Source organism: Lynx canadensis, chromosome B4 (assembly GCF_007474595.2).
Source record: "Lynx canadensis isolate LIC74 chromosome B4, mLynCan4.pri.v2, whole genome shotgun sequence".
Taxonomy (NCBI): domain Eukaryota; kingdom Metazoa; phylum Chordata; class Mammalia; order Carnivora; family Felidae; genus Lynx; species Lynx canadensis.
Window position 1 is genome coordinate 79,174,242 of NC_044309.1, and position 285,879 is coordinate 79,460,120.

Here is a 285,879-nt window from a genome sequence, read left to right on the forward strand (position 1 = left end):
ATACAGCATTTAACAAGGATCTAGTTGTGCAATCTAGTAGAAGAGAACCAGGTAAATAGCTGTGTTCCTCTGATACCGGGAGGCAGTTTGAGTAGTGGGTAAGTGCAGTATCTTTGAAGTCAGACAGACTAGAGTGTGAATTCAAGCCCCACCACTTGCAATTTGTGCAAACTCCGTGAGCCTCAGTCTCCTTATCTGTCAATAGGAGTAAATGACCCTCACAGAAAACCAACAAGATACTTAATATTTTATTAAATAAAATAAAGAAAATTCACTGCCTGCTGTGTAGCTGTTATGAGTGCTGAATGCTAGGGGAGCAGCACCCAGTTCAGACTTGAGGACACTTTCTAGAGGAGGGTTCCACTGTTGTAGAAAATCGAAGGATGGATGGAAGATACATAGGACAGGGGTGTGAGGAGAGAAGCCATTAAGGTGGTGGGGAGGTGGACAGTGAGGAGTAGACAGACAACTCGGGGGAGCATGGAGGCGCACCCCCTGGTTCACCAGCAACAGGGACAAGGACAAGGCTAACTTCCCACATTTGAGCCTGGCATAGTCCGGATTCTCTCCACCAATCAACATACATTTAGTATGCATCTATGATGAGCCTTTCTCGAAGGTTATAAGACATAACAAAGATAAATGAAAAATATAAAAGCCTGATCTTCATACTCAGATGCCTACAGAAACTGGGAAGGAGAAGAGGCAGGGATCCAAAACCCCTGCCCTAAGCCTCACTAGCCTGATCCCCTTGCCTCCAGCCTTCTCACAGTCCCTCTTCCCTCACTGTATTAACACCAGGCCTGAGTGCTGCCAGGAGAATCCAATGAGTGAACCACCCACTCCCTACCACCCACATTTTTACATCACTCAAGTCCGGCTAAAATAAACATGAAGCCTACCTCTAAGGGGAAGAAACATATTAAAAGACAATCTATTAATAAAACCAACATTTCTATAGTTTTTTATAGGCTACAGTGGCACTTCCCCTACATCAACTGATTTGGACTTTACAAGTGCCTTTACAGTGTGGAGCCCCCTGGGGATTCTCTCTCTCCTTCTTTCTCTCTGCCCCTCCCCAACTTGTGCTCTCATGGGTGCGTGCTCTCTCTCTCTCAAAAATAAATAAATAAACTTTAAAAAAAATCTGCACTGATAATTTAAAAAACAAAACAAAAACAAGTGTCTTATGGATTAGGCAGTATTGGTAGGTCATCTTAGGAAGGAAAGAAACATACAGAGATGTAAAACGACTTGACTCCTTTTTCATGCTAAGAAGTCTGTGCTTTCCTGGCAGCTGGGTGGCTCAGTTAAGTATCTGACTTCAGCTCAGGTCAAGATCTCACGGTTCAGGAGTTCAAGCCTGGCCTCAGGCTCTGTGCTGACAGCTTGGAGCCTGGAGTCTGCTTTGGATTCTGTGTATCCTTCTCTATCTGCCTCTCCCCTGCTCTTGTGCTCTCTCTCTCTCTCTCTCAAAAATAAATAAACATTTGGGGCACCTGGATGGCTCAGGCGGTTAAGCGTCCGACTTCAGTTCAGGTCATGATCTTGCAGTTTGTGAGTTCAGGCCCCACATCAGGCTCTGACAGCTCAGAGCCTGGAACCTGCTTCAGATCCTGTGTCTCCCTCTCACTCTCTGCCCCTCCCCCGCTTGCACTCTCTCATGCGCACCCTCTCTGAGATAAATAAACATTAAAAAAATTTTAAAACAATAAATAAACATCAAAAAAAAGTTAGTGCTTTTTCCTAAGGAAATGAGAATTATTGAAGGGTGTGGAACAGGGGGGTGAAATGGCCAGATTTTTATTTTGGAATGATCACTATCATGGGACACCTGGGTGACTCAGTTGGTTTAGTGTCTGACTCTTGATCTTGGCTCAGGTCATGATCTCACGGTTTGCAGGATCCAGCCCTGCATCAGGCTCTGTGCTAAGAGCACAGAGCCTGCTTTGGGATTCTCTCTCTCCCTCATTCTCTCTGCCTCTACTCTGCTCACACACACCCTCTTCTCAAAATAAATAAATAAAAACTTTAAAATTTTTTTAAATAAAAGAAAAAATACTGCATAGAACTGTAGGAGAACATGTATGAGGATATTTATGACAGCTTTGTGGTATAAGGAAGTTAATTCTCCATCATCAAGGGACTACTATGCAACAGAAATAACGAACTAGATATATCTATAAGAACATGGATAAACCTTGTTTTTTTTTAATTTTTTTTTTAAGTTTAATTATTGGGGTGCCTGGGTGGCTCAGTTGGTTAAACGTCTGACTCTTGGTTTTGGCTTAGGTCTTGATCTCATGGCTTCATGGGTTTGAGCCCCACATCGGGCTCAGTGTTGACAGGGTGCAGCCTGCTTGGGATGCTCCCTCTCTCGCTGTAGTAGCCTTCTTTCCTGAGGAACTTATAATCTTTGGGAGAAACAAAAGTTGAAGTAACTACAGGGTTATATGAGACCTAAGGCTCTTTTAGGAGTTGGGGGAGGAAGGGTTCCCCAAGGAGATGATTGTTAAACTGAGTCCAGAAAGATGCATGGAAGTTAGGTGGGGGTGGAAGATCGTGGCACATTGGAAGAACGTGTACAGACAGGGAGGAGGAGACCATAGCCAGACTTGAAGACCAGATGACTCAGAGCCTTGCAGGCCAACTTAAGGTTGGAGCACCTTGTCCCCAGGGTACTGGAAAGCCTTGAAAAGATTTAAGTGGGGGAGTGTAATACAAACAGATGAGAGTTTTTAAGAAGGATCAAGTAGGTGCTCTGTGGAGCACAGATTGGATTTGGGTGTTTCCAAATCTCATCAGCCTCTCCTTTGCAGATAATACTTTGGGGTCTTTTACTGACAGTTAAATTTATCACCTGTGACCTGTTTGTGTTAGCCAAATGATCAGAATATGACCGGGGCCCCTGGGTGGCGCAGTCGGTTAAGCGTCCGACTTCAGCCAGGTCACGATCTCCCAGTCCGTGAGTTCGAGCCCCGCGTCGGGCTCTGGGCTGATGGCTCAGAGCCTGGAGCCTGTTTCCCATTCTGTGTCTCCCTCTCTCTCTGCCCCTCCCCCGTTCATGCTCCGTCTCTCTCTGTCCCAAAAAAAATAAATAAACGTTGAAAAAAAATATATAAAATTAAAAAAAAAAAAAAACAGAATATGACCCTATTTACAAATTTCTAGGGATAGCAGAATTCCTCACTGTTGTTGAGTCATTCAATAAACACTTATTGGGGCTATTTTGTGCCCAGTACAGGTCCGGGTACTGGAGATATGAAAATAAATGAGATCCACCTCAATATGCAAAGAAGAGAAATGGATTTGATCCATAAAAAAATAAGTTTTATTGCATAGATAACAACATCGAAATTAAAAGGCAACTGACAAGGAGACGGGCGCCTGGGTGGCTCGGTGGGTTAAACGTCTAACTTAGGCTCAGGTCATGATCTCACAGTTTGAGCCTCTGTGTAGACACAGAGTCTCTGTGTAGACAGATCAGAGCCTGGAGCCTACTTCAGGTTCTGTGTCTCTCTGCCCTCCCCTGCTCACGCTCTGCCTCTCTCTCTCAAAAATAAATTAACATTAAGAAAAAAAATTTTTAAAAAGGCAACTGACAAGGAGGAAATATTTCCAGTATTTTTTAAAGGATGAGTATCTAGTATTTATGTATATTTAAATTTTTTAAATGTTTATTTACTTATTTTGAGAGGGGGGAGTGCAGAGGGAGAGAGAAAATCCCAAGCAGGCCCTGCACTGTCAGCTCAGAGCCCCACGCAGGGCTTGAATCCGAACCGCAAGATCATGACCTGAGCCAAAACCAAGAGTTGGACGCTTAACCAACAGAGCCACCCAGGCACCCCAAGTATTTATGTATGTTTAAAAATGTAAAATAGCATAGCAACTTTGGAAAACAATTTGACAGTTTCTTATAAAGTTAAACATACATTTACCATGAGACCCAGCCACTCCAATCCTAGGGATTTACCCCAAGAGAAATAAAAACGCAGAGACATATATGGGATTCATAGCAGCTTTTTTCATAAAATCATAATATTGGAAACACCTCAAACATCCATCAAAAGGTGAGTGGATGAGGAATGCCTGCTGGCTTACTCGCTGGCAGGTGTGACTCTTGATCTCAGGGTTGTGAGTTCAAGTCCCGTGTGTAGAGATTACTTAAATAAAACTTTAAAAAAAATAGAATGAAATCTAATCAGAAGGCACATCAGTGGTTGTGTGTGGGCTGAAGGCTGGCAGGGATTGGAACAATGGGGCACGGGGAACCTTTTAGGGCAATGTTCTATATCCTGATTGTTGTGATGGTTACACGGGTATATATTTGTCTAAACTGATCAAAATATACATTTAAAATGGGTGCATTTTATTGTGTAAAAATTATACCTCCCTGAAGTTGATTTTATCTCAAAAAAAAAAAAAAAAGACAATTGCTAGGGAGAAAATATTTGACATATTTTAACAAATTTTGCGGGGCTTTTTAAGTTTTTAATTCCAGTTAGTTAACATACAGCGTTATATTAGGTTCAGGTGTGCAATATAATGCGCGCGCGGGCGCGCGCGCGCGCGCGCGCGCGCGCACACACACACACACACACACACACACATCACGTTCCACACATCACCTGGTGCTTATCAGGACAAGTGCCCTCCTTAATCCCCATCATTCATTTCACCCATCCCCCCACCTCGCTCCCTTCTGGTAACCATCAGTTTGTTCTCTATAATTAAGAGTCTGTTTCTTGATTTGTCTCTCTCTCTTTTTCCTCCCTTTGACTCATTTATTTTGCTTCTTAAATTCCACATTTGAGTGAAATCATAGAGCATTTGTCTTTCTCTGACTTGTTTCACTTAGCATTATGCTCTCTGGCTCCATCCCTATCCTTGCAAATGGATTTTTTTTTTTTAAGATTTTATTTTTTTTTAAGCCATCTCTACACCCAACGTGTGGCTTGAAGTTACAACCCAGAGATCAAGAGTCACGTGCTTTACTGACTGAGCCAGCCAGGCGCCCCTCATTGCAAGTGGATTTTAACAAAGAATTAATATCTAATACACATAAAGAACTTCTTTAAGTCAAACATTTCAGTAGAAAAATGGACAAAGGAAATGAAAGGACAATTCACAGAGAACAAAATACAAGTGGACAAAAACAGAAAAGACATTTGTCCTTATAAATTTTGGTAAATCAGGAAAAAACAAACGTCAAGTATGGAATTGCCAGATTGCCAACGATTTTGAATTTAGGGAAATGACCACTTTCACAGTGGGTATGAGTGTAACTGGGAGTGCTTGGGGAAGATAATTTGGCAGTGTATCAAAATTTTAAATGTGCGTAATCTTTACTCAGCCATTCTACTTCTGGGACTCTATACGGATACTATATATTGAGTGTTTACTATGTGCCAGGATTCTGACCATACCTCAACTATTCTATGGAGTAAATACTCTTATTTCTGCATTTGACAGAGCAGATAAGTGAGGCAGATAGTTAAGTGAGACTTGCCCAAGGGTCACACAGCTAGTAAGTGACAGAGTCAGGATTCACAACTACGGTCTGTCTCCAGAATCTGTGCCCTTAACCACTCTGTTATACACAGCTCCCCACTCTGTCCTAACGGCCACCCGTGAGCCCAAATGAAGATATTTGCTGTGGGAGAGTTTGAAATATTAAGAAAGAATGAAGTAAGTTAACATGAAAAGATCTTTAACAGATTTTGTTAAGTAGAAAAAAGCAAGCTATTAAATAATACCTATACCTACCTATTGGCACACACAAAAAACCAACAACAAAGTTATGTGTGAACATAGCAACTACACTCAAAAGAGTGCAGGACTTTTCTATTTTGTTCACTGTTGTGTGTCTTCATTACCATACCAAAACAGTACCTGGCACATAGTAGGCATTGAATAAATGCCTGTTGGATGTATATAAATATGTGTAAATGCATATAATTAACATATGCATAGAAAGGCTACAAAGCAACTATTAACTGGTGAAGGTGGGAAAAGAGAGAAAGTTGTGTGCAAGATAGGTTAATAAAGGGAGGTGTGCATGTACTTTCCAAAACTACTAGCTGTTTGAATCTTTTTTTTTTTTCTTAGAGAACACGCACAGAGCTGGACAAGAGGGGCAGAGGGAGAGAAAGGACTTAAGCAGTTTCCACACTTAGCACAGAGCCCAAAGTAGGGCTCCATCCCACAACCCAGGGATCATGACCTGAGCTGAAATCAAGAGTTGGCCGCTGAACTGTCTGAGCCACCCAGGTGCCCCTGGCTGTTTGAATCTTATACAAAGAGATACTTCTCTTTTCGTGTGTTACCAGAGTAATAAAAACAAACACCAGATTACCGTGGGTGGGGGGATGGGGGAAAGAGGTGATGGGGATCAAGGATTGCCCTTGTGATGAGCACCGGGTGTTTCATGGAAATGTTGAATCACTATATTGTACACCAGAAGCTAATATTATACTGTATGCTAACTATTTTTAGGTTTTTTTAAGATTGTATTTTATTTTTTTATTTTTTTAAAAAAAATTTTTTAACGTTTTATTTATTTTTGAGACAAAGAGAGACAGAGCATGAATGGGGGAGGGGCAGAGAGAGAGGGAGACACAGAATCCGAAACAGGCTCCAGGCTCTGAGCCATCAGCCCAGAGCCCGACGCGGGGCTCGAACTCACGGACCGCGAGATCGTGACCTGAGCTGAAGTTGGACGCTTAACCGATTGAGCCACCCAGGCGCCCCTTAAGATTTTATTTTTAAGAAATCTCTACACCCAGTGTGGGGCTTGAACTCACAACCCTGAGATCAAGAGTCACAGGCTCCACTAAGCCAGCCAGGCACCCCAAGTTTTTAAATTCCAATTAGTTGTGGGGTCCCTGGGTGGCTCAGTCAGTTAAGCATCTGAGTCTTGATTTTGGCTCAGGTCATGATCTCACGGCTCCAGCTCAGGAGTCTGTGCTAACAGCACAGAGCCTGTTTGGGATTCTGTCTTCCTGTCTCTCTGTCCCTCCCCTGCCTGAGTAGGGCTCCATGCTGACAATGCAGAATCTCCCTGGGATTCTCTCTTTCCCGCTCACTCTCTCTGCCCCTCCCCCACTCGTGCTGCCCTCTCTTAAAATAAACTTTAAAAATATTAAGGGGCCCCTGGGTGGCTCAGTCTGTTGGGTGTCAGACTTTGGCTCAGGTCATGATCTCACTGTGGGTTCGAGCACCACATCGGGCTTTGTGCCCACATCTCAGAGTCTGGAGCCTGCTTTGGATTCTGTGTGTGTGTGTGTGTCTCTCTCTCTGCCCCTCTCCAACTCGTGCTCTGTCTCTGAAAAATAAAATAAAAACATTTTGAAAATTAAATTTAAAAGTATGTACATAAGTAAATTTCAATTAGTTGGGACACCTGGTTGGCTCAGTTGGTGGAACATGTGACTCTTGATTTCGGGGGTGTGAGTTTGAGCCCCACATTGGATGTAGAGATTATTTAAAAAAATAAAACCTTTAAGGGGCGCTGGGCTGGCTCAGTCAGTTGAGCATTGGATTCCTGATTTCAGCTCAGGTCGTGATCCCGGGGTCATAGGATCAAGCCCTGAGTAGGGCTCCATGCTGGGCTTAGAGCCTGCTTAAGATTCTTTCTCTTTCCTCTGCCCCTTCTCTGCTTATGAACGCTTTCTCTCTAAATAAATAAATAAATAAATAAATAAAATAAAATCTTTTTTTTTTTAATTTTTTTTTTAACATTTATTTATTTTTGAGACAGAGAGAGACAGAGCATGAACGGGGGAGGGTCAGAGAGAGGGAGACACAGAATCTGAAACAGGCTCCAGGCTCTGAGCTGTCAGCACAGAGCCCGACGCAGGGCTCGAACTCACGGACCGCGAGATCGTGACCTGAGCTGAAGTCGGACGCTTAACCGACTGAGCCACCCAGGTGCCCCAAAATAAAATCTTTAAAAATAAATACAAACTTAAAAAAAGATTTTTTTATTCTTTTTTTTTTTTTTACACGCATTCATTTTTTTGAGAGACAAAGAGCAAGAGGGGGTGTGGCAGAGAGAGGAGTAAACAGAATCCGAAGCAGGCTCCAGGCTCTGAGCTGTCAGCACCGAACCCGATGTGGGGCTTGAACCCACAAACTGTGAGATCATGACCTGAGCTGAAGTTGGATGCTTAACCATCTGAGTCACCCAGGTGCCTCTAAAAAAAAAGATTTCTTTTTCACACACACACAAAATGAAACAGATTAACAGATTAAAAAACAAAACAAAACAAAAACAAACAAACAATACAACCTCACAATGAAAGCAAAAATGACTTGCCACTTTTTCATTTATTTCTCTACAACCCTTCCAGACAAGTAATACTATCCTCACTTTATAGATTAGGCAACTAAAGCTCAAACAGGTTAAGTAACTTGCCTCATGTTGCACAGTTATTAAGCCTGTATGTGAACTTTGACCTGTGGCTCCACAACCCAGGTTCACTTTACTCCACAGTGTTTATAAATGTACAGACAATTAAATGCAATAAAGTGTGGAACCTGCAAAGGGGAAGAACAGCAGAGGTCGCCATGGGGGCACGTGGAGAAGTATGGCCAATTCTAGGGACAGATGGGATATTTCTGGAAAGGATTGCAGAGATGAAGCTTGATCTAAGACTTGAAAGGTGAGTTCTTGAACCACTATGGGGGAAGGGCAGTCCAGGCACATACTTGTGTATGCATCAGAGGGATGTCACAGAGGAAATCACTTGGCCTATTTTGTGAAGGGTAAATAGTTGAATGGGCATGGCTGGAGCTTTATTTACATCTCTAGATGAAAGGTAGGGCCTGGAAAGATGTGATCCCACTTTGCATCAGATGATGAGATCTCTCTTGGTAAGATAAGACGCCAAGGGGGCAGTGGAGCCTAGTTTGAGGAGGGTCAATCTACTCTTTATGGTAGTATCATCAAGTAGGTAGTAATGGGGATGCCTAAGAAGGCAGTGACTAGGGATATGAAGAGAGAGAGGTGGGGATAAATCTGACAGGTATTTGTGGAGTAGGACTGGTGGGGCGTGTGGGGAACGGCAGGAGTCTGAAGACAGAAGTTTGAGAGAAGAAAACTGGGCACCAGGCCCTTTAAAAAGGGATCACTCGGGGCGCCTGGGTGGCGCAGTCGGTTAAGCGTCCGACTTCAGCCAGGTCACGATCTCGAGGTCCGGGAGTTCGAGCCCCGCGTCAGGCTCTGGGTTGATGGCTCGGAGCCTGGAGCCTGTTTCCGATTCTGTGTCTCCCTCTCTCTCTGCCCCTCCCCCATTCATGCTCTGTCTCTCTCTGTCCCAAAAATAAATAAAAACGTTGAGAAAAAATAAATAAATAAAAAGGGATCACTTGTGTATGCATTTCCTTCATTGCACTAAGGCAGGATATTATAATTAGCTGTGTGTGAGTCGGGCCTCCGTGAGTTCCTTGAGGGAGGACCCTGTTCATCTCATCTCCTGAAAAGTCTAACCTCTCTATCACATGGAGCATATTCAACACTGAATGAAAGGGGACAAGGGACAGATTGGCTTTGGTCTGGGATGGATGGGAGGAGATGGGAATGGTGGAAGATGAAAAAAAAAAAAATCACACAGATTTGGAGGCAGGAAGTTCCCCAGCCTACTGTCTCACTCCTGAGCCTTGGTCAGAAGCCTGCCCCAGGGGAGATTGCCCAATTTTCCCTGAGTTCTTTTCCGGCTGGCTGAGAAATGTATGGCTTCAGGTGGGGGGGGGGGAAGTGTCTCCCCCCAGTTCTGCTATCACCACCCGGAAACTGATTCTAAAAAGGTGCTATAAACGAAGCCTCAGACTTCTACTTCTGTCCTCTAAACCACCAAATCTTGAGCTGTGTGGCAAGAGGTGGCATGTCTTTGGCACTGGGCCCGAAGCTGATGTGGCAAGGGGAAACGAGGAGAGAACAGGGGAGAAGATCTGTACTCCAACAGAAAGAAAAGGAGGCCACGGGCCTGATACTGGGGATGTAAAGGAGAAAGAAGCTAATGGGTATTTTAGTTATTTTGAGTATTTAATTTAAAAATGTTAACCATTTTATTATTTAAAAAGTTATTTATTTATTTATTTATACATACGTTTTACTCATTTTTTTTTAATTTTTTTTTTCAACGTTTTATTTATTTTTGGGACAGAGAGAGACAGAGCATGAACGGGGGAGGGGCAGAGAGAGAGGGAGACACAGAATCTGAAACAGGCTGCAGGCTCTGAGCCATCAGCCCAGAGCCCGACGCGGGGCTCGAACTCACGGACCGAGAGATCGTGACCTGAGCTGAAGTCGGACGCTTAACCGATTGAGCCACCCAGGCGCCCCACGTTTTACTCATTTTTGAGAGAGAGAGAGAGACAGACAGACCACGAGTGGGGGAGGGGCAGAGAGGGAGGGAGAGGGAGACACAGAATCCGAAGCAGGCTCCAGGCTCTGAGCTGTCAGCACAGAGCCCAATGTGGGGCTCGAACTTATGGGCAGTGAGATCATGACCTGAGCCAAAGCTGGTTCACTCAACCGACTGAGCTACTCAGGTGCCCCTATTTTATGTATATTTTTAATGTTTGCCCTTTTTTTGTTTTGTTTTGTTTTTGTTTTGTGTGTGTGTGTGTGTGTGTGTGTGTGTGTGTGTGTTTTATTTTTGAGAGAGAGCAACTGGGGGAGGGGAAGAGAGAGAAGACAGAGGATCTGAAGTGGGCTCTGCGCTAACAGCGATGAGCCAAATGTGGGGCTTAAACTCACAAAGCTCAAGATCATGTTCAACTGACTGTGCTATCCAGGCACCCCTTAAAAAAATCACTTAAATCAGAATAGAGGAGAAAATGAATTTGATGTAAATATCATCTGGACTTAACAATTATCAATATTTGCCATATTTAGACAAATATTCAGTTATTCCTCTATTACTTTTTTCTTTTGCTTTTCTATCCCAAAACTGCTTCCTCCCTTACCTGCCACCAGTTATTCTTTTTCTTTTCTTTTCTAAGTTTATTTATTTATTTCAAGAGAGCGAGTGAGCAAGTAAGCGACCAGGGGAGGGGCAGAGAGAGAGGGAGAGAGGGAATCCCAGGGAGGCTCCGTGCTAGTGGGGCTCGATCCCACGAACCAAGAGATCATGACCTGGGCCAAAATCAAGAGTGGGAAGTTTAAGCACCTGAGCCACCCGGGTGCCCCTCAGTTATTCCTTTTTAAAAGTATTAAGATAATTTACAGACATGAGGGGTACCCGGGTGGCTCAGCTGGTAGAGCACGTGACTCTTAATCTCAGGGTCATTAAGTTTGAGCCCCATGTTGGGAATAGAGTTTATTTAAATAAAAAAAATTTTTTATTAATTTACTTTTTTTTTTTTTTAACGTTTATTTATTATTAAGAGACAGAGAAAGAGCATGAGCATGGGAGGGGCAGAGAGAGGGGGAGACACAGAATCAGAAGCAGGCTCCTGGCTCTGAGCTGTCAGCACAGAGCCTGATGCAGGGCTCGAACTCACAAACTATGAGATCATGACCTGAGCCAAAGTTGGATGCTTAACTGACTGAGCCACCCAGGTGCCCCATAAAAAAATAAATAAATAAATAAAATTATGTACAGACAGGACATTAAATCTTTAAATATTAAAAAAAAACCCTTAAATATTTCAATATGCATTGCTAATAAAAATGTCCTTCTATAATCCCAATACTATTATCATGTCCACCAAATTAACAATCATTCCTTAATATGTAATACCCAGTCCTTATTCAATTTTTCCCAACTGTCCCCAGGATGTCTTTTTACAAGTCATTTGTTCAAAACAGGATCATGTTGCATGTGACTGTTTTGCCCCTTAACTCTCTTTTTTTTTAGCAAGAACAGCCCTTCTTCCTCTTTTTTCCAGGCCATTGACTTGTTGAATCAACAGTCAATGCCCTGTAGAATGTCTTACCTTTGGGATTTTTCTGATTTGTTTCTTTCTGTTTCCACTTACTTTGTTCCCCCAGCCTTCCTATTTTCTGCAAACCACAGATTAGATCTAAACACTTCTTTAGGTTTAGGTTCAATATTGGAAAGAATACTGGTAGGTGATGCGGTGCTCTTCAAATTGCACTACATCAGGGACACATAATGTGCATGGCTGGCGGCCTGACTCCGTGTTTTTGAAGCTGGGAGGAGGCGAAGCCTAAGGAGTCAATCCTCTATGGACCCAGGAGCTGAGCTCTGTCTGAACCCCAACCTCTGTGGCTGCTGGTATGTACCATCACAGAGTGGGTGGAGGTCAGGGAGGAGGCACAAAAAGGTTAGGAGACTAACCAGGCAAAATTCCCCAGGATTGGGGGTGGGACCAATCTAGGACCTGTTCACTGTGTCCTGCATTCTCCTCTGTGAAGAGCAAGAAGCCTTCCTTTTTAGCATTGAGCCCTTCCGTGGTGAGCCTGGTGATGGTGTGGCTCAGAGAAAATTCCTGACTCTACTAGCTCAGTTTTTCTTTTTCCCTGGCTTCCAGATCCTGACTTATGATACTCTTTAATTGCTTTTAAACTTTAGAATGTCAGTGCTGGAAGGAGCCTTGTGCATCCTCTAAACTAGCCCCTCACCGAAGAATTTCCATTCTTCCTTAGAAACAGCTGCATACTAGATTGAAACCAGGATGTACAGTTTATTTCCCCAGACTTCAATCACTTATACTCCATCTCCATAATTTTTGACATTATCAGGTTCCCTTGTTCCATAGTATACCATTAATTTTTATTTTTTTCTTAAAAAAATTTTTTTTAATGTTTTTATTTATTTTTGAGACAGAGAGAGACAGAGCATGAGCAGGGGAGGAGCAGAGAGAGAGGGAGACACAGAATGGGAAGTAGTCTCCAGGCTCTGAGCTGTCAGCACAGAGCCCAACTCTGGGCTGGAACTCAGGGACTGTGAGATAATGACCTGAGCCGAAGTCGGACACTTAACCGACTGAGCCACCCAGGCGCCCCAATTTTTTATCATAACAATAACACTTGTGAAATGATAGGTTTGATACATAATTCAATTTATTTGTCAAGTTCATTCCAAGAACACATACAGAAAACTTCACATTCCATCAGTAGTAGGTGCACCACACTTTGGGAAAATGCCAGAGAAGTAGAATTGGTGTCTGGGAGTTTCACTCTGCCTTGAGACCTTAGTTGGGCCCACTTCTGAAATCCGGAATGTATTTCCTAATCATTAAGAAGGAGATATACTATCTATAGGTGTTAGTCACTAGTCTTGTGAGTGACTGAGTAAGTTCTTCCTGAGAGACTCCCAGGGACCTTTGTCCGGGCAAGTCTGAGCACCTGCAGTGGTGGGGGAGGGGAGAGCAGAAAGAAGGCAGGCGTTGGTAAAGGTTACCTCTAAGCTGGGCATCAGCATCAGAACAGTGGTGGGAAAACCCCTCTTAGAGGCAAAAGTCTGTGAAGCTCCTGCCCTCTCCCACCTTTCCCTCTCCACCATCCTCCAGCCACCTCAGGAAGGAATGAACAGGGTGTTCTAGGGCCTTCCTCTCCCCCCCCCCCCCCAGGAGCCACCCACTTGCCCTGGGGACAGTGCAAACTTCCGGAAGAAGAGAGAAGTGAGGTGTTAGGCCTCTGCGAACTTCAGCTGGCTTCTGGGCCCAAGGGAGGGAGGGCAAAGCAGGAAGGAGGGGTTTGCGGTTGGGGAGAGCCAGAGGGTCCACCCCTCTCCGGAAACTGGGGGTGGAGAGGCCCAGCCCGGCCCACACCAGACATCCAGCTCCAGGCTGGGCCCGAGAGGCCGGCAAACCCCACCCCATTCCTCTGGGCACCTCGTGGCCCAGGCGAGTTTGTTTATGAATCCGCCTCCCTCCTCCCCCAGCCCGGCCCTCCGCCCGCCCTCAGGGTGGCCCCAGTTCTGTGGGAGGGGGAAACCGGGCCAGCCCCCCTGCCTTCTCCTCCTCTTCCTTCCTCCAGCTTCTGTCCTGGGTGCCCGGGTAGGGCAGGCCTTTTTTTCCAGTCCTCTTGCGCCTGTCGGGGCCATTTTCCTTTCTGGGAATGGAAAGCCGGGGGTGGTGTGACTTTCGAATCTGGACTCTGGAGGGGACTCAGGACGATTTGTCCCAGGAGAGGAAACTGCTTCATTTTTGCTGAAAGAGTACTTTTTCCTTTAATTCTCTTTTAGTGCTGAACTAACTGCCAGGCAGGACCCCAGCTACCCTTGGGGTGCAGAGGTCTGGGTGGGGGTGGGGGTGACTGGTGGATGAATTGGCATTAAGCACTGGCACCCTTCCAGGTCTGGTGAGCTGAGGATCCCTGAGGAGCCTGAAGGGTTTGGACATTTTAGGAGAAGGAAGTGTTTTGATTATGTGTTTGTTTTAAGTCCAAGGAGTCCGTAGGGGTCAGATTTATATGTTCAGAAAAGCTCTCTGTTTGCTCAATTTGGGGTTTAAGCTCCTCTCTGAGCCTTCCTGGTACCTGAGCCTGCCTTCTCTAGCTTTCTAGAATGCAGATGGATTGTAGAATTTAGTCTCAGCCATTCCTCCTCTTCTTCCCCACCACCTCAAACCACCTCTGCTTTTATTTGCCAAACTGTCTTCAAGCTCCAGTGACCATCAGCTGGGTTTAAAGTCAGGCCTGTCATCTTGCAGCCCTCTTCAGAAAAGAGAATACTCAAGAAGTTTGGGCCAGAGCTTAGCTCCAACAATAACTAAATTCTTTTCTTGACCATGCCTCCCAACTCTCATTCCCTCCAAGCCTTTCTTCCTCCTCTAGGGCTTTCAAGACCACCAGAGCCACTGACAGGTTGCCAGACTGAACGGAGGCCTTCCTAGTACAAGCTACAGACTAGGCAGGGATGAACCACAATACTTCTCAGACAAGGAAATAGACATAGCAAAGGCACAGAATGAATCCTTTTAAATAATGATAATAATAAATTTATGGATTTCTTATCAACAGGTTCTGGGCATCCCAAAGAAATCACACTTGTTATAGTTCTTTTCTTAGGTGTTTTTTGTTTGTTTGTTTTTGTTTTTGTTTTTTGCCTTTCCAGGGCCTTGAAAAGACTGAGGGATGTGTGTGATGATCCACCAAGCTTCTCTAGTCACCATTGCACTTCAGATGACCTTAGATAGCATGATGCGAAAACTCTAGGCTTGTTTTCTTGCTCAGAGAGAAGCTTTCTTGCTCAGAAGACTGTTGATACTTTATTATCTTATCAGGGACTCTCTCTTACTTTTTCTTTCCTAAGCTCCTTTATCCTAGAGTAGGCACAACAGGTAAAAAAAAAAATTGAGTCTGTTTTGTACTTAATAGCTGTAGTCGTAAGCTGACTTACGACTTGAGAGGGAAGCTTACAATAATGGTGTAAAAGGAAGGTTTTGAAATATCTGCGTATTTTAATTTGTAAAATGTTCCCAGTTTTGCTAAGTAGGAATTCTTTTTTAAATTTGTTTAGTTTTTTTAGTAATCTCTACACCCAACGTGGGGCTCGAACTCATGACCTGGAGATTAAGAGTCCTACACTCCACTGACTGAGCCAGCCAGGCACTTGGAGTGGGAAATTGATGAAAACTAGAGTGACTTCAAAATCAGGAAGAATGATTTAGTTTGTAAAAGGCAAACAACTAAATGTGGAAGGTCAGTCCTTGGTATTGTATTATCTGGAGACCTATTCAGGATTTTGGGGACTAGGCTTCTTTCACTTAAGTGTTTTTTTCCTGGGTATCAATTCTATGCTAGGCCCTGAGGATACAAAGTGAAAAGGTATATGGCCTCCATGTTGGGGTGGAGCCTGCCTAAGATTGGCTCCCTCTCCCTTTGCCTCTCTCCCCCCAAATAAGTTAATTTAAAAACAAACAAATCAATTAATTAAATAAAAGCAAACCTAGAGGAAAAAAATTCAATAGTAAAACAAACAAAATGGGTGCCTGGGTGGCTCAGTCAGTTAAGCATCCCAACTCTTAATTTTGGCTCAGGTTGGTGAGATCGAGCCCTGCATCAGGCTCTGCTCTGACAGCGTGGAGCTTGCTTGGTGTTTTCTTTCTCTCTCTCTCTCTCTGCCCCTCCCCGTTCTTGTGCTTGCACGCACGCACACATGCTCTCCCAAAATAAATAAACATTTAAAACAAAACAGAAAAACAGACAAAACAAAGTGAAAAGGCATCATCCAGGCCCTCAGTCAGGATGCTTTATCTAGTTGGATAGATATCTAGTTGGAAGAGATTGGATATTTAGATACCTCTAATGGAGGTATGTAAAAAGAGCATAGTGGACAGAGTATCCAATACCTGGGGGAAGTAGGAAAGACTTCATAGAAGTCGTTCTTATTGAAGAGAAGAGAAAAAGTTTGGTAGCCCAGGAGGGCAAGCTGAGTAAATTGTGTTTCTGGACATTGAAAACCCAAGAAAGAATGCTTTGTGGGAAGAGTCCAACAAAGAACAAAATGAAAGGTAAGACTGCAGTGGACAGTAATGGAGGATGAGCCTGAATAAGGGCAGGCAGACCACTAAGAGTCTTGACTGCCACCCTGGAGTGTTACCACTTAGTACATGTACTATTGTGATTGATTTTGAAGTAAAGCATCTCTCAAATGACCCATCCGTGTTGCTTTTCAAACACAGTCATTAGGAGTTATTGGAATGATTTCACAAATGGTTATGTAGACTGACATTGGCATGCATGGGATTTGAGAAACCTTGAAATAAGTTATTCATTTGAAAAAATGTATTTTAGTTTTGGAAAAAATAGAAATTATTTTAGTTCTGTTTAAATAAATTTTGTTCAGGTTTTCAGAGATGAATTGGAGATGGATCATACCCCTTTGTTCTCTTTTGAAAAATTTTTAATTTTAGAGACCAAGCAGGGGAGAGGGGCAGAGGGGGAGAGAGAGAATCTTAAGCAGGCTCCATGCTCAGTGCAGAGCCCAACATGGGGCTCAGTCCCAGGACCCTGCGATCATGACCTGAGCTGAAACCAAAAGTCCTATGTGCAACTGACTGAGCCACCCAGGTGCCCCCCATTTTTTCTCTCATCAGTAAATGAGCATATGTGTAAGACATCTCTCACTAGCCAGATTGGGAATTCTGTCTGGTCCTGAAGAAGCAAAAAGAGTGAAAAGGATGAAGGCCCTTGAATGTCTGAGTCTAAATCTAGACCTTTCTCTCAGTACCTCAGAATCAAACTCTAGTTCCCATTTCAGGCATAGACCAGATTTGAATCATGGGGAAAAACACAATCTTTGGAACTAAATAACCATCATAATTTAACTTAAGTACTGGAGCCTCAGTTTTCTCATTTGCAAAAGGGGATGGCAATTTAAATTAATTGAAAGGATTAAGTCAGAGAATACATACAGTATATACATGAAATGTTCTGAAGACTGCTCTCTAATGTTAGTTCCTCCCCCCACCCCTTCAGCAAGTTTAGGTGTGGTCTTTCGATGAATACACTAAACAGCTGTTAGAATCTCCAGAGCTTGGTTTACAAAGATGACTAATGCAGTTTCTAACCTCCAGGAAGTTTCTTCCCTTCTGGAAGTTTCTTCTCTTCCAGTTTTATCCCTTAGTGTTTCTTAAACTCTGGCTTAGGGACTAATCACTTGAAAGAACTAGTTTTTAGTTTAAAAGAATCACTTTTAAAGAACTTTAAAAATACATATTCTCAAGCCCATTCCAAAGAATCTGATTTGATCAGTCTGAGATGGAGACTAGGAATCTCTTAATTTAAAAAAAAAAAAGTTTGAGAGAACAAAAGAGAGCTTGCGCATGACTGTGTGTGCAAGGGAAGGGCACAGAGAAAGAGAAGGAGAGAGAGAGAGAGAGAGGGAGAGAGAAAATCCCAAGTAGGCTTCATGCTCAGCGAGGAGCCTGACACGGAGACCGTGACTTGAGCCAAAATCAAGAGTCCCATGTTCCCCCGACCCCCGACTGAGCCACCCAGGCATCCCCAAAGCAGCCCAAAGGATTTGGATAGAGTCTGTCTGATATTATATTTTGAGAATTTTGATCTAGAGGTATGCTATTAATTGTAATGTAATGTGATGTTTTATATAAAGGTATGCAAGAGGATAATGCCATCTGAGCTGTCATGGAAATTAGGGCAGGAATTTTTTTCAGGAGCTAGAGGAGAATACAAAAGTGTTTTTGAAAAACTGTGTATATACTCATATATACATATGTAAGTGGTTAGAGCAGGCATGCTTTATTTGTTTTAAAATCTACAGTAGACTTTTTTTGGGGGGGGGGCGCCTGGGTGGCTCAGTGGGTTAAGCATCCAACTTCGGTTCAGGTCATGATCTTGCCATCTGTGGGTTCGAGCCCCGCGTCGGGCTGTGTGCTGGCAGCTCAGAACCTGGAGCCTGCTTCAGATTCTGTGTCTCCCTCTCTCTCTGCCCCTCCCCTGCTTGATCCCTGTCTCTCAAATAACAAACATTAAAAAAAAAAAAAATTAAAAAAAAGTCTTTGTGGGATTGTCCCGGGTTGGAACCTGGCGCTACAACTTACTAGCTTCATGACCTTGGGCCAGTTATTTCCCAGCCCAACTTTCTTATAAAATACGTAACATCCTACTACTATCATCTTCCTTGTGAGAAGGACAGGAGAAATGGGAAAGCCTAACTGACCTTAGGCCCCTGACACGCCCCAACAACCGCTTCACCTTATTCAGGCCCTATCCAAAGCAGCAGAGGCCTGTTTTAGGGAGATCCAGACCTTAAAACATGACAACGTATCGCGAAGCGCTGGATTGTAGATAACGAAGTGACAACACGTAAGTGCTACAGAGAATGACCTCGTGGCAATGACAAATCACCCAGGCCGCCTCCACCGAAACCAGGAAAAAGGAGGGGTGGGATGGAAGGCCAGAAACTCAGGTGCCTCGGGAAAAAATCTCCTTTAACTTTGTGGTTGCGAAAGCAGGAGCTCTTTATGCTTGGATGGTATTTGCAATGAAGGGGAGAAAAAGGAAGTGGTTTGCAGGGCATTCGCTCTAGGTGGTTCTCCAATGCGCTTCGCCTCAGACCAGCTCCTGGAAGGTTAACCCCACAGCAATCAAGCAGTTAGCACCTTTGGCTGGGAGAACTTAATAAAATGGCGTTAGATGGGAGTCTCAAAGCCCTCGCGAATGGTCAGTTCAGTATTAACTGGGAGCGCGTCGCCAGATTTCGTCGCGCCCGCACCCACAGGGCTTACACCCACATTCAGAGGCATCCGCCCACCCCGGGAAGGAGTAGACTTGAGAGGCACTTTTAAGAGCGGTTAAGCGAAGACTCAAATGAGCCCTGGTGGCCAGGCAAAACCGAGCACCGAATGTCGTGGCCCTGACACTTGTGGAGCAGAAGGGCTCCACTGAAGCGTGCCACCTAATCACTGCGAAGAATCCCCTGAGGAGGGCCAAAATGGCGACAGACTCCTCTTGGCACAGCCCTGCTCCCTCCCCCACGTCGGGAGGTTCCCGTAACGCCCATTGGCCAAGTTGGAGGCGGTGCCTGGTTTCCTTCGCCGCCTCATTGGACTGAGTGACTGAGAGAGACGCCAACGCTTCTCTGCCCACTCCAGAATCCCGCCCTCAGAGTTCATTCGGCGTTTAATTGGCTTTCCGTTCGCGTCAATTTGCGTCCTATCGTGTCTTTTTTTCAGTGTTAATCCAATCAGAACTTTCCTGGCTGCCCGCCTGATTTCTGATTGGTTTTGATCAGCTTCATCCTATCCCATTTCTGCCTACTTCTTACCACCTCCCACCAGGGACTTTGCCCAGGCATGTCCAGAGTTCTGGTTGGTCGTTATTCTGTCATTCCAATCAAAGCTCTTCCTATCCCTACCGCTCAGAGAGCCCGCCTGGCAGCTGACTGGTTTCTTTCCAAGCCTATCATCACCAGCTCCCGCCCACCCTCACTTCCTGCGTCTTTCATTGGCTTTAAAAACTGAGAGGGCGGCCTCCTTGGGCGGACACCCGGCACGCAACTTTGTCTTACACGCCTCAGAGAGCAAGCGAATCTTGCCATTGGACAGCCTGCCCGTCCTTCTTCTTCATGTCCCTCCTTTCTCCCTCCCTCATTGGGCGGGGCAGCAGTGAAGGGGCGGGGCCGAGGCCGGGCTTGTGGCGCGCTGCTCCCTCCTCCTTACCCCCCCCCTCCCTGTCCGGTCCGGGTTCGCTTGCCTCGTCAGCGTCCGCGTTTTTCCTGGCCCCCCCCAACCCCCCCGGACAGGACCCCCTTGAGCTCGTCCCTCAGCTGCCACCATGAGCGGTAAGGATGAGTCCACTCCACGCTTAGGGGTGGGAGGGGAGTGAGGGGGCGCGCGCGAGGGCCGACCGGGCGGTCCCCGCCGTGAGGGGGGGCGGGCGGGAGGCGGCGGCGGCGGCCTTGGTCCCGCCCGGGGCGGAGGGAAGGGAGGGAGAAGGGGCAGTGGCGGGGCCTGCGAGAAAGAGGGGGATGGGCCGCCCGCCCCGGGGGAGGGGGCAGCGTGGCCTCGCCCGCCCCCTGCCCGCCCCGGCCACGGGGGACGGGCCTTACCCCCCACTATTCGGCGGCCCGCCTGAGGCTCCTCCCGCCGGGGGCTGGAGCCGCGGGGGCGGCCCGAACAGTGCAGGCCCCGCCCGGGCCAACCGCCTCCCTGGTCCGCCCTCTGGTCGCCGCCTGCCCCAAGGCCCTCCCCTCCCCCCGTAGATTTCCCCTCCCCCCCACCGTCCCGCCCTTTCCACGCCCCTCACCCCGAAACCGCCCTTTCCCTCTAGGGCCCGCCCTCTGTCTTCCCCGAAAGCTCCAGATTCTTAACCCCTGGACCCCTTTAGCCCCTTTAGCAGTATTCACAAATATTTCCTCACTCACACTTTTTGTTCTTTTTACCTTGCCCCTCTTCTATTGTTGCTTTTTACACTTGAATTTTCTTTCTCCATATCCTTTGACCCTAATTTTAGCAAGATTTCCATCCACCCACATGTTGTTTTTTGCCTTACCTATCTATCCTTCTCCTTTTTTTCCCCCCGGGATACTTTTTTATATTTTGAAACTCTTTGAGCATGTCCACTGCTCCTCATATTTCCTATACCCAAAGCACATTTTCAATGTTTTAGGAGTTTAATTTTGTGCAAGGGGGAATTGAGGCCCAGTTTTAGCATTACCCAGCCTAGTTTATGTTCTGTATGTCCTACAGCTGTCCCTTTTCCAAGCCACTTTTTTTTTTTTTGTTTTTTACGTTAGTGCTTTAAACCGTACTGATGTTTCTGTTTTATCATATCATTTTACCTTTTTTCTTTCTCCAACTTTAAATTGTTTGTCTCTAATTTTTAGACCAAGATCACTCCATGGATGAAATGACAGCTGTGGTCAAGATTGAAAAAGGAGTTGGTGGAAATAATGGGGGCAATGGTAATGGTGGTGGTGCCTTTTCTCAGGCTCGAAGCAGCAGCACAGGCAGTAGCAGCAGTGGAGGAGGAGGAGGGCAGGTAAGTGATAATCAGGACAGACTGGGGGACATGTTAAGAGAATGTAAGTTTTCCTGGATGATTACTGTTTCACAGAAACATTTTTAGGAAGGGGCTGAACCATTTTGTAGCTAGGGACACAGATGATTGGGAGATCCCCTCAGATGAGAATTTCAACAGTGTAGATGGGGCAACTTTTTGTTTCTGTTATTTTTCCCCATTCTTTGCACCTTTTGGCTGTTTATTTGTTTTATACTGCCCCCTGGGCTGGCAGCTGGGTGTCAGTGAACTAACTCCTTTCCTTTCCTATCCTTTCCTTTCCTTTCTTTTCTGGCCAGGAATCCCAGCCATCCCCTTTGGCTCTGCTGGCAGCAACTTGCAGCAGAATTGAGTCACCCAATGAAAACAGCAACAACTCCCAGGGCCCAAGCCAGTCAGGGGGCACAGGTGAGCTTGACCTCACAGCCACACAACTCTCACAGGGTGCCAATGGCTGGCAGATCATCTCTTCCTCCTCTGGGGCTACCCCTACCTCAAAGGAACAGAGTGGCAGCAGTACCAATGGCAGCAATGGCAGTGAGTCTTCCAAGAATCGCACAGTCTCTGGTGGGCAGTATGTTGTGGCTGCCACGTCCAACTTACAGAACCAGCAAGTCCTGACAGGATTACCTGGAGTGATGCCTAATATTCAGTATCAAGTAATCCCACAGTTCCAGACCGTTGATGGGCAACAGCTGCAATTCGCTGCCACTGGGGCCCAAGTGCAGCAGGATGGTTCTGGTCAAATACAGATCATACCAGGTGCAAACCAACAGATCATCACAAATCGAGGAAGTGGAGGCAACATCATTGCTGCTATGCCAAATCTACTCCAGCAGGCTGTCCCCCTTCAAGGCCTGGCTAATAATGTACTCTCAGGACAGACTCAGTATGTGACCAATGTACCAGTGGCCCTAAATGGGAATATCACCTTGCTACCTGTCAACAGCGTTTCTGCAGCTACCTTGACTCCTAGCTCTCAGGCAGTCACTATCAGCAGCTCTGGGTCCCAAGAGAGTGGTTCACAGCCCGCCACCTCAGGGACTGCCATCAGTTCTGCCAGTTTGGTATCATCACAAGCCAGTTCCAGCTCCTTTTTCACCAATGCCAATAGCTACTCAACAACTACTACCACCAGCAACATGGGAATTATGAACTTTACCACCAGCGGATCAGCAGGGACCAACTCTCAAGGGCAGACACCCCAGAGGGTCAGTGGGCTACAGGGGTCTGATGCTCTAAACATCCAACAGAACCAGACATCTGGAGGCTCTCTGCAAGCAAGTCAACAAAAAGAGGGAGAGCAGAACCAGCAGACACAGCAACAGCAGCAAATTCTTATCCAGCCTCAGCTTGTTCAAGGGGGACAGGCTCTCCAGGCCCTCCAAGCAGCACCATTGTCAGGGCAGACCTTTACAACTCAAGCTATCTCCCAGGAAACCCTCCAGAATCTCCAGCTTCAGGCTGTTCCAAACTCTGGCCCCATCATCATCCGGACACCAACAGTGGGGCCCAATGGACAGGTCAGTTGGCAGACTCTTCAGCTGCAGAATCTCCAAGTTCAGAACCCACAGGCCCAGACAATCACCTTGGCCCCAATGCAGGGCGTTTCCTTGGGGCAGACCAGCAGCAGCAATACCACCCTTACACCCATTGCCTCAGCTGCCTCCATCCCTACCGGCACAGTCACTGTGAATGCTGCTCAGCTCTCCTCCATGCCTGGCCTCCAGACCATTAACCTCAGTGCATTGGGTGCTTCAGGAATCCAGGTGCACCAGCTTCCAAGCCTGCCCTTGGCTATAGCAAATGCCCCAGGTAAGCCTCCAATCTTTTATATTAATTTCCAGAGCTAAATAGCATCTTAACTGCAACCGTTGGGTCTAAGGAAGGAAATAGACACTTTCGTGGGTGACAGTTTCTTGAGGGCAAGTTGATTAGAGAAATGGCAATGATTCTGTTTAAGTCATTTGGAACTGACTTAACGGAAACTTTTTTTCAGTTAATCTCATGAGAAAGGAGCACTTCTGGGCAGCGTCCCTGGGGTCACTGTACTTCCAGTGCCTTTGGTGCTACAGAACAAGGGTCGGCAACTTTTTCTGTAAAGGGCCAGATGGTAAATATTTTAGGGCTTGTGAGACATGTAGTATTCTTTTTGTTTTTTGTTTTTTTTTTTTTTTTGCAACTTTTTAAAAACGTAAAACCATTCTTACCTCAAGGGCTTTATTTGGCGTACAAGCCCACCCCTTTGTAAGATAAGAATTGATTATAAACTTGACCTCTTTGTGTGACAGTTACTAAATAATCAGATATTTCTTATGAGCTGTAAGTCTTAAGTGAGGGAAAAGTGACGTAGTGGATTCCGGAAGAATTTTTAATGAAATAAATTTCATGGTTAATTTTTAGTTAGCTAGAGTATCCTATTTTCTGAGCAAGCCGGTTAAAGTTTAATTTTTTAAACTTCTGGTTACCTTAAAAGTGGAATCTGTCTGCCTCCCCTTACACTAATGTATATTTTCAGTAAGCTTGCTGGGTGGTTCTGGTACTTCCTAGATGAGAAAACCACTTCCTAGACTGCTTTGAAAGTAATGTATGGTTGAGAAGGGAGGGTAGAGAAAGGGAGCATGGCCTGGAATGGAGTGGGGAGGTGGAGTTGAGAGGAGTTAGGAATAAGGAGAGCATTGAAGGGAAAAAGAGTCCTTCAGGAAGAGGTATGTATTGGAATGTATGTTGAATCAGTTGACCACAATATTCAATTATTCATTTTGAACAGTGTTTCACTGTTGGTTAATTTGAAATTTGAAACGTGTCCATTTAAAAAAGTGAAAGTCTGTTTAGAATTTTGTCATTTTAAATTCTGTGGCAATAGAGCTAATCTTTAATAAAGTACAAGAAGATGATTCTATAGATTTTTATATTCTGCCATGATATATAAAAATTATGATGGAAAATAGTTTAATGTCACCAAACTTCTAGTTCTGTTGGAATACATGTGGGTTTATGAATTGTTTACTTTTTTTATTAGAGTTCTCAGTTCATTTTTTTAAAAAGTTTTATTTAAGTAATCTCTACACCCCACATGGGGCTTGAACTCATGACTCTGAGACCAAGAGTTGAATGCTTTTCTGACTGATCAGCCAGGTGCCCCAAGTTCTCATTTCATTTATACTGGTTTTTACATTAAAGAGGATAATAAATAGCCATATTTCCTGTCTCCTGCAGTTTTGGAAAATGGTGATGGGGGGGGATCTGTTCAAGTTCCCTAACTTTTTTACATTCTTGAGGTCATGTTTAGAATGATGACATTTTGAGCCTTAAGATAACAATTTTCTTAATAAATTGGAGATCTTGGAATAGAAAGTTAGAGCTGGAAGGGGCCTAAGAAATCATCTAGTACAACTGCCTTATTTTCTAGAAGAGGATGTTGAGGTATGAAGAAGCAGTTAAGTGGCCAGACTACAGCCAGAGCTAGGGCTTGTGGTTAGTTCTAGTCTAAGGCATTCCCTGTTAGTTTTAACTTAGGACATGAGAGATCTTTAGATCGTTAAAAATGTTTTAGAAAAGTTGTCTTTGCTTCTTTGAAATTTAATGTTCTAGAGTTGGCCAAGTGTTTTATAGGCTAAAAATTATGATAGTAGAAATGGGAAAAAGTTAATGAAAACGAAATTCAGCAGCCTGGAAAATTAGACACTTTGCTGCATAACCTTTACTAGCATGTTTGTTTTCTCTTTGCTCTTAGGTTGTTCTATCCAGCAGTTTTGCTCTTTGTCAAAGGAAGGCAAAACTGCGAGATTGTTCCAGTTAGTAATAATTTGGATCCTTGCAATTTTTAAAAGGTTTATAACTTAGGCTCTGGAGAACAGTTATGAGGTACTCTCATTGCTAAATCATGCTCTGGGGAAGCCTGCCATTTAATATGTCATAGGATAGGGCTACCTAGCTATTATTGATGGTCTCTGAGCTCAAGAAAATGCATGCCTTTCTGTAAAGTAGCAGCAGCTTGACATTCACTAATGAAAGAATGAGCCTCTGAAAGGCCATTTTGTGAGAGTTGGGATTGGTTGCTTCATTAATAGTGGTTTCTGAAGAGAAAAGTTTCCTTCTTTCTGGTTAGTCTTCTGCAACATTTTTTTCCCCTTCAGTTGATCTAACTTTATCCTTAATGAAAGCTAATAAAATCGTTTCCTAGAAGCCTTAATGCTGTTCAGCAGTTGCCTGGCTGCTAAAAATGGCTCATTTTACCCCCTTACTGGTATATAGTGATTTTACTGGAAAAGCTCAATCTCTTGCCAGTATAATGTAGTAGAAAGAGCATTGAATGTGAAGTCCTGTTGTGAGGTATAGCTTGGTGGATAGATAATAGCATTCTACAAAATGAGACTTTATTACATGGTTGTGGAAGCCTGCAGCCTCCTTGGTGTTCACTTTGTTTACTTTTATTATTTTTAAAAATCATCTTTTAGAAATCATTTAAGCTCCCCTGTTGACTTTCACTGTTTATTTTTGTTTGCTGAATACACAGGCAAAAGCACAAACTTAGAACCAAAGTAAGCCAGCCATCTCAATATCCTGTGTTTTTTATGGCTCAGCCCCTGGTGGGTGGTAGTGAGGAAGGGACCACCCAGTAAACTAAGTTTAATTTCTAGACAGTGAAATGATCTATGGGCTCCGAGGGGTTTTTGTTGTTGTTGTTTTGTTTTGTTTTAAGTTATCTGCAGCTTGTTTTGTTGTCTTTTAAATCAACACCCTTTCCTCTCATTTTGTAGTTACACTCTCACAGATCTTGTTTTTTTTTTCCAGTTTAAAGCTTCAGGTTTTTTCTCAGACACTGCTATGTCCTGAAAACTCTTCTACCAGGTTGGGGGGTGGGGGTGCAGCTTTGAAAGACAGTTTGTATGACTTCGTGGGAGTTCTGCCTAATAAAGAGTTCAGGGCTGGTCTTTGGCAGGAGAATAGAACATATTTCCTTGATGGCTATAATTCACTCAGGCAAATTTCAGGCACTAAAAATAAAAATTTCACATCTGCTTGGTTTTATCGGGGTCAGGAAAATGTCTTCTCTTAGAAGTTAAGTTAAATGTGATACCAGAGTTAGTTTGCCAACAGTGTCGCTAAACTTGCGGTCAGATTGCTGAGACCTAATTTGTTAAAAAGTTGCATTTTAGACTAGGGTACCTGAACAATGTAAATGGGTTTAGCTGATTTGAATGTGTTTAGAATTATTCTAGGGCAAAAGATTAAATGAGATAATTTTCTTTTTTAAAATAATACACTTTATCAAATATAACATCACATGTTTCTGCATCGTTTGCCTTTTTTATCTAATGTTATATTTGTTTCTGAAGGTGATATTAGTGTTTTTAAGTGATTTCAATTTAAGTAGAAAAGGTCTCCTTTAAAATCTAGGTGCCTTCATTGATTTGAAAAGAATGAGAAGACAGTCCTCAGACCTTGTCAGTTGCTCCTATTTATTCATTCCAGTGGCTTTCTGTAAATGACGTCATTGTTAAATCACGTTGCATTGTGTAATGTGGCCATTTTAGTTCTTAATTAAATAACAAGAGCACAAGGGTGCCTAGTGTTTCAGAAAAGTTTAATATCTATTCTGTTCTCATATCTCCCTTTCCTTTTAACTGTTCCACTTTGTAAAGTAGCATTTAAATGTTGCCACTAATAATTTAGTTTTCCTCATTCCTTGCTTCTAATTGTTTTCTCTCCTTGAAAATGTTTTAAGATGTAAAATGAACATCTGTGGAAAAGCTCTATTACATAATGCTTTGTAAGTTATTTATCAGATGTCTAACCATTAATGGATAATATTAGTTGAACTTTTCTACTTTGATGTTTATTGTTCTTCATATTTCCTACAGAAGGTGTGTCATAATAGTGCTATTCCTTTCTCTAACATTTAGCATTATTATTCGGGCTTGTGTGCCTAACCATTATTTTAAAGTGTATATGCCCTCATTATGATTATATTATTAATACCATGCTAGGTTTTAAGAATTGTTTCCCTTAGAAGACCCTGAAAAAGTTTCTGTACAAAGATTTATTTTTTTATTTTTTATTTTTTAGAGTTGGTTGCAAATTTGAGCTGGAAGTTGAATTGTACTTTTGCTTCAGTGTTTTTAAAACTCTGAATAGCTTATGGAAACTGGGCAGTATTACTTGTTTGACAACTTTGGATGTGCCTTTCTAATTTACTGTTAATCATCCTACCTCCGTGTCTATGTACAAAATAAATAATGACTTAACAATTTTGAAGGAGTTAAAATATAAAATCCCTATGTGAAGATAGAGACTTGACCGTTAAATGATGAGAGAACTAAATTAAAAATCTATACATCTCTGAAAATGTAAAAAATATTATTTTTATAGGAAAGCAAATGTTTGCTGCAAATAATCTAAAAAAGGTTAAATGCTATTAAGGTGGATCTTTTCATATTATTCAGTATGTTCTTCGTTGAATTTGACCTTTTTTGATAGATTAAAAATTACAGCTCTTTGCAAACAATACAATTAAGCCAGACTATCAATGGTAGTAGCAACTAAACTGAAGACTGTTAGAGCTGAAAACCCTCACCCCTTCCAGTACCCCCATTTTGACAGAATGTGGAGTAGTTTCAACGACTTGCCAGAGGTCACTGTAACAGATCTTTTGAATTCAGATCAGTATCTTTTTCCACTATACTACACTAGTATTTTTTTGTTTTAAGATTTTTATTTTTTAAATGTTTATTTTTGAGAGGAAGAGAGAAGAGAAAAGAGAGGGATGGAGGGGCAGAAAGAAGGGGACAGAGGATCCAAAGTGGGCTCAGTGCCGACAGCAGAGAGCCGGATTGGGGGAAGGGTTCAATCTCACCATCCGGTGAGATCATGAGCTAAGCCAAAACCAAGAGTCTGACGCTTAATGGCCTGAGCCACCTAGGCACCCCAACAACAACTTCTTCATAAACTTTTTGTTATGAATCATGATTTGTTGTAATCAGATTAATTTGAATTTTAAGCAAAATATAAATAATTAGTGATGTGATCAAAACATTAAGAAAGAAGGAGCAAGATGGCAAAAGAAAAATCAAAGACATCTCGTTACTTTGAAAACATGAAGGTCAGCTATATCGTATAGAGATATGTGTGTAGAATGGTATTATCCCCACCCCCTTTTTCCTTTTTACAGTTAAAGAGATGCGATGTGTTTTCCCTGTTACCTTTCTTATTTTTTTTCCTGATATGCTTGAGACACTTTCATAGCAAACTTTATCTCCTTATTGTTCGTCATCTATTGTTTTCCATGTTATCAGGAAATTCCCTTTCAGTGCCTGCCTTCTCTACCCACCACATTTCTGATTAAAAAAAAAAAAAAACTATCCTGACATACTCGTTGGGGATATAGTTTAACAACTCTTCGAGAGACTATATAGGCCCCAATTTTGTCCAGGCCTTACATAGACAATGTATAATATCTCTTATGGTCACTGGTGGTATCTGAAAAGTACTATGCCGAGAATTCTTTGGCAATTTCTTGCACTCATGTTTATTTTGTTTTAAAGAAGGTAAAAAGCTCTTAACTCTGAAAACTGTATTTGGAAATTTTCCATATTATCAAGAAATTTCTTTGGTTTGGCATTCTCTTAACAGATTATCTTGTTGGTATTATCATGTTTTGAATGGCTTCCTTGTTTAGCATTAAAGGCTGTTAAGAAATTCAGTAATACTCATGGTTAGGTTAACTTACATAGTCATTTACTGAACACCAGTATACTTAGTAATATAATTGCCCCCAGCAGACTTAAGAGTTAGATACAAAAAGTGTAGCAGTGAAAATGGATTCATGCTTTATTCATAGACAAATTTAGCAAAATTTATTGAATATTTACTGTGTGTCAAATGTGCTAGGCTCTCAGAATTCACTGAAACAGATGATGGTCCTTGGCTTTCATGGAGCTCCAATTATTGTTGTGCTATAGTTATCTACTCTTAGTGCACTCCAGAGGGGACAAGTTTTCACACAACGAATACTGACAGTTGCAGAAAATATATGAAACCATAGGGCCACACTATTTTGGATTTATAGTTTCCTTTTACTGTGTTATATATTGTCAGGTATGTATGTATGTATATATGTATGTATGTATGTGTGTATTTATTTATTTATTTATTTATTTATAGTATTTATTCATCTTAGAACAGGGGAGGGGCAGAGAGAGAGGGAGACACAGAATCCAAAGCAGGTTCCAGGCTCTGAGGTGTCAGCACCTTCATGTTTTCAAAGTAACGAGATGTCTTTGATTTTCTTTTGCCATCTTGTTCCTCCTTTCTTAAATTTACCATCTTAATCATCTTTAAATGAACAGTTCAATAGTGTTAATTAAGTATATTCACATTGCAGAAGATTTCCACATCTTTTTTACCATACAAAACTGAAACTGTACCCATTAAACTCATTTCCCCTCCCCCACCATTCCCTTGCAACCATTATTCTACTTTCTATAAATTTGACTACTTTAGACTACTAATTTGTCACATAAGTAGAATCATAGAGTACTTGTCTTTTTGTGGCTGGCTTATTTCACTTAGCACAATATCATCGAAGTTCATCTATATTGTAGCATATGACAGGATTTCCTTTGTATGGCTGAATAATATTCATTGTATGCATATACCACATTGTCTTTATCTGTTCATCTATCATGGACATTTGGGTTGCTTCTGCCTCTTGGCTTTTGGGAATAGTACTGCTGTGAACTTGGGTGTATAAATAATCTCTTTGAGATCCTGCTTTCAACTCTTTTGCATATATACCCAGATGTAGGATTGATGGATCATATGGTAATTCTATTTTTCATTTTTTGAAAAAATATGCTTACTTTGGTAACTTTGCTTTTACCTTCTATAAAGAAACTTTATTTTCATTTATTTAAAAAAATTGTTTTAATGTTTGTTTATTTTTGAGAGAAAGAGTGTGAGTAGGGGAGGAGCTGAGAAAGAGGGAGACACAGAATCTGAAGCAGGTTCCACGCTCTGAGCTATCGGCACAGAGCCTGATGTGGGGCTCGAACTCATGAGCCGTGAGATCATGACCTGAGCTGAAGTCGGGTGCTCAACTGACTGAGCCACCCAGGCGCCCCTCTATAAAGAAACTTTAAAAAAAAAAAAGAAAAAAAAAACCCTCACATTTTTGTGCTATGTTTATAGTCAGAACTACATTTTTAACTTTTCTGAGTACTTTTCTCATAAGATGATTTCCAAATTTCCTAACCTAATGGAACAAGATCGTTAATATATACATAATAGTTATTATCCAGCTGCTTTTAGGTTACTTAAATGTAAAGTAAGATGCTTAAAATGGAACTCAAGGGCTGAGATTTGAGACAGGAATTATTGCTGGTTTGGATTGTATAAGAAAAATTGTCATGATATACAATGTGAGCATGCTTTTAATGATAAATCATTCTTAGGTAACTGGTAATTGCTTACCTCCTTATTTTAATTACTTTTGCATAAAATGCCACAAAAAGTAAAGATGGCTTGTTGCTGGCAAACATTTCCCTTTATGGAAATAATTCTGTGATTCCCCCACCCCCCAGCCACAGAAAACTGTTGTCCCAGACAATTGGATATTCTCATCTCTAGCTTATATACTTACTTATATACTTACTGCAGCTTGGCCAGACATCTTGGTGTAATGGTAATTAATCTTTTAGTCAAATGCCTGGTGGGAGCTGTCTTAATAAAAGCTCTAACATATCATCAAATTGTATTACTTTTACCTGCAATATGAAGCAAACTCAGATGCATCCAGACTTAAATTACTCGTGGTTCTTTGATTTACTTCTGAAAACGTTCTGACAACTAATTGGTTTATTTTTTTTTAATGTTTTATTTATTTTTGAGTCAGAGACAGAGTGTGAGCAGGGGAGGGGAAGAGAGAGGGGGAGACACAAAATCTGAAGCAGGCTCCAGGCTCTGAGCTGTCAGCACAGAGCCTGACGTGGGGCTTGAACTCACAGACTGCAAGATCATGACCTGAGCTGAAGTTGGACCCTCAACCGACTGAGCCACCCAGGCACTTCCAATTGGTTTGATTCTTTTTTTTTTTTTTTCCTTAACATTTATTTATTTTTGAGACAGAGAGAGACAGAGCATGAACAGGGGAGGGTCATTGAGGGAGGGAGACACAATCCAAAACAGGCTCCAGGCTCTGAGCTGTCAGCACAGAGCCCAACGCGGGGCTCAAACTCATGGACTGGGAGATCATGACCTGAGCCGAAGTCGGACACTTAACCGACTGAGCCACCTAGGCGCCCCTTTGTTTAATTCTTAAAATGTTATTTCAGTAACTAAAATGGAGGTATTGAAAAATATTATATATATTATATTACCAAGGTGTGTCTTACCGTAAAAATTTAAGAAATAAACATTTCAACTTAAATAGGCGCATGTTGAAAACATGGGTGGCTCAGTCGATCAAGCAGCCGACTCTTTTTTTTTTCTCTGTAATGTTTGTTTATTTTTTAACTTGTTTATTTTTGAGAGAGTGTGAGTGGGGGAGGGGCAGAGAGGGGGATGGAAGATCTGAAGCAGGCTCTGTGCTGACTGCAGTGAGCCCAATGTGGAGTTGAACTCACAAATGGAACCATGAGATGACAACCTGAGCTGAAGTCAGACGCTCAACTGAGCTACCCAGCCCCCCCCCCCATGGATGTTTATTTTTGAGAGAGAGAGAGAGAGAGAGAAGAGAGGGAGGGAGGGAGGAGGAGGGGCAGAGAGAGGGACAGGGAATCTGAAGTGAGCTTCATGTTGATAGAGAGCCGGATGTGGGGCATGGCCAACTCTTGATTCCTGCTCTGATCATGATTTCCAGTTCATGGGATCGAGCTCTGAGTTGGTCTCAGTGCTGACAGCATGGTGCCTGCTTGGGATTCTCCCTCTGTCTCTCTGCCCCTCCCCCGCTCATTTTCATTTTCTCTCTCTCTCTCTCTCTCTCTCTCTCTCTCTCTCTCTCTCTCAAATATTAAAAAGTAAAAAACATAGGGATGGAAAATTGTGTAAAAAAATTTTATACTCCATGGACTATTCAGTTTTAAAGTTTATATGTTTATCTTGAGAGAGAGAGAACACGTGCACAGGAGGGGCAGAGAGAGAGGGAGAGAGAGAATCCCAAGTAGGTCATGTACTGCTTTGCTAGCCCGACTTGGGTTGGAACCCATGAACAGTGAGATCATGACCTGAGCCAAAATCAGGAGTCAGACATTCAACCCACTGAGCCACCCAGGTGTGCCCCTCCTAATTACATTCTTTTCTTTTCTTTTCTTTTCTTTTCTTTTCTTTTCTTTTCTTTTCTTTTCTTTTCTTTTCTTTTCTTTCTTTTCTTTTCTTTCTTTTTGAGAGAAAGGGCACTGGTGAGTGGGAAGCAAAGAGAGTGGGAGAGAAAATCCAAGGGACAGAGAGAGTGATAGAGAGAGAGAGAAGCAGGGCTCACCCGAAGCAGGGCTTGACCATATTTTACCCAAAGTGGGGCTTGTGCTCACAAACTGTGAGATGATGACCTGAGCCAAAGTCAGATGCTTAATGACTGAGCTACCCAGGCATCCCCCTAGGTATATTTCTAAGAGAAAAAGGAACATATGGCCCCACAGAAACTTGTATACAAGTGTTTATGGCAGCATTATTCATGGTTATGGAAAGATGGAGACAATCTAAATGTCCAGTGGATAAACAAAATGTGATCTATCCATGTGATGGAATATTATTCAGCCATTAAAAGGAATGAGGTATTGATAAATGCAATGTGAGTGAGCCTGGAAAACATTCTGTTGTGGGTGTTTTTTTTTAATAATGTTTATTATTTACTTTTGAGAGAGAAAGAGACAGAGCACGTGCCGGGGGAGGGGTAGAGAGAGGGAAACAAAGAATCCCAAGCATGCTCCAGGCTGTCAGCATAGAGCCTGATGTGGAGCTTGACTTCATGAACCGTGAGATAGATCATGACCTGAGCCAAAGTCAGACGCTTAACTGACTGAGCCACCCAGGTGCCCCAAAACATTCTGTTAAATAAAAGAAATAAGCCAGAGAGAAGAGGTCACATATTTTAACATTCTGTTTATATGAACTATCTAGAATAGGAAAATCTGTAGACACTGGTTGCCAAGGTATGCCAAGGTATGGGGTGAGGGGAGAATGGAGAATGATTACTTAATAGGTATGGGTATTTTTCTGGGGTGCTGAAAGTTTTGAAAGTATAGAGAGGTAGTGGTTGCACAGCATTGTAAATGCACTAAATGCCACTGAATCATACACTTTAAAATGGTTAATTGTATGCTAATGGTTAATGGTATGCTATGTGAATTTCACCTCAATTTAAAAAAAAATTCTAAGAGGGGCACTTGGCTGGCTCAGTCGGTAGAGCATGTGGATCTTGCTCCCGGGGTTGTGAGCTCAAACCCCACGTTGGCTGTGGAGCTTACTTAAAAAAAATTCTAAGCATCAGTGGGTCAAAGGTTTTATACATTTAATATTTTGATATTTACAGTTAAACTGATTTTCTAAAGCTAACAATTTATATTCCCATTATTATCAGTCTTTGCCAATAAGAAGGGGAAAAAGATTCTTGCTTTAATTAGCATTATTTGAGTATTGGGGAATTAAATATATTTTCATTTATTATTTGCATTTTTTTCTTTTCTGAGTTGCCTGTTTTTATTTTTTTTCCTAGTACTTTGTTTTAATAAATCTTATAAAAGCTATAATATTTTCCCTCATTACTACTTAAAAATTTTTCCTGATTGGTCACTTATTCTTCCAGATGAATTTGACACATTTTGTCAGGTTCCCCAAATAAATCCTTCTGGGATTTTTATTTTACATTTGATTTTAGCCAAAAAGCCGAGAAGTGATGGGAATTTTTATTTTGATTGATTCATTATGTTTTCATTATTTTCTTATTTGTCCTACACATTTCTTGCTGGTTAAGCTTAGCATTTTATAGTTTTTGCTGCTCTTATGAATAGGACCTTTTCTTCCTTTTTTTAATTAATTAATTTTTAAGATTTGTTTTCCATTTTTACTTTTTTTTAAATGTTTATTTTGGGTTGGGGGATGGGGCAGAGAGAGAGAGAAGAGAGAATACCAAACAGGCTCTATGCTGTTAGTGCAGAACCCTACTTGGGGCTCGAACTCATGAACTGTGAGATTGTGATCTGAGCTGGAATCAAGAGTTGGATGCTTAACCCACTGAACCACCCAGGCACCCCTTCTGGTTTTTACTTTTATTTGCATTTATTTTATGCAGAATTTACTTCCAGGCCGTAAATTTTTTTTTTTTTTTTTTCAGTTTCTTCTGGGATATTTTTTACTTCTGTGCAAGTTCCTCTTCTGGTTTAGGAACAATCTGCTCTTTTTCAGTAAAGATCATCTCCATGTGCCAGGGAGAGCTCATGTATGGATTAATCTGACCCTGAGCCCTGTTAAGTTCTGTGCTGCATCTTGGGGACTTTGTTCACCTGGATGTGCTCAATGACCAGGGAAATCTACATCTAAACCCTTAAGGTCAGCATTACTCTCTGCATTTTTAAGCATGTGCAGTAAAAATTCAGCACTCTTTCTGGGCCACCAACATTGTGTCCAGCCCCACTGTTTGGCCTTGGGCACACCTACCAACTCCACCATTGTAGCGACAGAATGGCACACATTGCTTCCGCAAAGTGACATCTTTCAGATGCTTGGTCCTTTTCAGATATGCATGTCCTTAATGGCCTGAGTAGTTTCACCAGTATTCTTTAAGCAAGCATGAAGATTTGAACCTCTTGATTTGCATGATTTTGTTGGATTCTCTGGGCTAAGTGAATAGCGGACCATTTTCAGAGATCCCCTCAGGCTGCTTACGGGAAGAGCTTTAAGATTTTATTTTTAAGTAATCTCTACACCCAATACGAGGCTCATACCCACAACCATGAAATCAAGAGTCGCATGCTCTACCGACTGAGGCATCCAGTCACCCCTCTTCCATTTTATTTCTTACGGATTCTTATTTGTAAATAGGAAAGCTATTGACTTATGGGCATTGATTTCATATGGCTTACTGTAATCTTACTGCTTTCAATAGTTTTAGTGATTTTCTTTGGATTTCTAGGTATACTCCTGTGACCCACAAAATAATTTTACCTACTCCTTTCTAGTATTTATACTTCATTCTTGTTAAGTAATAGTTGTAATAGTAAGGATCCTTGTTTTATATCTCTTTCTAAAGGGGTGGTTTTTAATTACTGTGTCATATTCTATCAAGTCATTTGCCACAATTTATTTCTCTTTTGTCAAATATTCAGGTAGTTTCAAATTTTCCTGTGTTTTAAATATAGAATATAATAGAGCATACAGCTTTGTCATTTTGAATCATAATGTACTTAGAATAAGTCGTTAGGAGTTTATTGGTGATTCATTCATTACGTAGTATTAAAGGAACAGAAAACCTAAAATATATTAAATATGTCTGAATTATCCATTGCCATATCAAGCAAAAGTTGAAGGAAACCAGTATAAGAGAAGGAGTACACAGATGCATAGATGAGCACCTGTATATTTTCATGGAGTAGCATTTCTATCTCACATTCTTTTGTGATACTGTCATTGGCAGTTTAAAGCAGCAGTGTGTTTTTGCAACACTAGGTATAAATGAGAATATTTGCTTTTAGTACTTATCTAGTAATCTAGGTAAATTAAGACAAGATGAAGTCTGGTTCTCATATTAAAAAGTGACTGTAGAGTTTATGCTTAGGGAGCGGTTGAAATATTAACCATAGTACATCAGATTATATAATTGTACTGCAGGCATTACTCATGCATAAACTTTAAGAGCTCTATCATTAAGAGGTACCCAGCACGTAGGTGCGTATTTGGTCACTGCAGGGAACTCAGAATGGTGTGGATCTGAAGAGTTACTTCTTTATTTCAGACTTTTATGTATAATGTAACTATTATCACAAACAGGTAAAGTGTATTGTGCCTATGAATAGTATTGGGAAAAGATGGAAAAGTGATAATGATTTGATGGGATGGTAGGATTTTGGATGTTTCCATATCCTTTTTTGGTTTCCGTTACTCTTATTAGTACTATATTTAAAAAATCTTATCACAAAACATGATAGATGACTATTACTATTCATTTTTCTTCAGGCCCTACAAACAAAATTAATCTGGTCTTGTTTAGGGGAGAGTCTCTAGGATACCTGAGTTTAAAGAACTTATCTTCCCTATGTATATTTCTACTTCAACATGCTTTCATGGTTTTATTATCACATAGCATCTCATTACTATATTTTATCCAGAAAGTTTTCTGAAAACATGAAGTTTAATCTGTACTGTTTCTCCTTTCAAGACAACACTGTGTATTCAGAATGGTTATTTCTGCATTACTAATCAACACCAAACTACTTTTAATGGGAATCAAATATAATTTGAAGACTTTGATATGATTTTCCTTTTTTAATGGTACATCCAGTGGTTAGAAGCAAAATATTAATGTGCATTTTATTTTTTGTTTGTTTTACAATATTCTTTTATTGGTGCTGTTTAAACAATTTTTTTTCAACGTTTATTTATTTTTGGGACAGAGAGAGACAGAGCATGAACGGGGGAGGGGCAGAGAGAGAGAGGGAGATACAGAATCGGAAGCAGGCTGCAGGCTCTGAGCCATCAGCCCAGAGCCCGACACGGGGCTCGAACTCACGGACCGCGAGATCGTGACCTGGCTGAAGTCGGACGCTTAACCGACTGCGCCACCCAGGTGCCCCTATTGGTGCTGTTTTAGAGATACTGATGATTGAGTTTTTTTCAAGAGAAAAACTTTAATTAATATAAATCTTATTTTGTGGGGAGGAATGTGAGAAGAATACATTAGTCACAGTAGATTCTTCTTTACTGAAAACCTTTAGAGAAGAACCAACCCGTAGCTTTTTTTTCCCCCCAAGGAAAAGAAAAACACTGATGATTGAATTTGATATTATAACTCTTCTAGTTAAGTTCAAAATAACATACCGTGAGTAGTAGGGGTGCACATATAGATGGGAGGAAAAAAACATTAAAAGTCACATTCAACCCTTTTATTTTCTTAATATACAGTGATTTATTGAGTGCCTCCTATGTGTCAGGAACGATGCTAAGTATGCTTTATATTAAATTTTTTTAATGTTTATTTTTGAGACAGAGAAAGAGTGGGAGCAGGGGAGGGGCAGAGAGAGGGAGACACAGAATCTGAAGCAGGCTCCAGTCTCTGAGCCTGCTGAGTCAGCACAGAGCCCGATGTAGGGCTCGAACCCACGAACCATGAGATAATGACCTGAGCTGAAGTTGGACACTTAACCAACAAAGCCATCCAGGTGCCCCTGCTTTACATTAATTTTATTAGTCCAGTATAATTATATCTTTTTTGCTGATGAGGAAAGTAAGGCTCAGAGAGGTTACTCTGCTGGTAAGTGGTGAAACCAGGATTCAGACCTAGGTTTGTCCAACTGCACCATTATAGTGCATTAATAGTGTATTTAATGTCCTTGTTAATTTTAATCATCAGAGCCTCCCGGTAATTTAAAAATATCAGTTAATGGATATGAACAGTCCAACTGTCAGTCAAAATAATCTTGATTTAGGGCACCTGGGTGGCTCAGTCGGTTAAGCATCTGACTTTTTTTTTTTTTCCAACTTGTTTTTAATGTTTATTCATTTTTGAGAGACAGGCAGCGCATTGAGCAGGGGAAGGGCAGAGAGAGAGGGAGACACAGAATCTGAAACAGGCTCTAGGCTGTCAACACAGAGCTTGACATGGGGCTCGAACCCACAAACTATGAGATCATGACCTGAACTGAAGTTGGACACTTAACCAGCTGAGCCAGCCAGGCGCCCCCATGCATCTGACTCTTGAGTTCAGCTTGGGTCATGATCTCATAGTTTGCAGGATGGAGCCCTGTATTGGGCTCTGTGCTGTGTGGAGCCTGCTTGGGATTCTCTCACTCCCTCTCTCTTTCTGCCCCTCCCCTGTGTGTGTGTGTGTGTCTCAAAATAAAAACTTAAAAAAAAAAAAAAGAACCTGATTTAAAAACCAACAAGAGAGGAGAAGATATGCTTATCTCTCCTTTATTTCATTTTTTTGGTGCAGAAAAAGTGGTTTTATTAAGCATGGGGATAGGACCTGTGGGCAGAAAGAACTGCCTCATCTTTCCTTTAATCAGTAAAGTGGAAGCATGAATTAAGTCCAAAATTAATTTTATTATTCTCCTGTTCATCACTTTCTTGCTCTTAATAAACTGAACCAAATGACTATATTCTCTTAATCTTTATATCCTCCTCCCACAGCTTTCCTCTGTGTGTGTGTTTAAATAAATTACAAATTATTATATCATTAAATTAAATGATTTAAATAAATCATACCAGTTTGAATAATAATAGTAATTACAGCTAGTTTGGGAGGGATGTTAAAGTGAGACCCCTTCTCCAGGAAACTATCACTGTGCTGAGAGTTGGGGGGAAAGATATGACAATTCTTATTTATTTTCTCTTTCTTGAAAAACAGTTTTCATTGTGGAATGATGTTGATAAAGGTGGGAAGTAGGTGAAAGTCTTGGAATTTAGTAGGAGAATTTCAGTATGTTACTAATAATCAAATTTTGAGATCTTTATTTTTTGGACACAAAAAATAGGGATATCTGTACTTTTGAATTCATGTTGGGTAACATAAAACTACAGTGTTTAGTAAAGAAGCATTACTGGGGCGCCTGGGTGGCTCAGTGGGTTAAGCTTCCGACCTCGGGTCAGGTCATGATCTTACCGTTCAAGAGTTCGACCCCTGCATCAGGCCCTGCACTGACAGCTCAGGACCTGGAGCCTGCTTCGGATTATGTGTCTCCTTCTCACTCTGCCCCTCCGCACTCACCGCTCTGTCTGTCTCAAAAATAAATAAATGTTAAAAATTTAAAAAAAGAAAGAAACATAACCAAAGCTGGAAAAAAAAAATCTAGTTTTGATGGAGAGACCTCTGAATTATACTTCCTCAAGTGATCCCAGTTAAAATTTGTGGATTGCTTTTCCCTTTTTTTGCTCCCCTAAGCCTCTTTGCTGGGAGGGTGGACTTTAAAAACTCCTCCATCATTTAGTTATAGTGACACCTACTGGTAAGAACCTTTGACATCATTGTGCAGATTGCTCCATACTTCAAGAAAACTACCCATTTACTGAGATGTGAAGAATCAGTTGTTAAATCTATAAAACACGGTTAATAATAAAAGGGTGAGATGCACAGGCTGATTTTTTTTTTAATTTAGTTTTTTGCTGTGTAGGTGTTTTTAATGATAAAAGTTATATAATTATATTACAGAAAATAAGAGAAACTGAAAGGAGAAAAAAACTAATAACTACTCCCCATCACAGTCACCAATTTTGGTGTGTTTTCTTCTACTTTATTTAAATTTGAATGTATTTAATTTTTTTTATTTACTTATTTTGAGAGAGAGCATGAGCAGGGGAGGGGCAGAGAGAGAAGGAGAGAGAGAAAATCTCAAGCAGGTTCCGCACTGCCAGCGCAGAGTCCGACATGGTGCTTGAACTCACGAACCTGAGAGATCATGACCGGAGCCGAAATCCACAGTCGGACACTTAACCAACTGAGCCACCTAGGTGACTCTTCTTTAAAGCATCTTAACTGAGCTATAACTCCTATACCATATAATTCACCCATTTAAAATGTACAGTTCAGGGCGCACCTGGGTGGCTCAGTTGGTTACACGTCGAACTTTGGCTCAGGTCATGATCTGACAGTTAGTGAGTTCTAGCCCTGTCAGAGCCTGGAGCCTGCGTCAGATTCTGTGTCTCCCTGTCTTTGCCCCTCTCCCACTCATGCTATGTCTCCCTCTCAAAAATAAACATTTAAATTTTTTTTATTAAAATTTTTTTTTAATTTTTTTTTAAAAAAAATTTTAGTGTACATTTCAGTAGATTTTAGTATATTCACCCAGTTGTGCAACTACCACCAGAATCTATTTGAGAACATTTTCATCACCCTAAAAAGAAATACCATGTGGTTCATTAGCTGTCCTTCTCTGTTCTCACTTGTCATTCCCAGTCCAAGTCAACCACTACTTGCAGGCTCTATGGATTTGCCAGTTCTGGACATTTCAATAAATGGAATCATGCAATATGTAATATGTAGTCTTTTGGGACTGACTTCTCTCGTTAGCATAACGTTTGCAAGGTTCATCTATGTTGTAGTATGTATCAGTATTTCATTGTTTTTTATTGCCAAGTAGTATTTCATTGTGTGGATATAACACATTTTGTTTATCCATTCATCAAATTGACACAGTTGGGTTGTTTTTGCTTTTTGACATTATGAATAATGCTGTTAATGAACATTTGTGTACAAGTTTTTGTATGGACATAATGTTTTTATTTCTTTTTGTTACATACTTAGGAGTGGAGCTACTGGATTAGATTCCAAATTTTTTTTAGTGTGCTTTTATTATTTTTGAGAGAGAGCGTACATGTGCCGTAGTGCGCGCACATGCATGCAAGTGGGGGAGGGGCAGAGAGAGAGAGGGAGACCTGAAGTGGGCTCTCTGCTGTCAGTGGGGCTCGAACTCATGAATTGTGAGATCATGACCTGAGGTGAAGTTAGATGCTTAACCAACTTAGCCATCCAGATGCCCCTCAATTTTTTTTAAATATTTATTTTTAATGTTTGTTTATTTTTGAGTGTGTGTGTGAGTTGGGGAGGGGCACAGAGCGAGAGGGGGACAGAAGATCTGAAGCAGGCTCTGTGTTGATAGCAGAGAGCCCGATGCAGAGCTCAAACTCATGAACTGTGAGATCATGACCTGAACTGAAGTTGGATACTTAACTGAGAGCCGCTCAGGCGCCCCAGTTTTAATGAGTTCCTTTGTGTGTTTGAAAGTTCTTAAAAATACAACAGTCTTACCTTATCTGCTGGGGATACTATCATCCTCTAGTTGATGTATGAAACTGTGGATAGTACTGAATCTTATATATTCTATGTTTTTTCCTATATGTGCATATCTATGATAAAGTTTAGTTTATAAATTAGGCACTATAAGTGGTTAACAACTAATAATAAAATAGCAGTTACAATAATATATAATAAAAGTTATGTGAATGTGGTTTCTCTCTCAAAATATCTTATTGTAAAGAATATATATTATTGTACTTTACTCACCTTTTCTGTGATGCTGTAAGATGACAAAATGTCTACGTGATAAGATGAAGTGAATGATGTAGGCATTGTGACATAGCATTAGGCTGTAGTTGACCTTCTCACAATAATGTCAGGAGGATCATCGGCCTCCAACTGTGATTGACTGTGGGTAACTGAAACTGCAGAAAGAGAATCTGCAGATAAGGGGACACTACTGTATTTATTGCCTCTCTTTTGTTCATATCCCGTGCAGTCTTGCTGTTTCATTTATCTCCCAGAAACTTTGAAGTTCCCTGTATTGAGTCGTTAAATCCTGACTGTTTTTACTCCTAAATATTTATTAAAAAAAAATTTTTTATGTTTATTTATTTTTTTCATGTTTATTTTTGAGAGAGAGAGACAGAGCATGAGTCGGGGAGTGGCAGAGAGAGAGGGAGATACAGAATCTGAAACAGGCTCCAGGCTCTGAGCTGTCAGCACAGAGCCTGACATGGGGCTCGAACTCTGAAACAGCGAGATCATGATCTAGGCCAAGGTCGGACGCTCAACCAACTGAGCCATCCAGGCATCCCATCTTAATGTTTATTTATTTATTTAAAAAAAATTTTTTTTTAATGTTAATTTATTTTTGAGACAGAGACACAGCATGAGCAGGGAAGGGGCAGAGAGAGAGGGAGACACAGAATGTGAAGCAGGCCCCAGGCTCTGAGCTGTCAGCACAGAGCCCGACGCGGGGCTCGAACTCACGAACTGTGAGATCATGACCTGAGCCGAAGTCGGATGCTTAACCGACTGAGCCACCCAGGCGCCCCTTAATGTTTATTTTTGAGAGAGGGAGAGACACAGCATGAGTGGGAGAGGGGCAGAGAGAGAGGGAGACACAGAACCCGAAGCAGGCTCCAGGCTCCAAGCTGTCAACACAGAGCTGGACGCGGGACTCGAACCCACAGACCGGGAGATCATGACCTGAGCCGAAGTCAGACGCTCAACTGACTGAGCCACCCAAGGCACCCCACTCCTAAGTATTATCTGTGCCTTTCTCTTCATTGGAACCACAACCCTACTTTAGACATTTATTATCTTCCACCATTATCTAATGGGATAGCCCATAATATTTCACTTTTTTTTCTTCTAATACTCCCCTCCCAATTCTTATGATACTTAGAGCATTTTATTAGTACTTTATTTTATAAATTATAGGGCAGATATTATAGTTGATTTTATTTTATATCTTCCCAGTAAGATAGAAGCTTTATAATGGCCAGGATTATATCTGACTATCTCCAGAGCTTAATACAGTATCTAGCATGTGTCCTTATTCCTAGACTTATACTTACTGGGTTAAAAAATAAGTCAGGGGCACGTGCTCTCTCTCTCAAAAATAAACATTAAAAAAAGGTAACGGGGCACCTGGGTAGCTCAGCTGGTTAAGTGTCCGACTTCAGTTCAGGTCATGATCTCACGGTTTGTGGGTTCACGCCCTGCATCAGGCTCTCTCCTGACAGTTCAGAGTCTGGAGCCTGCGTCAGATTCTGTGTCTCCCCTCTCTCTGCCCCTCCCCCGCTCCCACTCTGTCTGTCTCTCTCAGAAAAAAATAAACATTAAAAAAAAATAAAGATTAGTCAGATTTTAAAAACTTGATGTACACTGGGCCATAATGCCCTATGTACACACACCATGCTGATTCCCTGCTAAATCCTTTTGTGCACTCATGCTGGGAGTTGTATGAAAGTGCTTACCTCTCCATGCTCTCTCTACCATAACTTCAAAAACTCAGTCATTTGAATATCTGTCTTGGATCTGATGATGTCATCTATTTTGAAGTTCATCTATCCATATCCATCTTCTCCCTTTACTCAGCCATCATTCTACACCATATTCTACTCTTCATTCCTTCACTCTACTCGTAGTGTTCCCTCTACTTGGGAACCCCTCCCTTGCCAACATTTTTCACCTGGCTAACTCCTATGCATTCTTTAGAGTTTGGCCCAAATATCAGCTCCTCTGGGAAGTAAGCCTTCTCTGAAGTTCCAGAATGGGGAATTTACCCTTTTCAATACCAGAACATCCTTGGAATGGCTTTTACTATAACATTTATGTTACTATTTTGAAATTATCGGTTTCTCTCTTCTCTAGAGAACTACAAGCTCTTCACAGCAAGAACTATTTGTTTGAATCCCCAGAGCTTAGTATAGTACTTGGAACAATAGACAGTAAATAATTGATAAACATTTCTATAGTCTACTCTTAGGGAGTCCACATGGCATAGGGTACTATAGGGATAAGCCCTAAAGGAAGTTTATATATAGTAAAGTCTGTAAAGTGTGTGTGTGTGTGTGTGTGTGTGTGTGTGTGAGAGAGAGAGAGAGAGAGAGAGAGTATAATATGCTGTAGTAATTCTATAATCAGGAAAGAATTAATGTGGAAAAAATGAATTTCAAACTTTTTTTTTTCCTTTTTGAGAGGGGGTATGTGAGCTGGGGAGAGGGGCAGGGGGAAAGAGTGAGAGAATCCCAAACAAGCTCCATGCTCAGTGCAGAGCCCAAGCTTGATCCCTCGATTCTGGGATCATGACTTGAGCCGAAATCAAGAGTTTGATGTTTAACTCACTAAGTCATCCAGGTGCCCATGGAAAAAATGAGTTTAGAAGCAAGGTATATGGATTTATATCGAGCACAGGTTACTAATGAATTAGCAAGGGCTTATGTTCTGTCTCAGGAGGAAGTAAGTTTCTGGTGTCTGTTCTCTATTCTTGTGTGGTCTAATTTAATATAAATTAATTAGAATTTTTTGTTAGATGTGTACCCACTTATAGTTCTGGGAGCTGGACAAAAAAAAAAAAAAAGGCTCTTACCAATTTGACACAAAAAATAGTGACACAAAATACTTGTAGGACATACTGAGGTGTAGACCATATAGTCAAGAAAAATTAATGGGCCCAGCAGAGTTATGACTTACTTAAAAAAAAGAAAAAAAACCATATATATTATTGTATATATTATATACATACATAATTTCTTTTCTTTTTTTTCTTTTCTTTTTTTTTTTTTTTAATAGTTAGGGAACGTATATTTAGCTGGATATACCAGGAAACCTATTATGACTTAACTAGGTAGGGGGTTATTTTTATGTAACATGAAGTCTGAAGGTAGTGAGTCCAAAGTTCTTGTGGCAACTCAGGGAACCCTGGTCATGTTTACTTTTGCCTGAATGTGAGACAGTTGCCATGCTTGTAAGGCAGCTGCGCTAGCTTTGGGCATTGTCACTTCTTTCCAGACAGGATAAAGGAGGAAAAAGTGAAGCTTGATAAAGGAGGAAACAAGCTTAGTTGTTCCCATTTAAAGAGCTTTCCTGGGATGGCGTGGATGGCTCAGTCATTTAAGTATCCAACTCTTGATTTCAGCTGAGGTCATGATCTCATGGTTCATGGTTGAGATCAAGCCCTATGTCAGACTCTGCTCTGATAACGTGGAGCCTGCTTGGGATTCTCTCTCTCCCTCTTTCTCTGCCCCTCTTGTACGCACGCTCTCTCTCTCAAAATACATGGATAAACTTAAAAAAAAAAAAAAAAAGAGCTGGAAGCCTTACCCAGCAATTTTGTTTTACACCTAATTGGCCAAGACCTTGTCACTTGACTACTTCTCATCTGCAGGGGTATCTGAGAAGGGGAATATTTTTAACCTGGCACAGTGTTAACCTGAAAAAAAAATCAGGTGGCTTTTGGGCAGGAAGAAGGAGTGAATGAAAACTGGAAACATGTGGTAGTATCTACTTTTGAGCCCCATAGCCTAATGCACATGCATACACATACCACTGAAACAACCACAAATAGAGAATCCACTTAGAGAATCCACTTAAATAATTACTTTATGTATGTATGTATTTAATTTTTTGTAAGTGTGTTTATTTATTTTGAGAGAAAGAGAGCATGCAAGCGGGGGAGTGGCAGAGAGTAGGGGAGAGAGAATCCCAAGCAGGTTCCACGCTGATAATGCAGAGCCCAATGCAAGGCTCAGTCCCACAAACCATAAGATCATGACCTGAGCCGAAATCAAGAGTTGGACACTTAACCAGCCGAGCCACCAAGGCACCCCTGTACTTATTTAAAAATTTTTTAATGTTTATTTTTTGAGAGAGAGAGAGAGAGAGTGTAGGCTGGGGAGGTGCAGAGAGAGAGGGAGATATAGAATCCGAAGCAGGCTCCAGGCTTATCATGACCTGAGCTGAAGTCAAATCATATGCTCAACCAACTGAGCCACCCAGGTGCCCCTATTTATTTTTAAAAATAATCTCTATGCTGAATGTGCAACCGGAACTCATAACTCCTGAGATTGAGTCGCGTGCTCTCCCAACTGAGCCAGCAAGATGCCCCCTAAGTAATTACTTTAAAAGACTGAATCTTTATTTCAAAACTTTCAAAATATGACATACTGAAAATTGTGGGAAAATAGTGGTAGTTGTCTTTTTCCTTCTTCCTCCCCCCCCCCTTTTTTTTAATTTTCCTGAATCTCCCTTCTAAAAACAGTATGTTGAGCTTGCATATCTCCTAATGTGGTGTGATGAGAATGTATTGCCCTGATATGATATTCTTCTGCAAAACACATAAGTCTAGTCTAATGAGAACCCCCCCCCAAAATTCAAATTATGAGATATTCTACAAAATACCAACCAATATTCTTAAAAACTGTCAAGGTCATGAAAGGCAGAGACACATAGATCTGAGGAGCCTAAGGAGACCTGGCAACTCAATGCAGTGTAGTATCCTGGATGGGATTCTGGAAGAGAGTAAAGACATTAGTGGAAAAACTGATGAAATCCAGATAAAGCCTGTTGTTATTTACTAGTATTGTATCACTTAATTAGTTTTGACAAATGTACCTTGGTTATATAAGATTATTAAGGGAAGCTCATTGAAGAATGTGTAAGAACTTTCTGAATTATCTTTATAGTGTCTCTGTAAGTCCAAAATAGTTCCAAAACAAAAATTATAATAGCTACAGAAACTAAGATAGCAAAACCAAAAACTCTATAGTGAAACCTTATTATCTATAATGAACTGTAGGGTACCTTGGGTGGCTCAGTCAGTTAAGCCTCTGACTTCGGCTCAGGTCATGATCTTGCAGTTTGTGAGTTTGAGCCCCACATGAGAGTCTGTGCTCAGTGAGGAACCTGCTTCAGATCCTCTGTTCCCTTCTCTCTCTGCACATCCCCCTCTCATGCGCTCATGTGCTCTCTCAATAAACATTTTAAAACATGAATTAAAAGAATTTAAGGTAGAAGTTATGAGAGAAAGTATAAATTCACATTAGGGGTGCCTGGCTGGCTCAGTCAGTAGAGCATCTGACACTTGATCTCAGGATCTTGTGCTCAGAGTTGTAAACTTGATTTATTTTAAAGTTTATTAAGTAATCTCTCCCCCAGTGTGAGGTTCGAACTCATGACCCTGAGCTCAAGAGTAACGTGCTCCTTTGACTGAGCCAGCCAGGCACCCCAATAAACTTGAATTTGTAAGAAAAGGAAGGGGTGTCTGGGTGGCTCGGTCAGTTAAGTGTCTGACTTCGGCTCAGGTCATGATCTCACGGTCCGTGAGTTCAAGCCCCGCGTCGGGCTCTGTGCTGACAGCTCAGAGCCCGGAGCCTGTTTCAGATTCTGTGTCTCCCTCTCTCTATGCCCCTCCACTGTTCATGCTCTGTCTCTCTCTGTCTCAAAATAAATAAACGTTAAAACAAATTTAAAAAAAAAGAAAAGGAAAAAAGTCATCTTGTCACTTTGCAAGGATTCTAGGAAATCTGCTAATTGTTATGCAGCCTAGTAATTGACAGAATCAAGCATTAATTTTGTCTCTTATGTTAAATTGTATCTCAAGCATAACCAAGTAGTCAATGTAGAGATGAATTTGGAGGCCATCTATATGAATTTTTTTGTAAATGTTTTGTAAAAATGTAAAATTTTTACATTTTATCACTCCCAATTGTCACCTTTTGTGTCATTAAAAAGTACAGTCCTTCTCTTCCTTTTTCTGATTTGCTTGGACTGGGAAACCAGATTAATAAAATTATTATTTTGAAAAATAAAGTACAATATATTATGAATTACTATTTCTGTTACTAAAGATGCTTTTATTTCTTGATTTAGAGCTATATTCTGGATGTTCCTACCGCTTAGATGATGTGTTACCTATATTGTGCTTGAATGTGGCTGAACACACAAACACTTCCTGGACTGAGATTTGATTCTTTAGATTAAATCTATTGTGTAAAATGAAACGTTCAGAAAACTCATTGTATGCTTAATATAGGTATAGTTTTGAAAATCAGTCATACTGTGTTAATACTTACTGAATTAAAGAAGACCGTGTTCTCCAAATAATTCCAGAGACCAGGTGAATAGAGAAGGGTGTGGGAACTACCCTTTTGAAAATTATTGAGGAGTTTCTTATTTTAGTATTGCCCGGGGCTTTTATCAGAGAAGAATAAGTTATTTGACTTGTCATGGTGGTCTTCTTAAAAGTTCATGACTTAGCACACTTCTTCCCTTTGAAGAAACTGAAAAAGTGTGTTAACTGCCACAGCTATTACAATAACTGATGCTAGAGGCAACCCTGGGTTGGGCAAGACTGTCATTAAACTGTGCCTTTGGTTTACTTGTTATTTTCATCATGGAAAGGAAAATCTTTAATTTATTTCATTGCTTAACTGATGCCACATTCTAAGATAAAACTGTTCTTTTTCTAAAACTGTTATTAAAAGAGGCTGGAAACAGACTCTGGTCTGATGCTGATGCTTTGTTACCATTTCATCCCTTTTTAAAGTTAAATGAAACTCATTTAACCCCATTTCCAGTTTCATATTAAAAAAAATCCTTTGCAGTCATAGCAGGGGTCAAGGAGGATATTAGCTTTGACTGTCCATTTTGTTTTTAAAATTTTTTTTAAATGTTTATTTATTTTTGAGAGACAGAGCATGAGCGGGGGTGGGGCAGAGAGAGAGGGAGACAGAATCCGAAGCAGGCTCCAGGCTCTGAGCTGTCAGCACAGAGCCTGACGCTGGGCTCGAACTCACCGCGAGATCACAACCTGAGCCTAAGCCGGACGCTTAACCGACTGAGCCACCCAGGCGCTCCTTGACTGTCCATTTTGTAAGAATTTGATAGAGGCTTAGAGATACGGTTTTACAGAGTCCTAGTATCTAAGTATTTCTTTGTTTCCCTTTTTTACTGAATCATGCCATGTCCTGGATGTTAGGCTTATGTCTCAGTAAAATGGAGAAAAGTTTGCTTCTTTCTACTTGATTGTGACAGTGGAGAACTTTGGGGTTTAATGAATTGCTTCTCTGATTTCAATGGAGTTAGATTAATTTGGAAAGTAGATCAAAGATGATTTGCTTGTATGGATCATGGTTTTGCTTATTTTGTTTCTAAAGACCCATTGTAGATAGCTGAATCTACAGGTTCATAAATATCTCTTCTGAAGGTAATTTTTGGTAGGTAACTACTGGTGATATTAACTAGCATTCTGTCTTACCTGCTGAGCTTTTTGGGCTTATTTCAAGAGGAGAAATTATCCATCCCCATCACAGGGAGTTTCTCCTCAGTTTCATATATAGTTTTTAAGGCAAATTGATTAAATAAAATAGTGGTATATATCTTATTCCATGATTTCTCACAGTTGTTTTCCCACAAGATATTTTCCTAATAATATTAGCTACAGTGTGTTAAATGTTTGTTATGTGACAGATACTGTGCTAAACACCTTACATGTATTATTTTTCACAACTTTATGAGATTGATAATGTTTCATCCCAGTTTTACTGAGGGAGAAACTGACAACTAAAGAACGGTCACATATCTACATCTGTCCTACTCCAAAACCTGTTCTTAACCTTGTACTCCAGTCCTTCCTGTTAAGCTCTGCCAAAATCATGAACATCTCAGAACACTACAATTTATTTTAATGCCATAGGTTGATGCTTAGAAGTGGTGCAATGAGAAGGAAAGCACCAGGAGAGCTTATTATTAGGCATTGTAACAAAATTATGTTGATGAGCTGAAAAGAGTGGAGGTTAGGTGCAGAAGTAAAACCAAGCACTGAGATTTGTAATGTTGTTTCTTTTTTTAAATGTTTATTTATTTAGAGACAGAGAGAGAGAGAGAGAGAGAGAGAGAGAGAGAGAGAGAGCGCGCGCACATTTGCAGACACACATGCAAGCAGGGGAGCAGAGAGAGAGAGACTGAGAATCCCAAGCAAGCTCTACACTGCCAGTGCAGAGCCCCACATGGGACTTGAACCATGAGCTCATGACCTCATGTTTCTAGTTTTTTGTTGTTACAAAGCTATAGAAAACATTATCGTCGCTGCGCCTGAGTGGCTCAGTTAGGTGTCTGACTCGATTTCAGTTCAGGTCATCTTTCAGTTCGTGAGTTTGAGCCCCATGTCAGGCTCTGTGCTGACAGCGTGGAGGCTGGGATTCATTCTCAAGCGCGCGTGCGCGCTCTCTCTCTCTGTCTCGCTCTCAAATAAACTTTCTTAAAAAAATCATCACATATTTTTGTATACTCAGGAGTATATCCATAGGATATTGTTGATTCAAAGTGGAATTACTTTGAAGATGTATATTTAAAATTTTTTTTAATGTCATTTTATTTTTTTAAATAAACTCTGTGCCCAACATGGGGCTTGAAATAATCACCTTGAGATCAAGAGTCACATGCTCGAGGGTGCCTGAGTGGCTCAGTCAGTTGAGTCACCCACTCTTGATTTTGGCTCAGAATCCCTGAAAGATTCTTTCTCTCCGTCTGCTCCTGTCCCCCACTCGCACTCTCTCTCTCAAAATAAATATTAACAAAAATTGCCAAATTGGCCTTCAAAATGTACTGATTTATCATCACCTATGTATAAAAATGCCTTTTTCCCCATATCCTTGCTAATTCTGTGCATTATTAGTTTTAACTTTTTGTGATCTGATAGGTGAAAAATTACAAAAGTCTGCTATACATAGAATTGCATTTTAAAAATTAAATGAGAATGGGGTACCTGGCTGGCTCAGTTGATGGAGCATGCAACTCTTTTTTCTTTTTTTTTTTTCTTTACACTTACTTATTTTTGAGAGACAGAGTGAGACAGAGTGTGAGCAGAGGAGGGGCAAAGAGAGAAGGAGACACAGAATCTGAAGCAGACTCCAGGCTCTAAGCAAGTGTTCAGCACAGAGCCTGATGCGGGGATTGAACCCGCGAACTGTGAGATCATGACCTGAGCCAAAGTTGGACATTTAACCAACTGAGCCACCCAGGCACCCCTAGAGCATGCAGCTCTTTATCTCAGAGTTGTAAGTTCGAGCCCCACATTGGGTATAGAGATTACTTAAAATATTTTTAAAAAATTAAATGACGTTGATCATGTTTTTATATATTTGCTAGCTCTTTGTATTTTCAATGATGGTTTTTGAGATTTCAAGAATGGATGGCAATATTAGTAAATGTGGCTTCAAAGCTTTGAAGAAATGGTGCTGTAAATGTAAAGTATCACTGAAATAACTGCAACTTGATGACCTCCCTTACTTCACCTTAACCCTTTTGCTCTCTTAATTTCAGGTGATCATGGAGCTCAGCTTGGCCTCCACGGAGCTGGTGGTGATGGAATACATGATGACACAGCAGGTGGAGAAGAAGGAGAAAACAGCCCAGATCCCCAACCCCAGGCTGGTCGGAGGACCCGGCGTGAAGCATGCACCTGCCCCTATTGTAAAGATAGTGAAGGAAGGTAAGTTGACCCAGCCAGTGTCTTAAGGGTATAAAGGAGAAAAATGAATGGATTTGGAGGTAAGCAGAGGAGGGTTAATTTTTTAACATTTAAGACTTGGCAGTGTTGCAGAGGAACCAGAGATAGAGAGTACAATACATTTGATTGGGTTATATTATAGGATTTTAGTTCCAGCTCTGAGCCTTTCATCTACTCTAAGACCTGGGGCCTTAATAGGTGCCTGCTTTCTCCAGAGATAAGGTAATCAGATGCAGCCAACTGGTCTGATGATTGTTACCATATGTCTGTTTTGAGATGGTTTTTTTTTTTTTTAATTTTTTTTTTCAACGTTTATTTATTTTTGGGACAGAGAGAGACAGAGCATGAACGGGGGAGGGGCAGAGAGAGAGGGAGACACAGAATCGGAAACAGGCTCCAGGCTCTGAGCCATCAGCCCAGAGCCTGACGCGGGGCTCGAACTCACGGACCGCGAGATCGTGACCTGGCTGAAGTCGGACGCTTAACCGACTGCGCCACCCAGGCGCCCCATGTTTTGAGATGGTTTTAACAAAGTTGCTTGTAAAATAGTCTTGCAAAGAAAAAGAAACATACCTACTGTAATGATTTTTTTATAGTGGCTATGTGAGAGTCATAAGGGTTTTCTGAGTCTTCTTTTTCTTCAAAACAGACAAAAAATACTACTCCAGTTAGAAAATTCTTCCAGGGGCTCCTGGATGGTTCAGTCGGTTAAGCTTCTGACCTCGGCTCAGGTCATGATCTCACAGCTTGTGAGTTCGAGTCCTGCATCGGGTTCTGTCCTGACAGCTCAGAGCCTGGTGCCTGCTTCAGATTCACTGTCTCCCTCTCTCTGCCCCTCCGCGCTCACACTCTGTCTCTCTCTCTCAAGAATAAATAAAAACATTAAAAAAAATTTTTTTTTTTAAAAAGAAAAGAAAATTCTTCCATCATGAAACCTAATATGTCCTGCAGAGCAAAGTTCTGACAAATTTTTCTCATTAGTAGAATATTCTATTTTATTCAGTATTATTTCTGGAGAGTACCAAGTTCTATTCTTTTTCTACAATTCATTGCTTTTGAAAGAAAATAGAAAGTCATATAGATTTTTTAATGCCTTAAAAAATCTTAACACCTTAAAAATCTGTTAAGCTTAGGTCTCAAAAATAAATACAAAAATGGGCACCTTGAGTGGCTCAGTCGGTTAGGTGTCCAACTTTGGCTCATTCGTGATCTCATGGTTTGTGGGTTCGAGCCCCTCATGGGGCTGTCTGCTATCAGCACGGAGCCTGCTTCAGATCCTCCATCCCCTGCCCTGCTCCTCCCCTGTGTGGTGCAAGCTCGCGCGCTCTCTCTTTCTCTCTCAAACATTTAAAATAATAAATAAATACAAAAATGAGAAAAGCACCAAAACCAAAAATAATTTGAGTTCTTTGTAGGTTAACCATATGTTACAGGAAAAACCTGCATCAAAAGCACACTGAGGGTGCCTGGATGGCTCAGTCAGTGCAGTGTGTGACTCTTGATCTTGGGATTCTAAGTTCAAGCCCCACATTGGGTGTAGAGATTTCTTAAAAATAATAAAATCTTTAGAAGAAAAAAATAAGCACTGAGTACAGTAGTTTCCTTCTAACAAAGCTTAAAGTGGATTTAAATTTTTGAAGTAAGTTCTCTGATTTCTACCTACATGTGATTTCATTTCCGTTATGGTTTTTTCCCCTCTGCTAATATGTGCTGTTAAAACCAAGAAAAGTCCCTCCTGGAAATCTCCCCAATGCCCACTAATGGATCACACATGGAACAAATTGGTTTGGCAAAAACATTTCAGAACTGATTGCTGAGAGAAGCTTAGGAACTGCTTCATATTGGGTGTGTGGGTGTGTGTATATGTATGTATGTATGTATATACATATATATATGCATACATGTATATATATGTGTATATATATATGTATATATGTTATGCATTTTTTAAAATATACCTTGAATTAGTTAGGATTTTTTTCCCCCTGTTTTAACTTTTATACAGCCCATCTTTCTCTCCCACTGAAGTCCCTGATAGTGCTCTAGCTTTCCAGCTTTTAATATTTACCATTTGGCTCTTGAGCTTTATTTTAGGAGATAAGTTTATAGTTGTAAACTATTATATTTTCTTTAAAGTTTTCCACTAGGTGCTTTGCTCCTTAAGTAAGTTCCCAGCCAAAAATATCACCATGTTCACAGTAGTTCCCATGGAAAATGCTTGTATTGAGACTTAAACTTCCTGAAAAATACAGGAAAATGCCTTACAGACTTTCCAAGTCACCCACAAACATCAAACATCAAAACTGATTAAGGAATAAAAAACAGGGAAGAGTAAATATCCAGTAGAAAGGAAACTTAAAACTTGAATTTTGAGTATTAAGACTCAGAATCAACCAAAGGTTTTTCCTTTGATACTAAAGAGAAGCCTTTTTTTTTCCTTTTTTCTTTTTAAGTTTTTTTATTTTGAGAGAGCGTGCATAAGTAGGGGAGGGGCAGAGAGAGGGAGAGAATCCCAAGGAGGCTCTGTCCTGACAGTGCACAGGGCTAAATCCCACAAACCATGAAATCATGACTTGGGACTCGAACTCACAAAACCATGAGAGTATGACCTGAGTCGAAACCAAGAATCAGACACTTAACCGACTGGGTACTTAACCCAGGCGTCCCAAAAAACCTTTTTTTAAAATAAAAATTTGGGTTAGTTTTTGAGGGCGTCAGGTAATAACCTGTTGACACTGGGAGTCTTTAATTTTTCTCTCTGGAATGCATGATGAATAGTTGTGTTCTTATTTTCAGGGGCTCTGGGGATCCTGGCAAAAAGAAACAGCACATTTGCCACATCCAAGGCTGTGGGAAAGTATATGGCAAGACCTCACACCTACGGGCACACTTGCGCTGGCATACAGGCGAGAGGCCATTCATGTGTACTTGGTCATACTGTGGGAAGCGCTTTACACGTTCAGATGAGCTACAGAGACACAAACGCACACACACAGGTGAGTAGGAGCCCAGAGAAATAGTAATAGATCAGAATAGAAAGACACAAAATATATCTATGAAATAACTAAAATTTCTGAACAGCTTAGTTTGAAAGTGAATGTGTGGATCATAAATGGAATTAGAGTTAATCTGGAAAATGTTTAAGAAGGAAGAAGTTAGGTTTTCAGTGGGATTTTCTGCCTTATTTTTTGCTATGTTCCTTCCTTTCTGAGTACTGCTTGACCTTTACCTGTTTTTCTTCCCCTTCCCCAAAAAGATACTTAACAGATTTTTATTGTTTTTATCACCTTCTTAAGATTGCCTAATATCCTAATATAGTTTGAAAGCCATGAATTGGACAAGGTAATCCTATTTCCTAAGATGTCTGTTTCTTATCTTCTTTTCTTTTACCAAGGTGAGAAGAAATTTGCCTGCCCTGAGTGTCCCAAGCGCTTCATGAGGAGTGACCACCTGTCAAAGCATATCAAGACCCACCAGAATAAGAAAGGAGGCCCAGGTGTATCCCTGAGTGTGGGCACTTTGCCCCTGGACAGTGGGGCAGGTTCAGAAGGCAGTGGCACTGCCACCCCTTCAGCCCTTATTACCACCAATATGGTAGCCATGGAGGCCATCTGTCCAGAGGGTATTGCCCGTCTTGCCAACAGTGGCATCAACGTCATGCAGGTGGCGGATCTGCAGTCCATTAATATCAGTGGCAATGGCTTCTGAGATCAGGCACCCGGGGCCAGAGACATATGGGCCATACCCATCAACCCTGGGATGCAAGGTAGCATGGGTCCAAGAGACATGTGGGAGAGAGAGCCATGAGGCATTAAAATGCATGGTGGTGGGAAGAATTTGGGGGAGGGATACAAGAGAAGAGATGGGGTCCTGGCACCCACCTATATCATCAGTACCTCCTTGAAGTGGGAAACATTAGTGAAAATTCTGTTGGTGCCACCCTTTGATGGGCATTTGTTTGACCCCAAACAGTTTCTTATACTTCTTACCCCAGCCTCCCCTTCCTGCCTTTCCCTTCTCAGCTCCCCCATGATGGATCCCCCCCCTTTCCTAAAGCCATCATGCCTTGATAAATATATATGATCATTGAAATACTTTTTAACAAAAAAAAAAAAAAACCAGATTCTATATTATATATATATACATATATATATATATATATAAAAGATATATAGAGATGCATTTGCAGGGGTTGGCTGGGAGGAGGAAGGAGACCATTCTGTGACCAAAATACCTTGGTCATTTTTTATATTGCCTTATTTCCCTATGGCTGAGCCTTGTTGTGACACATCAAGCTTTTCTAGAGATGTTGTCTTGGCTTCCCACCAGATTAAGCATTCATATGCTCTGCTTTTAGTTTATATACACATACATAATGTTTTTCCTTTCTTAATTTTGTCTTTTTATTTGGGATCAGCTTCTTGCACTCCTTTCTTGACTCAACCTTTCTGTCTCCCTTTCTCTCACCTGATTGCTTCATATTTTGGTAATGATCCCTGGATGAGGCACTTCTGTCAACCTTTTAAGGTTCTTGGTCCCAGCAGCAGAATGGAGAGCCTTGAAGCCCAGGCTCATGCTTGAGGTAGCTGTGGAGAGAGTGTTCAAAACTACTACTGACGCAGGCACCCTCTTGGCGCTGGAGAGTCAAAGGCACCTCTTCTCATCAGCTGCTGTAAGCATCAAGAGTCAGAAGTCTTTCTGTGGAATTGTACAAGAGACCCTTTAAAGGTTATAATCTGGGATCAATTTGTATAAACTGTCAAAAGTGGTCAAATAATATGTAGGGGCTTTCAATAGGAAAATGATGCGCTCAAAAGTGGAAGTGACTCAGAGTAGTCCAGTTCAGGAATTAGTGGAGTATTTGGACTTTTGTACAGCTGTCTTCCAAAGTAGGTCTAAGCTTTGGTATGGGTTTCTGAGGTCACATTCTGAAAGGAAATGCACTTCCTCTTTTGAACATCCCTGGTAGTTTCTTTCTCATGTTATTAAGGAGCATCAGCCAATAAATCTGTTCCAGGTTTCCATTCTGCAGAGCTCCAGAGTCTGTACCCGTGGCAAGGCAGTGGTTCTTTGATCTTTTCTCTTAATTCTTCCTTGGGTGGTTCCTAAGGGAAAAGGAAGCACACGATCATGGGAACAACAGCCCAGAACAAAAAGAAATCTTGTCTTACCACTGTGGTTTATAGGAGAGATTGGGAGACACCATCCTGCTTTCTCCATGGCCTGATTCTTGAAGAGACTGATCCAAAAATTATAGCGGCAGGGAACTCTTAGTGCATTTGGCACTGAGACTTAAATGCAACCAGAGTTGTCCTCAAGGCCCAGCCATTAAAACATTGTCTCTCTTGACCTTCTGGTATCTGTCAGAGAGCTTTTCACTGTGAGGAAGTGTGGAAATGGCTGTGTGTATGTGTGTAATCTGTTAGATTGGGGATAGGTTTTCTGTTAGCCTATACTAAAAGAGACCTGCAATAAAAAATTGCCCTGATCTGATAGAAAATGAAGTGTTTGTGTATGACTGTGTGTGAGTGTGTTTTGTGCCTGTATATATCTACACACAGATGAGAAATTATATTTGAAATTGTTGGAAAATAAATCAAATTCAGCTCAAAATGCCTTTCAGGCCCATTACCTAGAAATCTGTCTTAAAACCTGGGTATGTTCCTGAGGTCATTTCTTTGCTTATGCTAAATTAGCTACAATTATGAATGGGGGATATTCTACTGCACTTTTTAAAAAGAAACTATTTTTGTGTTTGAAAGGAAACCAACATCCAGATCTATAGCAGAGTCCTAGTTTCTTTCATAAATCTTTTTACCTTGACTACAAATAGATGATGCTATGATTCTATATATTTTATATAAAATCTATCCAAATTAGTGTCTGGGTAAGCTTGTGTTGTTGTTTAACCTGAAATACAATAACTGTTAATATCCTGAACAGTAGTTCACTCCATTTGGGCCTTCCTCTCCAGACTTAAACACTCAGGAACTATTGCGAGAAACTTTCCCCAGATCAAATTCTGTTAATACTGAAGTAAAAGTCATCCATGCCCCGCCACTTATCACACACCCTTTATTCCCACTGAAAGGCAGAACTCAACCTATTATTTTATATCTGTAATCATGTATATAGGCATCTTTTGGAGGAAAAGGGCAGTATAACTCACTGGAGCGTGCAGTATTTTGCTAGAGCATTTCAAAGAATGGAATCTTCCCCAGTATGAAATTATTTGCTATAAACTAGCTTAATGATGCTGAGGACTTATAAGCGTTTAGAAGGTTATTTGGTGATGATTTTCTCTGGGATGGAATGCTGGTTTACCTTCAGTCCCCTTCATTAACCTTGTTGTAAGTGAATTCATAGTTCTTTCCACATACCCTTTTGGAGGCTCCAGATCCAGTATCTTGTTTGGCCCCCAAACTGAAGCAGCTTCTGCTCTTGTCTCCCAGTAGCAGGGAGCTGCTCAGTCTTTTCCACAGGGAGTGAGGAGCCTACATTCCTTAAGACGGGAGCTTACTGCTGAAAATCCTTTCCCTGAACTTTTTGGCCAGCAGAAATCAATGTAACTGACAGGTATATTCTCAAATACCTTTCATGAGTTGCTTTTTTATTTAAAAATGTTAAATGACCAAGCCTGTGAGGCAGGAGATGCCCAGAGGACTGGTAATATTAAAGCACTCATTCCCTTGTCCTTTCAGGTTGCCCATACACATTCATCTGTGTGTCATTTGATTGTCTCACTTTTAACCCATAGCAGTAACAACCCACACCATCTTCCTTCAGGGACCTCCCAGCTAGCACCCTGTTTGTGGGTGCTATGCAGAATGCAATTTAATGGATATTTCTCAGCCTGATTCAGAATAAATAGAACACAGAACCCTTGATCCCAGAAAATATAGACTGAAGTGTGGGGTAAAGATTATGATTGGGGGAGGGTTAGAGACAAAAGCTGTAAATTACTATGGCTGATTGATTTATTTCTACTATATACATATATATATATATATATTTTTTGCTTTTGTATATCCTATATAGGAAACTAAGCATTGTATTTTTTTAACAAATCTGAGAAAGCACTATGAACTGCAGATGTTTGACTTTCAGAATATATTTTGTATTGTTAATATCTTCACACTGTGTGAATACTGGAAGCTGCAGATCTTTGCTAGGACGCAATAAATTTATATACTTTTTGAGGGGTTCTTCTGGGGGTATTAATCAGGCCCCTGTTACACTTCGGGGGAGCCCTGGTGCTACTCGCTTAGAGTTTCATTCAATTGTAAGTACCCTGATGCCTTTTGGACCTTGGGATCAGACCAAACACGTTTTGGAGATCCCAGTACCAAGGAAATGAGGATGGTCTAGCTGCCTCAAGTGAGGGGCCCTTAGCATAGCTCTCCTTCCCCCTATTCAAAGCTGGGTAGCCTCTTAGGGTTGGGAAGAGAAATGTGAAATCTCAGAGTTTCATCTCCCTTAGAAGAGAGCCAGTAACTTAATATGCAAGGATGAAAGGTGGCAGCAGTAGTTTTGGGGAAAGGGAGGAGGATATGGCATTTCTCCAACCCCGGAAAACATTGCTTTTGAAAACTGCTGATAAAATGTGGGCAGGTTATTACTTTTGTTTGGGAGCATGTGTTCTCTCTGGTGCCTCTCTTGGCTCTCCTCCTGGGGTACAGACCTTTTCTAGGAGGATGAGCAGACCAGCTTTGAGGTTGACCTGTTTCTTTTCTTTGTCTGCCTTCCCTAAACACCAGCCCCCGGGAGGACATTGAACAGCCTTAAGCTTAAATTCCTACTCCCTCTTTCCAGTTTGGCTCACTTGCCTTAGATTGAAGGCTAGGCAAGGGGGAAAAAAGGGGGTCCCTGGCTTCATTCCTCCCTTATGTCTTCTCCAGTTTGACGTCCCCAAACCCAGAAAGATTTCCTCTACCATGTTCATTTGAGAGAAATGAGTACATTGTCCTATTTTCCTCTTTCCTTATTGTCAGACATCCCCAGTCTTCTTTGTCCCTGCTAAGTGAGAAGAGGTGTGGTGATCTGTCCCTCAACTCCCTTCAGTATCAAAAAACATAACAAATGGGGTTAAGCTGGGGCTGCAGGTGGTGAGGACTCTGTTGATACCTCTCCTGGGGTGTGTGTTTTCCTCTGTCTCACCTTCAGGAATTACACTGTGCCTTCTCCACAGGGGAATGGGCTTTATCTACGCTGCCCTCCACTCTCCCAGCAACTGCTCTTGAACGTTGTGGACTAGGGCAGGCCTTCACCTTTTCCTCCCAATGACGTCCTGTACCCTCACCTGGAGTCTAGGGTACAAAGACTCTGGGGGGAAGATGGGGATAATATGCTGAGATTGACCTGAGGAGACCATCTCTACACACACCAATGGCAGCTGCCCCAGGGCCTGCTTCCTCTTCCCGGGTCTGTCATCCTCTGGGAGGGAGGGGCAGTGCTCCAGTCTCCGGTGCCTACAACAGGTTTCTCTTTCTCAACACTGGCGATAACCAGTCTCCATACCACTGTTGCCTTTTTAAATCTCTTAATATTCTCATGCTGTGTTTGTTGTTGATTCCAATCTGATTATCACCAGGGCTGTGTGGGGAAATACTTCTAAATGCGCTCTCATCTTTCTTGCTCTTTTTTTCCCCCCTGATCTTATGTATGTATGATGCTAATCTCTTGTCTTTCAGTTTCTTCCTGCTCTTTTGTATCTTCCTTTCTTGTCTCTCCCCCTACCTTTTGTCTCTGGGTGTTTTGGGGCTTTTTTTTTTTTTTTTTTTTTTTTTTTTTTTTTGCCTTTTTTGTACAAAGATTAGTTTCAATGTAGTCTGTAGCTCCTTTGTAAACCAATTAAAAAAAAGTTTTTTTAATAAAAAGCCACGTCTCTGGTGTGTTGACAGGGTGGGAATGGGGAGAAATATGGTTGTGATTTCATATACTGAACCCAACAAAGGTTTCCAGGTACACCATTGTGCTGTCGTCATACATGTTAATACAATTGCCCTACACTTAACTCCCAGGCAAACAATTTCATGACCATATCAATGTACCATGAGTACATAGAAATGTGGAGGACCAAGAGAAACGGGGCAGGCCCAACTTCTTTTTTTTGGTGTGTATAAGCTTTTTATTTTGGAATACGTTTAAATTTAAAGGAGAGTTGCAAAGATAGTGCAGAGAGATTCCATGTACTCCTTACCCAGTTTTTTTCTATTGTAAATATTCTGTGTTGTCAAATCTCAGAAACTGACACTGGTACATTCTATTAGCTAACCCCTAGGCTCTATGGGTTTCACATTTTCTCATTGATGTCCTCCTGTTCCAGAATCCATTCTGGGATGCTACATTGCCTTTAGCTGATACTCTTCCCAGGTCTCCTCTGGTCTGTGACAATTTCTTAGTCTTGTCTTATTTTTCATGATCTTGACAGTCTGGGAGTATTGGCCAAGTGTCTTGTAGAATATCCCCCAATCTGAATTTTTCTGATGTTTTGTCATTATTAGATTGAGCTTATAGGTTTTTGGAAGAAACACCACACAGGTGAAATGATGTGAAATGTCCTCATCACATCCTATCAAGGGTCATAGCCACATGACCCTACTGATGATAGTCTTCATCACTTGGTTAAGATAATGTTTGTCAGATTTCTCCACTGTTTTTCTTTCCCTATTCTTTGGAAGCAAGTCAGTAAATCTAGCCCACTCTTAATGGAGTTGGTAGGAATTAAGTTTCCCTTCCTAGTGGAAATAGTATCTATGTAGAGTATTTGGGATTCTCTGAGAAAACGGTCTTTTCTCCCCTCACTATTAATTTATATTGGTATGTACTCAATGTATATTTATTTTAGACCTGGTCTGTAATTCGGTACTATATTATTTTCATTGCTCAAACTGTCCCAGCTTTGACCATTGGGAGCTCTTTCAGGTTGGCTCTTGTGTCTCTTTGATACATCTACATCCTTTTACTTTTTTGAGCACTTTTTAAAGAACTTTCTGAAGTACAAGATGCTTCATGTTCATCTTGTATTTTCCCTGTCCTAGCCTTAGGATCAGCCATTTCTCCAAGACCCTTAGTTCTTTATTGGAGAATGGTATTTAGAAACTAAGATGTAGCCCCAACGTATTTTACATCAATTAATACCAGTCTGTGTCTAACATGATCGAATCTAGATTATGGCCCCATCTGAAACTGAAATTGAAGTTATTCTGACAGTCTTTCCACTTCCCAACAGCCTATGACTTCACTTCCCTTCCTACCTATCCAAGAATCCTTGGTCACTTGTTTATACTGTGGCTACCAGCATTCTCAGTCAATTGTGTTCATTTGACTATCTTTGCTTTGTCAGTCACTCAGCCATGGCTAAACTCAGCCATTGGATTTCCTTATGTAGCCACTAGCGATACAACATTTTAACATTTGACTTTAATGGTGCGGGGGAGAATTTTTTGGTTTTGGGCTCTTGTTTTGGTTTTGTAGCTCTAAATGGGCCTTTAATATTTGTGTCATCTATGCATTCAGTAAACATGTATTGGGCCCTTACTGTGTCCTGGGTACTAACCTAGTTTGAGGATAAAAAATGACAGGTCCTGCCATCAAGTACTTCATAGTCAGGTGAAAGAGAGACACCATTAATTGCAGGTTTCCCAATCCTGACCCCATTTTTTTAGCAGATGATTTACTTCCTATTACACGGAGATGATGAATTTCTTTACTTCCCTTTCCCTACATTTATATAGTCACTGATACTAGTTTACCTCCTTATCTTTTCTTGGGAGTGAAACAGTTTGCCTTTGCAAGGCCAGCACTGCCATTTGTGCACTCAACCTCACTTGTTTTGATGATATTTTCCCCTTTCATCTTCAGTCTCTCCTGGGTTCCCTTTTGTCACCCTGTAAGCATGTTATCTGTCCCTCTGTCCTTCTGCTTCCACTTGTGAACTTCAGATCTAGTCTCTTTTGATTGCCACAGTTAGTGCAAGTAGTTTACACTTAGTTCTTCTCTTTTATTCACCCCTCAGGCCACTTTGTTCAGCACCTATCATTTACGAAATTGTTTCTTAGAAACGTCAACGATCTGGTTGCCAGCTCCAGTGGTCTTTCAGTCCTTTGCCTCTTAGACCTTACTAAGAAGCAACCATGTGCATCTCAGAGCTCTGGTCCCTTGGAGTGTGGGGCTAATAACTCCTCGTTCTCCTTCAGCCTTTCTGACTCTTTGTCTCCTTCATAGCTACTTCTGTCCCTTAAATGCTGGTGTCCCTGTCGTGTGTCCTTTCCCTTACTCTGCCTTTCACCCCCTTAAACAAGTTGTATCCACTCTTCAGCTATCCCAAATTTTAAGCCCAACCTTTTCTCTCAACCTGGCAGACTGCTTACAGGACATTTTCATCTGGATGTCCCACAGATAACTCAAAATGAACATGTAAGACGGGGAAATAATCCTTTATATTCCCCATCCCACTTAACAGTGTTACTACCCCTTGATCATTTATACTTGAAACCTCAGAATCATCTTTCAATTCTCTTTCAAATACCAACATTCATTTGATTACCAATCCTGTCAATATTACCAATACAGTGTATCTCAACTTTATCTCTTTTTATTTCCACTGTTCTAGTACTCACCTTGGCTAGTGCTCAGGTCTCATAACTGATCTCCCTGCTTCTAGTCTCCCCGAGCCAATCATCCATCTTCCGCACTGCCACCAAATCCCTCCCTAAAATTTTTTGCTTTTAGGAGAAGTCTAGTCTCCTTGATAGAAACTTGAAAACCTTTCCAATCTAGGGTGCTTTTCTTCTTCATATCTCATACCCCTTTCTCCTGCTTACTCTCCCTGCCCCCAACACACACCCTCTAGGTACTTTTCTTCCCTTGTCTGCCCTGGACAGAATTAACTTATTTGATCTTTCTCCTTATATAGCTCCTTGCCCATACCCCTAGTCTGACACGTAATTTTCTGGTTGCTTGTTGATGTATCTTCTTGCCTTTCTAGACTCTGAGATCCTGGAGGGCAGGAATCACACATCTCTTTGTAGACCCAGCACCTAGTGAAATTCCTTTGTAAGACTGAGACCTAAGGGCACCTGGCTGGTTCAGTTGGAAGAGCACGAGACTCTTGATGTCAGGGTCGTGAGTTTGAGCCCCACCTTGGATGTAGGGATTACTTCAATTAAAAAAACAAAACAACAGAATAGATATTTCTGAGTTAAGTGAATAAACAACTCACTTTAGCCCTGTAGACATGGGGGTCACAGGTAACTTACTGGGCCACTGCAGACTTGAATCGGGATCCTGATGAAGATCTTTGTGTATGTGGAATCCAGGAAGACTTTATTTCTATACTGAGGTTCTTTCTCAGGACCTTCCTAATCCCTCAGCTCTCAGATTCTTACCCCTTCTATCACCACCTCACCTCATAAACCTGGCTGGAATGTTTCTGTCTTTGAAAAGGAGTAGTTATCCAAGGCTTTGGGTGAGGAGACTGCCTTCCTGCCTGATCCTTGCCTTGTTCCCCTCTGGAGGAGGTAGTCTCTTGAGACACTCCAGACACAAGAAGTTATTTGATCTTCAACTCCTGCCTGCCCACCTCCCCACTCCCACCCCCAGACTTATCTGATCTGGGAGCTGGTGAAGGAAGATCGCTGTAACTAAGTACAACATTCCATCTCACTGGCAGGGCCCTGCAGACTCCCAGAAGGTCGGAGGGAGGGATGGGCAGCTGTCTATCTGCCTCTGACCCTCGTCATTCCTCCAGTTGCTCTTTCACAACTACTGGAGCTTTTACTCTTTCCTTCCTTCATGCAGGGTCCTCAGGAGAAAGGCTCCAGAATCAAAGAGTTGGGGCACCTGGGTGGCTCAGTCGGGTAAGGCGTCCGACTTCAGCTCAGGTCATGATCTCGCGGTTCGTGAGTTTGAGCCCCACATTGGGCTGTCTGCTGTCAGTGCAGGGCCCGCTTTGGATCCTCTGCCTCTCTCTCTGCTACTCCCCTGCTTGTTCTCATTCTCTCTCTCTCTCTCTCTCTCTCTCTCTCTCTCTCTCTCTCTCTCAAAAATAAATAAAACATTAATAAATATATTAAAAAAAAAAAAAAAAAAGAGTTACAGCCTCATTCCTGGTCTAAGCCAGACCATTGCCAGAAAGGGTTTCTAGGCAGCCACCAGGGGGACAGAGGCTAGGAAAACAGGGAACCGGTCCCCTCTGACTCTAATTCTCATGGGAGCCAACTGCTCACAGATGTGGAAATGATTACCTATTACTGTAATGTCTTACTCTGGGGAAGAGTCTGGTGGAGCTGGACTCCTGTCTCCTATTGCACCACAAACCATAGACTTCTTCCATCTCCATGCTGACGTTCCCACTGTATACCCTGTGCTCTCCCTTCACGTTTTACAGTCTCTGCAGTTTAGTAGATACAGGAAATGTGATACTAGTCCTCAGAGGAGGCTGGCCCTTTTTGCCCCCAGGAAGCATCCTGAGTTTCTCCTATGTCTGCTGACCTCTGGTGGCGATAGTTTGAACTGGACCCTCCTTGTCTAGTTAGTGCCTGCTGGCAGGTAATGAATGGTGTACATTCTCTCAGCCATCCAAATTCAAATATTCAAACACTGTATCAAATGGAAATATTTTTTACTGCTGAATTTTTTGTTTTCAGGCCTCATGACATAATGTAAAGAACAGAGCCTGGGCTTTGGAATCAGACTTACCTAGGTTCAGGTCCTAGCTCTATTTCCTAGCAGAGTGACCTTGGGCAAGTTACCTAAGCTTAGCTTTCTTACCTGTAAAGTGAAAATAATAATAAATAGCTCAATGGGAAAATGAGATGATTGTAAAATGCATAGCCCTAGCTGTGCCATAGCACATAGGTGCTCAATAAAAGTTTGTTACCTTCTCAATAATAGTGATTTTGTTCAGTGTATGACTCCATATGATTTTAAAATTTTTGGTAACATAAAATTTACCATTATTCCCATTTTTCAATGTGACTTTTTTAAACTCTGAGAAGTTTTATATAACTGCTTTCTGATTCTTGAGTTTGGAAACTGAGGTCAACTTTAGTATGGTCTGTGAAGCCTGCCTCTGCCCAGAGAGCTACAGATCCGAGCCCTGAAAATAAGGGTTAGAGAGATCTTGGGCACAGCCAAATGGCTCAGTTGACCTCACTCTGGTTTCCAGCCTAAGAAGGACTGACAGGATCCAGCACTTTCTTCCAGGGTCAGCAAAGGGCAGAGGTCTGAAGTCAGGCATCACAGGGTTCTCAGCTGGGCCTCCAAGACCCCCTCCTCCCACTTTGCAGAGAAAAGAGGAGGCGGCTGCAGAGAAGAGGATATGTGATTGCTTCTCTGCTCCTCCCTCTCCCTGCTTTTCCCTACACCCATCCTCTCCCCCACAGCAGCCATCTCCCCCGCAGCAACTGGAAAGAGGGAGGGGGGCGGAGTTGGGGACTGAGGGATCAGAAGACCCACAGCGTCCTGTATCTGAACGAAGCTCTTGCCGGGGGCAGCTGTGCTGGTTCATGCTCCCCTCTCCATGCTGCTTGCCTCCTCCAGCATGATGCTGGGGACTCTGGGTCTTTGGGTACTCCTCCCCATAGCTGTGCAAGGTAAGTGTCTACAGGGTGGGGCAGGGCCTTTCCACTCGCCCATTGAGGGAAAGCGGGACTTGAAGCAGCAGCCATCCCTTTGGAAGAATCAGTGGGGTGGGTGAGTGAGGGCAAAAGGTACAGCCATGTGTCCCCATGGTGGGGTCAGGTTCCAGGCCTCTGCTGACCTGTTTCCTCCTGTGGCTTTACCATGCTGGCCCTGGGATATGAAACATGTTCTGTCCCTCCTTTTGGCTGCTGCTTTTGCCCCTGCGTTCACTCGCATCTTGAACCCTCCCCTCTCCCCACCCTGGGCCACAGCACCCCCAAGCAGGCGGACCTGTGTGTTCTTTGAGGCCCCTGGAGTGCGGGGAAGCACAAAGACACTGGGGAAGCTGCTAGATGCAGGACCAGGGCCCCCCAGGGTTATCCGCTGCCTCTACAGCCGCTGCTGTTTTGGGATCTGGAACCTGACCCAACACCAGGCACAGGTGGAGATGCAAGGTGAATGGCAAAGTATATAGCAGATGATAGCTATGGTGGGAGACAGGCACATCCTGGGGTGGGGGGTTATAGCAGTGGGAGAGAAGGAGAAATGGAATGTGTGGAGGGAAAGAAAAGCCCATATGAGATGGAGGGGATGTCTTTGATAGAGGACGGGGTTACCCTCTCTGTTCCTAGACTCCATTATGCTCGCTCGCCCTCTCTCTCTCTCTCTTTCTCCCTTTCTCCCCTCTTGTAATTCCACCCCATCAGGATGCCGAGACAGTGATGAGCCAGACTGTGAGGCCTCCCACTGTGAGCTGAGCCCCCGAGCCCACCCTGGCCCCAGGTCCACTCTCTTCACCTGCTCCTGTGGCACTGACTTCTGCAATGCCAATTATAGCCATCTGCCTCCTCCAGGGAGCCCTGGGACTCCTGGCTCCCAGGGTCCCCAAGCTGTCCCAGGTAGCCCCTCAGGGTGCTGCGGCCTGGTGGGGGCTGGGGCCCAGGTTAGGATGAGAGGTAGAACCAGGGCCAGTTCTCACCCTACCCCCATCCTAAGTTTTCCTCCTCCTGGCCTTGAGAAGTTGGTTGCCCTGGTGACTGGGAGATAAGGGGCTTGTGACCAAGGTGGGGGTGGATCCAGAAGCAAGTTCTCTGAGGAGGGTGAGAGGAACAGAGCAGATTTGGGACAGGGCTCATCTAGGCTGCATTCTTGCCTTAATGTCCAGGCGAGTCCATCTGGATGGTGCTGGTGCTGCTGGGGCTATTCCTCCTCCTCCTGCTGCTGCTGGGCAGCATCATCTTGGGTACTAATCTACCCCATTCCTCCCTTGTGACCCCAAGTCACTGCCCCAAAGCTCTGACCCCTCTCCACGTTCCCCTGACCCCATGGTTCTGAGATCTCTACACCCTGAGCCCATTACCTCCCACAAAACCCCCTTCCCAGTCTCCATGACTGTGCACCCTGACACAAGGGCTTTTTTCTGCCCCAGCCCTGCTACGGCGAAAGGCCTACAGAGTCCAAGGTGGCCCAGAGCCAGAGCCAGAGCCAGAGCCAGGCTCAGGCAGGGACTGGAGTGCTGAGCTGCCCGAGCTGCCTGAGCTGCCCGAGCTGTGTTTCTCCCAGGTGCCCGGGGAGGGGTGGGGGAGGGTCCTCCAGTCACCCCCAGAAGGTGGTCTGGGGAGGAAGCCTGGCCCTGCCGCTAGCTGAGACCCACCCCCAGCACCGTGTCCCCACCAGGTAATCTGGGAAGGAGGTCACACAGTGGTGTGGGCTGGGCAGCTGCAAGGCAAGCTGGTAGCCATCAAGGCCTTCTCCCTGAGGGCCGTGGCCCAGTTCCAAGCTGAGAGAGCACTATACGAACTGCCAAGCCTACAGCACGACCACATTGTCCGCTTTATCACCGCCAGCAGAGGGGGCCCTGGGCCCTTGCCCTGTGGGCCCCTGCTGGTACTGGAGCTGCACCCAAAGGTGAGGACCGAGGGACATCTCTATGTGTTTGCATGTGTGTGTATGTGGGTGCATGGCTGGATGGCAGCGGGGCCCTGCTCGTGCTTATTCTTCTTCAGACTTCTTCTTCTCCACATTAAAAATGTTTTTTTGGTTTTTTTCTTGGTTTTTTTATTACACAAGCAATACTTGCTAATGTTTTTAACTCATAAAATACAAAGAAGAGGAGATTTCAAAACGATCATATTCCCATCCTTAAAGAAAACCATTGTTAAAGAAATATCTCAAGGCACGGCCCTCCAAACTCCTTTATATATTCATTCAACAAATATGTATGAACTATATGTCACACCTCCTGTGCTAAGACATCTTAGTCCCTGCCTTTGTAGACTTTATTTTATTTTATTATGTTTTAAGCTGTTTAAATGTGTATTTATTTATATTAAGAGAAAGAGAGAGCATGAGCAGGGGAGGAACAGAGAGAGGGAGAGAGTGAGAATCCCAAGCAGCCTCTGGTACCATCAGCCCGGAACCAATGTGGGGCTTGAACTCATGAACCATGAGACCATGGCCTGAGCGGAAATCAAGAGTCAGGGGCTTAACTGACTGAGCCACCCAGGTGCCCCTGGCTTTGTAGATTTTAGAGAGTAGTGGGGGAGACAGAGTGGGTCAGGTAAACACAAAACTGAGTTTTGTCAAGCGCGTTACGTGCTGAGAGAGGGGGTACTGTGAGAGAAGAATAAGAGATGTGACTCGAGGGGAGGGTCACGGACGGGAAAGAGGAAGAGGAAGAGGCAGGCAAGGATCAGACCCGGCCTGGCCCTGTGGGCCTGCTAAGGACTTGGGACTTTATTAGCACCTGCAGTCCTCGATCTCTGACATCTTGAATTCTGGGAAGTCCCCTCTTTGTGCCTTAATGCCCAGCTCAAAAATCTCTGCTTTCTTGGTATTGTTTGTTTGTTTGACTTCCCTGGCACACTGATGGCACTTGGTAATGTTTGTTGAATGAGGGATGCTGTGACTCCTTTGCCTCCCAATTTCCACCTGCCCCCCACCTGCTGCTCTTCTGCCCAACAGCTGTCCCCATCGGCTGGCTATCCTATACAGGCCTGACACTTCAGGCCAGGAGGTTCACAAAAGGTACCAGTACCTAGTTTGCCTTGCCTCTTCTGTTTCTGTTTTTGTCTCAAGTCCCCAGGCAGTAGAAGGTGGTTACTAGTGAGCGACCCTAGAGTGAGACCGCTTGGGTTCAAGCTCTGGTTGTCTCTCACCAGGTGACTTCCAGCAAGTTTACCTAGCTCTCTTTCAAGCTCCTCATTGGTGAAACGTGAATCACAGGAGCACACACCTCCTAGGGTTGTTGTGAGGATTACGGGAGGGCTGACACATCGTAAGAGCTCAGACATTTGAAGTAGGGTTACTGTTTTTCCAGTCAATCTGACTGATGCACATTCTCACTCCTCCACCGCCTCTTGTCTCAGCCTGGATGGATCAGTGTGTCAGTCTGCTGGGGGAGGCAGGGGGATGTCTGTCAATTGATCTCTGCTCCCTGGGGTAGATCAGCCACCTCCAGCTTATCATGTGTCTTCCTCTTCTCTCTGCTTCTCCCTAGGGCTCCCTGTGCCACTACTTGACCCAGCACACCAGTGACTGGGGAAGTTCCATGCGGATGGCGCTGTCCCTGGCACGGGGCCTGGCATTTCTCCATGAGGAGCGCTGGCAGGATGGTGGGTGAACTGGGAGTAGGAAGCCATGGGAATCAGGAGCCACACTGCTATGTTTCTGATTCTCCCTTAGCTAGAGATGGGAAGAACTAGGGTCAAGAGAAAGGAAGAAGATCCATACCCCTTCAACCTTGGCTTCTACCACAGGCCAATACAAACCAGGTATCGCCCACCGAGATCTGAGCAGCCAGAATGTGCTCATTCGGGAGGATGGGTCGTGTGCCATTGGAGACCTGGGCCTTGCCTTGGTGCTCCCTGGCCTCACCCAGCCTCCCACCTGGGCCCCAACTCAACCCCGAGGCCCAGCTGCCATCATGGAGGTGAGTACTCTGGATAAGGGTGAGGCCCAGAGATGATGGCAGTGTTCCTGATGAAGATGTGGCCTTTGCTGTGGCAGCAATGCGGCAGTACCTGTAGAATTTGGGACATTGCTGAGTCTAGTTGGGGGGATGTCGCGTGTACCAGTGTTGCAGCGAGGCTTGCCAGTGAGATGATTCTTGGCCCTCCATGCCTTTCCCTCTAGGCTGGCACCCAGAGGTACATGGCACCAGAGCTCTTGGACAAGACTCTGGACCTACAAGACTGGGGCACGGCCCTCCGGCAAGCCGATGTTTACTCTCTGGCTCTGCTCCTATGGGAGATCTTGAGCCGCTGCCCAGATTTGTGGCCTGGTAAGGATGAGTGTGACAGTGCCCCCTCTCCCCTCCTCTCCATGTCTCACTTGCCCATTCTAGATCCACTTGCCTCCTGACGCAGGAAGCTCTGCCCTTCTCCCTCTCGGCCTTTCCACAAGGAGACACCCTAGGGCTAGCTGACACCTACCCCCTGTGCCTTTCCCCAGACAGCAGACCACCACCCTTCCAACTGGCCTATGAGGCAGAACTGGGCAGCACCCCTACCACCTGTGAGCTGTGGACCTTGGCGGTGGAGGAGAGAAGGCGCCCCTACATCCCATCCACCTGGCACTGCTTCACCACAGTAAGAGGCCACCTGCTGGTGGGCCGGGGACCTGGAGGGTGTGGGTCTGGGCTTCAAGGACTTGACTACCAGGACCAGCCCATCTGCTCCTGTCTCCTCTCAACTGCCACCACTCCTGGCTCATGTTCAGCTGGAGCTGAGCAAACTTGCCCTGTACCTCAGCTCATCCTCTTCTACCATAAGTCTCACACAGCCATTCCTGAGACAGGCACCTTCCTCTTGCTCAGACTTGCTTGGTCTGTCTCTCTTGTCTCCACCATCCGTAAGCCCTGTGTCCCAGTCCCCTCCTCCAGGAAGCCTACCTTGGCCTTGCTTCTGCCCTGAGCTCTGCTCCCAAAATGGCTCCACTCCTGGTACCCAGGAACCCAACACTCCATCCAAAAATTCCTCGCCCTGTCCTACACATCTGGGTTTCTACCATGACCCAATAAAAGCCAGCCCTGGGTATAAAGGGTTAAAATAGTGGCCAAATGGTGAAATTGCAGGGTCTGTATAAATAGTTTCCTAACAGGAAGCCCCTTTCCCTGCTACCTGGTCTGAAATTTCCACTGCACAATTATCTGTTGGGTTAAGCAGTGTTTGCCTAAGACCCTGGTTGCCTGAAAGGAAGGAGAGTAATTTCCCATCAGTGTATTAAGTCATTAACCTGAATTAGCTTCTCAGAGGAAAAGGTGGTCCCTCTGGAAGGCACCCAAAGAACCTGTCTCATAGGAAGCAAGATGCTGAGGGCTGGGTCTCATTTGGGGCCGGGGGAGGGAGGCTCCAGGGAGGGTCAGAAGAGGAGTGTTGAGAACAGGGTAGCGGTGGGCACCTTTCAACTCTGGGGCTGGTCAGGGGGCCACTCAGGATCCCGGGATTAAACTTGCCTCCCGGTCCTTCTTGCCAGGACCCTGGTGGCCTGAGAGAGCTGCTAGAGGACTGTTGGGATGCAGACCCAGAAGCACGGCTGACAGCTGAGTGTGTACAGCAGCGCCTGGCTGCCCTGGCCCGTCCTCAGGAGGCCCGCCCCTTCCCAGAGAGCTGCACCCACGACTGCCCACCTCTCTGCCCAGAAGACTGCCTCTCACCTCCTCCCCACTGCCATTCCCCCTTGTAGGCCTCCACTGAATGTCTGCTGCTTCAGCATTCAGCAAGGCCCTGGTGCCAGGAGTCCTCCTGTACCATCTCTCACCTGTAAATATGCAGTTTATGTATAACCTATGTTCATGCAAACATAAATATGGTGATCAGATGCCTGTCTGCTCTGCCTCACCACTGCCTTTCCTACTTGCCGAATGCTTGGATCCTTCTGTGGCCATCTAGTACACTGCAGTCCCGATGAGTGACTAGGGGTGGGTGTGCACAGGAAGGAGACGAAGTCAGCATTATCTCCATGTCCTGGGGCCTTCCTTCATGTGATCCTGGGGCTCCTCCTGTCTGTTGTCTTTTCTTTCTCTTCCCCAAGCCTTTATTTGGTGGGATCGCATGGCAGAGCACTGGGGAAAAAGGGGTGGATGTGATGAAATCAAATCGCTGCTCTGAAGGTGCTCAGAGAGGCACAGCTCACTTTGTGGGGCCTGCACAGGGTCCTGGGGGTGTCCTCTCCTGAGGCTTGAGTGGGAAGACCTCACAGGGCACGGGAAGCTTGGGTTTTGAATGAGTGGTTTTCCAGGAGTGGTGAGGGCAGTAGGTGTCGTGTCATGTGGTGCAGTAAGAAACCACAAGGAACCTGGGGAGCAAAAGCGCAGGGTGTGTTGTGGAGAGAGAGAGGGGAGGTTATGTGGAGATTGTAGGCAAGGCCTTGTGAGCTCTGCTGAGAAGTTCTTCCTTCATTTCTTGTGTGTGTGTGTGTGTGTGTGTGTGTGTGTGTGTGTGTGATTTCTAGTGGCTTTTCTTTCCCACCCCAGACCCCATTCACACAGGGTGCCCTTCAGGGACATGTTACAATGGGTGCCTGGTTTATAGCACTAGTTCATTTTTTTTATTTTTTTTTATATTTTTTTAATGTTTATTCATTTCCTGAGAGAGAGAGAGAGAGAGAGAGAAAGAGAGAGAGTGTGTGCGAGCAGGGGAGGGACAGAGAGAGAGGGAGACACAGAATCCGAAGCAGGCTCCAGGCTCTGAGCTGCCAGCACAGAGCCTGATGCGGGGCTCAAATGCATGAACCATGAGATCATGACCTGATCTTCTTTTTTTTTTTTTTTAAACTTTATTTAAGAAAGCTCTATACTCAGTGTGGGGCTGGAACTCACGACCTCAAGATCAAGAGTTGCATGCTCCTTCAACTAAGCCAGCCAGGAGCCCCCCTAGTTTAGTTTCTAACTACCTGAGTGCACTTGGGCAAGTTATTTTCTCTTTCTAGGCCTCAAGTTTCTCACTTGCCAAATCAGGGGGTTGGAAGCCTTCTGTTCTAACTCCAGTAGACGATTGGGACAGCTCTGACTTCACTACAACAGGATTGATTCCGGCTCAGTGACTGAGCCCTATGTCTTTGAGCAAGTTACTTAACCCTAGAATCTGTTTTATCATGTGTAAAGTATGGATAAAAATGCCCACCCTGATTGCAGAGTTGATTCAGGGTAAAAAAGAAGAGGTGACAGGTCCTATGCAGCACCTGACCTCAGTGGACACTCTATAAATGGGAACAGTTGTGACTGAACATTGAGATGATCTCTCGTCCCTTTCTAGCTTGGTTGTTCTAGAGTTCCAGGATTTAGCCTGTGCAGAGCCTGTCCACTCTCAAGCCCTGAGACTTCACTTTCCTTCAGAACTCTAATTCTCTGCAAGACATCATCATGTGAACAGGCAGCCACCACCTGAAACCAAACACATCAAAATCCAAGATCCTGCTTCCCCCTCACCAGCTGGGCTGCCCTACCCTCTTCCCTGGCTCTCAAGAGCACCCCGTTTCTCTCTCCATCTCTCTCTCTCTTTTTTTAGTAATCTCTACACCCAATGTGGGGTTCAAACTTACGATCCTAAGATGAAGAGTCACATACTCTTTAAATTTTTTTTTTTTTTTTTTTTTTTTTAGAGAGAGAACAAACAAGGGAGAGGAGCAGAAGGAGACAGAGAGAGAATCTTAAGCAGGCTTGACTGACTTGGTTTTGGCTCAGGTTGTGATCTCGAGATTCATGAAATCAAGCCCCCTGTCAGGCTCTGTGCTGAGAGTACAGAGCCTGCTTTGGATTATCTCCCCCTCTCTCTACACTTCTCGTTCTCTCTCTCTCCCTCTCAAAATAAATAAATAAACTTTTAAAAATCTTAAATGAAAACTAGAATCAAAAACAAACAAACAAACAAAACAAACAAAAGAAAGCCTAAGAAACCGTCACAACGAAGAGGAGCCTAAGGAGACATGACGACTAAATAAAATGTGATATCCTGGGTAAGATTCCAGAATAGGAAAAGGACACCAGGTGAGAACTAAATAAATCTGGATAAAGTATGGAGTTTAGTTAGTAATCATGAATCTCTACTGGATCATTACATTAAGGTAACAAACATACCATAATAATATAAGGTGTTAATAATAGGGACCTGGGTGGGGGATATGAAAACTCTGCCTTCTCAATCGTTCTGTAAATCTAAAACTGCTCCCTGCAAAAGAAAGCTTATTAAACAAAAGTATGACCATCTCCAAAACTCAGAGCGGCCACAAATACAAAGAACAATGGCAGGGTTGTTGTAAGCATGACAATGCACACTTGCGGTATTTTTGAGTAGGTGTGTTGTAATATATTGTATTGAAGGGATCACTAACATAAAACCCAGAAAACTTAAGATGATAATCTTGGCTCTCCTAACTGTGAACTCTTAGAAATGTTTATTTGTTTAATTTTCTCAGCAAGGGGAGTGCATTATTCTCTTAAGTCATTTACAATCCTATGATTCCCTACTTCTGTGATAAAATATTAGAGTCCCACTTGTGAAGATTACTTCGCCAAACCCAGTGTTTACCTCGTACGATACTGCTGATTAGTGACCCCATGCTCACAGAGATGCGTATTATGTCATGGAGATGCAATTTTGGGGGAATAATTGTATTCCTCACACCCAGTTCCCCCTATTATTAACATCTTACATTAGTATGGTATATTTGTTACCTTAATGATCCAATATAGCCTCGTGATTACGTGATTACTAACTAAACTCCATACTTTATAAGTACACTTTTTAGAGAGTTGAAAACATAAATCTCTGAACAGAGATGGGCTCATGGGAAGGAAGCTATGTGGCTGAAGACAGGGGCAGTGGTCGGTGAGAAGAAGACAGATTCGTCACTATCCAACTTTTTTTTTTTTTTTTTACCTCTTGGATTTTGAACTATTTGCATGTTCTATTAAAATTAAGTGTTTACTTAAAAAGTTCATGCCAGAAAAAAAGGAAATGTGCCGAAGTATTAATAGTAGCAATTCTGGGGGCGCCTGGGTGGCTCAGTCGGTTAAGCGTCCGACTTCAGCTCAGGTCACGATCTCGCGGTCCCTGAGTTCGAGCCCCGCGTCGGGCTCTGGGCTGATGGCTCAGAGCCTGGAGCCTGTTTCCGATTCTGTGTCTCCCTCTCTCTCTACCCCTCCCCCGTTCATGCTCTGTCTCTCTCTGTCTCAAAAATAAATAGACGTTAAAAAAAATAAAAAAAAAATAGTAGCGATTCTGTTTGGGTAATGGGACCTCAAAAACAATTTTCTTTTTCTTTCTGCTTTTCTGTTTTCCAAATTTTCTTTAATTCTCATGAATTACTTATAGAATTTATTGAAAGCACGTAAACAAATTATCATCAGGAAACATTCCTTGAAAAGCTACATGTGACTTTACATTGTCTCCCTTTGGTACTTAGGAACACAACTTGTAGCATATTTTGTGCCTATTGTTATGTTGTTTGCTGAAACTATTTCATATGTGAGCATCACATTCTCACCTAGACTGTAACTGAGAGCATAGAGGGTGTGGAGGAACATAGTTTATACTCCTTCCCGTTCCTTTATAGCACTCAGTTCAGGACTCTGCATACGGCCTGGGGGACTGGATAGAGTCCCGAATTCCTGACCTGAATTTGTTACTAACAAGGGTGAAGCCTGCACTAAACCATTTCTGCTTTCCGAGCTTGTTTTTCCTCATCTGTGCAAGGAGAGTGTCGTTCACTTTTGATGTGCTAAATTTCTTTTCAATAAATGCTTTTTGACCAACAGACCTAGTAGGAAAAAGATAAAGAGCCTATAGAGTAACACATATTGGGTTCTGGGATAAAGTTTTATGCCTTCGTCTACCTGCCATAGGCCTACCTGAAGTTCTTAGAAAGCAAGTGAAAGGTGTCTCATGCTGCTTGGCATTTCTATAGTGCCTACCTCGGGTCTAGGGAAATATCTACAAAATCTTCTATATCTTCAACCTCTTCTCTGAATGTCCTTTTCACTTTCTCCCACCCATGAAAATGAACCTTGCTTTTCCCAGAGTGGTAGCTTTTTTCCTTTTGCATACTCTGGAGGACGGTAGATATTTTCCTTTCTGTCTGTGGTTGCCTCCAGATCATTTCTCCATCTTTCTCCTCCAAAAACCCAAGCATCTCTGAAATACATGCCATCAGGGGCAGCTGGGTGGCTCAGTTGGTTAAGCATCCAACTTCAGCTCAGGTCATGATGTCACTGCTCATGAGTTTGAGACCCGTCCCAGGCTCTGTGCTGTCAGCTCACAGCTCAGAGCCTGGAGCCTGCTTCAGATTCTGTCTCTGTCTCTCTGACCCTCCCCTGCTCATGCTCTGTATCTCTCTGTCTCTCTAATATAAAAAATAAACATTAAAAAATTGATTTAAAAAAGTGAAATACATGCCATCAGACCACACCACTTGCTACTTCACCTGTTGTGATCATTTACAGACCTCCTGGTCACGCCTCTGTATTTGTTGAACATTTCAGCAACTGGCTCAAAGTCTCTTTTTATCACTACTTTTATCATCATTATATACATTCTATACATCACTAGCAGATAAATCTATTTAATCTTTTCTTCTTTGACCTTTTCCTTCCAAGGAGATTTTCCTCCACCAAGAACTGTTTCAAGCATTCCACTTTCTGGATACCACCTTCTACCTATTCAGCTCACTCTAGAGAGCCTCCACTGAGACATACAATCCATTGACCTGCCACTTTGTCACTGTCCATCACATCCTTGTGTCTTTCCTTCCTTCTTCAGCTTATTTTCCATCATCTATCATCATAATCACTACCATGCAAGCACACTTAACTGCCTTGCCCTCTTTTCCCTTTCCCCTTACTTGTATTTTCTAGGCAAACCCTAGTCCAAGTTAAATCCAGTTCTATTCCACAGCTGTACCTAAGCATTGGAGTTTTACGGCAGGAAACCACCACCTGTGCTGAATGGTCTCACTTTATATACTTGGCTCACAGACCTCAAGTGGGCCCTTCAAGCTGCCCAGCAACCCTATTACAGTTCCCTAGTCAATTCATTTGCCCACTTTCCGAGATGACTATTTCTAACCTTTTCCTCCTACCTCCCTGTCAACTGACAGCTTGCTTTTTACTTCCGTGAAAAAAAAAAAAAAAAAAAAAAAAAAAAAAAAAGAAAAGAAAAGAAAGAAAAGGACAGCAATCAGCAAAGAATGTTTACATCTTCCCACCATTCCATCTACCAATGCATTTGCATTTGGACCTGTAGACTCTGATTTCCCTCCTATTACAATAATAACAGCCAATACATATATAGGGCTTACTGTATGTCCAGTGGTGTTCTAAATCTTTCATGTGTATTAAGTCATCTAAACTTCTCTATATGCATTGGGCTCTGTGCTGACAGCTCAGAACCTGGAGCCTGCTTTGGATTCTGTGTCTCCCTCTCTCTCTGCCCCTCCCAGCTCTCCAGAAAGAGCTCTGTCTCTTTCTGTCTCTCAAAACTGAATAAATTTTTAAAAAAATTTTTTAAAACTACTAAACCTCACTATAAATTAAGTATTATTATGATCCTTTGTCTTATAGATAGGAAAACTGAGGCCTGGAGGTTTCTTTTTTTTTTTTTTTTTTTTTTTTTTTTTTGAGCAGCAGGCAAAGTTTATTAGAATATAAGATTAGAAAGGAAGAATAGTAGGAAACTCTCTTTACAGAGAAGGGACATTCGAAAGTGGATGCCCAATTTTTATTTATTTATTTATTTTCAGAGAGAGAGAGAGTGGGGAAGGGGCAGAGAGGAGGGAGAGAGAGAGAATTCCAAGCAGGCTCCACACTGTCAATGCAGAGCCCGACACGGGACTTGATCTCATGAAACTTGAGATCATGACCTGAGTTACATTCAGAATTGGACGGGTGTGGGGGGGAAGGCACCTGGGTGACTCAGTTGGTTAAGTGTCCGACTCTTGATTTCGGCTCAGATCACGATCTTACAGTTCCCGGGCCTGAGCCCCTGTCTCTTCGCTGACAGTGTGGAGCCTGCTTGGGATTCTGTCTCCCTCTCTCTGCCCCTCCCTCCCTTCCTCCCTCCCTCCCTCTCTCTCAAAATAAATAAATAAACTTTAATTAAAAAAAAAAAAAAAGAGTTGGACGCTTAACCAACTGAACCACCCAGATGCTCCTGGAAGTTTCTTTTTAAGTGCCTTGTCCAGAGTCACAAAGTAAGTAGTCTGGCTCCAGAACTCATTTTCTCAACCACTGAACTGTACCCTGTGAACTGACCTATCTAAGTTCAGTCCCTCCATCCATGGACTGAAACCTTACTCTTTCTGGTCACTTTGTTCTTTCAATGATCTCTTCTTTTTCCAGCAATGTCATTTTTCCTCCCTACTGGATTATTCCCATCAGTTTACAAACATGCTTTAAGCTCTCCCATCTTAAAAAGCCCTTCCTAGGGGCTCCCGGGTGGCTCAGTCGGTTGAGCATCCAACTTTGGCTCTCGTCATGATCTCACAGTTTGTGGGTTCAAGCCCCACATCAGGGTTACTGCTGTCAGCCTGTCAGCGTGGATCCTGCCTCAGATCCTCTGACCCCCTCTCTCTGCCCCTCTCCCATTTGTGCTTCCCCCTCCCCCCCTCAAAAAAAAGCCCTTCCTGGACTTCTCACCCTCTTCTGATTACTGCTCCACTTCTCTGCTTCCTTATTTACCAACACTCCTTGGAAGAATTGCTTTTATTTGCTGTCCTACTTCCTCATTTCTCATTTTGTCCTCAATTTGTTTCAGGCAAAATTTCATCTCTACCATGTCATTAAAACTACTCTTAAAAAGTTTATTATCCTTGGGGCGCCTGGGTGGCTCAGTTGGTTGAACGTCTGACTCTTGATTTCGGTTCAAGTCATGATCTCACGGTCATGGGATCAAACCCTGTGTTGGGCTCTGCACTGAGCGTGGAGCCTCCTTGGGCTTCTCTCTCTCTCTCTTTCTCTCTCTCTCTCATAAAATAAAATAAAATAAAATAAAATAACATAAAATAACATAAAATAAAGTGTTAAAAAAAAGTTCACCACCCTTTCAAAATCCAATGGCCAATTCTCAGATGGTGCCCTACATAATTTGTCAGCAACATTTGACACATTTGATAGCTTCCTCCTTAAGTGCTTCATTCATACTCTCTTCTGATTTTTCCCTTCCTCATTCACCACTCATTCTGTATCTTTTGCTTGCTCCTCTTCACAATTTCTAAACATTGTCATGCTGAAGGCCAAATGCTAGACCCTCTTTTCTGCTCTGGCCACACTTGCCCTTTAGTGACCTCACCTAGCTCCTTGGCTTTTCATACCTGGATAACTCTCAATTTTTTTCTCTTCAGACCAAAACTCTCCCTGAGTTCCAGATTGCCAAATCCAACTGGTTTCTCAACATCTCCACTTGGATATCTTGTAGGCATCCTAAACTTAACTTGTCCAACAAAATTGTACTCATATTTGCTCCTCTGCTCATCTTCTTCATTTCAGTAAATGGCACCACTATTTTTCAGTTGCTCAGTGTCCTTGGGTTCATCCTTGATTTTTCTATTTTTTTTCACACTTCACATCCAGTCCAAATCTGTTAAGCTCTACCTTAAAAAATACCCAGAGTCTGACCATTCTTCACAATTTCCATCCAAGCCACCACCATTCTTCCTCTACACGACAACAGTAACCTCCTAACTGGGCTCCCTGTTTCCACTTTATTTTATTATTACTTTTTTTTTTTAAGAAATATATATATATTTTTTATTTTTATTTTTTATTTTATTTTATTTTTTTTAGAGAGAGCATGAGTGGGGGAGGGACAGAGAGATAGGGAGACACAGAACCTGAAGCAGGCTCCAGGCTCTAAGCTGTCAGCCCAGAGCCTGACATGGGGCTTGAACACACAGAAGGTGAGATCATGACCTGAGCCAAAGTCAGATGCCCAACCAACTGAATCACCTAGGCGCTTCCCTGATTCCATTTTAAATTTTTTTTTTTTCAACGTTTTTATTTATTTTTGGGACAGAGAGAGACAGAGCATGAACGGGCGAGGGGCAGAGAGAGAGGGAGACACAGAATCGGAAACAGGCTCCAGGCTCTGAGCCATCAGCCCAGAGCCCGACGCGGGGCTCGAACTCACGGACCGCGAGATCGTGACCTGGCTGAAGTCGGACGCTTAACCGACTGCGCCACCCAGGCGCCCCCCTGATTCCATTTTAACCACCTCTCCCTATCTTGTTCTTTCCTCACACAGTATCCAGAATGAGCTTGGTTTTTTTTTTTTTTTTTACCCTTTTCACTATTTTTAAGGGTACAGTTCAGTGACATTAAGTACATTTACTTTGTTGTGCAACTATGACCACTATTCTTCTCTAGCACTTTTTCATCTTTCCAAACTGAACCTCTGTGCCCACTAAATAATAACTTTCCATTCTCCAGTCCCTGACAATTTCTTTCTGTCTATGAATTTGATGACTGTAGGTACCTCATATAAATGGAATCATACAGTATTTCTCCTTTTATGCCTGGCTTACTTCACTTAGCATAATATCTTCAAGTTTATCCATGTTTTAGCATGTGTTATAATTTCCTTCCTTTTAAGGCTGAATAATATACCATTATACACACATACTACACTTTATTCATCTGTTGATGGACATTGATTGGATTTGTTTCCATTTTGGGGCTATTATGAATAATACTTCTTTTAAAAAAATTTTTAAATTTATTTTTGAGAGAGAAAGAGCAAAAGCAGGAGAGGGGAGGAGAGAGGGGGACAGAGGATCCAAAACAAGCTTTGCGCTGACAGCAGAGAGCTCAGGGCGGGGCTTGAAGTCATGAACCATGAGATCATGAGATCATGACCTGAGCTGAAGTCGATGCTTAGCCAACTGAGCCCCCCAGGAACCCCATGAAATATTTAACTTCTAAAAGGCATTATGGCCATATAAAGACAACAATAATTTCTTTCAAACAGAATCTTCCAAGAAATAAATAATACAGATATAAATTGTTCTAGAGCTTAAGGAAAAATAGAAAATATTCCAGTTCATCTCAGATATTTAGCACAAAGCTGATTAGGAAGTTGTATCAAAATGCGCCATGGTTATGTAAGATATTATCATTGGGGAAGGGTAGGTACACGAGAATTCTAGTTTTTTTGCAACCTCTTGTGAATCTAAAAATTATTTAAAAATAAAAAGTATTGGAGCACCTGGGTGGCTCAGTCAGTTGAGTGTCTGACTGTGGCTCAGGTCATTATGTCATAATTTATGAGTTCGAGCCCCACATCAGGCTCCCTGTTGTCAGCATGGAGCCCACTTTGGATCCTCTGTTCCCCTCTCTCTGCCCCTTCCCCGCTCATGCTCTCTCTCAAAAATAAATTAAAAACATTAAGAAATATTTCAGGGGCGCCTGGGTGGCTCAGTCGGTTGAGTGTCCGACTTTAGCTCAGGTCATGATCTCGCGGTCCGTGAGTTCCAGCCCCGCTTCGGGCTCTGGGCTGATGGCTCAGAGCCTGGAGCCTGCTTGGGATTCTGTGTCTCCCTCTCTCTCTGCCCCTCCCCCGTTCACGCTCTGTCTCTCTCTGTCCCAAAAATAAATAAACGTTAAAAAAAAATATTTCAAAATCTATCAAAATCCTTAATTCAAGATGATGAATTCAATATAAAATTTATTTTCTTCATATTTCTTGTATCTCACAAATCTGGGATGTAATATTTCCATTATGATTTAGTTCAAAGTATTTAATTTCCATCATGGTTCATTCTTTGACCCAAAGTTATTTGGAAGCCTTTTTATTTGTTTTCTTAAGTTTCCAGATATATGTTTGTATTTACATTTTACATTGTGATTAGAGAATATGGTATGTATTCTAAAATTCTTTGAAATTTGAATTATATTAGTTGAGACCAATTTTTATGAATAGTCTAAGTACGCTTAGGAAGAATGAGTATTTTTAAAAATTGTTTATTGGGGTGCCTGGGTGGTGCAGTTGGTTGGGTGTCCGACTTTGGCTCAGGTCATGATCTCACAGTTTGTGAGTTCGAGCCCCGTGTTAGGCTCTGTGCTGACAGCTCAGAGCCTGGAGCCTATTTCAGATTCTGTGTCTCCCCCTCTCTCTACCCCTCCATTGCTCACGCTCTGTGTCTATCTCTCAATAATAAATAAATGTTAAAAAAATTGTTTTAATTGTTTATTTATTTATTTGGGGGGAGGAGGGGGCAGAGAGAGGGAGAGAATCCCAGACAGGGTCAGCGCAGTCAGTGCAGAGCTGGATGTGAGGCTAGATCCCACGACCTTAAGATCATGACCTGAGCAGAAATCAAGAGTCCAACGCTTAACCGACTGAACCACCCAGCTGCCCCAAGAATGAGTATTTTTAAGTTTGGAGTGTATGGTTTTCTATGTGTATTTAAAACAAGCTTGTTTGTTGTGATAAAAAAAAAAAAAAGGAAAAAAAAAAAGTCCATGGCAGCAATCCAGTCCAGAGATGATGGTAGGTTGGGAGCAGGAACGATGGAGAGAAGTGGAAGGCATTCAGATTTATTTGAGAGACAAAATGAACACTTCGTGGTGTTGGAAGGGGATGAGGGAAAGGTGAAGAAGAGAGCCATCAAGGATGACCTCTTCAGGGGCTCCTAGCTAGCTCAGTACATAGAACATGCCCCCCCCCCTTTTTTTTAAAGTTATTCCTTTATTTATTTGAGTAATCTCTACAGCCTACTTGGGGCTCAAACTCAGGACCCAGAGATCAAGAGTCGCATGTTCTTTCCACTGAGCCAGCTAGGCGCCTCCAAGAGCATGCCACTCTTGATCTCAAGGTCGTGAGTTCAAGCCCCACATTTGGCATTGAGCTTACGGGCGAGAGGGGGGGTAGGGTGGGGAAGATGACTTGTTTTATCTGTTTTATCCAATTCGACAGGTAGCAGAGCTATGCATCTAAAATAGGGACTCCAAGGAGGGATTAGGTAATCTCTGTATTTCGCCCAAGCACGTTTCTTTACTTCCCACGGCAGCTAGGAGGAAGGTGGCTAAATTAAGGCTTGGGGCTGAGCCTCAGCAGCTCCCCGCCCTTTATTACATGCTCTATATTCGTGTTACAGTACTTACCATGGTGTATTATTCACCTTACAAGGTGTCGCACCCTTTGGACTGGGAGCTCAGAGGGCATGGGCTGAGTTTCTTCAAAGCCTCTGGAGGGACTTTGCCCAGAAACTCGCTCCTCCGCCTCCCCGGTCTTTCTTGGCCCCGCCCCCAGGGATTTCCGGCCGGCCCGCTCCTCTACACCCGCCTCCGCCGGGGCAGCCCGGTTCCGCCCCTATTGCAACGGTTGTCCTCTAGCCTAGTTCGGGCTAGAGTGATTGATGCGTGTGTTCTCCAATCACTAACGCTAAAAGATCACGTAATTACCAATTAGGCGGTAGCAGAGGCGGGTGCTGAAGCCTGGGGTTGGGGGTGACCAGGAAGTGAGAGCCGAGATGAGTCAAGCCCAGGCGGTGGAGTAAAGGTGACCGGGCATCTGGGTTCCTCCTTTCCCGTCTCTGGGTCAGGGGTCCCTCCGCAGCTAGGAGCCAGGACCTCCATTTACTCTTGTTAATGTGGAAGGGGGTGTGTCTACATTTGTAAGCGGCAGAGGATTTTGCTGAGCCTCCTGCCCTTTCGCCGGGAGGCGGGTCCTTCTCTTAGCCTGGGGGTGAGGACTGGTGGGGTGGTCCTGAGTCCCTCCCCCTCCGAGCTGGCGCCTGTAAAATTAAGGTCCTTCCTAGGCTGTGGGTGGTTAAAGTCACCACGGAAAGGGTGGTGAGGGATGACGACGGTGAGATTCGCGGACTCTGCCCTTCTCCTGAGGAGTTAGAGACCTCCAGCTGCAGTCAGAGGTAGTAGAAGGTGGAGGGGTCCTGGAAGCTAAATTCCTGTAGTTAGGAAACTAGGGAAAAGAATAGGTAGGAGAAGGAACGGGTGGAAAAAAAGCATTTATGTAGAGGTCCTAGTAGTTCTGAGTCTACTGTAGGGCTAGACGCGTTGGGTTTGGCCTCAGGCTCAAAATCCCTTTCCCACCTCTGCGCCGTCAGCTTTTTGCCTTCATTTCTTTCTCCTCAGGCTGGAGGAAACACCTGAACATGTGGAATCCCAATGCCGGTAGGTGTTTGGGGATCTCTTCTCTCACCCCCACCCCTTTTCATATGAAACCCACAACAGGAAGTTTTTGTGTCAGTTTTTCCTCCGCCTCTCTCCACCGCAAAAGCAGTCCTTAAACCATAGCTGACCAATGGTCTTTCCTTAGAGTTCACGGTCTCCCTTTCCCCCCAGTCCTGTCAGTCCTTAACCTTTGTCTCCTGCGCAGCTTTGTCTCCCCTACGCCCCGTTCTCCTTCCTCACCTTTGCTTTTCCCTCTAAGTATTGAGTGAGAAACGGTGTTTCTCACCTTCTTTTGTAGGCATTTGTTGCCAGAGGGTCTGAGCAATTCTGATCTTAATTTATTCTTTGCTTCTTCCACCAGGACCACCAGGGCCAAATCCATATCCTCCTAACCTTGGGTACCCTGGAGGTTCCAATCCTGCCCACCCACCGCCTGTAAATCCTGCCTATCCTCCAGGCCCCTTTCCAACTCCTCCAGAAGCTCCCCAGGGGAATCCAGCTTTTCCCCCAGGTGGGCCCCCTCATCCTGTGCCACAACCAGGGTATCCAGCATGCCAACCCCTAGGTCCCTACCCACCTCCCTACCCACCACCTGCTCCTGGCATGCCTCCTGTGAATCCCTTGGCACCTGGCATGGTAGCACCAGGAATGGTGATGGACAAGAAGATGCGGAAGAAAATGAAGAAAGCTCATAAAAAGATGCACAAACACCACAAACATGGCAAGGTCAGTGCCCTCTGGAGTCTGGCTAGGAAGGGGTGCCCCCTCAGAGGGACTAGGCTGGCAGGAATGGGTAAGGGGGATTTGCAGTCTGAGGACGTGAAGCAGCCATTATATGGCTCTGGTAGATGGTTCTTCTTTGTAAAGGATTCCCACTGGTAAGAATCTGATAATCTTGGAATATTAGGCTAATTGGACCTTCTATCAGGGAAGGCTAGGTTGAGCCTTAGACATAGATATTGGAATCTAAAGCCCTTCCTGTCTGTCTTTCTCTGTCCCAGAACTTTTGCTCCCCCCCACCCCACCCCACCCCAGATGCTTTTAGCAACTTAGATACACCCACTTTCAGTGTTCACAAGGTGTTGTGCTAATTACATAGGCCTTTTTGTCCTACCACCCAGCAGGACTCTCAGTGACTCTCAGCCTCAGATAAAAATTTCGTGCACAGCCCCAAGGTGAAGTATCTTCCTTCTAGAAGAGTGTTAAGCAGCAAATAGCTCTCAGGACAACTCTGGAAGACAAAACCAACCTGGATCTTGAGGAGGCCTTAGTTTACCTTTTTCTGCCTAGTGTTTATTTATTTGCCTTGGGGCTTTGGGCACTACCTCCTGGATCTAGGTCTTTGGTGGAAGCTTGAGGAGAAGGAAAGATGAGATTGAATTGGGGGGAAAAATTACCCCAGAGAGACTCAAAAGTGTTTTTGATGACAGTTGATGGGAGTACGCATGTAAAGAATCTTGACTAGTACTCTCTCCACCTTCTCTCCCACCTTCCTCACTTTCTCCCATTTGGGGCTTAGGAAAAAGAAAAGATAGTTGGGCACACAGCTGCTGTTTCTACTCACTTGTCTTAGAATCATAGCTACAAGAACTTTCCATGTGACCAATCAGTAAGCATTTGTAAAGTAGCAGCTGTCTCTTAGCACTATGTTATGCTAGTGCCTGTATTTATTCCTTGACAAGGCATTGAGTCAGGTAAAGAAAGTTGGAAATATGCTCCAAATGCAATATTAAGTTCTGTGCAATGATTTAGGAAAGTTTAATTCATTCTTATATGTTCACTGCTGAAAGAAATGTTTGCTTTTGCTGTTTAAGAGACAGTCTGTTTCAAAACTGCTGACCTTCTTAGGAAGCAAGGGGGTGCTGGGTGGAGGGGTAGAGCACCAAAGAATGTCCCATGGAGTGATCAATGGTCATTGGATCTGATGCTGTCTCCTTTCCCCTTTCCCATTACAGCATTCCTCCTCCTCCTCCTCCTCTTCCAGCAGTGACTCTGACTGAATACAGGGCCTGGACCCTTCCCTCAAGCCTCTCCAGTTCTGCTCTCCCATCAAGCTTCAGATGCCATCTTGTTACTGGGGAAAATTAGCTCTTGTGCCCTTCCTCGCTCACCTTCCCCCCCCCCCCCAGCCCCTACAATCTGAGCCTTCCTCTTCTGTTCAGCCCTAACTGGCTAGGGAAAATGGGAAAAGAATTCCCATGGGCTAGCAAAGACCTTCTTCTCACTACTGGGATAGAACTTTTAGCTGATGAGTTTAGCAGGACTATTTTTTGAGGATGATGAGACCTTTGAGCTAAGTGCTGAAGACAAGTTTAAGATCTGTAAAATGTGGTTTTGTAATACTTGTAGTTGGGAGGTGTTGTGGAAATTTAATTACAGCAAAAAAGAAACTGTACTGTTTTTGTAAGGTGGCTGGCACACTTTGGTAATTTAGTGGCAAATACATTTCCCATCAGGCCTTTATTGATCGTACTAACTGGAAGGCTGCTGGGAGGTGGAGTCCATTTGGAACCTAATCTCACTCCTTAGCTTGGTAGGCTGGCTCAGGTCCTTCTTATTCTCCAACTCTCAGTGCAAATAAAGCTGTTTTTCCTTGTCTCTGTTCACCCGTGCCATTACCTTGGTTGGGCCCAGCACATTCTACCACTTTTGCTGCCCTTCCTTAGACCCTCCAAAGTGTATCAGTTTTATATCCAGGAACTAGAGCATCAGTGAAGAAGACGCCATACTGTCTCTATGTTTCTTAAGTGAGAAGAACCTTCAGAATTGGTTCAGTCTACTGGTATGAATCTTTACTGTCTTCCCTTCAACGAACAGAAATAGGTCTTTAGCTTAAGTTTTCATATCTGCTACAGAGGTTCTTAACCCTGGCTGCCCATCAGCTATCAGAATGATTTAGAGTTTTGCCCCAAATCTATTGAGTAAGACCCTCAAGGATGGGGCCCTTTTCCCTGTCAGGAAAAGTGACATTTCAACTGCCTCTTGGGCCTGGAGCATGGAAAGGATGAGTCGAAAAAAAATGAAAGAGTGGATTTTCCAAGTGGAGTGGGGAGAGGGGTTGGGAAAGGCATGTGTGCTTAGGTACAGAGTCACAGAATTCCATAGCATGTTTGGGAATCACAGGTCTCCCAGTGGGACTAGATTGGTTTCCTGGAAAATTGTTTATTGAGGAAATACTGTGTTCTGGGTGCTGAAGCTACAGTTCCTGCCTTTCATGATTCGCAAGATCTAACGGAACAGATGGACACGTAAATAGGTTATTATAATACAGTAAAAAGGACCACAATAGAGACATGGACCAAGCAGTGAGAGAACAAAGGAAGGAGTGACAGTGCCACTGGGAAAATGAACTAGATCCAGGCTGAGCCTCAGAAAAAGTAGGAGTTGCCCAGCTGGTAAAAAGTACCAGCTAACACTGAGCATTTATTGTGTGCCTTATGTTTATAACTTCTAGAATCTTCACAGCAACTCTATGAGGTAGGTACCATTGTTCCCATTTTGTAAGTAAAGAAAACTGACGTAGGAAGTGGTTCTGTCAGGATTCAAACTCAGGCAGTCTGGCTCCTGAGTCTGTGCTCTTAACCCAATGGATTCCAAGCAGAAGAAACAGTTTTATAGAGGCACAGAGTTGTAAAAAGGGGTAGGATGAGGGATGCCTGGGTGGCTCGATCAGCTGAGTGTCCAACCCTTAATTTGGGCTCAGGTCATTATCTCATGGTTGTGGGACTGAGCTCTGAGTTGGGCTCTGTGCTCACAGCACAGAGCCTGCTTGGGATTCTCTTTCTCCCTCTCTCTCTGCCTCTTCTCCATGGTTGCTCTCTGCCATCTCTCTGTCAAAGTAAAGAAACATTAAAAAAAAAATGGGGGTAGAATGAAAGTTTAGTTCTTGAACCTGAGTCACCATGCAGGAAATGAGGGGCAGAGAGCCCCTCATTTAGAGGGAGAGAGCATGTGCATGCACAGGAGAGGGGCAGAGAGAGAAGGAGAGAGAGGATCCTAAGCCTCAGCGTGGAGCCTGACTCGGGGCTCGATCCCATGATCCTAGGATCATGACCTGAGCTGAAATCAAGTTTTCAGTATTCATCAGCTCTTCTTTTTTGAGGAGAAGGGAGATATGGACACAGGGGGGTTGTGGGGTGAAGAGAAACAGATGTTGACAAACTAGAAATGAGGAGAAACAGCAGTGGCTAGAAGGGGAAAACACAAAAAGAAATTGTGAAATTAGGAAACTCACTGACTCCTTTTCTCTCCCACTCTTTCTCTTTTTTTTTTTTAAATGTTTATTTATTTTGAGAAAGAGCATGAACGGAGGAGGGGCAGAGAGACACAGAATCGAAAGCAGGCTCCAAGCTCTGAGCTGTCAGCACAGAGCCTGATGGGACCTGAACCTATGAACCATGAGATCATGACCTGAGCTGAAGTTGCACACTTAACAGACTGAGCCACCAGGCACCCCACTGTTATTGGTTTTTTTTTTTTTTACATTTATTTATTTTTGAAAGACAGAGTGAGACAGAGCACAAGTGGAGGAGGGGCAGAGAGAGAAGGAGACACAGAATCTGAACAGGTTCCAGGCTCTGAGCAAGAGTTCAGCACAGAGCCCAATGCGGGCCCGAACCCACAAACCATGAGATCATGACCTGAGCCGAAGTCGGACACTTAACCAACGGAGCCACACAGGCGCCCCAACACCCCACTATTTTTTAATGTTTATTTATTTTATTAAAAAAATTTTTTTAACGTTTATTCATTTTTGAGAGACAGATTGCGAGTAGGGGAGGGGCAGAGAGAGAGGGAGACACAGAATCCCAAGCAGGTTCCAGAACCTGAGCTGTCATCACAGAGCCCCACCTAGGGCTCGAACTCACAAATCACGAGATCATGACCTTAGCTGAAGTCAGACACTTAACCAACTGAGCCACCCAGGGGCCCCTAATGTTTATTTTTGAGGGAGAGAGAGAGAGAGTGCTAGTGGGGAAGGGACAGAGAGAGAGGGAGACAGAGGATCTGAAGCCCAATGCGGTGCTCAAATCCATGAACCATGAGATCATGACCTGAGCCGAAGTTGGAGGCTTAACCGATGGAACCGTTCAGGTGCCCCCTTTCTCCCCACTCTTTTTTTTTTAATTTTTTTTTTTTTAGCATTTATTTATTTTTGAGACAGAGAGAGATAGAGCATGAACAGGGGAGGGGCAGAGAGAGAGGGAGACACAGAATCAGAAGCAGGCTCCAGGCTCTGAGCCATCAGCCCAGAGCCCGATGCGGGGCTTGAACTCACGGACCGCGAGATCGTGACCCGAGCTGAAGTCGGACGCTCAACCGACTGAGCCACCCAGGTGCCCCCCTTTCTCCCCACTCTTAACCATGGAGAGCACATCTCCCCATCCTGGCATTTCTAAGCCATATGCACAGTGCCTTACTATTGTTTTGTTATTTCTCAAAAATTTATCAACTTTTTAAAAAGTTTGTTTTGAGAGAGAGAGAGAGCATGGGAGGGGCAGAGAGAGAGGGAGAGAGAGAGAGAGAGAGAGAATCCCAAGCAGGCTCTCAGCTCAGAGCCTCATGTGGGGCTCAATCCGAATGAACTGTGATATTACGACCTAAGCCGAAATCAGGAGTTGGATGCTTAACTGACTGAGCCACTGAGGTGTTCCTCAAATTTACTAACTTTTTAAAAGCTGAAAGCAATACATGTACTTGAGAAAAAGATTGTAACTTTTTTGTTTTATCTTTTAAAATTGATTTATTTTTTTAAAGTAAGTTCTATGCCCAGCCTGGGACCGGAACTCATGACCCAGAGATCAAAAGTTGCATGCCCCACCAACTGAGCCAGCCAGGGCCCCCAGATTGTAACATTTTTGAAAAAATGTTTATTTGTTTTTGAGAGAGAGTGTGAGCAGGGAGGGCAAAGAGAGAGAGGGGCACAGAGTATCTAAAGCAGGCTCCATGCTGAGAGCACAGAGAGCACAGAGCCGAATACAGGGCTTAAACTCACAAACCCACAAACAGTGACCTGAGCTGAAGTTGGATACTTAACCAACTGACCCACCCAGGTGCCCCCAGATTGTAACATTTTTAATAGGAAATTGAGTGAAAAGATTCTCCTCTCTTCTCAGAGAAAGAGCCAATCACAACTACCAGATACTTCTGTAAACTTCCAGAGCTATTCTGTGTACAGTCAAGTGCCCCCCTTTTATTACATCATTCCTATTTTCCTCCTCCCCATTTTATATGGGAGCATACTCTATGCCCTCTTTTGGACCTAACTTTTTCTCATTTAACCGTCTGTCTCGGAGTTGATTCCATCTGTGTGTATGTGCATGCATGTGTGGAAGTGTGCTAGTGAATACAACCTTGTTTTTAACACCATTCAATTTATCCAATCTTTTATTGTTGGAATTTTATATTGCTTCCAGTCTTGCTATACACTTAACTGCTACAGTGAACATTTTGGTACATTTATCTTAAACCGAGGTTGAGAGATGCCTGGGTGGCTCAGTCAGTTGAGTGTCTGACTCTTGATTTCAGCTCAGCTCATGATCTCAAGGTTCGTAGAGTTAGAGTCCCACGTCGGGCTCACACTGACTGTGCTGAGCCTGCTTGGGATTCTCTGTCTCTCCCTTTCTCTCTGCTCCTCCTGCACTCACTCTCTCTCAAAATAAACTAAAACAAAACAAAACAAAAAGCAAAAACAACTGAGGTTGAAAAGTCAGATGCCCATGGCTATATCTGGCTATGAGTCTGTCCATCCGTCTGTCTGTCTGTCTCTTTTTCTTTTTCTTTTTGTGGAGAGCCCATTCTGTGCTAAATATCAGACTCTCCCCCACCCCCCAAGTAGGCTCCATGCCCAACGTAGGGCTTGATCTCACAACTCTGAGATCAAGAGTTGGATATTCTACAGACTGAACCACCCAGGTGTCCCCAGACATTTTCAATAAAGATTTAGATTTCAAGCTAGAAAGTCTAGCAACAGTGGGTCCTCATTCCTGAAGGCAGAAAATCTGGCCTCGAGTAGTGGTCATTCCTTATAGGTGGATCCTGTGCACTCCAGTCTTCTCATTGCAACTTCCTGTTGCCTTCTTTCTCCCAATTACATAACTTGCCTGTCCCCTGAGAGCATTGGGTTTGCGCCATATTTTGTGCAATGATATAAAGCACTAAAGATGGTGGTTCTCAAATGTGTTTATCTTATGACTTCACCACCTTGTGTCCACCAGGGGAATCCGGGATTCTGCCATTCTCTTCCTACTATAAACAAAGTATAGCAAGGTTTCCACACAATTGACAATTGGAAAGGATAGGAAACCCATGGGATCTAAAATACAAATTGAGGGCCACCTGGGTGGCTCAGTTGGTTAAGCATTCAACTTTGGCTCAGGTCATGATCTCATGGTTCATGGGTTTGAGCTCCGCATAAGGCTCTCTGCTTTCCGTGCAGAGCCCACTTCGAATCCTCTGTCTCCTTTGCTCTCTGCCCCTTCCCCACTCATGCTCTTTCTCTCAAAGATAAATATTTTTAAAAAATCATTTTAAAAATCTCTTTAAAAAAATAAAATACACATTGACACTTTAGGGGCGCCTGGGCGGCTCATTTGGTTAAGTGTCTGACTCCAGCTCAGGTCATGATCTCACGGTTCATGAGTTCGTGCCCCTTGTTGGGCTCTGTGCTGACAACTAAGAGCCTGGAGCCTGCTTCAGATTCTGTGTCTCCTTCTATCTCTGCCCCTCCCCTGCTCACGCTCTGTCTCTGTCTCTCTGTCTCAAAAAATAAACATTAAAAAAAAATATTTAAAAAAATGTCACTTTAGCTTTGGGGGATTGCCAGTCATGGGATGAGTCTTTAGTTTGCTGTCTTTTTGGAATCATCTGCCTATATCAGGTCGTTTTGTAGCTCAAGGCAAACTCACTCTCTTCTTTCCCTTTCTGAGAGAAAATTATTGATTCGTAAAATTATTAGGTATTGCCATTAAATGCATCTCATTTTTCTCTTTCAAAGCTGACTGCAACTGTTGCCCAGTCCTAGGAGAAGCCATACTAAGGATGATGTTATTTTATCAACTTGTATTTGATCTTTGTTTTGCCTTCCACATCAGAGATGACTGCTTGAATAGCCACTCACTTTCACCCCAGCTCACAGGGTCCCTGGAATATAAATGACCCTAATGCAAAATCTTGAGGTTAATCTGACCTTCTGCCTGGGCCTCTCAGTAAGCCTGTTCCTTAGTTTGATTTGAAATGTTACTGTCCTGGGAACCTGGCTGGCTCAGTTGGAATAGCATGTGACTCTTGATCTTGGGATTGTGAGTTTAAGCCCCACACTGGATGTAGAGATTACTTAAATGAATAAAACTTAAAAAAATTTTTTTTTGAAATGTTATGTCCTAACATTTTCTTGTTTTCCTTTCCTCTCAGTATTTGGTCTGCCCCTTGCCTTTGCAAGTACAGACTTCTTTTTATTTCCTTTCTTTAAATGTTTTATTTATTTTTGAGAGAGAGAGCCTGAGCGAGAGCAGGGGAGGGACAGAGACAGAGGGGAATAGAGGATCTGAAGCTGACTCTGTGCCTACAGCAGTGAGCCCGACATGGAGCTCCAACTCACAAACTGTGAGATCATGACCTGACGCTTAACCAGTTGTGCCACCCAGGCTCCCCACTTCTTTTTATTTCTATCTCACATTGTTTCTAATGTCCCCCGCCCCCAAGGCACTGGAATACCCAAGCTGTATTTTCCACTTTGGAAGGCTGTTCTTCTTCAGATGACTCCATTGAATTGGGGTTGCCCAATAAAATAAACCTACTAATATTAAGGCCAGAACTGACATCTAAAGGACTTGAACGAGGTTTGCTCTCTCTTATTTCCTTCTCTTATTTTGTCTTATTCCCTGCCAGAGCTCTTCTCTGTTTTGTTTTGTTTTTCATAGAAAGTTTCAACATGGAAATTTATAGACATACACAGAGAAAGCAGTTTAATGAACTCCTATATTCCCATCACCTAGCCTCAGTAATTATCAACATTTTGCCAATCTTGTTCCATTCCACGTCATATTGTTTCCAATTTTTATTATAAAAATTATCTCTTAAAAGTTTACAAACAGTACAGTGATTATCCATAAACATACCACTCATACTAAACAATTGGTAACATTTTCCCATATTTGCTTCAATTTGAAAGTCTGTTGCATACATCATGACCCATGCTCAATAAATACTTCATCATGCACCTTCTAAACAGCATTTCTCCTACATAACCACAATTCCATGATCACACTCAAGAAGATTAAAAATACTTCCTAATATTAGCTAATATTCAGTTTGTTTGAATTTCCTCAGTTGTCCCCAAAATGTCTTATGTAGCTATTGAAAAACAAGCAAACAAACAAGATCTGATCCATACCTTATATTTGTTATTTCCTTTTAAATTTCTTTTCTTTCACCTCTTCCTCCTTCTTTTCTATTACATTGCCTTATTAAAGAACCTGAGGTAGTTGTCTTGCAAACTGTCCAACATTCTGAATTTGCTGATTATCTTTTTGCAGTGTGAGGTATATAACTTACTCCTTTATTCCTCATACATTTTCTGTATGTTGCAAATTAGTGGTAAAGGTTGATTAGATTAAGCGCTTTTGACAAGAATATTTAATAGATAATGCTATGTATTTATTGTATCTCATCAAGGACCACATAATGTCAACGGGTATCCTGCGATTAGTGATACAAAGTTTGATCACTTGAATAAGATGGTGATTATCAGATACCTCCATTTTAGATTACTTCCCCTCCCCCCCCCCCGTGCGATTTGTCAATTATGTGTGTGGTGATATTTGGCCCCATAATATCCTGCTCCCCTAACAGCTTTTCACTTAAAGTTTTGATGTTTGATGAGACTGGCCTGAATGAATTATTTCATTTTGGGTTGCAGAATGAATGGTGATTTTCTAACTCTTTCATTCTTTCTACATTTATTAAATGGAACTCTTAAAAGAGTTTTCCCTTAACGGATGAATTACATTCTTCCTAAGAGAGAGTAAATGCTTAATTCTTTGCTTTTAGTTACTAATTTTCAGAGTAAGGAACTAGTGTAAAAGTTGCCTTCAATGTGGCAAATTAGTTTTTTTAAATCTTTCTTTTATTTAAGTATCACTATAGACTACTGGGTTTTTCCCGTCTCTTCTCATTCTCTTCACCCATCCCTTTTCCCTCTTGTCTCCCTTTATCCATGGCGACTGCCAACTCTCTCCGTACGCACGCCTGGGATTTCCAATCTTTCCGCTAGAGGCCACTAACTTCCTCCCTGTTCTTACGCTGCCGCTCTATCATAGACTTAGCCATCGGCTACAAGGTATTGTCTCGTTGGTGCCGACGCTGTCCACGGAGCCGCTCTAGGCTGTAGGGAGGCCGTCCGCATTGCGTGGAGAAGGTTTGGACGACGCAGTCGCCTCGCCGGCCCCCGGGGCGGTTAGCGCTTCCGGGGTCGGAGGGTGCGCGGGGTTGAAAGCGGGCCGCTCCGCCCCGTCCCCCTCCCAGACCAGCAGAGGCAGCAGCCGGAGCAGCCGCAGCCTGCGCCCTCTCCCGCCCGCCCGCCCTCCGCCCGCCCGCCCGCCCTCCGCCGCCCTCCACCCGCCCCGGGGTCTCTTTCCCCCTTCCTCCTCCTCCTCCTCCACCCCCCCCTTCCTCCTCCGCCCGCCCGCGGGGCCCCCCTCGCCTTCCCGCCCGCCCCTATTGTTCCGCCCCCGGCCTCCCGCCCTTCCCCTTCCCGCCCGCTCCCCTTTTCCCCTCAGTCGCCTCGCGCCTGCAGGTAAGCTTCAAAATTCTCCCTCCGCCCCCGGCTATAGCTTTCTTTCCACTCTTGCCATCTTTCTCTGCGGGCTCCGGTCCTCGTCACGAGCCCCGGCCTCGCGTAGTACCGCGTGAGCGCCTACCCCCTCAGTCTGCCTGGCCGGCCATTCACGCGAGGCCCTGGCTCAGACGCGGCCTAGTAGGCCTCGCACAAGGCCTACCCCCCTCCCCCCGCCTTTTCCCGGTGGCGGCTGCGCAGGAGTCAAGGAGGGCGCGCGCGCGGTAGGGGGGGCGGCGGTGGATTTGTTGGTTGAAGGGGGTTGGGGGAGGCGATGGCCGGCTTGCTGGCCGGGCGGGTGAGCGCGGCTCCCCGCGGGGGTCAGGCGCTGGCGCAGCCACACGAGGAGGCGCTACTAGCCCGGCCCCTCCCCCTGGATCGCAGCGCCCCCCCCCGACCGAACCGTTTATTTTTTTTCCCCTTCTCTCTTTTCTAGTGGAGGGATGGGGGGGGGCATTTTTTAATTGGAAAATGCTTGGATGACCGAGGGGAGGGGGGCTGCGGAGTTAAAGAAAGGGTAAACGGGCTCCCAGTTACCGAGTTATTCAGGACGTTTTCTCGGGGTAACGAATTTTGAAATTACAAAATGCCTGCCGGTATAGACCCAGGCCGAGCTATTTATAGGAGAAGGGGTAATGGACTGCAGGATTAACAGCTGGATTTCTGGGATTGGGTACATTTATATTAACCTAGGCGGGAGAGAAATGACAGGGATTCTTGGATGTTTGGAGTTAGAAATGCACGTCTGTGCCTTAATCAAGAAATGGCTTTCTAATAGGTTTTTCAGTGTTCCTGCTCTTTTGGACTTGTGTTACTGTGGTATTTGAAAGTGATTCCAGTTACATTTGAGTGGGGATAAAGAGTTAAACTGCCAGTTTTTTTTTTTTTTTAGCCATAGCTTGTTAAAAAGTCATTCTTAAAGACGTAACGGTCTCCCCCCCCCCCCCCCCCCCCAGCACTGTTGTTTTTCCCTGAGTGAAAAGTGTTGAATTCTGGGATTTTGCCAACAATTCTATTTTGACAATGGGGCAATGAGGTGCCTTGGGGATGCAAAGTCTGTCTTTTTAATAATCATATTTTGGAGGTAACCACAAGGCAGTTTGCCATATACAGAATGATCTGGCAGCATCTTAAACATTTTAAGTGTTTAGGGGATGAGCTTTGTGTTGGAACAAAGTTAAAACAGTGGCTGGTTTGTGAAGGGGGAAACTTAGCTGAAGAAGAGATCATTGATGTTGACTTTTGAAGGGATGGTTGCTAAAAATGTCACTGGTGAAATTTATCAACTTTGGAGAACCTTTTTAAAGCTAATGCTATTAGGTCCTAAGGTATCATAGGAAAAGGTATATTCACAAACAGATTCTCTTTCTACGTTTGGTTAGTTATTCCAAGACAGAAATGTTAGGAATATTGTTTCAGATGATGGGTGGGGAAAGAGCTTTCTCTGTAGGAAAGGTTTATTCCTGCTGTTGCTTAAGACAACTATACAATAAATATTTAGCAGTAGTTTTATTTTCATTGTTTTCTTTGGAAGAAAATTTAAGATTTAATAGATTTGAATAAAGGTGGAGTGGTAACAAAGATTAATACGCAGAAGCAAGGCAGATTTTCAAATACGATTATCAAGTTGGGTCAGGAGAGGGGATGGGAGAAAGGACTCAGGATGTACTTAATGTATTGAGCCTTTTCCCAAAGGGGAATAAGGAATCCCAGCCTTCATAGAAGGCTTTTCAGATAGTGCCATTTTCAGTGAGGTTGTTGATTTAAATCTTATTAAAATTATTTGGTGTCATCTATCAACATTTGAAATTGTAATGTGAGCTACCTCTAAATTTTTTTTTTTTATCTAGAAATTGCTGCAAGTAAGAAAACTTAATGTGTCCTTTCTTGCTCTCAACCTGAGCGTGCTACTTAACAGGGAAGCAAAAGGTCATCTGTCTGTCTGTAGTTGATTAGTTTGAGGTCTGGCCTCATGATTTCCAGGTGTTTCTGTATCCTGTCGAATCTTATTCTGTTGAAGGACAACTGGTGCACGTTCAGCAGTTCCTTTGCAACCATTGCGGATTGAAGGAATCTTCCTCCTCCTCAGAGTCAGCGGAAACCTTACCATTAAGGACAGCAGACTGAAGAGTCTCTTTCCATACTCTATCAGAACCTGAGCTGTAAATGGTTGTCATTAGTGCAGTTGTGCTGGGTGTATACAAGCTTCCCAATGGATAGGCTGTCATATAAGGAAAAGAGTCAAAAAACATTTGTAACAGTGAAAATGACTCTGGGAGCTATTTCTCCTATTGTTTTCCCCCTCTGATTTTGGTCATGTTTGCATTTCAGTTTTTGGCTTCACCCCCACCAGTGACCAAAGACTTGACCACTCAAAGTCCAGCTCCCCAGAACACTGCTCGACATGGACACCGGTGTGATTGAAGGTGGATTAAATGTCACTCTCACCATCCGGCTACTTATGCATGGAAAGGTATGCACCAGCTTGGGAAATTGGGTCATAGTAACTGCTCGGGGAGAGGCCAGGAAGAGAGGGCATGCATCTTGGAGCTCATCAGATTAGCACTGTGGGGCATCTGGCTTTAGCAGTCTTCTCTATCAGAGTAGATGAGAGTGTAGTGGGAAAATGGACAGACTTTAGTAGGAAGCTCCACTGAGCAGGAAAGGCTTAACTAGAGGATGGAGCCAGAGACTCTCATACCTGGATAATAAGATTTTCCTCATCGAGGTTGGTGTAGCTTGTGATAAATAGATAATCTCTGCCAAGACAATTTTGGGAAACTATACAGATTTGGTACTTCAATAAATAAGTTATGTTAAACACAGAATAGTATTTGATTATTTCTGAATCATTATTCCTTCAGTATTCTTTGGTACCTTCAGTTATGTTTTGAGCAAAGAAGAGAGTAAGCCTCCCTACTCCTCTTCCTAATAAATCTGAGTTTTTCCATTGTTTTGGACAGTTAAAAATTCCTTTTTATGATATGAACACTTGAGTTTCCTCTTATTTGACGCTAGTTTTCTCCATTGCAGGAAGTTGGCAGTATCATCGGAAAGGTAAGACTGTTTCACTTCAACTCTAATTACTATTTAGTTAGTCTTGGTTGAAACAGCAGTTGGAGCTCATTCTTGACTTTTCCTCTTACAGAAAGGAGAATCAGTTAAGAAGATGCGTGAGGAGGTGAGTTATAGGGGGGTGGGATGGGGGGGCTAGTTTAAGGGTTGTTAAAAGCCCTTAAAGGCAAAATTTTTATTTAATGAGCAATTAGAAGGAATCAATAGGAGAATCTGGTGTTTTTTTGGCCTGGTTATTTGTAATCACATAATATGCTGGGAAATGTAGTTCCAGTAAGCCTCAATTCATTCAAGCTTTAAGGCAGCTTCTGTAGTGTTGAGGGCAAACATGAGCAATGTTTGAAATCCGAAATTGGCTTGTGTTAAGATCATGCGTATAGGTAGCTTCCTTGGTCATCTTATTTGGGAGGGGCTGTGTAATCTGTATATGCTCAGACCTTTTTGTCTGTTAACCTCTTGGCTTTGTTTTTTTAATCCAGAGTGGTGCACGTATCAACATCTCAGAAGGGAATTGTCCTGAGAGAATTATCACTTTGGCTGGACCCACTAATGCCATCTTCAAAGCCTTTGCTATGATCATTGACAAACTGGAAGAGGTTCGTTTTCACTCATTCCCCCCCTGAATCTTCATTTTAAAGTGCTTCTAGATAGCTTAGTGATTTTTCTAAGAGCTTTCTAAATTGAAGGCCAGACTGGATCATAAATCTGTAAATGGGTCCTTTACAAACCTTCTCTTCAGTGTTCCCAAAATTTAACTGTAAGTCACTTGAATCATTAAAAGGACTAGCTTGACTATTACTGAGGACTCAATGTAAAAAAAAAAAAAAAAAAAAAAAAGTGTGAAAACCCATTTTTTATTTTTATTTTTTGACCAGTAGTTTTGAAGGTATGATGGTATTGCATTGGTAAACTTCACATCCTCTAATTTATAGTTGAATGAACTTAAATAAATGTGCTTTTGTTAGGTGCCCTGATGAACACTAATACATGCCATAAATAACATATCTTTCAACCTTGGATGCAGTTGGGATTTTTAAGAAATTCAGTCTGATAACTTTGTGTCAGAGCTATACTTGGAGGAAGAGAATATGTTTTATAGGTTTTCAGAAGAAAATTATCAATGCCAGAAGTTTTTTGGCAGAAGGAAGTTTTGTTTTTGTTTCTTTTGTTCACCAAGATCCCTCAACCTTCAGATACTCTACAACCATTGCCCTACGTCTTCAGCCTCCTCCCCCTCTTCAGTAATGCTGCTAATCATGCATTTGACACCACAGGCAGAGGAGAGCTATTGGCTGCTGCTTGGTTGGTTGTTGGATACTTAATGGTGCCTGAAATTTTATCCTGGCCAAGATCAGAAATGTTATCTTTTGACCTGCAAGGCCCTGCTAATCCAGAGCTTGAAGCTTAAAAAACATTCAGAAAATTTATTTGTACTTTAACATGTCCTTGACTTCAGGGGCTTATGTTTAAGCACTTTTCAGGTCTAGCTACTACATAGAGATTAGGCTGAGAAGTGATGTTTAAACCACTTAATCTTCAGAGGGCTAAATTTAACTAGGTTAAAACCATGACTTTTTGGAAGTAGCATATTATGGGAAAGACAGTGGGCTTTGGAGCCAATACAGTCTTTTAATTTCAAATCTACAGCTTTTTAGATGTGATTGGGACGAGTACTTGGCCTCAGTTTCATTGTTTGTATAATGGTGATTTTACCAAGAAATTAAAACAAATAGAAACACTTGCTTAATCTTTCTAATTTTTCTAAGAGAACAGAATTGGTTATTTGAATTTGGGGTTGCATTGTTTCATCTGAATGTTTTAATTTTGACTTTGATATTGTTTCCCTTTACAGTCAATTCTGATTTCCAAAACAAACAGTCACTTTTCTTCCTCCATGAAAGAAACTGTATTTAGGGATAATCAGAGGAAGTTTATAGGTGTTTTTATCTTTAAGGAAATAGTTGTTTTGGGGGTAATATTTGAACTTTTGTTGATGGTAGATCATGACTGAAACGTCCCTTAAAAGGTTAAACGGTTCTTTTATAGCAGTTGTGGGTCCCAGGGATCTGCTTAAACTTAGATTCTTGTGTTCTCATTTCTTTTTGAAGGACATCAGCAGCTCTATGACCAATAGCACAGCTGCCAGTAGACCCCCAGTAACCCTGAGGCTGGTGGTCCCTGCTAGTCAGTGTGGCTCTCTCATTGGGAAAGGTGGTTGCAAGATCAAGGAAATACGAGAGGTTGGTGACTTTTGTCGTCTTGAAAATATTAATTATTCTAAATGTGGCTCTCTCTGTTAATAGCTCTTAGTATGGCTTGGAAAAGTTAACGTTTGCAATGAAGGTTGTTATTAAAGTAGTAGTCCTAGACGATTATGATTTAATTGTGTATTGGGAAGAAAAGTATTACACAGTTGACACGTGTATATAAATAATGTGTAGGATGGTTTTTGTTTTTGTTTTTTGGTTTTGTTTTTACAATTCATATATCTTAACAGTAAGACAGAAGGTTAACCAGAATTTCTGTTGCATATGATCTGTTTCCATTTTTCATTTGGCAACTTTTCCAGGAGACTATATGCTTTTTTTGTGTGTCTGAAGAGATTAGAGTTTGATATGGAATGACAGCAAATATTTTCCTTGGCCAAACACCTAAATAGCAAGGGGAAAACAGGAAAGTATGTTAGGATGTAGTTGTAATCCTGCTCCCTTTTAGGCTGGAATTTACATTGAATTACGGAAGCTTTTAATAGTATCTGGGAGTTACTAAATTGGATATTGGAATGAAATTTGAATGGCTTCTAAAGGAGTTTTTGGGATCATATTGTGCATGCCAGAAGAGCAGGGATTTTGGTTTTGTTTGATGTATTCCAAGCAACCTGGAATGGTGCCTGGTGCATAGAAGGGGCGTTATATAAATATTTGTTTAATAAAAGAATGAAAAGTGGGTGATATTTGTGGGGACTTTGATGGCTTACGAAGCTGTCATTAGCTGAAAGAAAACTATCTAGTAGGACCTTTTTCTTGAGAGCAGCTTAAATTTAGGCTGTTACTGACTTCCAGAGGCTAATTTATTTATAACTGTGATTAAACAGTCCTATCTGGAATAAGGGAAGAGTGGGAAGGGAGGATAAAAAGGGTAAAATAGGAAATGGGATAAGTATCGCTGCTGCAGAATTACTGCTTGGGGAATTGGAAGAGCATGAATCGTTTTTCTCTGATTTTTAAAAATTTTCTTTCTACCCCAAAGAGTACAGGGGCTCAGGTCCAGGTGGCAGGGGATATGCTCCCCAACTCAACTGAGCGGGCCATCACTATTGCTGGCATTCCGCAATCCATCATTGAGTGTGTGAAACAGATCTGCGTGGTCATGTTGGAGGTAAGCCCTCAGGCTCATGCTGAGAATGGGGGGAGGGTGATTCTAGGGAGACAGACTGATCTATATTTAGTAAGACTAGAATTAGGTGAAGCTGTTAGAAGCCTCCAGTGGGGGTGGGGAAGAGGTTCCGTGAGTTCATATTTTCCTCACCCCCCCCCCCCTTTTCTTATAGTCTGAGCAAAAATAGAAACTGTTAAGCAGCCGTGATCTTTTGGTTTACAGCAATTCTAGCAGGGTTGGTAGGGGAAGATTCACTACTTGGTCTGAGTGGCCAAAATATGTAACTCGGTTCCAGAGAGACTGAGTTAAGTTGCCTTTTGGATTACAGTATTTTGGCTATGTGCAACTTTGACGTATTCTTCAAATTAATTTCCATGTTTTAAGACAGGATTATATTCAAAATATTTCTATATGAAAAAAAACTTACCTGTGATGGTGTTTATGAATAACTTGTGAGGTCCTGGTAGTATATGCTATCCAGTTAAAACAAGAATAGCAAAATTAGGGGAAAATAAAACATTTAGAACTGCCATTGAGATGTTCCTATATTCGTGAGAAAAGAATTTTCAAGTAGAATTTAGGAAAATGTTGATTGAGCCTTTGAACTACTTACCGTGTATATTTCTCCAGGCATAATATTTGTGTACTTTATTTCATTTCCTGTTTAGGCCAAAATGTAAGATCCTAAATTACCAACTTCATATACACATAGAGGTTTGTCATATTCATTAGTTTTATTTGAAAACATGGAAATAATGCGTAAATTATTACAGGGGAATCTGCCTTGATGAGAATTAGTGTGAGCTGTGTAGTCCACGGACCCATCTTACTGCTTTAAAGGCAAATAACTGCAGATGATTTGAGATTAGATCTAGCCAGAGACAACGTTGGTAGGTGAGGGGATGGAAATTAATACAGTTTTTAATATAACTGACCTGTGTGAGCTTAAGCCACACAGCTGAAGCAGCTTTGAAACCTTATCTCTTTTTGTTTTTTTCCCCTCTGACTCTCTCCCAGTCCCCCCCGAAGGGCGTGACCATCCCGTACCGGCCCAAGCCGTCCAGTTCTCCAGTCATCTTTGCAGGTGGTCAGGTAAGAAAATTCTTATTGGTGGGCTACAATGAACAAGGATTATATTTGAAATGTAAACTTTGCCAGCAGCACACCAGGCCACTCTGCATGCTTGCTGAAACCTATACTCTGGCCATAGTTTGACCTGCTTTTAGTTTTATTTTTTGTACTGGAGAAAGCTCTGAATGCCAAGCTCTTAATTTTTAGCAGGCAATGGGAGTTTTGTAGGCACTCGGAAGAGGTAATTTACTTGGTAATTTAAGGTGGGTTGGGTTAGAAGAAAGGGTTAAATTGCCTTGGTGTCACTACTCTCCCTTCCCCCCCACCCCATCCATGCTTTTTAATGTGTGGGGTGTTCTTTAGAGGTCTGAATAAAAGTAGCAAAGAAATGGACCTCTGAAGGAGATTCTGGATGGTGGTCTCAAAATTGGGGGGTTCCTAAACTTGAGTGTCCTACAAACTTCCCCTCCCCCCCCACCTCACCTCCCCTACTCCTACCCCTTCACTCCCAAACTCCAGTGTGTTGTTCCCCCAGACTCTTAACCTCATAAGCTGGTTTGAACCCACATGGCATAACTGAAACCAGCCCGGGGTAAGGGTTCAGTGTGCAAGAATAGAAGGGGGAGAGCATGTTGGGCTGTGGTGCTATGACCTTTGGTGTTAGAGTAAGAACACCAAAGCACCCCCTTGGCCTCTTTCTACTTCACCCACCTAAACTCTTGATCTTTGGCATATGGTTTATTCTGAAGTTAGATTTTTATGAGAAGAGCACGGGTTAGACCCATGGTAGTTTTATGCTTTGTTGTTAGTATCTGAGGAGTAGGTAGGTCAGTTTTTTAAATGTTGGGGTTCAGGTTGAAATAGTGACCTTCAATTTGGTGGCTGCCTAAGCAAGCAAGTACATTGTTCAAAATGCCTTTTCCCAATGAGGGGCTGGCCTGTTACAAGCACACTTAATTAGTTCCATCTTGTGTTTGAATTGGGGGAAGCCTAAACGAAGTCCATCCCATTCACATTCTATTTTGAGTTGGCATAAAACTGAACAAGAATTTGGGGACTTAGTTTGTCATGTGCTTCTGGGAGCTTTCACAAGAAATTAATCATGTCACAGTATTACCTTGAGACAGTTTAGTACCTTGCTTTATAGAAACTGGATTGGTCAAAGGGTTCCGATAGTCTGGATAGTCAGGCAGGATAAACAAAGGCCCAGAGTCAGTATAGTATAGCAAGGAGGCTTAGCCTTAGGAGTTTTCCCTTCTCCCCAGGAACTCCATGTTCCTGCTCTTCTGGATTCTTCCACTCCCATTTGGGATTGTAAAGAGTCCCATGCTGTATAGCAGCAATTCTCTCTATAATTCTTCATTTCCCTTTCCTTTCCTCCTCTTTCCACCTCCCCCTTCTTACCTCTTTGCTTCCCCTCACCCTCCCCCACCCTTTATTCAGTTGACCACCCTCTAAAGGCTTGCAGCTTCTTTCATGAGTGGCCCTTATTATTCCCACGGGCCTTTTTAAATGGACCCATTTATGCAACGTCCACAGATGGACCTGTATCTTTTGTTCCTTTGTGACAAAAGTGGGCTCTATAGGGGTTCAACTTAATCCCACAGTGACCAGTAGCTGGCATCAGCTCTGTTGCCCCACCCCTTCATTCTTACTGAAAATAGCCCAATTGTGCAGTGTGATACCTGCCACAAGGTAACTTTTTTTTTTTAAATTCACTGATTGCAGCTCGTTTCAAATTGTGTCGTGAGCTCCTTTTTAAAGGAAAAGAAAAAATTAAACAACTTTTTTTGTGTGAATTTCATGCTGGTGACAAGGTGCCGGATTGACAGCCCTGGAGACTGAAATCCTCTATTTATCCACAGGACAGGTACAGCACAGGCAGCGACAGTGCGAGCTTTCCCCACACCACCCCGTCCATGTGCCTCAACCCTGACCTGGAGGGACCACCTCTAGAGGTGAGAGGGGATGTTCAGTCTCCAAGGCTCACTCAATCCTTCCGCCTCAGCCGAGACTGCCAACACGCGGGGGGCCAGTGGCGCTGGTGATTTTTGTGCTGTGGACACCACCTGTCCACGGGGACCTGGACTGACCCCCCCCACCTCATTTCACACAGGCCGCGTAGCCCACCAGATGGTAACACCAACTCTTTTTTTTCTTTTTTTTTCCTTTTTTTTCCTTTTTTTTTTCTTTTTTTTTTTTTTCCTTTTTTTGTTGTTCAACCCTTCTTCCCCATCTCCCACTCTTCCTATCCCATTTTCACCTTCCCACCCCCCACCTGGGTGCACTTTTGGGGGTACTGGCCACTGTGATGTGAAAAGCTTCACATCCTGTTAACCAGCCACTCCTTCCCCTCCCTTCCTGTTCCTCCTTGTCCCCCACCCCATTGCCCTGAAGACCCAGCTCCCTTTTCGGAGGTTATGGTGTGGGGGGAGGAGGGTGTAGTGGGAGCTGCAAGTGCCTTTTATGGAGTGGGAGGTGGGAGAAGGTGCAGGATTTAGAACACAGTGATTTATTTTATTTATTTGTGTTCCTGTGATCAGCTCCCTAGTGTTAGGGATTAAACTAGCTTCTAGTGCACTTAAGGTCTTTAGGCAGATGTAGAAAAAAATTAGATAGGGAAAGGGAAGTGTTATAGAACATGCTGTATAGGTTTATGCAGATACAAACATTCATGTCACCATGATTGGCATAAGGGTTGGGGTGGTTGAGGGAAGAGACCATTTTCCTCCTAGGCTGTCTTGTACAGAGGGAGAAAGGGGGCTTGGTCAATCGAGGCATTCCTTAATCCACTTCCCACCTTTTCATTAAGAAACAAATGTGTATTTTGCCTTTGATTGCAGGGAACTTGGCTCCCTTCATAGGCCTCCTGGAATAAGTCATCATATTTAGGTTTCAAAGAAAGCCAACTCAGGTCTGACTGTATTTGTGAGATACCATCTACTGCCTCAATCTGTGGCCTCCCCCATCTTTAGTTCAACTCTGGCTTCCTGGCTAGTTGAAATCTGTCTCCCCCTCTCCCTCTGGGTGGCTGTCCCTGATTGGTTTTTTTTAATAGGAACTGTTTTCCTCCTTTTGTAGGCCTATACCATTCAAGGACAGTATGCCATTCCACAGCCAGATGTAAGTTTTGTTTTCACTTCTTGTTTTGAAAAGTTCCCTTTCCCATCCAAAATTGTCTTACTCTTTCTTCCACGTAGGCAGAAGTGAGTTGGGTCTTAAGCATATGGAGTATTGTTTTCCTCACAAGGTGAACCCCATCTTTTGGCCCTTAAATAATCTGTAATCAGGGCATAGTAGCACCTTGTTTGCCTTCTGATAATATAATCACTGGAAATTATAATCCAGCAAATTATTAGATTCTATTTTATCCTGTTTTCCAGATTACTGTGTCTAAAAAAGAAATGTTCTGTGGTGTATTATCATTTGTTATTCCAGGGCACAGTCTAAATTGACAGTGGACTGACTGCATCTCTTCATGGAGTCCTTTCTGTGGGGGAGGAGTGGGAGGTTGGGTTTGCCCTTGCGTACTGTACTCCTCAATTTGAGGTGACAATTTAAAAAGCATCTGGAGGGGTGGAAAAGGGGCTTATTTACACAGGGAAGAATAAGAAGCTGAATATTTGGGAATTCAACTCCATAAAACCTTTCTTGCCACTAAAAACTCCTACTTAAAAGTGCTGGTATTCAGATTTCCTTTAAGGGCATTTTCTTTCTGCACTTTTCTCTATCATTACTAACCCTTTCAGGTGCTGAGCATTAGACTTGGGAACTTGGGTTTGGTTCTTGGTTAGTGTTTGGCCCAAGAGAGAAAGTAGCCTTGAGGAGGGATTGTTGTAGAACTGCCAGGGTAGTGTATATATAGGTGAAGAAGAAAAGCTGTAGAAATCTTTTGGTGAGGGGGTGCTGAGTCCAGTTTGGTTTCATCTTAATCTTTCTCCTCCTTGCAGTCTCCCTGCCCCCTCATCTCCTTCCCTCCTCCTGATAATGACAGAACCCTGCATGGTGTGTTTCCCTAGCACCACTGCACAGTTTGTTTACCTAGCCTGTCTGTGCTTGTCCCTGGGGCAACTGTTGCAATGGCTGCAAACACCTTCATTAAGTAGCCCACAAGGGGATGGTTGTTGGGCAGGTGCTGCTGCTTTTCTTTCACACACCCAAAATGCATTCATTCTCTTTACTGTGCCCTTTCTATTTCTAACCCTTACCTTCATATTTTGCCCCATCCCCAGGATTGTGGTATAAGCCCCATCCTATGTTGTAGTTTGAGTAGTAGAGTCAACTTTGGGGATCAGGAGCTCTGCATTTTCAAATTTGAATGTGCGTGAGCCCTGGCTCTCTTACTCTTCTAATGCCAACCTCTCCTGTTTCCTCCCTGCAGTTGACCAAGCTGCACCAGTTGGCAATGCAACAGTCTCATTTTCCCATGACGCATGGCAACACCGGATTCAGTGGTATGGATACCTCAGTGTTTATTTCTGTAAGGTGTAGTGCAAGACAGAGGCCAGCCCCAAGGTCTCAGTTTGACATCTGTTTAAAACATACTTCGTTACCCAGCATCCTGCTGGTTTAAACTTGCCTGTCTTCTATCGCTAAACTGAAAGAGGTAATGTGTTTGTTAACTTGGTTTTCGTTTGGGATGAGTTATTCTAATAAAAAATAAAAAAAGGCCCTGGAAGGTTTGGGGTGAGGTCTGGGGATGCTTGTCAGGCAAAGGGTAGGCTGATATTTCTTCTAACCCATCCTCACTGCTGCCCCTTTGATCTGATTGGCACCCCCTTTCTCTCCACCAGCTATTCACAGATCTGGGTAGAGAATCCATTTGTGCCAAATTGTGTAGTTGTTTTTGTTTTGTTTTGTTTTTGGGGTTTTTTTTTTCTGTATAAGGAATAACTTGTCCGATAGGGTTAGGATGAGACCACCAAACTCATTTTCACTTGTATCTTAACAGGCATTGAATCCAGCTCTCCAGAGGTGAAAGGCTATTGGGGTAATGATTAAAAAAAAAAATCTGTAGTATTCTACTGTTATATTAATAAACTGGTGGGAGTCTTGTTTCACTGCCCATGACATACCAGCAACATGCACATGGCAGAAAGGAGCTGAGAGAGCAAAGGGGTGGGCCTGGTGCCCCTGAGGGTCCCTTGATGGATCTGGCCAACCCCCTTCTAAAAATGTTGAGTTTAGCAGCCACAGCTGAGAGCAAGACTAGCTTTGAGAGTTAGCCAGCTGACCTGGTTGGGTCCAGATGTCAGTATTATTGATGGGTATGAGTGTTTGCTAATGGGATTTTTTTCTTTTTCTTTGGAAAACAAAATAAAAACCAGAACAAATTACTGAGCAATTGAGCAAAAGACAGGGAATAAATCTGGAGAAATAAACTTTTCCTCACCTGGCTGCCATTTCATTCTCTCTGACCTTCAAGTGTAGGTTAGGATTGGGGGAGGTGTTAATCTGATACAGGTATATTTAAAGCAACTCTGCATGTGTGCCAAAAGTCCATGGTACCCAGTAACAAGGCATGATATTGGCACTGGTGCTAGTGAGCATCAGGTGAGATAAAATTGGAACACAACAGCAGCAGGAAATCCTAAGCAGAAAAGGGGAGCAGTGCAGAAGGACTTGGTTAGATTTTGGTCCTTTTTGAGTATACTACATTCCCTTGCCCCTTGCTTCCATCCCCTTATATGCTAATAGGCTGGGCTTTGCAGGAAATGGCATGAAATCAGCTCTTCTGAGTGTACAGAGGAACCTTTCCAGCATTATTTCTGTACCCTTTCCCCCTCTTTCCTCTTTGGAGGCTTCCAAGTTAGTGATGAATCCCAACAGCCAATGCTGGGTTTCCAGTTTGTTTCCTTCTGTTAGGTTAATGTGCAAATCAGTGGGGGGTTTGTATGCTTTGCATTGAACTTCCTTGCTCTCTTCTGTCTTTTAGCAGGTTTGGATGCATCTGCTCAGACTACTTCTCATGAACTCACCATTCCAAACGATGTAAGTATAGTTAATAGGGTTTCATGGGATAAAAAAGAGTGTTGATGCAGTGTCATGCCACTTACAAGACCTAGGGAAGAAAATGGGTTTTTTTAAAAAGATCCCAAATTAAAAATTTTAAAGTATGTAGAATCTGAATAAAAACTGATGGAGAAAATTGATAACACTATTGTGTTGAGTTTTCATGAAGCAGAAAGAACCTTTTTGTTTCAGATAGAATACCCCATTGGCCTTGGCTTCTTGTATAATCTGAAGCCTTATACTTAAAGCAGCAGTTGAATGTTCTGTGTTGTCCAGCATAATAGTCACTAACCACATGTGGCTATTTAACTTGTGAGAATAATAATAACCTCAGTTTCTCAGTCTCACTATCTACATTAAATGTGTTCAGTATCACGTTATTAGTGTACAGTATCAGACAGTATGAATGGAGACCCAAGTTTTTACTTTTTTCTGAAGGAAAAGCATTCGAAATTAGCCAGAATTCTTACCGGTGTATTAAAATGGTAATCATAGCAGGATGAATTTGGCATCTTTGTTGCCAAAAACTAGAGACCTTTATTGTCCCTTGCCATGATAAACTGGTTTGTTACGATGTTGCCTGTTTTATTTTGTCTAGTTAGTACCCTGAGGAAATAAGCTGATGCTATTAGGGAGTCAGTCAGCTGAGAGTTGGCTCTGACCTGTTAGTGGTCAGACAAAACAATAGGGCACAAGTTGAGGTGCAGTCTATAACTCAAGTTTTTAAATCGGGAGTGAGTAGAGTGTGTAGAATGCAGATAGTAGTTTCTGTTCCCATTATCGTGGACTGGAGCTATAAAAGGCTGGAGGGGTAGGATGGAATTCTTGGACCTAGCCATGCAATTCTTAATTTGGTGTGCCTTGTTTTTTTTCCTTAAGTTGATTGGCTGCATAATCGGGCGCCAAGGCGCCAAAATCAATGAGATCCGTCAGATGTCTGGGGCGCAGATCAAAATTGCGAACCCAGTGGAAGGATCTACTGATAGGCAGGTTACCATCACTGGATCTGCTGCCAGCATTAGCCTGGCTCAATATCTAATCAATGTCAGGTAAGGGTTCCCCTCCCTGCCTTTTTTGTCTTGTTGGTGGCAACACAAGTAATGTGTGTTTTGGGGAAAGCTACAATGTATTACTAAATGTGGGAGTGTTTGGGGGATGGGAGTGGGGATGGGTGGAGATGGCAATAAAGTTTAAGTCTAGCCCTACTTTAATCCATTTTTAGTGTAGCAGAGAAAGTAACCAGATTGTAATAAAATTGTATGGGGGAGGGGGACAGAAGGCTTGCATTTGACTTGCTGTTTTTAGGAGTGGAAAGAGTATGACTTCACTAGCAGAATAGTGCTCTGACTAGAGCACCCATAGTGACTTAAAACCAAATGTAGGTCTTTTGCTGTACGTATCATAGACCAATATTTCTTTCATTGATTGGGTTTAGTCTCCAAAACGCCCTAATTGATACAAGAAAAATGTGTGACAGCAAGGTAGTTTCTGGGAAGCAACCATTACCACTTACTCTGAAAACATCCATTTTTCTCAAATTGCAAATGTGTTCCATTGTTCACAGCTTGTGGGAAAGGGGAGGCTTAGGTTTGGGAATATTTCAGAAATGTCTAGTATGTTTTCTTTCTTTCTTTTCTCTCTTTTTTTTTTTTTTTTTTTCCCACCATCTCATACCTTAATGACTTCTGAGGTTTCATTTTTCTTTACCAAACCGAGCTGATGTTACCACACAAGATAGTTGTAGCAGGACCATTCCAGTGGGCATTCTACAAGGCATTTTATATTTCTTGCTTTCTCAGCACAAGTGCTTAAGTCATGTTTTTAATTGCTTACTAACATTCTAAGCCAGTTAGCCATTGCCCAAGGGGCTTAGCCATCCTTTTTCTGTAGATTTTTATCTAGTTGTCATTTACCTCTGTTAAAACTGTTCAGTCTTTGTTGCGCATAAAAGGTGTTAAGAGTTTAGGGGAAAGGAATTCATACAAATGAAGTCCATATTACATTTATAGTCACTGTATTTATTCCATTGTCTTTTATCTCCTGGTTAAGAATTTATCAATTCCCCAGTGGTTTTGACTTTTGCCTGAAGCCTTTTAATGTCTTGAGGTACTTACTAGTATTTATGTAGAAAAAGACTTTTTTGTGTCTAGATCTGCTTTCTTCTGCTACCAAGCACATCAAATCTTAACATTTTAGTGTGAAATGGTGGTAAACTTTCTGCATAGGCTGTTTGGAAAGGTTTGTTGTCTTGTTTCTAATTGGGGTATGGGGAGGAGTTAAGTGGCGAGAATCATGTTCTTGGAAGCTGGAGATGGCTTTCTTCTGCTTGGGTAGGCTTGCTCTGAATATTGTCAGGTAGTGCTTAAATGGAAGCGGTTTGTTTGACTGCTGTACCTGGGTCAGTGTCTACATTGGAAGGAACCAGAACTTCACCAGAGTTTCCTGATTCAGTCACTCTTTTCAGGATCATCCTTATTTTATTGAATGGCTGGTTATTTAGAGTCATCCTATTTAATGAAACTGTCCAAACTGAATTTGTGTTACAACTTTTTAAAGCTTCATTTAACACCGAAGCAAAGACTGTACATGCACAAAGCTTACTCTTCACTTCCCCATCTTGGCCCAGTTTGAATACAAAAAGCAAACTAGTTTTACTACCAGGCAAGAAAGATTTCTCTGCTTTCAGTAATGGAGTCTGAGTGTTTCTGCTCTTATTCTGTCAGTCTGAGTCCTTTCTTTATCCCCTGCTTTATGGATTGTAAGGGTCTCTGGACTTCGGTAAACAAAATGGAATCTTAAGAGGAGGGTCCCTGCCCTTAAAGAGTTAAACTTGTGGGGCAGGTTGTCCAGACAGTTCTCAGCAAATACTGCAGTTCTGCTTTAGAAACATGCAGGCATTTGGGAGCTGCCAGGTCATTACTATTATTTAGAGTTTATTTTAAGAATAGAGGCGTATTTTTATATTTTTAAATGAGGTTTTCAGCAGTGTAGGAGTATGTTCCAGTTCTGTAAGGTCTCTATTAGAAGTATGATCAGTCAAAAACAAAAGGCTTTTTTTCTCACCCCCTCCTCCTACCAGAAATGAAGCTTTCCTAGTTCTTATCTATACTTCTGTTCTCAGCATTTTTCTTTGAAAATGCTACATTCTTTAAAGTTTTGAAATTAGTGACCTACTTTGGTTTCTTGTCCTTTCCCATCGTGATATATTGGTTAGTTTGCTGTGGAGATGGAAGCAAACTTCAGTGCTAGGGGGAAAATTTTCTAATTCTGTATAATATTCCACAGCTTCACAAGTGATTGGTGGGTGAGAGACATTTGTTCTTTGTTTGGAGATTGATACAAGTATTGTTTCATTTTCTACTTTGAAATCCTTTGACTCCTGAGTTGGATTCATGTGTCAGATACACGGAAGTGTGCTCTGTGATTTCTTTTCTCAGTCTGTCAGCTTTTCCTTCACCATAGCAGTTTTAAATAGCATCGTGGAATGGAATTTGGCAAAGTATACATTTTTAGAGGGTGGGACACAGACTTAAAGAAAGGTAGCTTATCACAAGTTGGTATTAGGTCTTCCTAATGTGCAACCAGAGGCACTTAACTGATAACAAGCAGTTTTTGTCCTGTACTTTTTCCCTTTTGTGGTCTTCCCTTCCACCCACCCTTTTTTTTTGTTCCTTTTTTTCCTCTGTTACAGTTTAGAAAACGCTAAACCCTCCTCCCAGGCAGCCTCCGTCACGATCCCTGATCACCTCAGCATCAACCTCTCTCAACCCTCCACCCCTTCTTCTTCTTCTTCCTCCTCCACCACCACCCCCTCGCTCGCCACAGCGGGGACCTCCGACGCACCCTCCAGCCTCCCCAACCCTCTTCCGACCGCCCCTTGTGTCTCCAGTCTGCTTGGCATGAAACCCATCCCTCTCCTGGCTCTAAATGTTGTGTCTGCTGCTAAGGGTACCGGGGCTTCAGCTACCACCACCACCACCTCTGCCGTGCCATGTGTAACTAACAAACTGAAAGGCGAGAAACAGAGATTCTCCCCCTACTGATTGAATATCTTGAGGCACCCCCTCAAGTATTCCTTGGTTTATTTTGTTTTTCTTTGTTAACATTGGTGAGAACCAAACAATTGTGAGCTTGTGACCGTTTCCTTTTTACTATTTTGGGAATAACAGGGTGGGGGTGGGGGCAATGGTAACCTGGGGTTAGGTTTAGGCCATTTCATCGGAGTGCCTGTTTCAGAGTCTGACTTGTTGAATTCTTTATCTAGAGCCACAGTTCTTGCTCTTCTTTTTCATTCTGTTACTTTTTTGTAGCTTTATTCTGCATTGCAATATAACAATGTGTTAGGCTCTGTGTTAATGAATAAAAGCTTCTCCGTTAACTTTTTTTTTTTTTAATTATTTAATGGTTATCAGCAGGCCTTCTTGGCCAGATTTGTGTTTCTAGCTGTAATAAAGTTGCCACAGTAAGAACTTTAGTTGATTGTGTGCTGTGAAGGGTAAAGGGGTGGGGAGCTTGTGACCTGTGGCTACTCAATTTAGGGATTGTATAAAACTGACTCGGGCTTGTTTGTATCCCTGGTTAATTTAGTTGTCGTCCTTTGTCATTCCCCCCAAAAGGAGATGGGCCTGCAGCAGATTAAATCCTGAAGGTCTTCCATAATTGCCATTAAGATTCTTTAGTGAGAACAGTTTCTCTGACTTCTAAAATCCCTTACCTTGCCAATAGCAGGTAACAAGGGTGTCCATCCCAGGCTTGTTTCCTCTGGTTAGTGGTTACTTTGAGGATCTTTTACAGAACATACATATAAAGAAGTTACTTCTTTACCTAGAATGAGGAGGCAAGTTGGGAAAAGTCCAATAAAGTTTGCTGGCTTTTGTCTGCGGTCCTCTGAATGAGAATTAACCCCTCTTCCTCTGACACTGGGTAGATCTTGAACAAGCAACTGTAACATCACCCAGAATTTGACAGGATTCTCCAGTCCTCCTAAACCAACCCTGATTAAGTCCCTTTACACTTCCTTCTATTCCCTGCCCATCCTTCTGTTTCCCACCAGCCCTGTCATGAATTGAGAATTCTAAACTTGGAACCTTTAAGGTCAGCTATAACTCACCAATCCACTCCCTTATCAGATTAAAAAAAAAAAAAAAAAAGCCTTGGAGAATTTAAGTTCACAGATCACATGAGTGACTAGTTGGCAGTAACAACTTTACTTTCCCTCAAGTGTACTTTTAATCTCCCTGAAGCCTTATTTTCCTTATCCCAAGGACCACAGTTCTGTCTCCACAAAAGACCAGAAATGCTGTAGGTGTGATGGCAGAAGGCCTCTGATAGTCTTCAATTCAACCTGAATGTATATGGTTCTTCGCAAGGCATTAGAGAACTAGTGTAGAAATTCCTGCCATCCGCCCCCCCGCCCAGCACACACACACACATCCCATTTGGTTTACAGTGTTAAAAAAAAACTAATTGCTTGTAAGTGTTGCAATGTATTATCTCATGCCATTGTGGTCCCTCAATCCCAGGTTGGCCCTATGAATTAGTAACTTGTCCCAAAGGCTGCATGAACGACTAGAGGAGCAACCTGTCCAGGTAGTTTTTCTTGTTAGTTGCTGGCTGCTCCTTTATCATATGGTCCAGCTTTCCCTTCATAAGCTCTTTCTGTAGTTACGACTTAATTTTGCTGGTACCATCCCCCCGCCCCAAGAGACCTGGTTTTTATTTTATCTAGTTCTTGATTAGAAGGCCTCTTTACCTAATGAGTATTCCCTAAAGGAGGATTGTGGGGAAGGAAGCAGAGGTTTAAGGTGTCGACTGCCACCACCAAAGGTACTTGATGTTCAATTTTTAAAAACTTTTCTCCGGCTCCCCCATGTGGTCCTTCTATCATAGTGTCCTTAGTGTGATTACAGTTGGGTTTTTCCCTTCTTGCCCCTTCTATACCTCCTGCCTCAATCAATGCTTAGGGTGTGTATAAATTCTGGATAGTTCTTTGAGTTCTTTTTGGTGCTAGAGTGTCATCACCTTCTTGCATGAACTTGATTTCTTTGGGTCCTAGATCTAAACTGTTTCCAGCAGCTCCTTTCCTAAAACTTCACTCCTCACTAAACTCTTGATCAGGGCTTACAGTTTATGTTGCCCTAGGTCCTCCTATTTTGATGTTGGCAAGAATCAGCCCCCTTAAAGAACTATTCCCCTTTATGCTGAGGTAGAAATACAATTTCAGATATAAAATTAAATACAGTTTGTAGTTGACCTATTTCCTGGATCTTGGGTGTCCTCGTCCCCCCTGTCCCCCCTTCGGACCAGCCTTTGGCTTTACATTGTTGTGGAAGGGATGGAGATGACAAAATACCATTCATTTTCTTTTGACTAGATACCACAAATAGGTTATGACAGTTAAAAATTTTTATGAACTAAATTTAGGACTTGAAACTGTTACACATATAGTTCTGTTCAAAGTGGGAGCTAAGACTTGCTGACTGTGCAGTAATCAGTGAAGCAGACTAAATGCTTACTTTTCCATCAGAGCCCAAAATTGGGTTCCAGGACCTCAAATGATATTTTTGAGACAGAAGGCATCGTAGCTGGGTATGTTTGGATGGAGAGTTTAGCTTAAGGAAACAACAGGTTTTCGGAGCTTCTAGAATGAACTAGGGAGTTGTTGAAACATGTTGGCTTCTGCTTTAAGTCCTGAAAACTATGGGTTGGGTATAATTCTTGACCCATACTTAAACTATACTTGCTGTTCTTTTAACATCTCCTAGCGTTTAGGATTTTCTTAATAGGAATAACCTTCACAATGCTAAAAAAAAAAAAAACAACCCAGGACTGAAGCCTTTTTTGATGTTTCAACGTTAGCCTCATGAAGCTACTTTCAGATCAATGTTTCCTAAGCTGCTTTCTATCAGTAGCTTGGGAGGAGCTAAAATAAGCTCAGTAAAGAAAGAAAAGTTGCTTCTGTGTATTGTGACCCTGTAAGAGGAGGTTTTAGTGTGTGGCATATTTTTGGAAAGCATTTAACATCTCCCACAAATATTCCAAAGAGCATCATTAGAAGAACACCCACAGTTGGTAACAGAGTCTGTTTCCTTCTGTTCTGAGGTAATTTGGCTCAGGAAGCTTGGATTGCAGGGGTTACAGGATCCTGGTACCAAGTACCAATCCAACAAATCTTTAAACGTCTCCCTTGATACTGAAACACTATGTACTCCTTCACATCTCACCAACTAGGCTAACAGTTCTTGGAGGTGAGGTGCAGCTGGGCATTCAGAAAACTAATTTGAGTTGTTTATTTTTTGTGTTACAGGCTTTCCTCGGAGACGGGTGGCATGGGGAGCAGCTAGAACAATGCAGATTCATCCATAATCCCTTTCTGCTGTTCACCACCACCCATGATCCATCTGTGTAGTTTCTGAACAGTCAGCGATTCCAGGTTTTAAATAGTTTGTAAATTTTCAGTTTCTACACACTTTATCATCCACTCGTGATTTTTTAATTAAAGCGTTTTAATTCCTTTCTCTGTTCAGCTGTTAATGCTGAGATCCATATTTAGTTTTATAAGCTTCTCCCCTCCCCCCTTTTTTTGGCTCATGAATTTTTTTTTCTGTTTGTCATGGAAATGTAAGAGTGGAATATTAATACATTTCAGTTTAGTTCTGTAATGTCAGGAATTTTTCAAAAAAATTAAAAGATGGACTGGAGCTTTTTCTTTGTGAATAGAAACTGGATGCCACAGTGATTCATGTGGGTTTTATTCCTGTTGTCTTGCCGTTCTCTTTGCACCTCTTATGCCTCAAAGGACAAGGACCCTGCTTGGGTTTTGAATAGAAGGCTTTATTCCAGTTAAGATGTTTTCTTCTGTTTTACCACTCCATCTTTTTTTTTGTAGCCCTTGATCCAGTGTTCCCTTGAGCCTTCATTGCAAAGTGACCTAATAGCTGTTGCAAGCTGGTTGTGTGCCCTTTGTCCGAAAGTTTGGGGGTTAAATTTTCCTAGGACTTGTCTGCAGAGAGTAGGCAAGCACTTCCACTGGATGGGCGGTGGGGTGGGGAAGGAAGGATGCACATGCATACTTCGGAAGCAGTTGGATGCATGTCTGACTGGGATTCAGGTTGCTGGGCATGTCTGTCCTGTCGGCCAAGCTAAAAGACCAGTTTTCCTGTTTGGAATAACTATTCATTTACAGTTCTCTTCATAAAAATGGGTGTTGTAACATTTTCTGTCCTTTTACTAAAGTCCTTTAGAAAGATGTACCTGTTCCCATTTTTGCAGATAATTTTAGAAGGTTGGAACTTTAAGTGATGTTCATTTAGTTAAAAAAAAAAAAAAAAAAAAAAAAAAAAAAAAACCACATAAAAGGAGGGAATAATTTGTAACTTGTCCAGAGTCTCAGATAATGTATATGGAGCCTAAGGCTCCTACTTGACCATGTGTACTACCCCATACATTCATCAAAAAAACCCTCAACAGCTGGGCCTGCATGGAGTGGTTATATTTTAAGATTTTTCACAGGGGTTACAATATGACAGTCCCCACCCCAATCAGGCACCAGGATAAAAGCAGGGACTTAAAACAACATCCCATTTCTTCAGCCTGAGCCATCACATGCTTTCACAATCTCCTAAACTCCCCCTAGGCCCTAAGCCAGGGCTTGGGCAGAGAAATGGAGGGACAAAGAAATTAGTTACATTGCCACCTGAGAAACCTCCGAGGGGAGGACCCAGCCTTAGCCTCCCTCCTCCCAAGTGCAAAATGTGTAAACAGAGTAAACGGGGGGGAAAAAAAAAGTGCAGTCTAAGTGGCTCCCTTTCCTCCTCCCCAGGGTCAGGGGGGAAAGAGTATAGAGGAACATAAGAGGCAAGTCTGGCTTTTCTATTGCCTTACCGCTTGCTGAACATAATGGGGTGAAGCAGGAAGGGGCCAGTTTGCCCGCACCCACAGCTCTAGGGTAGTGCTTGTCCTTCACTTCCACAGCTGCCAGTATCCCTAGAGTTTCAGGTGAATTGGTCAGGGGTCAGACTCCCTTGAGCCTGACTTAAGGCTGGGACAGCCCCATCTTTCTCTGTTGATTATGTGGCGCTTATATATTATTTATATAAATATTTCTCTATGTACAGGAATAAGAGTGGCTTTCATGGAGGGAGGGAGGCTGGAGGCTGCAAGGTTTCACCACTGTTGGAGTTGTCCAGTTCAGTGCTGTCACAGTCTGAGTCCTCAGAATTGGGAGGGCCCTGTGAAGAGTAGAAATGCAGTGAAGTGAGGCTCAACATCTCTTGGCATTACAAAGAAAATAGATTCCTTCAAGATCCTTCACTGAGGTTTCTGTAACAGCCAGCAGTTCAGACTTCACTGCTTCAGATCTTTGCTCAGGCCATTACCAAGGCACCAGACTCCTGGTTTCAGGATTGCTCTTGGCTGCAATTTATACATACAAGCAACGCTGCTAACCTACTAACCATACTATGTGCTCTATCCTAGGGCCTCTCAAATTCTACCATGTGGATGTTTGCTCTTTGATAGGGAGGGAACTGGGCTCAGCTGCTGAGTGACTTGGAGGCTAAATACCTAGCTTTCTGGCCTCTGCTCCTGTTTACCCAGTAGATCCCAAATGACTAAGCATCTGCCCCTTAATACCTAGCGGTTTCTGTGACTTACCTGCTCCCCTCTGGGTAGGTCCTGGTGTGGGATGGATGAGGAGCTGGGTTCGGGGCCAGGAACCACCTCTGAAGCAGGTGGGTCCAGTGGGATTTCTGAGCCCTGGGAACACATGTCATCAGACCGTTCATCCGGCCGCTCATCCGTGTTGGTACTGCCGACTTCAGGTGTGCCACTGGGGGAAGGCTCACTGGCTGTGCCCTCCTCCCCATCAGATGGATTCTCTGAGCTGAAGGTGGATAGTGACTGGCGCATGTTCAGACCCTGAGGCCACCTGTATGTTGGGGAGGCAGGGGCTACAGTCAGCATGCCTTGCAGCCCAAGAAGCAAGACCGTGTCACTGCCTCCTGTACTGTGTCACTCACCTCTGGCTCGATGTCAGCTCTACCTCACTGTCCACTTCTCCTTCCTCTTCCTCTGATGAGATGCCACGTTTCTACAGGAGAGATGAGGGGACTGTGGTCAAAAGACCAGGTCAGCAAGGACTCGAGGAGGGAACGTAGTCATAAGGGTTAAGTAGGGAATGGTTTAAGATGAAAACCTAATATGGGAAATGAATTACGGACTGGGGGTCCCAGGGAGAACAAGGAAAGGGAAAGAGCTTAGGAACCACCCCATACTTTACCTGGCTTCGGGTGACAGCAGCCCTGTACAGCAGTGCAGCTGGGGTCAAGTGTTGGGACCCAGCCCGGCTTCCTCCCCGTCCCGCTGTCCCTTCCCTTCCAGTTCCCAGCAGCCCTACGTCACCAGGCCCTACTGGTGGAGGTGGCTCCCCTTTGGCTCCCCCAGGTGAATCTGGGCTGGTGGAGCCAGGTGCTGAGCCCTCACTCGGCGGGGTGTCTCCCCGGGCTGGAGGTGGTGAGCCAGGATCCCCTGCTCCCCCCGTGGCCCCTCGGCCCCGGGCTCCCAGTGCTGCTGACAGCAGATCCGGGGACGATGACGACATCTTTCGTAGCAGGAGGTCATGGTGGAGCCCACGGAGGGCTGGAGGGCAGGCCTCCCAGGCTGAGGGTCCCCCTCCTAGCCCCCCTGGGCTTCCTGGTCCCCCAGGTTCATGGGGCGGCAAAGCTGCACGAAGCCCAGGCAGGTCTCCGCAGCTGCCCTTGGCGCTGGCCTTGCGGTGACGAGTCTTCCCACGGCGAGTCCGTCCTGGCGAGGGAGGGCCCTTAGGACACCCAGGAAGCCCCACCCCACTCAGGGCAGCATCAAGTTTAGGTAGCAAAGATTCAGTCTTGAGGATATCTGGCCTGGGGGAAGAGGGAAAAAGTACAAGTCTGAGATTCACAAATTGACCCACTGAAAGCCCTCCCTAACCTTGGGTAGTATGAAGCACATCTCCCCACCTATAGATCAATCTTCCTGGCCTCCTTGACCTCTACCCATGCCTCCGGCATTCCCCTTACCATTCTTAAACCTTGGCACTTGTGAACTCTGGTCCCACCTTTTACTGTGGGGTGACAGTTTCTGTGGGACGTTCCTCTTCTTGATGAGCTTCTCCATCGTGTTCCCATGCAGGAGGCCTCGGGAAGGGTGTGACTTCAGCAGACCTGGGCACCTCCTCTCTAAAGCTTGTTCCCTCCTAAAGACCAGACACCTCAGTTGGGCATGTGGTCAGAAAGGGGGATCCAGGCTCAAGAGGTTCGCTGCGTCACACACTGCTCCATGAAGACTGGAGATCTGATGCACGGGGAGCACGTGGTTACCTGAGCAGCTCCCGCTCCTTGAGCTCCAGCTGCAGCATGAGTGCATTAAGTTCCATGTACAGGTTGTTGGCTCTCTCCAACTTCCTTTCATAGTGCTCCCTGATGTCCAAGGCGTGTCTGAAACAGGCAGAAGGGTCTCCTGGGTGACCTAGCGTCACCTGGTGCCGTAATCTGTCCCAGTCTCTGGGAACTGGTCCATGGTCCCTGCTGTCCAGACAGAAGGTGTCCCCTTCCCAGACACAGGCACACACCTGAGCTCCTCCCGCCTCCGCATCACCAGCTCCTCTTCTAGGCGGTGCAGACAGGTCCCTTCTGACTTAATTTTTTCAAAGTGCAGCTTTACCTCTTCGCGCCACTCTGCCTAGGGGGTGGACAGACAATGAGGGGTGAGGGACCGACCTCACACCCGTAGGAAGCCTATACAGGTGCTGCCCTGCTACAGACCAGGAGCAAGAGGGGAGTAGGTGTAGGACTGGTCAAGATGGGGTCTCGGCCCTCTTAAAGAGCTAACCTGCCATCCAGTCGGCCCTTCCCCGCCTCCCCACAGGGCAGGAGTTGAGGTATTCCTTTTCCACCCATAGCACACCTGGGACTTAAAGTAAGTCTCCTGGGGTGTGGAGAGGACGTCGGCTGAGGCTATGTCCAGATGCAGCAGGATCTGACGGAATGATGGACGATTTCGTGGCTTGCTGTTCCTGGAGGGAATGGAGTTTGGAGGAGACAAAGGGATTATTTCAGGGAAGACCAGAAAGGAACTAGGGCATCCTTCTCCAAAGCACGTCCTGGAGAATCCTAGAATGTACTCTGTGACAAAAGTCCCGCAGTAAGGAAGCCTATCTAATCCTGTTTTCCAACTTGTTTGCCAAAACACCTTTTTCTGAGTTCATTCCATTAAAAGAAACCTACTGTGGGAAATGGTTAACCAAAGATTAGAAATCTTCAACCCTCCCTTCAGAGTCTAGGTCCCAAACGGGAGTCCAAGGCCCTCCTCCTTCCTGAGTTCTAGGGCGGCCAACTTGAGGCTCAAACCCCCATGCCGGGCAGCCGTGCCTGCCCTTCGCAGGCGCACCAGAGCAGCTCTGGATGGCAGACACTGGTGTCCCTGTTTTACAGACGAGGATGCCACTAGCTCAGTGTTGCATTGCGCGATCTACTGTACCCTCGCAGGTTCTGGATCAGTCCAGCAACACTCCGCTGGAAACTGCAGTCCCCTTGACCCGTGCCCTGAATCCAGGGGCCTTGGAAAGCCATATGAGGGAGGTCTGTCCCTTTTTCTGTGTTCAGGATTCTGGGTCAGGATGCCTGGGTCCTAGGTGCTGGCTAATCATCAGCAACAACCCTGTGTTCCCAGCTTTGCCAGGCCACCCTTACCAGCACTGGCGAAGCAGGATTTTGAAGCCGTCGGGGCAGCTGGAGGGCACAGGCAGATGGAGACTGTTGCTTCCTACGCCCCAGATGATGGCTGAGGAATCCACGTCTTTGTAGGGGATCTCTCCAGTCAGCAGTTCCCACAGCACCACACCAAAGGACCTGGGGATAGATAAGAGGGGACATCCCTTGGGAGGGGCTCCCTTGAGAGGCCCTGGCTGTCAGGCTCCTCTCCTTGCCTCAGGCCCCCGAAGCTCCCTCCTTCCCCGGGGCTGGCCACCTGCCAGTCGCAGTCCTCAACCTGGCCCTCACCAGATGTCGACCTTCTCAGACACAGGCTCATTGCGGATCACTTCAGGGGCCATCCAGGCTACTGTCCCTGCAAAGGACATCTTGGTGCTCTTGTCACTCAGCTCCTTGGAAGTGCCAAAATCGGAGATCTTCACCACATCGTCGTACGTGATTAGCATGCTGGTAAAGATCGTAGTCAGCTGGGGTCCAGGCCCCTCCGCACCTCATCTAGCTGCAGCAGCTAACTTCCTGTGTGAAGTCCCTTGGGACACCCAGAGGTAGGGGGCTTGCCACGGCCCTCCCGAGACAGGACTGTCATTTGAGAGGGGTTTTTGAGACGGCCACATGAGCTTAGGACAGGGTCTGGAAGCTGGGACACGGCTACGCTAAGAGGTGGGGTCACCTGCAGGAGACCACGCGCACCAGCTTCTCTGTGCGTGCTTGCTTACTCACTTGGGGGACTTGAGGTCTCTATGGATAATCTTGTGCAGGTGCAGGTAGTTCATGCCACCGGCGATGCCCATGGACCAGTCAACCAGCAATGAGGGGGTGACAGGGCGGCCGGCCCGCAGTACCTCGTACAGCTGGCCCTGGGCGCAGAACTCCATGAGGATGCAGTAGCAGGGAGCCTGGGTGCACACGCCCCTGGGGGCCAAACGGCGGTGTGAGGGCCTCAGCCAGCCCAGCACTCCCGATTCACACTTGGAGCCCCCGTTCCCACCCAGCTTGTTCGGGCATCGTCTCTAGGAAAAGGTGGAGTTGATCCCTGCTGCCCAGGCAGGTCCCTGCCCACAGCAGAGTGGCCCCTGCCCTGGCCCTTACTTGAAGGTGATGATGTTGGGGTGCTTCAGCTTTCGGAGGTGCTTGATGTCAGTCTCCTTCAGGTCCCGTACCTTCTTCACAGCCACCTCCTCCCCGTGGAAGCGCCCCAGGAAGACAGCGCCCTGGGCCCCTGAGCCCACCCACTGCAGATCCAGGATTTCCTCAAAGGGGACCTCCCAAAGGTCTGTGAACAGGAGGCACAGTGCCACAAGGCTCAGAGAAAGCCACACTCGGCCTTGTGATGGGCAGGCGGGGGGAAAGCGCTGGGCCGGCCCAAGTGACTCAGGGCGGCCGAGGCTGAAAAGCAGCCAAAGCAGACCAAGAAGACTAGGTTTGGGGGGCCCGCTGTGGGAACAGACGGGCATCCTACGAGGCAGGGAAGTCGGCGGCTGGTGGACGGATAAGGGGCCGTGGCTGGGCTCGGGGAAGCAAAGGGTCATCAGGTGATGAGGCGGCGAGGGCCCACAGATCTCGGTGAAACGGGCCCCCGCGAAGACGCGGCCTACCTTCCTGCTGCTGCTTGTGCTCGGTGGAGTAGGCTTTGCCAATCATGGTCCAGACGGGGCGCAGGCAGCCGAAGAGCCCTTCCAGGAAGCCACTGCCACTCTGGCACTGCAGCCGCACCTCATCTGCTCGAACTCTGGACGCCCGACTCTCAGGGGACCCAGTGGCTCCCCCTGGGCCCCCTGCATCCTGCTCGTGAAGCTGCAGGACACTATTGGCAAAAGGCTCGGGGGGTGGCTCTCCGCCTGGGGAGGGGCTAGGTCCGCCCCCACCCTGCCCGCTGAGCGGCACCACATCTCGAAGTACACACTGGGTAGGCGTCAGGTCCTTCTCGGGGGTGCAGTCGGAAGTGTCTGGGTCGAGCTTGCGCATGGACGCCTCACTTAGGGTGGACACGAAACCCCCAAAGGAAGGGGAGGGTGTGCGGGTCTCGTGGAGGCAGGCCATGGCCTCTGGGGCCCGGTGTGGTGGCCGGCGGTGGGCCCTATGGAAACAAAGGAAGGAGGGACGGTGGGCCTGAGGTGCGCCAGCTTGGAACGCTCACCCCAGAGGCAGGGAGGCCTGGGTGGGGGATCTGGGCTCACCACAGCCCTCCTGGAAACCACACTCAGCCTCCCTCGCCCTCGGGCACCCTCCACGTTTCACCTGGGACCCCTCTAAGGAACCCGATCCACAAGCTGGCTCTCAAGCATCTATTAGTAACATACCTGAGTATCATTTTCAAGCAGACACAGGTAACAGCCCCACTCAGGTACGTACATACTGGTAAGATAGGTCTGAAACTCAAGTACTCTGGTCACAGACTAATTCCCTTAGCCTTGTAAGATTACTGAAAGTCCCCTCCGGAGCTCATTTTTCTTCCACTTGAAGCTCCCATGCACACACACAGGTCACATAAAGGTCTCTCAGGCATGCATGTTTTGAGTCTCAACCTTAGACACACAGTAGGCACACACTTAGATCTCCCTCGCACTGAGGCACAGGCGGGTGATGCTCAGGCACTCTTCGATGACGTTCCTGGGCCTCCCACATACCGGTGCTGCACCCGGGGCTCCCGCTCGTGTACTTACACGTGAAACAGCCGAGGCCTCTCAGGGACACTAAACTCGGGTGAGAGTCATCCCAAGGCACACTCAGGGCTCCCATCTGGGTCTCTCTCTCCAGGGCTCACGGGTATACACCCGGGCCTCGCCAGTAAGTGAAGCCCGCAACCAATCAGCTCTCCTGTCCCCGAGGGCGGGGGGGGGGGGGCACACACAGCTGGGGGCAAAGGCGGACCCAGAGCAGGTACAGAAGCGGTGTCAGAACGAGGTTGCCTACTGCTTCACCCCCCTTAGCACTGCCACCTGATCTGCTGCTCCCCCAGGGGGGTGGTTACAGAAGGCCCCGTCTCCTTTCCTCTTTCTCCATTCCCATCCCCAGCTGCCCAAACCAAGGACCAGCTTTCCAGACGGGAGATGTGTCCCAATTTGTAACCAGGTGCTATTTAAAAAGTAACCATTAAACCAAAAAAAAAAAAAAAAAAAAAAAAAAAAATCTGAATTCTAGCCTTTGCCACTTCCTGGCTGTGCGACCTCGGGCAAACTGGATCCGGGCCTCAATTTCTCCAACGGTACAAAGGGGTAAGCAAGCTCTCACTCAGGCACAGCGAATTCTTCAACCTATCCCAAACCTGCCCAGAGCTTGACAGCTGGAGCCCTGGTCTTGTCTCCCTCCACCTCCAGTGAGCTAACAAATCATGAGATGTGAGGATTCCTGAGGGCAGGGATCCTCTAACTGTTCCTCAGAATAGGGTCCTCCCCGAACCCTTGCACCAGAGCCTCGGAATCACAACGGGCGAGGAGGGACAGGAATCCACACGTAAAAAGGGGTCACTGGATGATGACATAGATAGACCTAGAGGTTTGGCACCTTGGATGGTCTCAGCTCTTGTAACAAGTTTCCAGGCCTCTCAAGGACTTTTTCATTGGGTGTGGGGTGGGCCTAGAACCCGCATATGTAACAAGCACCTCAGGTGGTCCCTACTTGAATCTGGCCATCTGTAAAGCTGACCCAGTGCCATTCTATTCTCTTGAGTCCTACATTACTGTCTTAGTTCAGGCCTCGTTAGCTGCGTCACTTAGCCCAGAACAACTGACTCCTAGTCTCCTATACTTTCTTGGCTCCCCCTGCTTCATTTTCCACCAGCCCTTTCAAGGATCTTTCTATAACACAGATTGGCTAGGACCCCCTCTTCAGTTTCAAACCCTTTAGTGACCCTCACCGCCCTTGGTCCAGCAGCCTAGCCTCATCTCCACGCTCTGGTCCCTCCCCAGCCTCCTCTCCCACTGCTGTTGGTACCCGGGCCATACAGAACTGTGCCTGATACCAGGATACCGTCGGGCTTTTGTGCCAGGACATCTAATAATAACAGCTAACTCTTATGGAAGGCTTCCTATGTATGTTAGCCTCTGTCAGTAGGCGCATTAACTCATTTAATCCTCAAAATGAAACTCACCCCTAGTGACAGAGGTATTGGATAATCTGCCCAGGGTGCCTTAGCCAGGAAGAGGCTCAAGCTCCACCCCCAGGCCTTCTCTTCTCAAGCCCCATCTCTCCAAATCTCCATCCTCGAAGTCTTCTTCCTCCCTCTCCCCGCCACTCTGAGTTCATGTCCCTTCTGGGGCTGGCACCCCCCCCCCCCCCCCCGTGCTTCCCCCGTCATGGCTCCTATTATCCTGGATGCACGGTGTGTTCGGGCGTGTCTGACTCCTCTGAGAGCCTGGACTCCTGGAGAGCCCCTAGCTTTCGCGCGCGGGATCCCAGGGCTTCGCCAGGCATCAGGTGCGCTGGCAGGACGGTCGTCTTCAAGACCGTCCCCACACCACGTACTCAGTAGCTCCCTGGCTCTTCGCCACCATCCAGGGAAGGAGCCGTTACCATTGGTCCCTTTATATTCTGCAGGAAACTAAGGCTCAGAAAGCTGAAGTCACAGACCCAGCCTCTCAATCCTCAACATATGCTACAAGCTATCGGCGCCTCGGAGGGGTTAGATGCACACTGCAATGCCAAAGACAAACACAAGCCAGGGATTTACTCTGAAGGACCCGAGGGCTTTCGCCTGTGCCCCCCAAGCGCTCCCGCCGGGCAGGTGCCCAGCGAGGAGGGCAGGAGGGATTGGGCCGCTGGCAGGTCCCGCGGGAAGCCCCAACGAGGGCCCTTCGAGGCGGGGACGAAGGGGTTACGGCCCCGGCGCCCCCTCCCCCTTCCCGACCTCCTTCCCGGCCATCACGTGGCGCGGGGCGCGTGGCTGGGACCAGGCGGGGGCCCGGCGGCGGAAGGAGGGGGTCCGGGCGGGGAAGGGGAGGGGACACAGCGGGTTGGGGGAAGCGCTGGGCGCTGCGGCGTAACCATGACGACTGGGCCTGAGGCGGCGTGTGAAGTCACCAGGACAAGATTAGCCCAGAGTCACGTGAGCGGCGACGGCGGGGGCGGGGCTGCGCCTGGGCCCCGCCCCTGACCCGGGCAGGCCCATGTGCCGATTACCGGGAGGGCTGCGGGGACGGACCCCGGTGCCCTCCGCCGGCCGCTTGCGTGCTCCCCTCCTTCGCATACCTCCCTTGACCCGTCATGCAGACAAATCTTCAGCCGGGGCACCAAGAGGAGGGAGAGCCGACTTGGGTTGGCATCGGGGGTGCAGTGCCACAGAGAAAGCAGGAGATGGGGAGATAGGGAGACACAGAAAGGGCCACAGGCACACCCAGGGAGGGAGGGACGAGCTGAGAGATTCACAGAGACTGAAACAGAGCGAAGCGCAGGCAGAATCAAATCTGGGAAGGATGGACTGAACAACTGGATGTGAAAAGCAGAGAGGACGCTGAGGAAAAGTAGCTGAGAAAGAACTGGAAAACGCGGAGACCATCTGCGCCGTTCCCAGTTCTTTCCTATTTAGAAGCTGAGCCTTGACTAGGCACAACACCTAGGTTTTAAAAGGAAGTTTTCAGCCCTCGCAGGGTGTTTGGCCACTAGGATGACAATGCTCAGACACTTGCCGCCAAGCCTCCCTCCAGGTCACCAGGCTTCCCCAGAGGCCCCTCCGGTATCCAGGACTAGCAACTGGGGAGACGGAGAGAGAAGCCATTTCACCTGTTTGTCTTTAGGGCGGTGGGAGTACCCGAAGTACGAGATGGGACCCAGAGAGAAGGAGGGAGTCTAGCCAGGCTCCTGAGACCAGCCCCCATCCTGTTCTTTGACTAATGTGGCCCATCCAGACTGACCTGAGGGAGTAAGGGGAAGCACAGCCCCCAGGGAGCTGCAGTCAACTGGAGATTCCTCTCCCAACACACCCCCTCACGGTTTCCTTTATCTCCAACCTGCCAGCTGTGTCCCACTGTCCCCCCCAGCTGGGCCTTGGCGCCAGGGCTTTGGGGGCAGATCGCGGGCTTGGAGCCCCTGGCCTAGACATTCAGTCACCCTGGGGGAGGGGAGCTGTCTCCCTAGCCATCAATTATGCAGAGCATGGGGGGAGGGCAGGGATGTGACAGGAGGGGGTGGATATCTCGGTCATTTTGTCAACCGTATTTACCAAGTGCTTACTGTGCAGAACTCCAGATTGGGTGAGGGGACAGAGTGGTCCCTAAACTATACATCCGCCAGGGGAAGAGGCTCTCCGGACACCCTGGGAGGTCCTAATTCAGTTTCAGCTACCAGATCCTCTGCTTTGCTGGTGATTCCCAGAGTGCCCCCTCAGGAGCCTGTGGTGGGGATGGGGGCAGGGAGGTCGCCCCGTTTATTCTTCCTCCTGGAGTCTCCCGTCTGAGGTGCTGGAGGCTTGTGGCCAGGGAACCCTTTGAGTTCTTTCCTGTAATGTCCTGTTCTAACAGCAGAATCTCAAGGCCAAGCTGCATGTCTGGCAGTCTTGGGGGCTCGGTGGAGAGGCAAGGCCATCTGTCTAAATTGCGGGCTTTCACACTGAGCACTCACCCCTATCCTGAACCTGGTTGTGCACTCAAGAATAAAAGGAAGACTCCCCGGCTCTCTCCAGTGGGGGTGGGAAGGCAGGTCTTCGCAGGGAAAGGAGACCCAAGATGTTGGGACGCTAGTTCCACCTCTGCGGGCTTTGGAGCTCCTGACAGGGTAAGGGACTGCGACCTCTCCTGACCTTGCCTCCTGGCCACTGGCAGCAGCTGTTTTTCTAAATTTTGAATACAAAGTTCTTCACACAGGGAAAGAACTACAGCTTTCTCAATACCTGCATGAGGGGGAAATGTCTCCCCCTGAGAACGTGGGGTACACTGGGGATCACCTCTAAATCCAGCCGTTTCCCCCCCCCCCCCCCCCGCCTGGGGCCATATACAGGTCAAGCCCTGAGACCCCCTAGCTGCCACCACCTCTTCTTCCAGCAGGCTGGGCAGTGACAGGGCTGGGGGAGGTGGCAGGGCCGTTTAGGAAAAAGGAGCCAACTTTGGACTTGGAGAGATCAGAGCCAGAACCTCAGTTTTGCCACCAGTTAAAGACCATAATCCCTCCAAGACTGCCGACCCTATCTTATGGGGTGGGGGGATGGGTTAAGATGATGTGGGGAATGCCTTGAACACAGTGCCTGGCTCCTGGCTTTGTCTTCCTGGTTGGCTGGCCACCAGGTCTCTCTTTGTGGATTCTGGAGAGGCCATCTCTTCTGTCTGACCAGAAAAAGGGAGACTTGGTCTCTGACCTTCTACTTCCCCAGGACAAATCTTGACTTCAGGCTCCAGGGAAAGCAGGTCACAATGGCAGTGGTGTGCTAGAGTCCCCAGCCACTGCCCCTCCAGATCCTCAGTCCTTCCTCTGCAAAGCCTACCTTTCCACTCCCCTCTCGGCTAAGGGAGAAGGCCTGCACTCCGTACTCAACCCCTGGCCAATGTGGCCCAGGATCACCCCTCAGCCCTACCCTTTGAGGTCAGAAGCGAAGGGGAAGGAGGGGTAGGAGCAAGGTGTGAAGGGCCACAGGGTCCCTCCTACTCAGGCCCTCAGGTGGACCTGGAAGAAGTTCAGCACATTCAAACAAATAGCTCCTGAGTGGGGGTGTACATTTAAAAAGATGTGGAAGACAAAAAATAATAAAGAAATAAAGAAAGATTGATCGACTGATCGATCTGGAAGGACAGATACCAAAGTGTAACAGTTTCTAAGTAGGGGGGATTGTGGGTGTTTTTATTTTTCTCTTGTGACGTATCGATTTTTTCTAATATTTCAGTAATAACTTTGAATTATTTCTAAAATAATAACAAATTGGGGTACCTGGGTGGCTCAGTCGGTTAAGCGTTCGACTCTTGATCTCGGCTTGGGTGGTGATCTCACGGTTGGGGAGTTTGAGCCCCATATTGGGCTCTGGGCTGATAGCATGGAGCCTGCTTGGGAGTCTGACTCTCCCTTTCTCTGCCCCTCCCCTGCTCATTTGTTCTCTCTCAAAACAAATAAATAAACTTAAAAAAATAAAATAATAAAAAATCGATTTTGAATTGAAAATGAGGAAATAAAAATTAAGAGTGCTCATCCATTCCTGTCATCTAACTTGGGACAGTGTGCTATCCAAGGAGGGTGGGTGGCCTGAGAATCAGAGAGGCTTGGTTGAGGTCCTGTCTCTGCTCTGGACCAGGTGGGCAACCTGGAGTAAGAGACTTCTGAACAAACCTGTTTCTTCTCTCTGAAAGGGCACAGTGGTACCACAGTATATAACGTGGTGGCTAAGAAGACAGGCCTGGGGCAGCAGGCCCGGGTTCAAGACCTAAGCTCTTGCCACTAACTGCTTTTCAGACTTTGAACAGATGACTTTTTTTGCTTTTAATAAATGTTATTTTTCATTTTTGAGAGAGAAAGTACGAGCAGGGGAAGGGCAGGGAGAGGAGGGGACAGACAGAATCCCAAGCAGGCTTCGTGCTGCCAGTGCAGATCCTGACGTGGGGCTCGAACCCACGAACCCTGAGATCATGACCTGAGCTGAAGTCGGACGTTCAACCACTGAGCCACCCAGGGGCCCCCAGTTTCCTCATCCCTAAAATAGAGATGATAACACTACCCAACTCTTAGTCTTGTTTTTGACGCTAGGAAGAGAATACAAATAAAGTTCCTAGCCCAGTACCTCGCACACAGGAAGCTCCCATAAACATTAGCCATGAGGAAAGTGCCTAACAAGCAGTAGCAGATTTTTTATAAATGTGATTCCCTTCTTCCCCTTTTCCTCGTCTGCAGCAGAGAGGGTACAGGTGGAAAGAGAGGTAGGCAAACACGAGGGAAAAAAGGAGAGCAAAGAAAGACGGAACCAAAGACCAATGGCTTTTTATCCTGGATGATCCTGAGTGGCCTCTACGATAGTGTCCCTGCCTCCTCACGTCACCTTTCCCCCAACACACAGATGACCCTGGTACTTCTGGGAGCACATGAAGCAGACGGACCAGTCTCTGGGACCATCCCCTCCTGAAGCCCTCGTGGGGCCTGCTGGCCCATCTCCACAGTATCCTCCTTCTGCCCAGGGAGGGGCTCCTGGAGGGGTTGACTCCCTAGTCCCTTCCTCTTTCGGGGCCCAGGCAAGAGAGAGGTAGGGCCACACGTGAGAAGCCACTGGGTGAGTCTGGGGCGGTGGGTACTAGGACTTAGGGTCCTCTTCCTGGCAAAGCCAGATGACCACATTATTACTTCCAGGGGAAGGACTGGGAAACAGTACCTGGTTTTGAGAGGGTTTCTGTCACCCTCAGCTGTAAGGACACACAGGACGTCCAAGCCAGTCCTCACTTAAACTTCTTGCCTCCTCTGCCCATAACGGGGTTTGATCCGGGGATGGGTATTTAGTTGTGTTTTCATGGGTGCTGGAGTTGGGGTATCACGCTGTTGGTCTCCCCAGCATCACCTCAGTGCCCACTGTGAGAATGGATGAGTGGCAGGCTCGAGAGGGCAAGTGATTTCGGCCAGCCTGAAGCGTGAGATGGGAGAGAGCAGGCCCTGAATGAAGCTCTGGGGAACTTTGCTGTCTGGACAGGAAGGCCAGGGAGCGCTTGAGCCCTTTCCTTCCTGAATCCCTTGTGCTCGCCTTCCCTTGGTATGACCCTCAAGTTGAAAATCAGAGCTCCCAGAGCCATGGAGTCGAACCCACGAGTTGGAAGGGAATGTTATTTGGAGGGAGGCACTGCTGTGGCCAAGAGGACTCTGGGTGAGGCATAGACCTCAAGCACACTGCCTCTTAGTTGAGGGCCACCCACCCACTCTCCTCCCAAGAGGGAGCAGGTGCAGAGTTAAAGTCGCTAAAGGCGGGACTCCTCCCTCTATGCTCAGGGGCACCCCACCAATTTCCGTCCATTAGCTATAGAGCCTCTGACCCCTTCTCTTCCCGCTCCTCAGCCAACACCATGGTTATCAGGAGTCACAACTGTGTGGAACAGATTCTTGCTTATTTTTAAGCCCAGGAGTTTGAGAAATGTTTGGGGGGAAAGGGAGGAGGTTCCTGAAAGGCCTGGGCTGGGGAAGTGGGTTAGGGGAGACACAGGAGGTGAGAAAGAGGGAGAAAGCCACAAATGAATGGGGGAGGGGAGGAAGCAACAGCTGGATGGAGAAGGTGAATGCCACAGCTGGAGGCGATTAGGGGCATCAGAGGGAAGGGGAGGAGGACCATCACCTGGGCATCCAGGCACAGGTGCTCTCAGCCTATAACCCTCAGGTGCAGTGGGCCGAGTGTGGGAGTGGGGGTGGTGGGGAGGTGGACGGTGGGCGCATCAGGCCCCCGTCCTTCCTTTCCTTCCTTGAGGGGACCCAAAGTCTTCCTCCTCCTTCCCTCTTCCCCTTCTGGAGGATGAGTGGGAGGAGAGGAGGACGTTCTCTTGTCCGCTGTCCTTTAAGTCTGTCCCCCAATCATCTCCCCCACCCCCACCCCATACGGTCCTTTCCAGCTCTAGAGGCCCTTCGTCTCCAAGCTGGGCCGCGGCGTCCCTCCGCTCCGTTCCCCTCCTTCCCATCACCACAGACGTCGGGTCCAGGTCCCCAGTTCCTCCGCCCCACAGCCTCAGCATCCCCGCGCCACCCTCCCCCACCCCGCCACATCTGCATCCCGACCCTCCCTCTGCACCCGGATCCCAGGACAGGGACCCATCCCTGCCCTCTACCCCCCCCCAACTCGGCCAGGCTCTCACCTCGGGGGCTCCGCGGCCGCAGCACAAAAGGCGGCGCTGCTGCAGCTCGGCTCCGGATGCTGCTCCCGCCTCCTCCTCCTTCTCCTCCTCCTTCTCTCCTCCCCCCGCTGCCCTCGACCGGACCCGGGGCGCTGCCACAGGCGATGCTCGTGCGGTGTCCGGGTGCACGGGTGTCAGCCCCAGCTTTCTCCCCCCACCCCCCGACCCCTAGCCCCGTCCCCACTCGGCTCGAACTCCCGCTCCTTCCAAGGCCCCCGCCCCTGGCCCCCCGGGACGGACACGCCCTGAGCGGGGGATGCTGCGCTGGAGCCGCCGGCCTCTTAAAGGAGCCTGCTGCTGCCATCCGGCGCACTCCAGGCTCTTCCCTGGCCCTTCTGGGCCCCTCACCTCCCTGCAGGCGGTGTCTGGTGGCAGTCGCACCTCGGGCCTTACGCTGATTCCGTAGGAGCCCTCTATGACCAGCCTTATAAACTCCCTCCTACACGCTTAGACAGCAGCCCCTCAACATGGGACCCCCCCACCCACACCCGCTCAGAGCTCTAGCATTGCTTCCCTTGTCATACCGCTATTGCCAGCTTTCCTTCCCCTAATTGTCACCACTCCAGTTCTACCCAATTGGAATCCACTCAGCTCAGTGCCCCGTCCCCCTTCGGTGTTGCTCATTATCATTCCGACATTCCTCTGGACCTCCACTACCTGACCCGTTCTCAGAACACTCATTAGACTCAGACATTTTCGTGATCTCTCTCCAAGGTCACAAGATTTCCCCTACATCTTTTGACTCCGTGGTCGTGAGACTTTGGGGAGGAGAGACTGGAGCTCTGGAACTCAAAAATACGTGTTCTGCTCTGCACCTAGATTAGTGGGTTCGTTTTAAAAGACCAGAATCCTCTCTTGCTGTCTCTTCAGCTGAGAGACCCAAGACCCACAGCAGAAGGAATGCTGTGTCCTTCTAATCCTGTTGTCCCAACCATAGCCTGATTCTCAGCACCCAGAGGGGGTCTCCTGGCCAGCTACAACAAGGTTGACTAGGGACACTCTAAACAGGCTTTAGAAAAGAACTGAAACCAGACAGGCTGCGGGCCAGAATTAAGGGAAAGGGGGGTGAAGGAAAAGGAAGCAGCTGCTGTGAGACGAAGGCTCGAGGGCCAGGAGCTTAGGCCGCGCGCTGAAGGGGAACTGCCTGAGATGGACTTGGCCTGCTCCACCGCTCGAGGGGCAAAGAACAGTTTGCTCCCCGCGTCCAGGTAAGGAAGGCCCATCCTCCGAGCCTGCAAAGAGCTAGGATCCGACAGCCGCCTCGCCACTGGACCAATCACAACCTCTCTTCAGAAAAGAGGCGGGGCCAAGGGGAACCGACTCTTTCCTTGTCCCCGCCCTTCTAGGTAACGTAACCAATCGCAATCTGCTGGAGCAAGTCAGCGCAATCGGAAATAACCAATTATACCGCGAAGCTTTCCGTGCATGCCTGACCCTGCCCCTCCAGCTGCGACAAATATGGCGCGCGAGCTTCTGGGTTTTGTAGTTTCCTCGGGATTCAAAGGACCGGGTGCTCGAGTTACCCCTCACCACCCCGCCTCTAGCCTCTTCCACTCTACTAGTACGCATGCCCGCCCCGGGGAGGGGAGACGCGGAAAAAAGGCGGAACGCTATTAAAACACACACACACACACACACACACACACACACACACAACCACCCTCAGTTCGGGAAGCGATAGTGGAGGGCTCTGCTCCTCCCAGAAGGCGGTGCTGCCTGGCAGGACAAACCACGCGGAGAGTTGTGGGTCGGATAGCTCCCCTCCCGATGGAGACTCATGGAGTCAGGTGGGCGGGGGACTCCATGTCCCAGCATGCCCCGCGGCGGGCCCGACCGGCCGCGACTCGGGGCTTGGCCCCGGCCCTAGCTCGTCGGCTGTGTATTGGGGCGCGTGGAGGCTGCAGTCACGGTGGCGCCCGCGGGGACGGAGGTGGGAATGAGTGAAGAGGAGCAGGGCTCCGGCACTACCACGGGCTGCGGGCTGCCCAGGTGAGCCGCCTCGTACCGATCCCTGCCGGACGAAAAGCGTGGCGCGGTGCGGAGGAGTTAGCGGCGCGGCCCCAGCATGCACCTGGCCTGAGGGTTGTTCCCGGCAAGCACTGGGGTAGTGGGCCGTGGTTCCCGGCATGCATCCCGGCAGTGGCCACTGCCTCCTGCTCTAAATAGTTTGGGTTGGCCCGGTTCCCAGACTGCACTTGGGGCACTGGGCTTTAATGCCCCCGACCTTCAGTGCATTTGGTGGGTACCGGGTCCCTGGCCTGCACTGTGTCAGGGGACATGCACTTGCGACCTGCACTGGGGTACAGGATCCTCTTCCCTAACCGAGACAGGAACAGTGCATTCCCCGCTTGCTCTGGGGGCAGTGGACCCTGCTTTCCCAGCCTGCATCTCTACTCCACATTGAATCCAGCTAGTGTTTGCTGTACTGTCCGGGGTCCCCTGGACCCTATGTCCCCCATGGTGTGCCTGGGTTTGATAGTGCTTGGCCAGGTGGGTGCAGAGTTGGAGGTGTGATGAGGGTCTGTGCCTCCCGCCTCCCTCAGTATAGAGCAAATGCTGGCAGCCAACCCGGGCAAGACCCCGATCAGCCTTCTGCAGGAGTATGGGACCAGAATAGGGAAGACGCCCGTGTACGACCTTCTCAAAGCCGAGGGCCAAGCCCACCAGCCTAATTTCACCTTCCGGGTCACCGTTGGCGACACCAGCTGCACTGGTGAGGAAGGCTTGGGCAGCCTGGCTGGGGTGTGCATTCACAGGGCCCTACTGGCTTTGTTTCTTGGAGTCTCTTCCCAGTCGTCTTCTCTGAGGCCAGTGAGGGAAGGAGAGATTTCAGGGGAAAAGCCACTGACTGGATTGGGAAAACGGGTCTGTGAGGAGGTGGGTAGGACTTGGGAGAGTTGGAGGAGCAAGCAGGACGGCCACAGTGCTCTGGCAGATTGCCATCATCCTAGAGGAGAAGGGGGAGATAAACCCAAGTCTCAGTGAAGTATTTGGGGGAGTATGTGTCGGCTGCACTGGTCTCTGTTCCAGGTGCTTGACCAAATTCCCAGTTAATCTTAAACCAGTCTAATCCAGTGACGTAGATGGTAGTATCCTCATGTTGAATATGAGGAAAGTGAGACCCGGAGAGATGCAACGACTCGTGCAAGGTCCCATGCCTCGTAAGTGGCAGAACCAGGCCTTGACTCTAGAGCCTACCCTCTTTCTACCTTTGCAGTCATCTATCTGTATTGAGAGAAAAGAAAGTGCTTCCCAGGGGAAAGTAAGGCAGGGAAAGAATCCGCACCCCAAGGTGTGTGAACTCAGGAGCAGTTTATGTCCGGCATGACTTGATTTGGGGAGCTCCTGGGAAGATAAAAGCCCTTCCTTCCAGCAGCTAGTGTAACGCTTCCAGTCTTGGGCAGGGGCACCTGGTGAGTGGGGCTTGGTTGACTCCCTCCAGTTGTGAGGAGAGAGGCTGTGGGATGCTGGTTTTTCTTCTGTCCTCCCAGTGACGTCCAGTATTGCCCACGCCCCTCTCCCAGGTCAGGGCCCCAGCAAGAAGGCAGCCAAGCACAAGGCAGCTGAGGTGGCCCTCAAACACCTCAAAGGGGGGAGCATGCTGGAGCCGGCCCTGGAGGACAGCAGGTGAGGGAGGAACAGCCAAAGCTTCCTAGAGGCCCTGCCAGGAAGGCAGGCCCCTGTGCGGCCACCTCCTCTGCGCAGTAGGGCTGGCCTGGTGACACTTAGCCGCCTCAACCTGGGCCTCTCCCTGAGAGTGTCCTCTGGACGAGCTGGATGCTTCCAGGGCTCCTGCTGCTGTGAAGGATCCTTGGGGGGGAATGTCAAAGGGCTGTGGCTGTGGTTTGGGCCCAGGCTCGGGAGGGTGCGGGGCGGAGGCCGAGGCTAGAGGGGCCACTCCCCAGCACGCCTCCTCTGTCTAGCACGTTGTCCCTCCTTCCTCCACACGTTCATTGGAGTTTGTAGCCTCCATGTTTCTTGAGTAGGAAGAGACCCTCCTTCCCCTTCTCTCAGTCTTTTTGATCCAGTGTTTGGCAGCAAAGGATCGCTGGTGGTTAAGCTTCCCTGAGTCTTTGGCTGAAGTGGAAGAAGTTTTCTTAGGGGATGGGCAGGTCAGGAGGACCTGGGTCCCCACCCTCTACCCTCCCCCTCGCCCCCCCGCCCAACACATGGGTGTGAATCAAAGGCCCCCTTCCCCTCGGGAAGTTCTTTTTCTCCCCTAGACTCTTCACTGCCTGAGGACATTCCAGTTTTTACTGCTGCAGTGGCTGCGACTCCTGTTCCATCTGCTGTTCCAACCAGGTATCTTGTGTTTCCTGACTGCCTGAAGGGGGCGGGGGGGTGGGTGGGAAGGAAGGGGTCCTGGCTTTTGGTCCCCCAGCCTTTGGACTCAGGCTGGTCAGGCAGGAGCAAGTCTGAGAGTAAACAGGATGGAATAGTTGGGGACCAGCATTTGAAGAATTCGTACCAGCTGGTAAGCTCTTGGGACAGGAGGGAATTTATGATTTTTAAATAGCCACGTGGATGATATTTGGCCATGTCTGAGGGTCTTGCAGGCCCCATTTGCTTCTGAGTTGGTCACATGATGGTCCTGTGTGTGCGTCCCATCAGGTGCTTCCAGGGACTGGATATACAGCCCCTCTCCCACTGTCCCGGCAAGGTGATGATCTTTTGTTCCAGAAAAATCTCAGTGGGCCTGGGCCCTGGAAGAGACCTCACTTGGGTGGGAGGGGGAGGAAGCAGGCTGGATGTTTGGACAGACAGCTGCCTGCCGGGTGGGGTGTAGGGAAATGGTCATGGGGACGCCGAAGCAGGGCTTAGGACTCATGGGGAGCCGCAAAAGGGACAGCCCCAGCAGCTTTGGCCTGGACCCTTTTTCCTTCAGGAGCCCCCCCATGGAGGTGCAGCCCCCCGTCTCCCCTCAGCAGTCCGAGTGCAATCCTGTTGGCGCTCTGCAGGTGTGCCCCCATCCTCATTTCCCACGCATGCCTGTCTTCCCTTGAACCTGGGGCCATGAGGGACGGTCATGTGGGGCTCTTCCCCTGTTCTGAGGGCTTTTCCCACATCCTTTATTCCTCCTCTAACCTGGAACCTGAGGCTCCCAGGGGAGGAAGGAGAGGACGAGTCTTTTCTCACTCAGCCTTGCACACCCTTGTCTCTCCCTTCCAAGGAGCTGGTGGTGCAGAAAGGCTGGCGGTTGCCTGAGTACACGGTGACCCAAGAGTCTGGGCCGGCCCACCGCAAAGAGTTTACCATGACCTGCCGAGTGGAGCGTTTCGTTGAGATTGGTAACCGGGCGGAGGGGAGTTCTTACAGCTACTCCAGCCCCGGCCGCAGGCAGCTCCTAGCCTCTCTCTGCCAAAGCCCCGCTGTCCTGGCTGAGTCCCTGGCTCGGCTCCCTTCCTCCTGGCTTCTCCCTTGCACTCTGCCCTTTGCCCCCCTTCTGGCTGACCAGGTTCTCAAGTGCATGGCAGGTCCAGAGCTCCTCTTTCCAACTGACATCCCGTGAGGGGACCCTCAACCTTCAAGTTTGAGCTGGGTGGAAAGCACTGGGTCTGTTGGGGATCATAATCCAGCAACCCTCTCCCCACACGCAGGCAGTGGCACTTCCAAAAAGCTGGCAAAGCGTAACGCGGCGGCCAAAATGCTGCTTCGAGTGCACACGGTGCCTCTGGATGCCCGGGATGGGAATGAGGCAGAGCCTGATGACGATCACTTCTCCATTGTGAGTGGTTTGTGCGGGCCAGGCACTGTGGTCCATCCTCCATGCCAGGCAGGGCCCTGGGGACATGGGCCTGTCGCTCGGGAGTGAGCCTCTTCAGGTCCCAGGCCTGCTTCTCCCCATTTTCCTACCAGACCCAGAGTTCCTTGGGCCCCCTCTCAGCCTCAGCTACAGGCCTGCCTGGTGAGTGCTGTGGGGAGCTGACCCGGGGCAGGGGCCCTGCAGCCTGCTGTTACTGGCATGAGGAAGGCTGCCTGGACCCCTGGTCCAGAGTCTAGTAGTTAGAGGGGCCAACTCGGGGAAGGCAAGCTGGATGAAGCATTCATTCTGTGGGCTTTTCCCTCCTTGGCATTGAATGTTTGGTGCCTGGGTCTCAGCTCGTGGTTGCATCTTTCTCACTGTCCCCATCTTGTCAGGGTGTGGGCTCCCGCCTGGATGGACTTCGGAACCGGGGCCCCGGCTGCACCTGGGATTCTCTGCGAAATTCAGTGGGAGAGAAGATCCTGTCCCTCCGCAGCTGCTCCCTGGGCGCCTTAGGTGCTCTGGGCCCTGCCTGCTGCAGTGTCCTCAGTGAGCTCTCTGAGGAGCAGGCCTTCCATGTCAGCTATCTGGATATTGGTATGGCTAGTGGGGAGGCCGGGGATGGTGGGGACTGAAGCAGAGCAAGTACAGATGGGCCGACGGGGGTGGGGGAGGGCATGATGGTGATGTGGATGTACCCCTCCCGGCTCTGCCTTCCCACCCAACCACGCCTCCCTCCTCTCTTTTGCTCTCCAGAGGAACTGAGCCTGAGTGGGCTCTGCCAGTGTCTGGTGGAGCTGTCCACACAGCCGGCTACCGTGTGTCACGGCTCTGCAGCGACCAGGGAGGCAGCCCGCGGCGAGGCTGCCTGCCGTGCCCTGCAGTACCTCAAGATCATGGCGGGCAGCAAATAAAGCCCCAGCCGGACTCACGGACGTGCACCCCTGCTCCCTGCCCTTCTTGCCCCCAGCCTATGTGTCTGCTCAGCTCTGGTACCCCTGGAGGTGCCGTCTCTACCTCTGACACAGACTGCCTGCCTGCAGGCTCAGGACACAGGGCCAGGAGCCAGGGACCCCAGGGCCTTGGCTGGCTCAAGATCTGGCCTCCTGTCACTGGTGGTGACGAGTGGGAATGAAATCAGGGGGCTCTCCTCTGGAGCCCAGAATAAACGCGCTGCCTCTTGGATTCTTACGTCTGCTCTGGTTTCTCTGACTGGTACTGACGACAAAGGAGGTTAGCACCAGATTGCCTCCCCTGTTGTGCCTCCCCACCTGGTTCCCCACACGTCCCCACACTTGCCTTTCTAGTGGCAGGAGGCTAGGTACAGTGACCTCCGGGGGCCCCACCGCCTGTGCTCCTGCGGCGCTCGGGTTTTGTGGAGATGGAGGGGGCCGTGGTTCTGGTCCCGGGGCTCTCCCCCAGCCCTTTGAAGTCTCATACAGGCAAACACATGGATTCAGAAGCTGGACAGCTTTATTTGGGGGGTGAGGGGGGAGTGGGAGGGGGGTAAGGGAGATGCGGCACTTTCAGTTGTGAGCCTTGCACGCAAACATATCAAGGGATGATGTGTCACTTCTTCCCAAAGCGCTGAGGGGCAGCCAGGCTCCAGAACGGGGCGCTGAGCTCCTCCCCGGCTCGGGGACCCAACTGCTCGCTGCTCCAGGAGCCCCGGGTGTTTCTGCCAAACCTTAGAAGAGATCCATCCTCAGCTGTAGGTCCTTTCAGCCCCTCCCAGATCGCCCCCTGCCCCTTTCCTGTCCCTCTGGCCCCTGCCTTGCCCAGTGTCCCTCTCAGACTCACCTCTGGGGCTGAAACCGAAAGGCTGAGCTTCGGCCGGGTCTCTGCATGGCCTGGAGCAGGGAGTGCAGGAATGACCCAGGGGTCTGGGCCTCCTGCAGCGGGCGGGGCCTGCTGTCTTCCTCCTGTGGTACAGGGCCATCGGGGAAGGAAGATGGGCAAAGGCCTTGGACGTTTAGGTCACCAGGCAAAGGGAAGCTGAGGAGGCATTTCCTCAGATATGAGGACCCAGTGAAGACACTGGCAGCCAGAGTATCTGAACTTGGAGCTCAAGCCTCCCGCTGAGACAGAAAAATGGTGACATGGAGAGGGGGTGGTAACTTACCACGAAGATCTGCCGTCCTTCGTCTTGGCCCCCTGGTCCTTCAGCACAGCCCCAGTCTGTTAGCAGCAGCACCAGCAGCAGCACCGCTGCCCGCCTGGAATCCATCCTGCCATCTGCCCTCCTGCAGCTATACCCGCCTCTTATACCTGCTGTGCTCCGGCCCCCACCCCACAGCAGCCTGAGGGGGGATCTAGAGCAGGCAATGGAAACGCACGGCTCCATTAGGAGCCGCCTGGGACCCCCTCCCATGGCACCCCTGGGACTTCCTGCTCCCAGCCTCCGGCCCCCAACCCCTAAGCCTGGAGTTAGAGACTTTATTAGATGCATAAATCCTGTCTCCAGAGCTCAAGAAGCATCATTAATTGCAGATGTGTTGTCAGAGCCAGGCCCTGGGGGGCCTTCAAGAACCCCCGATTTCTCAATAGGCTGGAGAGCGCCAATTGATCACCTCCTCTTTCCTTCCTTAGAGAATAAAAGCATAGAGGAAGTCTTCTAAAGAAGGGCTAGGCATTATGTCCCGGGACAGAGGGAGGAACTAAGAGCCAGGGTTAGAATTAGCCAGAATGACGGAGCCTGATCCTTGCCGTGACTGTGGCTGCAGCTGGGGTCATCCAGACCATTCACACCCTTGCCTACATGGCTCTTGGGAGGGTTGAAAATGGGATCACTATTCTGAGATTTGCTTGTGGACAGAAAAGTGGGATACAGAAGGAGACTACAAGGTTTCAGAGCCCACACAGTGGGGATTGCTTCAAATCTCTGCAGACTGATCCTGTCTTCACACTAGAGAGCGCTGCTTAGGACCCACCTCACCTGGGCTTCTGGAGCCATCCTCTGCAGTGAGGCACTGCTGCCACCCTGTGGCCACAGCTCCACACTGTCAAGTCTGCTCATTTCCTTTTTCTGCTCTTTGAAGGGTGGTGGTTGGGGGGGGGGGGGGGGAGACGGAGGTTCCTAAGCCTGATTCTAAGGAGTCACAGAAAGGCAGGGGCAGGAAACTGGGGTTGGAATATGGCTCTGTTCACCTCCTACTAGTCACCCCAGCCTCTGCCTGGCTCTGACCTGTTGGAGCAGGTGACAGGAATTCTGCCTTAGGAAAAAATCAGTCGGTCTCAGGAAGGGAGTCCTTCAAAGTCATCTGATAGAGTTTCCCTTCTGATCCTAGAATCCCTTCCTCAACTTCCCCTGTCCCCGCCCCGTGTGGCTCTCTAGCCTGTGCTGGAGAGGTGCCATAAAGTAAAAAGTCTGTGGATCAGTCTTGGGCAAGCCATCTCTCAAAACCCACAGTCTCCTCACCGAAAAACATGGCAACGTTGAAAGGAACTACTTTCGAAGGGTGCCTGGGTGGTTGAGTTGGTTAAGCGTCTGACTTTGGCTCAGGTTATGATCTCGTGGTCCATGAGTTCAAGTCCCACGTCGGGCTTTGTGCTGACAGCTCGGAGCCTGGGGCCTGCTTCGGAGTCTGTGTCTCCCTCTCTCTCTCTGCCCCTCCCCCACTCACACTCTTTCTCTCAAAAATAAATAAACATTAAAAAAAATGGGGCACCTGGGTTGCTCAGTCGGTTGAACATCTGACTTTGGCTCAGGTCATGATCTCAGTTTGTGAGTTCAAGCCCCACATCAGGCTCTGTGCTGACAGCTCAGAGCCTGGAGCCTGTTTTGGATTCTGTGTCTCCCTCTCTCTCTGCCCCTCCCCAGCTGGTGCTTTCTCTCTCTTTCTCTCTCTCAAAATAAATATTGAAAAAAAAATTAAAAATTTTTAAGAAATAAAAGAAACTACTTTCCAGGGTGAGCATTATTTGAGATACTTTTGGTAATCCATTTGGCACAGGATCTGGCACAGAGCAAGTGTCCTCGAAACGTTAGCAGTGGTGATCCTTGCACAGAGTCCCAGTGAATTTTCCATCTCCTGAGACATTGGTGGGGCAGACTTATCCATGTGCCATGCTGGCTTCCGTCTCCTGTGGCCTCCACCAGGGGTCTCAGTGTGCCCCACTAAGTCACATACTGTTGCACATCTTTCATGTGTGCGAGCCTTTCACGTATTTGATTCTTCCACTCTATTTTTTGTTAAGGGGACCTCCCTCTTTTAGCAAGCCATCTAGCAACCAATCTATAACTTTGGATAGGTAGAATAGAGCAGGTTTTGATCTGCATGTTCGAGATACTAGGTTTCTATTAATGCGGCCTCCCTCTGTAAGCTTGGTCTCACAGTTGGTCCCAAGCACAGAACCTGACACTCATCATCATCACATCTTGGAATGTCACCGCTTCTTAGAAGGGAGGAGTATCCAGTCCACGAGCAGGTGGTTTTTCTGTGGGAAATGGATCCTATACCACATCAAGGCCTCTGTCTGTTCTTATCTGACAGAAGTCCAGAGGGGCAGCGTTGTGAGGGTGTGTGAACCACTGCAGAGTGGTTCTGGGGTCAGACAGAGCCATTGTAATGCCAGCACGTGCACGTCACCGTGGGCCTTGAGCAAATGTCAACCTAAACCTCAGTTCATCTTAAATGAGGCATTACCAAGGGGTTGTTGTGAACAGAAAATGACTTAATGAATGCAACGCATCTAGTGTTACACCCAGCACAGAGCAGCCAATAAGTGTTTGCTACCCTGATTCTCCTGGTGTCTCTGATCATCAATTACAAGTGGATCTGAGCTGAGGCTCAATTCAGAAAAGGTCAGGTCTAGCTAACTTCCTATGTCCAGGATGGAGATAGCTATCTTCTTTGGTACGAACAGACATATTGCTGGTTCAGATCCAGACCACTGCAATAAAGTATCGCAATGAGGCAAATCAAATGAATTTTTGTTTCCCAGTGCCCGTAAAAGTTATGTTTACACTATGCTATTGTCTATTAAGTGTGCAAATGTCTAAAAAAATCATGTCCATACCTTAAATTTAAAATATTCCTGGGGCACCAGTGTGGCTCAGTTGGTCAAGCATCTGACTCTTGATTTCGGCTCAGGTCATGATCTCAGAGTTCATGAGATCTAGCTCTGTCTCCGGCTCTGTGCTGACAGCGTGGAGCCTACTTGGGATTCTCTCTTAAAATAAATGAGTAAAACTTAAAACAAAGTTAAGATATTGCTAAAAAATGCTAACAATCATCTGAGCTTTTTAGCGAATGGTAATTTTTTTTTTTCCTTAAGTAAGCTCTACACCCAACGTGGGGCTTGAACTCAGGACCCTGAGTCCTGAGACTCAGGGACCCTGAGATCAAGAGCCAATGCTGCACCTACTGAGCCAGCTAGGCCCCCTGCAAGCTGTAATCTTTTTGCTGGTAGAGGACCTGGCCTTGATGGTGATCACTGCTGACTGATCAGGTTGGTGACTGCTAAAGGGTGGGGGTGGCTGTGGCATGGCAATTTCTTAAAATAAGACAATGAAGTTTGCCGCATCGATTAGCTCTTCCTTCCATGAATGATTTCTCAGTAGTGTGTGATGCTCTTTGATAGCACTTTACCCACAGAATTTTAAAAATTAGAGTCAAACCTCTCAAATTCAACCACTGCTTTATCAACTATGTTTCCGTAATATTCTCATAATCTTTTTTTTTTTTGAATATTTTAATTTTAAGTAATCTTTACACCCAACATGGGGCTCGAACTCATAATCCCGAGATCAAGAGTCACCTGCTTCACCAACCGGTACTCCAGCCAGACACCCCTGTAACATCCTACCACAAATATCACATCCTTGGGTAGGCTCAAACCGTCAACCTTTGGGTTAACAGCCGGACGAGCTAACCGGCCGTGCTACAGAGATCCGCCCTGTAATATTCTAAATGCTTTGTCATTCCTAGTCTTGACAGCGCCTTCACCAGGAGAATCTGTCTCAAGAAACCACTTTCTGTGCTCCTCTGTAAGCAGCAGCTCCTCTGTTCAGCTTGGATCAAGGGGTTACACCAAAGCAGTCCCATCTTCAGGCTCCATTTCTAAGTCTAGTTCTCTGCTACTATCTCCCCCACATCTGCACATACTTCCTCCACTGGGATCCTGTACCTTCAATTTGTAAAAAACAAAACAAAAAATCCCCACCCTCTGCAAAGTGCAACAGAACAAGATACGCCTGCAGCTGGGATGGGTTAATTCTCCCAACTTGGGAAAGTGCCCTCCCTTCAGTCCCAGGTCTTCCAAAGCCTCACGATCTTGGCAGCTTTGGTATTTGGATTTCAGCAACTTATTTTCTCACCTTCTCTGGAAACCCATGCGCTCCCGAGCACAACACAGTGAAGACCACCACTGCCTTTCCCACTCTCCTGCAGAGACTCAGGCTTCCTACTTGCATCAGTTACACCAAACACCAACCACAAACAGCTTCTAAGTCACTTCTCTTCTACCTGGAAGCCCTCAGAGGCACCTGCTATCTCCTGGTCAAGTTCTGTAGCCTGGCTCCCTCTTCCTCATTTGTGCTAATTATCTAAGGATACATAAACATGAGCAATTACTAGTGACTGCCCTGCCCCTTGCCAGTTCCTGGCCATTATCTGTTTTTCTTGTGAACTCTTACCTGCTTTTAAATAAGCTCCACCCCTCACTTCCAGATCGACCTCTTCCCCACATCTTTAACTCCTGTGTGTGTGTTTGTGTGTGCACTCCCCTAGTCATGCTGGAAACTTTCTGAGAGTAGGGCTTTTGTTTTTTATTGTTGGGAGGAAGGTGGGGAAAAACACTGAAAGATAAGAGGCCACTTGCCTTCAGACACCCGACCATTCCCCATCCACATAAAGCACACAAGTTCTACAGCGAAGGCTCCCATAATGTGGAGGCCCTTGTGCCCGTGGCAGTGCACAGATGTGAGCCCCTGTCTCTACGCCTTCTTTTGTCTTTATGTAATTGATATAAACCACCTACCTTCTCTAGGCTGTGTCTTCCCTGAATCAAAAGGAGGGATAAGAATCCCTGCTCCTTCTGTCCTAAAAAACGGGAGAGTGAGGAAAAGCAGACATGAAAGCCCAAGGAGTTCCCAGAGAATAGTGGCCAATGAGACTTGTAGATCAGAGTACCGAAGCATTAGACATAACAGTGGTTCTCTTTGATAGTTTAATGTTATATTTGCAGCATAAATAAGGCACAATATATGTCAGGGCAAGGGGGAGCAGGAGAAGGCATGGCTGGGGGGAGAACTGCGGGGTGGTAAGGGGCAGGGGATGGAAGAAGGCACGGTTAGGGAGAACAGAGTGAAGCCTCTGTCTCAGCCCCGTCCTGGGAGATCGTGAGAGCCTGCTCACAGGGATCATGCTGAGTCGGGTGGCAGGGAAAGGGAGAAGACGGTTTTGTAACAGAACAGCCCGTAGCACTGCATCCTCCCACCTGTCAAAGTCCGCCACTGGGGACTGGGGAGACCCAGACCCAGAGTCGAGCTCCTTGACGGGACGGAGAGGGGCTGCTACATGTCAAAGGTACACAGATGAACAGAGATATAACCATAGATACACACCACTTTCTTTCAACAGACACTATGTCAGGAGGCTGCAGCCTCCACTGTTGGGGCTGGAGGCTCATCTCCCTGCTGGAAAGGGGTGTGTGTGTGTGTGTGTTACAGGACAGCTAGAGCTCCAGCCCATCCTTCCCGTAACAAAGACTGTGGAGTGACCAGTTTGCAAGGGAATATGCGACAATTCCTGTCCAGACCAAGGCAGGACAGGTTTTAGGAAGAAGTAGAAGGAACTCAAACCTAGATTTTGAGATGAATGACGTGGTTGTTGTTTTAATGGGGGTGGAGGGAGGTACTGGAGGAAGTGGAAAAATGTGTTAGTGCTAAGGCAGAGGATGGTACTTAAAATATCCCTGACACCCTACAAGGATTTTCCAGCTTGCCCCTAAGGCAACGGTTCTCACACTTTAGTGTGCGTTAGAATCACGTGGAGTGCTTGTTAGAGCCCAGCCCAGTTCAGTTTCCCATTCAATAGGTCTGTGGTGGGGCCCAAATGTGCATTTCTAACAAGCTCCCAGATACTGGTGCTGCTGCTGCTACTGAGCCTGGACCACATCCTGAGAACCACCGCCCTAAGGGAAGGTCAATGAAACTAGTGCTCATAGCCATTTCTTACAGCTAAAACATCACCCACAAGTAGCTAATGTTGATGATAGCTCTGTGCTACCAGCCCCCCATTAAAAAAATAAAATAAACCCTAGCAGCTACAATACAAACCTGCATCTACAAAGGACACAGCTGCCTTAGCCTGCCTTATTCTCCCCAGCCTTTTCTCATTCTGGGGGTAGGACTTTACCCCAAGGAGAGACAGATGAACTGGTAATGGGATGGGAATAGTGGCCAGTAGCCACTTAACGCTCATTCCTGCTGGGTCACCACTCTGAGGTGAGTGGGTGGGGATTTATGTCTGTGTGTACATGCATGTATGCGAACACAGAGAGAAATCAGGTTTATACAGTGAGGGGGATGATTAAAGTTGTGGGGGGCTGAAGCAGGATGGGGGAATCCTCTAATCTGCCTTGGGGTCCTCACCTGTCCCATTCCCCCCTCCACCCCTGTCAAACAAAAGTCTAAAGAAAGCGGAAAGAGCATTATCAACAAAGGCATATGTGATATAACTAGGAGGACTGGATTCTAAACGGACTGGTTATGAAATTAAAAAAAAAAAAAGAATACATTTCCTTCCTGTGTATACAATGTACAATATTAATGAAAAATAATGATTTGGGGATGGCAAGGAAGTCATGAAAGAAAGGGGGGACTCTCAGGGGAAGGGGGCTGTCGCAGGGCTAGCACCTTTAAAGGAGCCTCTCAGTGTGGAGCAGGGGAGCCTTAGAAACCAGAGGAGGAGTATTTTGGTGTCTGCTTGGTGGTTCAGGCTGTAGACAGGGCATGGTTATGGTTAAGTACCCCGTCAACCAGGATGGGTAGTGCTGGAGGGCAGCGAATCAGGAAAAGAGTTAAGAATGGCAGAACAGGCGTAGGGAAGGCAGCAAGGTGAGTGAGGTTAGGTCGTCTCCTATTTACCACTACCAAGAGTAGAGGGTCTAGTGCTTAGGACCATGGAGAGGAGTGGAGGCTGAAGGAAGCCAGATTTGGGGTGTACAACCAACAGGGGAAGAGCAAGTAAAGGAGGGCCTACTTTTTCCCTCTCTAGCAGTGAGGGAAGTTTTCTCAGGCTTTGCAACTCTGAGCAAGCCTTCTTTTAAAGGAATAGGGCAAAAGTCTGCAGACCTGAAGACCTGGTCTGGTACCTTTCTCTATGGCCTTGGTTATCTATCAGCTGTGTCTCCGGAATGAGGTGGGAGGCCTGAATCTTGTGTTTGCTTAGAGTCCCAAGGCATCCACACTCTCAGCTCCTCTCACAAAGTATCCTCCCTTGGGCCCCTAGAAAGGCCACGGTCATTAAGAAGGGAGAAGTGACGCCCTCCATGACGCTTGGTTCTGGTCCAGATGAGTCTGGAAAGCAAAGGCCAAGGGAGAGTGGCCACACGGCTGGCAGCAATAACAAATATCAGTGACATTCCCCTTAACTATGAGAGAGTCTCAGGATAACCAACTGCCCTGCTTTCTCAGTGAGGCCAAGGACCAGCTAAAGAGCTATCTGGAGGGTTCTGTCCTGTCCCTTCCTACTGCTTCACCAGTAAGGTTCTGGCAATCCCCTCATTTAGGCCCCAATAAGAACTTCCCACCGATGACAATGAGGTAAGGGCTCGAGGGAAGGAGACATGGGGACTAAGAGACCCTCTAAATAAACTAGCTGTCCTACATGGGGACAGACGGGTACGACTCAAACTTCCTCCACAGCCAAACAGTGAGGCAGGGCACATATGCAGTGACAAACGGATTCTTAACTTGAAAAACACTAGAATGAAGGGGGAAGAAAAATAGTCCAGGGTCTTGTGAAGGCTCCTTAGGAGCCATAAACTCAGTCAAGCTTTAGGGCAAGGCTGCTGGTGGGAAATCAAGATGATAAAAAATGAAACACAACTAAAGCAGAAGAAAGTCCCAGGGAGCAGCCATCAAAAGGAAAAGTCCTGAGTACAAGTTACGGCTGTGAACTGTGGAAGGCAAGTGCAGTCCCTGGAGGTGGGGACTTGTATCCCGACCATCTGCCAGGCCATTTGCTAGTCTGAGTCACCTCGGGGGCTGTTCCTGTTGGGTCCCGGGTGGTAGAGGATGAGAAAACTGTGTTTTCTCTTCCTTCTCTTTACCAGGTGTGTCGTGTTCAGCACTGGTTCTGAAAAGCAGGAGGGGAAAGGAAAAACAAACGCAGCAGAACAAGTCACCTGACTGGCTCACCAGTACAGCACTCTGGGAAGACGGGAATCTCGTAGCTTAGATTTCCTCATTCCCCCATGACAGCCAATTCTGGGAAACAAATTAAGGAAGGAAGCTGGCAGTTATTTTGCACGTATGTTTAAGATGGAGGTAGGAGAGAGGGAGAAAAGGGCATTCTTGGCTTGGGCAGATGGCAGAAGGTGGCTCTGGGACAATTGGAAGGGATTCATACTGACAGGCTATTAAAGCTGACCTATCTATCCACAGGCCTCTGGCTTTGGATCACTTCCTGTGGCCCGGTAGAAATTGCATAGTTCAGAGCCAAAGGAAGATCAGAAGTCTTAATGGGGAAGAAAGAGGGACAAGAGGGATGAATTTCTCCCCCTGCAACCTAACGCCTCAAAGTAAGAATGGCTGAGAGCAATAGTCACCAATTTCCCCGGGCAGGCCAGACCTTCCCCAAGCAGGGCTGTTCTGCTGAGATCAGTACTGCACCTTCTCTCTCTTGCTTCTCCCCATGTTACCTGACCCTCGAGAAAACCCACTCAGGACCCTGGCTCTGATGTCTCAGAGTCCTGGGGCTGGGCCTTTGGGGATGCATTGCATCTAGGGGGCATCTAGTTCCAGGAGGCTGCATCGGAAGAAGCGAGACAGAGGCAGGACACAGACGGGGACAAAGAGGGAGATACAGGAGCGGACAGACGACCAAATGGAATATGTGTGCTTTGGCCAGTAAACTCTTGTAAAACATAAAGACTCAATTTAATAACCTGATAGAATGAGCTTTAAACTATACTGTTCCTGCCTGCCCTAATGATAACTGCAGGAGGGTGGACTGGGGAGGCAGGGAATCAGCTAGTCACACTCGGGGCACTTTCCCTTTTCACTAACAAGCAAGAGCTAATAAGGCCACACAAGATGATCTTGCCAAGGCTTAGTGGGAGGTGGAAAAGGCCCCACCTGGAGACCGGGAAAACTCAAGACACAAAAAAATGAGGTACCCAAATAGCTCTAGAAATAGTTGAAAAAGGATTAGAATTCTTGGGGTTTGTTTCTTTTTGCTTTGTTTTTGTTTTTGAGTGTTTTTTTGTTTTTGTTTTTGTTTTTTTTTGGTGGCAGGTAGGGAGAAGGACTAAAGTTTATGGAAGAGCTGGAAAATACTGCTAATTCATGTATCAAAGGTAACTTTACATTCGCCATAAGTGAATGTTTTAACTAGACTTCAGGAAGGGGAAAAGGGGATAAAATAAGCAGCTAACGGGAGACAAAGTCCTGAGCCTATGGGGTAGCTGAGGCGGGCCAGCGGGTGACCTGCCATCAACACTAGCCTCCCTCTACCTAGCAGGAGGTGGCATGCTGCTAAGGAACAGGAAGCCATGGCTTCATGGGAAGAGAGGCAACTGAGAAACCCAAAACCTAGAAGTGCCAAGGGTTAGTGTTAAGAGACAGGTACACATGCACAGGCTGGGGTGATTGTTCGGACCATCTGGAAAGGCCTTTGGCTGTAGGAACATCAGAAACTGCCCCCTTAGGGGATGATCTATGTGGCTCTGGGGCTGGGAGGCTCCTAGTACAGGTGTCAATGTACACGACCATGTGGCTGAAGAAAAAAGCCCCACATCTGTCCGTTACTCACAACACACAATCTTTCCCTCATACCGCCACGTCCAAGGCAGATGGAGGGGATAAGATGACATCTCTCTTGGCTCTCGGGTGGGCGAGCTCTGGCTAGGGACCTCTCCACCAGGGGAGGCATCATCTGCCCGCAGACTGGGACTGTGGGGTCATGATCACATGCGACTGTATCGGCATGCTCAGTTCTGTCCTTTGGCTGGCCATCTGAGTGAGAACCGAGGTGGCCACAGCTTCAGCTGCAGAGCGAACACTGAGGCCATTGCTGGGGGCTGTTGCTGAGCTGTGTTGAATCACAGGGGCTGGAGAACCCGTGGGCTCTGAGCTTTCCTTGGGGCTTTCTGCCAGGGAGGAAGGCAAAGAGCAGAGAGCAAGTGGTTAGAAAACAACATGGACAAACAAGCAGGACTACCTTGTGCCACAGTTCTAAAGGAGCCCAAAAGAAAAGGAAGCCCATCATTTCGGGAGGAAGCTTCCCAGAATCTTGGCTTCTAAGCCATGGAGGGGCTAGGAAATGGGAAGTTGTGAGATGGGCAGCAAGAACTAGGCCCACATTAATCTACCTATCCTAGTAAAGCAGACACCTCAACATGTTAATTACACCATCTGGCTTCTAGGTTACCCCTATTGGAACACTCTTCCTTTATCCATGTCTTTAAAGGTGCTTTAAAATAGATCGCTTGTTTTAGCTATCCTGATTAATTCCCACAAGAATTTAATTGTTCCATTATTTTTTATGTTCCTTTAGTAACCAGTTGCACCACAGGTGAGCCTGATAAATATCAAGCTGCACTCAGATGACGTTATGACCAGTCCTGGGCCAAGGTTCAGTTAATACAACAAACTACAAAGAGGCCTGTTGGACCCTCCTGACTATCAATTAGCTAGGCATTAATGACTTCAAACACGTATTATGAGCTATGCCACGTCACCTAAAGTGACGATAAACACAGAGCTGAGCTGCACACAGAGGTGACTCCATGTTGTTCTTCAGTCGAGTTTTACTAAACGTCACATAACCTCTACGGCTGCTTAAACAGAGATGTATGCAATAAATATGGGCAAACTAGTAAGAGTTGGTTGTATTTTTCATTGTCTGAGTCTTCTTTCAGGATTCAAATATAACCCCCTCTGTGGAGCCCTCTTTGTTGCACTCATGAAATTAACTATTTCATCGCTTGGGCTTTCAGAGCGCACATTCATCTATTCCATCGATTCATCATTTTTACCAAGCATCCTGTGTGCCAGCACTGGGGTATATAATGAATAAACCAGGAGGCCTGTCCTCAGGAAGCTCCCACTCTAGGGGCCGTGTGACTCGGTTAGCTGCACTTACCTTATTCACATGTTGACATGTTTATCTCCTCATAACTCTGAGTTTCTCAGAGGCGGAGACAGTGTGTCATTTATCCTTTGTTAAATACCTACCACGGTGTCTACACCACACAGCAGGAACTAAATACAGCTTTGGAAATAAGTAGTTTAATGGCTCAACTACCTCTTAAAAGTTCTTGCAAGGATTGAGTAGAAAACTTACTGTATATATATTTTTCATACTGATGAATACTCAGTCCTTGCCTTCCTTACCCCATCAAAGAGGATCTGAAATAGTTGATCAATGAACTTGTTGAACCATTTTCTTACTATGGTTTCCAGAACACCACACCCACTACTCAGCTCATTTTCCTCCCGCCTTCTTGGTGGCTCATTCTGCTTCATCTGTGGGTTTCTTCTCCTTTCTCTGACCTCTAAATGTTGGAAGTACCCCAGGGCTCGGTCCTGCAACTACTTTTCTCTCTCTGTCTGTGCTCTTTTGGTAACAGGAACATTTCATCTGGTTTTGTGGCTTTAAAAGCTAACTACATGCTGCTGACTCCCCAAGTTATATCTTCAGCCTTTCCTCTGAACTGCAGGACCACATAACCAGCTTCCACTTGACACCTCCATCCGCAAGCCTAGTCAGCTTCTTAAGCTCAGCTTGTCCAAATCGGAGCTCCAGATACACTCCTAATCCATTTCTTTCTATACTTCCCTCTACTTCCAATTCATGGCAGCTCCATTCTGGCAGCTGCCCAGGCCAAAACTTTTGGTGCAATTTTTGATTCTTTTCACAAATACACCACTCCATCTGGCCCATTATCAAACTCTGTCGCTCTAACTCCAGAACACACCCTGAGTTCACCCTCTTCTCCCCACTTTCGCTACCACCGTCCTGGTCCAAGGCTCGGTCATCTCTTGCTCATAGGACTGCAACAGCCTCCTAAATGGACTGCCCGCTCCTGCCCGTGCGCTCCTGCACACTCCAACAGAGTGATCCTGTTCAAACAGATCGGATCAGTCATGTCACGCCTCTTCTAAAAACCCTCGGATGGTCCCCAACAGAGAGTAAAGGCTGAGGTCCTCACTACGACCAAGGAGGCTCTATGCAGAACTGTTCCCATTAGCTCCCCTACTTCATCTCCAACTACTCTCCACCCCCCACTCTCTCCAATCTAGCTACACTGGCCTTCCTGATGCTCCTACTTTGGGTCTTTGCAACTGCGATCCCTCCTATTGGCAGTACTTTTTGCCCTTATACAAATGCATAGCCAGCTCCCTCACTTCCTTTTTTTTAATATAAATTTTTTAAATGTTTATTTATTTTTGAGAGAGAGAGAGAGAGTGTGAGTGGAGGAGAGGCAGAAAGACAGGAAGACAGAATCTAAAGCAGGTTCCAGCCTCTGAGCTGTCAGCACAGAGTCCGATGCGGGGCTCAAACTCGTCAACTGCGAGATCATGACCTCAGCCGAAGTCGGACGCTCAACCGACTGAGCCACCCAGGCACCCCTCTCTCACTTCCTTAAGTGTCTTTATTCAAAAGCCACCTCATCTAAAATTGCAACCCTGCTGCCAACATTTCATATTCCTCTTCCTGTTTCATTTTTTCTTCCAAGCATTTACTCTTACCTAACATACCATATATTGTACCTATTTATCTCTCTTGTTGTCTGTCTCGCCTACTAAAATATAAGCCCCTCAAGGGTAGGGATCTTAATCTAATATTTGGTTTCCTATTATATCCTCAGCATATAAAACAGTGCCTGGCACAGAAGAGGCTCAATCAGTATCTGCTTAATGAATGAGTGTATCCTGAAGTACATATTAAAATTAAAATTTAAATAGAGACGCTTAAAATGAGTGATGTGGTTACTCTTTTTCTATGGGAACACATCTCTGAAATAATAAAGACAGTTAGTGGAAAAATAATTCAACATATCAAAAGTTGACAGCCAAAATTTCTATGAATTTGTTAAATTTGCAAAGGAGATTTATTTGCTTTCACTGTCCATGAGCAAAGTATTCACAGTAATTTTAATCTCAGGACTGCGCTTGTCCTGAGCATGACGCTATGCCCGTCTCTTTCTAGCACTGTTTTATGTGTGCACATAGGTTACAAACTCAAACCACCATCAGCCCATCATTAGGAAGATAAAATATACCCCCATATCACAATGCTTAACAAATGCCAATGCATCATCTGCTGTTTATATTCTCTTGAGGCCCAGATAGTGTCTTTGACATAAGAAAGAGCTAGATGTGAATCTTGCCTCTGCCACTTCCCCAACTGTGTAACCTCAGGTACATGACTATTCTGAGTTCGGTCTTCTAATGTATAAATGGGGGCAAGATCCACTTCATGAGAGAACTGGGCAGATGGTAGAGTGCCTAACACAAAGGAGGCACCCAATCAATAGTGCTACCCTTTATCTCCAACTATGATAACTCTATATGGTTCAGAAAAAAGTTATTTTGTAGGACTGGTTGTTCCAGAAAGGCTGTTTGTTCACTTATTAGTCTGGATCCCCCAGAACATTCAGAATGGGTTTACAAAATTATAAACAGTTCAGATACGCAGCACATGCAGTTTACTGACTGACCAACCTTGCTTTGGTTGTGAGTCACTCACCTAAATAGCCTTGGGTCTTTTTCTGTAGTGCAGTGACTGGGCAGTCTTTATGAGCTAACAGTAGCTGTTTCAACTGAGCCACCTCATTGCGTAGTAACGTGACTTCATTCTAAAGAGGGAGGGAAGATAAAGGTATCAAGAAAATTCATCCTCTACCCTTGAGCCCCCAGCAGCTGTCCCCACAGTAAGGACAGAATGCTGCCTGGATTTTCTCCCCTGAGTCTGGGAGACTCCTGATCCAGCAAGGCTTCAGACAGCTCAGGGCCAGTACAGTCATGAATTCGACGGCAGGAGCTGCTTACAGTGAAAAGTAGGGATTTATAATAGAAACATTACTCCTATATAGAATAGATATAATCAAACCAAAATTAATAATGCATATGTCCTTTGACTAAGAAAGCCTACTTCCAGGAATCTATTTAACAGAACTACCTACTCAAGAGCATGCAATATTTACTCCAGCATTGCTGTTCTGGCAAAAAAAATTAGACATACTATAAATATCCATACTTTATAATATAACCACACTATAGAATACACTACTATACGGCTATTTAAAAAAATGAAGTAGATCCTCTGTAGACATGGCCAGTTCTCCAGGAGATACCATTATCCCATTTAAGTTAAGACAAACACACAGTACCTCCCTGACCACCCCACAAAAAATATAAATGAAAAAATACTTAGAAATACATAAATGTCTGGTATGGGCACACCAAACTTATCCACAGGAAAAAATAATACTGAAGAGGAACTTTGGTTTTGTTCTGTATCTTTGTGCGTGCATGTGTGTATACATGTTATATATATATATATATATATATATATATATATATATATATATATATATAAATACATTCGTACACTACCTTTGTATTGAAATCTTTTAATTAGTAAGTAATCAAAAGAAGGAATAGTAATATTCAAGAAAATATCTGGATTATAATTTTTCTATTTGTGCTTGTGTGGCTTTTTCTTTCTTTTATTAAGCTGCATTATCTGGGGCAAATACATTTCCCTTTGGGTGTTCCACAACCCCAGTCAGTTTCTACTGATGACCTAAAAGAGTACCCTGGGGCAATTAATCCAATTCTCTTTATCCAAATGGGTCTATGGTTGATTCAGACTCCAGCAGCAGGTCTGGGAGTAGATGGTTAAATGTCTTTTCTAGTCCCTGGGGAAGGTATTTTAATTTTGACGGTTAAGAGCTTCTTTCTGCATTTCCTGGCACATCTTCTGGATCTGTCCTAATCTGAAGAATCATCATCTTTTACGATACTGTTTCACTTTTTTCTGATTCAATCCCACTTTCCCAGATTCATCAATCCCAATAATCATTCAGGACCCACTCACACTCAGCTGAATGTTCTGAGAAGTGAGTTCCTCTGCCTTCTTCTCTAGGGAGGACACCCAGAGCTTCCGTTTTTGACGGCAGCGGGAGGCTGCAGCCCGGTTGCGTTCCAGAAAACGCTGCCGCCGCTCATCAGGATCTTCATCCACGGTGCGTCGCCGACGCCCTCCGGTGCTAGGAGTGGGCTGGGCTGGTGAGACCTGGTGCCCAGGAAGGAAGAGGAGTTACTTGAAGGGAACGTCAACTCTTTTCAAAGTAGACCTGATGTCAGGAAGTTAGTAAGCTCTGGTAAAGATCTGGTAAAGGGATGCACTAGTCTCTGCAATCAGCGTTGAGTCTCACTGCCATGCCCCTGAGCTTCTCTTCTGCGGCAGTTCCGCACTCTGCCTCCCATTTCCTTCCAGTCTTCTCAGCCCCATACCTAGACAAACCACAGCTCAGGTGGAAACTAATTATTTCTGAGACAGCCAAGATGAAACAAGCATCATTTTTTGTTTCTTAACAATAGGGAATCTTATAGGCAGGGAAATCATAATGGGGACTGGGTGTCAGGGGAACTTTTAGGGAGACCGTACAATAAAAATGTTTGAGAATCACTGATTTGGACAAGCAATATATACAAACGACTGAATGCGATACCTTTCAGAAAAGGAGAAAAGATTTTACTACCAGCGAGATACTGGTTATCATGCAGAGAAATGGATTAGTGTATTCTTACTTATAATCAGTTATTAATCATCCTCAGCAATCACCCTCCCCACCTTGTTTGTTCTGTTTGCTTTTAAACAAAAAACTGTTCTTTAATCCCTTTACAGATTGGTCATACAGGACTGCCTCTTGTCTTTAAACTTTACGCTGATGTCCTCTGTCACTAAAGTACTTTTGGATCATCTTCCTTTTATTAGCTGATATGTGTTCAGAGAAGATAGACCAACTTTATAATAGCAGCCAAAATTAAAATGTAGAAAGGTCAGCCATCTGCATAAAAGAAACTATATAATGTAAAACAATGCCAAAAATAAATTCTTCCTGGATCTGTTGCTATTAGAGAATATCTATATTAGTAGTTCCCAAATGCCAGAACTCACATCAGTTGCATGAGAATAAGCATGAGCTTATAAAAAAAAAACAAAAAAAACCAAAACACCCAAAAATGTTATACTCCACTTCAGGCCTTACTAAATCATGTTCCCCATTAATATAGATAATCAAGAGATAATTTTATTTACTCACACTAATATTATATCTCCCAAAAGAAAAACGTGGAGGAGAAATTTACAACTCAATTTACGAGCTACAGGCCTTGGGTCATCACTTCTCACTGTACTAAGATAAGTTTACACTAATTCTCTTGAGATTTTCAATTTCTTCTTTGTCCTGAGCTCAGTGGAGCACACGTGAAGACCGACACTCTAGGAGGATGGGGAAAAGGAAATGACAGACTCCTATTCTCTCACAGTAACTCAGCAGCTCATGCAGGGAATGAAGGGGAAAGAGTGCCAGGAGAAAGAAGGGAAGAAGGAGAAGGAAAGGAATCAGTGGTGACTAAAAAGAAGTTCATCACATTTTTTTTTTAAATAAAATTTGTTTTAATGTTTATTTTTGAGAGCGAGAGAACGCGAGTGGGGGAGGCACAGAGAGAGAGAGGGAGATAGAATCTGAAGCAGACTCCAGGCTCTGAGCTGTCCGCAGAGCCTGACATGGGGCTCAAACCCATGGACCATGAGATTATGACCTAAGCCAAAGTCAGACGCTTAACCGACTGAGCCATCCAGGTGTCCCTAAGGCATTTTCTTAAGAGGGAAAGCAGCACAACTCGGGCAAGGTGGCTGCTGCTTTACCATCATCTCCAAAGACTGGCATTGGAGGGGGTTACGGGATGGTGGGCAAGCTTAGCTTCCAACAAGAAAACTCAAGTGAAGGCTTTTGTTGTTGGCCAAGCTTTAAGGCGGCATATGGCCGTTAAATGTTAGGACATGTGGTGGTAACTGACGAAGCAGGTGGGGACATCGGAGAAAGGGGCTGGGCAAAGATGTAATTCTAGAAACCGATCTCAGGTTGTTGTCACCTGTCCAGCACAGACAATATGAAAACTAAGGCCTGTTCAGTTTTCGAAGAAACTTACTAAAACTGAGGCTTCCTTGAGAAAAGAACTGGGCATATAAATGGGACTGTTCTAGCCTTATTAAGACTTTAATTTCTTATGGAAACCAATTTGTCAATAAATTTCATATATAAAAAAAAAAAAAGAAAAAAAAAGACTTCAATTTCTCTGTGATAAAAAGGGATTACATTGATAAGGAAAAGGTGTTTTACTGTTCGTTTACTGAGCCATCTTTGTACTGTGACATCACATTTTATGTTTTTATTATTTTTTAAAGTATGCTCTATGCCCAACTTGGGGCTCAAGTTCACAAGCTTGAGAATCAAGAGTCGCACACTCTACCAACTGAGCCAGCCAGACACCTCTGACATCACATTTTACTCATAAATTGTTATTACTCAATTTTTGCTATAAAACCTAATCAGGTAAGTTTTTTTGTTTTGTTTTTGGTTGTTGTGGGGTTTGTTTGTTTGGTTTTTTGGTTTGTTTGGTTTTTGTAGGCCTTAATAAATGGGAAAGAGACTAGGGGAGCCTCCTTTGGTGCACAAAGTGGTTTGAGTGAGGTTCTGTCACATTTTAGAGGGCTCTGCAGATACACCATTCACATGTTTATAGAAAAAAAAAAACAAAAACAAAAACCAAAAACCAAAAACTGAGACCTCCTCTGTGACAGTGTTGTGTTATCCAGTGTGCCTGACAGAAGTATAACCCAAGAGGAGGTAACGCACTTTGCTGTCCAACTTACCAACTTAACAAGAACCAAAGTACAGGAAGATGCCCAGAAAACTAAAACTCACTCCTCTGTAATTTTTCCGCTCCTTGAAATTCAAACAGATATGACATAAAGAGTAATGGTGGTGCAGCGGGCTCCCCCATCCAAATACCCACTGACCTGTGGCTGGGCAGGGGACGGGGCATCAGGGTGTTGGATGAGGATCTGGCTTTGCTCAGGACGGGCCGTCACCATGGTGCTGGCAGTACCTACCACCATTCCACATCCACCATTGATTGAGGACACTTGGTGGGTTAGGGTGGCTTTTAGTCTCTGTGAGGGACGGTAATAAAAAATAGTTCGTCAAAGGTAAGATTCTATCACGGGTAAGAGAGTGGGCTTAAATTTTAATACTGACCTTAAAAATAGCTAAAATTTCCGTGCCAATTTACCCTTAACAGAGGAATTAAAAGAAAATGACAGGGAGAATGTGCACCTGGATCCCTAAAATGCCTACTCTGTTCCTTGGCTATCATCCTGGGCACAGTTGGAGGGTGGGGGTCGTTGAAGTAATAGAGTCCAGATGAAAGCTCTCTCCTGGAACCCGGCCAGGTGCTGGTTACGCAGCTATTCACCTCTTGGCCAGCTCTCCTGCCCACTCACCCACCCTCCATCTGTCACCCTGGAACTGAAACAGCAAGCATTCCACGCCAAACAATCTGTGCTGCCTCTTTTCACTGCCATGGTGTATGTACCAGGCTGTAAAGGTGGAAGAGAGGAGATAGGAGTCATGAATCAGGGTCTTTTCTTCTCCAGACCCCACAACAGGGTATCTTTAGCTCTGCAAGCCCCATAAGGTTTCTTTGCTTGGCTCACTTGAAAATCCTACACTGATAACACTTCTTTCGAAAGGGCCAACACTGCCCCAAGCTGGGATGTACTCACCATTTTGGCTTCTGATGGCATAGGGTGGCCAGAGGGAGAAATGGAACCACTGCTGTTAACTGGTGGGCCAGGGATACCAGGAATGTTGGGCACCATAGACACAGGTCTGGCCAGCTGGATTAAGAGGAGGAAGAAAAACCAGAAGGGAACATAATACTAGTGGTAGGGCAACAGCTTCCCAAAATCAAGTGCTTCTGAGATTGGCACGTCAGGGCCTGTTCTGTGCAACCTGCCCACAGGGCATACAGGGACAGCCTGGGAAATACCTTCCCCCATAGAGCACCACAGGGTAGGAAGTCTAATCCTTCAGTGCTATGACAATTTCTATAGGAAAAACTGGGGCTGTATCTTGAGGAAAGTGGTGGGCAATTTGGGAGGCACCAAGTGCCAAGTAAAATCAACCAATCAGCGGGCTGGCAAGACCAATTCCTAGACCAGGAGCCAATTGTCCAGATGAGGCTTTGTCTAGTGTTCCACAGTGCTGGATTGGCAGAGGTTAGTGAAGAGTTTGGGCAGGCTGCCATGCTCAACTAATACAGACCAGAGCCCACGTTTCCCTGGGGCTCACGTGTGTTTATGAGCATTCAGGTGGAAGGGAGGGATTAGTGTGTGGGTAGGGTTGGCTGCCCCAACTATAGAGCTCACCGATATGACAGAAGGCATCTGTACCGGAGGCCCTGGCAGCACAGGCATGGTCTGTCCATTAGCAAGATGCATGACGAGAGGGAGGGAGCCAGTGGGAGATCTAGAAGAGACATGAAGTAAAATGCTCACAATACAGACCCTTTTGCCTAGGGATCTTCCTCCTAGAATTACAGCAGATTTCCCAGTCTTCTCTAGTTAGGGAAGCTATAGGGCAATGTTATAAAATCCTGACACCCTCAGAAAGGTGGAAAAAGTAGGGAGTACTTACCTCATAGATGGAGAGAAATGGTAAGATCTTTACACTTTGCAAATTAAGCAAGCACCACTGAATTCAAATGGGTGGGAAGCTAATCCTATAAAGATTTTAGAACAATTACACAAACATCCCCACCACCGGCATGTATAAATTCTGTCTTGCCTTAGGCAGGACTTGGACCAAAGCTGTCATTTTGCAAAGCTGAATTCTGTCATATGATAGCCAAACATGACTTAATTTCTCTTGTTTTTTTTTTTTGTATGTATTGCTCTACCCTGCCTCCAAAAGATGTCACTTTGTATTTTTCCTAGTAGGTCCAGGGAATAAGCTTTAAGAGGCTAAATCCTGACAGCAACCTCTTAACCCCTGGGTACCTAGGGACAGGAGCTCAAGTCATTTCATTAGGAAATCTATATAGACCATGCCAGGATTGAAGACAAACAGACAAACAAAATTAGGGGTAGCAAAGACCAAGAACCCTAACTGGGACTGAGGGGGACACCAGACTCAAAAAAGATGACTAAATGGGTTTCAGTCCGTCATTCAGTAATGCTCCCCCAAACTTGTGCAGATTGAGGCCAAGAATTAAAATATACTTCCCTGTGTGGCCTCCACCATTTTGATGAACTTCCTAAACTCTTAAAGATTCTTCTTTTAGATCAAAGAAGTCTTTTTTTTTTTTTTTTTAAATTTTTTTTTTTTCAACGTTTATTTATTTTTGGGACAGAGAGAGACAGAGCATGAACGGGGGAGGGGCAGAGAGAGAGGGAGACACAGAATCGGAAACAGGCTCCAGGCTCCGAGCCATCAGCCCAGAGCCCGACGCGGGGCTCGAACTCACGGACCGCGAGATCGTGACCTGGCTGAAGTCAGACGCTTAACCGACTGCGCCACCCAGGCGCCCCTAGATCAAAGAAGTCTTAAACCTCCAAATTAAGGAAGCATTATTTCCAAGTAAATACTTACTTGTGTACTAACAAGGTAAAGACTTCTGTTTATGGTGGGAAATTTTATTCTGAGAGACAATCTCACTGACTTGTTTTCCTTGAGTATTCAAAAACAGTCCTGTTTTTCATCAAGTACAAAAAGATTCAGGCTTCACTGTTTCTCCCTGCTCTCTTTACTTACCCCAGTTGCCTGTTGGATGGTGGAGCCTGTGTGATGACAGAAGTTGGGGAGGGAAGGGTTGGGTGAAGTGGATCATAGCCCAAATGGAGAGGCAGGGAGCCAGGGCGCACGATGGTAGGTGTGGGGGTAGAGATCACAACAGGCTTTGGGGCCACCTCCTGGGGAGAAGAGACCAACAGATCACAAAATGCTATAAAGGGCTGCTTATAGGCAAACAGGTAGCTGGTAAAATGTGGAACAAGTCTACTGGAAAGAGCACTGTGGCAGCTCATGTAAATCATGCCCTGACTCATGATCATGGACCCATACCTCACTCACCCATGCAATAGGAATGCTGAGTTAAGACCTTTTGGCTATCTCCCTTTCAGAGATGACTGCTATGCGAATGAGAGGACAGCTGGAAAATCACCTGGAATCTTTGCAGAAGCACTGGAGTGCCATATAAGTTCCAGGGACTGTAAAAATTTCTCACAGTCTCTATATTCCCATTTCAAAAAAAAATTTTTTTTTTTTTTTTTTTTACTGTTTATGTATTTTTGAGAGAAACAGCGCAAGCAGGGGAGGGGCAGAGAGAGAGGGGACAGAGGATCCGAAGCGGGCTGCATGCTGACAGCAGAGAGCCCAATGCCAGGGCTCAAACTCACAAACTGTGAGATCATGACCTGAGCTGAAGTCCCAATGCATAACTGACTGAGCCCCCCAGGTGCTCCACTCTCATTCCAAATTTGATGCCTGAGAGTCCTCTGATCTCTAATGAGAACAGACAGGGTGTAAGACCGGCAATAAGGCAACCAATATTTCCTAGAGAGCCCTTTAAAAAAGGGCTATGGTGGCGGAATGAGGGTGGAGTGCCTGGATGGCTCAGTCGGAAAAGCATGAGACTCTTAATCTCAGGGTGTGAGTTTGAGCTCCACGTTTGGTGTAGAGATTGCTTAAAACTAAATAAATAAAACTAAAAAAAAAAAAAAAAAGGCGGGGGGGCCACAGGAGTTTGCATAATGGTCTTGCTGTAATAAAACAAACTACTTCCCACTGTTAACCTGGTTAGGGTCTTAGTTGCTAGTGGCCACACTGGCCCTCAATCGTCTCCAGACAACTTCTAGGACCTGGTTGCTAATGAAAAGGGGAGGGAGGAGGGAGTGTTGTAATGTTTAGGGAGGGAGTAGTTTGGAGAAGTTATCAAACCAAATTTGGAGGGAGGTAAAATGAGACACAGATGCTCTAACCACATTGGACATTAAAATTACAACCACTAGCAGAATAGTGGAGACTGGAAAGAGGCATGTGGGGGGGGGGGGGTTCTGAGGTTTTGAGAGTATCTAGGTGCTGGTTACATGGGCTGTAAACTTCGTGAAAATTCAGTGAACTGTATACTTACAATTTACACACTTTTCTGTATGTGTGTTATTTCAATAAATTCATAAAAAATATTACCTCATAAAAAGTTCCCTTTAAAAAAATAATACTCAGAATCCTAGTAGATTTTCTCTTTGTGCCACTAGAAGACTTCCTTCTAAGAAGACTTTTTTCCTAAATCACTTAATGTCCAATTTATGAATTACACATTTTTTTCTTTTCTACTTCTTAACTGAAGTACAACATATATAAAGTGTATTAATCTAAAGGACACAACTAAGTGACTTTATATATGTAAAATCAAGACGGAGTCCATTTCCAGCACCCCAGATGGTTCTCCCATGTCCCTTCCCTATCCAAACCTTCCCTCACAAGAGCTGAACATTATTTTGAGTTCTATCATCATCGAATAGTTTTTGCCTCTTCTTGAACCTGATGTAAATGGAGTCATATGTATACTTCTGTGTCTGAATTTTGGTGCTGTTGTTCAGTATAACATTTGTGGGATTCACCCACATTGCTGTTTATATCATTAGTTCATGAGTTTGTTCTTTTTTAGTGCCATGTGGTATTTAGAAATATACCACAATTTGTTTATTTATTCATTCTCTTGTTGATGGACATTTGAACCACTTCCGTTTTTTAATTATTATAGTACAACTGTTGTGAACATTCTTTTTTAATGTTTGTTTATTTATTTATTTTTGAGACAGAGACAGAGCATGAGCAGGGGAGGGACAGAGAGAGAGGGAGACACAGAATCCAAAGCAGGCTCCAGGCTCTGAGCTGTCAGCACAGAGCCCGACGCAGGGCTCGAACTCATGAACTGTGAGATCATGAGCTGAGCTGAAGTCAGCCGCTTAACCAGCTGAGCCACCCAGGAGCCCCTGAGCATTCTTAAATACTGCTATACAGTGGACATACACACTAATTTCACTTCCATAAAGACTCAGAAGTGGAACTTCTTGGTCCGAGAATAGGTGTCATTTATATAAATCTTCTAAACAATGAAGATTTATGTAAATATAATCAATCCTGTATCACCCATTATTTATACAACTAATGAATAAAATCTACCCACCAACTAACATTTGGGATAATTCTTGGTAGCAAATTTACCTTTTCCTTGAGTGGCGGGGAACAGGGACTGGAAGCAGGGCTATCAGCTGGGGACGAGTCTACCTCCACTGGCTCTTCTTCTTTGATTTTGATGTCTGGTGTGGAAGGCAAAGACATGTCAAGGGGCCCAGCAGCAGCCTGTTAAAAGAGAGAAATGAGCAGAGTTCAACCCAATGATTCCCTTCAGGCTGAATCTAAATCTTTCCAGTTAAAAAATGAAGAAATATACTTTATTATTATTATTATTATTATTATTTATTATTGTTTATTTATTTTTGAGAGAGAGAGAGACTGAGTGCAAGCGAGGGAGGGGCAGAGAGAGAGGGGCAGAGAGAGGCCAGGTGCCCCTATTATTATTATTATTTTTAAGTAGACTCCACACCCAACATGGGACTTGGACTCATGACCCTGAGATCAAGAGTTGCATGTCCCACGGACTGAGCTGGCCAGGTGCTCTGAGGAAATATACTTCTAAGTTTCGCTTTTGGTCAAAGAACTGAACTGCAAGTCAAAGAAAATATGGAATCTAGGTTTTATGTACAACTCTGGGCAGATCATTTTAACTTCTCAGAACTTGTTTTTCTAACTGTAAAATGGAAATAATACCTGTTTCACAATGGGTGAATACTTATAGTTTCTGAAAGGTAAAAACAAACAAACAAACAAACAAACAAACTTATAATGCTTATAAAGACCCTGAAAGGCGGGGGGAAAGCTGACACTTAAATCCATGCAAATACCATAGTTATATTATTTTTCAGGAAAAGTAAAATGATTTCCTGAATCGAGTGCTTGCCTATTTCCAAGCAGCTCTGTTGGCCACTGGACAACTGTGAGCACTTTTTCTGCCAACCACAAGGACTAGATTATCCAAGTATCAAAAGCAAACAAATTAGCTATTAAAGTACTGCAAACATGAGGGGCGCCTGGGTGGCCCAGTCGGTTAAGCATCGAACTCCAGCTCAGGTCATGATCTCACTGCTCACGAGTTCGAGCCCCACATCGGGCTCTATGCTGACAGCTCAGAGTGTGGAGCCTGCTTTGGATTCTGTGTCTCCCTCTCTCTCTGCCCCTCCCCTGCTTGCACTCTGTCTGTCTCAAAAATAAATAAACATTAAATTTTTTTTTTTTTTTTTTTTTTTTTAAGTACTGCAAACATGATAGGGAAGATCTTTTCTGGGGAATTTCCCATGAGTGATGGTGATGTGATTTCATCCCAAAATCTGGTAGTAGAGGCTAGAAGTTAGAAAGATAAGCATTTTGGGGTAATAAAAGAAAGGAAAGACTGGTCATTTGCTCAGTGAAAGAAATTAGAACTTGGTCCTAGAAGCAGGACTAGAGAAAACCAAAAAGGAAAGAGAGTACTTTTCTGGCCATGGTGAATCACTTCACAGAACTGTGAAGCTGTAAATGGCTTTGCAGGACCCATAAACCATCTGAGATGACAGCCCAACACTGCACCACGACAGGAGGGCTGGCACTGCAGTTCAGTTTCATGACAAAGTAGATCCTTTGTTCTATTCTTTCCATAACTTAGGCTTCTCGGTGAAAGAGGAGCTTGTTTCTGACTCTTCCCCTGCTACCTTAATCCCTAGAAATTTTCTTGGTAGTTGAGCACACTGAAGATAATCTGGTGTCTACTACGTTAGAGAAGGTGGTGATGGTTCTTTCTCTCCAATCTGATGGGGGTGAGCAATAGCAAAGATGCTTTCATTTTTGCCCTCATTTTTTTCTACATTGCAAAGATGTCAGGCCCAATTCAACTAATTCTGGGATCCCTGAAAAGTCAGAGGGTGGAGGGAAGGAGAGGCCTCCGAGTAAACACAGCCACAGGTTTAAAATCCCTTAGAGGCATCTCCTAGAAAAGCTGTGGTTCAGTAAAGTTTTAGACTCATTCAACATTCCCAGACACAGTCTTTTACTGAGTCCATTCTTCTCATCAAGGGGGCGGTAAGGACCACCTCCACATGGGCAAAAAGAAATATGGAGATGCCCAACAAGTAAAGGCCTGACCAGCTACGAATGGTCTTTCAGAAGTGTCAACTGAGTTAAAATGGAAGTGGAAAAAACTTCAAGCTTTTAAAGGGAGGTTAATTTTCTTGAATTTGCCTATAATGAGTTTGATCTTAAATCCCTCATATCCTGGAAAAAACAGTTTGATTTCTTTGTCTTGGGGGAAGGAAAAATGATGGAGGGGTGGATGAAGTAGGGAAGCCATAAAATAAAATTATACCACATAGGTCGAAGCAACTGAGAGATGACAGACTGGAGTTTCGGAAGAAAAATCATGATGAGAAGACTACAGCTAGTCTAGCCATTTGAAAGCAGAACTACAAATATATGCCATTGGATCTCCCTCCTTTCTTTACGTTTGAGAGAGAGAGCAGGAAAAGGTGCTCATAGGAAGCTATGGAACTTGGAAAAACCTCCAGTGATGATTCTTATAAATACAATTTAAGCTGGGTGAAAAAAAGTCATGCACAGCTCTCTTGGTTTACCTGCTCTCTTCTTCTTAAAAGGAAAGAGCTCAGAATACGAAGGGATTCCAACATTCTAATCCTCTCTACAGTATCTATACTAAGCAGCCTCCATATAGTTGAACATACTTTGTGATAGCTTCCACCTGCTGGTCCTATTCCTATCTCTGGGCCACAGAGAAGTTGAACCCCTCTTTTGCATGAAAGCTCTTCACATATTCGAAGACTACAATTTGGTTCACATTAGATCTTCTCTTTTCTAAGCACAACTTCCTCAGTTTCTTTGTAGGTTCCTAACGTGACATAACATCCTTCTTTAAGTTCAATGTCCTGAATATTACTCGAAAGCTACCTGAAGGTAAGAGCTACATACATTGAAACAAAGAAGTGTCCAAATTCAATAAATGCTTGTTGATTGGCTGACTGAAAACAGTTCAGGTAAGAAGAGCAAGAGATTTGACCCCAAAAAATGTCATCTCATAGGATCTGAGTAATTTATAATCTTTTAACATCTTCAACATATTCAAAAGAGAAATAATTTTTTAAAAATAGACTACTGGGCTGATGCTGCACTGAACAGGAAAGAAGAGTAATTTCTGGTAAAGACAGACTTGTGAGGACCCATCATCTGGGCCCCCTAAAGTCGTGGAAGGCTGACTAGGATCAGTGGGTACTATCTGGTTCTAAAGAAGGAAGCCCATTATTTTGTGCTTTAACCGGTTAAGCAAATTATCCCAGGACACAATGAAAACAGCCTCCATCTGAACACTGCCAGTTTTTCAGCAAATGGCCCGCCTCTTGCCTTTTTTTCATCCTCATCTGCAGCTTTCTTGAATTCATGTTCAAAGGAGCTAGCTAATTCATTGAAGAGCCCCACCTCCTCACAATTCTTCAGGAATCTAGTCGGAGTAGGAGTTTGATCTGTAGACATGAAAAACAAAACAAAACAGGAGACTTCATTTTAGTTTTGACCTGAAATTAAAACTTGAGAGTATATAGGGAACACATTTTTATTCTCCTGTTTGGAGAGAGTCTCTGTGTTGTTTTATGGAGCTTGAGCAGGTGAAGGCCAGTGCTAGGCCACCAGAGGGGGTGTCTGTGCTGTGCCGCCTCAAGGCCAGCAGAGGGAAGACAGAACAATGTTTTGTTGTGTGACTGTCCACTTAACCCCCTTACTCCCAGAGGCTAGTTTCACCTCCCTCACCCCCAAAACAAAACCAAACCACCCACCCAGGTGGAGTTTGTGGTACCTCCAGATCTGAAAATCAAGGACAGTTAAGCGACATTTTCTCTTTAAAGTTACTCCCTGCTATGTCTGAAGTGAGGAGGTATAAGCAGATGAGCGTTAAAATCTGATGAGAAGGAGAAGAAACTGAGGGTCAGATGGTGGAGTTTGCTTGCGAAAGCCACCAAGAAAGATACGGTGTCTTGTCTTTCAGTGGTCACTGAGCTAAGGGTCTGCTACCTTCTGAAGGTATTGCGGGCAAATCTAGGGGCTGCTGAACAAAGACAGCAAGATCATGAGCTAGGAAAGGAAACTGCAAACAATAGAGCTCATTTCAAAGAGACCTGAGCCCAGAGCAAATTCCGGAAACCAGGATATTTGGATTTAGATTTGCCAGCCAAAATATCCTCTCAGGGGCTGCACAAATCTTTCAACAGTGCCTCTGCCCTTGGGAAGAGGAAGGCGAGATCCGTAACCCATGGGAACTTTTCAAGCAACCTGAATTTTAGATTTGTGCTTCTCTCTCCCCTTTCTGCTTTTCTGATTTTTCTCTCTTAGGTCACCTGAATCTTGTTCCCTAATCTAAAGTTCTATTATGATGGTTTTCTTTGACATGCTAGTCACCTCGGGGATTCATTTTATACCCCAAACCACTAAACTGAATGATAGATATAGAACAATGATTAAATGACGTTTTAAGGAGTGAGACCAGGGATTAAAATCACTCCTAGCATGATCGATTGGAAATAGTCCACTGGGATTTTCCATGGAAAGAGCATAATTTTTTTTTTTTCCAATTTAAACAAAACCTCTTCTGAATCAGAGTGTTTGGAAAAGTTACCACTACCTCCCAAAATAGTTTTAAAAGGTTCTCTGGCAGCTTTGGTTGGCCAATGATGAAGCCACTTTCCCTCCATCCCCGGGTGAGTGGAGGTAATATCATCTTTTATGCTCAAGAGTACTTCAGAAAGGGCACACACAAAAAAATCACAACTCAAGTGAAACAGGATGAGGCAGCTAAGGGCACAGTGATGGCAGAAGAGGGCCTTTTGGTTCTCTGACCTGAGACTCATACAAACTTCTCCCATTCCTGAACAAACAAGCAAATAGTCTGAAAACGTATAAGAAAACCCTTTGCCTGCTCTGACGACTCTAAAGAAATCAACAAGTGTTTACTGAATACTTTCTATGTGTCTTGATGGTACATGCATACACTTTTGGGTAAATTTGGGGGAGGAGAGGGAAAGGAGTATAGGAGTTCTGCCCAAATATAAGACATGGCTCTTGCCCTAGAGAACAAAGAGGATGTTTTCTAGTTGAGGAAATAAATATACATAGATAGCATCATAGTATATAAAAAACTAGGTGCCACGTGCAGTAGAGAATAAAATTATTGTAGTAATTAAAGAATGACAAATAAATGACAGAATAGTTAAGAGGTTTCAAGAAGCAGGATTTGAGCTGGCCCTTAAAGAATGGTTTTCACCAAGAGGAAGAAGATGTGGAGGGTAAGAGGAGTCAGCCAGGTGAAGGCATAGAGAGGAAGGGTATGGGCACCATGTATAGATGAGGAGGAAAAGGTACGTCCAGGGTAAAGATAATCAAGTCAGGGGGAGCCTGGATGGCTCAGCTGGTAGAGCACAGGACTCTTAATCTCAGGGTTGTGAGTTCAAGCCCTATGCTGGGTGTGGAGCCTACTTAAAATAAAATGATAATTAAAAAAAGATAATCAAGTTAGGTATATAAGTTATATACAAGGTTGAGTAGGTATGGGTGCCTGGTTGGCTCAGTTGGTGGAGTGTGCAACTGTTGATTTCGAGATTGTGAGTTTGAGCTCCACACTGGGTGTAGAGATTACTTAAAAATAAAATCTTTAAGTGGCGCGTGGGTGGCTCAGTCAGTTGAGTGTCTGACTTGATTTCAGCTCAGGTCATGATGTCACCATTTGTGGGTTTAAGCCCCGTGTCGGGCTCAGTGCTAACAGTATGGAGTGTGCTTGGGATTGTCTCTCTCCTCCTCTCTCTGCCTCTCCCCCATTTGCTCTCACTCTCTCAAAATAAATAAATAAACATAAAAAAAAAAAAAAGAAATGGCAGATGGCCATTAGCATTAGTTTAAAAAAATCAAAGCAAAGCAAAGCAAAGCAAATCACATCTTTTAAAAACAAACAAAAACCAAAGGTGGGTAGGTAGGTACCATCAGGCTAGGTTACAGAAAGCCTGAAAATCCAAATTTAAACAGCCTTAAAGTAAAATAGGAGGGGTGGGCGCCTGGGTGGCTCAGGGGGTTAAGCGTCTGACTTCGGCTCAGGTGATGATCTCCTAGGTCTTGGATTCGAGCCCCACCCATCCTCAGGCTCTGTGTTGACAGCTCAGAGCCTGGAGCTTGCTTTGGATTCTGTGTCTCCCTCCCTCTCTGCCCCTCCCCTACTCTCGCTCTCTCTATCAAAAATAAACATTGAGGCACCTGGGTGGCTCAGTTGGTAAAGCACCTGACTTCAGTTCAGGTCATGATCTCACAGTTTGTGGGTTTGAGCCCCATGTCAGGCTCTGTGCTAACAGCTCAGACCCTGTAGTTTGCTTCAGATTCTGTGTCTCCCTCTTTCTCTGCCCTCTATGGTTCACCTTCTGTCTCTGTAGCTCTCAAAAATAAACACTTAAAAAAAAATAAATAAATAAGCATTAAAAATTTTAAAAATAGGAAGATTAGGGCACATTTTTTTATTTATTAATTTTTTTAAAGTTTATTTTGAGAGACTGTGTGCCTGCATGTATGTGGGAGGGGCAGACAGAGAGGGAGAGAAAGAATCTCAAGCAGGCCCCACACTGTCAGCACAGAGCCCGAGGAGCGGCTCGATCCCATGAACTGTGAGATCATGACCTGAGCCAAAATCAAGAGTCGGATGATCAACCATCTGAGCCACCCAGGCACCCCTTCCTCCAGGCTTTCTTAAGGATCATCAATGACAGGGGCGCCTGGGTGGCGCAGTCGGTTAAGCGTCCGACTTCAGCCAGGTCACGATCTCGCGGTCCGTGAGTTCGAGCCCCGCGTCAGGCTCTGGGCGGATGGCTTGGAGCCTGGAGCCTGTTTCCGATTCTGTGTCTCCCTCTCTCCTTGCCCCTCCCCCGTTCATGCTCTGTCTCTCTCTGTCCCAAAAATAAATAAAAATGTTGAAAAAAAAATTAAAAAAAAAAAGGATCATCAATGACAAAGTCCCCACTCATGTCCTTTTCCAGGAATTACAATCTATAAGCTCCTAGCAAAGTGGCTGGTGGACAAAGTAGCTATTCAATAAATATTTGCTGAATTAATAAGGAATAGGAGATATATAATGGCAAGTTCCTTTGTTCACACATAGAAGTATAGAGAAGGAGGTTCTCTCTTTCTTTCACTGTATTTTAGGTTGCATTTTGGCTAGTAATAGAGAAATTGTGCCCTATCTGAGTTATTAACTTATGTAATAACCACCAACAAAATCCCCTATTGGTTAAATACTGAGATAAACTTGCTTAACCCAGGTTAAACCAGAACCCCTCATAGTATCAAAAGAAAAGGCCCATTTTTGGTTTGTATGTCTGTCTAGCTGAAAATGGCACAACAGAACTGCCCATGATTTGAGAGTAGTTGCTAGGGATACTCCCTTGAGAATGGCATATGTAAGCAAGCCAGTATCTAAAACAATCAGTGAGAGGTTCCAGGTCACCCAAATTGGCTTAGAAGAGTCCCATTGACTAAATGTCTTGTCTGAGCTTTGGAAATGTGCCCTCAACACCGTCTGGGTTCATGAGGCAAGTCGAATTTACAAACTGACAATCAGCCTGCTTGGGGGAAACTGACACCCAGTGGAAGAGAAGCAGCCAGGCTAGGTCGGCTTTCCTGCTTTCTTTTGTTCACCCCTTCACTGTGGGTATGGAGAAATGTCAAAGGCGTCTTTTGTCTGTAAATCTTCCAAAGTCTTAATAAAAAGAAGGCAAGGAGGGAATAGACTGAAAAAAGCCAAGACTAAAAACCTCAACACACCTACCCTCAAAAACCGCAGAACCCAATCTTGTATTAAAAACAGAATGGAGGGCACAATAGAAACTTGGGAGCTTTTAGTGTTCCTTTTTCCTGATTAAATGCAGATCACATCAGGGCTCTTAATGGGAAAAGGGGAGTATAGCTCCCAGTACATCTGGTCCCTGGTATTAATCTTAACTGTCTGGTGATACCAAGGCACGTGGCTTCTGGGGCAGCAAATACCTGCAATGATGACTGAGTCAGTTCGGGCTGGGCCAAATTTCAATGTCATCTCATGCTTGTGTTTATGAACTGCCAGGTGGTCCTCGTTTGTAAATCTCTGAAACGAAACAGAAACAGAGATGTGAAAAAAAATAAGCGCTTCGGTGCCCTTTTACAATGTCCTACTAAACATCCTGCACAAGGATGGTCCCTGGACAGGGGGACTGGAGAGGGAATGGAAAGGAGAAAGAACTGGAAGTGATGGAAAAGGAGAGGAGCTGGACGAAAGGAGAAAACGGGGAAGGAGAAAAAGGGGCACTAGAAAGCTGGGAGGAGAGGAGAAGAGGAAGACCGCGGCACCAACTGCTCTGTAATATCAGGTCCAAAACACGAGAAGTGGACAGATTGCTGGTGAAGTGGGGTCCAGGCAGGAGGCTCCAAATGAAAAAAACATTTAGGCAAGGCTCTTAGCGAACAAGGGGAAAATAATTTTAAATAATAATAATAAAGAGAGAAGAAGGGCAAAGCTGGACACTCGTTGGTCATCACAAAAATAGGAAATTCAGAGTGAAGCTCTCCATGGTGGGGCTGAATTGGACTATTTATGAGGGGGCTAACAGGGAGATAAATTATGCAGGATTAGGAGAACCATTTAACTTCCTGGCCCCCACAGTGCTGCAGCAGGCGCCTGCCCAGCTATTTGGCTCAGGGTTTTAATGAGCCAGGATGGGGCTGTAGAGGACAGGGGCCCAATGGCCAGCAGTAATGGCACACACCAGCCCCATCGGCCAAATGCTGTCTCCCCTCGTCGGGCAGCCCGCCTGGGCTCCGTCAGCCATAAAGGGGCCAGTGCAATGCTGCTGGCTATATAATGACAGAATAAAGATGCAAGCAAAAAATTTTTTGTTGGGGTGGGGAGAAGCCTGTCGGCAGGACGAGGGAAGGGGAAAGAAAGGAGATGGTATAGCGACTTTCTTTATTTAGGGGTTTGGGTGAAAGGACAATGAAAAGGTGAGGCTAGATCTGCCTCATTTTATGACATGTAAGACAGGGTTACTGGACAATAATTTATGCTTCCACCCCTTCTTTAGAGCGGGGGAGGTGAAGAGAACAGATGAACAGCAGTAATTCAAAAGAATGATACCCTCAAAATTCCCTTTGAGGCTGGCTGGCCCGGTTCCTTCATTAAAACATGCCTGCAACACAGTAACAGCTTGGATGCTGTGGTTTCCCACAGCTCCCTCACCAGCCAGGCTCTGAAACATGGTTCTATTTGTCTTTTTGTTTCTAAAAATAATGACTGGTTAGTCCCCTCTTTTTACTTTCCTTGTTAGATACATACACACTTCCCACCGAACACCTTTAGCTCTTTTTCCACAGCGCTTCTTGACTCGAACCAGATAGGAGTTAGCTTCATCCATCCCAGGTCCTATCCAGTTAATAAAGTGACCCTGAACTTCGATTTAAGTTCCTTTATTTTACCTGAAAGTATCTTCCCCCAAATTTTCTCTGAGCCCTATCACAACTTCTGGCGTAAAATCCTTCCAGGCTGGGCCTACAGGCCTGAAGGGAAAAGTGAATTTTCACTTAAAAGTATAAAGAACCAAAATGTAAACCTTCAAAAGACTGCCTGAGTGGTTTCAGAAGGATCCAGGAGAAAAGTGAATAAAGCGTGGGAGAATTTAGCCAACAACTTAGTTTTCTCTGTTGTTGGTTAACCCTAGGCATCAATTGTGTCCTTAACAGATTTTTCCCCAAGGAAAAAACGGTGAGGTTGGGGTGAAGAAAGGAGAGAATAGTCTTTAACCAGGGGTATGATATTTGTAGGTTAAATAAGTCACCGTTGAGGTTCTGGGTTTCCCAGCTATTGGGTAAAAGGAAGTGAGCAGGACCTGGTCTACAATGAACAAAACCCATCATTTTACTTATTTATTTTTAAATGTTTATTTATTTATTTTGAGAGACTGAGAGGGGCAGAGAGAGAGGGGGAAGGACAGAGCATGAGTAGGGGAGGGGCAGAAAGAGAGAGAGAGAGAGAGAGAGAGACAGAGAATCGCAAGGAGGCTTCACACTGTTAGCGCAGAGCCGCATGCAGGGCTTGAACCCATTAACTATAAGATCGTGATTTGAGCCAAAGCCAAGAGGCAGACACTTAACCGACTGAGCCACTCAGGCACCCCAAAAACCATCATTTTAGGGAAGAGTAGTGGATTAGGCAAAGGTATAGAATTTCATAACATTGGTAATTTTCTAACAATCTTTCAAAAAGATGTTTATAGTAAGTTCTTCATGGAGATTTCATAGACATAGCCTGAAAATTTTTGCACAATGTTCTAGAATCTAGAATGATTTTCAAGCAAAGTCCTTTTTTTAAAAAAAATTTTAATGGTTATTTATTTTTGACAGAGAGAGAGAGAGAGAGAGAGAGAGACAGAGCATGAGCAGACAGGCAGAGAGAGAGAGAGGGAGACACAGAATCCAAAGCAGGCTCCAGGCTCTGAGCTGTCAGCACAGAGCCCGATGTGGGGCTCGAACTCACAGACCGCGAGATCATGACCTGAGCTGAAGTCAGACGCTCAACCAACTGAGCCACCCAGGTGCCCCAAGCAAAGTCCTTTTCTACTATCAGAAGTCAAGCCTGCTCAAAACTGAGCTGAGAGAAAGATTTTATTTTTTTTTTATTAAAAAAAAAAATTTTTTTTAACATTTTATTTATTTTTGAGACAGAGAGAGACAAAGCATGAATGGGGGAGGGGCAGAGAGAGAGGGAGACACAGAATCGGAAGCAGGCTCCAGGCTCTGAGCCATCAGCCCAGAGCCCGACCGGGGCTCGAACTCACGGACCGCGAGATCGTGACCTGGGCTGAAGTCAGACGCTTAACCGACTGAGCCACCCAGGCGCCCCAAAAGATTTTAAAACTCAGTCAGGTTTTGTGCTGGTCAGGATCACTTAGTATTTTAAAAGGCAACTCCCCTTCTGTTAGAATTGTGCTCCACAGTCCTGACTTGTCTTATTGTCCTCTAGCCCTTGCTCCTCTCTGTTGCACGCCCCCTCCCCCTTCCATGCTATGCTACCATGTTCCCCCTTGAGCTACTGAGCTATTTATTTTTTCCAAATCAAAAGCTGGGATCTGAAAAGAATTGAAGATGGCTGAAGGGATTTCCCACCCATCAGCAGCTCAGAAGGTTTGATAACTATGAACCCTGATAGGAAAAAAGCTGTATCTTTATTCTCACTAAACCCTGAAATTTAACATTCCTAACTCATAATAGAAATCACACATATTTTCTTACCACATATATCAAAATATCCTTTATACTCATCACTATTTTGAAACTATGGTAGTCACGAGACCCACACTGGAACTTGTTATCTAATAATGTATTCCATTATTAAATATTTTAAGAATAATTTTGAGAACTATTATTTCAAAATAACTGGTTTCCTTTACAATCCTATATATTTTACTTTACTAATTTAAAAACAATATTCTGAGAAGGGGTTCACAGCCTTCACCAAATTGTCAATGGGGATCATGACACCCCCCAAATTTAGAATCTCTAAAAAAAAAAAAAAGTCCCTGACTAAATCAGGTAATGCACTTCAGAGGAGGAGGCAAATAGGCTGAATTTTAGGAAGCAGGGCACTGGCCTGGGCTCTCCCTGTAATTTGTAATACAATTTTTTTTTAAAGTAGGCTTCATGCCCCAGCGTGGAGCCCAACATGGGGCTTGAACTCACGACCCTGAGATCAAGATCTGAGCCGAGATCAAGAGTCAGAAGCTTAACCGACTGAGTTACGCAGGCGCCCCTTTAATACAATTTTTATATGGCTAGAGTAGGAATGGGAGGATAAAGGTATGCTAAAGCTTTTTATCAAAGTGAATGTCAATTTGGCTATTATGTTCATTGTTCCTTTTATTCTCTTACATTTATAAAAGTTAACCCTTAAGGGGGCGCCTGGCTGGCTTAGTTAGTTGGTGGATAGTGCAACTCTTGATCTCAGGGTTATAGGTTTGAGCCCCACACTGGGTGTAGAGATTACATAAAAATAAAATCTTCAAAAAATAAAAAAAAAAATTTTAAAGTCAATCCTTAAGAATTCCCTAGATCAGTCTTGAAATGCAAGCTTAGCAAACCCATCCCTCTGAAAGCAATTTCTCAAAATATCTAAAATCATTAAGTGATAAAAATTTTGACCTTATTATTCTATTGAATTAAAATGAGCAGAGGAGCTCCCAAAAGGATTTCCTTTTTGAATTATTGCCCATTTAAAAATCTAACTCTCCCATTTGTTAATACCCTTAATGGGTCTTCCTTTGTTCTTTGGTCTTACCTAGGACTAAGGATTTGGCAAAGAACCACTGAGGGAACAGTCACTCTGGTTGTAGGGTAAATAATGATACTGTTCAAGGAATATGTAGATATCAACCATCTTCAAGACAGCAGAGGGCTGATTATCATTCAAAATGGAGACTGAAGAATGTAAGTCATACTGGATCAAAAAGGCAGTTTACATGCCTTGGGAGAGGATTTGTATAGTAACTTACGGTTTACCATGTAATTTGCTCAAGTAAATGAATCAGGGCAGTTTCTTGGCATAAATAGGTGAGGAGAAGTATTACGTGGTAATGTGCACCCTATCTAGAGAACAAGATGATTTAGCTCTGCCCTATTCAATATGGTAGCCATTAGCCGCACGAGGATATTGAGCACTTTAAATGTGGCTAGATGTACTGTAAGTCAAAACACACACTGAATTTCAATGACTTAGTACAAAAAAAGAATGTAAAATATCTCATTAATTTCATGTTGATTACATGTTGAAATGATAAGATTTTGGATATACTGGGTTAAATGTATTATTAAAACTGATTTTACTTATTTACTTTTACTTTTTAATGTGGCTACTAGAAAATTTTAAATTACATATGTGGTTTGCATTATATTTCTTTTGGTCAGTTCTGACCTAGATAATATCCTCAAAGATCCAATGGGAATTTTACTCATGTGCCAGTCTTGAGTCTTTCCCCCTGAACCCATTTTCTCTAAATATAGTTTATACTATATGGCAGTGGTTCTCAAGCAGGGATAACTCTGACTCCCAAGGGACATTTTAGCAATGTGTGCAGACATTTCTGCTGATCACAACCAGAGGGATGCCACTGGCCTCTACAGGGTAGAGCCATGGGATGCTGATAAATATGCTGAAATGCACAAGCCAAGGCTCTAAAACAAAGAATTATCTGACCCAAAATATCAACTGTGTCTTTGTTAAGAAATTCTGCTACACGGTAACAGGGAAGGAGAGAAAGAAACAAGGGGAAAAAAAAAAAGGCTGTTTTTTAGTTTCCCTTGCCAAACTGCCAACACATGTTTTTGGATCTAAAACTTGGAAGGGAAAAAACACAGGCAGAAAACTCCCAACCTCATTTTATAAAATGGCTGATGTACTACAGATCTGCAAATACTTAGGATAGGGAAATTAGGAAGACAGAGACAGAAGGCACTATAATTGGGAGAAGAACAAATTAAATGGAATTCTCTCTCACGCATTGTTTTGTTAGTTACAAAGAGGTAATACAGAAGAAGCAAATCAAAACAATTTTGGCTACTTTTGATTTTTACTCCCCAATGGAGATTTTCTTAGTTTAAGAAATGTTAAGAAACATAAAATAGAATGTAAGGGGTATGAGGAAATTAATCTGAAAACTGGTTATCAGTTGTGAAATGGGCAGGGACAGTATAGTTTCTTATTAACAATTTTCTACAGGCGATCTTTGGTAAAAAATGCTTTCTGTTTCTAGAAGTTTGAGCTTCTCCTATCCTTCTGTGATAGTAGAATCTGGTATCCTACCTACCAGCAAACTGACCAAATGAACAGAGTAAAGAGTAAAGAGTGAGGAATGGCCTGAAGAACAAACATGGATGTTGGGTACTGTAAATCAGAAATACATCTCAATGGGGGCACCTGGGTGGCTCAGTTGGTTAAGTGTCTGACTTTGGTCTAAGTCATGATCTTGCCGTTCCAGAGTTCAAGCCCCTCATTGGGCTCTGTGCTGACAGCTTGGAGCCTGGAGCCTGTTTCAGATTTTGTGTCTCCCTCTCTCTCTGCCCCTCGCCCACTCACATTCTCTCTCAAAAATAAATAAACATTTAAAAATTAAAAAAAGAAATACATTTCAATGAATGAAGTCTTAAGATTTTAAGTTTTTTAGGGACGGCTGGGTGGCTCAGTCGGTTATAAGTGTCTGACTTCAGTTCAGGTCAAGATCTCACAGTTTGTTGAGTTCGAGTCCCCTGCTGGGCTCTGTGCTGACAACTCAGAGCCTGGAGCCTCTTTCGGATTCTGTGTGTCCCTCTCTCTCTGCCCCTCCCCCACTCGCGCTCTGTCCCTCTCTCTCTCAAAAATAAACATTAAAAAAAAAGGATTTAAAAATTTTTAATTGGTATAGATCATGTACAAAAAAACACAAATATTAAGTGTACATATAGCTCAATGAATTTTTATACGAATAAATGCCCACTGTGATTACAACCTACATGAAGACATGAAACATTTCAGGCACCCCGAAGGTCTTCTTCATATCCCTCTTTTCTTAAGCTTTTAAATGAAATGATCACATAAAACCGTATATAGTACCTGGCATACAGCATGTACTCAAGCTAGTTCTCTACATTTTACTCTCCAGGTAGACAGGTATTGTAGTATAAATTAGTTTTTCTTTGCAGAATAACTCTAAACAAGTCAGTGTTTAGAGAGAGTGCTTTTCTTAATCTAGTTAAAACTAGTCTCTCAAAAACTTTCTGAAATAACAGCACTAAACAGAACTGAAGAGAAGGCTCAGGGTGAAGGAGAGCTCAAGCCAAACTAGAGCAAAATTTTTGCCTATTGACTCGGAGCCAGGCACAAGCGTACGGGCATTAGAAATGTAATAGTTTCAAGCTAAATCCTGGGTAAAGTATTGTGACCAATGAAATTTCTGTGCAATATGCACTCAAACCCTAGCCAAATTCATTCCTGAAATGTTGTTTTTGGCCACCACAGCTCCAGTTTCCATGTAGATTTGTCTCACATTTAAAAATGCTCTTATGCCCTGACCTATGATTAATACAAGTCCCTTTCCTTGTTTTAGAAGAGTAGACTGGGGGAAGGAGACAAATGAGAACTCTTTAGTTATTAGGAAATGAGCCCTGAATGCTAAACTATCAGGAAACAATGCAAGGAACTGAGTTTATATTTGTGATAGTCTGGAAATTCATTTATGCTGAAACCAAATCTATCTCCTTCTCCAAAGTTTCTGGGTTTGGCAGCGCTGCATGGACAGAATAACTTTCTTTTTTTACAGTATCTACACATGGACATATTTTGATGAAAGAAAATAGCATGAAAAAGCCATAGAAAGCTTAATAACTATGGGGGGCAAGCTCTAAAATACAGTGATATCAGTGCTACACAGAGCAGAAAGAATAACCAACCTTTTAATGAGCATTATTTAATCTCTTCAATTGATCACATATTCTGAAAGGAGAAACTAGGAGATCCGCAAGTCTTTATTTAAATTTTTTTTTTTTAACGTTTATTCATTTTTGAGACAGGGAGAGACAGCATGAACGGGGGAGGGTCAGAGAGAGAGGGAGACACAGAATCTGAAACAGGCTCCAGGCTCTGAGCTGTCAGCACAAAGCCCGATGCGGGGCTCGAACTCACAGACCGTGAGATCATGACCTGAGCCGAAGTCGGACTCTCAACCAACTGAGCCACCCAGGCGCCCCAACAGTCTTTATTTAAAAAAATTTTTTTAAACGTTTATTCATTTTTGAGACAGAGAGAGACAGAACATGAGCAGGGAAGGGGCAGAGAGAGAGGGAGACACAGAATCCGAAGCAGGCTCCAGGCTCCGAGCTGTCAGCACAGAGCCTGACATGGGGCTCGAACTCATGAACTGCGAGATCATGACCTGAGCTGAAGTTGGACGCTCAACCAACTGAGCCACCCAGGCGCCCCTGCAACAGTCTTAATAATGCTTCTCACCGTCACTGCAGCGCTTCTATTCCCAACGCAAGAGATGGTTTGTGTTTGGGAAAGCAGGGAATGGGAGAAGAAGGGAAAGGACTAAATATACACACCTCAAAGCCAACATAACTTTCATTTGTACCTTAGTCAATCTTAGGCTCCTGTTCTCTACTTCAGGATGCTATTTACTAAGTGAGTCACACATCCTGCTTTGAATGCTTCATGGCTCTTAAATGAATCATTTCAAAGAACAGAATTGTTTAACAAATAAATACAACCACAGCAGTGGCAGCTCATAGGCAGTATGTGTGAGCAAGGTAATTTATAGAGGAACAGTAAGAACAGGAAACTTTTTCCCAAAATACTCCAAGAGAAAATGTTGTCAGGGGAATGCAGGAGGACAAACTAAAGGTGGTGGTGGGGGGGGGGGGGGACACACCAAATTGTACCCAGGGTAAATTCCTTTGCCCATAGATTGAGGAATTTTCTGTTTGGAGAAGGCTATTTGAGTATCTTAAAGAGAAGATTCTGTCCACTGACTAAATTAGTCCACCATAAAAAGAGTTTTTAAGAGCAGAGACATTATTTGATAGTTTCACAATGAAGCCATCTAGTGCTCAAGAGCAAGGACCCTATTCATTTGTTTGTATGTGGAAACATCCCAAGCACCTAGAACAGTATCTGCACACAGTAGGTACTTAATATTTGCTGAATAAGTGCCAATTAGCATATATCACTAAAGTGCTACAAAGCATCCCCAACTTACAAACTCTTGTCCATGTGTACAATGGTGGCAAAATTTTCATCACCTATATCCAAAAGGAGTTGGTATCTTAAATACCCAACCTTTCCAATGGAACTAGAGGCTGGGTCCATTCAGGACCAAGAATATATATATTTTTTTAATGCTTATTTTTATTTGAGAGAGAGAGAGAGAGAGAGAGAGAGAGAGAGAGAGAGAGAGAAAGAACAAGCCAGCAAGGGGCAGAGAGAGACGGAGACAGAATGTGAAGCAGGCTTCAGGCTCCGAGTTGTTAGCACAGAGCTGGAAGCAGGGCTTGAACCTGTGAACCGCAAGATCATGACCTGGGCCGAAGTTGGACACCTAACCATCTGAGCCACCCAGGCGCCCCAGGACCAAAATTTTCTAATGGGAGGAGCTTAGGATATGAAACAAATACAACTGCAAAAATTAAGACAAAAAGAAAAAGTCAAAATGGCAACAATGGGGATTAAATCACTGAAAAGAAGTTCTTGATTCTGAGAAGGGGGTTGAAATCATTCTCAAAGGAGATTTTACAGGAACATAAAAAGCATTAGTTTTCTGGTCCTGTTGAATTTTTACGACTTGATTTTTTCCCTCTTCCACAGATGCTTTCTATCCAGGTCACTCTCTCTACTGATCTGCAAAGTCTACTTGTTTTTAGTTTTATGTCCCCATACAATTTGCCTATTCTCAGCCATGTCTTCCTCTCTTCCCTCTGTTTATTAATTTATTCAAATCCTACCATTTTTTCCTAGGCCCGGCTGAAATTTTTTTGAAATTTTTTGAAAACTTCTCTAATGATTCTTTAGTAATCTATCTTTCCTAAATGTGTATGGTACTTCAACAGTTTGTACCACATAATTTAGAATTTTGGTCTATATGGTCTCATAGTTTTATCCTTTTAATGTACACTGTAAACCACTGAGGAGTTAAAAATGTATCCTACACTTATTCTTTACCCTCCCAGCTGCCCCATCTCGGGGCTTGGCCCAGTGGTGAGCATACAGTAGGGGCTCAGTAAATTTGTTTGAGTGGCTGGGTCAAGTTTTATTTTTTTATTAAAAAAAAAATTTTTTTTTAATCTTGGTTTATTTTTGAGAGAGAGATAGAGTGTGAGCAGGGGAGGAGCAGAGAGAGAGGGAGACACAGAATCCGAAGCAGGCTCCAGGCCCTGAGCTGTCAGCACAGAGACTGATAAGGGGCTCAAACTCATGAACCGTGAGGTCATGACCTGAGTGGTAGGAGAATAATTGTTCAAAAACTTTATTACCTTTGGGTCCTAAGACTTTAACAGGGAAACACTTTCAGAATGTTCTGATGCCTTTCCATCTCCATTTCCAAAGTATACGTCACTGCTCAAATAAGTAAAAATTCATGTATCCTCTCCACTATTTTGTTAGACACCAAATTCCCTTTATTACAGAAAGGCATCTATGGTAATTTCAGCATGCTTGAATTATACTGCTGTTGTATGAAAGGACCCTGGTACCATGCCTTATGGGTCAATTTAGTTTCTTTAAGTAACACAGTCCATTGCTGAACTTCATTTTACTACCAATTAAAATGCTCTATGCAAAAAATGTCAATTCAGAAACAGCATCCTTTTCTTTCTTCACTCCCCAAACCACTAGTAGTAATTTTAACCACAACCTTTTAGGCAGTTTTGTTTGTTTGTTTGTTTTACGATCCCAATTACTTGAATTTTATAGGGAACAATATCAGTATCCCCCAGGAGTCAAGCACTGTTGAAATCTGGATTTCTCCTTTTATAAAGCGTGGAGTATCTGACAAGAAGAAAAGGAATATTACAATCTAGTCAACAAATCACTTGGGAGGGGGAAGAATATTAAAACCACAATTGACATTGAATTTCTGGATCTTCATTGTTAAGATCTGGGATTAATATCAATGCTTATTCTACATTATTTGGATTAATGATAATACAACTATTCCTCTAAGTAGCAGAAGTCTTTTTTTTTTTTAATTCTTTTTTTTTAAGTTATTTATTTATTTTGAGAGAGCGTGTGTGTGTGCAAGGAGGGGAAGGGCAGAGAGAGAGAGAGAGGGAGAAAGAGAATCCCAAGCAGGCTCCGTGCTGTCAGCACGGAGCCTGATGAGGGGCTGAAATCCACGAACTGTGAGATTACCACTTGAGATGAAACCAAGAGTCAGACACTTAACTGACTAACCCACCCAGGCATCCATAAGTAGTAGATTTTTTAAACACTCAGCCTGATCACTCACTTTAATTTTGGTTCCTTGTTCCTTCCTTTCGTTTATGACAATGTGAAATACCATGACCCCATAGGTGATGTCTTGTGTCAAGTAAGTTGCAGGTACCCAATATATCACAGCAAAATAGAAACTGAGCTCTCAAGGTCATATAGGCCATCTCCAACAGGGACTGAACAGTGTAGGACAGAGGGTAGTAAATATAATTTACCAGTTTAAGTTGGGAAAGGTTAGGTATTTTGTTTTTAAATTCTGCTTGTTGCTCAATGTGGTTGAGAAATATAATCTTACTTCAGGTTTCAATAGATTTAGCCAATGTTCTAATCCTCTCAACTTTTTTCCATGGGATTCCCTAGTATCACAGTAAACTAGTAAGCACAAATCTCTTTCTTCTCTCTTTTAATTTTTTAAATTTTAAATTTTTATTTATAAAATACACATGAAAGTTACCATAACCATTTGTAAGTGTATAGTCAGTGATATTACATTTACACTGTTGTGTGACCATCACTACCATCCATCCCTATAACTCTTTTCATCTTGTAAAACCAAACTCTAAACTTACTCAACAATAACTTCCCATTGCCTCTTCCCCCCACCCCTGTTAACCACCATGATACTTTCTGTCTTTATGACTCTGACTGTATAAGTGGAGTATTTGTCTTTTGTGACTTATTTCACTTAGCATGTCTTCCAGGTTCATCCATGTTGTAGCATACTGCAGAATTTCCTTCCTTTCTAAGGTTGAATAATATCCCATTTATGTATATACCACATTTTGTTTATCTATTCATCAATCAAGGATGGATACTTGGGTTGCTTCCATATTTTAGCTGTTGTAAACAATGCTGCTACAAATATGGGTGTACAAATATCTCTTCAAGACCCTGCGTTCAATTCTTTTGGGGACATACCCAGAAGTAGAATTCCTGATTCATATGGTAATTCTATTTTTAATTTTCTGAGTAGTCACCATACTGTTTTCTACATTGGCTACACCATTTTAAAAAAAAAAATTTTTTTTTTTTACATTTGTTTATTTTTGAGAGACAGAGCGAGACAGAGCACAAGCAGGGGAGGGGCAGAGAGAGAGGGAGACACAGAATGCAAAGCAGGCTCCAGGCTCTGAGCTGTCAGCACAGAGCCTGACGTGGCGTTCGAACCCATGAACCATGAGATCATGACCTGAGCCAAAGTCGGACGCTTAACTGACTGAGCCACCCGGGCACCCCTGGCTATACCATTTTATATTCCCATCAGTAGTGCATAAGGGTTCCAATTTTTCCACATCCTCATCAACACTTATTTTTTTGTTTTTGTTTTAAGTAGACATCCTAATGGGTGTGAAGTAGTATTTCACTGTACTTTTGGTTTGTATTTTCCTAATGATTAGTAATGTTTAGCATCTTTTCATGTGCTCATTAGCCATCTGTATATCTTTTTAGGAAAAATGTCTATTCAAGTCCTTTGCCCATTATTCAATCAAGTCATTGTTTTGTTTTAGAAATTCTCTATGTATTCTGGATATTAACCTCTTATCAGATACATGATTTGCAAATATTTTCTCCTATTGTGTGGGTTGTATTTTTACACTGTGGACAGTGTCTTTTTTGAAGATACATTTTATTTATTTTTTATTTGTATGTAATTTATGCATTTTTTAAAGTTCTTACTGAAATTCAAGTTAGTTAACATACAACGTAATATTAGTTTCAGGTGTACAATAGTGATTCAACACTTCCCTACAATACCATGTGCTCATCACAAGTGCCCTCCTTAATCCCCATCACCTATTTAACCCATTTCCCCAACCTACCTTCAACAGTGTCTTTTTCTTTTAATTTTTATTTTCTAAAATTCTTTTTAAGTATGCTCCATGCCCACCCAACATGGGGCTCAAACTCATGACTCCATGATTAAGAGTCGCATGCTCTACCAACTGAGCCAGCCAGGCACCCCTGATAGTGTCTTTTATTTTTTTATTATTATTATTGCTTTTTACGTTGATTTATTTTTGAGAGAGAGAGAGAGAGAGAGAGAGAGAGAAATGAGAATGAATGAATATGAGTGGGGAAGGGGCAGAGAAAGAGGGAATCCCAAGCAGATTCTGTGCCATTAGTGTGGAGCCCGATGTGGGGTTTGAACTCACAAACCATGAGATCATGACCCAAGCCAAAATTAGGAGTAGGACACTTAACCGACTGAGCCACCCAGGTGCCCCTCAACAGTGTCTTTTAATGCACAATTTAAAAAAAATTTTTTTTAAGTGTTTTTATTTATTACTGAGAGAGGAGAGAGAGGAGAGAGAGAGCTATTCAGGGTCCCTTGTGATTACATATGAATTTTAGGATGGGTTTTCTATTAATAAAAGATGTCATTGGATTTTCATAGGTATTGCATTGAATCTTACTGCTTTGGGTAATACTGACATTTTAACAATATTAAGGCTTCCAATCCATGGGATGTGTTTCCATTTATTTATGTCTTCTTTAAATTCCTTCAGCACTGTTTTGCAGTTTTCATTGTACAAGTCTTTCACCTCCTTGGTTAAGTTAATTCCTAAGTATTTTATTCTTTTTGATGCTCCTGTAAATGATTTTTTTTTTTTTTTTTTTTTGTAATTTGGATTACTGACTAGAATCCTTTCATTTCATCTTGCAGGACTCCCTTAAGAATTTCTTGTACAGTAGGTCTAGTGGTCATGAAATGAACTCACTCAGCTTTCGTTTATCTGGGAATGTCATAATTTCTCCCCCACTTTTGTTTTTTGTTTTTAAAGATTTTATCTTTAAGTAATTTCCATACCCAATGTGGGGCTCAAACTCACAACCCTGAGATCAAGAGTCATGCACTCCACTGGCAGAGTCTGCCAGGCACACCCCTCCTCACTTCTGAAGGGCAGTCTGGTTGGATACAGGATTTTTGATGGGTAGCTGGTTTTCTTTTAGCACTGCATGTATCAGCCTGTTGTCTTCTGACCGCCAAGGTTTCTGATCAGAAATCTGATAATTGAGGATCCTTGGTATGTGATGATTCACTTCCTTTTTGCTGCTTTCAAGGTTCTGTCTTTGTATTTTCACAGTTTGCTTAAAATGTGTCTTGGTCTGGATCTCTTTAAGTTCATCTTACCTGCAGTTTGTTGAGCTTTTTGGATGTTTACAAGTCACGTCTTTCATCAAATTTGGAAAGTGTCAGCCATGATTTCCTCAAAGATTCTTCCTGCTCCTGTCTCTCTCTCTCCTTCCAGGACTACCACAATGTGTATGCTGGTCCACTTGTTTATCACACAGGTCCTTAGGCTCTGTTTGCTTTTCTTCAATCTTCTTACTTTCTGTTCCTCACACTTGATAATTTCCATTCTCCTATATTCAAATTTGTAGATTCTTTCTTCTGCCTGCTCATATCTACCTTCAAATCCCTCTAGTAAATTTTTCATTTCAGTTACTGTGCTTTTCGGTTTCAGAATTTCTTTTTGGTTTCTTTTGAAGTTTTCTCTACCTTTATTGGTATTTCCATACGGTTCACACACTCTTAACTTTTGTCACATCTTCCTTTAGTTCTCTGTACATCTTTAAAACAGTTGTTTTAAAGTCTTTGTCTAGTGGATCTGCCATCAGGTCTTTCTCAGGGAGTTTCTGTTCTCTTTTTTCCTTTGAATACACCACATTTTGCTGTTTCTTTGTATGCCTTGTGATTTTTTGTTGTTGTTGTTGCACACTGGGCATTTTTTTAAGATTTTATTTTTAAGTAATCTCTACACCCAACGTGGGGCTCACACTTACAACCCTGAGATCAAAAGCTGCATGCTGCACTGACTGAGCCAGCCAGGTGTCCCGAACACTGGGCATTTGAATCTATTTAATAAAGTAGTAACTCTGGAAATCAGATTCTTCCCCTTCCTCAAGTCTTGTTGATTTTTGTTATTATTTTTGTGATTTTGGTTGTTGTAGGGTATTTCTGTGCTGAGGATCAGTCTGAGGTATAAGCTTGGTATCTTCTTACAACTTTTCTGAGCCTTTCCCTGCACACACACAGTCACTTTCTAATTTTCTTATACATGCAGTTGTTTTCTAAGGGTGCTAGTCTTTATTTATTTATTTATTTATTTATTTATTTATTTATTTTAGCGTTTATTTATTTTTTTTTTTCAACATTTATTTATTTTTGGGACAGAGAGAGACAGAGCATGAACGGGGGAGGGGCAGAGAGAGAGGGAGACACAGAATCTGAAACAGGCTCCAGGCTCTGAGCCATCAGCCCAGAGCCCGACGCGGAGCTCGAACTCACAGACCGCGAGATCGTGACCTGGCTGAAGTCGGACGCTTAACCGACTGCGCCACCCAGGCGCCCCTATTTTAGCGTTTATTTATTTTTGAGACAGAGAGAGACAGAGCATGAATGGGGGAGGGTCAGAGAGAGGGAGACACAGAATCCGAAACAGGCTCCAGGCTCTGAGCTGTCAGCACAGAGCCCGACGCGGGGCTCGAACTCACGGACCGTGAGATCATGACCTGAGCCGAAGTCGGCCGCTTAACCGACTGAGACACCCAGGCACCCCAGGGTGCTAGTCTTTAATGTCTGGCTCCCAAACAGGGGAAAAGTGAAGAATAAAGTGGGGGAGGTGCCAACCTTTTAAAACTCCCTGACATCACTTCAGCCAGATGGGGAGGGGCTTGCAACAATGAGGTGAGGTACAACAAAAATGGCTACCTACCTCTCTGTCCACACCTCTGTGATCAGATCTGTGATCTGATCAGAGCACAGATCTGATATTTGGAGGACAGGGTCCTTCCTGGCCATCTTAGCTCCCATATGCTGTGGCAAAGCTGCTCCAAAAACACATACACAGCTGCCTCACTCCTGGCTGGGGGTGGGGGAGAGTAGCTACTACTGTGCTGAGCTGAAACTGACTAAAATTAATCATAATTTACCTTCCAATCCTTTCCCCCTGTAAATTGCAAGCCTTTTATAGACTCTAGAATTCTCAAATAGTTACATCAGACAGATTCTGCCAGTACAACTGTTGTCTAGGAGGGGAGACAGATTCCTGGTGCTTCCTACTCTGCCACCTTCTCAGAATCTCTCTTTTTTAGTGTAATGTTCCCTTGTGACTTTTTTCCAGTAAGGCCATAAACTAAATTCTGGGTCCAATGACTTTAAAACTGGAAATCTGTATGGCTTATCAGGCCTCTCTGGTCCTGAAGAGACTGTTGTCAATTATTGCCTTGCACACTGGATTGTCGTCGTAGTGGAGGAGAGACAGGGAAGAGGTAATAGGTTTGAGGAAGACACAATTGGTTTTTTAACCCAGTCTCCATTCCACATCCTTCTCCCTTGCTTGCCTCCCACTATAAAGGCTGAAAAGCCAGATACTCCCTTCCTCAGCCTCCCATACAGCTAAGATTAAAGCGGTCACACAGCTTAGGCCACAGAAATCCACAGGGGATTGAGATAGAAGACTGCACTTCTGGGAAAGCTGTTGTTTCCTTATAAAAAGGAAACTAAAAGAGGAAAGTTCCTGGTGCTGCTTCTTTTCTTTTTTTGCTCATCCTGTGACTGTGAGGCAACAAACTTGAGACTAAAAGGTATATGCTAAAAATGGTGGGGCAGGGAGGCTTAGCTGCTCAAATAGTCCTAATTCTACACTTCTTGCGTTACAAGTGTTCACAAAGTTTTAAGCTATGGGAAATAGTTGCAGCTTAAACCATTGCTAACCAACACATAATGATTTTTAGGATAGATTCTTCCTCATTTCCTATTTAAGGAACTTGGAAATGGAATATGGAAGACAGTATCTCATTCTACATCTTCATGAATATTTATCAGTTGTACCTTAATGTAGAATTCCATTTCACTTTCACATAGCATACCAAATAGATTACTTCATCTCATCATCACCTATTTCCACAAGGTTCCTTACAAATACTGGCAATATACTGTTTGGGCTTTAGGGAAGGACAAAATGGTAAGAGAGAAGCACCTTGTCATGAGGCTCTTAAACCTGAGGTAGTTAAAGATCCTCCTCAATAACATATGGAGTTTTAGGTTGACCCACATCTTCTCTTATTCCTGGCTGCTCTTTCCCCTCAAGTACTTAATGGCTGGCTCTGTATTAAACGCCAGGGCACTCTTGGGAATTCTACTTAAGACTGAACGAGATGCTGGGTGGCACAATCGGTTGAGTCTGACTCTTGATTTCAGCTCAGGTCATGATCCCAGGGTCGTGGGACTGAGCCCTGCGTTAGGCTCTGTGTTGGGCTCCGTGCTGGGGCGTGGAGGCTGCTTAAGATTCTCTCCCCCTTGGGGCGCCTGGGTGGCTCAGTTGGTTAAGTGGCCGACTTTGGCTCGGGTCATGATTTCGCGGTCTGCGAGTTCGAGCCCCGCGTCGGGCTCTGTGCTGACGGCTCGGAGCCTGGAGCCTGTTTCGGATTCTGTGTCTCCCTCTCTCTGACCCTCCCCCGTTCGTGCTCTGTCTCTCTCTGTCTCAAAAATAAATAAACGTTAAAAAAATTAAAAAAAAAAAAAAAAAAAAAAAAAAGATTCTCTCCCCCTCTACCACTCTCCCCCAATCACGTGCTCTCTCTTCCTAAAAAAAAAAAAAAAAAAAAAAAGAATGAACAACAATAGATCCATTATCTTTCTTTAGATAGTGGCTACTTACATAGATGGATTAAATTCTCACAAACTTTAAGGAACCAGTGCCTAGGAGCAGAGAAATCCCAGCAGTAATTCAGCAGGGCTTGGTCCTGTGTCCGTTACATGGCTGACTGGCTGACTGCTTTCTCCACAGCTCTTGCCTAATGGTAGACCTTTCAGTATTCTACCTTCCAGATGTAGCTCCTTAGTTGGAGTACTATTAAAGTTTAGTTCTTAACAAAACAGGGGAAGCAAAACAGGATAAACAAAACGATTATCACACACTCCTATTAGGTTCTTTTGGACATTACACATTTATGTTTTTCAATCTCCACTCTTTTCCCAAATTCTTATTAGGATATTATGAGGTATAGAGCCCTTGAATAAGACATCAAACACTTTTATCTTCTATTTTGCCACACAGTAAGTGTTGTCATGCCTGGATCTTACATATGGGTGGGAAAGACAAGATACAGTGTGAACAGTGTGGGTCCTAACCATCAAAGTTAGTCTGATCTACGACACTGTGTTTTTCTCTTGGGCTGCTGAAAATTTCATTATGGAAAAAGAATAAACACTTCTTGATAATACAGGACATTCTGAATGCTTACAATGAGTTGAGTAGAGCATGTACGAATGACACTACAGAGCCACAATAGCTAAAATTCTGCCCCTTTAAGGACTTATACAATTCGTTACTATAACAGTTCAGCCAAAAAAAAAAAAAAAAAAAAATTGAACCTGGAGGAGAGAGACAGAGACAGAGAGAAAGAGAGGGAGAAGGTAAGGGAGGGAGGAAAGGACGAGGGTGGAAGAGGAAGAGAGGAAAAAAGATAGAAAGATACAGATATCTTAGTCTCCAAAACTCCAAAACTGAGTGTTTCAACGATTGGGACAAGCTTACAAGACTTCACTCACTCACTCACCCACTCACTCACTCTAAAATAACTCCCAAATGCAGCATTGTGTTTTTGTTTTAAACAAACTATCAAAACTTAACTGTCCACAGCCTCAGCAACTACAGTAGAGGTTACAGGCTAGTAAAGAAATAGGCAAAGGTTCAAATGGTTTGGCAGGTCCCTTGAATAAACCAGAAGCTTATAAGATGTACTGATTCTGCCTTGCCACCTTAATTTGATGCAGAAATTCTTACCCTCTTACTGATACATTTAGCAGACTGATTATCTTTGTGTCTGACTTGGAAAGCCCTGAGATAAAACCAAGCAAATGGGAAACTCCTTGTATTTTGGATGTGTTTTTTAGCCATAAGAGGTATTTTTTGCAGTGTTGGCCACTGAACAGAGGTCTGCATTAGAAGAACACAGGCAGGCAGGGGAAAAGAATGGAACCTATGCTGCCTAACAGTAACACTTAGCCACACGCTTCTCGACTATCCATAGTGATCCAATACGGCAGCAACATCAGTGCTGGGGAAACTGCCCCTGCCAACCTTTCCAGCCGCATCTCCCACTGCTATCACAATCCATGCTGCATCATCACCAAGCTACCTGCAGTTTCTCTGAATGTACCATGCTGTCTCCTTCTTTTGTGTCTGCTCTGCTCTTATGTGTGGAATACTCTTCTCTAATATTCTTCTTTACCTTCTCTGTCTGGAAAAATATATACATATACATACATACATATATATATATATATATATATATATTTTTTTTTTTTTTTTTTTGGCAAATTTTTGCCCATCTTTCAAAACTGTTAAAACATCATCTCCTCCAGGAAACCTTCCCTGATGTCTACCAGCCCTCTCTGAACTTGCAAATATTTGTTTTATTACATTTATCATATTACAATGTAACTACATTTTTACGTGTCTGACTTCCCTATGAGACAGTGAATACTTTGTCTTTTACATCTTTCTGTCACTAGTATCTAGCATGGTGTCTAACAGTATTTAAGTATTCAAGTATTTAATTTTTATTTTTTTTAAATATAATTTATTGTCAAATTGGCTAACATACAGGGTTGTACAGGGTGCTCTTGGTTTTAGGGGTAGATTCCCGTGGTTCATCGCTTACATACAACACCCAGTGCTCATCCCAACAAGCGGCCTCCTCAATGCTCATCACCCATTTCCCCCTCTCCTACACCCCCCCTCAAATATATATATTTTTCATTAAACTAAAGCCACAAAAGCTAATTAGAGTCTGACTGAACTAAGAAAATTATTCATGGGCTAGTTTCTGGAAACCTGTCCCCAGTCTTAACTCAAGGTTGGAAATACCTGGCAAAATACACAAAGGGAAATGCCTTAATTTTATTCTTACAACAGATCCTCTGTGTGCACCAAGTCTCTCACCAGAGACATTTGTGAAAATCCATATTCAATTTTTGACTGTGGGCTAAAATGATAACAAATTGTTCTAATTATATAGAACCTCCCATCCTATTATATCAGAATGTAGACAAAACCAGGAGGTGCTAATAGGATCCTATTAACCTTCACATTAACCTATCACATTACAACAGTCCCATCTGTTAAGGGAAGAGAGGAAAGAAAGGATAAATAAAGGCCATTAAGCATACTGATGGGTGTCAAGGAGGAATGAAGACTGGTACTCCTAGTCCTCACTTCTTGGTAACAAGTCACTATAGCAAAAGATTTCAAAGCACTGTGTGGTAGGCTTATAATGGCTCATATATTAGTTTGCTAAAGCTAACCCGAAACAACAGAAAATTAATTGTCTCACAATTCCATAGGTCAGAAGTCTGAAATCAAGGTGTCAGCAGGGCTGGTTCCTTCTGAAGATGTGAGGGAGAATCTGTTCCATGCTTACCTCCTAGTTTCTGGTGGTTTGCTAGCAATCTCTGGTGTCCCTTGGTTTGCGGTGGCATAACTCTAATCTTTACATGGTGTCTTCCCCGGGTGCATATCTGTGTTCGGTTTCCTCTTTTTATAAGGACATCAGTTATATTGAATTAGGGGCCCAACCTACTCTAGTATGATCTCATATTACTAATCATATCTACAACAATACTATTTCCAAATAAGGTCACATTCTGAGATACATTCTGAGATAAGGACACATTCTGAGTCCTAACTTGGGGTTAGGACTTCAACATGTAAATTTTTGGGGACACAATTCAACCCATAACAGCTCCCAAAGATATGCCCGTGCCCTAATTGCTAGTCCCCACAAATGTTAACCTAGATGATGACTGAACTGAAGATTTTGATATGAAGAGCTTATCCTGGATGATGCAGCTGGGCCCTCAATGCTATCACAAGTATCCCTGTAAGAGCAAGGCAAAGGGAGACACAAAGAGGAGAGGGTAATTTGAAGACAGAAGCAGAGATTGATGCGGCCATAAGCCAAAAAATGTCAGCAGCCACCAAAAGCTGGAAGAGGCAAGGAAAGGATTCTTCTGAGTGCCTCCAGAGGGAATGTGACTCTGTTCATAGCTTGATTTCAGACTTCTGGCCTCTTGAACTATGACCATAACAAATATGGTAGTTTTTGGTAGAGTGTCAAAGTGAATCAAAAGACAAGACTCAACTACGTGTTGTTTATAAGAAATTCACTTTAAACATAAAGACATAAATAAATAAATAAATAAATAAATAAATAAATAAAATAAAATAAAATAAAATAAAGACACATAAAGAGCAAAGGGATGGAGGAAGATATACCATTGTAACATTAATTTACAAAGAGAGAAAACTTCAGAGCAAGGAACATTATCAGGAATAAAGAGGGGCCTTACACAGTAATAAAGGTGTCAATACTTCAAGACAGAGCAATCCTTAATACCTATGTGCCCAACAAGAGAGTGTCAAAATATGTGAGGCCAAAACTAATGAGAAAGGGAAATAGGTGAATCTACTATTATAGTTGGACACTTTAACACTGCTCTATCAGAAATGGACAAATCCAGCAGGCAGAAAATCAGTATAAGACACAGATGAATTCAACAGAGCCATCAATGAACTAAAATGACATCTATAGAAAACTTCATCCAAGGGGCGCCTGGGTGGCGCAGTCGGTTAAGCGTCCGACTTCAGCCAGGTCACGATCTCGCGGTCCGTGAGTTCGAGCCCCGCGTCGGGCTCTGTGCTGACTGCTCAGAGCCTGGAGCCTGTTTCCGATTCTGTGTCTCCCTCTCTCTCTGCCCCTCCCCCGTTCATGCTCTGTCTCTCTCTGTCCCAAAAATAAATAAACGTTGAAAAAAAAAAAATTTAAAAAAAAATAAAAAATAAAAAATAAAAAAAAAAAAAAAGAAAACTTCATCCAAGAATAGCAGATTACACATTCTTCTCAAATTCACATGGAAGGCACATTCACCAAGACAGACCACATTCTGGGTCATACAACACACCTTAAAAAATGTAAAAGAACTGGGGCACCTGGGTGGCTCAGCTGGTTCAGCGTCCAACTCTTGATTTGGGCTCAGGTCCTGATCTCATGGTTTGTGAGATTGAGCCCCACATTGGGCTCTGCACTGACAGTGTGGAGCCTGCTTGGGATTCTCTCTCTCTGCCCCTCCCCAACTCGTGCTCCCGCGCTCTCTCAAAATAAATAAATAACACGAAAAAAAACAAACAAAACAACCCAGCAACTGTACTATTTCTGCTCTTAGACCACAATGGAATTAAACTAGAAATCAAAAGGAAAGCAAAAAAGACAGATGAAAAGTCCTCAAATATTTGGAATTAAATAACATTTCTTTTTTTTTCTTTTTTGTTTTTAGTTTTATTTATGTAAGTAATCTCTATACCCAATGCGGGGATCAAACTCACAACCCGGAGATCAAGAGTCGCATGCTCTTCCAACTGAACCAGTGAGGCGCCCCTAAATAACACACAGGTTAGAGAAGAGAAATCTCTAGAGAAATTCTAAAATATTCTGAACTAAATGGAATTAAAACTACACCTTATTGAAATTTGTGGAATACATGAAAGCAGGACTTAGAGGGAAATTTAGAACATGAATGGATATATTAGAAAACAAGAGCAATCCAAAATCAATAATCTAAGCTTCTACTTAGAAAACTAAAGAATGAAGAGCAAATTAAATCCAAAGCAGAGAAAATAAATATTAAAAATTAGAGCAGAAATCAATGAAAATAAAAACAAGAAATCAATAAATGAAACCAATAAAACCAACACTCATTCTTTGCAAGATCAGTAAAATCAATAAATCTCTAGCTATGCTAATTCAGAAAAAAAAAAAGAGAAAACAAATTACTAACATTATCCATGGGCAGTAAAAGGCTAGCAAAGGAATATTATGTACAACCCTATGCCCCAAAACTTGATAACCTAGATGAAATGAACCAGTTTTTCAGAAGGCACAATCTGTCGAAACTTACATTAAGAAGAAACAGACACACTGAATAGGTCTGTATCTATTAAATAAACTTAACTAATAATTAAAACTTTGCAAAACAGAAAGCACCAGGCCCAAATGGGTTAAATGGTGAATTCTACCAAACATTTAAGGAAAAAAAATCATACCAATTCTCTATAATCTCCTCCAGAGGACATAGGTAGAGGGAATACTCCCTAACTTATTCTATGAGGACAGCATTACCCTAAAACCAAAACCAGGCAAAGATATTACAAGAAATCACAGACCAATGTTTCTCATGAATATGGATGCAAATATCTTCAACAAGAAAGTAAGTAAAATCCAACAACGTATAAAAAGAATTATACATCACAATCAAGTGAGATTTATCCCAGGTATGCAAGGATGGTTCAACATTCAAAAAATAATTAATGTAATACATCATATTGGCAGGCTAAAGAAAAATCACATGATCATATCAATAGGTGCAAAAAAAAGCATTTGACAAAATCCTACACCTATGATAAAAACTCTCAGCAAACTAAGAATATAGAAGAACTTCCTCAACTTGATAAAGAACATCTACAAAAAACCTACAGCTAACATCATACTTAATGTTGAGAAACTCGAAGCTTTCCCACTAAGATTAGGTACAAGACAAGGATGTTTCCTCCCACTACTCCTTTTCAATACTGTCCCAGAAGTCCTAGCTAATGCAATAAGACAAGAAAAGGAAATAAAAGGTATACAGATTGGGAAGGAAGAAATAAAACTGTCTTTGTTGGTAGATGGCATAATCATTATGTAGAAAATCCAAAAGAATCAACAACAACAACAAAAAATTCCTGAAATTAATAAGTAGTTACAATAAAGTTGCAGGATACAAAGTTAATATACAACAGTCAACTGTTTTTTCAATATTGTCAAGATGTCAATTCTTCCCAATGTGATCCATAGATTCAATGCAATCCCAATCAAAATGTCAGCAAATTATTTTGTGGATGTCAACAAACTAATTCTAAAGTTTAAGTGGAGAGGCAAAAGACCCACACTAGCCAACACAATATTGAAGGAGGACAATGTTGACAGATTGACACTACCCAACTTCAAAACATTCTCTAAAGCTACAGTAATCAAGACAATGTAGTATTGGTGAAAGAACAGACAAAAAGACCAACGAAACAGGATAGAGAGCCCAGAAGTAGACACACAGAAATATACAGTCAACTGATCTTTAACAAAGGAACAAAGGCAATACAATGGAGCAAAGATACTCTTTTCAACAAATGGTGCTGAGACAAATGGACGTTCATATACAAAAAAAAAAAAAAAAAAAAAAAAAATCTAAACACAGACCTTACAGTCTTCATCACAGACATAAATGTAAAAGGCAAAACTATAAAACTCCTGGTGCATCTAAGTGGCTCAGTTGCTTGAGTGTCCAACTTCAGCTCAAGTCATGATCTCATAGATCTTGAGTTCGAGCCACGTATCAGGCTCTCTGCTGTTAGTGCAGAGCCTGTTTCAGATCCTCTGTCTCCCCTTCTCTCTGTCCTTCCCCTGTTCTCTATCTCTCAAAAATAAATAAACATAAGTAAATAAACAAACAAATAGACATTAAAAAAATTATAAAACTCCTACAAGATAACATACAAAATTTGGGTAATCTTGGATTTGGTAATAAACTTTTTAGATATACCAAAGGCATACAATTCATGAAAGAAATAATTGATAAGCTGGACTTGTTAAAATTAAAAACTTCTGCTCTGTGAAAGCCAATATCAAGAGAATGAGAACGCAAGCCACAGAATGGGAGAAAATATTTGCAAAAGACACATCTGATAAAGAAAAATATATATCCAAAACATACAAAAAAAACCCTCTGAAAACTCAATATGAAAAAAACAACCCAATTAAAAAATGGGCCAAAGACAGACAGTCCACCAAAGAAGATATACAGATGGCAAATAAGCACATGAAAAGATGTCTCACATCACTTGTCATCAGGAAAACACGAATTAAAACAACAATGACATACCTCTACCTACCTATTCAAATGGCCAAAATCCAGATCACTAACAACACTGAATGCTGATTACCGTGTGAAACAGTAGGAACTCTCTCATTCATTGCTGGTAGGAATGCAAAATGGTATAGCCACTTTGGATGACAGTTTGGCTGTTTCTTACAAAAGTAAACATACTCTTAACCATATGATCTATTAATCATGCTCTTTGGTATTTATCCAAAGCAGGTGAAAACTCATGACCGCACAGAAACCTACACATGAATGTTTACAGCAGCTTTACTCATAGTTGCCAAAACCTGCAAGCAACCACGATATCTTTCAGTAGGTGAATGGATAAATAAACTGTGGTATGTCCAGACAACAGAATATTATTCAGCACCAAAAATGAAGGGGGTATCAAGCCAAGAAAAGACATGGAGGAACCTTAAGTGCATATCACTAATGCATATTAGGTGAAAGACGCCAATCTGAAAAGGGTACCTACTGCATGATTCCAACCAATGTCTTGCTGAAAAAGGCAAAATGGTAAAGATAGTAAAAAGATCAGTGGTTGCTGGGGGACAGGGGAAGAATAGCACAGAGGATTTTTAGGGCAGTGAAAATATTTTATGATAACAGAATAATGGATACATGTCATTATACCTTTGTCCAAACCTATCAAAGGTACAATACCAAGAGTGAATCCTGAAGTAAACCATGGACTCTGTATGATAATGATATGTCAGGGTAGGTTCATCAGTCGTAGCAAATGTACCACTCAGCTGGAGGATGCTGTGGGGGCAGGGAATATATGGGGAATCTCTATACCTTCCCCTCAATTTTGCTATGAACCTACAACAGCTCTAAAAAAATAAAGCCTTAGGGGTACGTGAGAGGCTCAGTCAGTTAAGTGTCTGACTCTTGATTTTAGCTTAGGTCATGATCTCATGGTTCATGAGATTGAGCCCCACAATGGGCTCTGAGCTGACAGGGTGGAGCCAGCTTGGGATTCTCTCTCTCCCTCTCTCTCTCTGCCCCTCCTATGTGCACACACTCTCTCTCTCAAAAACAAACAAAAAAAACAGAAAAAAAAAAAACACCATTTTTTAATTAAATAAAAATAAAGCCTGAAAAAAGTTGAAAACGATGAAGGAAAAATAAATAATTTGAAGCATGCTTCTTCTCAGAGGGCTCAGAAAAGAGCCTGAAAAATTAAGCCTGAAGTACTCATTGCTGATTATTCTAATGTTAAAACAGAAAAGCACAGCATAGCAGAAAGTCCAGCTTCCAAGCAAGAACTGTTGTCTCTTTGACAGAGCTCCAGTCCAATTATGCCCTAGCCGCTGATTTTTCTATCACCACTTCCTCTTGTTTCAGAGACAGCATCCACGACCTTCTGTTCATGCGGTGGAGGAAGAAATTGCTTCCCAGAAAGGCTTAGCCCACTGCATTTTACTAGATAAAGAAAAAACAAAAAGTCATTCGACTCTGACAAGCTGATTACTGTCTATGGAGGAGCAAAATGCCTCCCTTAGGACTAAGAAAATAGCCAACAAGGAATACGTTCAAACCTTTAACCACTGCTCTGCCAAGAGCTGCTGCATTATGTGCACGCTACGCTTTCTCCTCTGAGTGGTCACATGTGCAGAACTGAAAGTACAAGCCTCCATAAGGAGGCTGTCTGGCTGTGGTTTCAAATGCATATAAAGTGAAAGAATGCTCAAATAAAGTCTCCACTTTTGCATTATCTAGGTAAAAATTAGAAGGAAAGAAAAGGAAAGGCTGAAGAGGAAATAGCTAAATAGCTAAACTGAATCTAATATAGTGCCTTATAAAACAAATTTAGACACCTAGACCCCTGAAACTTTTATTTACTTATTTTTAAATTTTTTAATGATTTTTATTTATTTTTGAGAGAGGGACACACACACACACACACACACACACACACACACACACACACACAGCATGAGTGGGGAAGGGCAGAGAGAGCAGGAGACACAGAATCCAAAGCAGGCTCCAGGCTCTGAGCTGTCAGCACACAGCCCCCGACATGGGGCTTGAACCCATGAACTGTGAGATCATGACCTGAGGCAAAGTCAGATGCTTAACTGACTGAGCCACCCAGGTGCCCCACAGACCCCTAAGAAGTTTAGAGTAACTACTTTTACTGTCCCCTCCCAATACAGCCGAAGTGGACTACAGTCTCTTTCCTAGTCCTAAGAAATACCTCAAACTGAAACAAAATGGCAAATGTCTGAAGTCATGAACATAACACGGTGTAAAAAATTAATACACACAGATTGTCACTGTGTACAGAGAAATGATGCTCGCTGAAGTAACAAATGTCTCTAATACTATCTGCTCACTCTGGTATTAGAGAGCAAACTCCACCTTCTACACCACAACCGAGATCTTTACAACTACATCAACAACTTTTTTTACTTGATTCAAGTAACTCATGCCGGTAAACGAATTTATTTGTCTTTTTCCCAGTCAGTGATCTTGAGAACAGACACAAAAACAAAGTAACTGAGGCTCAGTATTAAAATGCAGGCCTTTAAAAAAAAAAAAAATTCATCCATCCATCCTATTAAGCTGCCACTGTCTGTCTGATAACCTGTTCAAGCATAGAGTCAAGCTTAGAGTCCCTGATAGGTTGCTGCTTTGAATCACCTTTTCTCTGCAATTATGGTTTTGTTTTTTTTTTAATTTTTTTTTTCAATGTTTATTTATTTTTGGGACAGAGAGAGACAGAGCATGAACGGGGGAGGGGCAGAGAGACAGAGGGAGACACAGAATCGGAAACAGGCTCCAGGCTCCGAGCCATCAGCCCAGAGCCTGACGCGGGGCTCGAACTCATGGACCGCGAGATCGTGACCTGGCTGAAGTCGGACGCTTAACCGACTGCGCCACCCAGGCGCCCCTGCAATTATGGTTTTATAGGAACTCCAGGCGGGACACAGACAAGACAGACACACACACACACACAAACACACACAGAAGTGCATGCATACAACTAACTGGCCTGTCAGAGGCATCCAGCAAAATAAACAAATGAGATCTCTGACCCCTAGAGTGATCACTTTAGTAGTCTGTAACCTTGCCCAATAAGGCATTCTCAGCTCTGAAGTCAAGAATTTGACTTCTTAGGCAGAGGTAGAAAAGACAAGACTTCAGTCAGAAATTTTCTACAGTTGAACACAGAGTTTCATACAGTCCACAGTTATACAATGAATCATTATCAGAATCAAGAAGGAAAATGTATATTTTAAGCAACTTTCCAGTAAAATAAAAAGACATTCAGACAAAACATACAAAGAATTCTTTTACTATAAATATCAACCATGAGACTCTCCAACCTCTTTCAGTCCTTTATGTGTACTTCCACACATTTTTATCACAAATCATTTCATGTAAATATTTCCATACATCTACTTAGCCACAGATTTTCACTTCCATTGAAAAATGAGATATCCCCTGCGTTAATACACCACAATGGAAATGCAAAGACTAGATGTCTGGAAGTGCTATGAAATCAAAGAGGAGGATGTAAGATCTGAGTAGAGAAGAATTTTATTATTATTCAACAGGTAAGACCCTCCATGCAGCTATATGCCAAAAACTTCAGAGAATAAACAAGCTGGCAATCACCAAGCAGAATACACATCTCACTGCACCGTTAACAAACTTCTAACCATATCCTAGTTCCACCTTAGTCACATTTCCTCTTGTCACCAATCAGTATGGCAGCCACTATAACCGAAGCCCCACCACTACATGACACTACACAAAGCAAGACACCCAGACAGCATCATGTGTACTGGGGAGCTTTACAGACATAAAACTAAGATTGAGAAGAAGGGAATATGAATCAGGAAATGAGCCAACAGAGAATTCACAAAGACGACACCACAATGCTTCTTTAGGGCCTATCAGTGGAGGATGCCGAAACTATGATTTTGAGGTCCCAGTTTTCTAGTTCTACCTTTCTGGTTGGTCAAGAATCTGTTTTCTTTCTCATCTTAAAATCATGTCCCTGCTACACAACAGTGGTTGTTTACCTCACAGAGAGTTCATCACATCTCAGCAGCATTCCCAGGCAAATAAAAAACCATTACAGATTAAGGCTCATGCGGCTGCAGAGAGGTCTCTTCATCTGAGTAAGAATTCTTATCTTTTTGTACAGTTGTAGACCCAGCTCTCTCTGGCATAGCAGCCAAATGCCTAGATCAGTAATAACTTGTTGTCAGGACTTAGTTAACTGATTGCACTGGGACCATTTGCCAAAAAATTACTGCTTATTCACTCTCTCTCTCTCTCTCTCTTTTTTTCCCCTATGCTAGATGGGTATATTTACATGTACAAGGAGAATAATAAGAAGCCACTTTAGCCTAGTAGTTAAAGAGTGCCAGTCTGGAATCTATCTGGTCACACAAAATATCGTGTGACCTCATCTGAGTTATTCAGTCTCTCTGAGCCTTAGTTTTCTCATCTGTACAATAGGGATATTATATCCTCCTTTAGGGGATCTCTAGGGTTAAATAATATCTATAAAAGCACTTTTTGCACAGTACATAAGAGCTCAGTTAGCTATTGTATACTGCTATTGCTGTTATTATTATTACATTGATAAAGTTAAATAATTTTCTTTGTATTTTGTCCTCTCCCATTCCCCCCATATGATCCTTGGGTGGAATATAATTTTCCGTACCATACAGACACAACATGTCCTCTAAATTGTGTATGTATGTACATGTATACATGTATCTGTTGCTCTGCACTCAGATATTAATCCCCAACATCACGTTATAGAGCCTTCCCTAGGCTAATGTTCACTTTACCACAGAGTCAGTTCAGTTCAACAAGCAAGATAACTAAATTAGCACTGAGGCCAAAGCTGGAAGATTCTCATGTGGAGCCAAACGTAGAAGGTGTAGAGTCACTATTTTTATGAAAAGAGATCTTACCCAATACCAGGAAGTTGGAATTCTAAGTAGATAGGAAACTTGAATCTTAGAACTAGAGAAATCGGGTCACTCTCCTTCCCCCATATTTTATCAATATAAATTTTCCAGAACAGGAAAAGGAGGAAATGTCTCTCTTTCTAGCCAAAGAGATTTAATTAAGTTGCTTCTAGTGTTCATTAGTGTCCTTCTTAAGATTTATACTTCTCAACTATCTTCCAGTAGAAGGAAGCTGAAATAGCCCAAAACAAAACTAAGAAATAAATCTGTGTATCTTTGACATCCTCAAAAGTTGCCATGTCTCCTTTGCTCAAGAACCATTCCACCTAAGCCAGTCCTCATCCACTATCCCTTAACCCAAATAAAACCTTCTCCTTGTTTATGTAGCCAGTACTACATCTATGATTAAACTGATTTATACTAAAGTGCCAATGACAGCTCCCTATCTACTTTTCTAAAAAATTTATTCGTTATGAATCTTTAACTAATGTAGAAGTATAGAGGATTACTTTTAGACAGGGAGTCTTTCTTATTTACCCTTAAATTGCACTGATTTTCTTTTTTTTTTTTTTAATTTTTTTTTTTTCCAACGTTTATTTATTTTTGGGACAGAGAGAGACAGAGCATGAACGGGGGAGGGGCAGAGAGAGAGGGAGACACAGAATCGGAAGCAGGCTCCAGGCTCTGAGCCATCAGCCCAGAGCCTGACGCGGGGCTCGAACTCACGGACCGCGAGATCGTGACCTGGCTGAAGTCGGACGTTTAACCGACTGCGCCACCCAGGCGCCCCCGCACTGATTTTCTTTAGTCACATATAAGGCTGCCCATGGGAGCAACGGAAAGGAGACTTTATTGTCCTCAACCTCAAAGGAAAAGGGATCATGGGCTCTACTTCCTCTTGCTTTGCTCAGACCTAACACCGGGACTCTCCAGATACATACAGCCCATTCAATGTTCATCCTATCCTTTTTTGCTCCCAACACATAGAACTAGTAGAACAGTCACTAGGCAAGCCAAATCTTTTAACATCAGAGAGACTCCCAGTAGAGAAAAAAGGCTGCCACTTTCATCTTCCTGGAAAGATTCTCGGGACTTTTAGAGGGACCTTGGAGCTGTGACCTCAAATGTTTAATTTTCTCTCCTCCTTTCCCCAGCTATTCCTAACTGTAGGGTTATCTACCCACAACTATTTTTTTTTAAGATTTTTTTAAAAGTAATCTCTACACCCAATGTGGGTCTCGAACTTATAACCCCAAGATCAAGAGTCACACACTCCACCGACTGAGCCAGCCAGGCACCCCTATCTGTTCACAACTTTAAAGAATTAGAGGACTGCATGATTCTAATTATAGGGCATTCTGGAAAAGGCAAAACTACGGAGACAGTAAAAAGATCAGTGGTTACCAAGGGTTGGAGGTAGGAGGGGGGAGGGATGAATAGATAGAACACAGGGGATTTTTAGGCCAATGAAACTATCCTGTATGATACTGTAATGGTGAGTACATATTATTATACATTTGCCAAAACCCACAGAATGTACAACACAAAGATTAAACTCTAATGTAGATTATGGACTTTAGTTAATATTAATGTATCAACATTGGCTCATCAGTTGTAACACATGTACCACACTAATACAAGATATGGTAGCAGAGAACTCCAATACTTTCCACCCAATTTTTTGTAAATGTAAATGTAAAACTGATCAAAAGAATAAAGTCTATTTTTTTTTTTTTTTAAATTAGAGGAAGCACTGCTTAATAATCCCCGCCAGGTACAATGACTAGTAACAGCCAAGATAAGCTATACAAGAAGAAGGCAAAAAGTAAAAAACGAGACTATGGAGCTTGATGAAACTACAGAGCTTGATCTCAAAATAAACAGGATGATAACTGAAGACAAGGAAAGAGGCTTGAGGAAGTGAGTGAAGGAGAGAGAGAGAGACAACTCTCACATCACTTTTAGTGACTGGTATGCAAAAACTAAAACAAATGTTTTCTCCCTCAGAGAAAGAGAAGAGAAACCAAGTTTATAAGGGGTACTGAGATACTCGGCAGAAAAATCACCAGCATTAAGCCTCTGGCATACTTACAAGTGTCACCCTGATGCCTCTCCCTGTGGCTAAGAAATCAGAGCTGTCTTTGTAACCAAGTCTGCAACCTGTGCTCGCGCCAATCTTTATGGCAAATTGAGGTCTTTTTTCAGGAAAATCAAGGGATAATTGCCCGGTATCAAAAGAAGATATGACCCCTGGGAGGAGAAAGGAGGCGTTCCTTTTGCCACAGGATGATTCTCTCCGGAATAACATAAATGGCTCTTCGAGAGACTATGTCTTTGATAAGCTGAGCTGCAACTCTGACAGCCAATCTGCTGAATGCCGAGCAGAGCGCTCAGCTTTCTACAATGACTCAAAGGACACGGCCAGGCTGCAGATTTATTCTGCTGACTTTCCCTGCAGAGCTACTCAAGTTTTTCAAAGGCAAAAAGGAAGAACTCTTTCCTTACACCCAGGGAATTGCAGATTCCTCCTGGGATCTAAAGACAGAACTATGTTTGCTCAAAATCTGACATCATCGATGTGAACGAGATTTAAGAGCTGGAATGATGGCTGGCAATTTTAGTCTTTAGAGCAGAAGTTGGTTCAGCTCTTCAATCTGCCGGCAGGATCAGCAGCCACACAGGGCACATGGCGTGCCAGACTGGGAATGGGCTAATTTCAAAATTCATTCTCATTCTCTCTGTACTTTCACATGACAATTGCAAATAGGCCAGATTCTTACCAAAGCACAATCGTAGGTGGTATATTTCCCTGCACAAAGAAATTTCAAAGTAAAAACATAAAGGTGCTGTTACAAAGAGATAAACCGCAAAGCTTCCATCTTTTCTCCACAATGTTTACCTCCGTGAAATCTTATCCTTAGCCTGATAATTTTCTGAGGGATTTAAGAAACAAAATATATCCACAATAAACTATTAATAGCAGCATTCCTCCCTCACAATTTGTATGTCACTTCTTCAAGATGAGATTTTAAAAGAGAAAAGCTTTCTATGTATCCTAAGTTGAAAGTAACGGCCATGCGCTATGATTTATGGGACAGTCCCTCTATAGTTAAATAGATTCGACCCTCAACAGACAAAAGAAAACTAGGCTTGAGAGTTAAGATAAGCAATTTCTGTGTGAAACCTTTTTTATCTTATGACAAACAAAGATTTTAAAACATTAAAATTTAGAGACAATCAGTTCTATTTTTATTTAAAATATGCATTGCTGTTCTGAGCAAGTACCCTGAAATAGGTACTGGAGCAAGGGTAATAGCAATTGCGAAATATAGCACAGAAATTTATAAGCAGAAAATCAGAATAAGACTTTTTTCCCCAAGAGCAAAATATATAGCCCTTTTGACAAAAACAAATGAAAAAAAGGACAAAAATAAAGGCATTCTGCTTTATAAATAACACTGGCAAACAAGAAGTATCTTACATTTTTAGACATAAATTTAGCTAAGTGTTTACTAATACTTGCAACTGTAACCCTTTCAAAGGGGCTTATCATTTGGCTATAAAGACTCAATTAAGATCAAGACTTGGCTCTTCCCTAACTCCAGATGAAGGGGTTTTTCTTGTACTGCAAGTCCCATTGAAAAAGGACATTGTGTTTTAATAGAAGTCACTGGCATATGGTTAAAAAGCTTAAGTTTGTCCGGTTCCATCCTTTGAGCAGAACACTGAGGTTCTCTTTCCTCTCCTATGAAAGAGCTTCCAGACAGCATCTCTTGCACCGTGTTCATAATGCACAATTTATCGGCATTTCGTTTCCTTTTTCTAAATGGCCGGGAGGGAAGAAGAGCTCCACAGCCACCGTGTGTGGTTAGTAATGGCGCTTTTACTTGTCATTGTACAAAGCCTGTTAAATATTTACAACACAGACAGCAATATCTAGTCCTAAACACCCAGTTGTGAGTTTGAATTTTTTTAGAAATAAATCTATGACAAGTTTTCCCCAGCAAAACGCCAGAAGACTTTACTAACAGCTTCAAGAGACCCAGCGGGTCCAGAGGAGCAGTTATAGGCCATCTGGTGATTACTTATTATTATTTATACAGCACTGTAGATGTACACACAGATGTGTTATGAATCCACATACAGAGTAGGCCCTAACAAGGGCTTCAGACAAAATGCGACTGCTGAGCAAGTCAATCTGCATTAAAGAAACACACTAACCAGAAAGAGGGAACACTCTGGCTGTTCTTCAATCTGCCCCATTAGCTGGAAGAGTATTTGATAAAAGAATGATGAATTCTACACGACGATGACAATATCTTGCAAGTTAACAACCTAGCTATATGTGGTTTTGCAGGGGTGGCAAAAGAGGGACTAACGAAGGACAGGCTCCCAGAGACAGAAGGCAGTTTGTGAAAGAAGGGACTAACAAACAGCCTCTCTCCTGATTTAGGAAGAACGGAGATACAAAGATACTGGATTTTATTTTTTTTCCACTAGGAATGCTCTGAGAACAGCTTCTGGGCTCCCATTCCAAATATTAAGTCATACCCAAGGAAAACAAGAGTGAATAACTGAAAAATTTCATCTTAATTTCCTGGGTATAGCTCTAATTAGGTTCATACAGCCTCTCCCCCACCCCCTCGGCAAACTGGAGCAGGGATGCTTTTAATCTACCATGTTCTTAGTAACGTAACAATAACTGTAATACGAAAACCTAAAATAATCAACCACACGTTTCTAAGGGCAAGCGTCAAGAGTGCCAGATCTGACGTTAAAAACAGGTTGAATTCCTTGCTTTTAATACATTTATAGTTTTAAAAACCTCAGTCCCAATTTTGTCTACACAATGCAAAATGGTGGTCTACTTCCATCACAAGGCTACATAAAACTGCAGCATAGTCAGAGTGGACTGAAAGTTATTGCAAAATCAACATATTATTACAAAAAACAAGGTTAGCATTTGGCCTAATTGTGTATAATGCAGTGTATTTTCAGCTGCCTGACAGCATGCAGGCACTCTTACCAGATGGGAACTGGATGAATTATTGAATGAAATATGAATTATTAAATAAAAATTTGAATTTTTTTAAACTCTTGGCAGGGGGTGAGGAAGAAAGGCTTATCTGTCTGCCTGAAATTGCCCTCACCTGTCGAAGCATGTAAATATGGTACGTACCACCATAAATGGGGTTTACCTAACCAGCCATTTCTTCCTTGTTATTCTCTAATTCAAGATGCTCCCCTAACATAAAGAATTAGTAACCAGCACCAACCCATTTTCCTTCTTTTCTTTTGTGTTAATGCCAGGTAATAGGGAAACATGCCAAAAGGATAGAATTAAAAATCCAGAGTCCCATAGTACCAGTACGGTCCATTTAAAGGGAGGGCTGGGATAACAGAAAAAGTCTCTATAGATTTGTGTTACATAGGCAATAAAACATATACCTTTGTAGTATGCCGGCATTTAACCAATCATAGAAGCTATTTGTTGCCTCATATATTACAAAGCAATAGAGATTTAAGGGATAATGTTCATGGAGGCAGAGGATACGAAGCAATAAACAGCACTGGAGGTTGGTTAAATGCCAAGTGAAGCCAGGACTACAGCACCATAAACATTATTCCTATTATATGACAAGATAAGGAGGTACAAGAAGCTGCCCTCAATCCCACCACAACTAGGGCTCTATTGCTATCCTTGGCCTTAGAAAGGGAAAGCAGGCCCTGGAGGTCTATGAGCTAGTTATGTGTTTCAGGTCTCAGATATGAACAGAACCTCAACCTGTACTTAAATGTCCTCTGGGAGAAGAAAAGATCTGGTAGGACACATCCGTAGGGGAAAAAAAAATAACAAGAGCTGATCAGGTCACACTGGACAGAGAAACAATCAAAAGATTTGTCCTTAAAAGGACAGAGTTGATACAGAGTTGGTTATGACAGAAATCTTTCTCAGTGGCTAATAATGGGATGATACTGTGCATTAGAAGTATCTCCTCTGAGGAAATGTGTTCCTGTTCTTAAGGAAATAGACATTCTAAGTAATAAGCTTATATGATCAGCTTCTGCTCAAAGGCTTTGTTATGATAACCAGAAGGACTACTGAAATCTGTGTAATTTGTACTGCAAAACAGTGTCATGTTCCAGAGAGGGAGGTATGGGAATATGGAATTTGTTGACTTCTAGTAATAAAAACTGGACAAAAAACGTCTAAAAGATAAGTTATCTAACTGCATTTACAAATCCAAGATTACTGTCAAAAACATAGTACAGCTGACCTTCGAACGACACGGGTGTGAACTGGGCAGGTCCATTTGATAAACATAGTACAATACTGTAAATTTTTTCTTCCTTACAATTTCCCTAATAACATTTTCTTTTCTCTGCTTACTCAATTGTGAGAATACAGTACACAGTACATATAACATACAAAATATGAGTTAATCAACCATTTATGTTATCGGTAAGGCTTTAGGTCAACAGTAAGCTATTAGTAGTTAAGTTTTTGGGGGGGGTCAAAAGTTGTATGCAGATTTTCAACTCCCCACGGGTGTTCCTAACCCCTGCACTGTTCAAGGGTCAACTGTAATTGTTTCTGCTTGCACATAAAATAAAACAACTTTACAATCCATCTTTAAATAAAAACGTCTCTCAAAGCATCAAAAACTTAAAAGACTGGGGCGCCTGAGTGGCTCAGGTCATGACCTCTCGGTTTGTGGGTTCCAGCCCCGCGCAGAGTCCCACGTCGGGCTCTGTCTGTGCTGACAGCTCAGAGCCTGGAGCCTGCTTTGAGTTCTGTGTCTCCCTCTCTCTCTGCCCCTCCCCCACTCACACTGTTTCTCTCTCTCTCTCTCTCTCTCTCTCAAAAATGAATAAACATTAAAAAAATTTAAAAGAAAAAAAACTTAAAAGACTACCTAAATTCAGCACCAAACGAAACTTTTATTATTTTAATAACAGAAGCAAAGCCATTTTATGGTCAGAATGGTTTTAATTAGATGCTATCTTATAAACATTTCAAAAACCCAAACCACTCAAATTCAACCAACCCTTTGCCACAGGGTATCTGGGGTACTGTTGCCTTAACAACACTAACCCATTCTCTGGAGGCAGCTCTATTAACTACTTCTGCTACCACATTCCATAGAGAGGTATTAGCAAGAATATTGGTTTCCCTAAGTTCCTCTTCATGAGAGTGATTAGGCCTCAAGAGAAACACGGTCTCAACAGGAGAACAGAAATGAAAGGACTCAAAACACCCTCTCATCTGTCTTTTCAGACAAGAATGCAGAGAACACAACCTTCAGCAGCCATCTTTTTTAAAAAAAGTACATGCAGCATATTTAGAATTCAGCTGTGTCACATCAGACTTACTGTTGGGAAGTGGATCATGAACAGAATCCAAAAATAACAGCCATTAAAGACCTAGCAACCAAAACATGTTTACGTATCCATTGAAAGCCCGGTGGTTTTGATTATATGGTGGGGAGCATAATCCACTAGTCTATTTTAGGTAAATTTTCCTTTCACCTTCCCTTAATATTAAGGCGTAAGATGATTTCTGAGTTTAGGGCCCATTGGGTAAAGTCCGGGCACAGAACAGATATTGAAATAATGCAAGATTCATATAGTTTTTGTCTGTTGGTTGGTTTTTTAAGGATCAGTCTCTTGAATTGTAATGTGCTTTCATTCCTTCTTCCGCTAAGTGGTATACCGGAGCCACCGATTTTTGAGGCTTCTATGGCAGTAAGTTCCAAACCATGTCTTGTAAAAATTATCATGGTCCTTATCACCAGTCCTGGAATTTACATAGCCTTTTTAAAAAATTATTATTCTACCATTTCTGGAATAAAAAATTTGAATCAATGACGGAGGATTATACATAGCTTGAAGGTCTCAAACGGGCTCCAGGATGAAACCATTTTCAGGGGATATAAGGAAGTTGGATGACAGGCCAAGGGTAGTTCGCTTTCCCAAATTTATCTTCTCTGCCAGATTTCCACTATTTCATATAATAGAAAGCAATCACAGTAAAGTGAATCTTGCAGAGATCCTAGAGTTAAATTTTACTTAGATATTGGGAGAAACTTGGAAGAAGACTAAATATAACTAAAGAACTACAATTTTACCTAACCATAAAGTTCTGACATGCAAAGGACTTACCTTCATAGACTTAAGCCATAGTTTTCTACGCTTTTCTATGAAACAAGTACCTTGAATCCAAAAGAAGATACTCATCTCCCTGAGTACCATATCCACTAAAGGGAAAAAAAGCCTTTGGGACTTATACTAGAGGTTATAATGAGTCCTAACAACCAAAATACCAGCAGACAGTTCAGAAATGGGAGGAAGAATAGGGGAAGGAAAAGGCTTATGATAAACAGTACCCAACAATACAAAAGGAACCAAAGTAAAAAGTCCTACTGTTTTTACCACCTCTAGTCCAAAAAATGCAAAACAAAAAGAAACAAACAAACAAACACAAAACCGTCTGGGATCTCACAAATTTCAGTGAAAACTACTCTTTTCTGATAGACAGTCTGAAGAAACCTATTTAAACCTTTCTTCTTCCGAGAGCTTAAGAGATGATTTTCCATTTTAATTTCTTTAAGTCCTTGTCTAGGTGGTTTTCAGCATACAACATATAAGAGGGGCACTGAGTAGCTTAAGCCATGAACAAAGAAAAATAAATGTAAGGATGAGAAAAATAACTCTTTTCACCAAAAACGCAGATTTTTAAAGGGAGATAAGTGAAAAGGGTCCCAGGTACCAATTATGGAAATCACAGTAACTACTGCTATCAACACATCCACACACAAAAATCTGGAGGGATCAAGTTCAGATATATATTCTAATACAGCTGTTTGAAAATGGAAACAAATTTATCCTAATTTCTCAGGTGGCTTCTATTGTAAAAGAATAAAACATAAATCACACGGGGAAAACATCCAACCAACAATAAAGTTGAAAACTCTGACAAGGAAGGAAATATACCCGATGATGCTGAATACTTCAGAATATAATGGCTTTTTTGGTTTTCTCTGAAATTTTCAGCATTTACTGGAATGTGGAATCATCCTTCTGCCCATTCCTTGTCACCACCCCCATCTCATTCACCTCTCAAATTCCAACTCCTAGGAATCTCTGGAACTTAACTCTCTCTTTTTGTCTAAGTATTTACAATGTTTAATAGAACTAGTCTGCAATCTCACATACCACCAGTAAGTGTCACTGGGCAGTCACATGGCATATTCCTAACTGAACAGAAATTCAACCTTCAGGTTCCATAAAATCAATTCATGAAGGCAGATAAAACTTTCTTTGTATTCCTTTCTTCATCCTTTGTGGAACATGGCAGTAGGGAAGGGTCTAGGAAGAAGAGTTAAGAAGGTGCAAAATGGGGAAGAAGAAAAAAAAAAGGCAACTTCAACAAAATTACTTTATTAAAAAAGCATATAATGAAAAATATCTGACACAAAATGTACACATATGCAAATAATAACATGGCAGCTGACGAACAGTACAAGGCATTTCATGGCATAAGAGAGGGAAAATGACTAAGAAATCTCGTAGTTTATATATTGCTGCGACATCTCAGGTTCTACACTGGATTTGCCTTCCCTACATAGACAGATATCTGCCTTAGCTACCAGCAATGATTTTCTGGATCAACAGTCCAAAGAAACTTTTTTTTTTCTTATTTAAAAAATCCAACAGATTCCAGCAAATTGTGGTTCACAGTGAACGGGTACATTCTCGGCTGCCTATTCTAAATGTTAAGCAGACTTTTATATCCATTGAAGGTTGAGGAAAAGATATTTCTAAACTTGTTTTGTATTTAGATGGATAGCTTTATAAAGGAGGAGAGAGCAACATGTATTCCCCAACACTGTGTGTCGGGAAACAAACACCAGTGGAATAACAATATGAAAGAGAGCAAGGCAGATTTCATTACGGTAGAGTGCCTACACTTCCTCATAACATGGATTTACACACTGCAAATCCTCTGATCTGATTACCTCCAGTGATCACGTAAAATACCGGCTTTAAACTCTTTGCCTTAGTGATAAAACAGCCACTTTGATTCACAACGAGACATTCACAATAAAGTATATTGTAAACGTACCTGTCCACAGCCCGGGGCATTGCACACAAACGGTCTGTCGTCTCCCATATTTCATATAGCAGAGCGGAGCTGAGGAGGGGGAGGCAGGGGGAAAAGTTATGTTAAATACGCTGGAGTTAAAAAAAAAAAAAAAAGTGCTTCAAAAATATCAAGCCTAGAAACAGGTGCTCCAAGAATGCTGTCTATCAAAGCTATAAACACAGGCTACTTTGGGGAGACCCATTAGACAGGTGGCATATGATCTACCGCGCCTCAACTGAAACTTTTAATTAGAAAAATTTAGACCTCAATAGTCAAGGAATTTCAGACCTTTTGCTAGATTTTCCCTCTTTCTGCTACAGTATATAACACACTCCTCTAGTCTACTGAATTACAACCAGTGCAGTTCCCTATGTCAATAAATCCACAGAACATTCGATGCAGAAGCCATATTTCTGAACTAGAGAAGACCAAAATTTGTCATTTAATTAATTAAGGGATTATAGGAGGGGTGCTCCATTTTACAGGGCTATAATCTGGCTCCCTGGTGTATAAACTACGAGACTGTTGGCAAGGGCCGTTTATCCCAGATTATTGCCAAAGAAAACAAAGCACCCATCCTATTGGGCTACACGGGAAATGATTTTCATTAATAAAAAAATAAAAATAAAAACCTTCTCTCCCCACTGGGAGCCTCCTTCTCCCCCCACCAATCGTCTGTGGCAAATGGAGAAATATCGGTGCCCTTCCCCCTCTAATTCTATTTATGGCTAGGTTTTTAAAAGCAGCAATAAAACAAATGTCGACTCTTTGGGGGTTTACTGGGTGAATATGTTCCGGCTGTTTGTGCTGCTCTCGGCCAGAGTTCTTGGGCTGCTCTGTTGCAGCCAACAGATGTGTGCTGCTGCAGGGGATAAAAGAAATGGCACTAAAAGGCATCACCATCCATCCTCTCTATTTCTCTGAAGAATTTAACAGGGCTTACACTGTTGTTGTTTTTTAATTATTGAGGCTAAACTCTTGAAATGTTGATAGACATTCCTTGTCAAAGAACAATAATTCCAATATGAATGCGTTGGGAAAATTTCTCATTTCCCAACCAGGAATAAAAATAGAGGTGGAGGTAGATAAGGATGAGAAATGCAAATCCTAGGGAAAATATTCCTAAAAGATAAACAGTGTTTTGAAGGGGTGGGGGGAAGGGCATAAAAATAGTCTTCATAGAATAAACTCCTTAAGGACATTTTTGAACATCCTTCTACAAGAAAGAAAGGGGTATAAAAGAATATTAACAAGGGAAGATGAAAGAGGAAGAAGAAGAATTTGAATATGCCTAGAAACAACTTCAGAACTGTAACCAAAATCAAAAGGTCAGAGTTAACCTCACTCAGGTCTGCATTAAAATAAAATGTTAAAATGCTGGACTGAATTTGGTAATCAGAAAAGCATGTTTAAAACTCAGAGGTTAGCTAGGTAACATCTCTTCTACTCTCTTAAGACTCACTCTGGGGTTGGAAACCAGTATTTCTGGTAGTCTGATCAGTAATTCCACAACTAATCAGTGTTCAAAATTGTGGGGTGCCCCATAAAATAGAAAGAGCTTCTTAGTCATCTTTCAGGGTGATAGGAACAGGGTCTAACTATGAAGGAAACTGATGCTGCAGCATTGCTGTAATGGAAGGGAGCCTGTATGTACATAGGTGTACACAGATTTATATCACATTTAGCCAGGATAAATTGCTTCAATAAATTCTGTTCCTAGGAGAAGCCAGCTCGAGCTGATGATTGGGTACTGGGAAAATGAGAGCTTTATTCTTCTTCACACAGCCCCAGGACAAGGGGGTTTTCTGGTTTGTTTGTTTTAAATACGTGATGAGTTTTTTAGCACTTTCTGGAACTATGACATAGTGCAAAAAATAAATACAAGTAAATAAAAGTAAATAAATACAAAGACCAAGGCCACTAGGACTGAAAATTCAGAACATTTCTGGAAAGCAATTCGTCTCTGGAAAAATTCCTAACTGCTGTGCTGGAGATAATTCCACTTCCTAGTCCCCAAACCTGCTTTCCTGATATAATCACAAAATGAGAATTTTATTTCAACAAGGTCCTCTAACAGATTTTTCAACCAGGACTAAAACTACAAGGACTAGAGCAGACATAACATAAGGAACCAGGCAGGATTCCTTCCTTTTACCTTGGTTCTGTTATTTGAGGCTAAATGTTCTGTCTTCTACCTAGAAGAGGAAAAGGGTGCTTGCTGGCTGAGGATTAGGGCAGCGCTGGCACAGAGAGGGATTAAATACACTCTGGAACAATTTCCCTCAAACCACAAAATTCAAAATTTAACTTGGTTTTCTTGGTTTTGTACAATCACATCACAATATATGGCTTCCAAATTTTATTTAACTGCATCCTTACTAGGAATAGAAATGCAATATCATGACTTTCTAAAAGAAAACAAAAGGCAAAACCAAGTTGGGGGAAAAGTATTAAATGTAACAGAAGCAAGCATTTTCATGGCTCTTTAAATACTGAAATCTGACAGTCACTAACTGGGATTTCCTGCTTCCTTCCCACTTTACTAGCTTTTGTTTTGCCATTTTCACCAAAAGGAAGATCACAATGGGAGGAAGAAGGCCCTCTTTCCTAAGTACCCACAATTATTCTTAAATCATTCCTCGGTCTCTTGCTCTTTTTCATTTCCATCATTCTTGCTTTTTCACTTCAAAGTGATTTGTCTTTTTATTTTTTTATTTTTATTTTTTTTTAATTTTTTTTTCAACGTTTATTTATTTTTGGGACAGAGAGAGACAGAGCATGAACGGGGGAGGGGCAGAGAGAGAGGGAGACACAGAATCGGAAACAGGCTCCAGGCTCTGAGCCATCAGCCCAGAGCCCGACGCGGGGCTCGAACTCACAGACCGCGAGATTGTGACCTGGCTGAAGTCGGACGCTTAACCGACTGCGCCACCCAGGCGCCCCGATTTGTCTTTTTAAAGAATATTTAGCAACAACAATAATGATCTGTTCTCCCACTTAAAATTCTAGGGGCACCTGGGTGGCTCAGTCAGTTGAGCATCCAACTTTGGCTCAGGTCATGATCTTACGGTTCATGGGTTTGAGCCCCATGTAAAGCTCTGTGCTGACAGCTCAGAGCCTGGAGCCTGTTTCGGATTCTGTGTCTCCCCTCTCTCTCTGCTCCTCCCCCACTTGTGCTCTCCCTCTCAAAAATAATAAACATTAAAAATAAATCCCGGGGCGCCTGGGTGGCTCAGTCGGTTGAGCGTCCGACTTCGGCTCAGGTCATGATCTCACAGCTTGTGAGTTCGAGCCCCGCATCAAGCTCTGTGCTGACAGCTCAGAGCCTGGAGGCTGCTTCAGATTCTGTGCCTCCCTCTCTCTCTGCCCCAACCCACTCGCATTCTGTCTCTGTCTCTCTCAAAAATAAATAAACATTAAAAAAAAAGTAAAAAAAAAAAATCCCGTTTACATCTTTTTAATTTCCAATCTGCTGCATCAATTGCTACATATAGAGAATGTGTTGTTTATTTCTATTTGATACTTAAAGCAAATCTCATACATGAGAGAGGTCAAACTGATGCCTTCTCAAAAACAAAACCAACACATTTCTATAGTATAAACAGACTGAGACAAAGGTGAAATCTTGAATAATAATGCTGCCATTCACTAGAATGTAACTCACGGCCCATTTGTAACTGTACAACTTGACAAGTAGATCACTTGTCTGGGCACGACACTCAAGTCTGCGGTCTTCTCCATGATCTATTCCTCAGGATGAAACTCAAGCATTTTATAGAACTAGCCAACAAATGAAAGGCAAAGGATACATATATTGAGAGACACTTCCAAGGGGAAATGAGATGCTTTCAGAGGAAATCGTAGAACAGGAAAACAAAGATGTTGAAAAAGGCTATCCTAGAGGCCAAGTCTGCAGAGAAAAAGGCTCATGTACTAGACTCACCAGAATGCATAAATGATAAAAATTACTATTTATTCAAAAGACAGAAAGTTATCTGAATGCTAGGAGAGAAGTGAAGAAAATCCAAGGTTCAGACACTGATTTTTATTAACTGGGATAATTTCATAAAATCTGTTACATAGTTTTGACAGAACCAGAAGTATATCCTAAAATGGTCAATGTGCAAATAAGAAAACTGATTCTCTATGTGTACACACACACACACACACACACACACACACACACACAGACACACACAGGTATATCTATCCTTTTTTCTTCTTTTTTAATAGAATGAGGATGGAATTTGTCAGCGAGGACTACAAAGTCAGTTCTCTGGACCCAAGTGTAATATGATTATTTCTTTAGTAACCAATTGCTGTTCATAAAATGGCCCAATTTTTGTAAGGAATAAAAGCCATATACGAACACACCCAAGGCCCTGTTCTTAGGTTCCTAATAACAAAAAGCAGATACTACTAAGTATACAAAATGAGAAGAACATATTAATATCAAAGAACATTAATATTAAAGATTCATGAAAATTTAGAAAGGGTTCAGACTAGCTATCATTCATTCGTTCAAAATGTATTACTTAGGAACTACTAAGTGCCAGGCAAAGTGGACATAAAAAGACAGAGGCACCTGGGTGGGTCAGTCAGTTGAGCACCCAACTTTGGCACTGGTCCTGATCTCGCAGATGGTGTGTTCACACCCCACATTGGGCTGACTGCTGTCAGCACAGAGCCCACTTCGGATCCTCTATGCCCCTCTCTCTGCCCCTCCTCGTTTGCACTCTCTCTCTCTGTCTCTCAAAAATAAATACACTTTTTTTGGAAAAAGACAATAATCCTTTGCAAAAAAAAAAAGAAGAAGAAGAAGAAAGAAAAGAATCTTTCACTCATCTGTTTCAAAGAAAAACTAGAGCCGAACAGTAGTTAAAGCAGTAAAAAACAGATTTTATTCAGAACTATTGTAATAGGGGGAAAGAGACCTCAGTGCAGAACTGGGCTCTGTTCTAAATACATCATGGACAAGTGGAAATTTACAGCCAACGACCACAGTAGGGGTTAATGGATAGAAAATTACTAAAAGGAAATATCAGGACAAAGGGGGATTCTGGCTAAACCGACCTAATAAGATTTTTTTTTAACGTTAAATTATTTTTGAGAGAGTGGGGGAGGGGCAGAGAGGGGGCCAGGGGATATGAAGTGGGCTTTGTGATGACAGCAAAGAGCCCGATGTGGGGCTCAAACTCATGAACCAGTGAGATCATGATCTGAGCCGAAGTCGGATGCTTAACCAACTGAATCACCTAGGCACCCCCAAATTCTTGCTAAAGATGGGCCAGAATGATCACATATAACCTGGGGGATTGAGAAAGATGGAGAACCTGATCAGATGTGAGGGTAATCAGATATCGAAGGCGGGGGGGGGGGGGGGGGGTGTGGTTCTTGCTAAAACTGGATCTTACAAGAAAGTACACAGGTAGGCCTACAAGAAGGTTCTCGAACCTGACTAAAGTTTGGTCAAAGAATCTCTGTCAACTGGCATGAGAGATGCCATGTAAGTGGTAAGAATGATGGCTTAATTTACAAGTTCAATTAGTCAGATTGATCAGTATATATATTAAATCCCTTGCTATTTCTCTTATTCTTTGTGGTCATTTGTCAAGTTCCTTTGCTAGCCAATTCCAGAGTATAGACAAGAGCACACAAAAGAGGGATTAAAACTCTTGGTAAAAGGGGCACCTGGGTGGCCCAGTCGGTTAACCGTCCAACTCTTGATTTCAGCTCAGGTCGGCTCAAGTCATGATCTCATGGTCTGTGAGACTGAGCCCCGTGTTGGGCTCTGTGCTGACAGCTCGGAGCCTTCGTGGGATTCTGTTTCTTCCTCTCTCTCTGCCCTTCTCCCACTTGCGTGTGCACTCTCTCTCTAAATAAACATTAAAAAAAAAATAAAGACTAAAGTCTAACGACATATTTTAAGTATATACTTTACAGCTACTTTGTGCCTAAGGTACTTGATGTGACTTAGTACAATGAACTAACTCTATGCTTTCCTTATCATCCAAATAACATAGAGGAGGCTCCATAGTTTTTGGCTAGAGCTTTAAGAAATTGGGAGAAGGAAGCTACTTGTCAAATTAACCCTTCACTGGCCCTTGAAAACAAAACTTAGGCCAGAGCTGTTAAGATACACTTTCAAGTATAAAAGAATGCAGTAGAAAGGGCATCTTCATATAAGACTTTTGGGAGTACATACTTGAACAATCGTTCTGGAAAGCCATCTGGCAATATTTATATTAAGTGTCTTAAAATGTTTTATATTCTTTGAACAAATCATTCTTTCAGGACTTCATTCTGAGGTTAAAGCCCAAAACATGGATCACTTATGTATTAAAATGTTCATCATAGTTCTATTTATAACAACAAAAAAGGAACGGAAATTAAACATTTAAGAAGAATGGATAAATATAAATTAAGATATTGCCTTACAATAGACTATATTTAAGTTGTTAAGAATAACGTTTCTGAAAGGTATCTAATGACATGAGAAAATGCTATACATTCTGTGGGGGGAAAAAAGCAGGCTATCAAATTGCATATGTGGGGCACCTGGGTGGCTCAGTCAGTTGGGGGCCCGACTCATGCTCAGGGCATGCTGCATCGGGCTCTCTGCTGTCAGCAAGGAGCCTTCTTCTGCTCCTCTGTACCCCTGCCCCGCTTATGCTCACTCCCTCTCTCTCTCTCAAAAATAAAATAAACATTTTAATTTAATTTAAAAAAAATTTTTTAATAAAAATAAATAAAATTGCATATGCACCATAATTCCAAATCTACAAAAAAAGAAAACAAAATAGGGACGATGCCTGGCTGGCTCAGTCAATAGAACAAGTGACTCTGAGACTCTTGATCTTGGGGTCATGAGTTCAAGCCCTACATTGGGTGTAGAACCTACTGAAAACAAAAAGAAAAAAAAAAAAAAAAAAAAAGATAAGGGAATTAGCATCAAATGTTAATAATGATTATCTCTGGGTAATGGTATTCCAGGTGATTTTGTTTTCTTCTTTGTACCTTCAGAATTTTCCAAAGTCTACAATGATCACAGATTGCTTTTAATAAAAATACAGAATATGATGTAATCTAATAAAAAAAAATGCTGATCTGCATGACTGAAAAAAAACAAAACATGTCTAATGAGTTTCAAAAAGGCCCACATCTGCTAGACTATTCCAAAGCACTAAACAGCATACTTACAAATCATACAAGGTTGTTCGTTCTCTACTACAAAGCAACAGAACCAACTGACAAATTAACAAGTTCAAAATGGACTACCAAAAAATCTTTCTAAAATTATAAACTAACAGCTCATATAGAAATAGACACAGTGGAAATTTAAACATAACGATACACAGGGTAATCAAGCAGTTCAAGATAGTTCCTCCTTTGTTACCTTCAAGGACTCATTTTCAGAATCCTATGAATGCTCCCTAACAACTAGTATTACTTATATTAAACATTCAGAAATGGCCCCATCCATTCATCATAAAGAGAATAAAGAGCTGAAACCAAGCTTAGCAGGTACTGAATGCCTTTCAGCTCAGCTATAAACAAGCTAAAAAGTTTAGACAGGCACCCAAACAGAGCTCTATGGGCTCCATTTCCTTATGATATTAAAAAGAAAGAAATTATATACAAACAGTTCTCTTCCAAGAACATAACTTTGGATACTAAGTTTCTGACTCTAAGATAATTTAACTGCCGCCAAGCAAAGAGTACAAACACCAAAGATCTCTACCACAGCAGTCTCAACATTTGATTCTCCATAGGATACTCGGTGCTACTGTGATTTGCATTACATCTAGAAAAATGATTTAAGGAAAAAATGCCAATAAACATATGAACTGTGAGCCTATAATACATGTTATGTGAACCTCAGAAAACAAAGACTCAAGTTTTACTAGGCAGTAGATTATTTAGGAATTGAAATTTCTGTTCATAAATTCTGAGTTTGTTTTCCACTGTGTTATTTAGCATAAAAACAGTTTAGCATATATTATTTCACTAGTACGTAAACTAACTGCCCCAAAAGGACAATATAGAAAGCACATACATCATTACAATCTTAAACTAACTTGCCTTACTGTTTTATATCTGGGTAAAAACACAAAGCGTAAAGCACTTTGCTAACTAACTAACAGACTGGAAAACAGAGGTACAGAGTTATAAAAAAATGGGCAAAAGATGAGTCAAGAGATTGAGGTTGGCCTGAATCCTAGTTACCTATTCTCACACACCTGAAAGAAGATATAAAAATTGACAGCACATCTTTTTAGGACTCCTGAAAGTTATATGACAACTTGTATATTATATAACTACTTCCAACTGAATTGTGTCTTTCCAAAAGTTTACACACAGTAGGTGTTTCTTACATGTTTATTATATAAATGAATGTCCAGAAATATGAATTTGAGGGATTATAAGTTCTTGGAGCATTGTTTTTGTCTAGGGAAATTAATGTTATAGTTTTAACATTAAGTATATTTTATTATAAATTTTTTCAATTTACAATCCAGTTCTAGTATATGTCAAGGATTGGCAAACTTCAGTCTGTGGGCCAAAGCCAGCCTGCCACCTGCTTTTGTATGGCCCACAAGCTAAGAATGGTTTTTACATTTTTAAATGGTTGAAAAAAACCATAAAAAGAGTATTTCAGAACACATAAAAATTATATGAAGTTTGGGGTACCAGGGTGGCTCAGTTGGTTAAACGTTTGACTTTGGCTCAGGTCATGATCTCATGGTTTGTGGGTTTGAGCCCCACACTGGGCTCTGTGCTGACAGCTCAGAGCCTGGGAGCCTGCTTCAGGTGTGTGTCTCCCTCTCTCTGCCCCTCCCCTGCTTGTGCTCTGTCTCTCTTTCTCTCTCAAAAATAAACATTAAAATAATCATCATAATTAAACGATACATGACGTTCAAATTTTAGTGTCCATAAAAAAAAGTTTGAAGGGCAAACAACCACGCTTATCCTTTGCATGTTGTCTATGGCTACTTTCGTGCTACAATGGCAGAGTTGAGTACTTACAACACAGACCTCACGCCTGCAGAGCCTAACATATTTACTCTCTGGTCTTAGTTTGCAAACTCTTGATATTCATAAATAACTATTATTAATTAAAGTACATGCTTAATTAGGAGATCCCCATTATAAGAAATGTCAGAGTATATGTGTTAATTAATAAGAACTTTTTTTTTTTAATTTTTTTTTTCAACGTTTATTTATTTTTGGGACAGAGAGAGACAGAGCATGAACGGGGGAGGAGCAGAGAGAGAGGGAGACACAGAATCGGAAACAGGCTCCAGGCTCTGAGCCATCAGCCCAGAGCCTGACGCGGGGCTCGAACTCCCGGACCGTGAGATCGTGACCTGGCTGAAGTCGGACGCTTAACCGACTGCGCCACCCAGGCGCCCCAATAAGAACTTTTATAATGTGACTATTCAACCAATTCCTTTTTATTTGACTACAAATTTTAGAAATTAGGTTTTCTTTTTTTTTTTTTAAGTAATTTCTACACCCAACATGGGGCTCAGATTCACAACTCCAAGATCAAGAGTCCTATGCTCTTCTGCTTGAGCCAGCCAGGCACCCCAGAAATTAGGTTTTCTTAAAATAAGATTAATTAATCTAGCTCTATAGTTCTCAATCTTTAGCATATTCACCTGGGCACCTTGAAAAATGCTGATTCCTATGCCTCCTGGATTCTCTTGGCTTTGGGACCCAAGAATCTACACTTAAAAAAACTGGGTAATTCCAATGCAAATGGTCAGTAACCCAGCATTTGAGAGGCACTAAAGTGGTTGGAAAGTTTAGTTCTTCCACATAGCAAACGCGTGTATTTTTCCAGTTTGGTACTATCAGACAGCAGTTCTCAAAGTGGGGTGCAGGGATGCCCATAGATCCCTGAGACCCTTTCAGAGGGCCGTTCAAGTCATAGATGGGTAAACCATCTGTTTAAAGGGCAAGATAGGCTAATTCATTTTAATTAGTATTAAAAGTTCACAGATGTGGTTTTAGATTCTACACAACAGCTAACCTTTAAGAAACTACCACATTTTGGATTCTGGTATAGTATCAAGGAAAGACTATCTACGACTATCTGAAAAGAATCTTTCCTTTTCCTATCAAGTATCAGTGTGAGCCCAGGTTATCCTCATATACTTCAACCAAAACAACATAGTGTAACAGACTGGATGCAGAAGCAGATATAAGAATCCAGCTGTTTTTTTTTTTTTAATGTTTATTTATTTTTGAGACAGAGAGAGACAGAGCATGAATGGGGGAGGGGCAGAGAGAGAGGGAGACACAGAATCTGAAACAGGCTCCAGGCTCTGAGCTGTCAGCACAGAGCCCGACTCGGGGCTCAAACTCACAGACCGTGAGATTATGACCTGAGCCGAAGTCGGACGCTTAACTGACCGAGCCACCCAGGCGCCCCAGAATCCAGCTGTTTTCTATTAAGCCAGATGTTAAAGAGATCTGAAGCCCTTCCCCTAAATTTTTTTGACACTATAATACATTTATGCTATCATTTTAAAGTAATATTTTTTCACAGTGCCTGGATGACTCAGTTGGTTGAATGCCCAACTCCTGATTTCGGATCAGGTCATGGTCCCAGGGTAATGGGATGGAGCTTCGCACAGGACTCCGTGCTGAGCATGGGGCCTGCTTGGGATTCTCCCTCCTCTCTGCCCCTCCCGCCCTCCACTCTCTCATGCACTCTCTCTCTAAAAATAAATAAATAAAACACATTTAAAAATAAAATAAAATAAATATTTTTTCAACTGCTCCATTTTAATTTCTAGTATGTTCAATATCAATAGATATAACCAAGACAAACCAAAGCCCTTTGGAGTCCCCAACAATTGTAGAGTATAAAGGGATAGGTACTGAGACCAAAAGCAGTTTGAAACCCATTGCTTTAAGAAATACACAAACAGTAGAATACCCTGGACTGATCAAAGAGAAGGTTAAAATTAATTTCTGGATTTCGAGCTCTGACATGCAGGGACAGGTTTCAAAAAAAGGAGCCAGCTTAAATAGACCAAATAGTTTTGTAGCAAATGACTGAAAACAGATGGGAGTGAGAATTAGGCTGAATCATAAGTTAGGCAACACATGACCAAAGCTTAGAACCTATCTGGAAGCAGCTTCATATAGGCAACTACTTGACTAGAATTTTTTTTTTTTTAAGTCTCTCTAGGCTTTTGGAGGATTCAAGGAACTATTCTGAGCTATCCTCAGAAAAGTTAATAAAGCAAAGACAAAGAAGCAACAACTTGCTAAGCAGGAAGCAGAGTTAGAAATAACTAGAGAACATTATACCTATTTATGTTTGGCTTCAATATGCATTTTAGGAGTCGAAAAATTCCTGGAAAATGGTAAGCTGTCAAAAATCTAATGTTGGGGGCGCGTGGGTGGCTCAGTTGGTTAAGCATCTGACTTTGGCTCAGGTCATGATCTCACAGCTTGTGAGTTCGAGCCCCGGGTCAGGCTCTGTGCTGACAGTTTGGAGCCTGGAGCCTGCTTCGGATTCTGTGTCTCCCTCTCTCTCTCTCTCTCTGCCCCTCCCCCACTCACACTCTGTCTCTCTCTCAAAAAATAAATAAACATTAAAAAAATTTTTTTTAATCTAATGTTGTGTTTTGTGTTTTTTCCTACTCATTTTCTGATAAAGTATCATCACTAATACAATAAACCAACACCAGTCAACCCCAAAACACTAATCTTTTAACTTTTTTTAATGTTTATTTATTTTTGGGAGAGAGAGAGAGTTCAAGTGGGGTAGGGACAGAGAGAGAAGGAGACACAGAATCTGAAGCAGGCTCCAGGCTCTGAGCTGTCAGTGCAGAGCCTGATGCAGGGCTGGAACCCACGAACCACAACATCATGACCTGAGCCAAAGTCAAACACTTAACTGAGTCACCCAGGCGCCCCAAAATACTAATCTTTAAGGATAAATTTAACATCTTCATGAACTTACTATTTTTTTATGGACTTAATTTAAACAGACTGTAAACAACAACAAACCTGATAGACTTTAACATTAAACTCCAGTATGAGGTTGGTCCTAGATAAGAAATTGCTACAGTTATCTCATGATGAGAATCATGGCAATGGTTAGAAACTGTCGGGGGGGGGGGGGCGGGGGGCGGGTATCTATTTTCTAAGACTGTCCACAGACTGGCAACACAGTGATCTGTTTGGGGTATTCTAATGCTCACTGATTGGCTTTCAACAGTCCCAAACACAGATGTATAAAATACCAGCAAACTACTGCTTGCCCAAAACTTAAAACAATAAAGAAAATGGTGCTACAGGAGACAAGTTAGTATCAGAAATACCAGAAAAACCATGTTAAATGAAACCAACATGGTGTCACTCAAGTTTGATAAAGCTTAAATAAACATTACTGGCAAGAAACTTGGTGCCAACACAAATCATTTATAGCAGTCATATGTTCTATCCAATAAGTCATCCTGTTTTTATAATATAGTCAGGCATATTCCTATTCAAAAAGAATGATTACACTCTATTTTTTAATGTGAAAAAAAAAATGTAATTTTTCTACCACATTGTAAATTTTAAGCCCCAAATACAGTATGACCAATTTAGCATATAAATCTCCTTTGTCCATTATGTCAGCAAAAAGCACTATACCAGATAAGAAGATATTAATAGGTAATTCTACTCAAAACAAGTTGGATTTTGTGAGAAGGTGGGGCTATGTCAAAACAATGTCCCACAGAGGCCCAAGCCACAAGCTCACAAAAAGTGACTTTTTAAGCTAAATCATGGCTCTTGTTAGACCTTCATAAATTGACATTTATTAAGGATAAATGCAGTACTGAATAGAAAAGGGAAACCTTTTTTTATTAACTAAACTCTACCTCCAACGTGGAGCTCGAACTCATAACCCCAAGACCAAGAGTCTCATGCTCTACAACTGAGCCAGCCAGGTACCCCCAGAAGAGAAATTCTATACATGCTCGGGTTTCAAATATATGAGAACACTTAGAATTAAAATCACCAAAAAATGAGAAAAAGCTAACAAAGTGAAGTTGTGAGTCTCTAATGAGTTTTGTTCTCCTACTAAGTGTTCTTATACCCTTCACAATACTAATGTAGTAACTCACAGTTGCCTTAGTTGGGAATCTTTCCTAGGTGTCTGCTTACAAAGTTTTAAAAACTACATAACAAACTGGTCTTTTCATAAAATTTTTCCTGAAATATAACACTCATCCTTCCTCTCTAAGGAAGCCAAGCAGTATACATTTACTTTCAAAACTAAACTGAATCTTCTTCATTGTATACAGGCAGTGGGTATATTATTCAAATCCTTCCCCCACCAAAAAAAGTTTCTAAACAAAAGGATAAACAAGAGAAGGAAAGGAAACAAAATACTATGACTTAAGGAAAGAAAAAAAAAACATTCTTTCAATACAAAGTGTCCACCAGGGAAATTTTGGAAAGAAAGTATCATGATGAAATATTTAAAGACATGAAATGACCCCAATGCAAAATATTTGTTGTTGTTGTTGTTGACTTTTGTTTTTTGGGTTTTTGTTTTGTTTTGTTTTGTTTTCTGGTGTTTTTGCTCAAAGGAGTTATTTCTTCTCATTTATGTTCCTTACTTTTTGTTTAGCCATTCCCACTGGGTCAGTAGAACCATTTCAATTTCATTTTCTTTACACTCTATTTTTCTTCCTGATTCTTCAACAGTAAGTTCTTTGATCTGAGTTTCTATTTATGAATGTGTGGACTGGAAAGGACCTTGAGGGGTCGTCAAGTCCATCGTTCTGCTTTCCAGGAGAATTCATAACTAAACAATCTCAGATGGATGAGAAGCTATCAAAAGAAGATGCATCCTGTCCCTAATGGCATGCTACTTTATTCTGCACAGACATTTCCATTCACAATTTGCAATTTTCTAAAAGTGAAAGTAAAAATTAAAACCCCAAAAGAGGAAGGTGCTTTAAAAAATGCATTTATCAGCTAAAACTGCTCAAACATAAATTCAACTATCAGGTCTAAAATTAACACACAGGAAAGTTGTTGGCTGCCAACATCGTCTTTAGTCCCTAGAGAGATGTCTTCTGATTTCTGGCTTATTGCTAGCACAATTTTACCTACAGCACAGAACATGGCAAACTTAGCCCACCACATCAATAAACTGTAATTATAAATGTCAATTTTGTGTGTGTGTGTGTGTGTGTGTGTTTTCTTACAGGTGGTATAGGTTTTTATTCCAAACAGAAAATGAAAACTTAGGTCTAATTTGGAGGTATCAATATTATGGGGCAGCTACAATATAACTGTTACATGGGCAAAAGTTTAATTTTTTAATACGTAACTTAAAATGTGGAGGGAATGGGGTGCCTGGGTGGCTCAGTTGGTTAAGCGTCCAACTGACTCTTGATTTCGGTTCAGGTCATGATCTCACAGTCCTGGGACCAAGCCCTACGTTGGACTCAGTGCGGAGTGTGAAGCCTGCTTGGGATTTTCTCTCTCTTTCTTTTTCTCTCTCAAAAATAAATACTTAAAAATAAATAAATGAATAAATGAATAAAATGTTGAGGGAATGACATTTCTTCTTAAAAGCTTCTTTTTTTTCCTTCCTAAAAGTTTCTAAAACAGAATTTCACCTGATGACAAAAAACATCCACCTATGAAGAAACACTGTTAATCATTCTAGAATTGTTTAAAAAATAAAGAAAAAGTAGGGGCGCCTGGGTGGCGCAGTTGGTTGAGCGTCCAACTTCAGCCAGGTCACGATCTCGCGGTCCGTGAGTTCGAGTCCCGCGTCAGGCTCTGGGCTGATGGCTCGGAGCCTGGAGCCTGTTTCCGATTCTGTGTCTCCCCTTCTCTCTGCCCCTCCCCGTTCATGCTCTGTCTCTCTCTGTCCCAAAATAAATAAAAAACGTTGAAAAAAAAAATTAAAAAAAAAATAAAGAAAAAAAATAAAGAAAAAGTAAAAAAAAAAAAAAATAAAGCAGGACCAGCAATGTTGGAAATGGGAGGAAAATTACAGCTAAAAAATAGGGGAATTATTATTTTTTTAATGTTTATTTATTTTTGAGAGAGAGAGACAGAGCATGAGCAGGGGAGGGGAAGAGAGAGAAGGAGACATAGAATTTGAAGAAGGCTCCAGGCTCTGAGTTGCCAGCACAGAGCCTGATGTGGGGCTCGAACCCACGAATGGTGAGATCATGACCCAAGCCGAAGTCGGACGTTCAACCGACTCAGCCACCCAGGCGCCCCCAAAATAGGGGAATTATTAAATAGATGGCTTATGAACAACCGGCAAGTAATGTAGTGATCTATAAACACTAGCGTAACATAGCTAGGTAGCAACTAATGTCTAACTTCATTTCTTTTTTTTTTTTTTAATGTTTATTTTTGAGATATGAGAGAGGGAGAGAACGTGAGCAGGGAGCGGGCAGAGAGAGGGAGACATAGAATCCAAAGCAGGCTCCCGGCTCTGAGCTGTCAGCACAGAGCCCAATGTGGGGCTCGAAATCAAGAACTAAACCCTGAGATCATGACCTGAGCTGAAGTCGGACGCTTAATTGAGCCCAGGAGCCCCTAACTTCATTTCATTTTTTAACAGGTCACTAGCCTAGGAGCTCAGGGATAGGTCAGAGACAATATATTTAGATTTCAACAAGATACCTCTTTATATTTCACAGGAAATGTAGGTTAAGAACATAAAACAGTAGGTGGATTCACAATTGAGTTTTACCCGAAAGGTTGATTAATGGAGTGCTGATTTACAGAGCATCACTCCACTCTTACTTATTTTTACCAGTGACCTAAAACAAACACATAGGGGTCATGTTTATGTCTTGTTTATCAAATTTATCTATCAATGATACAAATATGAGAATATGACATGAGGAATGGCCAAGAGGCTAAATAACATTATTAAGCTAAAACAATAAACACAAACTAACAAGATGACAATAACAAGGATAAATGTAAGGTCATCAATTACATGTAAAAAATTACGCAAATTAATGTGATCTTAGACTTTAAGAACAGAGGTACCAAGTGCAGCAGAAAAGAGGCCATACTCTCCCTTGTACTATGTATTGATCAGATTATACCTGAGATGTCATTATTTCAGTTCTAGATAAGAAACCCTAAAGATTCAGGCAACTGAGTTGATGAGGAACGTGAACTTTATTAAAAATGGTCATTTGAGGAATGGCTGAAATAACTTGGGATATCTACCCCAGTAAGAGAAGCCTCTCTTCATGGGACATAACCGTCCTCCAATATTTGAAGGGCTACCATGTTGACAAATAATTAGGTTTATTTATTGTAGCTGCAAATGGCAGAACTACAGAGCTTCAGCACAATGTAAAGAATGTTCTAGAAGTAGACCTCCAATAATGGGATAGGGTATCTGTGAAGTGGGGACCTCTTCCTTATAACATTAGGAAGTGAAAAGACCCAACTACCAGGGATTCCAAATATAATGTATTTTCACATTTCATGAATATATTGATCCCCAAAGAAGCCTGCTGCAGGAAGACAAAATTCAAAAACCAGATGCTTAAAAATTGTTTTCCTTGACATGTTTCTAAATAGGTGGAAGACCTTTTCTCTTTTTTAAAGTTTATTTATTTTTTTTTTAGTATTCTCTCTCTACACCCAACATGGGGCTCGAACTCATGACCCCAAGATCAAAAGTTGCAAGCTACACCGACTGAGCCAGCCAGGTACCCTGATGGAAGACTTTTTCACGAACTCTAAAATCATAATACCATTTTCAGAGAAACCAACAACAAAAGAAATTAATGCTTCTTCTTTCTTAATGAATGCTGCATTTGTTTTTCTCAAAGAAACAACATCTGCATCTTAACTTTAGTACCTTTATCAAGGGATAAGGGACAATTATATGCCAGCCTGCCAACTAGTCTCAAGAAGAGAGCTGTCTTTGTTATGCATGTACAAGGCAACGCTATTTGCTCCACCTAGAACTTCCTTGCAAGGAGAAGACTCCTCCTTATCAGGCGTGGATGAGGCTGCTTGAACACTGACTCCCTCCTACTGAAGCCGAGGAAAAACTCCGTCTTGACATGTACAAAACAGTAACTTGTGAGAACTTCAGAGCAGCTGTGTTCAGGCAGAGCCAGGGACTTTACTTGAGGCAAAGCAGTATAGCTTAAGAGTTGGTTGAAAAAAACAATTTTCATTTTGGAAGTGGGAGAGGAAAGAGAAAGGAGGTACAAGAGCAGTATCCGTGAACATTTAAAAGCAATGGTAAACCAAAATGCTTAAAAATTACAACACTGAAACTCTCACAGGATGTAACCTTTGATCCACAAGCTTAAAGATGAGGAATATTAGCACTCTCTAGCTTTCTGCTAGGTGTTAACACTAATGAAGGAAAAAAGAATCTTGCATTTAATAGTGCCCAAGTTAAAGCCATCACAAATTCTAGGATGGGAGAATAAAACAAGGGACTTTGCTTCTTCACTGTATATTTTTTTGTGCTGCTGTCAGGCAAACCGCAAAAATGTCTGAATGCCCAATAGAACTGCTGTAAATGTGAAATACTGGAACCCAATTCAGTAATTAATGCCAAAGTGTCAGTAATTAATTAGTCTTAATGTGTTGTAGGGGCAACTTTCTGGCCAGGAGAAAAAGCTTCAAATGGTCCCTGAAAACAGAAGGTTAATACAAAGCAACACACTCCAGCTTCTCTTTATGTAACAGCTTTACCGGCATTTCAGACATTATTTTGCTTCTCAAAAGTAAAAGGAGAAGAGAAGGATGGAAAAGACAAATCTATGCAATAGAAAAGAAGTTATTAATTAATTGGCTGCATTGGTTCAATCCATTATTAAATACACAACTATCAAACAAAGGGCAAAGGCTTGTCCCTTTGCTGTACAGAATTAAGAACTGGTAAGACTACTTAGTATAGCTGCCAAACTTTTCTTTAGCTTCTTTTCTTACAGACATGTTACATTTCGCAATAGTCTCCACTTACCTTACATCCTCCATGTTTAAGTACAAATTGTGTTTGATTTCCTCAACACTTGCCCTAAGATATTATGACATATCTTTAGCTTCTGAGTCTAGACACAAAGGAAGAAACTGAATTTTTTTCACTTTCCTGAAATACATGTCCATCTTATTTACACCATTTAAAATATATAAGCTAATGAAAACTAACTACAGCCATCCATTTAACAACTTCAAGAATATAAGTGGATACGACATTTAACAAAACAAACTTCAATTTAGTATATTTTTCTGTGCTTACAAGAACTGTAAAGACCGATGTCTTTATAAGAATTACTTTACTTATACTACTGCAAAGTTTTTAAACATAAGAATCAAGCGAGCTTGCCCAGAAAGCTCTGCAGACCCCCACAACCCTACACTTACTAGGACGCAACCTTCGGAGATACTAAAATACTGCTCTATTAAGTAGAAAACAAACTTTTAAAGTTAGGAAAGTAGCAACGCCGCAATCTGGGTAGGAGGTGCCCTGGGTAGTAAACACCCCAGTCAGAGAACATAACAAGCAATTCAGAGCAACATATGACTCCCAATGGGGCTCCAACTTGGGCTGCTTAAGTCCCAAGCCCCCATCCCTGAGTTTAGGAAGATAGGACTGTAGGAAAAGGAAGAGAGAGAGAAAGGAAATCACAATAGAAGTGATGAAATTGTTCTATTTTTCTCCTCCTGTACCCCTATCCCACTACTCTTGCAAGCTGGTCACCAGACTAGGTGCCCTATACACCAAAAGCCCCGAATCAATATCCTAGGCTGCTTCTGATACCTAGGCTAAAAACGTTTATCTATCAGCTGTCTCGTTTCCAAACACCACCTCCTTTACCCCCTCTGAATTCCTACACCCTTCTCAAAACCGATGCTTTTTGACTACTAAGTCCACCCCTATTAACTTCCTAAACTCATTCACTGAATCTTCTCCAAATTCAGACTTTCTCTCTGAAATCCTGTCCCTATGCTTTTTCATAATGCTGTCGAAATGCCAGGACTCCCATTTCCAATGATTTACTCCTACCTATCTTTCCAACCAAACCCAGTGTCATGTTTTCACCTACTCTCCCTACCTCCTGCCTATTACCCCTGGCTCTTCCAATGCCAAGCTCCTAACACCACTCTTTGATAAGCCTGGGTCTTCAACCAATTTAGTACCCTTCCCCTTCCTCCCGTTCCACTCCATCCCCTGATCCTCCCATTAGGCTCTACCAGACTTCCATTCCCTCAGGATTCAACTCCCCTCTCCTTGCCACGCCCTGTGCCCCCCGGGGCTACTTACCCCAAGTTCTCCCCACACTTCAGGCCTCTGGCCCCGCCTTCCCCCCCAAAGGAAGGAGGCGGTAGGAGGGAGAGAAGAGGGGCGGCACTCCGCAAGGTAAGGACGATCTCTCATTAGTGTTCATCGCCGCCAATCGTAGCTTCCTTCTCTTTTATTGGCCGGCGTTAGCCCATGCCCCACCCACTTCCTCAGACTGGGCCCGGCCACCGCCTCAGCGCCCCCGTCCAACACAGACTGGGAGGGGAGACCCCGGCCTGGGACACTGGGACTGGCCAGAGTTGAAAGGGAGACTCTGCCAGATCATGGACTAGTTAATGTTAAAAGAACTCACCCGCTGGTAGCTCCGTCGCCTCCCGCCCGCCCGCGTTCGGTCCCACAATCTGTCTCCAGCTCCTTCTTTCCCCCCTCAGCGGAGCAGATACTTTCTTCTCGTCCGGCCAGGGGCTCTCACCTCTCGCGAGATGTGGGGGGTGCTGGGGGAGGAAGGGCGAGATCCGTAGGACCTAAGTTGGAAAGGGGCCGAAAGGCGGGGCTCCGGAAAGAAGAAGGGGCCGGGCTTTCGGTGGGTCGGGCTCGACTGGGGAGAGAGGCTGAGCGAATTCGGTACACACAGGTTACACGTGTTTGGCTGTGGAATATAGGGGTAAAACGAAAGGGAAAGGGAATCCTTCCAGATGCCTGTAGTGGTGGAGATCCAAAAGGTAGCGTGAAGGGGCGCCTGGTAGAAGAGGATGCGATTCTTGATCTTAAGGTCATGAGTTCAAGCCCCACCTGGGGTATAGCGATCCCTTAAATAAACTCAAAAGTGTATATTCAAGTAAACATTCTAGGGAATGAGATTATTTAAAAGGAGCGCACTTTGGTTTCCCCTCTCTTGGCCGCTAAAGGAGCACACTTGAATAACAAGAGTTTTGGGGTACCTGGGTGGCTCAGTTGATTCAGCATCAGACTCTTGATTTGGGCTATGAGTTCCAGCCGAGAGACGGAGCCTGATTGGGATTCTCTCTCTCTCTCTCTCTTTCAAAATAAATAAACGTGAAAAAAAAAAAAAGAAAAGAAAAATGAAAGATTATACCTAAATGAAGCTGTTTTAAAAGAAAAAGGGGGCGGGGAGGGACTTGAGGCGGATACACAAGGGGATTCAGGTTGCCAAACAGTTGAGCAATTGCATTCTCTTCTTTGCACTTAGAATAATATCAGTGTGGCCATAACTCTGCTATGTGTGTGACTGCATAAGGGGTGGGGATGGTAAGGGAACTGGCGACTTATAAATAAATGTGCAGGTTGTTTCTACTCTCCTCCAGAGTTATCACTTCCTTAATTGGAAAGTAGTGTGAAATGCCCTTAGCCCTAGAACTGGAGTGAATGTATTGGAAAAAACAAGCCACCTACCTAAGCAGTCCCAACCCTGTTATTTAGTTAGCCTGTGACTTCCAGCAAGATGATTCTCTGAATCTCTTTACTCTGGGACTAGTAATCCCATTTTACTCAAAGAGTTGTAATGATCAAATGAGATAAAATATATAGCACTGGGAATTAAAGAACACTATTTATTATTCAGTAAGTATCTCAACAAATACTTAACAGGACATAGTATGTGCAAGGCACTGTTCTAGGCATGGGGAGACGAGCAGACAGACCAAGTCCCGGCTCTGGTAGAAGTTATATATTTGTGGGGAAGGGGAGACAGTTAATAACCCAATAAACACAAATATTTCAGTAGTGAAGAGTGCTTTCAGGGTAATGAGACAGAAAGTGGGGAGGTGGGGAAGCAACTTTTACTCCTGGTGTCGAGAAGGCCTCTTTGAAGAAGGAACATGTTTGCACCAGCAGTTGAATTATGAGAAGACAGCCTTGGGACGATTTTAGGTAAAGCATCAAATGGAAAGACTATATTAAAATTTGTTCTCATGTGGTAACCAAGATGGTACTTAAAAAAAAAAATTAGGGGTGCTTGGGTGGCTCAGTGGGTTAAGTGTCCCAACTCTTGATTTCAGCTCAGGTCATGATTTCACTGTTCCTGAGATCGAGTCCTGCATCAGGCTGTGCACTGACATTGCAGAGCCTGCTTAGGATTCTCTCCCTCCACTTCTCTCTGTCCCTCCCGTGTACGCTCTCTCTCTCAAAATAAATAAATAAGCTTTCAATTATTATTATTTTTTAACATTTTTATTATATATATATATATTTTTTTTTTTTAGAAAGAGAGAGAGAGCACACATGAGTAGGGAGGAGTGGAGGGAGGAACAAAGAGAGAGAGGGGGAAAGAATCTCAAGCAGGCACTGTGCTCAGAACAGAGCCTGAGGTTGGGATCATGACCTGAGCCGAATTCAAGAGTCTGACACTCAACCAAATGAGCCACCGAATTGTCCCAAAGATTTTACTTATTTTTTTTTTAATTTTTTTTTTTGACGTTTATTTATTTTTGAGACAGAGAGAGACAGAGCATGAACGGGGAGGGGCAGAGAGAGAGGGAGACACAGAATCGGAAACAGGCTCCAGGCTCTGAGCCATCAGCCCAGAGCCTGACGCGGAGCTCGAACTCACGGACTGTGAGATCGTGACCTGAGCTGAAGTCGGACGCTCAACCGACTGAGCCACCCAGGCTCCCCACCAAAGATTTTATTTTTAAGTAATCTCTACACTCAGCTTGGGGCTGGAACTCACAACCCTGAGATCAAGAGGCACATGCTCTTCCAACTGAGCCAGCCAGGGACCCCCAAGATGGCACATTTTATGTTACATGGGGTTTTGCCACAATGAAAAGACCAACCAAACAAAAATCAACTTTAAAAAGTTACCATAATTTTAAGTAGAATTGACCCAAAGTACTACCAATGGAATCTATTTTCTCTCAGGTAACTTCCCTCTACAGCGTTATATTAGTTGGCTTTCTGAACTTCCTTCCTGGGATATCGTCCATCCTCATAGCACCCTCTAAAAAGTAGAAAGAATCCAGGTGATTTCTCCCTAGGTAACAAAGGTGAAACAGAAGCATAGAACCACTTATGTTCTTGTGAAGTGAACTGAGAAAAGTTGAGAGAAGTCTTGGCTTCCAATCTACTCTCCCCTGAAACAATTCCTAGTTAAAAGAATGCAACAATAGAAACAAATCCTCAGTGAAATGGGAGATTTGTATATAACAGAAGTGGCATTAAAAATCAGGGAGTAAAGGGGCACCTGGGTGGCCCAGTGGTTTAAGCGTCTGACTCTTGGTTTCAGTTAGGTCATAATCTCATGGTTTCTGAGATGGAGCTCTGCATCAGGCTCTGTGCTGACAGTGTGGAGCCTACTTGGGATTCTCTTTCTCCCTCTCTCTCTGCCCCTCCCCACTTCTCTCTCTTTCTCTCTCTCTCTCTCAAAAAAAAAAAAAATGTAGAGGGTAGGGTGCCTGGCTGGCTCAGTCAGTGGAGCCTGCGATTCTTGATCTCAGGATTGTGAGTTTGAGCCCCATACCAGGTGTAGAGATTACCTAAAAATAAAATCTTAAAAAAAAAAAGTCAGGGAGTAAAGGGTTCTACAAATTGTGTTTGGACAATTGACTATTACTCTATACATACAAAATAAAATAATAAATATAGTAGCTAACATTTATAGATCTTGCTGTGTTCCAGGAACCATTTTATTTTATTTTTTTAAAAAATTTTTGGGGCGCCTGGGTGGCTCAGTCGGTTAAGCGTCCGACTTCGGCTCAGGTCATGATCTCACAGTTCATGAGTTCGAGCCCCGCGTTAGGCTCTGTGCTGACAGCTCAGAGCCTGGAGTCTGCTTCACATTCTGTGTCTCCCTCTCTCTCTGCCCCTTCCCTGCTCATTCTGTGTCTCTCTCTGTCTCAAAAATAAACATTAAAAGATAATTTAAAAAATTTTTTAATGTTTATTTATTTTTGAGAGAGAGAGAGACAGAGTGTGAGCAGGAGAGCAGCAGAGAGAGGGAGACACAGATTCTGAAGCAGGCTTCAGGCTCTGAGCTGTCCACACAGAACCAGATGCAGGGCTCGAACTCACAAACCATGAGATTATGACCTGAGCCAAAGTCAGACATTTAACGGACTGAGCCTCCAGGAACCATTTGAAGTGTTTTACATGTATTAATTCATTTTCCTCCAAATTTATATCTCCAACCCCTATCTCTCCCCTGAACTGAAGACTAATATTTCCAATTACATACTTCAGAAACCCACTTGGATATCTAATGGGTATTTTTTTTGTTTTGCTTGTGTGTGTGTGTGTGCGCGCGTGCTAGTTTATTTATTTGGTTTGGGTGGGAGGGGAGGAGGGGCAGAGAAAGAGGGAGAGAGAGAATCCCAAGCAAGCTCCCTGCTGTCACTGTGGAGCCAGACATGGGTCAACCCCACAAACCGTAAGGTCATGACCTGAGCTGAAACCAAGAGTCAGATGCTCCTGAGCCACCCAGGGGCCCCTCCGATGGGTATTTCTTTTTTGTTTGTTTTTATTTGTTTGTTTGATTGATTTAAATATTAATTAGCTAACACAGAGTGCGATCTAATGGCTATTTCAAACTTCGCCACGTCCAAAACAAATTCTGCTTTTCTCTCCCACGTGTGTCCCTAGTTTTCTCTATCTTGGTAAAATTCCGCGATTGTCCCAGTCGTATTTTTTTATTGAGATGTAATGCATATACCACAAAATTCACCTTTTAAAGTATACAACTTAGTGATTTTTAGTATACTTACAAAGTTATGCAACCATCACCAGTTTCTAATTCTGGAAAATTTTCATCACCTCAAAAAGAAAGCCCATACTCACTAATAGTCACTCCCCATTTGCCCCCTCACCAGCCCCTGGCAACCATCAGCCTACTTTCTGTCTGTGGATTTGCCTGTTATGGACATTTTAAGTATATGGAATAATATAATATCTGATCTTTATAATATCTGAAAACATGTCTGGTTTCTTTCATTTAATGTAATGTTTTTGAGGTTCATTCATGTCAGTGTGCATCAACACTTCATTCCTTTCATGGCAGAATAACATCCCATTGAATGGATATACCAAGTTTTGTTTATTCATCAGTTGATGGACTTTTGGGTTGTACCCATTTTTTTGGTATTGTAAAATAATTTTGCTTTGAGCATCATATACAAGCTTTTAGGCGAGTATTGTTTTCAATTCTCGTGATAAATACTGAGGAATGGAATTGTTGAGTCATGTGGTAAGTATTTAACTTTTTGAGAAATGCCAGATTTTTCAAAAGCAGCTGCATCATTTTACATTCCCACCGACAATGTATGAAGGTTCTAATCCCTCCGCATCTACACACCAACAATTATATTGTCCATCTTCTTGATTCTCACCATCCCAGTGAGTGTGAAATAGTATCTCACTGTAGTTTTTATTTACGTTTCCCTAATGACTTACAATGTTGAATGTCACTTCATGTGCCTATTGGCCACTTATATATCTTCTTTGGAGAAATGTCTATTCAGATCCTTTGCCCCTTTTGTAATTGCGTTGTCTTTCTATTATTAAGTTATAAAAGCACTTTATATATTCTAGATACTAGACTCTTATCAGATATATGATTTGCAAATATTTCCTCCCATTCTATGAGTTGTCTCTTCACTTTCTGATGGTGATGGTGTTTATTTTGAAGCAGAAAATTTTTTTTAAGTTTTATTTATTTTTATTTTGAGTGCGAGTTGGGGAGGGGTGGAGGGAGAGGGAAAGAGAGAATCCCCAAGCAGGCTCCATGCTGTCAGTGCAGAGGCTCCAATTCACAAATGGTGAGATCATGACCTGAGTTGAAATCAAGAATTGGATGCTTAACCACTGAGCCACTCAGGCACCCCACAAGTTTTTTTAAAAACAGTTTTAGGCGCGCCTGGGTGGCTCAGTCGGTTAAGCAGCTGACTTCAGCTCATGTCATGATCTCGCGGTCCGTGAGTTCGAGCCCCGCATCGGGCTCTGTGCGGACAGCTCAGAGCCTGGAGCCTCTTTCAGATTCTGTGTCTCCCTCTCTCTGACCCTCCCCCATTCATGCTCTGTCTCTCTCTGTCTCAAAAATAAATGAACGTTAAAAAAAATTAAAAAAAAATTAAAAACAGTTTGTCTTTAATTTAAAAACAAATTTTTTTTAAGTAATCTCTCCACCCAATGGGGACTTGAACTCATGACTCCAAGATCAAGAATCCAACGTTCTACTGACTGAGGCAGACAGCTGCTCTGAAACACAAAAGTTTTTAATTTTGGTAAGGTCCAATTTATTTTTGCTTGTTTGTACCGTTGGTATACAACAGTAATCTAAGAACACAGAGATTTACGCTTGTATTTTATTCTAAGATTTTTATAGTTTTAGCTTCTGTATTTAGATCTTTGAGCCATTTTAAGATAACTCTTTCTATATGGTATAAGGTAGGGATCCAATTTCATTCTTTTGCAAATAGATACTCAGTTGTCCCAATACCATTTGTTGAAAAGATTATTCTGTCCTCATTGAATTACCTTGGCACTCATCAAAATCAGTTGACCTTAAATATTTGGGCTTATTTTTGGAGCCTCAATTCTGTTCTATTGTTCCTTAGGTCTATTTTTATGCCATATAAAAATAGCTCAATAACTCTAGTTTTATAGTAAGTTTGGAAATTGGGAAGTGTGAGTCCTCCAACTTGGTTCTTCTTTTTCAAGATTGATTTGGATATTCTGGGTCCCTTGCATTTCCATATGAATTTTAGAATCAGTTTGTCAGTTTCTGCAAAAGAGCCAGTTAAGATTTTGATGGAAAAAAAGCAAATAACCTAATGAAGAAATGGGCAAGAGACATGAATAGACGCTTTTCCAAAGAAGACATCCAGATGGCAAACAGACACATGAAAAGATGTTCAACATCACTCATCATCAGGGAAATGCAAATCAAAACCACAATGAGATATCACCTCATGCTGGTCAGAATGGCTAAAATGAATAACTCAGGAAACAACAGATGTTGGTGAGCATGTGGAGAAAGGGGAACTCTTTTGCACTGTTGGTGGGAATGCAAACTGATGCAGCCACTCTGGAAAACAGTATGGAGGTTCCTCAAAAAATTAAAAATAGAACTATCCTATGACCCAGCAATTGTACTACTAGGAATTTATCCAAAGGATACAAAAATGCTGATTCAAAGGGGCACATGCACCCTAATGTTTATAGTAGTGTTATCAACAATAGCCAAATTATGGAAAGAGCCCAAACGGTATATATTTACAAGATGTGGTACATATTTACAATGGAATACTACTCAGTGATGAAAAAGAATGAAATCTTGCCAATTGCAACAGCATGGATGGAACTGGAGGGTATATATTATGCTAAGTGAAATAAGTCAGACAAAGACAGATATCACATGCTTTCACTCATATGTGGAATTTGAGAAACTCAACAGATGAACATAGGGGAGGGGGGGAAATAAGATAAAAACAGACAGGGAGGCAAACCACAAGAGACTTAAATACACAGAACAAACTGAGGGTTGCTGGAGGGGAGGGTGTGTATGTGTGTGGGGGGGGTTAAATGGGTGACAGGCATTAATGAGGCCACTTTTCGGGATGAGTACTAGGTGGCATATGTAAGAAATGAATCACTGGGTTCTCCTGAAGCTAAGACTACGCCGTATGTTAACTAACCTGAAATTCTTTTTAAAAATTAAATTAAAAAATTTTTTTTGATGGAGATTGTATTGAATCTGTATCCATTTGGGGAGTATTACCATCTTAATAATGTTAAGTCTTCCAATTCACGAACATAGGATGTCTTTCCATTTATTTTGGCCTTCTTTTTTTTTTTATTTTTTAATACTTATTTTTATTTTTGAGAGAGAGAGAGAGAGACAGAGTGCAAGCAAGGCAGGGGCAGAGAGAGAGGGAGACACAGAATCCAAAGCAGGCTCCAGGCTCCAAGCTGTCAGCACAGGGCCCGACGTGGGGCTCAAACTCATGAACCGTGAGATTATGACCTGAGCCGAAGTCGGACGCCCAACCGACTGAGCCACCCAGGCGCCCCTATTTTGGTCTTCTTAATTTCTTTGAAATATGTTTTGTAGTTTTCAGTGTACAAATCTTTCTCTTATTTTGTTAAATTTATCCACAAGTATTTTTCCTTTTGATGCTATTGTAAATGAAATTGTTTCCTTAATTTCATTTTCAGATTGTTTATTGCTACTATATAAAAATACAATTAATTTTTTAAAGTAATCTCTACACCCAACATATGGTTCAAACTCACCACCCCAAGATCAAGAGTCACATGCTTTGTGGACTGAGCCAGGCACCCCACAATTAATTTTTATACACTGAACTTGTACCTTGCAATCTCGCTGCATTATTTATGAACTTTAATAGATTTCTTGTGGATTCCTGAGGATCGCTTGCAAATAGAGATAGTTTTTTTACTTCTTCATTTTCAATCTAGATGCTTTTTATTTCTTGTTTTTTGCTTAATTCCTGTAGCTAAAACCTTCAATAAAATTTGAATGCAAGTGGTGAGTGTGAGTGTCCTTGTCTTGCTCCTGATTTTAGGGGGAAAAATTTTAGTCTGTCACCATTAAGTATGCTGATAACTGTAAGCTTGTTGTAGATGCCGTTTATCTCATTAAAGATTAACAGTAGTGGGTACCTGGTTGGCTGAGTTGGTGAAGCATCTGATGCTTGATTTCGGCTCAGATCATGATCTCAGGATTGTGGGATCGAGCCCTGCGTCAGCCTCTGTGCTGAGCATAGAGCCTGCTTAAGATTCTCTCTCTTTCTCTCTCCCTCTGCCCCTCTCCCCTGCTCGCACACTCTCTCTCTAAAATAAAATAGAATTTAAATTAAATTAAAAAGAAAATATTAACAGTAGGTTTGTTGTAGATGCCCTTTATCACATTAAAGATGTTTGTTTCTATTCTTAGATTGCTGTGTTTTTATCATGAAAGGGTATTAAATGCATTTAGAAAATATACCCATTGAGATACTAGTGTAATTTTTCTCCTTATCCTATTAGCATGGTGTATTACATTGGTTGATTTTCATATATTAAACCAAGCTTGCATTTGGGGAATAAATCCCAGCTGGTCATGGTGTAGAATCCTTTTTGCATGTTGCTGTATTTTGTTTACAAGCATTTTGTTGAATATTTTTGTGTATTTAAGAGATACTAATCTGTAGTTTTGTTTTCTTGTGGTGTCTTTATCTAGTTTTGATATCAGGATAATACTAGCCTCATAAAATGAATTGAGAAATGTCGCTTCCTCTTCTATGATCCTAGGATTTTCTTTGTGGGAAGTTTTGTGGGTTTTGTTTTGTTTTGTTTTGTTCTTACTGGTTTAATCTCTTTACTGGTTATAGGTCTATTTGTATTTCTTGAGTTGGCTTCTGTAGTCTGTATCTTTTCAGGAATTTTTCCATTTCTTTTAGGCTAAGTTTTTTGACATATGCTTCATAATATTCCTTTATACTCCTTTTTATTTCTGTGAGGCTGAAGTAATGTACTTTCTTTTATTCCCGTTTTTAGTGAGTTGAATCTTTTCTTTTCTTTTTTTGAATCCTCTCTCTTTTTGTTTTTGTCAGTCTTGTTAAAGTTTTGTCAATTTTGTTGATCATTTCAAAAGAAACCAACTTTTGGCCTCACTGATCCTCCCTATTATTTCTATATTCTCTATTTCATTCTCTAATCTCTATTATTTCCTTCCTCCTCCTTCTTGGTCCTCTTTTTCTTTTCTTTTTGAGATTATTTATTTATTTTTATTTTTTTTAAGCTTACTTATTTCTTTTGAGACAGAGATAGTGCGACAGAAACACACTCCTGGTGTGGAGCTGGATGTGGGGCTCGAACTCACAAAACCACAAGATCATGACCTGTGCCGAAACCAAGAGTCAGACACTTAACCGACTGAGACACCCAGGTGCCTCTTTTAAGATTTTTTAAAAAAGTAATTTCTACACCCAGGGGCACCTGGGTGGCTCAGTTGATTAAGGGTTCTACTCTTGATTTTGGTCATGATCTCATGGTTTGTGGGACTGAGCCCCACTTCAGGCTCTGTGCTGATAGCACCCAGCCTGCTTGGGATCCTCTCGCCCTCCCTCTGCCCCTCCCCAACTCATGTTCTGTCTCTCTCTCTCTCTCTCTTTCTTTCTTTTTTTATTTCTTTTATTTTTATTTATTTGTTTTTAATTTTATTTTTAATTTTTTAAAATTTACATCCAAATTAGTTGCATATAGTGCAACAATGACTTCAGGAGTAGATTCCTTAGCGCCCCTTACTCATTTATCCCATCCCCCCTCCCACAACCCCTCCAGTAACCCTCAGTTTGTTCCCCATATTTAGGAGTCTCTTCTGTTTTGTCCCCCTCCCTGTTTTTATATTATTTTTGTTTCCTTTCCCTTACGTTCATCTGTTTTGTCTCTTAAAGTCCTCATATGAGTGAAGTCATATGATTTTCGTCTTTCTCTGACGAACTAATTTCACTTAGCATAACACCCTCCAGTTCCATCCACATAGTTGCAAATGGCAAGATTTCATTCTTTTTGATTGCCGAATAATATTCCATCATATATCTATACCACATGTTCTTTATCCATCGATGGACATTTGGGCTCTTTCCATACTTTGGCTATTGTTGATAGTGCTGCTATAAACATTGGGGTGCACGTGTCCCTTCGAAACAGCACACCTGTATCCCGTGGATAAATGCCTAGTAGTGCAATTGCTGGGTCATAGGGTAGTTCTATTTTTAGTTTTTTGAGGAACCCCCATACTGTTTTCCAGAGTGGCTGCACCAGTTTACATTCCCATTTCTTTCTGTCTCTCAAAATAAATTTTAAAAACATTTAAAATAAATAAATTTAAAAAAAAATCTCTATACCCAGCATGGGGCTCAAACTCACAACCCTGAGATCAAGAGTTGTACACTCCACCGACTAAGCTAGCCAGATGCCCCTTTGCTCTTCTTTTTCTTTAGCTTAGGTAATTGATTTGAGATTTTTTTTCTATTTACTACACTCACTTGTAGCTATAAAATTTCCTGTATTACTTTCACTACATTCCATAAGTTTTGATAGGTTGTGTTTTCATTTTCATTCATCTCGAAGTATTTTTTTTCAGATTTTATTTTTAAGTATGCCCTACACCCAACATGGGGCTTGAACTTACAACCTCAAGATCAAGTCACGTGCTCTACTGACCGAACCAACTAGGTGCCCCTCAAAGTATTTCCTAATTTAACTTGCAATTTTTTCTTCGACCTATTGATTATACAGGATTGAGTTGTTTAATTTCCACATATTTGTGAGTTCCCCGTTTCCTTCTGTTATTCATTTCTAATTTCATTTCACTGTGATCAGAGAACTTTTTTTTAAATTTTGTTTTAGAGAGAGTGGAGTAGAGGGGCAGAGGGAGAGAGAGAGTGGAGGAGAGGGGCAGAGGGAGAGAGAGAGAGAGTGGAGGAGAGGGGCAGAGGGAGAGAGAGAGAGAGTGGAGGAGAGGGGCAGAGGGAGAGAGAGAGAGAGGGACAGTGAGAGAGAGAGAGAATCTTAAGCAGGCTCTACACCCAGCATAGAGCCTGACATGGGGTTTGATCCCACAATCCGGGATCATGACCCGAGCCAAAATTCAAGAGTTGGACACTCAACTGACTGAGTCACCCAGTCTTCTTGAGAACCTTATTTAATTTATTTTATCTTACTTTGTTATGTTATTCTATTTTGTTTATTTTTTAATGTTTATTTATTTTTGAGAGAGAGAGAGAGACAGAGTGCAAGGGGGGAGGGGCAGAGAAAGAGGGAGACATAAAATCCGAAGCAGCCTCCAGGCTGTCTGCACAGATCCCAAGGTGGGGCTTGAACTCACAAATGGTTAGATCATGGGGCACCTGGGTGGCTCAGCCGGTTGAGCGTCCGACTTCGGCCCAGGTCATGATCTCGCGGTCCGTGGGTTTGAGCCCTGCATCGGGCTCTGTGCTGACAGCTCGGAGCCCGGAGCCTGTTTCCGATTCTGTGTCTTCCTCTCTCTCTGCCCCTCCCCTGTTCATGCTCTGTCTCTCTCTGTCCCAAAAATAAATAAACGTTGAAAAAAAAATTTTAAAAATAAATAAATAAATAAATAAATAAATAAATAAATAAACATTAAAAAAAATTTTAAAAACAAATGGTTAGATCATGACCTGCACAGAAGTCGTTTGCTTAACTGACTGAGCCACCCAGGTGCCCTGAGAACCTTTTTTTTTTTTTTTTTAAAGTAGGCTCCATACTCAATGTGACATTTGAACTCACAACCCCAAGATCAAGAGTTTCATGTTCTACTGACTGAGCCAGCCAGGCACCCCCAAAGAACTATTTTACTGTGATACTTTGCACAGTTACAATGTTTTAAAAATTATAAAGACTTATTTTATGGCCTAATGTATGGTCTACTCCGGAAAAGGGTTCAGGTGCACTTTAGAAGAATGTGTATTCTGTGATTGTTGGATGAGATGTTCTATAGATACTTGTTGAGTGTAGTTCGTTTATAGTTTTGTTCAAATCTTCTTTATCTTTGTTGATCTTCTGTTGTTCTATCAATTACTGAAAGTAGGGTATTTCCTGTCAACAACATGGTTCAAATTTCAGTTACCATGGTATATGAACTGTGAGTACTTGCATGAAGTACAAACTTCACTGTTAGCTCATCAGTACACAAAGTACTTTGTAACTATGTGCATCACGATGGGTAGCAGTCATATCACTTCTTTCAAAGTCTGTCAGTGATTGGTCACTGTGCATCTGTTATTCAGTTTACACACAGACAGCACAGGGTGTAGTTGCATTGCCTTCTTGTCTTCCAGGGATAGCCCATGTGACATCTACAAAAATGGATAGTTAACGGAGGTTACTGGCCAACAAATGTGATAGAGAAGGAAGACATGAAAAGGGTAATGCAGGAAGTGAAATTCAAATTGAATACAACTGGAATTTCAAAAACATAGCTGATCAAGGGAATATTGACACTGGTGGGTGCCATTCTAGAGACTCGGGATAAGCAAGAAAACGAACTCAGTGAAGGTGAACTTATTGCCATAAATAAGGAAAGTGACAAAAAGGATGAGATGTCCCACAGCAAGTGATGCTGGCAAAAAAATTCTCATTGAAGGAACTCTCAGATTGTTCATGGCATAGAAAGTGCAAAGGATAAAATGTTGGAAGATAATACAAATTTAGAAAGGAGGCTAACAATTTACCAAGGCATAGAAAAGATTCTCACTTGTATAGAAATATGACAATAAGCATTTTCTGTACTCTTGATACAAAGAAATAAGACACCTTAATTCTAGAAAAAAGAAAAGAAAGTGTAGTACTGAAGTCTTCAAATATTATCATTGAACTATTTATCTCTTCAGTTCCATCAATTGTTGCTTCATGTATTTGGGGCTCTGTTGTTAGATACATTTATGTTTGTAATTGCTATATCTTCTTGATAAATTAATCCTTTTATCATTTTTAAAGTTTTATTTATTTAAGTAATCTCTACATGACTCAAACTCATGACTGTGAGATCAAGTGTTACATGCTCTACCAACTGAGTCAGCCAGGCACCCACCTTTATTTTTGAAGAATAGACTTGCTGAATATAGAAGTTTTGGTTGACAGTCTTTTTCTTCCAGTACTTGGAATATGTCACCCTACTGTCTCTGGTGTTTCTGTTGTGAAATCACATTGAGGATCCCCTGTACGTGGTGAATCACTTCTCTCCTGCTGCTTTCAAGATTCACTTTTTAGGGGTGCCTGGGTGGTTCAGTTGCTTGAGTGACTGACTTAATTTCAGCTCAGGTTGATTCCAGGGTCATGGGATTGAGCCCCACATTAGGCTCCATGCTGAGAGGGGAGCCTGCTAAAGATTCTCTCCTTCTGCCTCTCTCCCCTACTCGATCTTTCTCTTTCTCTCTCTCTAAAATTAAAAAAAAAAAAAAAATTGGCATGCCTCAGTGGCTCAGTTGGTTAAACCTCTAACTTTGGCTCAGGCCATGATCTCATGGTTCATGAGTTCAAGCCCCACATTGAGCTATCTGCTGTCAGCATGGAGCCCACTTCAGATCCTCTGTTCCCCTCTCTCTCTGGCCCTCACGTGCTTGTGCTCTCTCTCTCTCTCTCTCAAATATAAACACTTAAATTTGATGGTAGCAGAGACATAGGAGTGTATGCATTTGTCAAAACTCATCCAGTTGGATATGCTGATATATAAATTATAACTGAATGAAAAATTAAATTAAAATGTTTTAAAAATTAAAAAAACAAGATTCACTCTTTGTATTTGTTTTTTGATTGTGTGGTTATGATGTGTATAGGTATGAATCTGCTTGAATTTTTCCTACTTGGAGTTTGTTGAACTTGGATGTGTAGTTGATGTTTTTCATGAAATTTGGGAAGCTTTTGGCTGTTACTTTGTCAAATATTCTTTCTGTGTTTTTTTCCTCTGCTCTCCTTCCATGTATACTTGATGGAGTATTACAGGTCTCTGAGGCTCTGTTCATTTTTCTGCATTCTTCTTTCTTGTTCCTCAGACTGGATAATTGCAATTGGCCTGCCTTTAAATTCCCTATTTCTCTCTTTTGTCTGTTCAAATCTACTGTTGAGCCCTTCTAGTGAATTTTTCATTTTAGTTATTATATTTTTCAACATCAGAATTTCTATTTGATTCTTTTAAAAATAGTTTCTATATTTTTATTGATATTCTGTTTGATTAGTCATTCTCTTTCATTTAGTTCTTCATACATGATTTCTTTTAGTTCTTTTAATGTACATATATATAATTTTTTTTAACTTTTTTTAATGTTTATTTATTTTTGAGAGAGACAGAGACAGAATGCAAGTGGGTTAGGGGCAGAGAAAGAGGGAGACACAGAATCCCAAGCAGGCTCCAGGCTCTGAGCTGTCAGCACAGAGCCCAACATGGGGCTCGAACCCACAAGCCATGAGATCATGACCTGAGCCGAAGTCGGACGCTCAACCGACTGAGCCACCCAGGCGCCCCTATATATATAATTTTTTTTAATTTATTTGTTTTTTGAAAGAGAGAGAGAGCACAAGTGAGCGAGGTGCAGAGAAAGAGAGAGAAGCAGGGCTCACCCTGCGCTCATGAAGCAGGGCTCAAGCTCATGAACTATGAGATCATGACCTGAGCCAAAGTCAGATGCTTGATGACTGACCCATCCAGGCACCCCTTAAATTTCTATTTTTTAAAGTAATCTCTACACCCAAGGTGGGGCTTGAAATCATGATCCCAAGATCAAGAGTGGCATGTTCTACTGACTGAGTGGGCCAGGTGCTCCTGAGTATATTTTAAATGTGATTAATCAAAAGTCTTCATCTAGTAAGTCTATGCCCTTTCTCAGGGACAGTTTCTTTCTTTCTTCTTTCTTTCTTTCTTTCTTTCTTTCTTTCTTTCTTTCAACATTTATTGATTTTTGAGAGACAGAGCATGAGTAGGGGAGGGGGCAGAGAGAGAGGGAGGCACAGAATCTGAAGCAGGCTCCAGGCTCTGAGCTGTCAGCACAGAACCTGACGTGGGGTTCAAACTCACAGACCAGGAGATCATGACCCAAGCTGAAGTCGGACACTTAACTGACTGAGCCACCCAGGCGCCCCTCAGGGACAGTTTCTACTGACTACTTTTTTTCTTGTGTATAATCCATATTTTCTTATTCCCTTGAATATCACATAATTTTTTATTGAAACTGGACATTAAAATATATTAATGTGGGGGGTGCCTGGGTGGCTCAGTTGGTTAAACATCAGACTTTGGCTCAGGTCAAAGTCTTGCAGTTCATGAGTTCAAGCCCTGCATCCGGCTATGTGCTGACAGCTCAGAGCCTGGAGCCTGTTTCGGATTCTGTGTCTCCCTCTCTCTCTGCCCCTCCCCTGCTCACGCTCTGTCTCTCTCTCAAAAATAAATAAACATTTAAAAAAAAAATAAATATATTAATGTGACAACAATGAAAATCAGATTCTCCCCCCTCTCCAAGGTCTGTTTTGATGCTGTTTGTTGTTAGTTGTCATTGTGTGTGTGTGTGTGTGTGTGTGTGTGTGGCTTTTCTTTTTTTTTGTTTAGTGGTTTCTCTGAAATAATTCTGTAGATTCTGGGGGTGCCTGCGTGGCTCAGTCGGTTAGGCGTCCAACTCTTGATTTCAGCTCAGGTCATAGTCTTGTGGTTTGTGGGTTCGAGCCTTGCATCAGGCACTGCACCAACAATGTGGAGCCTGCTTGGGATTCTCTCTATCTCCCTCTCTCTCTGCCTCTCCACCCCGCCCCCCCAAATAAATAAATAAATAAACTTTAAAAAATTCTGTAGATTCTGTTTTCTTTGTTGTTGTTTTTTTTTTGTGTGTGTGTGTGTCCACTGAAGTATCTGCTCAATTAGCCTAGTGGTCAGCTAATTAGTCAGAAATTTCTTTAAATGCCCGGATCCAACATATCTTTGCCAAAGGACTCTTAATGCATATTGGGGCATGCCTTCAACACTCAGGCAGGCAGTTCTTTGCCTGAAGCTTCACTTCTTGATTGTGCAGAGCCTCAATGTTAGTCAATGGTGAGAGTTTAAGAGCTTCTCAGGTCTTTTCTGACCATGTACACAGCTTTATGAATGGGTGCATGGTCCCAGGAATCTCCCCAGGAATATATCAGAACATACTCCAAAACCCCATATGGACATTACAATCCCCAGATTTTCCTTTAACAATTTTTGGTTAGCCTATTTTTATTTTTCTTTATTTTTTAATGTTTATTTATTTATTTTAAGACAGACATGGAGAGGCAGGGGAGGGGCAGAGAGAGAGGGAGAGAGAGAATCCCAAGCAGGCTCCATACTGTCAGCGTGGAGCCTAATGCGGGGCTGGAACTCAGGAACCATGAGACCATGACCTGAGCTGAAACCAAGAGTCGGACACTTCACTGACTGAACTGCCCAGCCACCCCTGCTTAGCCTATTTTTTAAAAATATATTTATTTAGGTAATCTCTATGCCCAACGTGAGGCTTGAACTTACAACCCCAAGATCAAGAGTTGCGTGCTCTACTGACTGAGCCAGCCAAGCACCTCCAACCAAATCCTATAGAGCCATCCTTGGTATCTGTCTTTCTCAAACATCCCCACATCAACAAATACTGTAGAGATAACAGATCCTCTACCTTCAAAATATATTCAGGATCACACCTCTTATTTCCACTTTCATTGCTACCACCCTGATCTAAGTAAGCCACCTCTCCCCTCTCATTATTTTCCAACACCACCACCTCTTGACCTTTCCTCAGACTGCCAAGCATGGTCCTGTTTCAAAACCTTTGCATTTTCCTACAAGATATACACATAGCTCCTTCCCTTACTTTCTTCAAATCATGGTCCAAATGATACTTCTTCAGAGATGCTCCCCTGACCGCTCTACACCTCATACCACATCAGTCTATCCTCATCTCACCCCATTTTTTCCTAAAACTTATCACTACATGACGTAGTGTGTTCACTTATATTTATCATCTGTCTCCTCCCATTAGTCAGGGACTTTGTCCACTGTGTTCATTGTTGTACCTTCAGTGCCTAGGACTGTACCTGGATCATCTGGGGATTCAATAAATTCCAGTTGAATGTACTACCAAATATCTTCCATTTGCTCCTCCAGATTCACTCTTTCCCTTCTTTCCAGTGTCCATATCGACATCATCAGTGGACTTCTTTGCCCTCTGGCCTCGGCCAACGCAGAACCCCAGTAGGAGTTTGGAAAAGAAAACAGTGAACTCAAGAGTGCTTATTCCCCAGGCTACTCCCTGCCCAATTGCTTCAGGTTTATCCTGTCCCTGGATCTAAGATCATTATCTCTCCTAAGGTGACCCTTTGTACATGGAGTCTGCCTTCAATAACCATTGCCTACCTTCCTCCTCCCTTTTGGCCTCAGTGTTATGATAGTTTCTTTGTTGTTACTACCCTCAGGATATTGTACTATTCCTTGTGGTTTCCCTGCACCCAACCATACTTTTGTGAATAAACCCATCTCTTATCATTCTTTTTTTTTTTAATTTTTTTTTAACGTTTATTTATTTTTGAGACAGAGAGAGACACAGCATGAATGGGGGAGGGGCAGAGAGAGAGAGACACACACACACACAGAATCGGAAGCAGGCTCCAGGCTCTGAGCCATCAGCCCGGAGCCCGACGCAGGGCTCGAACTCACGGACCGCGAGATCGTGACCTGAGCTTAAGTCGGACGCTTAACCGACTGAGCCACCCAGGTGCCCCGCATCTCTTATCACTCTAATTTAAGAGTAACATTTATTTCCTTTGGGTCCCTGCCCGATACAGATGAGTAATGCTAAGAACAACTCTATGAGGTAGACATTACCATTCCCATTTTACAGATGTGAACTTTGAGGCCCAGAAAGATTAAGAAACTTGCCCAAGATTACATAGCTAGTTAGTAACAAAGCCGGAATTTAGAAATAATTGTGGGAGAATGTTCTTATGACAACATGATAGGGAAGTATTCCTGAGCAACCCTAAAAAAGCATACCCATGAAAGGAAAGACTGAGAAGACTGAAATTCTCTATATCAAAAGATATCATAAACAAAGTGAAAAGACAAGTCACAGACTAGAAGATATCTGCAATCCACATAAAGGACAAGTATATGGAATATATAAAGAACTCCCAGAAACCAATAAGAAAAACACAAACAATGTAATAGAAAATGGGCTAGACAAAGGATAATAAGGAGAATTCATAGAGGAAGAAGCCCAAATGAATAATAAGCATATGAAAAGATGCTCAATCTCTTTGGTAATTAGGGAAATGGAAATTAAAATAATAAGATTCCATTTCACACCATTTGGCAAATGAAAACTAATACGTGCAGAAACTGCTGGCGAGGCTATAGTTATTGCAAATGCTTGGAACAACTACTTTGGAGCAATCTGACACCACCTCATAAAACCGAAGATACATATGCTGTATTCCCTAGTAATTTCCCGTGGAGGAGTCTTCCCTGGAGATATATTTACACTTGTATACAAGGAGACGTGTACAATGTTCATTGCACACAGTTGGAAACAGCTCCTCCTTGCAAAAATGGGCTACCATACAACAGTTAAAATAAATGAATTACATTTACATTTACATTTATCAACATGGGTAAGTCTCAAAAACATAATAGAAAGCAAGTTGGAAAAGAATACATACAATATGGTGCCACTGGTAACTATAAAATATGTTAAGAAATATTATGTATAATTTATAGTATATATAATTTATGGATGTTTATACATATTAGACGAGTATAAAGACACACAGAATGATACACAGCAACTTCTCAGGAATGTAGGTTATGTCTGTGTAAGAAGGAGGGGAGGGACTGGTAGGTAAAGCTGTGTCTGTATCTGAAATATTTTATTATTAATATTTTTACTTTATATCAATTCACATTTCTAAAAAATGTTTAAACATTTATTAATTTTTATTTATTTATTTTATTTATTTTAATGTTTATTTTTAAGAGAGACAGAGAGACAGAGTGAGCAGGGGAGGGGCAGAAAGAGAGGGAGACACAGAATCTGCAACAGGCTCCAGACTCTGAGCTGTCAGCACAGAGTCTGACGCGGGGCTTGAACTCAGAGACTGTGAGACCATGAACCTAAGCCCAACTGACTGAGCCACCCAGGTGCCCCTGACATTTATTAATTTTTGAGAGAGAGAGAGAGAGAGCAGGGAAGGGGCAGAGAGGGACGGAGACACAGAATCCGAAGCAGGCTCTAGGCTCTGAGCTGTCAGCACAGAGCCCAATGCGGGGCTCGAACTCACGGACCGCGAGATCATGACCTGAGCCGAAGTTGGAGATTTAACTGACTGAGCCACCCAGGAGCCCCTCAGTTCACATTCTTATTAAAGTTTTTTTACAGTCCTATCGAAGTATAATTGACATAAGATAAACTACACATGTTTAACATGTACAATTTGATAGTTTGTTTCTGTTTTGTTTTAACTAAGGTCTGTGCCCAAAATGAGGCTTGAACTCAGAACCCTGAGACCAAGAGTCACATGCTCTATCGACTATGCCAGTCAGGTGGCCCATGCAATTTGATAGGTTTAAAATAAATATGTATACATCCACGAAGCCATCATCACAATCAAGATAATAAACATACACACATCACCCCCAAAGGTTTCTTCCCATCCCTTTGTTATCTGTCCCTCCGACCCATCCCCTTCCCCTAGCTGTCCCCAAGACACTATTGACATTTCTTTTACTATGGATTATCCTTCATTTCCTAAAATTGTATATAAGTGAAATGATATAGTATATACTTTTAAAAATTTGTCTTCTTTCACTCAGCATACTTATTTTGAGATTCATCCATACTGGTGCATGTACCAAGAGTTTATTCCTTTTTTTTTTTTTTAAATGTAAGTAAGCTCCACACTCAACATGGGGCTGGGACACACGACCCCAAAATCGAGAGTCGCACACTTCACTAAGTCAGCCACGCTCTCTGGCAGTTCATTCCTTTTCATTGTTGGGTGGTATTCCTTTGTTTGGATATACCACAGTCTGTGCATAAGTCTTTTATGAACATATGCTTTCATTTTCTTTGGAAATACCTAGGAGAAAAATTGCTCAATCATAGCTAAATGTGTGTATGTATGTATGTATGTGTGTATGTATTTTTTTTAAGTAATCTCTATGCCAAATGTGGGGCTTGAACTCACAACCCCAGGATCAAGTCACATGCTCCACCAACTGAGCCAGCCAGGCACCCCTAAATGTGTACTTTTTTTTTTTTTTAATTTCTTTTTTCAACGTTTATTTATTTTTTGGGACAGAGAGAGACAGAGCATGAACGGGGGAGGGGCAGAGAGAGAGGGAGACACAGAATCGGAAGCAGGCTCCAGGCTCTGAGCCATCAGCCCAGAGCCTGACGCGGGGCTCGAACTCACGGACCGCGAGATCGTGACCTGGCTGAAGTCGGACGCTTAACCGACTGCGCCACCCAGGTGCCCCAAATGTGTACTTTTTTTAAGAAACTGCCAAACTGTTTTCCAGTGAATATATCATTTTGCATTCCCACAATGAAGCTATGAGAGTTCAACTGCCTCTAATACATGTGTGATGGCTTCTTATTGTGGTTTGTTTGTCTGTTTGTTTTTGGTTAAATATTATTCCCGATGTGTCTCTCAGTGTTTCTGGATAAGATTAACATTTGAATCAGATCAGTGGGGGTACCTGGGTGGCTCAAACGGTTAAGCTTCAGACTCTTTTTTTTTTTTTTTTTTAAGTGTCAGACTCTTGATCTCAGCTCGGGTCTTGATCTCAGGGTCATGAGAAAAAGCCCCCCCAAAACACATTTGAATCAGTGGATTGAACAAAATGGATTGCCTTCCCCAATGTGGGTAGGCCTCATCCAATCCATTGTAGGCCTGACTAGAACAAAGCTGGGGGTGAGGGAGAATTTGCTCTCTGTCCAAATACTTTCCAGCTGGGACATAGAATCGTCTCTTCCAGTTACATTGGAACTCACACCATCAGTCCCGGTTCTCAAGCCTTCAGATCTGGATTGGAACTCACACCACTGGTTCTCTTTGTTCTCAGGCTCTTGAACTCAGACACAAATGAAACCACTGGCTATCCTGGGTCTCCAGTTGTGGTACTTCTCAGCCTCCATAACTGCATAAGCCAATTAATGGTAAATGTATTTATTTGTTATAAAGTAATTCGTCATTTTTTAAAGCTTATTTATTTATTTTTGAGAGAGATAGAGACCATGTGAGCAGGGTAGGGGCAGAGAAAGAGCGAGAGAGAGAATCCCAAGCAGGCTCTTCTCTGTCAGTGCACAGCTTGACATGGGGCTGGAACCCACGAACTGTGAGATCATGACCTGAGCCAAAACCAAGAGTCAGACACTTAACTGACTGAGCCACCCAGGCACCCCAATAAACTAATTTGTTGTAATAAATCTTATAATAAAACTCTTAAATTTTTTTTTTATTTTTATTTAGGGGCACCTAGGTGGCTCAGTTGGTTAAACGACCAACTATTGATTTCAGCTCAGGTCATAACCTCATGGTTTTGAGTTTGAGCCCTGCATCGTGCTCCACACTGACAGCATGGAGACTGGTTGGGATCCTCTCTCTCTCTCCCTTTCTATCTCCCCCTCCTGTGTTTTCTCTCTCTCTCTCTCTCTCAAAACATACAAATCAACTTAAAAAAAAATTTCATGAGGGGAACCCAAGAATCCTTGGAGAACTCTGTGATCATTCTTCTCTATAGACCAGACCTTACAGTGAGCAATGCAGTCACTGAATTGCGACACCTAAATGCAGTGAGAGTAATTGGATCCTGAGGGGCAAGGGCCAAATGGCAGCAGTCAGCCACCAAAGGCAAGGTAGGCATGATTACCATAATAGATAGTAGAGGCAATCAGAATAATCTGATGCTCACAGAACTGTGGCATTGACTAGTTGGTCATGGTGTTTCTAGAAGTGTAATAGATAAGAAGCCTACTAAGTTTCTTACTTGATTGGTATAAGGAAAAAAGTTCTAGGTCAGATGGACAAGAGTTTAACCTGAATCACAGAGTCATGGCCCCTCAATCAATTCTCACACTTTAGCCAGTTTACAGACTCAGAACTGCTTTAATGAAGGAAGGGGAGGCTGGGTCCCCTTGATGAAGGGGAGGCTGGGTCCCCTTGATGAAGGACCCTGGTACTGAAATTTATACTGCTAATCTTTCTCCAAGCCTTCCACAAAGGAACCTATAGTCTTTTGCCAGTGTAACTGCATTAGGGTTAAAGAAAGAATCCGAATTTCCAGGGGCTACTGGGCACTGATTCTGAACTGACACTAATTCTAGGAGACCCAAAATGTCACTGTGGCCCACCAGTCAGAGTAGGGGCTTGGGGAGTTTTAGCTCAGGTCCTCACAGTGGGTCCACTGGTCCCTGAACCCATCCTATGGTTATTTTCCCAGTTCCAGAACACATAATCCATCCAACTTGCCTATTTGGTCTGTGCAGGAGATAGGTGGTCCTTGGAGAATGACAGTGGACTATTGTAAGCTTAATCAGATGGTGGCTCCAGTTGTAGCTGCTGTAGATGTGGTTTCATTGCCTGAGGAAATTAACACATGCCCTGGTTACCTGGTGTGCAGCTATCAATCTGGAAAATGCCCTTTTCTCCATCCCTGTCAATAAGGCCCACCAGAAGCTGTTTGCTTTAAACTGGCAAGGTCAGGGGTGCTTGGGTGGCTCAGTCGGTTGAGTGTCTGACTTCAGCTCAGGTCATGATCTCACAGCATGTGAGTTCAAGCCCTGCATGGGGCGTGTGTGTGAACGTGCGTTCTCAAAAATAAACATTTTTTTAAAAAAGTAAATGAGTAAATAAACAAACATTATATTGGCAAGGTCAGCAATACACTCTCTTCCCTCAAGGGTATATCAACTCTTGAGCCCTATAATCACAATTTAATTCACAATAGTTTTTTTTTTTAATTTTTTATTTATTTTTGAGAGAGACAGAGAGACAGAGTGCAAGCAGGGAGGGACAGAGAGAGAGGGAGACACAGAATCCAAAGCAGCTCCAGGCTCTGAGCTGTCAGCCCAGAGCCCAACGTGGGGCTCGAACTCACGAACAGTGGGATCATGACCTGAGCCAAAGTCAGATGCTTAACCAACTGAGCCCCACCCAGGCGCCGCAGTTCACGATAGTTTTAATTGTCATTCCTTTCCACAAGACAGTGCACTGGTCCATTACATCAAGAACATGATGCGGATTAGACCTCATGAACAAGAAGTGGTAACTGCTCCAGACTGATTTGTAAGATAGTTGCATGCTGGAGGGTGGAACATAAATCCAATAATTCAGGGGTCTTCTAGCTCAGTGAAAGTTCTAGGGGCCCAGTAGTGTGGGGCATGTGGAGCTATCCCCTTCCAAGATGAAGTTATCGATTAAGTTGTTGCATCTGGCCCCTCCCACAAACGATAAAGTCACAATGCCCAGTGGGCTGCTTTGCTTATTTACTTATTTATTATTTAAAAAATGTGTATTATTTATTTTTGAGAGAGAGAGCGCAAGCGGGGGAAGGACAGAGGGACACGCTGTCAGCACAGAGCCTGACTTGAGGCTTGAGCTCACAGACCCCGCTGACGCTGACCCCACTGAGCCACGCTGGCGCCCCCCAGTGGGCTGCTTTGAACTTCCGAAGCAACATATTCCTCCTTTGGGTGTTAACTACAGCTTATTTACCAAGTGACCCAAAAAGCTGCTAGTTTTGAGTGTGCCAGAACAGCAGGCCTCACAACAGGGCTCGTGCGAGTTGCTCTGCTACTTGGGCCACGTGATCCACCAGATCCAATGGTGCTTGAAGCGATAGTGGCAGACAGGGATGCTGTTTGGAACTTCTGTCAGTGAATCGCAACACAGGACTTTTGGATTCTAGAGCAAAGCCCTGCCATCCTCTGTAGATACTACTCTCCTTTCGAGAAACTGTTCTTGGCCTACTAGTTGGCCATAGTAGAGACTGAATTCCTAATCATGGGCCACCAAGTTACCAGGCAACCTCAGCTACCCATCATGAACTGGGTGTTATTTCACCCACTAAGCCGTAAGGTTGGGTATGCACAGCAGCACTCCATCATCACATGGAAGTGGTACCTAGGTGATCAGGCCTGAGCAAGTCCTGAAGGTATAAGTAAGTTACATGAAGAGGTGGCCCAGATGCCCGTGGTCCCCACTCCTGTCACACTGGCATCCTCTCCTGGCCTGCACTGATGGCCACATACAGGTCTCTATGATTAGGAGATAAAGGAAGAGGAGACATAGGCCTGTACTGATAGTTCTGCATGATGTGCAGGTACCATGCTGAAGTAGACAGTTGATGTACTGCAGCCTTTTTCTGGGACATTCCTGATGGGAAATCATCCCAGGGAGCAGAACTGGTTGTTCTGCACCTGATTGTTTACTTTGCTTGGAAGGAGAAACAGCCAGACATGTGATGATATGCCAATTCATGGGCTGTGGTTAATGGTTTGGCTGGATGGTCAGGGACTTGGAAGGGATATGAGTGGAAAATTGATGACAAGGAAATTTAGGGAAGAAGTATGTATATAGACTCTCTGAATGGGCAAAAAATGTGAAAATATTTGTGTACTTTGTGCTCTCAGCAGAGAAAGATTTTAATAATCAAGTGGATAGGATGATCCGTTCTATGGATACCAGTCGGCCTCTTTCCCCAGCCACTCCTGTCATCACCCAGTGGGCTCATGAACAAACTGGACATGGTGGCAGAGATGGAAGTTATGCATGGGCTCAGCAATATGGACTTCCATTCACCAAAGCCAATCTGGGTACAACCATTGCTGAGTGTCCGATATGGCACCATTCCCTGGGGCGATCTGCTTGCTGATGGCAGGTTGGTTACAATGGACCACTTCTATCATGGAAGGGGCAGCATTTTGTTCTTACCAGAATAGATACTTACTCTGGATATAGATTTTCCTTACCTGAGATATTTTAGCCAAAATTACCATCCATGGACTTACAGAATGCCTTATCTACCGTCATGGTAGTCCATACACCGTTGATTTGATCAAGGAACTCATTTCTCATCCAAAGAAGTGCAGCAATGAGTCTATTTATGGTCTTTGAATTCACCGGTCTTACCATATTTCCCACGGTCCTGAAGCAGCTGGTTTGATAGAACAGTGGAATGGTCTTTTGCAGACTCAGAGTCCAGTGGCTGACAATACCTGCTTGTGTGTGTGTGTGTGTGTGTGTGTGTATGGCTTTTACATATTGATATTCTATCCAGTAACCTTGTCAAACTTCCTTATTAGTTCTAGTGGTTTTCTTGTAGATTCCATAGGATTTTCTGTATAAACATTCATGATACCTATGAAAAAAGACAGTTTTGATTCTTCCTTTTTAAAATGTATGCTTTTTATTTCTTTAGTATGATTCCTACCAAGTAGGAATCCTCCTAGATAACCATAATAAAGCCATCAGAATCAGGAAATTAATATTTGATACATTACTACCATATAATCCATAGACTTTGTTCAAGTTTTGCCAATTTTCTCCAAAATATCCTCTAAAGCCAAAGGATCCAGCTCAGTCATGTGTTGTATTTAGTTGTCATGTTGCTTTACTCTCCTTCAATATGGAACAGTTTCTTGGTCTTCCCTTAACTTTCATGACCTTGACGCTTTTATTTTTTGTAAATATTTAAATTTTTTTTTTTTTTTTTTTTTTTTTTTTTTTTGAGAGAGAGAGAGACAGAGTGAGAGCGCAGGAGCAGCAGAGAGGAGACACAGAATCCGAAGCAGGCTCCAGCCTCTGAGCTGTCAGCACAGAGCCCAACGCGGGGCTCGAACCCAAGAACAGTGAGATTGTGACCTGAGCCAAAGTCAGAGGCTTAACTGACTGAGTCACTCAGGCGCCCCATGACCTTGATGCTTTTAAAGACTACTGGCCGGCTATTTTTTTTTTTTTTTAACGTTTATTTATTTTTGGGACAGAGAGAGACAGAGCATGAACAGGGGAGGGGCAGAGAGAGAGGAAGACACAGAATCTGAAACAGGCTCCAGGTTCTGAGCGGTCAGCACAGAGCCCGACGCGGGGCTCGAACTCACGGACCATGAGATCATGACCTGAGCCGAAGTCGGACGCTTAACCGACCGAGCCACCCAGGCGCCCCCCGGCCGGCTATGTTATAGAATATTCCTCAGTTTGGTATGTCTGATATTTTCTTGTGATTAGATTCAGGTTATGCATTTTTGTCAGGGATTACAACAGAAGTGATGTTCTAATTGCATCCCATCAGCCTATACATTATTTTGATTTGTCCCATTAATGGTAACATTAATCTCTTAGTTGTGGTGATGTCTGCCAGGTTTCTCCACTGTAAAATTATTTTTATACTTTTATAAGCATTTTGTGGGAAAGTACTTTGAGACTGTAGAAGTATCGTATTCCTTGTCCAGTTTTCACCCACTGGGTTTAGTAGCCATTGATGTTTTGTGGTTATTATGATGGTTACTAAGTGACACGTTCTAATTCCATCATTCCTTCTATGTTTATTAGTCATTTTACTTGGAAAAGCTTTTTCTTCTTCCTATTTATTAATTAATTACTATCAGAATGGCTCATAGATTCCTGTTTTATTCAGTGGATTCTAATCTTTTACTGTTATTATTTAGTTGATATTCAAATTGCCCCAGATTTGACAAGTGGGAACCCCTTCAAGCTTGCTCTTGCATCCTTCTAAAACGTCCCTGTGATTATTAGGTCATTCCACACTTTTTTGGCACAATCAGATGTCTCAGGTTTGTCTTGAACTTTCCCTCCCCAGGCCTTGGGTCAGCCCTTTCTCCAAGAAGCAATGGTCCTTTTTAGTGGAGAATGGTACTAGAAACCAATACCAGATGTGATCAGTGCTAGGGGGAGTCATTATTCTGAGGTCCTTTCAGAACAGAATTCGGGGAGAAATATGTGTATGTATGTGTAGGTATATATATTTCACTCTGATACCTCCAATTCTAACCCAATGTTACAGGATTCTTTCTGCTTTTGTCCTTTTCCATAGTTGAGACCCTGTCTGGCAGAAAAAATCTGGTTTCCTTTACCCTTAGTATATTTACTTATTTGATCAGTCCCCCTTATATATAATCAATCTTCTGTTGCTATTGCTGCCCAATCGCTTCCCTGCACCATGAATGCCCTCTTGACCCCCAATACCCTGTGCCAGACTCCCACAGTGGTCTCTCCACATAGAATCAGAAACCTCTTCACTCTCCTCAGGCTCCAGCACCCCACAATGGGCCACTGTGGTTGCTCGACTAACGGGACTCCTACAATCCCCACCGAATGGCTCTTAGACTAAATTATTCAGGAAGGATGGAGGAAGACAGGAAGGAAGGTTAGAAGACAAGTAGGCTTATAATTATTTTTTAATTAAGAAGAAAAAAAGCCTCCAAACATTTTGATTTCTCATTGTCATTCACAGTATTATTGGCTACTCTTACTTGTAGCAGAAAGGAAATGACGTTTCATTATTAGACTAGGTGCAGCTAATCTGTCTATAATATTCTTTTTTTTTTAAGTAATTTCTACAGCCAACACGAGGCTCAGACTCACAACCCCAAGATCAAGAGTTGTGTGCTCTTCCAACTGAACCAGCCAGGTAAGTACCTCTACGTCCATAATGGTTTACATAGCTATACCCCAAATGACCATGTTTGAGGTTATTAGGTATACAGATTCAGGAGAAAAAATAGAATAGCTGGACCCAAGAGAGCTACCAGAGACTCAATGTTACTCTTTCATCTTTATCTAAGTTCTGAAGATATTCAAGCTTCTAGCTAGAGAAATGCCCCAGGTACTTAAAGAAAGCCATGCCCTGCAGCTTTGGTTGTACCAAACCCCGAGCCAGGTTTCAGATTTACAAGTTACCTTAGATGGGGAATGCCAGATCTAGACCTACAATGAATGATAAATACTTCACACTGATTCAGGGAGGCAGACTCTGAAGCCAGACATCCTGGGCTCCAAACCTCCCTGCCATACTTACTAGTAGTGGGATCCTGTAAAAATTTGCTGTCTCTTTGGATCTCAACATCTTCGTCTCTAAAATGGAAGCTCTGCTTCATAGGGTTGTTTAAGCAGATTAGGTAATACCTTTAGAATAGTGCCTGGCATTAGAGGTAGATTTGCCTTGAAGCTAAAGACACTTAAGTTTCGAGGGGTTCTTCCTGACACAGGCTACCTCCAAAGCTCTGAATTTAAGTTTGCATTTATTCAAGTGCCTTGCTGGCTCAGTCAGTAGAGCATGTGACTCTTGATCCCAAGGTTGTGACTTTAAGCCCCACATTAGGTGTAGAGATTATTTAAAGAAAAAAATATCAATTTATTATTTTTTTTAAGTAGGCTCCACTCAGGCGCCCCCCCCCCCCCCATCTAATGTGAAGAGTGGTCCTCTAAAGGGGTGCCTGGCTGACTCAGTCTTAGAGCATGTGACTTTTGATCTTGGGATTGTGGGCTCGATCCCCACTTTTGGTGTAGAGATTACTTTAAAAGCTCTTTAAAAAAAAAGAGTGGTCCTTTAAGGTGTATTTATTTCTTATTTTGTGTGTATTTTTGTTTGTTTGTTTTGCTTTTAAATTGCTCCATCTTATAGAAAGATAAACTATAAGATAAGCCATAATGTTAGACATTTCTTTCATTCATTCATCCATTTAAAAACTAGTTACTGAGTGGCTACTATGTCACAGATATTCACAATCTTGTGGCCAAGACAGATATGTACATAAATAATTACAATATAACATAGTTAAGTGTTAAAACAAATGTATGTATAGCCACACAGAGCAAAGAACAAAAAACCCTAGAGCGAGTTGACAAGTTTAGTTTTTTATTGAGCTGTTTTAATGGGTACATATGAGATTTAAAGGGTGGAAGACTATTCCATTTTTTTAAAGATTTTATTTTTAAGTAATCTCTATACCCAACCTGGGGCTCAAACCCACAACCCCGACATCAAGAGTCACATGCTCAGGGCGCCTGGGTGGTTCATTCAATTAAGTGTCCAACTCTTGATTTCAGCTCAGGTCATGATCTCACGGTTTGCTGAGTTTGAGCCCTGGGTAGGGCTCTGCACTGTGAGGAATCTGCTTGGGATTCTCTCTCTCCCTTTCTCTCTCTGCCCCTCCCCACTCACACTCCAGCTTGTGTGTGTGCGCTCTCTTTCTCTTTCAAAATAAATAAACTTACAAAAAAAAAAAAAAAAAAAAAAGAGTCACATGCTCTACCGACTCAGCCAGCCAGGTATCCAGATTATTCAGTTTAAAGAAACGACATATTAAAAAAAAAAAGAAAGAAAGAAAGAAACAACATATTCAAAGGCCTTCATTCCTTCATTGATATATCCCCTTTGGAGAACAATTTGGCAATTCTTCCTTCCTCCCCCGCTCCCTTCCTTATTGATTGATGAATAGTTGACATAGAAGGTTATATTAGTTTCAGGTGTACAACTTGGCAGTTTCTTACATAGTTACACATACATTTACCACATAACCCAGAAATCCAACTCCTGGGTATTTCCTCAAGAGAAATCTACCCACACAAAGACCCATACATGAATGCTTAGGACAGCTTTATTATAAATAGCTCCAAACTGGGAACTACTTAAATGTCTATCAACTGATGAACTGATACAGAAATTATAGCACATCTATACAATGAAATACTACTCAGCAATAAAAAGGAATAATACAGGCAACAGAAGAATCTCAAAAGCATCACATGAAGTGAAAGGAGCCAGACACAAACCCTACATTCTGTATTATGCCATTTCATGACAATCTGGAAAAGTCAAAAGTACAGAGACAGGAATCAAATGAGTGGTTGTGAGAGGCTGTGGTAAAGGTGGTGGTCGGGGGGAGACAGACGATAAAGACACACAAGAACTTGCTGGGGTGATAGAAATGTCCTATATCCCAATTGTGATGGTTACATTATGCTATACATCTGCCCAAAGTCAACACATTATACATTTTAAAATGGTGAATTTTATTGTACATAAATTATTCCTCAATACACCTGAATTATAGGCCATAAAAGGCATTGTAGCTTTCTCCTACTTCTCTCTTGGATCACTCACTAGAAGGGAAGCCAGGTATTGTGAGGACACCCACCACCCTTATGGAGAGGCCCACATGATAAGGAACTGAAACCTCTTGTCAACATGTGAATGAGACACCTTGGAATCTGACCCTCGAGTCCCAATCCTTGAATTAAGTGGGGCTGCTGCTCTGGCCGACATCTTGTCTGCAACCTCAACACAAGTCCTGAGGCGAAACCAACTAGCTAAGCCAGTCCCAAATCCCTGACCCAAAGAAACTGTGGGATAATAAATATTTGTTGTTTCAAGCCACTAAGCCTGGGGTATAACTGTTACACAATTATAGATAGCTAACATACTGTGAGATGGGGGAGTAATCTCAGGTGAAGTTGGTGAAGTGGGTAGAGAGCAGAGATCTTGTAGACTTAGAGGCATTGTGAGTACTTCAGATTCGAGTCCAAGTTCAATGGTAAGGCATTGGTAGTTCTTTTCAGAATAACAATCACAATTTCACTTTAAGTGTCACTCTACTATGGAGTGGTCAAGAACGGAGGCAGACAGACCAGTTAGGAGGCTATTGCAGTGGTATATGTGAGATGATGGTGGTTTAGACTAGGGTGGTGACAGTGGAGATAGATGCATAGAGTCAAGGAAGTAGAGAGGAATCAAAGATGAGTCTAGGGTCTTTTGGTTTGAACAGCTGAAATGAGAATAACTATAAGAGGAATAAACTGGGAGAAGTGATGGATGAAAGCCAGTCCCGAAGGAGTGTATAAGCATAATGTGTTTGCTGCAAATTGCAAACAGGTCAGTATGGTTGGAGTTTATGGTGACTGAATGGGAGGAGAGAGTGATGAGAAAGAAAGCTGAAAACACAGGCATGGAAGAAAGACCCTGTTTACCACCATAAAGTATCTGGACTTTATGCAGCTAGCCACTGGAAGCCACTCGAAAAAAAAATTTTTTTTAAATGTTCATTTATTTTTGAGACAGAGACAGAGTGTGGGTGGGGGAGGGGCAGAGAGAGAGTGAGAGAGGGAGACACAGAATCCAAAGCAGGCTCCAGGCTCTGAGCTGTCAGCACAGAGCCCGACATGGGGCTCGAACTCACAAACCATGAGATTATGACCTGAGCCAAAGTTGGATGCTTAGCTGACTGAGCCACCCAGGCACCCCACCACTCAAAGATTTTAAGTAGGAGAGTGACTAATCAAATTCACATTTTAGAAAGGTAACTAGCAGCTGCAACAAAGAGTTTGGCTTGAAGATGAGAGACATTGGAAACTAGGAGACATTTTTAATAACTTTCTTATTTTAAGGAGGCAGCAAAGTATAGTAGGAAGAACAAATGGCTTTGGAGTCAGACCCAAATTGAAATCTTTTTAATATTCAAGTTTATTTATTTTGTGACAGAGAGATAGAGAGAGAGAAAGGGTGAGTGAGTGGAGGAGGAGCAGAGAGAGAGAGAGAGAGAGAGAGAGAATCACAAGCAGGCTGTGTGATGTCAGCACAGAGCCCAATGTAGGGTTTGATCTCACAAACCATGAAATCATGACCTGAGCTGAAACCAAGAGTCAGACACTTAACCAACTGAGCCACATAGGCACCCCCCCCAATTAAAATCTTGACATAGCAAATTTCCATCTATTACAAGTTGAATCGTGTTTCCCCTCCATCTCCAATTCATATGTTGAAGTCCTAACCCTCGTACCTCAGATGTGACCTCATTTGGAAATAGTCATTGCAGTTGTAATCAGTTAAGATAAGGTCATACAGGGGCACCTGGGTGGCTCAGTCGGTTAAGCGGCCGACTTCGGCTCAGGTCATGATCTCGCGGTCCGTGAGTTCGAGCCCCGCGTCGGGCTCTGTGCTGACAGCTCAGAGCCTGGAGCCTGTTTCAGATTCTGTGTCTCCCTCTCTCTGACCCTCCCCCGTTCATGCTTTGTCTCTCTCTGTCTCAAAAATAAATAAACGTTAAAAAAAATTTTTTTTTAAAGATAAGGTCATACTGGAGGAGGATAAGGCCCTAGTCCAACAATTGGTATCCTTATAAAAAGGGAAAATTTGGTCATAGACATGCACGCAGAGATAATGCCATTTGAACACGAAGGCACAGATCTAGGGGTCAAGGAATGCTACAGATTACCAACAAACCACCGGAAGCTAACAGAGAGGCATGGAACAGATTCTGTTTCACAGTCTTCAGAAGAAACCAACTCCATTGACACATTGATCTTGGACTTTCAGCCTTCAGAACTGTGAGATAATAAATTTCTGTTAAGGCACTCAGTTTGTGGTACTTTGTTCTGGTAACCCTAGCAAACTAATGCACCATGGACAAATTATTCTATTTTGCTAATCCCTAGTGTCCCAATCTGTAAAATGGGGTAATTGTATCTACGTAATAGGTGGTCATGAAGATTAAAAGAAATGGCATTTGTAAAACACTTGGCATAAGCAGGCAATACATAAATGGTATTTTACATTTGTGAGACATTAATGCTACCCAAAGAAAATGGGACATTTCTGGAGATTTTTGGATTGCCCACAACTATCAGCATCATGTGCAATACAATCAAAAAGTAACAGGATAAAGCGGCACCTGGAAAGCTCAGTCGGTTAAGCGTCTGAATCTAGATTTTCGGCCCAGGTCATTATCTCATGATTCCTGAGTTCGAGCCCCACTTCGGGCTCCGAACTGATAGTGTGGAGCCTGCTTGGGATCCTCTCTTCCTCTCTCTGCCCCTCCCTCCCACTCTCTCTCAAAATAAATAAAAAATAAACTTAAAAAAAAGAGTAACAGAATGAATAAGATAATCTTGGAATCCCTTTTTCCTGTTTGATTCGTTAGAAAGGAGCACTGGGATTGTCTTGCTGTCTGTGGGATAGAACACTAGTACAAGAACCACAAGCATCCTCAAAGGCAGGAAGATTGAGGCTAGCCTAACATCCTGTGGTGGGGTCAAGTTGGAAAGGGAAGGAGGTGAACAAAGCTAAAGAATGGGCGAGATACCTTAGGCCTCCAGGCTTCCCAGCTCACTTCCTTAGGTAAAAAATTTAGGCCAGGGATTGTCCTCTCCTCAGCTCCATAAGGGAAACCCAACAGAGGCCTCACCAGTCTCTGGAACGCCTAGTCCTTTCAAGCAGGGAGTCCCTTGCCAAAGCAAACAATCCCAGCTCTACGATTGTGCTCTGGCTGGGGTAGGGGAGAACAAAGATCCCTTTCTTTGCTTCCCCAACTCTATGGCTCCAGCCAAAGGCACTGTTTACACAATCTTCCCTGGTGAAGAATTTGTTCCTTTTCTCTCTCTAGGTTGCAGCTGGAAAAGATTGACTCCCTTCTCGCCTGTTTCTTTTCCCCAGATCTCTGGTCAGGAAAAGTGCCCAATACCTGAACCTCCCACCCTCAGACAGGATGTCAGCACACTTAGCAGTAACTCTAGGCCCTTTTGTGATGTGACAGAGTACCTCGAAGTTTTCAGGGCAGAAAGCTTATCTGGCTGGGAAAGGAAAGCTGGCTGGAGAGACCGGGAGACTAACTTGTCTCCATTCCAATTCTGTTTATTCCTCTCTTATTCCCAAAGGATTCCTAGGCTTTCCCGAGTCCATCTGTACAACTGAATCAAATAATCAAAATCCAGGGCAGAGCTGGCTTCCTTCTTTAAAAGGACGATAAGGTGGGTAGGATGAAAATAGTGTTTTCTAAGGGGAAAAGTTTTTCTTTAGTCTTTAGTTTAATTCCAACAGTACATGTTTCCCTCAAGCCCTAAAACAAAGCAAGGAGGAGGAAAGGAAGCCCCAGAGTGGTGGAGTCTAATTTTAGCACTGGCGGAGAATCCTAGTGTTAAGTTACTCCTGGTAAATTAGTAATCAAGAAAGAGCAGAGATAGAGACAATTTATAAGATCTTATGTGCCAAAAAGAAGTTTCAAAATCCAATTTTGGGGCACCTGAGTGGCTCAGTGGGTTAAGCATCCGACTTCAGCTCAGGTCATGATCTCACAGTTGGTGGGTTTGAGCCCTGCATCTGTCTCTCCGCCGTCAGCACAGAGCCCACTTCAGATCCTGTCTCCCTCTCTCTCTGCCCCTTTCCTGCGCACGTGCGCTCTTTCCCTTAAAAATAAACATTAAAAAATTTTTTTAATCTAATTCCACTTATTTCAATGACATCTCCAGGAGGCGCATCTCAAGGAAATCTGCTCATTTCACACCAGGGAAGGAACTTGAAGCATAAGAAGACTGTACCAAAAGTGACTTGAACCCAGGATTCTGGGACTTTCAATCTGCTCATTTCTATACGGCCAAGCTGCTTTCTGAAAATTTTATAGGTCTTTTGCACTGCACAAATTTTCCTGAGCTAAATCCCTACTGACTATTCCCCTGTTGCTATGGGAGTTATAGGCTAGCTGTTTGTTATCCTTTGCAGCTATGTTTTGGAAACTTAAAGTCCTCGCTCCAAATGCTGGGAGATGAGAATGGAAAGGCCTTAAAGGTACAAAAGGGATGCAAGTCTGTCTGGTCTCGGATACCACCCATACACACACATAACACCTCTTGCCCCGCAAGATCTGCAGAGTTGGTTTCTGTAAAAGCAGCTACAGGATTCCTGGAAGGCTCTAATCTACAATGGTTAAAAATATCCATCTTGAGGGCAGAGCTGAGCCAACTAAACTGAGCCTGTCCAGATACCCAGGAAATGAGCAGTGGGGTAAAATGAACCCAGGGGGAGGCAAAATGCTACTTATCTGCAAGTTAACAACAAGGATGGTAATTGTAAGAAAAACAGACTAATCACCTTCACTGAGAAATCTGAAAAAACTGTCTAATCTGTCTTTCCCTCTCCACCGATGGTATTGTGGCTCCTCTACCTTGTGTTGTGATATAATATAGGCAGCGTTGGTCATCGGTTTCTATCTGGTTTTATTACTTTCTGCCTAGATAATCTCAAGGACCGAGTCATCACTGTTGAATCTGAGTCTCCGTTTTCTCATCTTTTAAAACAAGAAAAAGTATCTATTTCATACAAATGAAATGACTATGGTAGAAGACCATGGTATACAATTTGTGTTTAAAGGTCTTTCCTTCTTTAGCCTTTCTGAGCTAGACTAGATTCAATGAAGTCAGGAGGCAGAGGGTCAGAGAAGTCAATTTTTGGGTTTTTTCTCAGCGCAAGATTCAGATGAAATGTTACTCCTTTTCCAGATTGAAAGGTTGCATTTGTGTAAGCTATCTATTGCTACATAACAAATTATCATAAACTTAGTGGTTTAAAACAACATCCATTTATCACCTTACTGTTCCATCATAAATCCAGGAAGCCTTGATTATCTTCTCTGCTTAGGGTCTCACAGAGCCAAAGTCGAGGAAGGTGTTGACTGGGCTGAAATCTTAAGAGGTTTTGAGGAAACAAACACTTCCAAGTTCATTTAGGCTGTTGGCAGAGGTCAGTTCCTTGTAGTTGTAGGACTGAGGTCCCCATTTCCTTGCTGGCTCCTGTTTAGGGGGTCAATTTCAGCTCGCAGAGGCCACCTTTCAGTCCTTGCCTGTGGTCCCCTAGGTCTTCAAAGCCAGCAATGGCACCTTGAATCCTCAAATCTCCCGTTTCTCTTTCTGCCACCAGACTAAGAAAACTCTTTGCTTTTAAGGGTTCATGTGATTAGATCACACCCACAAAGATAATCTATCTCAGTCAACTGTGCCATGTTAATGTAACAAAACCACATGCATCATATCCCATCAAATTCACAGGTTCTGGGGATTCAAGCAGGACATATTTAGGGGAGTCATTAAAAAAATCCTGCCTACCTCAGCATTTATTCAAAAGATGAAAGGAAAGAATCTCTTATGGGGTAAGGGGACAAAGAAAGTGGGAACAAACTATCTAACCATTCACGCTAATAAGAGAAGCCAAGCATTTGAGAGGAGAGAGGTCTGACCTCATCCTCATCTACCCATCATGCCTTCTGCCATTTCTTTTTTTTTTTTTTTTAACGTTTATTTATTTTTTTGAGACAGAGAGAGACAGAGCATGAACGGGGGAGGGGCAGAGAGAGAGGGAGACACAGAATCGGAAACAGGCTCCAGGCTCTGAGCCATCAGCCCAGAGCCTGACGCGGGGCTCGAACCCACAGACCGCGAGATCGTGACCTGGCTGAAGTCAGACGCTTAACCGACTGCGCCACCCAGGCGCCCCAACCTTCTGCCATTTCTAAGGTTGCTAGTTTGATCACAATATACTTCTTAACATTCACAGTACCTGGAGCTAAATCCTCAAAAATAAAAACATTTTAAAGAATGCTTGGGGACTAAAAAAATCACCTTGTATTTTAATTTTTCCTCATCAAACAGTGAGAACACCAAGCCGTCCAAGAGTGTGTCCTAAGAATTCATGTTGGAAAATGCATGATAATTTTAGATATGACTCAATAAAGACAATTTCTTTGCTCAAAAAGAGGATGAGGACAATATAATCTCCTCACCAGTGTGATGCTACTCCTCTCCCTTTTTCTATTTCAGAATTCAACCTGAATATTCTTTCACCTCATTTCTCTTCAAAGGATGTAAGACACAGAGCAGTCTCTAGGTTCCTGGACACCAACTTATGCTAAATTATCAGTGTTGTTCCTGAATACGTATCTCATCCTGATGACCTGACAAAGCCTTAAATTAATAAATCCATCTGGAAAGGGAGGCTGAAACAGGGTTACTCATTATTGCTGTTTAGCATTTAGAGGATCTCCAAAGGACATCATCTTCCTCCCTAAATGGCATTCTTCCCCTGGTTCTGAAGAAATGCAAAGGACTCTTGAAAAAACTAAGGCAGAAGAGGGAAGCAAGCCTCGCTATCTTCAGCATCCCTGGGTTCTCTCTCAGATGCATTATGGCTAGACTTTATAAATTTTGGATAGTCAGTTCCCTTTTCTATGCCAACCATAGAAAAGGGAGAAGCTATCTCCAAAATGCCTGTGATATGCCCTGAGGTCCATGGGGAATGAGAAAGCAAATAATAATTATATATTAAATTTTGAAGGTACCATCCTTTCCTTTTCTTGGACCTGTGTCTATGCACATAATTCCTGAGATGAACATTATTATCCCTATTCAATAGATGAGAAACTGAGGTCCTAGAAAGTTACTGGGTAGTGATCTGTCTAACATCACAGTGGCCATGGTAGAAGAGAGATTAGAACATTTCCCAATATACCTGAAACTAATGTAACACTGTGGTCCACTATAATTTTTTTATGTTTATTTATTTTTGAAGGAGAGAGAGAAAGAGCGTGAACAGGGGAGGGGCAGAGAGAGAGGGAGACACAGAATCTGAAGCAGGCTCCAGGCTCTGAGCTGCCAGTACAGAGCCTGATGCGGGGCTTGAACTCACAGCCATGAGTTCATGACCTGAGCTGAAGTCAGATGCTTAACTGAGCCATCAAGGTGCCCCCAATATACTTTAAAAAAATATCTGATTTCAAATCATGGGCTCTTTCTAAACTACAAGGGCAAGAAGAAAACTTTCATTACAGGGGCACCTGGGTGGCTCAGTCGGTTAAGCGTCTGACTTCGGCTCAGGTCATGATCTCATGGCTCATGAGCCCCAGGTTGGGATCTGTGCTGACAGCTCAGAGCCTGGAGCCTACTTCGGATTCTGTGTTCCTCTCTCTCTCTCTCTCTCTCTCTCTGCCCCTCCCCCACTCACACTCTGTCTCTCCCTCTCTCTCAAGAATAAACATTAACAATTTTTTTGAGAGAGAAAAAAAAAAAGCTTTCATTACATAATGTGATCAAAGTTGGAAAGATCTCTAGGAAATTTGCTCTTGGACCCTCTACTGAAACATAGCACTCCTCTTCTCCAGGTTATTAGTAGCTTTGGCTGCCAGCAAATTGTCTCCTGGGGCTTGAAAGAGAGAGGTTGCCTTGACTCCTCCCGAAGAAATTTGCTTCCAAGCTTCTTGCAACACCATCTCATCATTCACCTCAGCGAGAACAAAAACACAAGGCCACTAAACCTTGAGTTCTCCAAGCACCTAAGCTGATAAGGGATTAGCTAGAATCCATCCCAAAGAAAGGGCCAAGGAGAGAAAGAAAACAGGATACTGGATGACTCAGAAAGGGGATGGGCAGCGGACCGACCAGACATACAAATTCAAGACCAAAAGAGAGGTCTATTCCTCATCTCAAAATATGTAGATACTTTCCACCTACTCTTGGCTCGAGCTGTTCTGGTGAAAGCCCCACTTAGAGCCCCACAGCTCACAATACACTTAGCTGGGAACAGCATAGAAATCTAGAAGCAAACCGTGGATAGGATCCCTCTCAACCCTTGATCACAACAGCAAAAGTACAAGGGTGAAAGATTTTGGATGACCTGCTTTCTGAGAATGTTTACTCTTGGGTTAAGTCTCTACCCTGGGCTTTAATTTTATAGTCCTCAATTAAACCAAAAGAAAAACTGTTGTGGTCGTTCACATTATCACGAAAGGACTTTAACCCAGTTACTTGAAGCATGCGTTGTGTATCTAAAAGTGTATCCAGCCTTTAGAAAATACAATTCTTGGGGCACCTGGGTGGCTCAGTTGGTTGAGCGTCCGACTTCAGCTCAGGTCATGAACTCACGGTGAGTTTGAGCCCTGCGCCAGGCTCTGTGCTGACAGCTCGGAGCCTGAAGCCTGCTTCAGATTCTGCGTGTGTGTGTCTCTCTCTCTCTGACCCTCCCCTGCTCATGCTGTCTCTCAAAAATAAATGTTAAAAAAAATACAATTCATTACTTTTTACTAACCTCACTGTCCAAAGTCCCTCTTGAGGGGATTTTTAAGGGAAAAGGTTTACTTTGCTTATTCTGCCCTTTCCTTCATGCTTGGGAAAATAAGTCACTGGCAACACTGGGCTTGGGGAGTCCCACAAGATTGAGTATGGTAGTCTGACACCCTGATTAGAAGATGTGATCCTTGCTCTAGCTCCAGCTCAGCTACTGAATGTTCCTGAGAATCCTTTGACTTTTCAAAGTCTCAGTTTCCTCATTTTTGAAGTGAGGTGGATGGGTGAGATGACCAAGTAAAAAATTTGACAAAGATATTACTGAGAGGGGTGCCTGGGTGACTCAGTCCGCTATGCATTTGACTTTGGCGCAGGTCATGATCTCACATGAGTTCAATCCCTGCATTGGGCTCTACGCTGACAGCTCAAGAGCTTGGAGCCTGCTTCAGATTTTGTCTCCCTCTTCCTCTGCCTCTCCCTCGCTTGTGCTCTCTCTCAAAAATAAACAAACATTAAAAAATATATATTGCTGAGATACATCATGCTAAATACTATTAGGGATACAAAATGAACATGACATAGTCCCTTAAAAAAACCAATAGTCTAACTTGGAAGATAAAGGACACACATGTACATAGCAAATCCACAATTTACACAGACCCTAAGCATTATAAAGGATACAACATGATCTACAGTCCTTTATTTGAGTTAATGCTCATTTGACTGATGGTAGATGGAAACCAGATGAAAGTTTCATGGAGTAAGAGGTAGCATTTAAACTCAGTCTTTAAAGACAACAGGGAGTTTGAAAAAGAGGAAAGTGAGCAAAGATTCAGGAAAAAGAAAGCAGAGATGGCCAAAGGGCAAGGCGTGAAGATAAGGACAGGAAAGAGGGAAAGTATTTAAAAAATGACAATACCACTTTGGGTAGAGTATGGGAATAATAAAAGATAAAGCCAAGAAAGCTGAGGGCAGACTGTTATTGAATTGGTAAATGACAAAAACTACTCTTATACTTAAGAATTAACCTGGCAGTGGTGGGCAGAAGTAAATGCTAGAGGGAAGAGACTGGAGGCAGAAGGCCAGTTAAAAGGTTACTGCAATAGACCAAGTGGGTGGCGAGGAGGCCCTGAGCCAGGATAGTAGCAGTGGCAACAGAGAGCCCATTAGTCAAAACGTTAAGCCACTGCTGTTCGTTTCTACTGACCCAGTCCTCCAAGATAACAGGCCATCCCCGGTGAAAATTATTAAAAAAGGAGTGCTAATTTGAATAAAGCTTTCCTGACACAAAGAATAAAGAACAAGTGAGCCCAGACTCATGGTGAACTTAGAACTGTCACCACCCTCTAGGCCTTACACTCTCACCAAGGCACTCAGCCAACTAAGGAGAACAAATATACACAGGAGACACAAGAAAAGATCTTATTAATACAGTATTTATTTGTCTTCCCTCTGTCAAACCCTGAGCCAACCACTTTCCCCAGGCTGCCTGGGGAGGTATAGGAAAAGGAACATACAGGGCAGACGTGACACGGGAAAAAGACCTATGGGAGGTGGAGACGGCTCCTTCACATGGCGAAGAGGATGAGAAAGGCCACCATCAGGCAAAATAGCCCCATGGCCTCCGAGAGGGCAAAGCCCAGAATGGCGTAGGAGAAGAGCTGCTGCTTCAGAGAGGGGTTCCTGGGAGAAGGGGAGGAGAAAAGACTGAATTTCTAGTCCACACAAAGAAAAAGATAAACATCAAAGGTGGGCTCGGGGAAAATTCATCTCCTCAAGCTCATCTTATGTAATGAGTCTCTCATGGTGGCACCATCAGGCCCCAATTCCTGCCGGATCCATCAAGGGCTCTACAGAGACTGAGTGATGGGAGTGGACAATCCAAAATTCTTTAACATGGCCCAGGTACAAACATAACCTCCTCTAGTGGATCACCCATAGCCTAACTTAAGGCCTCTGGGCCTGGACCTTTAACTATCCAGGGCTCAACCAGGATGGAACAGGTACCCAGAGTGGCAGAATCTATCAGAGCAGTGTTCTGAAACCTGAAGGAGCAGAACCCCAATAAAAAAATGTACAAAAGCCGAACTACAATGTTAAAAAAGTGGGGGATTTTAAAGGTTTGGTCTCCTCTTTATTCTTTAGATGGTCTTTGGGCATACTTCAGAACTCTATGGCCTGATAAAACACAACCAGAAAAACCCTCTACAATGGGGTTTTTCTAGTGGTGTTCCATAAAGCCAGGGGACACACTACCTTCTTTCACTTCAAACTAGTTAAAGATTTGGGCTTTAAGAAATGCGGGGGGAAGGGGGGGTGCCTGTGTGGCTCAATCGGTTGGGTGTCTTGACTCTTGATTTCGGTCATGATCTCACGGTTGGTGGGACTGAACCCTGAGTCCAGCTCTGTGCTGCTGGTGTGGAGCCCACATGGGATTCTCTCCCTCTCTGTCCCTCCCCTGCTTGTGTGTGCACATACTCTCTCTCTCAAAATAAACTTAAAAAAAAAAAAAGCCTACAAATGGTCTGTGGGGTTTAGATTATGAGTCAAAATGGGATAAAGGTAAGTCTTCCAACTTTGAAAGTCAATATATAATTTCTATTTCCCTTACTCTGTCACTTCTGGAAGCCTTGACGGATAAGGTAAAGCAACGCCAGCTTTCAACAGAACTGTGGATGCAGAAGCAGTCAGGCTTCTTGTTTCATATACATCCTAAAAAATAAACCTATTTCCTCAAAGGCATTAAGAGAACTTGCAGGTCTCTAGAGGATTAATTTAGTTCTAACAGTGAGTTGCCAGGGGTTGGTGGGGACTAAACAGTCCCAAGTGTCAGGAAACTGTGGGGCTGGCTGCAAAGGCAGTTTTCCCAGGAGTGATGGGGGGGGGGGGGGGCAGGAATTCCCAGGGATGGGGAAAAACAGTAAAGAAACCACAATGCTGACTTGAGGCTCTAGATCAGTGGTAGCCAACTTTCTCCGTAAAGAGCTAGATAGTAAACGTTTTAGATGCTGTGGGTCACATACGGTCTCTTTTTCATGACCTTTTAAAAATGTTAAACCCATTCTTAGCTCAGCTATACAAAAAACAGGCGGTGGCTCGATATGGCCCTCCACCTCAGTTTGCTGACTCCTACTCTAAACCAAAGCTTTTCAATGGAATTTTCCAATATGGTAGCCACTAGTCACACGTGGCCACCTAGCCACATTATGAGTACACAAAATTTAAACTTTGTGTACTTTTAGTTAATTAAATTTTTATTTATTTTTATGTAACGTCTGTGCCCAATATGGGGCTCGAACTCATGACCTGAGATGAAGAGTCACATGTCCTACTGACTGAGCCAGCCAGGTGTCCCTAGTTAACTAAAATTTGAACTCAAATAAGTTCATGTGGCTACTGTATAGGAAATATAGCTCAAGATCCCCAGATATTTCTGCCCAGACCTCTGGAAACAGAGAGCCAATTGAGGGCCCAGCTTACCTGGCATAACCAATGATGAGGCTCCCAAACACAGTCCCAATTCCAGCCCCAGAACCAGCCACCCCAACTGTGGCAGCCCCAGCCCCAATGAACTTGGCTGCTGTGTCGATGTCCCTTGAAGCAGCGCTGGTTTGGAAACCGCGGCTAGGAATAAGTGAGGTCAGGGGACGTGGGGCTGCCCAGCTGCTGAGGCTCTGTGAAGAAGATGCAGGTAGAGGATAAACATTGTAAGAAATCCCTTTTTTGTTTCAGAAAGTTTTGTACCATTTAAACCCTTTATGCTATCACATTCCATGGCTTCTCTCCCAAACAGAAAAACTTTTAACTCCCTGGAAAATCCCCTAACATGCTGCCAAGCAGAACTCTTTGATGCAAGAGGTAGACATCAAATACCTTCAAAATTCAGGTGTGCTCTAGAAGTGTAAGACTGAAGACCTAGCCTGTTCTTGGTGCCCTGAAATCATCGTCTTCCTGGGACCAACTGCCACCAAATGAAGTCAGTAAACCAGGTCACATAATGGTAGTTATCAGCAGCACACATGGGCATGCACTGCCAGTGGCAAAAACTGGAACACTAGATCATATGTGGTATCAACTGTCCTCCACCCTCACCTAAAGCCAATGGCCTTGATCCTTCACTAACTTTAGTCTGTGATGATCGTCCTCGGCACTCCCCCTACTGGTGCTGCCAGGTAACCCTCTTCCCCCCTCACCCCCAACCACAGGCCCAATTTCCACCTTATAAGGTACCTCATCTGTCAGTGTCTCTGGTGGTTTTAGTGCCACTGCAGACAGTGATCGGCTCAACAGCTGAGAGGTGCTCCTGACCTAGGGGGAATGACACAAGGGCAAGAGGGTCAAGGATGGCTGTGGAGGAATTTCAGAACCACCCCAAGTTGTTTCGTGGATGCCCCATTCATTCTCTTGATCTTCCATCATTCTTTACTTCCAGTAAATTTTAGACTCAAGAACCAAACCAGTTCTCTTGCTTCCTAGGCTTCTCCTTTGTTTTAAGGGAAGAAACGTACTTCCTTTCGGGCTATGAGGTATTACCCACTCTCCCCATACCCTTTTACAGGCCTCTAGAACAGGAAGAAATCTAAGCCTCAGAAGCATTTGCTTCACTCAGTGAGAGAGATATATTTTGGTAATGGCCAACCCATAAGAGGGAAGCCAATGATTAGAGGAGCATTTTTCCCTAGACACATCCTTCAGGAAAATAGGCACAAAGATCCACGTTCAAAATTCACCCCTTCTCGTAGCCTTTTCTGACTAACCCTAAACCAAAGCAGACAACATGGTAGTTAACAGCCAGGGTTTTAATCAGACAGATCTAGATTCTAATCTTAGCTTTACTTCAGCTGTGTGATCTTAGGACAAGTCACTTAAATCTTTCTAAGCCTGCTTTCTCTTCTACCAAATTGGAATGCTGTACCTCAGGGTTGATTTGAGGAATAAATGAGATTATGTATACAAACTGGTAAACTCAGGTGCTCAATCAATGGTTACCCCCCCCCAATAATATTATCACTCCTTTTCACTTACAGATGTATAAACCAATTGCCTCCACCATCTAATAATCTATAAATTCTTCCATGCTGTTGCTTGTTAAGTCAAAATATTTTTCCAACGTGTATCTCCGTGTGTTTCAACTTGCCACCCAAATTGAAGCTTCCAGAGGGAACTCCCAGGTATGACTCTGACACTCAGCGCAAGATCCTGAACACAGCGTGTACTCGGTCCAAGTTAGGCTACCTACTTCAAGCTTACCATTCCTGGCAGGGTTCCAGTTTACAGGCACACAGAGTTTCAAGATAGGAATAACCTGACCTTATTCGAGATTCTCATTTACACTCTTCTAACATAGTTGGATGAAAAGAATTAACTGGCCTCCAAGGGATCTGAGACAGGGGTGCCTGGTAAGCATTCACTCTCTGCTGTCAGGCTAACGCGGCAAAGGACCTTCCCTCAACCCAGCTGTGAAGAGCAACGTGTGGCAAGGAAGAAACACGATGCCCCTCTTCAAAAACTTTCCCAGAAAAGGCAAGCACTCACCAAGAAGGGGGAGGAGACGAACTTTGCACAGGTATACATTTTCAGGGGATGAGGGGCTGTGGCAGGAGAGCTGGAATTACAAAAGTAGCGCTATAAATATTGTCCTTGTTCATCAAAGGGTATCTTTTTTTTTTTTTTTAACATTTGTTTTTGAGAGACAGAGAGAGACAGAGCATGAGTGGGGGAGGAACAGAGAGAAAGGGAGACACAGAATCCGGAACAGGCTCCAGGCTCCGAGCTGTCAGCACAGAGTCTGACGCGGGGCTCGAACCCATGAACTGTGAGATCGTGACCTGAGCCGAAGTCAGACGCTTAACTGACTGTGCCACCCAGGCGCTCCAAAGGATATCCTTAATAGCAGAAAAGGTGCTGTTAAATTTACATGGCCCAAACAGCACAGTAAATGACCTCAAGTCATCAGCAGAGACGGAATTAAAACCCTGAAGTCAAGGGACACCTGGCTGACTCAGTCAGTTAAGTGTCTGACTCTTAGGTCACAATCTCACAGTTCATGGGTTTGAGCCCTTGCATCAGGCTCTGCACTGACAGTGCAGAGCCTGCTTGAGAGTTTCTCTCTCTGCCCCAATATCCCCGCGTGCACACACACTCTCAGAATAAATAAACTTAAAAAATAAAACCTTAAAGTCAAGATTCCTCCACACAGCTTCCAAGATTTCCTTATAATCAAGTGACTCCCCCTAGTCTGAACAAGGAGCCACCTGGTCTCAGCTTTAAGATTTGTTATTCATTTCTACAGCTTCACGAGTTGTGGTCAGAGGAAGTTCCCGTGTCTTCTGCCTAAATTTTCCTTACTCTCTCTAAAAGGAACTCTTCTCAAGACTTCATTGTCTGGGACTAAAACTGCTGCCCTTTAAGGACTCTTGGGAGATAGCTGTTGGTGGCCAAGACCCTGGAAGGATCTCCAAAAATCTTTTTACTGAAATCCCTGGAAGTTATTGGACTCCTCAAAAGACTTCCATTTCCTACATTAATTAACAGGGCGAGGCAGGCCCAGGAAGAATCCTGCCTTTACTCTAATTAGCCACGACTGTTAACGTATTCATTTGCACCATCACACTAAGAGGCATTCTATTTTGTATGCCGAAGACCTAAAACAGAGCTGACACCCTGTAGGTGCCTAAGTTAGTAGAAATTATCTGAGAGAGGAGTGGGTGGGTTAAAGACCTACAAAAAAGAATTTCTTCAAGGTTCATGTGAACTAGTTACCTGAAGGCAGGGATGGTATATGTATTAAAAAATGCATATTCAAAAAAAAAATACATATTCGGGTGCCACTTTAGACCTTCCTGGACAAGCTCTCTGGTGATAAGGCCCAAGTATCCTATATTTCAAACAAGCTTCTCAAGTGATCCTTAGGTACACCGGGAGCACAGTCTTCTTTGTTTTTGTTTTGTAACATTTATTTTTGAGAGAGAGCACAAACAGGGGAGGGACAGAGAGGGAGACACAGAATCCGAAGCAGGCTCCAGGCTCTGAGCTGTCAGCACAGAGCCCGACGTAGGACTCGAACCCATGAACCATGAGATCATGACCTGAGTCAAAGTCTGATGCTTAACTGACTGAGCCACTCAGGTACCCCAAGAGCACATTCTTAAAATCAGTCCTGAAATGATGGTGGTGGTAGATCCAGGACTTGAAATCTCACACTTAATACTTCTTAATATGCTACAAGTTGAAATACTCAGGATTACTTAAACCTGTTAAAGGACACTTCCTTAAAGGAGTTGTACTCAATATTTTCCCAGGTTACACCTCTGAATCCAGAATCTTAGTCACTTTTGGATTAATCCATGCCTTCAACTCTTGTCCCCTGTCTTAAACTGCCCATAAGTTAACTCTAACCCAATTCTGCTGCAGATTATAAAGGTTTTCTTGGGTCAAAATCCAAAATTACCCTAATATTTTAAAAAAGAAGGGCTCCTGGGTGGCTCAGCCGTTTAAGTGTCTGACTCTTGATTTCGGCGCAGGTCACGAGCTCGCGGTTGGTGAGATCCAGGCCCACATCAGGCTCTGAGCTGACGGCATGGAGCCTGCTTGAGATTCTCTCTCCCTCTCTCTCAAAAAAATAAAGAAAAGAAAAGAAAAGAAAAGAAAAGAAAAGAAAAGAAAAGAAAAGAAAAGAAAAGAAAAGAAAAGAAAAGAAAAGAAAAGGAGTAAAGCACCTGGCTGGTTCAGTCAATAGGGCATGTGATTCCTGAGTCCTGAGTTCAAGCCCCAAGTGGGGCATAGAGCTTACTTAAAAAATAATAAACAAGTAAATAGTTTTTTTCCCCAAGGCAATTAAACCTCAATATTATCATTCATAAAATATAGCTGGGGGGGTTAAATTAAATAACGTGTAAACAGCGGAAAGTAGTGCTGACGTGTTACAAGTCCACAACAAAAGGTGGCAATTAAGGGAGCCCTGCGCAAAGTACGGATGCCTCCACTGGCCACCTAACCAGGCAAGTCTGGACCTGTTAGCTTAGGACACCTCGGACCACAGCCTCATCCAGAATCAGCGGGCCTACATCATCATGAGTTTATTCCTTCGTGTAGATCAGCCGAATTAGGGGGCTGCTGACTTACCCATTCCCTTCCTTAAACCTTCTTTTCCTCTTGAGAGCAGGGCCAGGGGACTCTTGGTAGACCCTTGACAGGAAAGCTGGCCGGTGAAGACTATCCCAGGCTGCCCCACACGACTCTCTTGGGCCTGCTGCCTCTAACAGAAAACCTCGCTATTAGCCCACCACTTCTGTTTCCTCCAACTTCACTGGAGTGGAAGGAGGAGAAACTGGGAGACAGCCAATGGTTTCAAAGAAACCGGCCTCTTTCCTGCCATAGGTCTCCCCAGGACACAGCCTGAACGGAGAAGGTGTTTTGGCTGTTTTGTTCTACCACGTTCACGTTTACTTTTAAAACAGACTATCTGCTCTCTCCATTGCTCGTGGCATCTGAAGTCCTGGGGCCAAGTCTTGCAGTTGCTGGGTAAGAATGGAACGAGTCAGAAAGCGAAGGGAAAGCAATAAAAAGGAGGAGAGAGCCGGAGGTTTGTGACAACTCTGAACAGTCTAGAGGGTGAGACAAGAGCGTCTGCAAGGGTCGAGAGGAAAAGGTGAAAACGAGCCCTCTGGGATTGGACTTTCACCGGCTCCAAGGCGGTCTTCCCTCCCCCCTCCCACGAGACATCCAAGATGGCGCCAGGCCCGCGCGGTTGGAGGTCACGGCACGCGGAAGGGGCAGCCCTAAGGCGCGGGAGTACCAGGCCCAAGGGAGGGCGTCAGGGCCAGGGTGGGAGCATGCAAGGTAAGGACCTCAAAGGACTCGTGCGCGGTGGGGTGTCCCGCGCGCGTGCGCGGCGCATCGCGGGCGCGAGGGCCCAAGGCCTTACCTGCTCCCAGTGCACAGAAGACAGAGAGGGGCGGGGGGAGGGCGGGAAGAGCGAAAGGAAGGCTCGGCGCAGGCGCGGCCTGAACCAACGAGTCGTTCTTCTAAGGATAGAAAAATCGCAGCGTTGAGGGTCGGCCCAGGCTCCACAGCGCCGCCTGCCAGCTTTGTGGCCGCATTCGGCCAGTCGCTCCACCTGGTGTTTGAGAGGAGAAACTGCAGGCGGAGCCGACCCTCTACAGAAATGAGGACAACTGCAGTGCAAACGGATCTGTAACGTGGCCGGCGGTTTGGTCGGCTCGGCGTTTGGGATCTTGGGACTCACGTCCCCGTACCCAGCATGTGCAGTCACATTGTCAGCCCCGCCCACACCAGAAATTCAGTGTTAAATCACAAACACCGGGTTTGGGGTTCGGTGCCCAAATGTGGCAGAAGGAAAATGAAGTCATGGGACTCCTGTCTTCTGTCGCCCAGGGACCCTGACTTTATGGATGGGAAACCCGTTCCGTGGGCGAATAGTCAGCAAAGTGCCCCAGCTGCCTGTGGCGGCCCCGCCTTTATTTTCCTCTCTTTCTTATTCTAGCGATCAGCCGTGAGGAAACCAGCGTCATCGAACCAGAAGATAGGGGCTAATGATGATTGTGACTCAGGCGTCCTGACACTAAGCCTTCTCTCCGGAGTCCTGAGACAGTCAAGGAATAGTAGGCACCAGGGACCTGTAGTGAGGCTGTGAGGTCACTGCAGGCATGCCCGGGCCTCTGCCCAGGCTCCATTCGTGGGAGTTAAGCAGTTCCCCATGAGGCGCTCTCATGGAAGCCTCTCCGCTTCTCCATCGTGCCCTTTTGCTCTTCCTTTCCAAAATAAATTGGGGGGTGGGGGGAAGCTCCGGCCCTCATCCCTTCTTCTAGGCCTCTTGGTCTCGGGAGACAGGTTCTGAGCAGCCCCCTTGGAAGGAGGGCAGCAGGGCCTACCCACTTTTCCTCATGCCCAAACCCCAGCTACCCAGGCATCGCGCTTGAATGCAGCACGAGAAGGACGGGGAAAGCTCACCAAACCCCCATAAAAAATAAAAAATAAAAAGAGAGCCGCGGCTGTAAATAAAGCCAAATCCGCCACCCTCTGAGGGGCCGTTTGTCCTCCCCTCCTTGGCCCCGTCCTTCCCGCCGCCCCCTCCCGGCTCCCGGGCCCCGCGGCGCCCCGGCCCCGAGCTCCTCCATTTAATCGGATTTGGGAGAAGGGGAGGATAAATCACGGCAGCAGCTTTACGGTCCCGGAGGAGAGGCGAGCCGCAGCCAGGCACACCCCGGCCGGCGATAAAAACCGCCGCTGAAAGCCCACGGAGCAATTTCCCGGGACCCCGAGCGACGCCATTACAGGAATGTAATTTTGCCCGGATGAGGCCCCGAGTTTAATTATCCTCGCGGAGGAATTTCAATGCGGCCAATCCATCTTGCAGGCGGGCGGCAGAGGGATTTATATGGGCCCGTTATTTCACACCGATCCTCCATCTGCATTTTTATGGCCCTGAGCTCCTGAAAGGGAGGGGAAAGAGTGGGGAGAAATCGGAGACGCGGGCGAGAAGGGTGGGGGACTTCCCGCCTTTCCTAAATCCACGATTCCAGCTCGGGCGAGGATTCTCCCTGGTTGCCCTGCGATTCCCCAATATCCCTTCCGTTCCAGTTGTTGACTCGGGGTGGAAAGGGGGTGGGGGTAGGTGAAGAATGGAGCTGGGGATCGTTGGGAGTCAATCAACAGGTATTTACCAAGTACCAATTGGTGCCAGGCACGGTGTCAGATGCTGCGATCAGAGAGGGAAGCCGGGCCGGCCAGGATCTCCCCTGAAGTCCCCAGACACCCCCCGCCCCCCCGCCCATCCTGAATTCCTTTCAGCTCTCAGCTTCACAGCCTCCCAGGCAAAAAGTCCTCCGTCCTCAGGGGCCGCCACCACCGAACGGTTGTTGCAGCTGTTTGTTGCGACAATTCAGACCCTTCTCGGATATCGCCGACAATCCCAAAGCGGGATTGGGACCAAGGGGCCCACGAGGAACCTAAGCTGGCTCCTCCCGCAAGCTGTTAGAGCCTGCAATGTTTAATTCTCCCCTACCCTCGTTCAGTGGTGGGCTCTGGATTCACGCAAACCTGGGTTTCCAAGCCACTGTGATCTTGGGCAAGCTGTTTAACCCCTCTAAATCGATTTCCTCCTCTGCAGGTTTGGAATAATAATAGTGCTTACCCCAGAGCAAATATTGGGATAATAGATGTGAAGCTTTTAGCAAGGTGCTTGGAACTCAGTTAAGAGGTCAATACATGATAGTAATAATAATAATAATAGTTATTGTTATTATCATTAGAGTTGGGAGCATTGCAACTCAATTCTGCACTGCTCCCTGGAGACTCGATTGCAAGGTCCCTTCAATGATATCTCCTGAGACTCAACTTATCACTTACTGAACTTTTCCACCCTCATAAATCATGCAAAACAAGTTATTTGACAGGTAGGTGGATGGAGAGATCCGTGGGGAGGGCCAAGTATTCGGGAGGCTATTGCTACCAGGCCTGAAGTCAGAAATGCAATGAGTAGGGAAACAGACTATGTAAAATGGTTGAGCTACGTGAGGGAAGAGTGAATTTGAAGACCACAAAAGAGAACGTTAGCGAAGGTCGAGGAATCTTCTTAATCCAGGGCTTGGGAAAGGGTCCTTCCTCCACTTCAGTGAGGGAAAACTAGGATCCAGGAAGGAAAGGGTGTGGAGCCAGACTATCCTTTCCAATCAATCCCTTTCTTTTCCTACCAGACCATGTAACAAGGTTGGCCTGATTGGCCAGTTTTTCTAATGACTGTTAGTGGCACATTCTGACTGGTTAGCAGCCTCCCTGCACAGTGGTGACGAAAAAAATGAGATTGATCTTTTCTTTCTTAGGATTGGTTAACAGCCCTCAGGGGGGCCAGAGACTCATTTTAATTGACTAGCTAGGCTAGGAGGGAGGTCCAGCACCTCTCACATGGAAATTCTGGGTGTTCTTTTCCACAAAGGTCACCAAGAACGAGTCTTGATTGGCTTATGCATGTTTGCCTTCGGACGGACGGGAAACACAATAGCTCCGAGAAGAAAAATCAAAAGGATCTCGCAAGGCATGGCACAGTTCAGTTTGAAACCCCAAACAGAAAGATAGATTCACAGAGAGAAGCATAAGACGGATAAAAAGAGAGAGAGAGTAGGACACAGAGAAATGCAAAGAAAAAAAATTGCCAGAGAGAAGAGGAAGTGTTTGAATAATTTATTTTTCGCTTCTGAAGGCTAGGATGAGGCTACTTTATGATGCGTGTTGCTAGATGCACATGTCACCAGCACGTGGCACAGAAAGAACAGCTGTCTTGGGAGCAGGAGACTGGGAGTCTAGTCCCAGCCTTACCACTAACTAGCTGAATAACTTTGCAAGTTACTTCATCTCTCAAAACTCTAATTTCCTCACTTGGAAAAATCAGGGAGCAAAGTAGGTAGTTTCTGAAGCTCTCTCCAGTGTTAGCTTTCTAGGATATTCTTTCATTCTGTTAAACAGGCACTTTTGTACAAGTTGAAAGGGCTACCTTTGTATTACCAATCAGGACTATTCTTTGGTTTTTTTGTTTTATTTTGTTTTGTTTGTTTTTAGTTTATTTTTTTTTAGTAATCTCTACATCCAGTGTGGAGATTACTCACAAGCCCAAGACCAAGAGTTGCATGCTATTCTTGACTGAGCAACCCCCAACAAGGACTATTCTTTTTATTTATTTATTTTTAACCTTTACTTATTTTTGAGAGACAGAGGGAGGCAGAGCACAAAGAGAGAGGGAGACACAGAATCCGAAGCAGGCTCCAGGCTCTGAACTGTCAGCACAGAGCCCGACGCTGTGCTTGAACCCATGAACTGTGAGATAATAACCTGAGCCAAAGTCAAGACAGTTAATCTGTTAAGCCACCCAGGTGCCCCCCCAACAAGAACTATTCTTAAGTCTTGAACCCTATTTGCGATTGTTAATTTCAAGCTCCTGGGGCCAGTGGGTGCTGACTGATGGATTTCCTATTTTCTCATGCCAAATCAGTTCCCCAGGATAGCAGGTGGTGGGCCATCAGTAAACCTCCCTATTCGTGGAGGAAGAAAACAATAGATGGAAGGAGGGAAAGAATCAGTAGTATCCGGGCTTCTGAGGGAGGGGCCAGTGAGACAGTTGGTGGCAGAAGGACAGCCAAACAAATTTTGAAGTTCTTTTGAATTTGTATGGTGAATTTGTACAGGTCCTACATATTTATCTAGAAGCCATGATTAAGTATCTATGTAAACATAGATTTGGTGCTTGCCGTCTGGTGGCTCCTAAGCCAAGGAACACACACAGACAACACAGAAAATAAAAGTGACTGTGATATAATGTGAACAGCTAAGGACACAAACCAGAGATCTGAATCTAAATTTTGTAATACTACTAATTAGTCATATAACTTTGAGAAAAATCACTTCACCTCTCTGGACTTCAGCTTTCTCAGCTGAAACGTGCGGGAGAGCCCTAGATGATAATTAAGTTCTTTTTTCAGCTTTAAATGTAAATAGCATAGCTTTGTCCTTTCTGGGTTGCCCTTGTCTCCTGTGACTTCAAATAAGCAATCAATGTTTACTGAGCATCTACTACGTGAAAGGTATTGTGCTTCGTGGTGTGAGTGGGAATAAAACCAATGCGAATGGGAATAAAAACAGTGTGAATGGGAACAAAAATAATGGGAACAAAAATAAAAATAAAGAGGGGGTGCCTGGTGGCTCAGTCAGCTAAGCGGCCAAGTTCGGCTCAGGTCATGATCTCACCGTTTGTGAGTATGAGCCCCACTTCGAGTTTTGTGCTGACAGCTTGGAGCCTGGAGCCCACTTCCAATTCTGTGTCTCTCTCTCTCTCTCTGCCCCTCCCCTGCTCACACTCTGTCTCTCTCTCTCTCTCTCTCTCTCTCTTCCAAAACTGCATAAAAGCTAAAAAATTTTTTTAAGACAAAAAATTGTCTTCATAAATCTATAATCAATAAGACATATGCACATATAGCTATGATATGCAACAAGATTTAATAGGTTATTTGGGGAGCCGATGTTGAGGAGGCAGTATGAGTTCCAGCTAGAATGAGCAAGGGGACACCATGATTAAAATAGGTTTTTTTTCTTTTAAAAAAGTATGAAATATTTGAATCACATGAAAGAATGCAAGTAACATATAGGATTTACTCAACAGATATTTATTGATATCCTATGGTCCAGGCACCGTGCTAGGTGCCTGAAACATAGACATGAACAAAATAAGACAAAAATCCTTGTTTTCCATGGGTGCCTGGCTGGCTCAGTCAGTAGAGCCTGTGACTCTTGATCTTGGGGTTGAGTTTGAGCCCCACATTGGGGGTAGAGATTATTTAAAAGAAAAGAAAAGAAAAATATTATTACCAATGCCACCGAGAGGCCCCACATACTCCTCTCTTATAGTAGCCCCCGAATTTTATGTTTATCATTGCAAGATTTGTCTTCATATTTTTGCCATATATTGTTTATTTTGGCTCCCCTCTTTTTATTTTTGTTACCATGCTAAGAATGATATAATATTGTTTGTAGACTCCCTTTGCTCACCCTTTTCATTCGACATTATCTTTCTAAGATTCATCCACGTTGACGTAGATAGCTGTAGTTCATCCATTTTCATCGATGTGTAATAACCCACTCATTTTTTGCTCAATTCCCCTGTTGATGAGTATTTAGGTGTGTTTCCAGCTTTTTGCCATTACAAACAATACTGCTCAGAACATTTCTGTACGTGTCTCCTGATATACGTGAGCAAGAGTTTCTGCATAAAGGGAATTGTTAGGTTGTACAATATGAACTTTTCCAGATAATGTCAAATTGCTTTCCAGTATTTATGCCCACCAAAGCATCTGAGTTTTGGTTGCTGCCTTATCCTTACCAACTTTGGTATTTAGCTCATCTGTTGGATATAAAATGATATTTCACAGTGGTTTAAATTTATACTTGCCTGATTATTAATGAGGTTGAGCATCTTTTCATATATTTATTGACCACTCATGTTTCTTCTTCTGTGAAATGCCTATTCATGTATGTCCTTTGCCCATTTTCCTACTGGGATATTTGTCATCTCCCTATTGATTTTTAGGAATTAACAAAATACGTATAGCCTAGTACTGGTCTTTTGTCAGTGGCCGCTATCTGCTTCCAGTTTGTAGAGGGCTTGGCATTTTAGTAAAGGCTTAAAGGATGGATGGTTTCAGTTCCAGCTCAGAGTCCTCATTTAGTTGGATTAATTAATTCTTAATTCATTCATCAAATATTTATTGAATGTGTAGCCAGACATCATGCTGGATCGTGAGAATACAAATATATCCCACATTTGCTCATTCCTTACCACTTCCAAAATCTAGTGGGGTCCAAGCCACTGACAGCTCTTGCTGGACCACTACAATAGGTTCCTAGTTGGTCTCCCGGGTTCCAACTGGTTTTGCCCCAATCTACTCTCCACACAGTAAATAACTAAAGTGATCTTTTAAAATGTAGATCAGATAATGCAACTTAAAACCTCCCAATAGTTTTCCAGGGCTCATAGAAAAAATTCCAGGGTTCAGCTTGTTCCTACTGATTCTCAGACATACCAGCTTGTTCCCACTCCAGCCCTTTGCTATTTCCTATGCCCAGAACATTCTTGTCCCCGATCATACACTCTCTCATTTTATTTAGGTCTCCCCTCAAAGAGCACCACCTTATAAGGCCTTTCCTGACCACCCCATCTAAATAGTCACTACTTTCTCTCCTTTAACTCCTTTCTTCCTTTATTTTTCTTTTTAGCACTTATCATAGTATATTATTAATATTCTTCTTTTTTTTTTTCCTGTTAGAAGATAAACCCCACTGGACCAGGGACCTTCTTTACCACTGTATCCTCAGCTTTGGAATAGTGTCTGGAATACAGTAGGCTC

The 285,879-nt window shown here is 43.3% G+C and overlaps 9 protein-coding genes across 36 annotated transcripts; 5 read left to right on the forward strand and 4 right to left on the reverse strand.

Annotated features, from left to right (window-relative positions):
* Positions 1-12,036: 12,036 nt before the first annotated feature.
* On the forward strand, positions 12,037-59,253 carry SP1 (Sp1 transcription factor). Of its 2 annotated transcripts, none has more exons than XM_030322725.1 (6): positions 12,037-12,245; positions 21,267-21,421; positions 21,739-23,254; positions 51,216-51,384; positions 54,199-54,398; positions 54,797-59,253. In XM_030322725.1, the coding sequence occupies exons 2-6, from the start codon at positions 21,281-21,283 to the stop codon at positions 55,108-55,110; spliced, it is 2,340 nt and encodes a 779-aa protein (XP_030178585.1). In that variant the 5' UTR covers positions 12,037-12,245; positions 21,267-21,280; the 3' UTR covers positions 55,111-59,253. The 2 variants fall into 2 exon arrangements, with proteins under 2 accessions (XP_030178585.1, XP_030178584.1); XM_030322724.1 differs by lacking the exon at positions 12,037-12,245 and adding an exon at positions 20,103-20,222.
* A 5,173-nt stretch (positions 59,254-64,426) lies between these two features.
* AMHR2 (anti-Mullerian hormone receptor type 2) lies at positions 64,427-71,847 on the forward strand. The gene is given in 11 exon segments (XM_030322726.1): positions 64,427-66,482; positions 66,735-66,926; positions 67,193-67,270; positions 67,457-67,590; positions 67,705-67,935; positions 69,527-69,641; positions 69,786-69,958; positions 70,162-70,309; positions 70,480-70,616; positions 71,503-71,687; positions 71,689-71,847. Coding segments are annotated over 11 exon segments (1,875 nt in total). The 5' UTR covers positions 64,427-66,124; the 3' UTR covers positions 71,813-71,847.
* An 11,586-nt stretch (positions 71,848-83,433) lies between these two features.
* On the forward strand, positions 83,434-86,752 carry PRR13 (proline rich 13). 4 transcript variants are annotated; one of them, XM_030322753.1, is made up of 4 exons: positions 83,434-83,516; positions 84,110-84,148; positions 84,510-84,874; positions 86,104-86,752. In XM_030322753.1, exons 2-4 carry the CDS (start codon positions 84,130-84,132, stop codon positions 86,146-86,148), a joined length of 429 nt encoding a protein of 142 aa, XP_030178613.1. In that variant the 5' UTR covers positions 83,434-83,516; positions 84,110-84,129; the 3' UTR covers positions 86,149-86,752. The 4 variants fall into 4 exon arrangements, with proteins under 4 accessions (XP_030178613.1, XP_030178616.1, XP_030178615.1 ...); XM_030322756.1 differs by lacking the exon at positions 86,104-86,752 and adding an exon at positions 85,273-85,905 and having other exon boundaries at positions 83,436-83,516; XM_030322755.1 differs by lacking the exon at positions 83,434-83,516 and adding an exon at positions 83,633-83,702.
* An 8,083-nt stretch (positions 86,753-94,835) lies between these two features.
* Positions 94,836-116,256, forward strand: PCBP2 (poly(rC) binding protein 2). Of its 17 annotated transcripts, none has more exons than XM_030322738.1 (15): positions 94,836-94,943; positions 97,314-97,455; positions 98,016-98,039; positions 98,131-98,163; positions 98,537-98,653; positions 100,166-100,297; positions 101,307-101,435; positions 102,441-102,527; positions 104,372-104,464; positions 105,588-105,629; positions 106,888-106,960; positions 107,458-107,496; positions 108,442-108,497; positions 109,398-109,567; positions 115,825-116,256. In XM_030322738.1, the coding sequence occupies exons 2-15, from the start codon at positions 97,387-97,389 to the stop codon at positions 115,859-115,861; spliced, it is 1,101 nt and encodes a 366-aa protein (XP_030178598.1). In that variant the 5' UTR covers positions 94,836-94,943; positions 97,314-97,386; the 3' UTR covers positions 115,862-116,256. The 17 variants fall into 17 exon arrangements, with proteins under 17 accessions (XP_030178598.1, XP_030178599.1, XP_030178591.1 ...); XM_030322739.1 differs by having other exon boundaries at positions 108,445-108,497; XM_030322731.1 differs by lacking the exon at positions 115,825-116,256 and adding an exon at positions 112,210-115,339.
* A 732-nt stretch (positions 116,257-116,988) lies between these two features.
* MAP3K12 (mitogen-activated protein kinase kinase kinase 12) lies at positions 116,989-132,203 on the reverse strand. The gene is made up of 14 exons (XM_030322729.1): positions 131,998-132,203; positions 122,863-123,344; positions 122,357-122,540; positions 121,988-122,179; positions 121,556-121,714; positions 121,247-121,405; positions 120,462-120,570; positions 120,127-120,236; positions 119,876-119,992; positions 119,614-119,751; positions 118,798-119,419; positions 118,538-118,608; positions 118,173-118,446; positions 116,989-117,748 (listed from the first exon to the last, which is right to left on the reverse strand). Exons 2-14 carry the CDS (start codon positions 123,305-123,307, stop codon positions 117,650-117,652), a joined length of 2,679 nt encoding a protein of 892 aa, XP_030178589.1. The 5' UTR covers positions 123,308-123,344; positions 131,998-132,203; the 3' UTR covers positions 116,989-117,649.
* A 1,443-nt stretch (positions 132,204-133,646) lies between these two features.
* Positions 133,647-138,970, forward strand: TARBP2 (TARBP2 subunit of RISC loading complex). Of its 3 annotated transcripts, none has more exons than XM_030322749.2 (9): positions 133,649-134,025; positions 134,580-134,749; positions 135,561-135,663; positions 136,243-136,338; positions 136,922-136,994; positions 137,207-137,324; positions 137,634-137,761; positions 138,175-138,376; positions 138,536-138,970. In XM_030322749.2, the coding sequence occupies exons 1-9, from the start codon at positions 133,973-133,975 to the stop codon at positions 138,691-138,693; spliced, it is 1,101 nt and encodes a 366-aa protein (XP_030178609.1). In that variant the 5' UTR covers positions 133,649-133,972; the 3' UTR covers positions 138,694-138,970. The 3 variants fall into 3 exon arrangements, with proteins under 3 accessions (XP_030178611.1, XP_030178609.1, XP_030178610.1); XM_030322750.1 differs by lacking the exon at positions 133,649-134,025 and adding an exon at positions 134,095-134,274; XM_030322751.2 differs by lacking the exon at positions 135,561-135,663 and having other exon boundaries at positions 133,647-134,025; positions 136,260-136,338.
* A 286-nt stretch (positions 138,971-139,256) lies between these two features.
* On the reverse strand, positions 139,257-141,292 carry NPFF (neuropeptide FF-amide peptide precursor). Its single transcript, XM_030322760.1, has 3 exons — positions 139,902-141,292; positions 139,580-139,701; positions 139,257-139,466 (listed from the first exon to the last, which is right to left on the reverse strand). Exons 1-3 carry the CDS (start codon positions 140,226-140,228, stop codon positions 139,349-139,351), a joined length of 567 nt encoding a protein of 188 aa, XP_030178620.1. The 5' UTR covers positions 140,229-141,292; the 3' UTR covers positions 139,257-139,348.
* Positions 141,293-144,229: 2,937 nt separating this feature from the next.
* On the reverse strand, positions 144,230-231,085 carry ATF7 (activating transcription factor 7). 5 transcript variants are annotated; one of them, XR_003970378.1, is made up of 13 exons: positions 230,952-231,064; positions 211,297-211,365; positions 171,263-171,359; positions 166,598-166,716; positions 163,319-163,456; positions 160,844-161,001; positions 159,460-159,559; positions 158,815-158,928; positions 158,050-158,202; positions 155,056-155,253; positions 153,703-153,811; positions 149,761-150,097; positions 144,771-144,822 (listed from the first exon to the last, which is right to left on the reverse strand). XR_003970378.1 is itself a non-coding variant. In XM_030322758.1 (12 exons), the coding sequence occupies exons 2-12, from the start codon at positions 211,342-211,344 to the stop codon at positions 144,647-144,649; spliced, it is 1,410 nt and encodes a 469-aa protein (XP_030178618.1). In that variant the 5' UTR covers positions 211,345-211,365; positions 230,952-231,064; the 3' UTR covers positions 144,230-144,646. The 5 variants fall into 5 exon arrangements, 4 of the variants coding, with proteins under 4 accessions (XP_030178618.1, XP_030178617.1, XP_032449873.1 ...); XM_030322758.1 differs by lacking the exon at positions 149,761-150,097 and having other exon boundaries at positions 144,230-144,822; XM_030322757.2 differs by lacking the exon at positions 144,771-144,822 and having other exon boundaries at positions 144,932-150,097; positions 230,952-231,085.
* A 40,303-nt stretch (positions 231,086-271,388) lies between these two features.
* On the reverse strand, positions 271,389-278,975 carry ATP5MC2 (ATP synthase membrane subunit c locus 2). 2 transcript variants are annotated; one of them, XM_030322763.2, is made up of 5 exons: positions 278,895-278,975; positions 275,504-275,573; positions 274,199-274,276; positions 273,449-273,642; positions 271,389-271,651 (listed from the first exon to the last, which is right to left on the reverse strand). In XM_030322763.2, exons 2-5 carry the CDS (start codon positions 275,540-275,542, stop codon positions 271,537-271,539), a joined length of 426 nt encoding a protein of 141 aa, XP_030178623.1. In that variant the 5' UTR covers positions 275,543-275,573; positions 278,895-278,975; the 3' UTR covers positions 271,389-271,536. The 2 variants fall into 2 exon arrangements, with proteins under 2 accessions (XP_030178623.1, XP_030178624.1); XM_030322764.1 differs by lacking the exon at positions 278,895-278,975 and adding an exon at positions 278,093-278,188.
* Between the last annotated feature and the right edge of the window lie 6,904 nt (positions 278,976-285,879).

Bases quoted from the DNA above. Each gene is read 5' to 3' on its own strand.
- ATF7 (XM_030322757.2), bottom strand. From the start codon at position 211,344: ATGGGAGACGACAGACCGTTTGTGTGCAATGCCCCGGGCTGTGGACAG. The intron at 171,360-211,296 runs GTACGTTTACAA...GTTTCGTTTCAG, and splicing joins ATGCCCCGGGCTGTGGACAG to AGATTTACAAACGAGGACCA. The intron at 155,254-158,049 runs GTCAGTGGGTAT...CCTGGGCACCAG, and splicing joins CGTCCCCTGCCCAGCCACAG to GTCTCACCAGCCCAGCCCAC.
- MAP3K12 (XM_030322729.1), bottom strand. From the start codon at position 123,307: ATGGCCTGCCTCCACGAGACCCGCACACCCTCCCCTTCCTTTGGGGGT. The intron at 122,180-122,356 runs GTAAGGGCCAGG...TTTGGCCCCCAG, and splicing joins CCCAACATCATCACCTTCAA to GGGCGTGTGCACCCAGGCTC. The intron at 119,420-119,613 runs GTGGGACCAGAG...CTCTTCCCCCAG, and splicing joins CTGTCACCCCACAGTAAAAG to GCCAGATATCCTCAAGACTG.
- TARBP2 (XM_030322749.2), top strand. From the start codon at position 133,973: ATGAGTGAAGAGGAGCAGGGCTCCGGCACTACCACGGGCTGCGGGCTG. The intron at 134,750-135,560 runs GTGAGGAAGGCT...CCCCTCTCCCAG, and splicing joins TGGCGACACCAGCTGCACTG to GTCAGGGCCCCAGCAAGAAG. The intron at 138,377-138,535 runs GTATGGCTAGTG...TTTGCTCTCCAG, and splicing joins TGTCAGCTATCTGGATATTG to AGGAACTGAGCCTGAGTGGG.
- PRR13 (XM_030322753.1), top strand. The intron at 84,875-86,103 runs GTCAGTGCCCTC...TTCCCATTACAG, and splicing joins AACACCACAAACATGGCAAG to CATTCCTCCTCCTCCTCCTC.
- SP1 (XM_030322724.1), top strand. The intron at 23,255-51,215 runs GTAAGCCTCCAA...TCTTAATTTCAG, and splicing joins GGCTATAGCAAATGCCCCAG to GTGATCATGGAGCTCAGCTT. The intron at 51,385-54,198 runs GTAAGTTGACCC...TCTTATTTTCAG, and splicing joins TGTAAAGATAGTGAAGGAAG to GGGCTCTGGGGATCCTGGCA.
- PCBP2 (XM_030322731.1), top strand. From the start codon at position 97,387: ATGGACACCGGTGTGATTGAAGGTGGATTAAATGTCACTCTCACCATC. The intron at 105,630-106,887 runs GTAAGTTTTGTT...TCCTCCCTGCAG, and splicing joins ATGCCATTCCACAGCCAGAT to TTGACCAAGCTGCACCAGTT. The intron at 106,961-107,457 runs GTATGGATACCT...GTATCTTAACAG, and splicing joins TGGCAACACCGGATTCAGTG to GCATTGAATCCAGCTCTCCA.
- ATP5MC2 (XM_030322763.2), bottom strand. From the start codon at position 275,542: ATGTATACCTGTGCAAAGTTCGTCTCCTCCCCCTTCTTG. The intron at 273,643-274,198 runs GTACCTTATAAG...TCTTCTTCACAG, and splicing joins CAGAGACACTGACAGATGAG to AGCCTCAGCAGCTGGGCAGC. The intron at 271,652-273,448 runs GTAAGCTGGGCC...CCCTTCTCCCAG, and splicing joins CTCATCATTGGTTATGCCAG to GAACCCCTCTCTGAAGCAGC.
- NPFF (XM_030322760.1), bottom strand. From the start codon at position 140,228: ATGCATCTAATAAAGTCTCTAACTCCAGGCTTAGGGGTTGGGGGCCGG. The intron at 139,702-139,901 runs GTAAGTTACCAC...CCTGTACCACAG, and splicing joins AAGGACGGCAGATCTTCGTG to GAGGAAGACAGCAGGCCCCG. The intron at 139,467-139,579 runs GTGAGTCTGAGA...ATCTCTTCTAAG, and splicing joins TTTCGGTTTCAGCCCCAGAG to GTTTGGCAGAAACACCCGGG.